The sequence below is a fragment of the Ammospiza nelsoni genome, chromosome Z (assembly GCF_027579445.1).
Source record: "Ammospiza nelsoni isolate bAmmNel1 chromosome Z, bAmmNel1.pri, whole genome shotgun sequence".
In the NCBI taxonomy this organism is placed as follows: Eukaryota; Metazoa; Chordata; class Aves; order Passeriformes; family Passerellidae; genus Ammospiza; species Ammospiza nelsoni.
This window is the reverse complement of record NC_080669.1, coordinates 19,398,414-19,634,482: the sequence shown is the minus strand read 5'-3', so window position 1 is coordinate 19,634,482 and position 236,069 is coordinate 19,398,414. Positions and strand designations below refer to the sequence as shown.

Genomic DNA, 236,069 nt, shown 5'->3' with positions numbered 1-236,069 from the left:
CACTAGTGATGTGCAGATTTGAGCAAGGCAGGAGTGGCATTGCAGGCGTGAAGGGAATGGGAGGGCCAGAGCTGTGTCTCAGGAGGAGGGAGCTCCCACAGGATGCCACCAGCAGAGCCGGGCTAGAGCTGTGGGAGACGGCTGGATGTTCCCAGCTGCGGAGGAGGCGCCTGAAGCGGCTGGGAACATCCTGTGCATTCTTTGACCCATGGAGCAGGGTGCTGCATGTGTGCTTATTTGGCCAAATTGATCAGAATAGTTGGCTTCCTGGTTTCCCTTTAGACTCCTGACGTGTTGGCAGTCACTGGAAACAAAATACTTCAGAGAAATGGATTGGCTTTGGGGCTGGTTTCATACTGGTGTTGTATCAGGACTGTTTCATGACTTCAACTATTCCTCCTACAGATCACTTGGGCCCCCACCAAGCACATCTCCACTCCAGGTGCTTTTCAAAGGAAAGGAAGGAAAGAGGCAGTGAATCAATGGGAGAAGTGGAGCACATGACCAGGAGCACTTCCGGATTCCTTTCTCCAATCAATGCCAGCTCGGAGCCAACCTTTTTTTTTTTTTTTTTTAATGGCAGACAAGACCATGTCCCTGCACTGATCTGTGCTGCGGAACAGGGTCTCATAGCTAGGCCGCGGAGCTTGGCTGCGGAGCTGTGCCGCGGAGCTGTGTCACGGAGCAGGGCCTCGTAGCTGTGCCGTGGAGCTGTGCCGCGGAGCTGTGCCGCGGAGCTGGGCCTCCCAGCTGGGCCGTGGAGTTGTGCTGCGGTGCTGTGCCGCAGAGCCGTGCCGCGGAGCTGGGCCTCGGAGCTGGGCCGCGGAGCCGTGCCGCGGAGCTAGGCCGCGGAGCTAGGCCATGTAGCTGTGCCACGGAGCTGTGCTGCGGAGGTGAGCTTCGGAGCTGTGCCGCGGAGTTGTGTCGTGGAGCTGTACTGTGGAGCTGTGCTTTGCTCCCTTCCCTGCATTCTGCATCCCTCAAAGAGTCTCTGTTACTACCTTAGCAGCTCTGCAGTGCCGACTTGCTGCTGGAGAACTCCTGGAACTCTGAAACCCCGGATTTCTGAATCCTTGAATTTCCAAATCTCTGCATTCTTAAATCCCTGGACTCCTGTAACCTCGGATTTTGGAATCCTTGGATTCCTAAACTCTCGGATTTCCTGAATCCCCGGATTCCTGAACCTCCTGATTTTGAATCCCCTGCCGTCTGGTTGTTTCTGAGGTGTTTGTTAACAATGGTTTCTACAAGATCAAAAGCTGTGGCTGGTGTAAGTGATCAAGTTGGGCCCTCCAAAAAGGACGTGAGTGTACAGACCTACCCCTGCCCAGAATGTTTGAGTTTATTGGTGGCATCAGGGAGTGCTGTGGAGGAGAACCGCTTACGCTGCGAACAAGTGAATGACCTCCTTCTAATGGTGGCTGAGCTTAGGGAGGAAGTTGAAAGATTAAGGAGTATTAGTGAAAGTGAAAGGCAGATAGATTGGTGGAGTTCAGCCCTATCATCTTTAAGGGAGGTTACTAATCAAGAGACTGAGGACTTATATGCCTCCCATTCTCAGATGACAGAAGGGCATTTGGTGGATGAAGAGGAGTGGAAATGGGTCCCTGTGCGGGGTGGTAAAAATGAAAAGACCTGCCCCCCTCCATTATCCAGCCAAGTACCATTACAAAACAGGTATGAGATATTGGATCCAGAGATACAACTAGATGGTTTAGGAGAGAATTGTCTGCCTAGTGAACCTCCTAATTATGTTTCACCTGCAACACGAATTATTACCTCTAGTACCAAGAAGAAAAGAAGGGTAATTGTCGTAGGTGATTCCCTCCTGAAAGGAACTGAAGGCCCTGTATGTCGACCAGACCCATCCCACAGGGAAGTTTGTTGCCTCCCTGGGGCCCGGGTACAAAATATTACTGAGAGACTTCCTGGACTGATTCAGCCCTCTGATTATTATCCACTGCTGATACTTCAGGCTGGCAGTGATGAGATCGAGAAGAGGAGCATTAAGGCAATCAGGAAGGACTTTAAGGTACTGGGTCAGGTAATTGACAAGGCAGGAGCACAGGTAGTGATGTGCTCAGTCCCTCTGGTGGCGGAGGAGAATGATGAAAGAAACAGAAGAATCCGTATCATTAACAAGTGGCTTAAGGGTCGGTGTCATCAACATAAGTTTGGATTTTATGATCATGGCGAAACTTTTACAGCATCTTCTTTGCTGGAATCAGATGGGGTACACCTCTCCGTTAAGGGCAAAAGGATTTTAGCTCATGAACTGGCAGACCTCATTGAGAGAGCTTTAAACTAAGCTTGAAGGGGGAAGGGGAACCAGCTGAGCTAACTGGAAACAGGCCCAAGAATTGCAAGCGTAAGATAGGGGTGAACTCAGTTGCCCAGATGAGGTGCATGTATACCAATGCACGCAGTTTGGGCAATAAACAAGAAGAGCTGGAGGCCATGGTACAACTGCAAAGCTATGATGTAGTTGCCATCACGGAAACGTGGTGGGATGACTCATATAACTGGAGTACTACATTGGCTGGATACAGACTCTTCAGGAGAGATAGAAAAGGAAGAAGAGGAGGTGGCGTAGCTCTTTATGTTAAGCAAACCTTCGATGCCATTGAAATTGAAACAAAGGAAGAAGGTGTTGAATGTTTATGGATAAGAATCAAGGGGAAGGCCAATAACGCCGACATCATATTGGGAGTCTGTTATGGTCGACCCGATCAAGAAGAAGAAGTAGACGATTTATTCTATAAGCAGTTGTGCAATATTTCTAGATCATCAACCCTTGTTCTTGTTGGTGATTTTAATCTACCAGATATCTGCTGGGAACTTAATACAGCAGTAAAGAGGCACTCCAGAAAATTCTTAGAATCTATGGAGGATAACTTTTTGTTACAGCTGGTAGATGAACCCACCAGGGAAGGGACTACATTAGATCTGTTATTTACAAATAGGGATGGGCTGGTGGGAGATGTGATGGTTGGAGGTCGTTTGGGGCAGAGTGACCATGAATTAATAGAGTTTTCAATACTTGGCGATATTAGGAAGAGCACCAGTATAACTCGTACATTGGACTTCCGGAGGGCGGACTTTGGCCTGTTTAAGAGATTAATTCAGAGCGTCCCTTGGGAAGCTGCCCTTAAAAATAAAGGAGTTCAGGAAAGGTGGGCTTACTTCAAGGCAGAGATCTTGAGGGCGCAGGAACAAACCATTCCTGTATCCCGAAAGATCAGTCTACGGGGCAAACGTCCAGCCTGGCTGGGAAAGGAGATCTTGGAGGAACTTAGGAATAAAAAGAGGACGTATCAGAGTTGGAAAAAGGGTCAGGTCTCCAAGGAAGTATTCAAGAGGGCTGCTAGAGTATGCAGGAAAAAAATTAGGGAGGCCAAAGCTCAGTTTGAACTCAGGATAGCGACTGCTGTTAAGGATAATAAAAAATGTTTTTATAAATATATTAATAGTAGGAAGAAAGGTAGGACCAGCCTTTGTTCCTTACTGGACAAAGGTGGGAAGTTAGTATTTGCAGACGAGGAGAAGGCAGAAGTGTTCAATGCCTATTTTGCCTCGGTTTTTAATGGGAAGATGACTTGCCCTCAAGACTCCTGTCCGTCTAGGCTGGTCGTTGGTTTTAGGGAACAGAATGGTCCCCACATTATCCAAGAGGAGGCTGTTATAGAACTATTGAAATCCTTGGATATTCATAAATCTATGGGACCAGACGGGATCCACCCTAGGGTAATGAGAGAGCTGGCAAATGAGATTGCAAAGCCACTCTCTATCATTTACCAACAGTCATGGATCACTGGTGAGGTTCCGGATGACTGGAAGCTGGCCAGTGTGATACCCATTCACAAAAAAGGTGCAAAGGAAGATCCTGGCAATTACAGACCAGTCAGCCTGACCTCTATACCTGGCAAAATAATGGAACAGTTTATATTACGTGCCATCATGCAAAATTTGCAGGACGGCCAGGGTATCAGACCCAGCCAGCACGGATTTAGGAGGGGTAGATCATGTCTGACTAACCTGATCACCTTTTATGATCAGGTAACCCGGCTAGTGGACGCAGGGAAGGCTGTAGATGTTGTTTTTCTGGATTTCAGCAAGGCCTTCGACACTGTTTCCCATAGCATACTCCTGGACAAACTCGCTGGCCGTGGTCTGGATAGGAATACCCTTTGCTGGGTTCAGAACTGGCTGGATGGCCGGGCCCAGAGAGTGGTGGTGAATGGTGTCACATCCAGCTGGCGACCAGTCACTAGTGGTGTCCCTCAGGGGTCTGTGTTGGGGCCAGTTCTGTTCAATATTTTTATTGACGATATGGACGAGGGCTTAGAGTCTTTTATTAGTAAATTCGCTGATGACACTAAATTGGGAAAGAGTGTGGATCTGCTAGAGGGGTGTAGGGCTCTCCAGAGAGACTTGGAACGGTTAGACGCATGGGCAGAATCAAACGGGATGAACTTCAATAAGTCCAAGTGCCGAGTATTGCACTTCGGCCACAATAACCCCCTGCACCGATATAAGCTGGGGACGGAATGGCTGGATAGTGCCCAGGTGGAAAGGGACCTGGGGGGGCTGGTTGACAGTCGATTAAATATGAGCCAGCAGTGTGCCCAGGTAGCCAAGAGGGTCAATGCCATCCTGGCCAGTATCAGAAATGGAGTGGCCAGCAGGAGCAGAGAGGTCATTCTTCCACTGTACTCGGCACTGGTGAGGCCTCACTTGGAGTATTGTATCCAGTTCTGGGCCCCTCACTTTAGGAGGGACATCGAGTTACTTGAGCGTGTCCAGAGGAGGGCAACGAGACTAATAAGGGGCTTGGAACACAAGCCATACGAAGAGCGACTGAGGGAGCTGGGGTTGTTTAGCCTAGAGAAAAGGAGACTAAGGGGCGACCTCATCGCTCTCTACAACTTCCTGAAGGGTGGCTGTGGTGAGCTGGGGGTCGGCCTCTTTCTCCGGGCGACAACAGATAGAACAAGAGGACACAGTCTCAAGCTGCGTCAAGCGAGATGTAAGTTAGAATTAAGAAGGAAATATTTCACAGAAAGAGTGGTCAGATACTGGAATCATTTACCCAGTGAGGTGGTGGAGTCATCATCCCTTGAAGAATTCAAAAAAAGACTGGATGTGGCACTTGCTGCCATGATCTAGTTGAACAGTTAGAACATCGGCTGGACTTGATGATCTTATAGGTCTCTTCCAGTCTTGAACTTCTGTGATTCTGCGATTCTGTGAAAAATCCTAGACATCCACAAGCCATTTGGAAGAATCCCTTCCTTGACCATTACAGGCACACCTCTGTGGCTCATTGGTTGTAGCCGTGACTGGCAGCAAAAAGGGGAATGTCCAGTGCCACACCCAGCTTGGGCCGTTTAAGGTTGATCCATGAAAGGCCAGGACCGCGAGCAAAGCCCTGGGTGGGCTCACCTACAAATTGTGTGCAGACTTGGAGGTAGGTGCCACAGGCAAAGTCCATCAGTTTTGCCTGTCCGCTGGCCAGGTGGAGGAGGATGTTGTCAGCTTTGAGGTCTCTGTGCAGGACCTCGCAGCTGCTGCAGCGCCTCACAGCCTCCAGCACATGGCAGAACAGCCCCTGCAGCAGTCTGCCGACAGGAATGCCCACACACGAATGAAATCAAAGAGGTCCTGCGATCGCTCTGGGCGCTTCATCACCAACAAGAATTTCTGCAGAGCTCAAACCTATCAAGGAGCTGGACAACACCATGCAACCCAGTGGACACCTAGCCCAGCAGTTTGATCTGGGGAACGCAGGTGCTGTTGGGCTGTGGGAAGACCACGATGCTGTCAGTGGGGCTGATGCCGTGCCAGGGGTCTGGAAGCTCTCAGCCAAACTGGGATGCTCTGTGCCCTCTGCTAATCTCCCTTTGCTCTCCCTCGAGGCGTCCTGGCGGCTTCCAGCCTGCCAAGCCTCAGCTTATCCCACCCAGCACACCCCGGTTTCTGCTGCTGACCCCACTCCCCCACCAGCTCACCCCAAAGATGGGTGCAATCCCCTGACACACATTTGACGGCCACCTGCTAGCCAAGGGGAGCAGCGGGCTGAGCTTCCCGCCCGCTCTGCCGAGCCCCATCCTCCTTCCCCCTCACCCTCCTCTGCCCCCCACCAGACCCCCACTCACCGGGGCGCTGGGCTCCAGGCACGTCCCCTTGCAGACGCTGCTGAAGCCGCCAGGCCCCAGCAGAGAGCCCAGCCGGTTTCACCCCTGCAGGGCCTCCTGCGCTTTCCCTGGGGCCAAACGCGGCTGGCGGCGCTGGGCCCGGGTCCAGGAACGGCCCCCGACCGCCCCTCAAGTGTCCCAGGACAGGCAGCTCTGTCTGAATGGGGCACCAGCAGCTCGGGGTCGGTAGCTGCAATGCTGCCGTGGCCCAGGCCGGGGGAACGCGTAACGCAGGCGGCGGGAGCAGCCGTGCTCCGAGTGTCCTCCGCCCCCCCCCCGAGACAAGCCACGGTCGAGGCGGGAGGCGTAACCGGAGCTGGCACAGGCGAGCCCAAGGGATGGCCATGCGGCCCGAGGCCCAGCTACCGATGCCCCCCCGCGCAGCAGCGGCACAGACAGTACGGCGAGGGCCGGCCAAAGGCGAGACCGCTGCGGGAGCCCCGGTCTAGTGGGGATGCAGTCCCGCCCGAGGCCGGGGCGGACCGGAGGCGTGGTTCGGCCCGGCAGGTGGACAGAGAGACCGGGAAAGAAGGGGGTCGATAAGGATTGTGCGCCGCAGCGGGAGAGGGACAGAAGGAGCTGGAGCAAGAGACGCAGAGGGTCAGCAGAGCTGCTGCCGCTGCTGTCGCTGAAGTGCCGCGACCGCTTGTCCGTTCCCCGTTCAGCCCCGCGCGCCCCGGGGCAGCGCTGGCCACTTCGCTCCGGGGCCGAACCGGGCTCGGCTGGAGTCACGGAGCAGCTCTCTCTGCCTCCCGCGCCGACGCCAAAATCGCCTTGTCGTTTAGCTTCTTCTTCACTACTTCACAGCATAACTGTTATTTCTGGCAACCCTGCAGCTTTCCCCCGGTGCTCGCATCCCCCGGGCCTCATCCCACCCACTCACGCCATGCTGCCATCTCTTCCTCCCACGTAGAGCGCTGTCTGGACTTTCCCGTGGAGCCTAAGCCCTGAATGAGGAGCCTGCCAGTGCCAGGAAGAGCCGGCCGCCCGGAAATGCAAAGCAGCAGATGAGGAGGGAGAAATCCAGCCCCTGCGGGGCAGCACTGCTCCCCCGACCGCTCGGGGAGGGGAGAGGGGACCGCGCCCCCGGTGCTGTGTTCTCGTCGCCGGGGCTGTTCGTGTTTTCTTGTCCAGTTCCAGGTGAGAATCGGAGAGTGTGGATAGGATTAAAAGAAAATAATTAAACCCTATTCTTGCCGTGGTTTGGATGCCAGTCCAATACAGCAGCTCAACTCTCACCCATCTCCCTCCTCCCTTCCCAATACTTTCACACTGAAGCAAAGGTCTTCTCTGCAAAGAAACTCTGGCTGGTTTATTTCTCCTGCTCTTTAGTGACACAGACAGTAAACCAAACCAGGTTGCATCCCAAGTCTGTTTAAACATGTCAACTTTGCCATGTTCATCTAAGACAAAGAGTCTTGACCTCTGCACAACGTCACACAAAAAACCTTTGTTGCTGCTGTGTATTGTCACTGCTGAGGGTAAAATCCTATCAGAGCCTATTCCCTGTTTCTAGAACTCACACTCGACCACAGCTCACACTGTACTCAAAGGTCTTACATTTGCATGTTTCTTGTGTTTCCAGCATTGCTTTCAAAGGAAAACAAAGGAAGGCAAATTGTGTGTAGCTAATGATTGAGAGTGTAAAACTTGCTGAGTCATGGATCTTAGCGGTAAGATGAATTTGGAATTTATGCCATGTAGAACTCGTGCAACATGGAAAAGGGGAGCATATCAGTAAAGGAACTCCTACATGTGGACATCTTGGATTCTTTCCATTTTCATTGCACTTTGGGAAAGCTGTTTCAGCTTTCCAAGAATCTTTTCCACACTCATGTTTGCTCGTTTCAAGCTCTTCTCTTTATTGGAGAGCTAGGTTGAGCTTCTGTCACAAGATGCACCACCAATTGCAGCTTCTCTTGGCTTTCAACACTCTTGTGTGCAACAGGACTCTTGCAGCAGGACAATTGGTTTGAGAACTTGACAACTTGTCCAATGATTTCCTTATGGACTCGAGAGTTATGCCATTGGCTAGGTTTTCATTTAGACTATTGTGCCCTAAGAAAGCAGGAGGTGGTACCAGGAATTGTTAGGGAATACCACCCTGGATGAACTCAGAAAGGAGCTCCAGAGCCTTCAGCCAGAAAGGCAGAGTTGAGCACTAATCATTCAAACAACTCAATCTACATCTTGAAAGTGATCTGGAATATGAAGATGGTCTGACAGAGGTAGTTTGTTTCTGTGTTCAGTTTAGATAATTATACAACTTCTGCATTTAGATAAATGCAGGGAATGACTTGCTTATCTTTATCTGTAAGAAAGGTTACTTTTCGTAAGAATTTCTAATACATTCCCTGTGCTTTTGATCTTCTTAACAAGGCCCTTTGCATCACAGATTTGTCAAGAAGTGAGAACCCTGAGCTTCTGCAACTACAGGGAAGAAAACTTGCTCCTCTGCAGTGAAACTCAGAGGGAAAGAAGAGCAGGGTGCCTGAGCACTCACTGCATGTGAGAGTTCAGACCCCATTTCCCACGTGTCAGTGGCTGGGCTGAAGCGCTAGGTCATGGCAGAACTCCAGGCCTCAGCATCTTCAGCCACAAAGAGCAAGTGCTGCCTGCTCAGAAACTTGCCGCTCTGCACTCCAAAGCTTTGCACTGAAGCAACCAAAGCTGCCACTGATTGCTGCAGGATGCTCAGGCCTGGACTGACAACACAGTTGGAGGTTTGTTGTCCTTTGCCTCCCCTTTACCCTCTGGTGGAAGAGAGCGAGCCAGAGCAGGTTCTGCTGCTGTGGCTGCTACTGTGGTGCTCTGCAGACAGAGAGCAGCATGAGGGACAGGCAGTAAGCTGTCATAGAGAACCTTATTTCTCCTGAGCTCTATCACCAACTCTCCTGAGGAGAAATAGCAAATTTTGAAAGAAATTGAAATCTGTGTCTTTAAAACAATCGTCAGACAGGCTCTGGAGACACATTAGACAGTTCTAGGTCTGCTTCTGAACGAGACATTTCACCCTGGCTGCAAAAAGCAAGAAATCTTCTCTGGGAACATCACAACTTTTTCTCATTAAAGCCTCTGAAATGCAAAAATTTGAAACCCGACCATGATCCCTTTATTCCTACTGATGTGGACACTGAAGATTTACAGAGCCTTTGGAAGGGGAGGGATAGCATGACTGTGTCACGGGCTGTTTCTCCTTCCAAAGCTGGGCGGTGCTTTTGAGCCAGTAATGACAACCGGTGGGAGAACAAAGGGGACTTTTCCTGCTCCAGCACTTATGGATGCATTAGGGCCACCTTCAGGGCAGAGTTCCACCTTCCAAAAATAAAGCAGAGGGACACAGTTGGAAAATGCCTCCCTTGAGGTCTTCTCTGTTGGAAAGGAGGGACCCAAGTGCCAGGAGGAGCAGCAGGGCCCGGTCCCTCTCTGTGCCTGCAGTGAGGGGGTGCTGACGCTGGGCGGCGCCATGGGAAGGGAGCGCCCCTGCGCGGGGCGGGCGGGGGGTGGGGCAGCCGCCAGGGTTGCCCGGGGCGGGGCGGGGCCCCTCTGTGAGGGGGGAGAGCCTCGGGCAGCTACGCCAGGGCAAAGCACAGCACCAAGGCAAAGCACAGTGCCAGGGCAAAGCACAGTGCCAGGGCAAAGCACAACGCCAGGGCAAAGCACAGCACCAAGGCAAAGCACAGTGCCAGGGCAAAGCACAGTGCCAGGGCAATGCACAGTGCCAGGGCAAAGCAAAGTGCCAGGGCAATGCACAGTGCCAGGGCAATGCACAGCTCTGGGGCAATGCACAGCACCAAGGCAAAGCACAACGCCAGGGCAATGCAGAGCAGCAGGGCAAAGCACAGCTCCAGAGCAAAGCACAGCTCCGGGGCAAAGCACAGCTCCAGAGCAAAGCACAGCGCCAGGGCAAAGCACAGCGCCAGGGAAATGCACAGCGGCAGGGCAAAGCACAATGCCAGGGCAAAGCACAATGCCAGGGCAAAGCACAGCGGCAGGGAAATGCACAGCGCCGCGACAATGCACAGCTTCAGCGCAGGCTGACCAGCAAGGGAATGTTCCCGTGGAGTTCAGGATTTAGGCCTTTTGATTGCCAGTCCTACGCTGGCTGTGCTGGCCCAGCACAAAGCCTCCTGAAGCACCGCTGCCTCCTCTCCAGGCTTCCTGCAAGGCCTTTGCTGACTGGGTCCAATCAGCCAGGCTGGAGGCCGGCTCAGCTGATGTTGCAAAGAGCTGCTGTCCAAAACAAAAATCTACAAAAGCCAAACCAGAAAGGCAGCATTAGTTCCCAGGCCCAGTTCCTCACAGGCGGAGGCCAGATTCCTCTGGTTCCCAGAAAGATGCAGGAATAGGACATGAGGGCACTTTGTGCCCCTTACCTTCATGTCCAGCACCTTGCCATTGCAGGCACACGTAGCTCAAAATCACAGTCACCCCTTTATCCACAGTCTTCAGCTTGTGGGGATTTTCCCCGTGGGAGCAGCCTGGGAATGCTGCTTGCTGTCACAGGGCTTTGTTCCTTGCAGGAAGCTCCAGAGACTCACTTAGGTCCCTCCTATCTAAAACATGGCCTGGGTTAGCTGCCAAGAGGATGAGCAGTGTAAATCGTTCCTCAGCACATGCCAATCTCTGTAAGAAATGCTGATTGCGGTGGGATTTAGGTGTTGTTCTCAAGAGCACTGCAGTTCAGGCTTTCAGCAGCAAGACAAGAGCAGGCAGCTTGGCAGGCCTCCAGCATCCCCAGCACTCACCTGCCTTGCAAATTCCTCTGCTTCCTGTAGCCATGGGCTGAGACCCTGTTCCTGACCTGCGGCCTTCTCCTGTTCCCCATGGCACTGGCACCTGTTTGCTCCTTCCTGTGGCATATTGTGGGGAAGTCTAGAATGCAATGACAGCGGAGCATTGCACCAAACCTGAACTTTGGATCGTTTGCCCCATTTGGTGGTTGCAGCCATCCCCAGCAGACATGGAGTTTGCTGTTCTGTGAGCTGTGCCATCCAGGAAGGAAAAACTAAGTTGGCCCAGGAAAAGCACATCAATCTACTAAGCTCCTGCAGGCCAGAAAGGAGAGTGCAGCAAAGGACTGAAAAATGGAGTGCTATGCAGTATGCACTGTGGGCAGGATAGAGACTTAAAAGCCACTTCCATGGAGGAATCCGACCTTGCCCATTTCCCACAAGCTGAAGGGAGTGGGGTTCTGCAAAGGCACCAGGAGTGCCTTCAGTGTTGGACAGAGAACTTTTTCAGGAGCAGAGCTGCCTTGGGAGCTGGACAGAAGGGGCAAATGCGCCCATGTGTGCACCCACAGAGTGAGGGCTGCTCCAAGGGCACTCCCTGCCATGCCGAGGACACGGGCACTGCCCCGTGCAGAGGAGGTGTCCCTGTCATATTGACAACACCAACGCTGTTCCAGTGCCATGCAAACACCTATGGGTAGTTTGTTCCTCAGGTTATTTTCCCCACTAAGGTGTTGTTCCTCCTTGAGCAAGCCCTAGAGTTTTCTGGTAGATGTTAGCCATGCAGTAAATGGGCAGGAAGGACAGGCATTCCAATTTAGGGAACTCTCAGGGATATTACCAAGGTGTGATTTTATCCACTGAGTTGAAGCAAGGATTGCTTGTTTTAGTCAGAAGCATTGGTGGCCAAAGTGCTGAGTGTGTGTGCTTGGTGCCTGCTTTGTGTTACTTTGGGATCCTTTGAGCTACGGGTTATGGACTGAAGGAGAGGATTGTGCTGCTTTGGGACAGAGGAGAACTTTCCAGGCTCTCTTTTGTGTCAGCTGTAGAGAAGGTTTGGTTGCTATGCATGAATTCACAGAGCAACCCAGAGCTGCTGCTATTGTGATGTCAGTGCAGAGCTGCCACGTCACAGCGTGGTCATCAGGAGGTTGCCCTGGTGCACGCAAGGCCTCAGCGTCCAGAACAGCTCTTGGCGTTCTCGTTGCAGAGGATCCTGTACAGAGGAGTTCTCTGGCAACAGTCTGTGCCCTGAAAAGGGAGTCTTTTTCTTTTCCTGCCGTTGTACGAGTCGGCAGACTCGTCTAGGCATCCTTTTGTTTCCCCTGCGGTTGTAGGGTCTGCAGACACCTACAGGTGTCCTTTTCTTTTCCTTTTCTTGTTGTACGGTCTGCAGACTTGTGCAGGTGTCTTTTGTTTGTCACTTTGTGTTTGTACAGTCCGCAGAGTGCCGCGGGTCTCCTATTTTCCTCTTTTCCTTGCACAGTCTGGTGACTTGTGCAAGTGGGTTTTTCTTCCATTTTTGTTTTACGGCCCAACGACTGAAGCAGCCCTGCTGAAACGATGGAGCGAGTCCGTAGAGCAGTCAGCAGGGCTTTTTCAGCGATATCAGCCCGCAAAATTGTTAACGGTCTGAGACGTAAGTAGAAGTTTTTTCCTTGGGGGCAGAACAATGAAAGAAAAGTGCCATGCAGATGCCATAACTTTGGTAAAGCTCCTGGCAACAGTTTCAGCCAAAAAGGGGGTGTCCCTTGTCCAGCAGGGTGTGGACAACTTCCAAAATGCAGACTGGAAGAGTTGTGCAGGCGTCCTTCTAAAAACTGAGCCGTTTTTAAAAGGAACTTAAGGAAGGCATCCTTTTTCTGCATTCCCTCCTTAAAGGATGTGCCTGTCTAACTGGCCCCCCTCTGTGCGCTACAAGAGGGATTGGCTTTGCACTGAAGGGCAAACTGCTGAGCAGATAGTGTGGGCTCCTGAACCCCAGAGCTGGGCCTGTGCTGTGTCCAAACAAAGCTGCAAGCGCCAAGAGGGGTTCAGTGGAAGCTTTTGTGGGGAATTGTTTACAGCAACCTCGTGGCACATGCTGCATGCAATTTACAAAAAGAAAAGGAAGTGCAGGAAGGAGAAGAGAAGGAAGCTGCTTTAGTTGTAGGGGGACAATGATCTCCAATGCAGGCAGTGACTGCTAAGGAGCAATTTGCATCTTCCCGGCCCCAAGTTTCTAGTTTCTTAGTGGCAAAGCCGAGCAAAAGGTAGACGCAGCCTAGGATAGTGGCCTGCAGTCCTGCTTGCTGGGCTACAGAACTGCTGCTCCCGGTAGGGAGGTTGTGAAAGGAAAATGCTCTCTGCTTGGCTGGCCTGGTTCTGTGGGATTCCTCAGCACCAGCAGTCTTGTAACAGCACCTGGTTTGTTCTCTCTTGCCGCGGCAGGTCGCCTCAGAGGTGGAAGGAGTCAAGTCTACGGTTCGGTGAGTGGGACGGGCACCCTTGACATTCCTGGTGCCTGAGGATTATGCAGCAAGCTGCCGGCTTGGCCTGCTGTAGTTGAGTGCCAGGCTGGCAGGCCAAAGGAAAGTCCACACCAGTGCACATCTGCATGAGCACCACCAAAACAATTCCCTCAGTTTATTCCTTTTCCGTTGAAGAGGCTTTAACTAATGTAACTAATGAAACTAGGTTTTGCAGACAGAAAGCTACATGCTGATTGTAGCCTGGCTAAAATATCTCCTTCAGAAGCACATGGAGTCCTGTTGAAACATTAGTCTCATCAGCCCACTTGAAATGAGTATTAGTGACTGAGGATCCCATTTGTAGTGAAATTCATGGCTTCTCACTAGGACCACTGGTGATAGAGCTCAGGAGAAATAAGGTTCTCTATGACAGCTTACTGCCTGTCCCTCATGCTGCTCTCTGTCTGCAGAGCACCACAGTAGCAGCCGCAGCAGCAGAACCTGCTCTGGCTCGCTCTCTTCCACCAGAGGGTAAAGGGGAGGCAAAGGACAACAAACCTCCAACTGTGTTGTCAGTCCAGGCCTGAGCATCCTGCAGCAATCAGTGGCAGCTTTGGTTGCTTCAGTGCAAAGCTTTGGTGCAGTGCAGAGCGGCAAGTTTCTGAGCAGGCAGCACTTTCTCTTTGTGGTTGAAGATGCTGAGGCCTGGAGTTCTGCCATGACCTAGCGCTTCAGCCCAGCCACTGACACGTAGGAAATGCGGTCTGAACTCTCACATGCAGGCATCATTTTCCTGCCATTCTGACAGGGACTGTGAACTTGCCTTGGTGTCAAACTAGCTGTAGCGTGATGTCCTTTTGTACTGCTGGTGAGAAAGTGAGCCCCTTGTGCACAGTGTCTGTGCAGGCTCCCTGCTGCCAGCAGAGAGAGCGGTGCCAAGGCGCAGTTCACAGCCTTGTGAGGAACACAGGAGCCACCGTTGCTGCAGGGACTTGCCCATCTCCAAGCACTGTCTAAGGAGCTACAGTCTCTGCTTTGACTACACCCTTAACTTTGACATGACCCAAGTTTGCTGAGAATGCTGAGCAGCTCTGCATGGCAGAGACAAGGTCTGTGTCTGAAGGGCTGGAATGCAGTTCCTATTGGCTGCTCCCTAATGCTTGAAATCCTGAGGGGAAGCCTTTTGACCAGAGCTGAGCAGGGAACTGGTCCCTGCTTCCATTCTGAGACATTCAAAGCAACACAGGCTTAGTTGGTTACCCACATCAACAGCCGCACACAACAGCTTTTGCCTTCAGGTGAGCTGTGTGGCTGCTTGTTGCTTCTTGCAGCTCTCAGGAGCCAACTTTCCTGCTCCTTATTGCTTGTTTTCCTTTTTCTTTGTCCATTCCTTGCAGGCCCCGCTAGGAGAGCTTCTTGCCTCTCAGAACTCCTCGGCCCAGGCGGGAAAGGCAGAGAGGGAGCAGAGCACAGATAGAGTGTGCAGTGCCCAGGAGTTCAGGTGTGTGTTAAGCTTTCTCGCTTTCTCTGAGCAGGGTTGGGCATTGCTGGGCTTCAGGAGGTTGAGAGTCAGAGAAGAAATTTGGCTTTCTCATGGTTTGACTTGCTCAGCATAGACAGGGGAAGGCAATCTGTGGGCAGGTCTGGCTGCCTCCTGGGACTCACTTCTCCAACCTTGACAAAAAGTATGCTGAACTGGACCAGAGGAAAAGCAAGGGAGGTTCAGGCTGGGTTTACGGAAAGGAAACCTTTGAACTGCAGAGGCAGCAGAACAAGTGCCTCAAAGAGCTTGTGCAGATTCCACCCTTGGAAATTTGGAAACTCCAGCTGGATAGGGCCTTGAGCGGCCAGTCCAGATGCCATAGCTGACTCCAAGTGCTTGGAGCTGAAGATGGTCCTAGAGGCTCCCTGGGGTTCCTGCCAGGCTAAACCATCTTGGGATCCTTTGATTATTGGATTGGAAATTTGTACCCACGTTCTCGCCAGGCTATAGCTTGCGGGCTCTTTCCTTGTTGGGCTAGTGAAAGCAAGAGTAATTGTAGGAGTGCTCATCTGGACTTACCAGGCCTCTCTTAGCCAAAGAGGAACTTTTGCAAGTCCAGTATCCACTGTATCAGAGAGGAGCACTAGCAGGCAGGAAGCTGCTAAGCTGAGAGTACCTGAGCTTTCTGGAAATGTTTTGTGGCTTCTGAAAGCTAATTTGACTTCCTCCCTGGTGATTCTTTCACCTGCAGAAATGACAAAGAGAGATGGTGGTCTAGAGAGGGAATGCCAGCACTCTCTTGAGGTGGAAGTAGAGGGCTGTTGGAAGCCCCTGAGACCGCCCTGTGAGGGACATGGTGTGTAGTGCTGGTCTTGCAAGGAGACTGTGTTTCAATTAAAGGCTTGCTTGTCTGTCCCCTTGTTGTAGAGGGAAGGAGCTGGCTGCATTTGAGAGCAGGCGCCACTCCTCACGAGAGAGGGTGTTGCAAGTGGCAGCAGAGACAGCCGAGGAACCACAGCTTCCGAGGAACCTGCTGAAGGAAGAGGTTCCTCTGGCGGTGCCAAAGGTACGCTCACCTTATTCCTAGGCAGCACTTATGGGACAGGGAGCTGCCCCTGGCAAGAGCGCCCCAAAGGCTGCTTCTGGCAGCAAGCCAAGACTGAGACCGTGCTGTTGTTGTTCCCCTTGAAAAATGGTGCCCCCTCCACTTCCAGGTTTGCCGCCGGCAGCGGCCACCCCACAGGGGTCTGGAGAAGCTGCTCCAGGAGTTCTCTCGCCAAGGGCACACACTGCCCCGGCTGTGCAGAGAGAAGGCGGCGCAGGCACAAGAGAACGCTGCCCTGGAAGCCCGACTGGCAGCCACGGAGCGGGACCTACGAGGCCTTTCAGAGCAGCTGGCAGAGGCCAGGTAAGGGCAGGGAGGAGCACCTGGGTGCGACATTATTGAGGGTCTGGAATGACAAAGGGGGTGAGCATTAAGTCAGGATTTACTGCCTCCTGTTTGCACTGCAGATGTGTCTCTGTCTGAGAAGTGAAGAGACAGGAGAAAAAAGAAAAGGATACTGTGACCTGAGTGTTACTTTTCTGACAGCTCCAGCTGTCAAAGCTCTTCTGGGCGCCCGCCTGGGAGCCCCTTGCACATTCCTGGGCCAAGTGCAAAGCAAGCCATCTAGGCACTGACAGGAGTACTAGGGAAACTGTGCGGATGTTTGCTGATCTCAGGAATTTCCCGCAGGCTTTGGTTTCTCCTTCAGTGCATCTTAACTTCAATCTTTCCTTGCCAAGTAGTTTGACATGGCATTTCCAGAATTCAAGGCTCTTACATGTGAAGGTTATCAGTAGGCTGCTGATGCTTCAGGTGAAAGCTGCAGGGTTGAGCTGAAAATCTTGAGACCCTTCTGACATAACTCTTGTCAGTTATGGTGCAGGAACCTCAAGTTGCTTACAAGGAGCAGCAGAAGAAGGGAAAGGTCTTGTGGCTTCTCGACAATGTCCAGGGATTCTTGCTGAGCACTTGTCCACCCACCTCTGTTACCTGTCAAGGTCCTTAGGCAGCTCCCTTCTTAAAGAGTGTCAAGACATTCGGGCATTGCTGGCTCAGTTTACCAAAAATCAAGGGAGCAAGCATTCTTGTTCATGAAAATCCAGTAATTTAAATGGCAGGATACCTGACAGCCCTCCTCCAAGACATTGCTAATTCAGAGAAAACCTACTTCTGGTTTCTTACTCATACTTGTAGAAGGTGGAGCTTCCATCTATCATTCCTTTAGTCCCTTTGAGTCACTTTGAGAGCATCTGGTAAACAAAGTATCTCTACGTGCACTAGGAATAGCAGTAAACATTGAGGAGGCAGTGTTCAGGAGAACACTGGCTTCTGTCCCCCTGCAGAGTGACTTGGAAGGGCTGATGAGCTCAGGGCTCTGAGCACAGGCTGGGCTTTTGCTTGTTGGCAGAGACTTGGTGGGCGCAGCCACCCATGAGGAATGTGTCCGGCAACAGCAATTTGAGCACTGGCTGCTGAGATCAAACTCAGCTGGCCTTTCTGTGCTGGGCTAGGTCATGAGGAAAAGCTGGCCAACCACCTGGAGGTTGGCTGCTTTGCTATTTTAAGTAGCAGAAACAATCTTGCTGTAGCTGAGTTTCCATGCACGGCCTTTTCCATGCTCAGGATATGTAACTGAAGGCATGTCCAGCTGGAGCAACTGCCCCTGTGTGCCAGGAACAATTTCTCTTCATCTTCACACCTTGTAGGTCAGAGAAGGAGAGCCTGCAAAGCAGCCTGCTGCAGGCTCAGCAGCACGTATCGGAGCTGGAGATCACCAGGAGCCGTCTGGAAGCCCAAGTGCGCACAGCCACACGGGCCCAGGAGGTGATACTCGGTGAGAGCCTGGTGTGCTTTGTTTCTGGTGATGGCCCAGCCTAGTGCAGTTGCTCCAAAGGCAGCTCTGTCCACAGGGCTCCTGAGGAGGAAAGGAACTGAGCACAGGTCCCTCCTTGCCTGAAACTGAAAGGGCTTCAGGTCAGTAGAGTCTCTGCTAGTGCAGTCTCTGACTGTTGCCGTTTGTCATGTTTGCAGAGGATGTGAAGGGCCTCCGTCAGGAGCTGCAAGCTGTAAGATCTCTCAGCAAGCAGCAGTGTGAAGAAATGGCTCAAGAGCTCCTCTGGGCAGAAGAGCAGTGCTGCAAGGCTCTCAGACACTGGCAATCTGCTCAGGAAGAGGAAAAAAGGAAGCTCCAGCAAGAAATGGTAAGCGACAATACGTCCCGGAAGTTTTCAGGCAAGCTTGGTGGGCTGGCTTAGCAGAAGAGCAGCCTGGGTGACATGGCTGCAAGCATCTGCTGTAGGCTACACATTGCTGGGCCAGGCAGCAGAGGGCTTCAAGGGCTCCGACTAGAAAGCCTGTGAAGACCAAGACGATGGTGCCAGGATAGTACCTGCAGCCACGGTTTCAGGCTGGGTATAAGCCAAGTTCCCCAGAGAGCTGGATGGTCACCACCCAAAGCATGGCAGCGAAGGATCTTGCCCACAGCCTCGTGCCATGCAGCAGACGGCTGCTGACCTTGCTGCACTCTGCTGCCCCAGCAACTGGGTTCCTTGCATTCTGTCCTTCCACGGTGGACAGAGAGTCTCCCCTTTGGGCTCGAAGCATACGCAACAGGCCCCGTGTTGCTGGTATTCCAGCTGGTGGCCTGTCCTGTGACTAGGGCATCGGGGTGCTGGCTTCCTCCTCATCCTGCAGTCCACCTGCAGGTTTGCCTTGATCAAAGGGCTGTGGCACTTTGAGAACACAGCCTGTGAGAGCAGGCAGAAATCCTGAGCAGACAGGGGCTAGGAAACGGGCAGCCTTCAGAGTGGGGAAGGAAGGCGGAATCTCCTTTCCTTCCACCTGCTGACCCTCCTGTAAAGCTCCTGGTTAGAAGTGCTGGAGGGCACAAAGCCACTACTGGGGACTCTTCAGGGAGGGGGCTTGTGGGAGGGATGAAGCTGTCATTTTTTCTTTGGGGAGCACGGCTGGGACTTCATCTGGAAGTGTCTCTTCCTCTCATCAGAAGCAATGTCTGGAACGGCAGCACTTGGAGGCGCAGGCGATGCTGGAGGAACGGGAAAGCTTCCTGGCAGAGGTACAGAGGGAGCAGGAGAAAAGGCTGCTTGAGATGAAGCAGGATGTTGCCATCAGGCAACCCGAATAAGAAAAGATAGGAACCAGAGCCAGTCAAGAGGCAGCACAGAGTGTGAAAAGAGAGTTTGTGTGTTGCTTTGGTCTCCCCTGGGCTCCTTATGGGCACTGCTTGTCTGGACACTGTCTGTCTGAGCGGGACTGCCTCTTAGCCGGCCCGTGGTAAACATGAGGAGGAGAACAAAGTGTTTTTGGAAAGCGTGTGCACCTCAATCTTGCTTGCCACACGAGTGGTGTGTGGGACGTTAAAAGGCGTCTTCTCTTTGTTCCTGTGCAGCTCCAGGGTCAGAATGCTGCTCTCTTAGTCAAGGTGCACCAGCTGCAATGGGAGCTAGAGCAAAGGCGGCAGCAGCTGCAGCAGCTGAGGCAGCAGCTGAATGAGGAGTGTCTGAATGGGCAGGTGAGCCTGACCAGGCAGGCTGCAAGGGAAGGGCAGTGATGGAGGCATGAGCTGGACATCTCAGGAAAGGGGAGGCAAGGACTACTGCAGGCACTGGGAGCACAGAGCCGGGCAGGCTCCAGCGCTGTGCACCAGGAAGAAGAGTTGAGATGAAAGAGTGAGAGCTGGGTGGAGAAGCCTGCAGTACAGGCTGGCAGAACAAAGGCAGGTGAGTGAAAGAGCAGTAGGCACTGCAGTCATGCAACAAGTGGTCTCTGCTCTTCTCACCTTTCCCCTGCAGAGCAGCAGGTGGATGGGGGCGAGGCCCCTGACGGCCATGCTCTGTGGTCTGCATTGCAGCTCGCCAGCACGACACTTACTGGGCCACTGAAGCTCAGCTTTGCTGCCCTGGGCATCAAAGCTAGTGCTTTGGCTGGTGGGCCAGCAATCCTGTGAATGTATTTCTGCTGGCTTCTTAGTGCCCACTTTGTTTATTGAGGAGTTTGCTCAGGTGAACGTGGTGACCCCTGCACATTCTGAACAAGTTGTCCCTTTCCATGGTGCAGGTCTCAGAACAGGGTGAAATTTTAAGGTGTTCTTTCCCTTTCACCATCTCTACTATGGCTGGCTGTGACAAGCTGTAGTCTCTGCTTGTTTGGCTTTGACTTGTGCAGCCAAACACCAGTGTTGTTCCTGATGGCATGCCTGTGGAATGTGCCGTCAGGGGCATCTCTGCCAGCCACACTTCTGACACAAACAAATTTCTTGTCCCAGATGAACGAGGGCTCTGCCCTTGAAGGCGCCGCTGCAGCAGCAGCCTCCGAAGAAGCCTCCCCTCCGCAGCCTGAGAACTCGAGCAGGAGCAGCTCACCCCGCTCCTTCCAGGAGAGCGAGAAGCAGTGCCTGAGGCTGCTGAGTAGGTCCTGGGGATTCCTTGTGCAATCCAGCAGTGTATTATGGGGTGTGTGCCTCAGCATGAGCTGTAGCACCTCTTCCTCCTGACTCTGGTGTCGGGGAGACATTCTGGACTCCCTACAGGAGCCATTGTTGTGCTTGGAGGCAGCCAGGGAGCATTTTGGGGCACTCCTTTTGCCTTTGAGGGCAGCTGGGTGTGGGTGGCCTTTGCCTGAGGTTCCATGCGCACTAAAGGCAAAAGCAGGGATTGTTTCCGGAGCAGCAGAAGGCTGCAACCTAGCCAACGACTGAGTCAGCTTGTGTGTGCTGGTCTGGCCACATTGATCATAATAGTTGGCTTCCTAGATTGCCTTTAGACTGCATTTGGAGACAAAACACTTCAGAGAAAAAATTTGGCTGTGGGGCTGGTTTCATACTGGTGGTGTTTTCATGACTTCCACTATTCCTTCTACACTTTGCTTGGATAAAAATTCTTCATTTTTGTTAGTGTGACCTCCTTGGAAGGAGCATCAGGTGATAGCAAAACAACAGAGGAAGGGGTCTTTTCAGCACACCCCAAATGTTAAGAAATTGTATTCTTAGAACAATCCCTGGGAATCAGAGAGCAAGAGGTGTTTTCAAAGTGCAGCCAACAAAGAAAAACACAATTTGATTTTCCAATCCCCCTTGGATAGTTCAGTTGTATGCCTAGGGAGACGCATCAAGAGACACTTCTGTGTGGCAGGGCCAGATAAAACTGCCCTGCAGGCAATTCTCGGGATGAAGCCTGCATCCCCTCTGCTGCATGTTCCTCCAGTACAAGGCACTTTGTCAGGGCTAAAGCCCAGCCGGTGAATACTCTTGGGATAGTAAGGATTGGTCTCAATCCCTGCACTCTTGGAAAGCACAGCAAGGCCTTGGTGACTCTGCAGTACAACTCAGTTGCTCCTTGCAACTGGTCATAGCTGCCGGTGCAGTGCTGTCAGAGAATTAGAAGCGGGCAGGTACAGGACAGAGCCCAGTTTACTCAGTGTCGGCCATCAGCTGTAGGGACAAGAGGTGAATGGATCGACTCCTCCTTGGCTCTGAACTCAATGACACCCATGTTCTGTCTCGAGTGGGGTCAACAGCTTGTAGCAGTGCTGAGTCTGGCTCTGGCTTCTTCACAGTGCCTGTCAGAGGCCATTTGTGGGCTCTGCCCAGGTTTTTGTCATACCTGCCCTGCCACTGATGGCTGCTGTGGCTGCAGGAGCTGGAGCCTTCCTTAGCTGTGAGGTTTCAGCAGCCACCGCGTTGCTGCAGCTTGGCCTGGACTCGTCAGAGGATCAGCATCTCGTTTGTGCAGGTGTCTGAGCCACGGCAGCGCCTGAGGAGCGGCGCTGTCCTTGTTACCCGTCTGGGCTGTGCCCTTTGGGAAGATGGGGCACGTGGCTGGTGTCCAAGGGGCCGAGGGCAGTGCTAGTGACTGCTGCAGCCCAGGCTGAAGACATGGACTTGTTGTTCTTCACTAAATGGGGAATGGGCAAAATCATCTTCAGAACTTAGCCTGCTCATAAAAGAAGAGGGTCCTAATTCTTACAGCCATTGTTCTTGGATGTAGCACAGCATGAGCTGCTGTTCTCTGAAAATGTCAAGGCATTCTTCAGGCAAACTGCTGAGAGGTAGAGGAAATCCCCTCCTCTCCTGGATTTCACTTTGCCATATTCCTTCAGCTCTGCAAAAAGCAGCTGTTGATAAAACTTCATCCCAGATCGCAGGGTGCATTGAAATCTTGGAATTATGAAACCTTTTGTTGAACCTCACAAGAGAGTGTTATCTCCCACAACAAGGAAGGGTCCTGATTTTTCAGCCCTCCTTCCCCTTTGTGGACCCACAACCACTTGCCACGGTGCCAGTTCTCTTCTGGTCTCTGTCTGCTCTGACGCTTTCTCCGTGGGCTTAGTCTCCTCTTCAAAGGAGTGTGCAGAATCAGACTCTGTGCAGGCCACGTGTGTTACAGAGCTGCCTGTCTTCTTACTGCGGCTGCTCTTGTTGTTGTTCTTGTTGACACTGTTGCTAGCCAAGCGACCAGAAATTGCTCCGCGCCGCAGAAAGTGGAGCTGAGATTCTGATCCACTGGAAGTCAGGATCTCTGTTTTGAAGTTTGCTTCTTGCATTTTCTTTCTTTCAGGGAGTGTGGTGAGCGTGGCAGATCCAGAAGAGAAATACACTGGATGGAAAATTATTGGCAGAGGGTGAGTTCAGCCATGCTTACTCCTCCAGAACCATGGGTCACGTAGGTGGCTGCTGGAATATCCAGAGGGAAGTCAGGCAAGCTGCAAGCATCTTCAGACCCTGGCTTTAGATTGTCCCTGTCTCAGTACTGGTCACAAGGCATCAGCAAAGATAACTGCATGCTGGCAACCAATGTCTTGCCTGCCTCAAGGAGGCACTTGCCTGTCCCTCAAGTGTGTGGCACGAGATTCCTTATTTTCCCAGCAGACACGGTGTTGCATGATTCCAAATAATATGGCCCCACAACTGAAGGAAGAAAAAACTGAGAGAGCAGCTTCCCACCTGACAGCCGTCAGACAGCAGCTCTCAGCAGAATTTCTTTCCAATATTTTGCTGAACACAACTTTCAGTGCTCAGGACAATAAGACAGGCTGTGTGGTGCTGCCTGAGTTTGGCAGACAGAATCAAAAGAGAGCTCTGAGTCCAAGAGGACTCTGTGTGTTTCATTGCTTGGAAAGGCACACCACACACACAAGCACAAAAAGGAAGAGGCAAAGCAAACCCTCACATCCATAGTCTGGTGTGTACATTTGAGATTTGTAGCAGCTCTTTTTTCTTCCTGTTGGACCCAGCTTTGCTCTTGGACAAGCTGCATGGCAGAGGGTTGCTGGGCTGCTGTGGTATTGTCTGAAGGGTAGACAAAGGCTGGTGTTTGAGGGACACTCCAGGCAGCAGAGAGCTCCTGCCTGGGCTGCCTTTTGCTTCTCAGCACTGAACAGCTTCTCTGTTCTTGCTGCTGTTCTGTTCCTAGGGGTTTTGGAACCACTTATAAGGCCTTGGACGCTGCCACAGGACAAGCGGTAAGTGCCAACAGCCCTTGCAGATTTTGCAGCTCTTGAGCGCTTTCCCTTGGGATGTGATCTGTGGCCAGAGCGTTGTGTTACCTGTCTTTGCTGCAAAGGCTGCCTAGAGGCAGGCTGAAAAATGCATTTTGGACAGACTTTGTCTCGCATTCTGAATCAGTGTGAGGATGGCAGTGGTGTCTTTCCAAGAAGGCCATGCTATCTTGGACTGCCTGGATAAGTGTGCAGAGATTAGCTGATGGTAGCAGCCGTCATTCTGGCCCAATTCCTCTTATGCCGCGGTTCAGACACAGATAGGATTTGCCATTGTTTCCCAGCACGAGGTACCCTTTGAAAAGATCTAAAGAAGGAAAGGCCTTGTCTGGAGCGCAGTTTTGCCTTTCAGTCCTGGGGAGCCTGGGTCTCACACACACACAGACACTCGCACACGGATCAGTGAGAAGAAGCTGATGAAGAGCCTTAAGTAATACCGCCTTGTGTTGGTCCTTTGTTGCTGACATTCCATTACAGAGATGCTATTTGTACTGAACTGACATGCTGATGTCAGTTGGAGAGTCCCATGCTCTTTGGGGCTAAACATTCAGAGTCCTGAATTCTCCTTTCTGGCTCTCAGCAAATACAACTCCATCTTCCTGGTGGCTCCTTACCCACCTGCAGTGCTGTGCTCAGCAACTGCACTTGGAGGGATGTCTACAAGGAGTCTGAAAGCCCTAAGCCCTGCTTATCACCTGGAGTGCATCAGTAGTGGTCCACAGAAAGGATTCTTCATTTTTTAACACACTCAATAATTACACATCTAAACCGTGTTGAGGAATGTTCTTCAGAGATGCAAAATCCAGAAGAAGTTAGGATGTGCTAGGATGTTAACTTTCCTTTGAGTTGCCTTGGAGTTGTTCTTTGTCAGACAGCATTTTCTCTGTAATGGATTGGTGCATTTACTTTGGAGCACAATCAAGAATGGCAGCAGTTTCTGAAACACTGATCAAATCCCCTAGAAATGCTAACCTGTTTTCCACAAGTTGATTTCATTTCACAGAAGCAAAATTCCTTTGGCTTGCAAAACGCGTGTAAATGATAACAGTAGTGGTAAAGGAGGCCTCGCGGAGGAGTCTGCAAGGGCTGAGAGTGCTGTTAGCACATTGTGGCTGATGCTTTAGAGTCCCTTTTCGCCGAGGTGACAAGGCATCCTGGCCCGTGAGTGCACGGAGGAAGAGGCTCTTGTAACGTCTGTTCCTAATGGCTTTCAACGTCATTGTAGGTGGCCGTAAAGGAAATTGATCTCCAGCACCAGCGCTGCAAGGAAGTATTGAAAGAAATCCTGGTCATGAGGGAAATGAGGAACCCCAATATTGTCACCTACCTAGAAAGGTAAGTAGTTCTGTATTTTTATGGGAATGTCAGTTTCCATACTTGCCAGGCAAAGGTTTCAAGCACTTTGCTCAGTGGCAGAAAATTGATCTTGCTATGAACATCAGTCCACTCCTGTATGAGGCATGGGAGGAGATGGCATTCTTCTGGTTCCTGGCAGAAATAGCTTAAAGATTGTTCTCAGAAACCTGTCTCTCTTACTAAGCCAGCAGCCTCTGTGTTCACTTGCTGAATGTTCCTTTGCTGTTTTGGGGCATGATTTCTTCTTCTGAGTGTCGGAAGAGAAGTGCTGAGAAAGCATCACAGAAATTATTTCCCTTGTGCTGTTCCCACTATTTTCCATTGCCTTGCATGCCAAAAGAGACACACTATTTGCCGGGTTTGAGGTAGTTTTATCCTGTTTGTGACTGTCCTTTATGCAAGGCTTCCCAAAGGGTGTTGGCAGTGCTGCACCTCCACCTCCCCTGTGAAAAAGCTGTGAAAACTGTGTCTCCTTGCTGTTGGAGTGAATGGTGCAATTTGTTATGAAGACAATGAAGCAGCTGCTGGGATGTAGCCGCTTCCAGATCTGCCTCTGCTATCACAAACTGCCGTTTTCCCCTGCTTGCCCCCTAAGCCGTCTCCTTTCCCACGGGTGTGCAATTAGATGGCACAGATTGCAAGCCCTGGATAGCCTGGGTGGAGCGTGTCTCCATTTTATTCCGTCTTCATTTCCCAGTGACCTGGAAGCAAAACTCAGCTGTAGTCTTTTCATCCGTATGGCAATTTAGCTGTGCCCATTCAGCTCTACACTGTTGTTTTCATCTTCCAGCTACCTTGTCAATGAGTTTGTCCTGCTGGTGTTGGAGTACATGGATGGAGGCTCTTTAGCAATAGTGATCAGCGAGAAAAGGATGGCTGTAGGACACATGGCAACTGTCTGTCAGGAGGTAAGGGATCCTGCTTGTGCTTGGCATGCCTTGGACAGCATCATAGTTCAAAAGCGCTGCTACGTGAGTGATTCCGTGCTCAGAGCTTTCTTGCTGTGCTGCTCTTTTGCTTCAGAGAAGAAGGAGCATCTGGACGGAAGTGCCTGCCAGTGTCCCTGCCCTTACTATAGTCTGCTCTTTATCTGCTTTTGGCCTCTGTGCTCTCTGTCTCTTTTTGATTTTTCAATTTTTTTTTATCTGTTCTGCACTTTGCCCCTCCAAGTCTTCGCCCAGAGCCTTTCTGCATTGCCTTCTTTGCCTGTAAGCGCAAAGATGCCGCTGTGCGAGTTTTAAACCAACAGCAAAGGTCAAGAGAGGCTCATCTCTCATGGGTCTCAGCTTCAAAGGAGGGCATGGCACCCACCACGGTGCTTGCTGCTGAAAACTGACAAATGACTTGAAATGTCTTTCAAATCTGCTGACCAGGCAGCCTTACAGCCCTTTACCTCCAGTCTCCCAGCTGACAGTGATGCCCTTGGTACCCAAAGCAGGGACTTTTCCTCTTTTGGCCAACCGTTGTTTGTCCTCTGAATGGGGAGAGCGCATCCGCTGCAGCAGCGGTCATTCTGACTGGCTTTGCAGGGGACAGTCTCGAGCAGCAACTGCTCTTTCCCCCTCAAAGCCAATATGCCTTGCCTTAGAGAGATCCTGCTCTCCCAGGGTTGCAGCAGCAAGCTCTTCCTCTTGCCAGCACTCACTGCTCCTCTGAGATCCATGAATCTTCAGGAGCACACGATGAAATCAGATCAGGCTAACTTTTGGCCTCCTGTTTCTTTTATTCTCTCTCAGTGCCTGAAAGGCCTGGCTTTCCTTCATGCCAACCAGGTGATCCACAGAGACATCAAAAGTGACAACATCCTTCTGGGCCGGGATGGCTCCGTCAAGTTGGGTGGGTATTCTTGCTCAGGGCACAGCTGTAGGCTGCTGGGAGTCTAAAAGAGCAACAAGTATCAAGAGGAACTGTGGTTTGTGTGTGTCCCTTCCAGAGGGAGGGAGGCCACAGTGGAAACCTTCAGTGTAGATGAGGAAAAGCCACCACCCTGGGAATGGTGGTGGGTTTGTTAAATGGACAATTGCTAGTTTCCTTGGCTGCAGCCCTGAGGAAAGAGAGCACAGCTGCTTTTCCAGCTAGATTCAGTACTACATTCTGAGACTTAGAGTGAGGAAATCTTTTCCTTGGTTTCCTACTTGAAGCAGTGTTTGTTTTTCTCCTCAGCTGATTTTGGCCTCTGTGCTCTGCTCACACCTGAGCAGAGTAAACGGAGGTCGATGGTGGGGACAACTTGCTGGATGGCACCCGAGGTGGTGAGAAAAGAGCCTTACGGTCCCAAAGTGGACACCTGGTCCCTTGGCATCGTGGGAATTGAAATGGCCAGAGGAGAGGCTCCTTATGTTTGGGAGACCAGTGACAGGGTAAGGTGCAAATATGCTTCAGAATTCAGTATCCTTCTGGTCTGTCTCCATTAGACTAAATCCCATTCCCGCAGCTTGGATGAGTTCCAAGAAGGTCCACTTCTAAAAATGTCCCTGCAGCTCACATCAGCTGTCAAGGCAAGACCTGTTGCCCCTTGGAATAGCTGGAGTTGCACTGGGGCCTTTCTACTTTTGGGGAAGAAGGCTCATCTCTAACCATCTGCTAGGCAAGAAATTGCCACTGCAGACTGGGGCTTAAAAGACGGGGTCTAGGTGAGCACTGAAGGCTGTGGAAGAATCACGTAGAGTCTTGTGTTTCCTTTCACTTCAGGCTAACCACCTGATAGGCACGCAAGGCATACCAGATGTGCACAAGCTCAGCCTACCCCCTGCCTTGTGTGAATTTCTGGGCTGCTGCCTGCAGATGGATGTGGACAGGAGAGGCTCTGCTAAGGAACTTCTGCAGGTACAAGGCAAAGGGGCTGCTCCCTGTCTGGGTTTGCCCCTCGGCCCAACTCCAGGGAATCAGATGGGCCCCCCACAGGGTAATCTCTGCTCTGGCTGCTTTTCAAATGAGAACCAAATAGGATCCAAGACTAGTTAAGGTTAGAAGGGAGTGGTGGAGGTCATCTAGTCCAAAGCCCCTGCCAATAGATCAGGTTGCCCAGAGCCCCAGCTCACCTGACCTGGAATGCTGACAGCGATGGGGCACCTCCCAGCTCTCTGGGCAGCCTGAGGCAGTGTTTCAGCACTCTCCTCATAAGGAGTTTCTTCCTTAGAGCCTATCTGAATTGACTGTCTTTTAGTTTAAAACCATTCTCCCTTGTTCTCTTGCAATTGGCCCTGCTAATAGATATGTCCCCATCTTTCTTCTAAGCCCCTTCAAATATTGAAAGGTGTCCTTGGAGACCTTGCCCTTCTGCAAGCTAAACAAGCCCAATTCTCACAGCCGTTCCTCAGAGGAGAGCTCCCACCTTCTGGTCATTGCTGAGGCCCCCTTTTGCTCTCGGCTGCTGTTTTCAGGTTTAGTTGGTAGCAAAGGAACTGAAGTACTACAGTGCTGGGGAAGGAGGCCTGCAGTGGGGCTTGAAGAACACAACATAAGCACTCCCTGCCAAGCGGTTCTAGATTGGTCTGTGGGAAGGTGGGACCTTTGGGGGGGACTGACTGAGCATCCAAGGGCATCCAGTTTGTCCTTCCTGCCCCACTCTTAGAGGTTTCTGCCAGCCAAAGAGGGACAGCTGAGCAGGATTTGTGCCAGCCTCACGTGCTGCCTGGCCCGCTCAAGTAGATGAGAACCACTGCAGCTTTGCTGCCACCTTTTGTGGCAGACAGGCAGCTGGCGACGGCGCCACTTCCTCGGCTCTCCCTGCCGTGAAGGAAGATGCCAGCCAGGCCAGGAGGAGGGGGGCATGCCAAGGCAGACACTGCTCTCCTTGCAAGCCAGAGCTGAGTCCATCTGCGCTCTGCCCCTTCTGTCTGTGTGTTTCTGGGCCCTAGAAGAACCCAGCTTGACCCTGTTAGAAGCTCAGTTGGAAAATACTGGTTCCTTCTCCCTTGGTCTCTTTTAATTTGGTTGCTTTGGTTTCTTTTTCCCTTTGGGCAGCATCCATTTCTCAAGCTAGCGGAGCCTCTCTTCAGCCTCCTCTGAGAGCCTGATTGCTGTCATCCCTGCAGCAAAGTAATGCAGGAAGCAGAGGAGATGACAAGGACCACTTCAGCACGTAGAGAACGGAGCCTCTGAGAACAGGCAGGAATCCTGAGGAGAGAGGGCCCAGCAAACAGACAGACTGAGACAGAGTGGGAAAAGAAGGTGCCACCTCCTTTTCTCCCATCTGCTCATCCTCCTTCTAAATTTCTGCTTAGGACAGCATAGCTGGAGGGCACAAAGTCACTAGTGATGTGCAGATTTGAGCAAGGCAGGAGTGGCATTGCAGGCGTGAAGGGAATGGGAGGGCCAGAGCTGTGTCTCAGGAGGAGGGAGCTCCCACAGGATGCCACCAGCAGAGCCGGGCTAGAGCTGTGGGAGACGGCTGGATGTTCCCAGCTGCGGAGGAGGCGCCTGAAGCGGCTGGGAACATCCTGTGCATTCTTTGACCCATGGAGCAGGGTGCTGCATGTGTGCTTATTTGGCCAAATTGATCAGAATAGTTGGCTTCCTGGTTTCCCTTTAGACTCCTGACGTGTTGGCAGTCACTGGAAACAAAATACTTCAGAGAAATGGATTGGCTTTGGGGCTGGTTTCATACTGGTGTTGTATCAGGACTGTTTCATGACTTCAACTATTCCTCCTACAGATCACTTGGGCCCCCACCAAGCACATCTCCACTCCAGGTGCTTTTCAAAGGAAAGGAAGGAAAGAGGCAGTGAATCAATGGGAGAAGTGGAGCACATGACCAGGAGCACTTCCGGATTCCTTTCTCCAATCAATGCCAGCTCGGAGCCAACCTTTTTTTTTTTTTTTAATGGCGGACAAGACCATGTCCCTGCACTGATCTGTGCTGCGGAACAGGGTCTCATAGCTAGGCCACAGAGCTGGGCTGCGGAGCTGTGCCGCGGAGCTGTGTCACGGAGCAGGGCCTCGTAGCTGGGCCGTGGAGCTGTGCCGCAGAGCTGTGCCGCGGAGCCGGGCCTCCCAGCTGGGCCGCGGAGTTGTGCTGCGGTGCTGTGCCGCAGAGCCGTGCCACGGAGCTGGGCCTCGGAGCTGGGCCGCGGAGCCGTGCCGCGGAGCTAGGCCGCGGAGCTAGGCCGTGTAGCTGTGCCACGGAGCTGTGCTGCGGAGGTGAGCTTCGGAGCTGTGCCGCGGAGTTGTGTCGTGGAGCTGTACTGTGGAGCTGTGCTTTGCTCCCTTCCCTGCATTCTGCATCCCTCAAAGAGTCTCTGTTACTACATTAGCAGCTCTGCAGTGCCGACTTGCTGCTGGAGAACTCCTGGAACTCTGAAACCCCAGATTTCTAAATCCTTGAATTTCCAAATCTCTGCATTCTTAAATCCCTGGACTCCTGTAACCTCGGATTTTGGAATCCTTGGATTCCTAAACTCTCGGATTTCCTGAATCCCCGGATTCCTGAACCTCCTGATTTTGAATCCCCTGCCGTCTGGTTGTTTCTGAGGTGTTTGTTAACAATGGTTTCTACAAGATCAAAAGCTGTGGCTGGTGTAAGTGATCAAGTTGGGCCCTCCAAAAAGGACGTGAGTGTACAGACCTACCCCTGCCCAGAATGTTTGAGTTTATTGGTGGCATCAGGGAGTGCTGTGGAGGAGAACCGCTTACGCTGCGAACAAGTGAATGACCTCCTTCTAATGGTGGCTGAGCTTAGGGAGGAAGTTGAAAGATTAAGGAGTATTAGTGAAAGTGAAAGGCAGATAGATTGGTGGAGTTCAGCCCTATCATCTTTAAGGGAGGTTACTAATCAAGAGACTGAGGACTTATATGCCTCCCATTCTCAGATGACAGAAGGGCATTTGGTGGATGAAGAGGAGTGGAAATGGGTCCCTGTGCGGGGTGGTAAAAATGAAAAGACCTGCCCCCCTCCATCATCCAGCCAAGTACCATTACAAAACAGGTATGAGATATTGGATCCAGAGATACAACTAGATGGTTTAGGAGAGAATTGTCTGCCTAGTGAACCTCCTAATTATGTTTCACCTGCAACACGAATTATTACCTCTAGTACCAAGAAGAAAAGAAGGGTAATTGTCGTAGGTGATTCCCTCCTGAAAGGAACTGAAGGCCCTGTATGTCGACCAGACCCATCCCACAGGGAAGTTTGTTGCCTCCCTGGGGCCCGGGTACAAAATATTACTGAGAGACTTCCTGGACTGATTCAGCCCTCTGATTATTATCCACTGCTGACACTTCAGGCTGGCAGTGATGAGATCGAGAAGAGGAGCATTAAGGCAATCAGGAAGGACTTTAAGGTACTGGGTCAGGTAATTGACAAGGCAGGAGCACAGGTAGTGATGTGCTCAGTCCCTCTGGTGGCGGAGGATAATGATGAAAGAAACAGAAGAATCCGTATCATTAACAAGTGGCTTAAGGGTTGGTGTCATCAACATAAGTTTGGATTTTATGATCATGGCGAAACTTTTACAGCATCTTCTTTGCTGGAATCAGATGGGGTACACCTCTCCGTTAAGAGCAAAAGGATTTTAGCTCATGAACTGGCAGACCTCATTGAGAGAGCTTTAAACTAAGCTTGAAGGGGGAAGGGGAACCAGCTGAGCTAACTGGAAACAGGCCCAAGAATTGCAAGCGTAAGATAGGGGTGAACTCAGTTGCCCAGATGAGGTGCATGTATACCAATGCACGCAGTTTGGGCAATAAACAAGAAGAGCTGGAGGCCATGGTACAACTGCAAAGCTATGATGTAGTTGCCATCACGGAAACGTGGTGGGATGACTCATATAACTGGAGTACTACATTGGCTGGATACAGACTCTTCAGGAGAGATAGAAAAGGAAGAAGAGGAGGTGGCGTAGCTCTTTATGTTAAGCAAACCTTCGATGCCATTGAAATTGAAACAAAGGAAGAAGGTGTTGAATGTTTATGGATAAGAATCAAGGGGAAGGCCAATAACGCCGACATCATATTGGGAGTCTGTTATCGTCGACCCGATCAAGAAGAAGAAGTAGACGATTTATTCTATAAGCAGTTGTGCAATATTTCTAGATCATCAACCCTTGTTCTTGTTGGTGATTTTAATCTACCAGATATCTGCTGGGAACTTAATACAGCAGTAAAGAGGCACTCCAGAAAATTCTTAGAATCTATGGAGGATAACTTTTTGTTACAGCTGGTAGATGAACCCACCAGGGAAGGGACTACATTAGATCTGTTATGGGAGATGTGATGGTTGGAGGTCGTTTGGGGCAGAGTGACCATGAATTAATAGAGTTTTCAATACTTGGCGATATTAGGAAGAGCACCAGTATAACTCGTACATTGGACTTCCAGAGGGCGGACTTTGGCCTGTTTAAGAGATTAATTCAGAGCGTCCCTTGGGAAGCTGCCCTTAAAAATAAAGGAGTTCAGGAAAGGTGGGCTTACTTCAAGGCAGAGATCTTGAGGGCGCAGGAACAAACCATTCCTGTATCCCGAAAGATCAGTCTACGGGGCAAACGTCCAGCCTGGCTGGGAAAGGAGATCTTGGAGGAACTTAGGAATAAAAAGAGGACGTATCAGAGTTGGAAAAAGGGTCAGGTCTCCAAGGAAGTATTCAAGAGGGCTGCTAGAGTATGCAGGAAAAAAATTAGGGAGGCCAAAGCTCAGTTTGAACTCAGGATAGCGACTGCTGTTAAGGATAATAAAAAATGTTTTTATAAATATATTAATAGTAGGAAGAAAGGTAGGACCAGCCTTTGTTCCTTACTGGACAAAGGTGGGAAGTTAGTATTTGCAGACGAGGAGAAGGCAGAAGTGTTCAATGCCTATTTTGCCTCGGTTTTTAATGGGAAGATGACTTGCCCTCAAGACTCCTGTCCGTCTAGGCTGGTCGTTGGTTTTAGGGAACAGAATGGTCCCCACATTATCCAAGAGGAGGCTGTTATAGAACTATTGAAATCCTTGGATATTCATAAATCTATGGGACCAGACGGGATCCACCCTAGGGTAATGAGAGAGCTGGCAAATGAGATTGCAAAGCCACTCTCTATCATTTACCAACAGTCATGGATCACTGGTGAGGTTCCGGATGACTGGAAGCTGGCCAATGTGATACCCATTCACAAAAAAGGTGCAAAGGAAGATCCTGGCAATTACAGACCAGTCAGCCTGACCTCTATACCTGGCAAAATAATGGAACAGTTTATATTACGTGCCATCATGCAAAATTTGCAGGACGGCCAGGGTATCAGACCCAGCCAGCACGGATTTAGGAGGGGTAGATCATGTCTGACTAACCTGATCACCTTTTATGATCAGGTAACCCGGCTAGTGGACGCAGGGAAGGCTGTAGATGTTGTTTTTCTGGATTTCAGCAAGGCCTTCGACACTGTTTCCCATAGCATACTCCTAGACAAACTCGCTGGCCGTGGTCTGGATAGGAATACCCTTTGCTGGGTTCAGAACTGGCTGGATGGCCGGGCCCAGAGAGTGGTGGTGAATGGTGTCACATCCAGCTGGCGACCAGTCACTAGTGGTGTCCCTCAGGGGTCTGTGTTGGGGCCAGTTCTGTTCAATATTTTTATTGACGATATGGACGAGGGCTTAGAGTCTTTTATTAGTAAATTCGCTGATGACACTAAATTGGGAAAGAGTGTGGATCTGCTAGAGGGGTGTAGGGCTCTCCAGAGAGACTTGGAACGGTTAGACGCATGGGCAGAATCAAACGGGATGAACTTCAATAAGTCCAAGTGCCGAGTATTGCACTTCGGCCACAATAACCCCCTGCACCGATATAAGCTGGGGACAGAATGGCTGGATAGTGCCCAGGTGGAAAGGGACCTGGGGGGGCTGGTTGACAGTCGATTAAATATGAGCCAGCAGTGTGCCCAGGTAGCCAAGAGGGTCAATGCCATCCTGGCCAGTATCAGAAATGGAGTGGCCAGCAGGAGCAGAGAGGTCATTCTTCCACTGTACTCGGCACTGGTGAGGCCTCACTTGGAGTATTGTATCCAGTTCTGGGCCCCTCACTTTAGGAGGGACATCGAGTTACTTGAGCGTGTCCAGAGGAGGGCAACGAGACTAATAAGGGGCTTGGAACACAAGCCATACGAAGAGCGACTGAGGGAGCTGGGGTTGTTTAGCCTAGAGAAAAGGAGACTAAGGGGCGACCTCATCGCTCTCTACAACTTCCTGAAGGGTGGCTGTGGTGAGCTGGGGGTCGGCCTCTTTCTCCGGGCGACAACAGATAGAACAAGAGGACACAGTCTCAAGCTGCGTCAAGCGAGATGTAAGTTAGAATTAAGAAGGAAATATTTCACAGAAAGAGTGGTCAGATACTGGAATCATTTACCCAGTGAGGTGGTGGAGTCATCATCCCTTGAAGAATTCAAAAAAAGACTGGATGTGGCACTTGCTGCCATGATCTAGTTGAACAGTTAGAACATCGGCTGGACTTGATGATCTTATAGGTCTCTTCCAGTCTTGAACTTCTGTGATTCTGCGATTCTGTGAAAAATCCTAGACATCCACAAGCCATTTGGAAGAATCCCTTCCTTGACCATTACAGGCACACCTCTGTGGCTCATTGGTTGTAGCCGTGACTGGCAGCAAAAAGGGGAATGTCCAGTGCCACATCCAGCTTGGGCCGTTTAAGGTTGATCCATGAAAGGCCAGGACCGCGAGCAAAGCCCTGGGTGGGCTCACCTACAAATTGTGTGCAGACTTGGAGGTAGGTGCCACAGGCAAAGTCCATCAGTTTTGCCTGTCCTCTGGCCAGGTGGAGGAGGATGTTGTCAGCTTTGAGGTCTCTGTGCAGGACCTCGCAGCTGCTGCAGTGCCTCCAGCACATGGCAGAACAGCCCCTGCAGCAGTCTGCCGACAGGAATGCCCACACACGAATGAAATCAAAGAGGTCCTGCGATCGCTCTGGGCGCTTCATCACCAACAAGAATTTCTGCAGAGCTCAAACCTATCAAGGAGCTGGACAACACCATGCAACCCAGTGGACACCTAGCCCAGCAGTTTGATCTTGGGAACGCAGGTGCTGTTGGGCTGTGGGAAGACCACGATGCTGTCAGTGGGGCTGATGCCGTGCCAGGGGTCTGGAAGCTCTCAGCCAAACTGGGATGCTCTGTGCCCTCTGCTAATCTCCCTTTGCTCTCCCTCGAGGCGTCCTGGCGGCTTCCAGCCTGCCGAGCCTCAGCTTATCCCGCCCAGCACACCCCGGTTTCTGCTGCTGACCCCACTCCCCCACCAGCTCACCCCAAAGATGGGTGCAATCCCCTGACACACATTTGACGGCCACCTGCTAGCCAAGGGGAGCAGCGGGCTGAGCTTCCCGCCCGCTCTGCCGAGCCCCATCCTCCTTCCCCCTCACCCTCCTCTGCCCCCTACCAGACCCCCACTCACCGGGGCGCTGGGCTCCAGGCACGTCCCCTTGCAGACGCTGCTGAAGCCGCCCAGCAGAGAGCCCAGCCGGTTTCACCCCTGCAGGGCCTCCTGCGCCTTCCCTGGGGCCAAACGCGGCTGGCGGCGCTGGGCCCGGGTCCAGGAACGGCCCCCGACCGCCCCTCAAGTGTCCCAGGACAGGCAGCTCTGTCTGAATGGGGCACCAGCAGCTCGGGGTCGGTAGCTGCAATGCTGCCGTGGCCCAGGCCGGGGGACCCGTAACGCAGGCGGCGGGAGCAGCCGTGCTCCGAGTGTCCTCCGCCCCCCCCCCGAGACAAGCCACGGTCGAGGCGGGAGGCGTAACCGGAGCTGGCACAGGCGAGCCCAAGGGATGGCCATGCGGCCCGAGGCCCAGCTACCGATGCCCCCCCACCCAGCAGCGGCACAGACAGTACGGCGAGGGCCGGCCGAAGGCGAGACCGCTGCGGGAGCCCCGGTCTAGTGGGGATGCAGTCCCGCCCGAGGCCGGGGCGGACCGGAGGCGTGGTTCGGCCCGGCAGGTGGACAGAGAGACCGGGAAAGAAGGGGGTCGATAAGGATTGTGCGCCGCAGCGGGAGAGGGACAGAAGGAGCTGGAGCAAGAGACGCAGAGGGTCAGCAGAGCTGCTGCCGCTGCTGTCGCTGAAGTGCCGCGACCGCTTGTCCGTTCCCCGTTTGTCCGTTCCCCGTTCAGCCCCGCGCGCCCCGGGGCAGCGCTGGCCACTTCGCTCCGGGGCCGAACCGGGCTCGGCTGGAGTCACGGAGCAGCTCTCTCTGCCTCCCGCGCCGACGCCAAAATCGCCTTGTCGTTTAGCTTCTTCTTCACTACTTCACAGCATAACTGTTATTTCTGGCAACCCTGCAGCTTTCCCCCGGTGCTCGCATCCCCCGGGCCTCATCCCACCACTCACGCCGCGCCGCCATCTCTTCCTCCCACGTAGAGCGCTGTCTGGACTTTCCCGTGGAGCCTAAGCCCTGAATGAGGAGCCTGCCAGTGCCAGGAAGAGCCGGCCGCCCGGAAATGCAAAGCAGCAGATGAGGAGGGAGAAATCCAGCCCCTGCGGGGCAGCACTGCTCCCCCGACCGCTCGGGGAGGGGAGAGGGGACCGCGCCCCCGGTGCTGTGTTCTCGTCGCCGGGGCTGTTCGTGTTTTCTTGTCCAGTTCCAGGTGAGAATCGGAGAGTGTGGATAGGATTAAAAGAAAATAATTAAACCCTATTCTTGCCGTGGTTTGGATGCCAGTCCAATACAGCAGCTCAACTCTCACCCATCTCCCTCCTCCCTTCCCAATACTTTCACACTGAAGCAAAGGTCTTCTCTGCAAAGAAACTCTGGCTGGTTTATTTCTCCTGCTCTTTAGTGACACAGACAGTAAACCAAACCAGGTTGCATCCCAAGTCTGTTTAAACATGTCAACTTTGCCATGTTCATCTAAGACAAAGAGTCTTGACCTCTGCACAACGTCACACAAAAAACCTTTGTTGCTGCTGTGTATTGTCACTGCTGAGGGTAAAATCCTATCAGAGCCTATTCCCTGTTTCTAGAACTCACACTCGACCACAGCTCACACTGTACTCAAAGGTCTTACATTTGCATGTTTCTTGTGTTTCCAGCATTGCTTTCAAAGGAAAACAAAGGAAGGCAAATTGTGTGTAGCTAATGATTGAGAGTGTAAAACTTGCTGAGTCATGGATCTTAGCGGTAAGATGAATTTGGAATTTATGCCATGTAGAACTCGTGCAACATGGAAAAGGGGAGCATATCAGTAAAGGAACTCCTACATGTGGACATCTTGGATTCTTTCCATTTTCATTGCACTTTGGGAAAGCTGTTTCAGCTTTCCAAGAATCTTTTCCACACTCATGTCTGCTCGTTTCAAGCTCTTCTCTTTATTGGAGAGCTAGGTTGAGCTTCTGTCACAAGATGCACCACCAATTGCAGCTTCTCTTGGCTTTCAACACTCTTGTGTGCAACAGGACTCTTGCAGCAGGACAATTGGTTTGAGAACTTGACAACTTGTCCAATGATTTCCTTATGGACTCGAGAGTTATGCCATTGGCTAGGTTTTCATTTAGACTATTGTGCCCTAAGAAAGCAGGAGGTGGTACCAGGAATTGTTAGGGAATACCACCCTGGATGAACTCAGAAAGGAGCTCCAGAGCCTTCAGCCAGAAAGGCAGAGTTGAGCACTAATCATTCAAACAACTCAATATACGTCTTGAAAGTGATCTGGAATATGAAGATGGTCTGACAGAGGTAGTTTGTTTCTGTGTTCAGTTTAGATAATTATACAACTTCTGCATTTAGATAAATGCAGGGAATGACTTGCTTATCTTTATCTGTAAGAAAGGTTACTTTTCGTAAGAATTTCTAATACATTCCCTGTGCTTTTGATCTTCTTAACAAGGCCCTTTGCATCACAGATTTGTCAAGAAGTGAGAACCCTGAGCTTCTGCAACTACAGGGAAGAAAACTTGCTCCTCTGCAGTGAAACTCAGAGGGAAAGAAGAGCAGGGTGCCTGAGCACTCACTGCATGTGAGAGTTCAGACCCCATTTCCCATGTGTCAGAGCTGGGCTGAAGCGCTAGGTCATGGCAGAAGAGCAGGGTGCCTGAGCACTCACTGCATGTGAGAGTTCAGACCCCATTTCCCACGTGTCAGAGCTGGGCTGAAGCGCTAGGTCATGGCAGAACTCCAGGCCTCAGCATCTTCAGCCACAAAGAGCAAGTGCTGCCTGCTCAGAAACTTGCCGCTCTGCACTCCAAAGCTTTGCACTGAAGCAACCAAAGCTGCCACTGATTGCTGCAGGATGCTCAGGCCTGGACTGACAACACAGTTGGAGGTTTGTTGTCCTTTGCCTCCCCTTTACCCTCTGGTGGAAGAGAGCGAGCCAGAGCAGGTTCTGCTGCTGCGGCTGCTACTGTGGTGCTCTGCAGACAGAGAGCAGCATGAGGGACAGGCAGTAAGCTGTCATAGAGAACCTTATTTCTCCTGAGCTCTATCACCAACTCTCCTGAAGAGAAATAGCAAATTTTGAAAGAAATTGAAATCTGTGTCTTTAAAACAATCGTCAGACAGGCTCAGGAGACACATTAGACAGTTCTAGGTCTGCTTCTGAACGAGACATTTCACCCTGGCTGCAAAAAGCAAGAAATCTTCTCTGGGAACATCACAACTTTTTCTCATTAAAGCCTCTGAAATGCAAAAATTTGAAACCCGACCATGATCCCTTTATTCCTACTGATGTGGACACTGAAGATTTACAGAGCCTTTGGAAGGGGAGGGATAGCACGACTGTGTCACGGGCTGTTTCTCCTTCCAAAGCTGGGCGGTGCTTTTGAGCCAGTAATGACAACCGGTGGGAGAACAAAGGGGACTTTTCCTGCTCCAGCACTTATGGATGCATTAGGGCCACCTTCAGGGCAGAGTTCCACCTTCCAAAAATAAAGCAGAGGGACACAGTTGGAAAATGCCTCCCTTGAGGTCTTCTCTGTTGGAAAGGAGGGACCCAAGTGCCAGGAGGAGCAGCAGGGCCCGGTCCCTCTCTGTGCCTGCAGTGAGGGGGTGCTGACGCTGGGCGGCGCCATGGGAAGGGAGCGCCCCTGCGCGGGGCGGGCGGGGGGTGGGGCAGCCGCCAGGGGTTGCCCGGGGCGGGGCGGGGCCCCTCTGTGAGGGGGGAGAGCCTCGGGCAGCTACGCCAGGGCAAAGCACAGCACCAAGGCAAAGCACAGTGCCAGGGCAAAGCACAGTGCCAGGGCAATGCACAGTGCCAGGGCAAAGCACAGTGCCAGGGCAATGCACAGTGCCAGGGCAAAGCAAAGTGCCAGGGCAATGCACAGCGCCAGGGCAAAGCACAGCTCTGGGGCAATGCACAGCACCAAGGCAAAGCACAACGCCAGGGCAATGCAGAGCAGCAGGGCAAAGCACAGCTCCAGAGCAAAGCACAGCTCCGGGGCAAAGCACAGCTCCAGAGCAAAGCACAGCTCCGGGGCAAAGCACAGCGCCAGGGAAATGCACAGCGGCAGGGCAAAGCACAATGCCAGGGCAAAGCACAATGCCAGGGCAAAGCACAGCGGCAGGGAAATGCACAGCGCCGCGACAATGCACAGCTTCAGCGCAGGCTGACCAGCAAGGGAATGTTCCCGTGGAGTTCAGGATTTAGGCCTTTTGATTGCCAGTCCTACGCTGGCTGTGCTGGCCCAGCACAAAGCCTCCTGAAGCACCGCTGCCTCCTCTCCAGGCTTCCTGCAAGGCCTTTGCTGACTGGGTCCAATCAGCCAGGCTGGAGGCCGGCTCAGCTGATATTGCAAAGAGCTGCTGTCCAAAACAAAAATCTACAAAAGCCAAACCAGAAAGGCAGCATTAGTTCCCAGGCCCAGTTCCTCACAGGCGGAGGCCAGATTCCTCTGGTTCCCAGAAAGATGCAGGAATAGGACATGAGGGCACTTTGTGCCCCTTACCTTCATGTCCAGCACCTTGCCATTGCAGGCACACGTAGCTCAAAATCACAGTCACCCCTTTATCCACAGTCTTCAGCTTGTGGGGATTTTCCCCGTGGGAGCAGCCTGGGAATGCTGCTTGCTGTCACAGGGCTTTGTTCCTTGCAGGAAGCTCCAGAGACTCACTTAGGTCCCTCCTATCTAAAACATGGCCTGGGTTAGCTGCCAAGAGGATGAGCAGTGTAAATCGTTCCTCAGCACATGCCAATCTCTGTAAGAAATGTTGATTGCGGTGGGATTTAGGTGTTGTTCTCAAGAGCACTGCAGTTCAGGCTTTCAGCAGCAAGACAAGAGCAGGCAGCTTGGCAGGCCTCCAGCATCCCCAGCACTCACCTGCCTTGCAAATTCCTCTGCTTCCTGTAGCCATGGGCTGAGACCCTGTTCCTGACCTGCGGCCTTCTCCTGTTCCCCATGGCACTGGCACCTGTTTGCTCCTTCCTGTGGCATATTGTGGGGAAGTCTAGAATGCAATGACAGCGGAGCATTGCACCAAACCTGAACTTTGGATCGTTTGCCCCATTTGGTGGTTGCAGCCATCCCCAGCAGACATGGAGTTTGCAGTTCTGTGAGCTGTGCCATCCAGGAAGGAAAAACTAAGTTGGCCCAGGAAAAGCACATCAATCTACTAAGCTCCTGCAGGCCAGAAAGGAGAGTGCAGCAAAGGACTGAAAAATGGAGTGCTATGCAGTATGCACTGTGGGCAGGATAGAGACTTAAAAGCCACTTCCATGGAGGAATCTGACCTTGACCATTTCCCACAAGCTGAAGGGAGTGGGGTTCTGCAAAGGCACCAGGAGTGCCTTCAGTGTTGGACAGAGAACTTTTTCAGGAGCAGAGCTGCCTTGGGAGCTGGACAGAAGGGGCAAATGCGCCCATGTGTGCACCCACAGAGTGAGGGCTGCTCCAAGGGCACTCCCTGCCATGCCGAGGACACGGGCACTGCCCCGTGCAGAGGAGGTGTCCCTGTCATATTGACAACACCAACGCTGTTCCAGTGCCATGCAAACACCTATGGGTAGTTTGTTCCTCAGGTTATTTTCCCCACTAAGGTGTTGTTCCTCCTTGAGCAAGCCCTAGAGTTTTCTGGTAGATGTTAGCCATGCAGTAAATGGGCAGGAAGGACAGGCATTCCAATTTAGGGAACTCTCAGGGATATTACCAAGGTGTGATTTTATCCACTGAGTTGAAGCAAGGATTGCTTGTTTTAGTCAGAAACATTGGTGGCCAAAGTGCTGAGTGTGTGTGCTTGGTGCCTGCTTTGTGTTACTTTGGGATCCTTTGAGCTACGGGTTATGGACTGAAGGAGAGGATTGTGCTGCTTTGGGACAGAGGAGAACTTTCCAGGCTCTCTTTTGTGTTAGCTGTAGAGAAGGTTTGGTTGCTATGCATGAATTCACAGAGCAACCCAGAGCTGCTGCTATTGTGATGTCAGTGCAGAGCTGCCACGTCACAGCGTGGTCATCAGGAGGTTGCCCTGGTGCACGCAAGGCCTCAGCGTCCAGAACAGCTCTTGGCGTTCTCGTTGCAGGAGGATCCTGTACAGAGGAGTTCTCTGGCAACAGTCTGTGCCCTGAAAAGGGAGTCTTTTTCTTTTCCTGCCGTTGTACGAGTCGGCAGACTCGTCTAGGCATCCTTTTGTTTCCCCTGCGGTTGTAGGGTCTGCAGACACCTACAGGTGTCCTTTTCTTTTCCTTTTCTTGTTGTACGGTCTGCAGACTTGTGCAGGTGTCTTTTGTTTGTCACTTTGTGTTTGTACAGTCCGCAGAGTGCCGCGGGTCTCCTATTTTCCTCTTTTCCTTGCACAGTCTGGTGACTTGTGCAAGTGGGTTTTTCTTCCATTTTTGTTTTACGGCCCAACGACTGAAGCAGCCCTGCTGAAACAATGGAGCGAGTCCGTAGAGCAGTCAGCAGGGCTTTTTCAGCGATATCAGCCCGCAAAATTGTTAACGGTCTGAGACGTAAGTAGAAGTTTTTTCCTTGGGGGCAGAACAATGAAAGAAAAGTGCCATGCAGATGCCATAACTTTGGTAAAGCTCCTGGCAACAGTTTCAGCCAAAAAGGGGGTGTCCCTTGTCCAGCAGGGTGTGGACAACTTCCAAAATGCAGACTGGAAGAGTTGTGCAGGCGTCCTTCTAAAAACTGAGCCGTTTTTAAAAGGAACTTAAGGAAGGCATCCTTTTTCTGCATTCCCTCCTTAAAGGATGTGCCTGTCTAACTGGCCCCCCTCTGTGCGCTACAAGAGGGATTGGCTTTGCACTGAAGGGCAAACTGCTGAGCAGATAGTGTGGGCTCCTGAACCCCAGAGCTGGGCCTGTGCTGTGTCCAAACAAAGCTGCAAGTGCCAAGAGGGGTTCAGTGGAAGCTTTTGTGGGGAATTGTTTACAGCAACCTCGTGGCACATGCTGCATGCAATTTACAAAAAGAAAAGGAAGTGCAGGAAGGAGAAGAGAAGGAAGCTGCTTTAGTTGTAGGGGGGACAATGATCTCCAATGCAGGCAGTGACTGCTAAGGAGCAATTTGCATCTTCCCGGCCCCAAGTTTCTAGTTTCTTAGTGGCAAAGCCGAGCAAAAGGTAGACGCAGCCTAGGATAGTGGCCTGCAGTCCTGCTTGCTGGGCTACAGAACTGCTGCTCCCGGTAGGGAGGTTGTGAAAGGAAAATGCTCTCTGCTTGGCTGGCCTGGTTCTGTGGGATTCCTCAGCACCAGCAGTCTTGTAACAGCACCTGGTTTGTTCTCTCTTGCCGCGGCAGGTCGCCTCAGAGGTGGAAGGAGTCAAGTCTACGGTTCGGTGAGTGGGACGGGCACCCTTGACATTCCTGGTGCCTGAGGATTATGCAGCAAGCTGCCGGCTTGGCCTGCTGTAGTTGAGTGCCAGGCTGGCAGGCCAAAGGAAAGTCCACACCAGTGCACATCTGCATGAGCACCACCAAAACAATTCCCTCAGTTTATTCCTTTTCCGTTGAAGAGGCTTTAACTAATGTAACTAATGAAACTAGGTTTTGCAGACAGAAAGCTACATGCTGATTGTAGCCTGGCTAAAATATCTCCTTCAGAAGCACATGGAGTCCTGTTGAAACATTAGTCTCATCAGCCCACTTGAAATGAGTATTAGTGACTGAGGATCCCATTTGTAGTGAAATTCATGGCTTTTCACTAGGACCACTGGTGATAGAGCTCAGGAGAAATAAGGTTCTCTATGACAGCTTACTGCCTGTCCCTCATGCTGCTCTCTGTCTGCAGAGCACCACAGTAGCAGCCGCAGCAGCAGAACCTGCTCTGGCTCGCTCTCTTCCACCAGAGGGTAAAGGGGAGGCAAAGGACAACAAACCTCCAACTGTGTTGTCAGTCCAGGCCTGAGCATCCTGCAGCAATCAGTGGCAGCTTTGGTTGCTTCAGTGCAAAGCTTTGGTGCAGTGCAGAGCGGCAAGTTTCTGAGCAGGCAGCACTTGCTCTTTGTGGCTGAAGATGCTGAGGCCTGGAGTTCTGCCATGACCTAGCGCTTCAGCCCAGCCACTGACACGTAGGAAATGGGGTCTGAACTCTCACATGCAGGCATCATTTTCCTGCCATTCTGACAGGGACTGTGAACTTGCCTTGGTGTCAAACTAGCTGTAGCGTGATGTCCTTTTGTACTGCTGGTGAGAAAGTGAGCCCCTTGTGCACAGTGTCTGTGCAGGCTCCCTGCTGCCAGCAGAGAGAGCGGTGCCAAGGCGCAGTTCACAGCCTTGTGAGGAACACAGGAGCCACCGTTGCTGCAGGGACTTGCCCATCTCCAAGCACTGTCTAAGGAGCTACAGTCTCTGCTTTGACTACACCCTTAACTTTGACATGACCCAAGTTTGCTGAGAATGCTGAGCAGCTCTGCATGGCAGAGACAAGGTCTGTGTCTGAAGGGCTGGAATGCAGTTCCTATTGGCTGCTCCCTAATGCTTGAAATCCTGAGGGGAAGCCTTTTGACCAGAGCTGAGCAGGGAACTGGTCCCTGCTTCCATTCTGAGACATTCAAAGCAACACAGGCTTAGTTGGTTACCCACATCAACAGCCGCACACAACAGCTTTTGCCTTCAGGTGAGCTGTGTGGCTGCTTGTTGCTTCTTGCAGCTCTCAGGAGCCAACTTTCCTGCTCCTTATTGCTTGTTTTCCTTTTTCTTTGTCCATTCCTTGCAGGCCCCGCTAGGAGAGCTTCTTGCCTCTCAGAACTCCTCGGCCCAGGCGGGAAAGGCAGAGAGGGAGCAGAGCACAGATAGAGTGTGCAGTGCCCAGGAGTTCAGGTGTGTGTTAAGCTTTCTCGCTTTCTCTGAGCAGGGTTGGGCATTGCTGGGCTTCAGGAGGTTGAGAGTCAGAGAAGAAATTTGGCTTTCTCATGGTTTGACTTGCTCAGCATAGACAGGGGAAGGCAATCTGTGGGCAGGTCTGGCTGCCTCCTGGGACTCACTTCTCCAACCTTGACAAAAAGTATGCTGAACTGGACCAGAGGAAAAGCAAGGGAGGTTCAGGCTGGGTTTACGGAAAGGAAACCTTTGAACTGCAGAGGCAGCAGAACAAGTGCCTCAAAGAGCTTGTGCAGATTCCACCCTTGGAAATTTGGAAACTCCAGCTGGATAGGGCCTTGAGCGGCCAGTCCAGATGCCATAGCTGACTCCAAGTGCTTGGAGCTGAAGATGGTCCTAGAGGCTCCCTGGGGTTCCTGCCAGGCTAAACCATCTTGGGATCCTTTGATTATTGGATTGGAAATTTGTACCCACGTTCTCGCCAGGCTATAGCTTGCGGGCTCTTTCCTTGTTGGGCTAGTGAAAGCAAGAGTAATTGTAGGAGTGCTCATCTGGACTTACCAGGCCTCTCTTAGCCAAAGAGGAACTTTTGCAAGTCCGGTATCCACTGTATCAGAGAGGAGCACTAGCAGGCAGGAAGCTGCTAAGCTGAGAGTACCTGAGCTTTCTGGAAATGTTTTGTGGCTTCTGAAAGCTAATTTGACTTCCTCCCTGGTGATTCTTTCACCTGCAGAAATGACAAAGAGAGATGGTGGTCTAGAGAGGGAATGCCAGCACTCTCTTGAGGTGGAAGTAGAGGGCTGTTGGAAGCCCCTGAGACCGCCCTGTGAGGGACATGGTGTGTAGTGCTGGTCTTGCAAGGAGACTGTGTTTCAATTAAAGGCTTGCTTGTCTGTCCCCTTGTTGTAGAGGGAAGGAGCTGGCTGCATTTGAGAGCAGGCGCCACTCCTCACGAGAGAGGGTGTTGCAAGTGGCAGCAGAGACAGCCGAGGAACCACAGCTTCCGAGGAACCTGCTGAAGGAAGAGGTTCCTCTGGCGGTGCCAAAGGTACGCTCACCTTATTCCTAGGCGGCACTTATGGGACAGGGAGCTGCCCCTGGCAAGAGCGCCCCAAAGGCTGCTTCTGGCAGCAAGCCAAGACTGAGACCGTGCTGTTGTTGTTCCCCTTGAAAAATGGTGCCCCCTCCACTTCCAGGTTTGCCGCCGGCAGCGGCCACCCCACAGGGGTCTGGAGAAGCTGCTCCAGGAGTTCTCTCGCCAAGGGCACACACTGCCCCGGCTGTGCAGAGAGAAGGCGGCGCAGGCACAAGAGAACGCTGCCCTGGAAGCCCGACTGGCAGCCACGGAGCGGGACCTACGAGGCCTTTCAGAGCAGCTGGCAGAGGCCAGGTAAGGGCAGGGAGGAGCACCTGGGTGCGACATTATTGAGGGTCTGGAATGACAAAGGGGGTGAGCATTAAGTCAGGATTTACTGCCTCCTGTTTGCACTGCAGATGTGTCTCTGTCTGAGAAGTGAAGAGACAAGAGAAAAAAGAAAAGGATACTGTGACCTGAGTGTTACTTTTCTGACAGCTCCAGCTGTCAAAGCTCTTCTGGGCGCCCGCCTGGGAGCCCCTTGCACATTCCTGGGCCAAGTGCAAAGCAAGCCATCTAGGCACTGACAGGAGTACTAGGGAAACTGTGCGGATGTTTGCTGATCTCAGGAATTTCCCGCAGGCTTTGGTTTCTCCTTCAGTGCATCTTAACTTCAATCTTTCCTTGCCAAGTAGTTTGACATGGCATTTCCAGAATTCAAGGCTCTTACATGTGAAGGTTATCAGTAGGCTGCTGATGCTTCAGGTGAAAGCTGCAGGGTTAAGCTGAAAATCTTGAGACCCTTCTGACATAACTCTTGTCAGTTATGGTGCAGGAACCTCAAGTTGCTTACAAGGAGCAGCAGAAGAAGGGAAAGGTCTTGTGGCTTCTCGACAATGTCCAGGGATTCTTGCTGAGCACTTGTCCACCCACCTCTGTTACCTGTCAAGGTCCTTAGGCAGCTCCCTTCTTAAAGAGTGTCAAGACATTCGGGCATTGCTGGCTCAGTTTACCAAAAATCAAGGGAGCAAGCATTCTTGTTCATGAAAATCCAGTAATTTAAATGGCAGGATACCTGACAGCCCTCCTCCAAGACATTGCTAATTCAGAGAAAACCTACTTCTGGTTTCTTACTCATACTTGTAGAAGGTGGAGCTTCCATCTATCATTCCTTTAGTCCCTTTGAGTCACTTTGAGAGCATCTGGTAAACAAAGTATCTCTACGTGCACTAGGAATAGCAGTAAACATTGAGGAGGCAGTGTTCAGGAGAACACTGGCTTCTGTCCCCCTGCAGAGTGACTTGGAAGGGCTGATGAGCTCAGGGCTCTGAGCACAGGCTGGGCTTTTGCTTGTTGGCAGAGACTTGGTGGGCGCAGCCACCCATGAGGAATGTGTCCGGCAACAGCAATTTGAGCACTGGCTGCTGAGATCAAACTCAGCTGGCCTTTCTGTGCTGGGCTAGGTCATGAGGAAAAGCTGGCCAACCACCTGGAGGTTGGCTGCTTTGCTATTTTAAGTAGCAGAAACAATCTTGCTGTAGCTGAGTTTCCATGCACGGCCTTTTCCATGCTCAGGATATGTAACTGAAGGCATGTCCAGCTGGAGCAACTGCCCCTGTGTGCCAGGAACAATTTCTCTTCATCTTCACACCTTGTAGGTCAGAGAAGGAGAGCCTGCAAAGCAGCCTGCTGCAGGCTCAGCAGCACGTATCGGAGCTGGAGATCACCAGGAGCCGTCTGGAAGCCCAAGTGCGCACAGCCACACGGGCCCAGGAGGTGATACTCGGTGAGAGCCTGGTGTGCTTTGTTTCTGGTGATGGCCCAGCCTAGTGCAGTTGCTCCAAAGGCAGCTCTGTCCACAGGGCTCCTGAGGAGGAAAGGAACTGAGCACAGGTCCCTCCTTGCCTGAAACTGAAAGGGCTTCAGGTCAGTAGAGTCTCTGCTAGTGCAGTCTCTGACTGTTGCCGTTTGTCATGTTTGCAGAGGATGTGAAGGGCCTCCGTCAGGAGCTGCAAGCTGTAAGATCTCTCAGCAAGCAGCAGTGTGAAGAAATGGCTCAAGAGCTCCTCTGGGCAGAAGAGCAGTGCTGCAAGGCTCTCAGACACTGGCAATCTGCTCAGGAAGAGGAAAAAAGGAAGCTCCAGCAAGAAATGGTAAGCGACAATACGTCCCGGAAGTTTTCAGGCAAGCTTGGTGGGCTGGCTTAGCAGAAGAGCAGCCTGGGTGACATGGCTGCAAGCATCTGCTGTAGGCTACACATTGCTGGGCCAGGCAGCAGAGGACTTCAAGGGCTCCGACTAGAAAGCCTGTGAAGACCAAGACGATGGTGCCAGGATAGTACCTGCAGCCACGGTTTCAGGCTGGGTATAAGCCAAGTTCCCCAGAGAGCTGGATGGTCACCACCCAAAGCATGGCAGCGAAGGATCTTGCCCACAGCCTCGTGCCATGCAGCAGACGGCTGCTGACCTTGCTGCACTCTGCTGCCCCAGCAACTGGGTTCCTTGCATTCTGTCCTTCCACGGTGGACAGAGAGTCTCCCCTTTGGGCTCGAAGCATACGCAACAGGCCCCGTGTTGCTGGTATTCCAGCTGGTGGCCTGTCCTGTGACTAGGGCATCGGGGTGCTGGCTTCCTCCTCATCCTGCAGTCCACCTGCAGGTTTGCCTTGATCAAAGGGCTGTGGCACTTTGAGAACACAGCCTGTGAGAGCAGGCAGAAATCCTGAGCAGACAGGGGCTAGGAAACGGGCAGCCTTCAGAGTGGGGAAGGAAGGTGGAATCTCCTTTCCTTCCACCTGCTGACCCTCCTGTAAAGCTCCTGGTTAGAAGTGCTGGAGGGCACAAAGCCACTACTGGGGACTCTTCAGGGAGGGGGCTTGTGGGAGGGATGAAGCTGTCATTTTTTCTTTGGGGAGCACGGCTGGGACTTCATCTGGAAGTGTCTCTTCCTCTCATCAGAAGCAATGTCTGGAACGGCAGCACTTGGAGGCGCAGGCGATGCTGGAGGAACGGGAAAGCTTCCTGGCAGAGGTACAGAGGGAGCAGGAGAAAAGGCTGCTTGAGATGAAGCAGGATGTTGCCATCAGGCAACCCGAATAAGAAAAGATAGGAACCAGAGCCAGTCAAGAGGCAGCACAGAGTGTGAAAAGAGAGTTTGTGTGTTGCTTTGGTCTCCCCTGGGCTCCTTATGGGCACTGCTTGTCTGGACACTGTCTGTCTGAGGGGGACTGCCTCTTAGCCGGCCCGTGGTAAACATGAGGAGGAGAACAAAGTGTTTTTGGAAAGCGTGTGCACCTCAATCTTGCTTGCCACACGAGTGGTGTGTGGGACGTTAAAAGGCGTCTTCTCTTTGTTCCTGTGCAGCTCCAGGGTCAGAATGCTGCTCTCTTAGTCAAGGTGCACCAGCTGCAATGGGAGCTAGAGCAAAGGCGGCAGCAGCTGCAGCAGCTGAGGCAGCAGCTGAATGAGGAGTGTCTGAATGGGCAGGTGAGCCTGACCAGGCAGGCTGCAGAGGGAAGGGCAGTGATGGAGGCATGAGCTGGACATCTCAGGAAAGGGGAGGCAAGGACTACTGCAGGCACTGGGAGCACAGAGCCGGGCAGGCTCCAGCGCTGTGCACCAGGAAGAAGAGTTGAGATGAAAGAGTGAGAGCTGGGTGGAGAAGCCTGCAGTACAGGCTGGCAGAACAAAGGCAGGTGAGTGAAAGAGCAGTAGGCACTGCAGTCATGCAACAAGTGGTCTCTGCTCTTCTCACCTTTCCCCTGCAGAGCAGCAGGTGGATGGGGGCGAGGCCCCTGACGGCCATGCTCTGTGGTCTGCATTGCAGCTCGCCAGCACGACACTTACTGGGCCACTGAAGCTCAGCTTTGCTGCCCTGGGCATCAAAGCTAGTGCTTTGGCTGGTGGGCCAGCAATCCTGTGAATGTATTTCTGCTGGCTTCTTAGTGCCCACTTTGTTTATTGAGGAGTTTGCTCAGGTGAACGTGGTGACCCCTGCACATTCTGAACAAGTTGTCCCTTTCCATGGTGCAGGTCTCAGAACAGGGTGAAATTTTAAGGTGTTCTTTCCCTTTCACCATCTCTACTATGGCTGGCTGTGACAAGCTGTAGTCTCTGCTTGTTTGGCTTTGACTTGTGCAGCCAAACACCAGTGTTGTTCCTGATGGCATGCCTGTGGAATGTGCCGTCAGGGGCATCTCTGCCAGCCACACTTCTGACACAAACAAATTTCTTGTCCCAGATGAACGAGGGCTCTGCCCTTGAAGGCGCCGCTGCAGCAGCAGCCTCCGAAGAAGCCTCCCCTCCGCAGCCTGAGAACTCGAGCAGGAGCAGCTCACCCCGCTCCTTCCAGGAGAGCGAGAAGCAGTGCCTGAGGCTGCTGAGTAGGTCCTGGGGATTCCTTGTGCAATCCAGCAGTGTATTATGGGGTGTGTGCCTCAGCATGAGCTGTAGCACCTCTTCCTCCTGACTCTGGTGTCGGGGAGACATTCTGGACTCCCTACAGGAGCCATTGTTGTGCTTGGAGGCAGCCAGGGAGCATTTTGGGGCACTCCTTTTGCCTTTGAGGGCAGCTGGGTGTGGGTGGCCTTTGCCTGAGGTTCCATGCGCACTAAAGGCAAAAGCAGGGATTGTTTCCGGAGCAGCAGAAGGCTGCAACCTAGCCAACGACTGAGTCAGCTTGTGTGTGCTGGTCTGGCCACATTGATCATAATAGTTGGCTTCCTAGATTGCCTTTAGACTGCATTTGGAGACAAAACACTTCAGAGAAAAAATTTGGCTGTGGGGCTGGTTTCATACTGGTGGTGTTTTCATGACTTCCACTATTCCTTCTACACTTTGCTTGGATAAAAATTCTTCATTTTTGTTAGTGTGACCTCCTTGGAAGGAGCATCAGGTGATAGCAAAACAACAGAGGAAGGGGTCTTTTCAGCACACCCCAAATGTTAAGAAATTGTATTCTTAGAACAATCCCTGGGAATCAGAGAGCAAGAGGTGTTTTCAAAGTGTAGCCAACAAAGAAAAACACAATTTGATTTTCCAATCCCCCTTGGATAGTTCAGTTGTATGCCTAGGGAGACGCATCAAGAGACACTTCTGTGTGGCAGGGCCAGATAAAACTGCCCTGCAGGCAATTCTCGGGATGAAGCCTGCATCCCCTCTGCTGCATGTTCCTCCAGTACAAGGCACTTTGTCAGGGCTAAAGCCCAGCCGGTGAATACTCTTGGGATAGTAAGGATTGGTCTCAATCCCTGCACTCTTGGAAAGCACAGCAAGGCCTTGGTGACTCTGCAGTACAACTCAGTTGCTCCTTGCAACTGGTCATAGCTGCCGGTGCAGTGCTGTCAGAGAATTAGAAGCGGGCAGGTACAGGACAGAGCCCAGTTTACTCAGTGTCGGCCATCAGCTGTAGGGACAAGAGGTGAATGGATCGACTCCTCCTTGGCTCTGAACTCAATGACACCCATGTTCTGTCTCGAGTGGGGTCAACAGCTTGTAGCAGTGCTGAGTCTGGCTCTGGCTTCTTCACAGTGCCTGTCAGAGGCCATTTGTGGGCTCTGCCCAGGTTTTTGTCATACCTGCCCTGCCACTGATGGCTGCTGTGGCTGCAGGAGCTGGAGCCTTCCTTAGCTGTGAGGTTTCAGCAGCCACCGCGTTGCTGCAGCTTGGCCTGGACTCGTCAGAGGATCAGCATCTCGTTTGTGCAGGTGTCTGAGCCACGGCAGCGCCTGAGGAGCGGCGCTGTCCTTGTTACCCGTCTGGGCTGTGCCCTTTGGGAAGATGGGGCACGTGGCTGGTGTCCAAGGGGCCGAGGGCAGTGCTAGTGACTGCTGCAGCCCAGGCTGAAGACATGGACTTGTTGTTCTTCACTAAATGGGGAATGGGCAAAATCATCTTCAGAACTTAGCCTGCTCATAAAAGAAGAGGGTCCTAATTCTTACAGCCATTGTTCTTGGATGTAGCACAGCATGAGCTGCTGTTCTCTGAAAATGTCAAGGCATTCTTCAGGCAAACTGCTGAGAGGTAGAGGAAATCCCCTCCTCTCCTGGATTTCACTTTGCCATATTCCTTCAGCTCTGCAAAAAGCAGCTGTTGATAAAACTTCATCCCAGATCGCAGGGTGCATTGAAATCTTGGAATTATGAAACCTTTTGTTGAACCTCACAAGAGAGTGTTATCTCCCACAACAAGGAAGGGTCCTGATTTTTCAGCCCTCCTTCCCCTTTGTGGACCCACAACCACTTGCCACGGTGCCAGTTCTCTTCTGGTCTCTGTCTGCTCTGACGCTTTCTCCGTGGGCTTAGTCTCCTCTTCAAAGGAGTGTGCAGAATCAGACTCTGTGCAGGCCACGTGTGTTACAGAGCTGCCTGTCTTCTTACTGCGGCTGCTCTTGTTGTTGTTCTTGTTGACACTGTTGCTAGCCAAGCGACCAGAAATTGCTCCGCGCCGCAGAAAGTGGAGCTGAGATTCTGATCCACTGGAAGTCAGGATCTCTGTTTTGAAGTTTGCTTCTTGCATTTTCTTTCTTTCAGGGAGTGTGGTGAGCGTGGCAGATCCAGAAGAGAAATACACTGGATGGAAAATTATTGGCAGAGGGTGAGTTCAGCCATGCTTACTCCTCCAGACGTAGGTGGCTGCTGGAATATCCAGAGGGAAGTCAGGCAAGCTGCAAGCATCTTCAGACCCTGGCTTTAGATTGTCCCTGTCTCAGTACTGGTCACAAGGCATCAGCAAAGATAACTGCATGCTGGCAACCAATGTCTTGCCTGCCTCAAGGAGGCACTTGCCTGTCCCTCAAGTGTGTGGCACGAGATTCCTTATTTTCCCAGCAGACATGGTTTTGCATGATTCCAAGTAATATGGCCCCACAACTGAAAGAAGAAAAAACTGAGAGAGCAGCTTCCCACCTGACAGCCGTCAGACAGCAGCTCTCAGCAGAATTTCTTTCCAATATTTTGCTGAACACAACTTTCAGTGCTCAGGACAATAAGACAGGCTGTGTGGTGCTGCCTGAGTTTGGCAGACAGAATCAAAAGAGAGCTCTGAGTCCAAGAGGACTCTGTGTGTTTCATTGCTTGGAAAGGCGCACCACACACACAAGCACAAAAAGGAAGAGGCAAAGCAAACCCTCACATCCATAGTCTGGTGTGTACATTTGAGATTTGTAGCAGCTCTTTTTTCTTCCTGTTGGACCCAGCTTTGCTCTTGGACAAGCTGCATGGCAGAGGGTTGCTGGGCTGCTGTGGTATTGTCTGAAGGGTAGACAAAGGCTGGTGTTTGAGGGACACTCCAGGCAGCAGAGAGCTCCTGCCTGGGCTGCCTTTTGCTTCTCAGCACTGAACAGCTTCTCTGTTCTTGCTGCTGTTCTGTTCCTAGGGGTTTTGGAACCGTTTATAAGGCCTTGGACGCTGCCACAGGACAAGCGGTAAGTGCCAACAGCCCTTGCAGATTTTGCAGCTCTTGAGCGCTTTCCCTTGGGATGTGATCTGTGGCCAGAGCGTTGTGTTACCTGTCTTTGCTGCAAAGGCTGCCTAGAGGCAGGCTGAAAAATGCATTTTGGACAGACTTTGTCTCGCATTCTGAATCAGTGTGAGGATGGCAGTGGTGTCTTTCCAAGAAGGCCATGCTATCTTGGACTGCCTGGATAAGTGTGCAGAGATTAGCTGATGGTAGCAGCCGTCATTCTGGCCCAATTCCTCTTATGCCGCGGTTCAGACACAGATAGGATTTGCCATTGTTTCCCAGCACGAGGTACCCTTTGAAAAGATCTAAAGAAGGAAAGGCCTTGTCTGGAGCGCAGTTTTGCCTTTCAGTCCTGGGGAGCCTGGGTCTCACACACACACAGACACTCGCACACGGATCAGTGAGAAGAAGCTGATGAAGAGCCTTAAGTAATACCGCCTTGTGTTGGTCCTTTGTTGCTGACATTCCATTACAGAGATGCTATTTGTACTGAACTGACATGCTGATGTCAGTTGGAGAGTCCCATGCTCTTTGGGGCTAAACATTCAGAGTCCTGAATTCTCCTTTCTGGCTCTCAGCAAATACAACTCCATCTTCCTGGTGGCTCCTTACCCACCTGCAGCGCTGTGCTCAGCAACTGCACTTGGAGGGATGTCTACAAGGAGTCTGAAAGCCCTAAGCCCTGCTTATCACCTGGAGTGCATCAGTAGTGGTCCACAGAAAGGATTCTTCATTTTTTAACACACTCAAGAATTACACATCTAAACCGTGTTGAGGAATGTTCTTCAGAGATGCAAAATCCAGAAGAAGTTAGGATGTGCTAGGATGTTAACTTTCCTTTGAGTTGCCTTGGAGTTGTTCTTTGTCAGACAGCATTTTCTCTGTAATGGATTGGTGCATTTACTTTGGAGCACAATCAAGAATGGCAGCAGTTTCTGAAACACTGATCAAATCCCCTAGAAATGCTAACCTGTTTTCCACAAGTTGATTTCATTTCACAGAAGCAAAATTCCTTTGGCTTGCAAAACGCGTGTAAATGATAACAGTAGTGGTAAAGGAGGCCTCGCGGAGGAGTCTGCAAGGGCTGAGAGTGCTGTTAGCACATTGTGGCTGATGCTTTAGAGTCCCTTTTCGCCGAGGTGACAAGGCATCCTGGCCCGTGAGTGCACGGAGGAAGAGGCTCTTGTAACGTCTGTTCCTAACGGCTTTCAACGTCATTGTAGGTGGCCGTAAAGGAAATTGATCTCCAGCACCAGCGCTGCAAGGAAGTATTGAAAGAAATCCTGGTCATGAGGGAAATGAGGAACCCCAATATTGTCACCTACCTAGAAAGGTAAGTAGTTCTGTATTTTTATGGGAATGTCAGTTTCCATACTTGCCAGGCAAAGGTTTCAAGCACTTTGCTCAGTGGCAGAAAATTGATCTTGCTATGAACATCAGTCCACTCCTGTATGAGGCATGGGAGGAGATGGCATTCTTCTGGTTCCTGGCAGAAATAGCTTAAAGATTGTTCTCAGAAACCTGTCTCTCTTACTAAGCCAGCAGCCTCTGTGTTCACTTGCTGAATGTTCCTTTGCTGTTTTGGGGCATGATTTCTTCTTCTGAGTGTCGGAAGAGAAGTGCTGAGAAAGCATCACAGAAATTATTTCCCTTGTGCTGTTCCCACTATTTTCCATTGCCTTGCATGCCAAAAGAGACACACTATTTGCCGGGTTTGAGGTAGTTTTATCCTGTTTGTGACTGTCCTTTATGCAAGGCTTCCCAAAGGGTGTTGGCAGTGCTGCACCTCCACCTCCCCTGTGAAAAAGCTGTGAAAACTGTGTCTCCTTGCTGTTGGAGTGAATGGTGCAATTTGTTATGAAGACAATGAAGCAGCTGCTGGGATGTAGCCGCTTCCAGATCTGCCTCTGCTATCACAAACTGCCGTTTTCCCCTGCTTGCCCCCTAAGCCGTCTCCTTTCCCACGGGTGTGCAATTAGATGGCACAGATTGCAAGCCCTGGATAGCCTGGGTGGAGCGTGTCTCCATTTTATTCCGTCTTCATTTCCCAGTGACCTGGAAGCAAAACTCAGCTGTAGTCTTTTCATCCGTATGGCAATTTAGCTGTGCCCATTCAGCTCTACACTGTTGTTTTCATCTTCCAGCTACCTTGTCAATGAGTTTGTCCTGCTGGTGTTGGAGTACATGGATGGAGGCTCTTTAGCAATAGTGATCAGCGAGAAAAGGATGGCTGTAGGACACATGGCAACTGTCTGTCAGGAGGTAAGGGATCCTGCTTGTGCTTGGCATGCCTTGGACAGCATCATAGTTCAAAAGCGCTGCTACGTGAGTGATTCCGTGCTCAGAGCTTTCTTGCTGTGCTGCTCTTTTGCTTCAGAGAAGAAGGAGCATCTGGACGGAAGTGCCTGCCAGTGTCCCTGCCCTTACTATAGTCTGCTCTTTATCTGCTTTTGGCCTCTGTGCTCTCTGTCTCTTTTTGATTTTTCAATTTTTTTTTATCTGTTCTGCACTTTGCCCCTCCAAGTCTTCGCCCAGAGCCTTTCTGCATTGCCTTCTTTGCCTGTAAGCGCAAAGATGCCGCTGTGCGAGTTTTAAACCAACAGCAAAGGTCAAGAGAGGCTCATCTCTCATGGGTCTCAGCTTCAAAGGAGGGCATGGCACCCACCACGGTGCTTGCTGCTGAAAACTGACAAATGACTTGAAATGTCTTTCAAATCTGCTGACCAGGCAGCCTTACAGCCCTTTACCTCCAGTCTCCCAGCTGACAGTGATGCCCTTGGTACCCAAAGCAGGGACTTTTCCTCTTTTGGCCAACCGTTGTTTGTCCTCTGAATGGGGAGAGCGCATCCGCTGCAGCAGCGGTCATTCTGACTGGCTTTGCAGGGGACAGTCTCGAGCAGCAACTGCTCTTTCCCCCTCAAAGCCAATATGCCTTGCCTTAGAGAGATCCTGCTCTCCCAGGGTTGCAGCAGCAAGCTCTTCCTCTTGCCAGCACTCACTGCTCCTCTGAGATCCATGAATCTTCAGGAGCACACGATGAAATCAGATCAGGCTAACTTTTGGCCTCCTGTTTCTTTTATTCTCTCTCAGTGCCTGAAAGGCCTGGCTTTCCTTCATGCCAACCAGGTGATCCACAGAGACATCAAAAGTGACAACATCCTTCTGGGCCGGGATGGCTCCGTCAAGTTGGGTGGGTATTCTTGCTCAGGGCACAGCTGTAGGCTGCTGGGAGTCTAAAAGAGCAACAAGTATCAAGAGGAACTGTGGTTTGTGTGTGTCCCTTCCAGAGGGAGGGAGGCCACAGTGGAAACCTTCAGCGTAGATGAGGAAAAGCCACCACCCTGGGAATGGTGGTGGGTTTGTTAAATGGACAATTGCTAGTTTCCTTGGCTGCAGCCCTGAGGAAAGAGAGCACAGCTGCTTTTCCAGCTAGATTCAGTACTACATTCTGAGACTTAGAGTGAGGAAATCTTTTCCTTGGTTTCCTACTTGAAGCAGTGTTTGTTTTTCTCCTCAGCTGATTTTGGCCTCTGTGCTCTGCTCACACCTGAGCAGAGTAAACGGAGGTCGATGGTGGGGACAACTTGCTGGATGGCACCCGAGGTGGTGAGAAAAGAGCCTTACGGTCCCAAAGTGGACACCTGGTCCCTTGGCATCGTGGGAATTGAAATGGCCAGAGGAGAGGCTCCTTATGTTTGGGAGACCAGTGACAGGGTAAGGTGCAAATATGCTTCAGAATTCAGTATCCTTCTGGTCTGTCTCCATTAGACTAAATCCCATTCCCGCAGCTTGGATGAGTTCCAAGAAGGTCCACTTCTAAAAATGTCCCTGCAGCTCACATCAGCTGTCAAGGCAAGACCTGTTGCCCCTTGGAATAGCTGGAGTTGCACTGGGGCCTTTCTACTTTTGGGGAAGAAGGCTCATCTCTAACCATCTGCTAGGCAAGAAATTGCCACTGCAGACTGGGGCTTAAAAGACGGGGTCTAGGTGAGCACTGAAGGCTGTGGAAGAATCACGTAGAGTCTTGTGTTTCCTTTCACTTCAGGCTAACCACCTGATAGGCACGCAAGGCATACCAGATGTGCACAAGCTCAGCCTACCCCCTGCCTTGTGTGAATTTCTGGGCTGCTGCCTGCAGATGGATGTGGACAGGAGAGGCTCTGCTAAGGAACTTCTGCAGGTACAAGGCAAAGGGGCTGCTCCCTGTCTGGGTTTGCTCCTCGGCCCAACTCCAGGGAATCAGATGGGCCCCCCACAGGGTAATCTCTGCTCTGGCTGCTTTTCAAATGAGAACCAAATAGGATCCAAGACTAGTTAAGGTTAGAAGGGAGTGGTGGAGGTCATCTAGTCCAAAGCCCCTGCCAATAGATCAGGTTGCCCAGAGCCCCAGCTCACCTGACCTGGAATGCTGACAGCGATGGGGCACCTCCCAGCTCTCTGGGCAGCCTGAGGCAGTGTTTCAGCACTCTCCTCATAAGGAGTTTCTTCCTTAGAGCCTATCTGAATTGACTGTCTTTTAGTTTAAAACCATTCTCCCTTGTTCTCTTGCAATTGGCCCTGCTAATAGATATGTCCCCATCTTTCTTCTAAGCCCCTTCAAATATTGAAAGGTGTCCTTGGAGACCTTGCCCTTCTGCAAGCTAAACAAGCCCAATTCTCACAGCCGTTCCTCAGAGGAGAGCTCCCACCTTCTGGTCATTGCTGAGGCCCCCTTTTGCTCTCGGCTGCTGTTTTCAGGTTTAGTTGGTAGCAAAGGAACTGAAGTACTACAGTGCTGGGGAAGGAGGCCTGCAGTGGGGCTTGAAGAACACAACATAAGCACTCCCTGCCAAGCGGTTCTAGATTGGTCTGTGGGAAGGTGGGACCTTTGGGGGGGACTGACTGAGCATCCAAGGGCATCCAGTTTGTCCTTCCTGCCCCACTCTTAGAGGTTTCTGCCAGCCAAAGAGGGACAGCTGAGCAGGATTTGTGCCAGCCTCACGTGCTGCCTGGCCTGCTCAAGTAGATGAGAACCACTGCAGCTTTGCTGCCACCTTTTGTGGCAGACAGGCAGCTGGCGACGGCGCCACTTCCTCGGCTCTCCCTGCCGTGAAGGAAGATGCCAGCCAGGCCAGGAGGAGGGGGGCATGCCAAGGCAGACACTGCTCTCCTTGCAAGCCAGAGCTGAGTCCATCTGCGCTCTGCCCCTTCTGTCTGTGTGTTTCTGGGCCCTAGAAGAACCCAGCTTGACCCTGTTAGAAGCTCAGTTGGAAAATACTGGTTCCTTCTCCCTTGGTCTCTTTTAATTTGGTTGCTTTGGTTTCTTTTTCCCTTTGGGCAGCATCCATTTCTCAAGCTAGCGGAGCCTCTCTTCAGCCTCCTCTGAGAGCCTGATTGCTGTCATCCCTGCAGCAAAGTAATGCAGGAAGCAGAGGAGATGACAAGGACCACTTCAGCACGTAGAGAACGGAGCCTCTGAGAACAGGCAGGAATCCTGAGGAGAGAGGGCCCAGCAAACAGACAGACTGAGACAGAGTGGGAAAAGAAGGTGCCACCTCCTTTTCTCCCATCTGCTCATCCTCCTTCTAAATTTCTGCTTAGGACAGCATAGCTGGAGGGCACAAAGTCACTAGTGATGTGCAGATTTGAGCAAGGCAGGAGTGGCATTGCAGGCGTGAAGGGAATGGGAGGGCCAGAGCTGTGTCTCAGGAGGAGGGAGCTCCCACAGGATGCCACCAGCAGAGCCGGGCTAGAGCTGTGGGAGATGGCTGGATGTTCCCAGCTGCGGAGGAGGCGCCTGAAGCGGCTGGGAACATCCTGTGCATTCTTTATCCAATTGAGTAGTGTACTGTGTTTGTGCCTTAACATACAGCTAACCGAAAACAAGCAATCGAAGCCCTATCCCTGACAGTCCTCCTATGATTCTACTTTACCACCTTACAATCTGTGGAATACTATCAATCACCCTTTTCCATTGTTGATGGAGTCTGTGGCTCAATATTCTTTTTTGCTCCCAGATTCCAAGGCCTACACATAATTTTCGGCTCTATATTCCTACTAGTATGCCTCCTACGCCTGATTAAGTGAAGTACCACTTTACATTAAAGCCTGGGCCTCGCTTTGGTGTCAGAGAGACATTTTGGACTCCCAAAGAAACCATTGTTGTACTTAGAAGCAGCCAGGGAGTGTCCTGGGGCACTTCTTTTGCCTTTGAGGGCAGCTGGGTGTGGGTGGCCTTTGCCTGAGTTTCCATGTGCACTAAAGGCAAAAGCAGGGATTGTTTCCGGAGCAGCAGAAGGCTGAAACCTAGCCAACGGCTGAGTCAGCTTGTGTGTGCTGGTCTGGCCATATTGATCATAATAGTTGGCTTCCTCTAATGCCTTTATATTCCTGCCCTGTCAGCAGCCATTTGAGACAAAATACTTCAGAGAAATTGATTGGCTGTGGGGCTGGTGTCATACTGGTGTTGTGTCATGACTGCTATTGCTTCTGTTATTGCTCTGAAAGATCACATGAGCTCCCACCATGTAACTCTCCACTCGAGTTGCTGTTCAAATGAAAAAAAAGGAAACATGCGGTGAATCAATCGGAGAAGTGGAGCACATGACCAGGAGCATTTCAGGATTACTTTCTCCAATGCCTGCTCAGATCCAGCGTCAAAATAATAATCCTAGACACCCTCAAGGCAGTTGGAGGATTCCCTTCTTTTTCACCCAGGGAATAGTGCCTTATGTTCACTTCTGAATTGCCCATTCTTTCTTAAAAATGGACAGAAGAGCCTGGAAGAACAATCTCCTGTGGCTGTTCTGGTGTGGCTTGGAATTGGGAATGGTGTCCTTCCTTTATCAGTTCCAACCTACACTGCTTTTGGAATGCCATCCACTGGCCAAGTTTTTTCCAGCCATGGACTTGTGGATGAGGAAGAAAGCACAATTGCATCTCCAGCCAAAAGCAATGAGGATCTGGGCAGCCAAAATGTCCTGTGGGGACACAGGTTTTCATCTGTGCACACAGAGGCCTTTGTTCCTGCCCAGTGCAGATGGCATGTCTCCCCCGTGACTGCTCCCACTTCCCAGGTGGCCATGGCTGAGAGATACAAGGCTCTGCAAGTGCAACCAAAGAAGGTGGGCATGTCTGCTGCCAGTACAGGAGAGAGCAAAGAGCCTGGGTGTTGCCTGGCCAAGGAGGGACAGCACCTGCTGGACCAGCTCTTTGTCATCAGATAAGGACTGGTGAGTGGCACCACTCTTGGGGGCCCTGTGGGGCTCAGTAATCATGAAAAGCCTCTGTGCTTGATTGATTTGTCCCTCTTTCTGTGCCTTCTGTTGTCCCAGTGCTCAGCGGCTGCTTCCCAGGGCTCTGTAGCTGGCACAGCTAATGTGCAGGAGAGCCTCATATGTCAACCTTTTCCATCTGGAAGGTCGGTCTGGAGAGTGAATTCTCCCCTCTGTTTGGTGGTAGAGGCCAGGGCCTGTCATCTGCAGTGCCAGGTGGCACTGAGGGCTGCCCGGTGCCTCAGGCTGGTGTGACCCTAGAGCAAACAAGAGGAGACAGTGGCAGGTGCTTGTTTCCAAAGTCACATTCTTCTGCAGGGCCAATGTGCCGTGTGTGTCCTTTGTCCAGCCCTGCCCCAGACCTGGGGACCAGATGCAGGCACTGCTGCTGCTGCAGTGAGGATTTGGTGGTTGGTTTCCATCCCAGCAGAACTGGTCACTTATGAAGCCGGGTGCTGATGGTGCTCTGCAGATCTCTGGGCTGCACAACTGTGAGGGAACTGTCCCTGCTTGTTGTTGCCCACCAGGGAAAGCTATGCCAGCCAAGTGTGCATCAACACAGCAAACAGGGAATACATAAGTCTACTCCATCTGTGTGAGCTGAGAGTGGTGACCTTTGAGATTAAGTGGCACAAAGTCCAATTGCTTTAGGTCCCTCTCTCTATCTCTGTGTGAGGTAATTCTGCTAAATTTGCCTTCATTACAGCAGCCTCTCAGCTCAGCAGGTTTGATAAGTTGCCATTTATCCTGAGGAATTTCTTTTTATAAATAGTGAGACAACAGGGAATTATGGTTCCAAATATTGGAACAGCTGTGGTTTCTGTTTCCCTAAGCCCTCCTTTCTGTAGCCTGTCTAACTAGTCTCTGCCTCACCTCTCCCATTTCTGATGAGGCTTGTCCATTTTTAATGGGTGGTTTCCAGGCACCACCATTTACTAAGTTCCACATTCTGTTTAAACTGTTTTGTCTTGCTTTCTTTCCATCCATTACAGCCTGTTCTCTACAGATATGTCCAGGGAAGAAATGTAGAAAATTGTTACATGCTACAATATAAAAGAATATAAGAAGAATTTTTATAAGGAGACCTAATTGTCCTTCAGGACAATTTACAGTGAGATTTAAGCACTTAAAATGCAGGCAGTATTAAAAGCTATTGAGTTGATGAATGACACTCTGATGCTTTAATTATGTGATATAATGTTCCAGGTAAAAATTTGCCACAGATGGAGATGTTCATATCAAGTAACAAAATAGTGATTTGTGTCTGCTTGTTAGAAATGTGAGAGTATGAGATGAGAACCTCTTTGTACCTCTGAAAAATTCTGTACAGAAATTGAAGCATTTCCAGCAGATGGTTTTAGCCACATTTGCCTGGAAGTCTAGAAAACACCTTTGGAGGTACATTCTTAGTCATCTCACTGATTGGGAAGAATGTACTTCAAATTGCAATGCCCATGCTTCAAAAACCTCTGGCTAAGTAGTCTCTTTTGAAAAATGTGGTGGAATTTGTTTCTTTATTTTTTTCTTGGAGCTGTGCTTTGGTCCAGTAAATCTGTTTGCTCTGTGTAAACTTGAAAGAAGAGATCAGACCCTGGGTTCTAAGGCAGAGTTGGTTTATTTCAGTTTGAGCTGGGTGCCACCAGAGAGGGACCCTGACCAAAGAAATCCCTGGGCCTTTATACCCTTACAGTCTGTGCACCCGACCTTCACGCACTTGTCACGTGCCCTGCATGAGCCTCTTAGTCCTATGGTGATTTATGGTCTGGGGTCTTCTGACACCTCATTGGATTCTCCGCGAGGTTTGTGTGCCATTAACTGCTCTTATATTCCGGCTTGGGGCAGTCTTGGGACCCTCCAGGGTCTCAGCCCTTACCTGAAGATAACCAGTCTTTCTCTGTTTTCTCCCCTGCTTAGCCATTATGATGAGTTCATTTAAAGTTTGCCTATGTTAAGTTTTGAGCAGGGCCCTCTCATTCTAAGGTGAAAGCAAGTTACAATTAAACTTAAACCTACACAGATAGTCTTTAATATTCTATAAGTAAACTTATTTTAATCCCCAACAATAAACTCCTAGTTTACATCTAGCACCTGGTTTACAGTGCAAGTTCTGCCTATCTCAAGGCCACTCAAGTCATCTCAGCACCCTTGTTTGTTGGCTTATTTCCTTTTAATAGGGAATATTCTATTTGAGTCAGTCTGGTGTGTCATTAATGTTTCTCCATACTCTGCTGTGATACCCCCACCTTGTAACCAATCACATACCCATCCACAAAGAATCACAAGGAGAAATCTTGCACTCTCTCAAGCATCTTTCTCCAAGTCTGAGGGCATGACCTGTTGCACCCACCTGGGACATCATTGCGGTCTGATGGACAGTTGTGAGCTGGTAATTCAAGGGCAAGAGGGGGACATATGTGCAAAACATGAAGTTGGCTAATATGTGAAATTTGGGTAGGGTAAATCCACCAAAACCCTTGTTCTTGGCTTGACACCAGAAGTTCAAACCAAGCCTGCCGCTATTTTTCTTACCTAAGGATTGGGACCTTTCTGGCAGGACAAATACCACTGTTTTGAAGCATTTGAGTATTTTGTAAGAGGCCATACCACACTACAGACAGAATGAAAGGGTAATACAAACAAAAGTAAGTAAGCCCTGCTTGTATATAACAGGTAGTAATTTATAATTATGCATTGAAATTATTAAATGAAATACAAATTGAGTAAGTCTCATGTATATCCAGGCGAGTTGTAAAAATGTGTTTTACAATATGTAGTATGCTCCTCAACACTATGCTTCATGAATATTGCTGTATGGCTGCCTCTGATAACATTAAACACTTCAAAATATATGTATACTTGGCATATGGGCAAAAACTGATAGTCATGCTAGGCAATGAAAGAACAATAGCATGCCTTTTATCTTACGAGTGTCAACAGAGCTTTTGACTAGATTACTTCTACTAGCTGACTTTTACATTCAAACAGGAGTCTGTCTTAATTATCCTTGTTGAGCACACTGGATTACAACTTCCATTGTTGCACTGCAGCTGCCCAGCATTTTTGTTTCAAACACAATGAAATGTATATAGAATACTGCAATAAGTTACCACTTTGTTATGAGTAGCTCTTGGAAAATATAAAAAACCCTCTAAGATGTCAATAGCTAATGCATTACAATATGCATGTAGACATTATATCTACATATATCTACGAAAAAAGAAAACCCTGTGAATGAAACAACAGATTTCATTATTTAGTCTATACCTGTTTTGGACAATATATACACTTCTACAGCCTGTGAAGGCAGAGATGTATATCACTGTGTGATATACACATGCATAACTGTGGTAAAACATGAATTATATATAGTTAGAGCTATACACAGTTCTACACAGCACATCACATTTTGGACTCCAGCAGATTGAATTTTAGTTTTCTGTAATGCATCAATGATGAGCGAAGATTTTTTTTCTATCTTAGGCAGCTTCTTCAGCGGAGCAATCAATGCCTGCATAAGTAAATTTCTCATATAACGTAGTATTCACATAGGTCTGGAAAGGAAATAAGCAGAGAAGATGTGATGCGAGGTGCATTACCTCAAGAACCCTAAATAATATTGAAATTATGCATAGCCTAATTATTTATATCATTTTAAGTATATATATTTACATAAAATAGAGTTTTATTCTTACCTTCCTGTCTTCTAACATCCTGTTCAGTGACACCAGTATCTGAGCAAATGATGGTCTTTCATATGGTTTTTCTTTCCAGCACTGCCTCATTAGGTCATACCTTTAAAAATCCAACACCAGCATTTGATGGTTTAGCTACATAGGTTAAAGTTACAAATACTTGATAATTTAAAGATTGTGCACATTCCACTTTTCAGAGGGAAACGGATTTCTACATAGCTGAAGTTACATTTTCCATAGTTGGTTGCTGTCACAAAAGAACTTTCTTTTACTCTGGAGTAATCAAAAAGCTCTCTTTGAGCTAAAACCCTGGTATTTTGTGTAAAGAACAGGATAACTGGCTGGAACAGAGAGCCTGAGAAAGTATAGAAAAGGACTTATGCACTTGTAAATTTTTTAATGCAGTTTTTATGTTTTGTGCACTTTTTAAATTTTTAATGTAGTTTTTAAATTTTCCAGTAAAAAAAATTGTTTGCCAGTTTCTTGTAGAAATCTTCTATCTTCTATATCTAAGGTTTCTGTTATTCTATTTCTTTTCTGGTTTTTTTTGTGAGGCAATACTCACACTTCATCATCACAGTTGAGAGGTTTTTCCAGTCGGTACCCTTGAGGGAGTTTTTCGTATAATTCTGCACATGTCATTCCACAATATGGTGTTCCACCTAAAGTTTAACCATTGTCATAAATGTAAGCAGTTTTTAATTTAAAAAAAAGTTTAATTTCGTAGTAGAAATTGAAATGACTAACATAGTAACAGCTAAATTAATCCAAAATTAGGAGGTATTATGCATCTACATTTTTATTGTAATGCTTCCTTACTGCTTGATGCACAATATGGAGGAGAAAAGAAAAATTTAGTGTCAATTTTCTCATCTGTGTGGCTAGACTAATTTTCTCTGCAAGTCTGAGGGCCAGGATCTGATAGTATTCAAAATATTTTTTCAATGGCATTGATGTCACTGGGCAAGTCATTCCTTCATTAGTATCATAATAAGATCTGGTATGGACTCATGGAGCTCTTACTGTCAGCTGGTTTTGCCCATTTCTGTAGGTATTTGGTTGCTTAGACTTAATTTTCCACACTGCATCCATATCTAGTGCAAACCCATTTAGTAAGGAAAGCCAGGAACAAATCAGAAATTCAAAGTCCAGTTGGCAATGTGCACCTCAGTCAGTAGCCTCTCGTGGCCAGCAGACCATGGGCACATCTCCAGGGCAAATCACCAGAGAGGTGTAGCACAATGATTTTGAGTGGTGCAAGGCTGTATCACAGTCATGATGGGTAGAGGTATCTGCAGAAATGAACTCTAAATTTTATTTGAAGGTTAATGTTCAAAATTTTTCTTCATGAATATTTGGAGTAGGAGGTGATTACTTCCCCACCCTGCAATATGATTAAAATATAAGTCTTGATTTGAAATGCAGGAAAGCTGAGGAAAAGTCACCCACCAAACTCAAAACATGTTGTACTAAGGCTATATATCATATGATATCCTTGAATTTATATTTAGGTATGGCCTGGATTTTACAGTGTAATGAAAACATGGTCATTATGATTCTTTCTTATTTAAAATGGTACCTGGACTGAAAATTTGATAATTGCATTTCCAAGCATACTGAACCTAAATAAAATGTAGGAGAATAAAACAGAAATAAAATATAAATCTATTGTGAAGCAATATTTTTTAAAAGACTGAGTGAATGGAGCTGCCTTGGTGCAGATTGTTTATTTGTGCAGTACAAAATACAGATACTTACCTAAACTAACAATTTCCCATAAGAGGACACCATATGACCACCTGCAACAGAGGGATATTATGAAGTGCCATAAGAATTAATATTTTTAAATGGTAGGTAGTTTTGCTAGTGTTCAGGGAACACAGGGAAGTGTGATGTTTTTCTGTATTTTTTATAAAGTTTTGTATAATGATAGGGCTTGTAGAATCAGAAAACAGGAAAATTGGCAGAATTAATTCACTCTGAGTCAACCAAAGACATTTATCAGATTGTGAGCTTTCAGCAAATACTGAAATTACAGAATTTCTTTTCCAAATACAATTTCTAGTTTCCTAAATAAAATACAAATTTCTTCTGGATTTTCCAAATATTCATCAGGTCTCAAATTTTGAATAAGAAGTACAGCTGAAGTAGCAGGGCACATCCAAGTAGTTTGTGAACACAGAACTTGATCACACTCTGAGGAAGAAATAAAAGTAACTTTTTTGTTATGGGTTTTATTTTTTGTTTCCATTGCTTACTTATGATGACATTACTACTGAGTATTTTGAGTTAAGAGTGGATGTCTCATGCTAGTTACCAACCTTTCCTTCATATGGAAAAATATTTTTTTTTTAAATGCCACTTGACCACATACTTACACATCACTATTTGTGGTGTAAACACTGTAATTCAAAGATTCAATTGCCATCCATCGCACTGGAAGCCGTCCCTAGAAATTATTTAATGAAAGTTTATTTTTCACTTGCTGGTACAGCAATATTGCAGTTTATATGCCAACAATCATTCTGTGTTGCCTTAGTGAAAACTGACTTTATGCAAGTAAACTTTATCAAGTAAATAAACTTACTAAATTGAGCTGTTTTACAGAAGAAATTATTGTAAGAGTGGTGAGACACTGAAACAGGTTTCCCAGAGAAGCTGTGGATGTGGGATTGTTCAAGGCCAAGTTGAATGGGGCTCTGAGTAACCTAGCGTAGTGAAAGGTGGGGTTGGAACTAGATGGTGTTGAAGGTACCTTTCCAAACAAATCATTCCATGATCCTATGATTATATGATTTGCTTCCCAAAGGAACAGTTCACATGAAAGTTAATAAAAGAATTATCCAATCAGCATCAAGGTGAAATGTAAATAATACCTCAGACGATGCCTCTGACCATTGTGTTGCCTTGACAACACAGTGCTATTTCTGGTCTTTAGCTACATCATGCTTATTACATATCTTCTTTTAGATCTTCCAAGCACTAGTTCTGGACACATCCTGATGTACGTCTGGTTACCTTCTTGCTAATTTTGGCCTTGTTCAATAGAATTAGACCAGCTTGACTCATCTATTTTACTGTCATTCATATTCATATGAATAATTTTAAATTACATTTTATATTATAGACATGGTATAGGATTTATTTACAAGTAGATGTATTTATGTGTATATTAATAAGTATTCATATTTTACATGGCAATTAATACAATTTTAAAAATTGGTTCTGTAATACCCATAAATTTGCATTTTTCTTCATATGGAAACACATATTAAGAAATAAGAAAGCAAAATTAAGAAAACAGATTGTATCAATTTATGTTGATCCTTACCATGGTCTTCTTAACGTAAACTTCCTGACCTCTTGATAAGCCAAAGTCAGCTATTTTTGCAACATAATTTTCTCCAACCAAGATGTTTCTTGCTGCCAAATCTCGATGAATAAACTAAAATAATGATGATGATAATGATAACACTAATAGTAATTGTAATAATAATTATAATAATGTAATAATGTAATAAAATAAGGGAATCAGTATAATTGAGTTTTACATGTATTAATTTACTGCTATATTGAAAATTTCAGCCCTTTGGAATAAGAACATAAAGAAATTGGTTTAGTATGTCACTACCAAGAACATTTAAACTTTATCTGAAAATGAAAGCTGTTAACTACCATGTTGTTTTAAGTTTTAATGCCTCTCCCATGATTCCCCATGATGTATTTGATAAGTTTAAATAGAGACAACAAAATAAATCTCATTCAGTGTGTGCTATAGAAGCTAAAATTAAAAATTAATGTAATTAAAGGGCATATTCCCTGGAAAACTATTTTCCATGCTTTCAGTGGGTAGAGAGTTGAAGACTGACCTGTTTCTGGCTCAAGTAGTCCATCCCTCTGGCAACATCTGCTGCAAAATGCAGAAGTTGCTGAGAGGAAAGTGTAGATGCAGTACTATTGGCAATAGCAAATGCTGGGTCTGTCTCTAGTACTCTGCTTTTCCGAAGGAAGTCCAGTAAATTTCCATGGGGAGCATATTCAATAGCAAGGTAAAGATATCCTAACAAAACATCAGATAATGAGCATATCACAAAGTAAGAGATGGTCAGTAATAGTCTTGGGCAATTTACACTACCTTGAGTGAAAAAAGAAAATAAACACTGGAGTGAAATGTCAAACAGGCTAATTTCTAGGAGTAAAGGAGAATTTTGAGCTAGTGTTGAACATAATTTCTGGAGTATTAATGTGGGCTTGTAGATCTAAACACAAGTTTATCTGACTTTTTAACAAAAGTTGCACAGAGGCCTGCTAGTGTTTCTCTGGACTGTGTGGACTATATTGTGAGAGGGTTTTTTAAAATTAATTTTTAAAGTACATGCATTCAATAGCATCTTACCCCTATGCTCACATGCTCCCAAAAGATTGATGATGTTGGGATGATGACCAAGTTTACAAAGAACTTCAAGTTCTCCAGCAAAATCTCTGTGATCATCTTTTGAGGCATACTCTGAAAATCAAAAAAGCACACATTTACATTTTAGTTGTAACTGAGTTTATAACAATGCATTTTTTTAATTATGAGGACTCCACATTGCTTGGGTTATTACTTTTTCAACTCCAGTAGAAAGAGAAAAACTGTAAGGTACATTAGTATTTACAGAAAAAAAAATAGGATTTTTCAATCAGAAGAAAAAATTGTGAGGAACAAGTGTCCGTAGAAGCTACTGCAGAGAAAGGAAGTATCTTAACACACCCTACCACTATCCTTCTTACTTGAGAGTGTAAAATGTTGTAGCAGATAATATTAAAAGGAGCTGCTTAAAAATACTTCCATATGTGTGCCGTTGATTATTTCTGCCAGTATGCAGACATTGGCTATTTTTAAATTAATCATCACACTTAAAAGTGTTTTTCAATTTGCCTAGATAATGACCCGAGAATTACAATAAAACAGGTACATTCTTGCAGTATTGTACACATTGTAGCTCTGTCTGGAATGTAGATGTCATGCCCAGTGAAGAAAAAGAAACTTAATGATGCCCGTGGTATGTACATATATAGATGCTTAGATGCAGTTGTCTCTGAACAGCTATAGTGAACAAGGTGAACTAATGCTGTGCCCCAAGACATGCTCTCTGCTCCTGTCTATCCAATGCACCTTGCCTTGCAGATGAACTCATGTGAAGCTCATACTGGTCCATGAATTGAAAAATACATGATGGTTAATCATATCAACCACTGAGTAGAAATGGAAACCAACTTTACCCGTCAGAAATACAGCTGTTGACAAATCTTGGCCTAGTGACACCTGATACAATTTAATTAGCAACTTTGAATATTTATTTTAGCTTTAAAAGAGGGCTGCTAAGCATTTTGTATGACAGAGAAACATTTGAAATACACAATCAAGAAATCTCTTTAGTCACAGAATCCCTGGTTTTTACTACCTTTCATCCTTTTTATTGCAGCATCCATGCGTAAGCCATCTTTCTTAATGCGTGCTTTCAGGACTTGCCCAAAATTACCTTCCCCAATCACATCTTGAAATTTTATGTCATTCCATTCAAGAACTGGATAAATAGCAGGATCTGGACTGTTTTTGGCTTTCCTACTCAGAGTGAGAGTACCTGAGTTAAACTGCAGAGCTGGCTCTTCCCTCTGCAATGGAATTAAGAAAATGACATTAACTGTGATTTCTACTTCACTGAGCAATGCCCTGATTGCATTTCCAAAATGCCTGTGCTCAATCATCTCCACACACACACACACCTCAATCCATCTCATCTACTTTACCTGCAACAAGCAGTTCTGCCCAGATCCACAAAATTAATCAGGCTTCTAAACTGATCCTTTTAGATCTGGGCCTCCTGAACAGTTTATAATAATTTTGAAGATGAAGGACATGGGCAAAAATAATGCGATGAAACTGATCTCAAAACCAGTTATAAGTTTCAGGTTTAAGCTTAATCTCATATTAGGTTTTAATTAAATCTTGTGCTGGTCAGGCTGAGCAGGAAAGGTGATGCAAGAAGAAGCAAGAAAATAAAAAGAGAGAGGAAATTATCTTCCTCTATGCTTAAGGAGACATCTCCTCTTCAGTTACACATTCTCATGAAATACTGCTGTGGGAAAAGTTTTAGGACTAGGAGACAAAGTATTCTGTGTGGCCTGTAGTCTGATCATAGAATTGGGTGAGGTTTCTGAAAAAATCTAATTAGATATGAAGGAGCTCTTTGGGCCAGCTTCATTCTGCTCCAAAGGTTCCCCTTTGGAGGCAGAGAAAAGCAGCAGAAAGCAGAGTGATTTAGAGACTGCGGCAGGATACAAAGAAATATGTGTCTATACAAAGATATCTCCTTGTGATGTTAAAATCTTCAGCAATTTCCTCACAGCCCAAACTGTGATGTTGCCATTGATAGATCCCTGGTGTACTGTCCCTAGGTTGAAAATGGATGAGCATGTATCAGCAGCTGCTGATGCTCAAAAGCAGCATTAAATATTCGGTAGTTTTCAAAATCAGGCATGATTTCATAGAGGCAGAACAGGCTCCTCTATTCTTTCTGGCTTGGTACTTGTTATACACAAGTGTGACAAGGCAGAAGAGGGAGCACAGCAAATGGTCTGCAAATATTTTTTCAAGTCAAGTTTTCTACCTCCTAGCCTGCAACTGTGCCCTATTAGCTTTAGCTTTGAGGTCACTAGTCAGTAGAGAAGCTTTACAACAAAGAGAAAACAGTGTTTGGGAAAGCCAGGAAAAAGAAATTGGAAGAAAACACAGGAAAAGATGAGCTAAAGTAAATAACCAAACTGACACAGGAAAGCTGGAAACCCACCACTACATTTTGGAAAGCCTGAGCCATTCGACGCTGGAAGTTAGCTCGCTTTAGCTGCAGCATGATGAGAAAGGCCAGGAGAATTGTTACACAGGTCATCCCTGCAGATCCAAGGATAGCAATAAGCAGCATTTTGCCTCCTTTTGATTCATATGGAGCTGTTGAGGAAGGACAAAAAATTCATCATCATTTTCAGCTTATTCTGAATTTAGCAATGCATTAGCCATGTATAATTGAATACTCCTCTCTTCTAAACTGTTTAAAAAGCTAAGGATACATCCTGTTGTTTTCCAAAAATGTCAGAAACATTGAATGCTCTGAATTCCAGGTGTACAAGCACCTAAATATTCTATTTAATTCAGTCAGAGCAGAGATGAGGCCACATTCAGTGATCTAATGATCTTGCTGTATGCAGCTCTTCATTTTTTGAGTCACTGGGCCCTTTTTAGTGGATATAGAGAAACGGTGCATGTTGTCACTTCATCAATACCATGCAGTGAAATAAGAATTAAATTTTGGTGGTGCTGTGTTGTGTGTCAGAATTAATAGCAAAAGAAAACTCAGATTAAAACATTAGTATTATGATAATGTCTTAGCTAACTAGTTTATACAACCAGTCCTGGTTTGTGCAAATCCAGTGCGGTGGATTAACTAACCTTTTGTTTCTGGAAGGGTCCTCAGTTCAAATGATGTGTTCGGGTTGCTCAAGCCAATGTTGTTCTGAGCATTAATCTGAACCTGGTACACAGTGTCTGGCTCGAGGCCCTTGAGCTGATATTGAGTAATGCTTGTGTTCTTTATGATAATGTCAACGTGGTTGTACCCAGCCTTGCCATAAATTTTGTAGCTGATGATGATGGAGGAGATGGAATGACCCTCAGCAGCTGTCCAAGAGATGACTGAGGATGTGTCTGTGGTGTTAGAAAACCTGATGTTGTTCGGTGCAGGAGGTATTCCTGAGAACAAACAAAACACACAAGGCATTGGTGTGTACATCCACCTCTTTCTCCTTTCCACAGAGAACAAAACATTTTCCTCAGTGTTTTTGCTGTTCAAAGCACAATTTGTTGATGAGCTATGGTAACTGAATGCAATAATTTTATGATGTGCTGTCGTCCTTGTAGCAGTATTCCATACTTCCAGCAGAGGTTGGAGTGGCATTCAACATACTCTCTTGGATGAAGATACACATCCTCTGAGCTGTATGCAAGCACACCATATTTCCTTTCAGATTAATGCAAAAAGAATTGATATCCTTCTCTACTGTATCATCATTCCCTTGTAATTCCCATGTCCTGTACTTTCACTGCTTCAGAGAGCAATTACCTGTCAGGCTGTTAGAAAGAAAGGAAATTGATACCAACACTTCCAAAAATCTAATCAGAAAACCACCAGCAGGGGTGAGTGCTACACTTGCAGATGCAACCATGAATATTAAGCTAAGTACCTTCTCCTGGAAAACAGTACCCTTATGTGGTTCGTTGTGCAGTTTGGTGTCAGAGCTCAGGGAAATGGAGAGTCCCATGACAGCCATTTATACTTCCACTAACACATGTAGGATTTCAGTGAGGGCCTCCTTACATGACCTTTAAGGAGGAAGAAGCCCACCTTTCCAGTGTGTGGTAAGGGCAGTGTCACCTCTCTGCCATTCAGATGGACAGCTGTTCAGATGGTACTTCATTCAGATAGGGCGTTTGTTGTGGTGTTGTGAAAGCACAGTGCTCACACTCAGGGAGTTCAAGGGCGGTCTTCAGTGTAGCACACTTAACTACTCTTTGCTCACAGGGGTTTTACCTTGCATTGTATCTTCTCTTCTTTAAGTGCTGACTATTTCTGTATGGTCATAGCCGAATTGAGTAACAAAAGAGCTTGGAGTAGTGAACTCTGATGGCTCATCATTCTGAGGAGGAAAAAATGCTACTTGTGTCAGAAGCATTAGTCGCACTGAAACGAACATGTGGATTCTCAAGCTTGTTTTTCTCCATTTAAAAGAAACCCACATTAGTAGTTCCTGACAATTTCCGGCAGAAGAATTCTTTTGGATGCTGAGCTTTCCAAATTATAGCAATAACAACCGTAAGTGATCATGAGGAACTAAGCGTTACCAAAATAAAGGATTACATTTAATGTAGTCATCAAGTGACAATTAGTCTGATCTCGGTGGGTAACATGAAGAATTAAACAGAAGGATGTGAATCAGCACTTACTGTCACTGAAAGTCCATGCATATAGATAGTTGCTCCATTCTCCTTGGGACCTGGTGTTCACCCGTACCCTGCACATGTATTGCTGTCTAGGCTCAAGATCTTTAATGATCAAGGTGGACATATTTCCTGGCACTTGAGTAATAACACTGCTCTCGTCACCGTTGTCATTCACGCTCTTCCTTTCCACTTCAACACGAATATCATCCTCTGTCCTCAGTGTTAAGGGATGCCATGATAAATTCAGTGATGTCATACTTTTTGGAAAGAGAGTGATACCTTCTGGTGGAGGAAGACCTTGGAAAAGCCACAGTGAAACAGGGAACAACATTTCATGTCTGGTATCTAAGCTAAAGTAGGGGTACAGTTATTCCCAACCACTTGCCCCAGTTTGGGGTGACATAGGGTAATTCTCTCAGCCATCCCACATAATTTGGCTGAAGTTACATCTAAGAGGTGTTGATAGTCCCACAGTATCTTAGCAACAGATGATGTGCCAATAAAATGGCATCTTCAATGAGCTGGTGTTGCAGATGCACTTTTTAGATGTGAGAAGCCAACAGTTGTTGTCATGCTAGATAGGTCCTGGTGCAATCCTCATTTATTCTGTATGTCTGTATTCAGTTTGTTTAGTTTGGGATCTGTCCTAAATTAACTAAAAACTGTCCAGCTTGTTAAACATCTTCAGTTTTAAAGTAAATTGATCTAACACTAGGAGGAAGGACTGCAAAAAAGTGATTCGTATATCCAGCTCTGTTGCATAGCCAGCCAAAATATATAATTTTTCCTTTCTTAGATGCCTCATCTCTAAATCAGGGAAAATAATAGCTCCGCTTTTTTCTGGTTTTCTTCACCTCTGTTTTTTGATTTGTTTTTTTCTTTTCCTTCCTTTTGTTTTTTTTGTTTTTTTTTAATATCCCTTTGCCTGAGTTTCTTTTGAAAGAGTCTACAAGTTTTCAAGTGCAACTTTCTTTGCTCAAGTGAAAGTGTTATGACAGAGATCAGGGAACAGACAGCAGAGAAAAAGAGCTGAAATACCCCATTTGTGAGAAACCACAGTGATCCCTTACCAAGTGCAGCTGTTGTGAAGCTGGCCTGCGGTCCAGGATGGCCTTCTCCACCTTCCCCTTGCCGACTTAGCTGAACACAGAACTGATACTCTGTTTTGGGTTCCAAATTGTCCAGTCTTTTAGTTGTGCCTTTTACTGACAATAAAAGTTAAAAGTAAGTAAAGCCATGGCCTGTGTTGAAATATGTTATGGAAGAAAATGTTTGGAAAATACAAGGTAGGATACACAGACTCCTTTTTTTGTTGTTGTTCTTGATTCAGTAAGATAAACTAATTAGAAGTATAATGTAACTGTTTTTAATTTGAGCTCTAACCCCATCCAAAGGTTGCTTCACCCGCCATTCTTTCAGGACAAAACAATACTGATTGCTTAGTCAATGTCCTTTCTGTATGCAGATTTTGGGTTATACTGATGTAGGGACAACTGTTTTTAAAGGTCCTGGAATGTTTCCTGTAGTATTTTAGGCTGTGCATAAAATTTGAAAGCATTGCTGGAGGAGGTCATCCAACTCATAAGCAGGTTTCATTTTGCCTATACCATTACTGATAAATATTTTGGTAAGTTATTAGTCTCTCTAGGGATAGAATGAATACAATGCAAGATGGTAGATGCCCCAGCATGTCTCCATACTGCCCACTGCTTTTGAAAATCTTCCATTTACATGGATGTTTAAAACAGCTGGGCCCAATACTGAGTGCACTTAATCCTAAGGAAGGAGGGGAAAACCTTTTGTTCCTGAAATGAATATACACTTTCAACAACCATTAGTGTAACACATCCACATGAACATTATGTGTAGTGATAAACAGTCACACATCCAGTCACAAAATTTCTATGCATTGTAGAGTTTTTTGAGGCTAATCAAGAACAGAAACACATGAAGTTTCAGTTGGTAGGTGGAGTTTGTCTTTAAGGGAATTAAAGAATATCCTCTTACCTTCCACAGACATCCAGGACTGATAACGTTTTGCTGGCTTGTACAGAAGTTTTGTTGACACAACAGGTCCATCTCCATTGTGTAACTCAGCATTGATATCAATTATGAGAAAATTATGTCCTCTGTCTGTCAGCCTCGGAGCATACTGTGGCACAGGAGGAACTGAACAAGAATGCATGTATTAAACTAACCTTTTAGCTCCCTATATCAGTAAGACTCTCGTTATTCCTAGATCTGTAGGAAAATGAAAGATGCTCTTCAAAACTCACATAAAATAGATGGGGCTTTATGCACTAAAGCTGATAGTTAAGATATTTTTAAAAAACCTTGGGTGTTCTTCTAAATCTTGTCATCACACTAAGAATACTTTCAATATACATAATTAGTATGTTACTTATAATGGATTTCTGTTCATATTCTAACAGTAAATATTTATTCAGGCATTTTCCAGCAGTGCAGAGAAAGCTCAGACATGCTAAAGTATAAAGCTGTGCTTAAAATTAGAGAGACAAGGACACTTGAAGAAAGCTTTTACCTTTGACTGTAACCTGAAATGGTTTCTCTGCCATTCCTGCTACTGTCTGCACACTGCAAACCCAAGTTCCTGTATCACCAGGCAGGACTCGGTTAATTCTAAACATGGCTTCAGAACGATTACTGGTGGAAATTTCATCAGGCTGAAACGACAAAAAGATGTACAGGACCTGAAAAATTTAGGCATTTTGGAGTATTCCAATGATGCTTTGAGTTTAGTGATATCTATAAAAAGCATCTAAAATGGTCAACTTCATATTTTCATATGTGCCGAGAAGTTCATGGGGTACTCCAGAATACCAAAATTTCATATTATGCTTGAAAACCATAGTATACATTAACTACAGAGAAAGTCAATATAAATATTAGAAATAGCAGGAAGCAATTGATCAGGAGCCTACCCTCAGAACAGTTCCATCTTGCTTCAAGAGTTTGAATTCTTCAGATTTAGGAAGCGGCATCCCTGTTGCTATACAAAACGGTTTGAACTCGACGCCAGAATTGAGTTCCACAGGATCTAGTAAGTTCACTATCTGAGGCGAAAGATCTGCTGAACCTACAGAAGATATATAGTATAATGTCACCCTTCTAAAAGACATTTTAAAAGACAGGTTTAGGTGTGCAGGCAGTGTAGGTGTCTGGTTCTGCCTTCCCTCATGTGGGCATATGCAAGAATCACGCTTCTCAAAGACAATGTTTTTACATCGTTTTATATATAATGTGAGAAGGAACAAACCCTGTGTTCACTCGTCTTTCTTTTTCTGATCCCTCTCCTCTCTTTGTTGTTCACATTTTAAGCACAAACAGTCTAGCCATAGCAAAATCATGCACATATTTTGTTCTGGGTGTACAGTACCTCCTTGCTCTCTATTTTGACTGTTTGTAAGACCAGACAGATTGTAACAGTATAATTTGGCTGGTTGGATCAGAGCCTTATTTCTCTATTTGGTTTTGTTCTTGAAAAGTTTCACAAATCAGCAGTGAATTTGTCACTTTATTTATCTAGCTAAAATAATAAATGCTGGGTGCATCTTATAGAATACCTTGTCTGAATCCAATGAGACAAGGTGTGTTCAGCTTTGTAAATTTAACTTTCTCCCAGAGAGACAGACAAGTTTTAAACTTTGGTGTTGTCTTAGTGTCTCAGTCATCACTTTCAGGTCATGAAGCTCATTGTATAGGCATGTATGCAGCCAACCAAGAGGTAGGTTATGATAAAATACAATTTTATACAAAAAGCTGGATGTGCAGCTTCTGTCAAGGATTAATGTTAAGATCAATCAAGTCCTATGGAGTAAAGCTTGAAAATCTAATGATGTCATCCTGATAAATGCAACAATAGGTCAGAGGCTTAAAAATACTGTATTACAATGAGGCTGTGCAGAAGTGTCTGTGCTCCTGGAAAGTAGTGGATGGAGCAAGAATACCAGCCTGGAATGGTAATGTTGTACCAGCATTAAGATCTGTTTTAGTTACACTGGGAACAACCATTTAATACCTTACTTTACCTTTTTTTTCACATTGTGGACCATGCCATCCGAAGGAGCAGATGCAGCCCTTAAATCTGTCGCATGTTCCTCGATTGTGGCAATTACATTTGAGTTTGCAATCCGACCCATAAAACCCAGGTTTGCATTCTACAAATACATATGTTGCAGTTAGTGCAAAAGTGCTAGAAAATGGAAAATGTCTTCCAGTGTTTTTCAGTCTCATTACAGAAAAAAACTTTAGGCATGACTGTAAAATATATCATCTATTACTCTTCTCTGTTGGTTCCCTTCTGTATTTCCTGTGTGCAGAACATTAAGGATCCTCCCATTCTTTTTTTTTTTTCACTATACCTTTATCACATTCCAGTCCCATCCATCCTGTGGCACAAGAACAACCATATGGATCTGGTAGACAGAACATAAAGTTTCTGCAGCCATAATTTTCTTTACAGGTCTCTTCACATGTTTTGCCAAAAGTGTTGGCTCCGCAAGCTGTTGAAGGGAGAGAAGGAAATAATAACTCAATGGCATTGTCCATGAAAGAGCTAGTGCTTCTTATGATACTGCACTAGACAAGAGAAAACATGAATTCAAATTAAAAATAGCACTTTGATCATTCAGATATATTAACAACCACAGCAACTTAAGCAACAGGTGTTCTAATAGTCGAGTACAGGCAGCAGAAACAATTTTCTCACTGTGAGGATCTGTCAGCCAAGTACCCTTGTTTTAGATCTATGGGGACATAGATTCAGCAATAAAGTGTGTTTATGAGTCTCTCTAATGTAAAATGAACAAGCAGTGCCATGAAACACAAATCTTAGTGGTGAATGCACACAAAACTGCTGATGTCAAGGTTTTGCTTTGATGATAAGAGCAGCACTATGCTGGAGTGCTTTAGTGCCAACTATTCCAACAGCTTAGCTCTAGTATTTTCAGCACTGCAATTCAGTCAAATAAAAGCATACATATTTAGCAATGAACCCAAGTGATGCTTGGAGAAGTCAAAACACTGTGATGCCAACTCTAACTTTTCCAGAATCCAAACTACTTGCCACACACAGATTTGCACAAAAATATATACACTGTTGATGTCCCTACAGAGACAAAGGACCCTGTGAGCACATTAGCAGCTTCTTCGGAAGCAGCCAAGGAATCTCTAGCATATTTCCTAGTGCCCATGTATCCTTAAGGTGTCCTCTACCAATATGCATTTAAGTTAGCAGCACTGAGCACATGCATTTCAAGGGAGTCATAGCACAGCCCAGATTGGAAGTGACCTCCAAAGATCATCTGGTCCAGCCTTTTGTGAGAAAAGGAGCCTAGGAGATATTAGGTAGCATACTGTCCAAGTGCATATTGATAAAAAAGTGTTGGAAACATTCATCATCCCTAGCAAAATAGTCTCTACTAGGTGAAGAGAGAAAGAGAGAAATTAAATCACAGCTGCAAGAACAACCAGAACAGAATTCAGGATTCATCTCACCCAACTCTGTCCTATCTCTAGCACCAGCTGTAAATGCTGCAGCTTTCAAGAATAAAACCAGGTACTCCATATGATGCTTCCCTCAATAATATGCCAATTTCTTTTACTGAGATCAAATTAATAAGCAATCCCTGAAAATATTATCAACTTACCTTTCTCACATGTTTTTCCCATAAAACCTGGAGGACAGATGCATTCCCCAGTATCTTCATGACAAATGCCATTGTTTGTGCAGGAAGGGCAGTGGAAGCTACAGGAAGGGCCCCATTTCTCAGCTTCACATCCTTTTATGGAAAAATATAATGACATATTCGTTGTCTTGTTATTCAGTAACCCTTCAAATTGTAATATTCTTTTCAGAGCAAACAGTAAAATACATAAAAGTGCAAGCTATATGGAACCCTACATGCCAGCCAACTGGACCATTGTTGTTAGTAAGGTAGCAGTAGCTTCAAAATCCAAATTTGGGGCATTACATTTATTTATTCACAACTCCTGGAACTATTGTGTGGATATTAATGAATAAATGTGTATTACCATCACAAATATTTTCTATGCAATGTAAGATATTTGAACAGCTATCTATTTTTTCACATCAAATTTATATTTCTGTCCAAGTTAACAGAATATAATTTTCTTTATATCTGATGGACACAGCAGCTGAGTAGCAAAGTATGTAAAATGTTTGTTGGAAAATATCCCAACTCATTCTTTCATCCAGTAGGAAGTGAACCTTAAGAGCTATTTAAAACTAAGGTAGGTTGTTAAGTTATAATAATGTATACTAAAGATGATGAACCCTAGGATAAGTGAGGTATGGATATAACCCACCATGGAGAACATGGAGACTCAGTGAAGAATTACCTCTTTTATTAATTTGTAGTGTTTGAAAAGCTGAGATGCTGAAAAAAGAGCTAACTGTCCTGGCAGTAGCTAAGATGAGCTCAACTTAAATCTGATGGGGTGTGTGTTTTTTCTCTCAGCTGTTGGCATTAATATCAGCTTGTACCAAAGGCCCTTGGTACGAAACTTTCTTCTGACATAATCTGATAACAGCAAATGTCAAGAAATATTTTGGTCCTTATTTGGGCAATATGAATGAAACAAAGTGAAACAATATGTTTCATTTCAGATTAATTTTGACTATTAATCATCACCACATATTAATAGAACTTACGTCTTACAATAAGCCTCGTGTAAGCAGAAGTAAAAAGGTTTCCTCCTATATATCTGGCAGAGTAAACCCCTGCATCTTGTGGTTGAACTTGAGGATAGGAGACTTCCAGCTCTCCCGGCACTTCATGCCTGGGCACTGAGTGGATGAAGGAGCCTGAGGAAGGAGCGCACAGATACCACAGACAGATGTCATTCACCCTCTAAATAAATACATAAGCTTACATTGGTAACCGAAGGACAGTCGGGGGAAGCAGCAGAATCTTTTTTAAAATTCATTATGAATTTTCTGACAACTCTAGCTACACTGGTTTTCCTAATTGGAGAAGTGCAAGTAAAAAGGAAGAGACATCTTGACAGGATTTAGTAGATAAACAGGACAAACAGCTTCACACTTGGCTTTGAGCTTAGTGGTTAAGAGTGTTCATTTTGTTTCTTGGTCTTTTCTGAAATAAGGGATAACAATCCACACGGATTCTAGGGTGGCTGGAATTGAAGAGCAAATGCCAACCAGGTCTAATTCAGTCTGACTAGCACAAAGATTTACTTGGGAGACAAAAGCAGGAAGAACTCAGCATGTTTTTATATTTTCCTCCCAGATTTAACACATTTCTGTTTCTTCCAGGTTTTTTCACCAAAGACCATTTTTATTTTATTCTAACACACCCTTTATTTAAATTAAAGCCATTCCCCATTGTCACTGTCAAAAGTCCCTCTCTAGGTTTCCTTCAGCTCCCAATAGCACTGAAAGGCTACTGTAGAGGTCTCCCTCTGGACTTGTCCTGGCTGCAAATCCCAGCTTGCTCATATTAACAACCCAGTCTGATCTTAACAACCCAGATAGTCTGATCCTGTTCAGATTCACAAGCTCAAATGGCTGAATGACCATTACCAATGGTACTGTCATGAATCAAATTGTCCTCATCTTCTACATTCCCTTACAGTCACACTGAAAATGCAACAACTTTTTTATCTTTTTTTCCTTTTTTTACTTTTCTTAAATTATTTAGAAGGTAAACAGCATCAGGCAGGACCTCTGCTGTCTGTGACTATACACACTGTCAGTTTGACTGTTGTCAAATTTCAGGCAGCCTAGAAACATAAAACTTTGCTGAGGATCATAACCAAAGCAGCTGAAAGGCTGTAGGTCACTTTAGTCCATGACAGTCCATTCTCCATGAAAACAGGGCTAAATCAAAAGAACAAATAATTAAAGGAATTTATTTGAAACTGTGGGGCATTTTCTAGTGTCTTTTGAGTTAAAAGCTGCATAACAAACTTGACAACAAAGCATTAAGAAAGGCTTATGCTTACAGTCTGCTAAGCAAGGCTCGATTCTTATGACTTGTTTTCCAAGGTGTTATGCCAATGTCTTAAAGCAACCCTGTTTAGCAGAACCATTTCTTTATCTAGACAGCCATTGCGAGATTCTGTAAGGGGGGTGAAGTACTTGAAACAACTGAAGTGAAAGACTGCAACAGCTAAATATAATAGAAACCTTTTCTCTTCTTTTCCAGCTTCTGTATCAGGACTTCTCAGAAATGCTGTTTCAACATCAACCTCAGCTGAAAAACTTGACCTACTGTCTGGAGGCATTCTGAGATTTTTTGCTGAATTTCCAGATGGAATCGCAGCTAAATGAATACCATGATGTTTGCAGTCCTGCTCCAATATCTCATCTGGTTCTTTTCTGAGAAACTGGTGACAGGAGATCACAAAATTTTCCTAGGGACCCTGTAATGACAAGTGATGGCAAACTTGTCTGCTGTGCCCTGACACAGTTGAGTCTCTGAAGTTCAAAGAAACAGGTATTTGTGAAAGTCTACTTTACCTATTGCCTCTTTAAAAGACACCTTTTATCTATTTAACTCTTCCAGCCTGTTGAAATGCTCCAGGTAATCAGTAACTGGGGTTGAGGCTGACTCACTACACGAGTTCTTTGGCAGTGTGTTGTCCCGTCCTTACCTCATCCTGCTCTATTTACTCCCTGTTTCCTCATGGCTCACTGTAAGCTAGACTGGCAAAGATGGAGCAGAACATTACATGTGCTTTCCACAATCATAATTTGTTGTGGTTTAACAATTTGATTATGAAGGCACTATGAGTTATAGTGACCTCTATTTTTGTATTTTTCTACAGAAGGTAGAGCACAACCTGCAGAAATTTCTGAGCATCAAGCAGGAGCAACACACAGCTGAAGAGAGATTACCTGTGGTTTAGGTGCCATGCTAGATAGAAGAGTTGGTGTTACAAAATTACAAAATTTACAACCAGACTAACTCTTGTAGTTAAATGAAACAAGGACTAGATTTTGTTTACAATTTTTTCTTTCTAATAGCAGAGTACTGGTGATTAATTTCTTAGCTTGAAGGGCATCATAGAAGGTAAATGGCCTCAAAAAACCTTCTGAAGAACTCAAAGTATCACTTGAAGAACTGTAGAAATGCAACGAAAGATTCTGTAACTGGGCTTTCACAGTGGCCCAGAAAGAAAAACAAACAACCTAAAAACAACCAGGCAAATATATGAAGGGATGTAGAAGGAAATAAAAAATTAAAACAAAAAACAAAGCAGAGATATAAAGAGAGGATCGGGCATTTTGGTGGAAGAGAAAAAGACAAAACATATTGGATCAGATCAACATATTGGATATGGAAATTCACCCCTTTAGGAGACATTAAATGTATGAGGAATGATGCCTGCTGCATCTGCACAGCATGGGAATCAGCAGCCATAACTTTCAAAGGCTTATTTGGCCCTCAACTAAAACAATTACAGCAGAAAGAGAAAAGACGAGATTCCATACCATTCTTGTAGATCACTGCATCTTCCTCTTTTGATGCCATTCTGATGAAGGAGATGTTCACATGCTCTCCCTTATTTGCTGTAACAGTTAATGCCACTGGGTGGAATGAAGCTGAAAACAGAAGTATGTGATAAATAGCAGTTACTGTCTCTATTTGGTTTCTAGCCTGATAGCTGAGAATGGTTTGCAGCATGAGCCTCACTCAGATTTTGACACCTCAATTTCTCTAGAGCATAAAGTGATTCTTTACCATCAGCAGCCTCAATCTATGCTTTGGCAAAGACAGAGGGCTTGCCTGTACCCCGAAACAACAGACTGCCCCTAGAACCTGAGGCATGAAAAAAAATAACTGGCTTCTGGCAAACTGGAAACAGTTTCTAACTAGGAAATCCAACTGGCTGTAAAACACTTTCCAAAGTTTCTTCATCTCTTAAGACATTTTTTAAGCAGACTGGGAAAAGTACTGGAAATTGTATTGTAGGGAACAAGCTGTCACTGGCAAATAAATACCTAAGGTGATTTAAGTTCTCTTCTACTTAAGCTTTATAATGCAGAACTGTGAGATAGTTCAGGAGACCACAGTCATGCAGGGCTGCGAGAAGGTGAGGTAGATGTAGTAGGTCTGTGTTTGTGTTAGTTCACCAAATTCTGGAAATACAGAGCATGTTGGATTGCACTAAAAACCAAAGGAAAAAAATCATATTCACAGGCTGTGGGACTTTTACCAAAATACCAAAATGACGGCTTAATGAAAATAAAAATTCTATGTGAGCGACTGGTGTAGTTTAGCCAGTTTTCCAGCAGGGAAATTGAAATTCATTTTCCTGCTTAAACAGAAAGGAACTTTTCTACATTTGTTTGTAGATCTTGATTTAAACAAAAAGAAAGCAGTAGATAAAATTATTTTCCCAACATTTCTGTTTATTTCTTATCAGTACATGAGAAGATAACTGGAGAAGGGACAGAAAAGACTCAAGAAATAATAGCTCTTTCTTGAAATGGCAGGAAACTAGTGAAATGATAATTTTAATTACCACATTACGTTGAAACAAGTTAGAAGTTAAGGATGCTTCCTTTCATTTACTTGGAAAATCCAAAGGAAAAGTTATGAAGTGTTTTGAGGACAAATTCAGGTTTTCAGGCCATTTTTAGCTCTGATGCTTTATGCCATACTGTCATTTATATCCTCCTCTAGAATTAGCCAAATTGACTTCTTAACTATCAAGCTCCTTACCTGACAGAGAATTTGATACCTCTGTACTCTCCCTTTTAGAGCACTCAGGGGAATGATGTATTGATTTAAACCAATCCCTTTGCTTTTTCTAAATTTGGAATTTTTTAGTCTTATGGGTTCCTCCTATGCAAGTTCCTCCATGTAACTCCATCTCTCTTTGTTTATCCTTCTGCTGCCACCTGCCTCCCCAGCCAGCTGAGTGCGACTATTCTGACATAAGACCCACCTGAGTTTCAGCTGAAAGGAATCCTTGAATACCCATTCATGCTCCTAGACAGCTCTGCATTTTCAGAGGTTCCATTTCACAGCAAATATTTTCACAGCAAATATTTATTTCACAGCAAATATTTTTTTAAGGAGCATATAAGGAACAGTTAATATAAACTGTTAGACAACTTATTAATAAAAAAATTGTCCTTTATCGAGAATCATGCCTCCTTTCTTGGTTTGTTTTTACAAAACTGTCAATAAAATATACTTTGGTTCATACCAACAGTTGGAGAAAAAGAATTTGGAGCTTGTAGCTGGCTAAAATTTGGTGGGAAAGAAATACACAGAGATAGGATCAGAAAGCAGAGAAAAAATTATAAAGTAACTTTCTGCCATATTTTATATGTAACAGAGCTGTAAAAATAGAGCAGACAGATTCTATATCAAAGTTTGTATGAGGCAGATACTGACAGTACCTCCACAACATTATTTTTCAAAATCTGAGGGAGTAAAAAGGATGATATTCTTGCAATAAAAGAAAGAACACTTTGATATTTACATTACAAAATAGAATTTTAAGTTAAAATAAAAATGTTTGTATCACATGATGTAAAATTAAAGAAAGAAAATCTGAGCAAGAATGAAGACATTTTTATCGATCCAAGTTAACGTCTCTCCTAGGATATTAATTCCTTGACAATTTTGACATTTTAATGTTTTATTTATCATTGGAAACAAGACAACTATTGAAAATACACAATTCTTTGCAGAATGGAGTTTCCATCCCCTGCACAGTTCTAGTGGTTTTGTTCTGAGACTTTGCCACACATTTCCATTCCTTTGTAAGCTATATACAATTGATTTCAGCAGGAGTCTTCCTGCTTCACATTAAGTATATGCTTTTGTCATTTTACCTAAACATTGGTATCTACATTTACATCTTAGAGAAACAGAAAATTCTAATATAGAATAATGAACTAAGTTTTCATTAGAAACAGGCAACAAAAACTAAAAGCAATTCCAACTTACTGTCAGCTCCCCAGTTAGAAGTTATTTATTAGTAACAAATGCATAGTGTAAAATCATTATCTATTTAAGAAAAAAAAAATTCTACAGCTTTTGCAAAAAATACATTATTAACTACAAATGATCCTAAGGGATTTAGTTGCAGTCCTTTCTGGACCAAATTTAGTGAGACAATGCTAATTGTCTTAACAAGATATTGAACTTTTTTGTTCCATCTAATTTTCTTTGCATGTTAGGCTAAACCACAAGACTTTTCTACAGGGTATTGTTGCAATGGAAAGGAATGCACACTCCCTGTTGGGCTCAGCTCCAACGTATTTTTAGATTGTGGCTTGTATTACATAATTTCACATCTCAAGTGTGCCAATTCCTTATAGAGACATAACGAACTGAGCTGCAGGACAAATGCCATAATACTCTACTACTAGCATTTCCATTATTGTCCCTTTGACAGCTCTGTGGTCGAGTTTCTGTGGGGAAAACTCAATCAGATATATTAAAATAAATATTTATTGTGTAGAGAAATTTAATAAATTGTATTTGACTAGAAGGAGAATACTCTGTGCTGTTTTATTCTAGAGATGTGTACTTATACAGAATAAGGATCACTCTCCATAAGAAGATAAAGTATAAAGTGTTCCCTCTCATTGCATGTATGAATATTACATTTGCAACTATACTGTTTCAGTATAAAAAATCCAGGAGAATGGACTTGTTACTTTCAGAATAGCAGATGGTAAAACAAATCAAGAAAATGGACCTGTTTCCATATTACACAGCAAAATTCTTCACTATATGTTCATATTTGATAATAGGTATACAATCAGGGAGATGGCAGTTCCCACTGAGTCAGTAGGGCTACCAAAATGATTAATGCTTAGTAAGTGTTTCACCACCTTCTTGCCAGAAGGATGCAAAACAGTGGCTGGGTTTCCAGAAGTGCTGCTTCTTCCTTTGACTTTGGTGTCTCCAATGGGAAACTGCACATTTTGAACTCAGTTTTTGCTGTTGAAAAACATATTCTGCCTTTAAAAATTATGAAGTTAACAACGGTTAAGTGGAAAAAGGTCTGTTTTCCAGACACATATGTTTTGCCAAACCCCACAATCTTTCCTCAACCTCTTACTCCACTTTCTGTGCACTTTAATAGCTATGAGAATTTCTGATGTACCTCTCTCTCACCCATCTAATCTGATTAAATTATATACTTTCACTGAAGATTTGCTAGTTTGAAATTAGTTAGCGAAACTTTTGCAGAGAAAATCTGAGAAAGGTACTCAGACTTAGAAATTAACCCAAGAAACCTACCAACTACTTGTGTGAATGCTACTTCTGTTTAGAGCAACATCTGTCACATAAGAAGACTTCATAATTTGATCACTTTAAAGTTCTCTGCTCCTAGGCCCAGAGATGCCAAATGGAAAGAGCTGATCGATTCAGAAGACATTCTTCCTCCCATGCACGTTGCTCTACAACAGCTAGAAATATGCTCAGCTTGCTGGCAGACTGCCACAGGCAGGGTCACAGTGACATTCCATGGACTATTATCTTATCTGCTCCTCACTGCACCCTCCTTTGAAACAATGGAGTTGTCAGTCTGCATCTGCAGATCTTTCTTGGTCACCAATCCAGCCCTTCAAAGACCACATTTGGTCAGAGAAAACATAAACCAAAGGAAAATGTATATATCCTACTTAGCTTGCTTCCAATCTACCTGTGTTCAAAGAAATAATAATGGGCACTAGCTGCAGCTCTTACAAATGAAAAAAATCTCCTTTTATAAATTTGTTATGTAATTTCAGGAGATTCCCACAACAAAAATTGCTCTTACTAAAATCTTATGAATAAAGATCAAAATTGTCAAACATCCTTACAGACCAGTTGCCAAGGCACAAAACATTACAGTACATTAAAATCTATTTAAATTATCTTAAGTTTTGAAAATGTGATTTGCTGCAGAAAATTACTCAAAATTTGTTGTGCCTTTCTGTAGTTGATGGTGACCTCTGCTTTGGAAATTGTCCCAGAAGTCTAATGATGTCCAGAAACAAGAGAAATTTTGAACATATGTAAATACAATGTAATGGACCTTAGAAATCTCACCTTCTTGTCCCACCATATCCCCGCACATTTGATTTTACTATTGTGCATAGCCTAAAACCAAAATCAAATGAACAGTGAAATCTGTACTGGATTTTTGTGAATAATCTTCTCAGACTGTGGAAAACTTCTCTGGGCTTCCTTTCCAGTGCTGAGAGGGATGCCTCTTTTTTTTTCCCCCACACGGACACAGACAATGAAGATCCAGTGTTGCTGATCTGTAGTTTTACTAAACCTTAGGGAAGGCAATTACTTTCTGGGGTCAGGTTGCCCATTTACTTAAAACAGATAGAAAAGTGATGCTTAGCTATCTACATCTCAGACCTGTCAAACTTTAAAAATAGAAGCCTGTTTGAAATCAAGCGTCTGGCACGCAAGAAACCCAGTGGAGGAGTTGCCACATATGGGGTTCTATGGGGTCAGTGAGGCCACTTTAACTGCTGACTTCATGCTCCTGGCAGTAGCCAGATGCAGGCAGAACACTTAGAGATGTCTGACTAGCTTCCACAAGGAAATGACTAGCACCTAGTACCAACCAGTTTCTCTGCACTGCAGAAAAAAAAAAAAAGGCCCTGAACCAAGTCCATTTTTATTGACTCAGGTCTGGGACCCTGTTTGTGCCCACTTGCGTCAGCCAGGGGTAGCAGCCAGTCTGCAAGCAGTGCCACGGCAAGTTCAGATCTGACCACTATACTGTACCTCGCAGTGGCATCTTCATGGTATGTATCCTTGTCACCTCATCCTTGAGTTTCCCTTCACAGTAATATGCTCCAATAGTTTCCCTGGCCTGTTCCCTCTTCCACACCACTGTTTTGGCTGCTGCTCTCTTGGAATCTTCATTAACTTCCAGTGGCACCCGGTGCTGGTTTGCTACATCCTCCTGGTCCCGGCCTATCGTGATAGACTCACGGGAACGCCATTTCGAAGTGACACATGTAAGTGATGTCTCAGTGTTGCCCACCAGAGGGAAGGAATTGATCAGTATGAGGTCCAGTGCCGCTCCTACTTTGCCTAAAAAAAAACCAAAACACATCAAATGGAAAAAAATTTTACTGCAGAATTTGATGTGGCCAATCAAATCACCAGGTAAGCTGTGTCACCCAGTGCTCAGGGTTTCTCTGGATGTTGCTGTGCACAACATTCGTGCAAAATTGGATGAACACAGATTAAGTATTCTGTTACAATGACTTGAGGATTAATTTTTTATGACACAAACAGATGGAATTTGCTCTTCTTAGAAAAGGCAGTGTGTCTTGCAAATACGTTGAATTTCTTTCAAGAGGTGTTGTAGAAGCCCAAGGAAAACCATAGATTGCCAAAGCAGATTGATCCGTGTATAGTTAGACATGCACATAAATGCCTCAAGTATGGTGCTTTTCTGGCAACAGAATTGGTGGATGATAAGATTGTCAGTTTAATAGTGTTTCCTCAATCTCCCTTACATGGATTTAGTGCACATGAACTGATGTAAAGCAGGTATGATGTCAGTTATAGGAGATGGTAGTACTTTGAACACTTGCAGTATTTTTTTGCAGCTGTTTTATGAATTTGGACTAATGATTTCACAGTCAATCACATTAAATATTTGAAGCCCTAACAGACACTGACAAGGCCCATGGCACAAAGCAACTTATGCAAAAACAAAGAGAAAGTTGGCACTGCTAGTTAAATGAGGTCAGGTTTAAATCACTCAAAATTGCTTCTTTTGATCAATGGGACTGCCAGAAATACACAGAGGTGAAAGTTTCTTTGAAAATGAGAGATGCAAGCCTAATTAAAATATCTTCTAGCAGAGTGTCACAGTTTTAGCTGTTCAAATGTGCATAGTGGGAGGGAAATTCAGCTCTCCTATAATGAACAATTGGCAAATAACAGGCGTTTCCCTTTATTTTTTAAGTTCAGGGTAAGGAGAAGGGAAACACTAACATTTTTTCCAGCTGAAACAGGAAGAATAATTGATTTCTTTTATTCATCACATCTATTTTCCTGATTTTGATACAAGTATATTTTGTATTTACATAGAGAGACCTAATATTTAGTGCCGGTCAGCTTGCAAATGTTCTCTGATGGGAAGGAAGGGCTATAGTCTTAGATAAGGAAGGTCAAAAGGTCGCAGTGCTGACTGCAGTCTTTGCATGTGTCTGTGCAGTGCTCTGGGCCAAGGGAGGAGGTCCTCCTCTGCTTTCAATGCAAGCAACCACTCTGGGGACTGAAGTATCTTGACAGCCCATTGACGCTCACCACACCCAACCAGTCTTCCACAGCCTCCACCCTTTCATGTGCCAGCCCAGATAATTTGCAGTTACATAATGGAGAAATGAAACCTTCTGGAAACGTTGCCACGAACATTAAAGCAAATATTGCATAAACGTGCAGGTCAGTAAAGTCAGTTCATCCTGCTGCACATTGCCAACGTGAATCCTTTGAACAAAGTTAAATAGGTATGTGATAGAAATGAGGCCAATTCACACATTCATTTTATGGGACATTTGTCTCAAGGCCCTTAGTTTTGTATGAGAAACATTTCTGTGTTTGAGAAACACAGTGTGCTTTTACTGTGGATCTGATGCATCAGCCAAAGGCCAATACAGCTCAACAATCACCAGCACTGAAAGAAGCTTCAGTTTAGATCAAGCAAAGCTCACATGCCAGGTAGAGATATTCTTAAAATCACAAACTGCAAGATCCTGGTTTCTGCAAACTTTTGTGAAACTCAGAATCAAATCTGGATTCAAATTCTGTGACTTGACATGACTTTCTGCACTGAGGTCAGGCCCAGTGTTAGAAAGCAGAAGTGAAATATTTTTCTGCCTGGTGTCCACAGGGCACAGAGCTACAGCTGCCTTTCCAATACAAATGTGTGAGCCCAAGGGCTGGTGTCCTGCAGAGGACAGCTGGTCATACAGGGCTCCAGTTCCATTTTCCCTAGTATTTCTGCATTCCTCTGACTTCCACCAAAGATTGAAAGGTGAAAATAACACCTCTTTCCTCCCCTGAATCTCAGCCTTTTGATACTCTGAGAAAAAACAGTAGGAGAAGCCTGAATTTTGAGGACCAGCTTTCATGCTGCCTTTGATCCATATGTGAAGCAACATTCTACCAAAACTGGGGTATTTGCTGCATAGTATTTTCCTTGTAGTAAATTCATGCAATAAAGGTGTAGAACAAGTACACATATTGTTTTTTTAAACTTGAGAATATTCTAGGTGAATCAAAATCTATCCAGTGAATGGATAGTGTTCTGATTCACTGTTTAAAGATAGGTGGCTGTTTGTCATATTAAACACTGCAGGGTAGCCTATACACCTCAATGAGGCAGATGTAACACAGATGGAGTTTCTTCCCAGATAAACATAAGAATTTTTTGCCTCTAAAAGGATTTTATATCTATGTGTAAGTATAGAATTATATGTCAAGCATGACTTTGAAGCTAAGGTTTCATAGCTGGAATATATTGCAAGCAGAAATATAAATAGTGAAAGTTTTGCACTAAGAAAAACTGTGGTTGAGATATAATTTGAAAAAGAAAAAAAAAAGGCATTTTAGCAATATAAGGCCTTGGAGGTGATAGCAATGTTTTCTTTGACTCCACTGGGTGAGGATTCATGCAGCATCTCTTTATGATAATGCAATTTCAAATAAAAAAACTCCTCTTGCTAGAAAGGAACTTTTCTAGTCTGGCAAAATTTAGGTCAGTCATGTCCTAGATGCTAATGAAGGTTTTGAGTATGTAAGAACCAAATAAGGCAACAGAATTTAGCTTTGAGAAAAGCATAAAAAATAGAGAGAGGAAGCAGCCTATCTTAGCAGCAGGGACAATCCTTGTGCTGCCTTGAAAAAGTCCTTTCACTCCTGCCTTGGTTCTTGAAGAGCAGACCTTATCAGGAAGGCAATTTGCTGTGTGGGCAAATGGATTTTGAGAAGAGAAAGAGCTTGCAGAAGGCCAATGCTGTAAATGGGAAACACCATGCAAAGAAGACCCATTGCCAAGTATTTATGACACATCACTCACTGTGCTGCAGTGCTTTGAGTCTTTCCAGCACAGTGAAAATGGCATCATCTATAGAAGTTTAAATAACAGCTCACTGACTGTAGCCCAGACAGCAAAATAAACGGAGGGAAACCCTTACAGTTCCTCTTGGCCCACTCCAAATTACAGGATTGTCCTCTCTCTTGCTGGGTGATAGCTGTGTCTTTGACAGCTTTTCTAGTACAGATTTCTGCTGCCCAGAGAGCCAATTGTATCCTGTGCTGCATCCAAAGCAGCGCAGCCAGCAGGGCAAGGGAGGGGATTCTGCCCCTCTGGTCTGGTGAGAGGGGAACCCTCCATCCAGCTCTGGGGTCCTGACACAGGAAGGACATCGACCTCTAGAAACAGGTCCATGAGAGGCTACCTAGATGATTGGACAGATGCTGGAGCACCTCTCCAATGAGGAAAGACTGTGAGAGTTGGGATTGTTCAGCATGGGGAAGAGATGACTCCAGGGAGACCTTATAGCACCTTCCAGTTCCTACAGGGGCTACAAGAAAGTTGGAGAGGGACTTTTGTCAAGGGCATGTAGTGACAGAATAAGGGGTAATGGCTTGAAACAACAGGAGGGTCAATTTAGATTAGATATAAGGAAGGGATTTTTCACAATGAGGGAGGTGAACCTCTAGAACAGGTTACCCAGAGAAACTGTTGATGCCTCATCCCTGGAAGTGTACAAAGCCAGGCTGGATGGAGCAGCCTGGTCTAAATGAAGGTGTCCCTGTCCATAGGGGTGAGATTGGAACTAGATGACCCTAAAAAGGTCCCTTCAGCTCAAATTATTTTTTGATTCGATGATGTTGATCTGGGGAAATTGTGCTAAACAGAGAATAAATTTGTCATGCTGTGTCTGTAGGCCCTGTGTGTTCTTATTCCCTACCAAAATGCCATTCATACAGGCACAGTCATCATATTTTCTGTGCTGCATTGCACCAGCAAAACTCAGCTAGGATCAGCTGAAAAAAATAGTTCTCAGAAATTCCCTAGAACACATCCCAGACATAGTTCTACTCAAAGAGCAAGCAAGTCCCTGATAAAGATTAAAATATCACTGCTCTAGATGGTTATTGGTGCCAAATACTAGGGTTCATGGATAAATGTGGCAATCTTGAGCTGAGATAGTTTGATGCCATGGATGAGTACGTACAGCAACTCTTAGTTCAACAAAGTCAACAAACCAACAAAAGTCTTGATTTGTCCTTTTCTCTGACAGTCCCTGCCCATATACTTCCACTGTTAACCCTTGTCTTGTCTCCAGGAAAACATGGGAAAATTCTAGGCCCCTCCTATTTAGTGTGAGGCCTTTGAAAAGTTGTCTGTTATTTGGAAAAAATGTTCAACACAGTGGCTTATGCTCCTCTTCCACAGCAAGCAGCCAGAGTTGTGAGCTCCATCACAGGGTAACCGCACCTCACTGTCCTTCAAAGTTCATATAACATGGATAGAAGTTGTATTTGCAAAGGGTATTGAGAATTCAAAGATCTGAGGAAGGCTTTAGTTTTTAATAATGATTGGTAACAGAAGCAAAGAAATTGTTTAGACATTACACACCTAAAGATATATTTATTTCCTTATATTTGTAGAACTTTACAACTTTATAACTTTATAACTGATTGCTTGAAATTACTATAAGGAGGAAGTCTTCCTCCTGGTATTTGGAGTGTAACAGATCGAGGTGAAGATCTGCTGTAGATGTAAGCAGAAAGATTAATACTTTTAAAATACTAGTTATTTAAGAGAAGATGAAAGGGCAGAAAATTCCAATTCCAGTAAATTCTACTCCATTTTTCACCAGGTGAAGCAGAGAATAGATGTAATATGGAATGCTTATGTAGTTTTTTGTTGCTTTTTTTTTTTTTTTTTTCACTGGTATTACTTGGAACACTAATGATTCCTGCTATTAGGCATCTGGGAACAGGAATATAAAACATATAGCTACTATATTGGCAGGGAAAAAGTAGAATCTGAGCTTAGTTTTGGTGTTATGCTGAAAGTGAAACAGTCAGTTGCATATGACACTCACTGCAGGATTTAAAAATAATTTAGAGACTGGTGAAAACTTTTAAGTCATCAATCCTTCTTCCTGAAAGTTTCTTAAAATATAACAATGAACACTCCGTCTGCTTGAAATAATAAGGTTTTTATTTAGAACAAACCCAACTTGCTAAATAGCCTAAACCTCAGTATTTCTTGTTGTGTCCTGCTTTGTAGTTATAACTTCAGCTGTACCCTCTCCAGTCTTATTTTTTTGGTATAAAACAATGTATCAGATTAAAAGAATTAAATTAATCTATTTAGAAATATGAATGGCGACCATACAAGCAATTTTCCTGAGGAAGTATAGCATTTGATTAATTCTTGGGGAAGTACTGAATAAACAATGATTTTTTAAAAATCAATTAGCTAGACAATGTAGAAGACAATCAGGCTGGAAATAATGAAAATTAAATATGAAGAAATAAATAAAATAGAGACTATCAACATGTCTCCTCCTCCAAAAGGAAAAAAATAAGTACTCCTTACTTAATTTTAAAGCTGATCAGAAACTAACCCAAAACATTAACTGTTTGGGCATATTTTTCATAGGAAGAGTAGAACATACACCAAACCAGAATCTGGCAATTTTGGATGTTTTTTCCTGGGCTCTCAACAGTTATAATATTTTTAGTTCGTTCTCAAAAAAGAAAATAATCTGATGGGCTTTGAAGCCATGTATTCATTTTATGGGCTCAGTGATCTTTAAGCGTCCTGCTATCTGGAATGCAAAGATAGCAGTGGCTCAGGTAATTTCTCCCAGTGAGTCAGATTCTCTTCTGACAGCTCATTCCTCCACAGGAAAACAAGGTTGAAGGTATTATTGTCCAAAGAGAGTAAGATTCTCTACCATAGAACTGGAACAATAGGGGTGAAAAAATGACAGAAATGCTCCTGGAAAACATCTGATAAATGAGCTAAAACCAGGTGTCCCAATAAAACCTTTTTTGTTGTTTATGTAAAGAATCTTCTTGTTGTATTTTACATTATGCTACTGTACAGCTGTGGGATGCTTCGCCATTTCAATACCAAGACCACTTGCCCTTAGAAATAGGGCACTATTTTTGGGGGGAAGGTATTGTGAAACTAACAAGAGAGGGGAAATTACTGACAGGCTGTCACTATGTTGTAGTAGGAAGACCAGAGCACATGTGTGAAAAACAAAATAGTTTCAAAGCTATGAGGGCTGCCTATCTCGGTATCTGCTCATCTGCCTTTGGGTACCTCTGGTGCAGCTTAAGGAAATACCACTGCCCTCTTGTTTTCTCTGCATGTCTGCTGTTTCACAACCTGTCAAAACAATATTTTAGGACGAAAAAGCCGGAAGAGAAACAGTGCTGCAGCTTTGTTGGGGTTTCCAGGGGAGAAGCTGTGCCGAAATATGTGTGTGTGTGTGTGTGTGTGTGTGTGTGTGTAACCAAAACACAAGAAAGAAACCAAAACATGGTTTGTCATGATTTTTGCTGAATTTTCATTTGAGGAAAAACTGAAGCTGTAATATTTTGCACATTGACCACAAGTGAGTAAAATGGGAAACAGCATAGCAGCACCAATGGTTGTTTGAATAACTAGCTGACAGTATGCCAGGTAATGCTGAAAATGTTGAAAGAGGCTGAAGAATGTGGGAAAGCTCCAGTAGGACAGGCTTGTAGCTCAGGTGTGTATGGTTGGATTTGCAGCTAGCAAAACATGGGTATCATATCATCAAGAGTGCATGTGCACATCAAAATAAATACGTCCCTAACAAGGCTGGCCCTTGTCAGTTGCATTATGAAGCTCATATTGTACTGCAAATGTGCCAAGACAAAGCAGGTAAAGTAACACAGGTAAACAATTAACCAGTGCATACAATAAGCATAAGCTTGGCTGACTGTGAGCACTGACTGCTGTGAGAACACATTCTAATGCGCTCTTGCCTGTACAGAAGGGCACCCTCGCTTTGCCGCTTACTGATGTTTCAGACTGAAGTAGCTGGGAGGTGTTTCTGGTGCTAAGCACATTTTGTGACTAAGGAGGCCAAGGCCCCTGAGCAGTGGCTTGTCTGCGATGAACAGCCAGGAAATAACACAAGGGAAAATCATCAGCACAATCAGAAGTGCAGTTGGAATTACATTGTCAAGGAAGGCTTGTTATACTCCAAAGGAGAAATTAACTAAACCACTTCATTAGTCATGCTGACAGCACAAAAAAATACATAGCAGGCAAGAAAAAAATACCAGCCTTGAAGTAAAAAGTTTGCATTTCTGAAAAGAGAAATGTCATTTGTTAATGTATCTTTCAAAAATCCTTTCAGAACATAGCAAATGCCTTATATCCTTACATTGTAAAGGGGTTAAGGTTCCAAGTGATGAATTACAAAATGGATTTTTATAGCTTTTTAACTTCTTTAAGATATGACCCTTGTTTAACAGTTGGAGAACAGTTATCAAATCTGTAATATAAACATTCAACATTTTAAACTCTTTATAGGAAATTCTCTATTTTAGATATGGGTTATTCTTTTCTATGTGACTCCACTGAAACTACAGTGGAACAGCACCCTAAATATAACCTACCCAGTGCAGGATAGAGACTGTCTTTGAAGGGCAGTTCTTTACTGTAGATTCTCTAAGATTTTTGTCCCTCCACTCCCAGATAGATCTTACAGGGGGACCTGGTCATGAAACTAAATCAGTTTCACACAAGTGTAGGTGCATCCAGTTTTGGTTCATTGCTGCTGTGCCTAAGCAACACACCCTCCATACCTCTATGACTTCTTGGTCTTCCAAGAGAGCTGAACAGAGATTTTTGTTTGTTTAAGAGATGGATCTAGGTCAAGCATGCTTGTGTATGTGACTGATACAGAGTCACTTTCCAGCCCAGGTAATTCTCACTGAGCACATGAAGGACCAACTGCATCTCCCTGCCCTAGAGACAGCTGTTCAGTGACAGTCAGTATCTATGACTTCTGTTCTCCCTCTTGAACAGTAAAACCTTCCAGATAAAAATCTTGTGGGTATCAGACAATGGGTGCAAAAACATTACAGCTTCAGTTTTCCCTTAAATGAAAATTCAGCAAAAAAGTAATCGACCCATCTTAATTATGACTAAATATAAAAACCATACAGTAGATGTGTGTTCATGTATCTATAGATGAATATTGTATCTAAAACAATAGCATATGGTAACATCTACAAATGTATTGTGGCTTCATTTCACCCTTTCAGTGCTGATTCCTTTGGTCCTGATGCAATGCCTTTTCACTCCTGACCACTCCCAGCTGTTGAAATGACTTTTGGGAACACAAGCTTCCTGAGAGCTACTCTGCATCTCTGTAGGTGCGAACCAGGCACAGTATGGCAGGCAGATGCAATTTCTGTGTCTCACAATCAAACACACTTCAGGAACAAAAGATAAATTTGTTTAAAATTCCTCCAATTCACATTACTGGTTGGATAATTTAGGTGTCAGAAAGGTTGTGCATCAGTGTAATGTCTGGTCATGTGACAAATACCTGATATTAAAACCTCACAGTTACAGTTATGAAATACCTGAGATTAAAAGGTCAGAAGTGGTTTTCCTCCATTTCTTTGGGGAAGGTTCAAAACTCCAGCACTCAGCCACACGACACTCTGAAGTTCAGCTGCCACTTTGATCTGACAACAGCCTATTTGAAGATGCTCACAGAGGCCTAGTCCCTTTAATTGTGGGAAGAATGATATTCTTGTTCAGTCTCATAGGCATGGATTAGCCACCAGTTAATAAAGGTTTTCTTTTGGTTAAATTAAGCTTGAAAAGAGAAATAAAAGTCTTGAAGCAAAATTGTTAGAACTTTCCAATTTTGGAATTTTGACATGTCATTTTGAAAAGCCTACAACATTATAAAGGTGCTTGTGTGTCTGGTAAGATGTGTTAAAAGCTGTTCAACTTTTCAAATATGAAAGTAAGTCACATAATACAGATAATTTAGATTATTTTCATAACACCTACTGATCCCAAAGAAAATGCATAGAAGCCATCAGCATAGATGATAGAGAGCAATTGAATGCTATTACACTGGTTTGCTCCACTGTTACCTTTTTCTAAAAAAGCTATTATGATCTTTTGAGTCTTTTACCATATATGGGTCCAACAGCTAAATCAGAAAAAAAAATCCTGTATTTTTAGAGAGCCACTGGATCTAAGATTATTGGAAGAGAAAAATTGCGGCACAGAAAATTCTGTCTTGGAGAATGAAGACATTTGACATTATATTTGCTTCCTGATAGAAATAGTCAAAGAAATGTTCTTTCTAATTGCAATTGTGGCTGATTTTCACCAATCCTTTACTGATAAAGGACAAATAAAATAAAGTTCACACTTGAACATTTCTGAGAGTTAGCTCACTGTGAGAAACTGCAAGTGTATTTCTAGATAATCTGAGGACACCTGAGGATGCCAGAGGCATTTCTGAGGCAAAATGCAAGTTGTGACACTCATTCCTTTCCTTCAGAGGAATAAATAAATCTGCAGCTCTTCTTTGGTCAGAACTCAACAGACTGAACCTAGCCACAAGGTTGGCATTTGAATCCATACTTCAGGATAGATGCCAGCACAATTTTGCTAGTCTAATATGTCAGGGACATAAACAACCAAAAGAAAAAACATGTGGCGATACCCAATCTAGTTTGAAGAATCCTAGCAGGATTAAATTCAACTCCTTATCAGTTTAATTGAACATTTGCTGTGGAATGTAGAGAGTGCAAAAGTGAGCATTTGCGTATACTTTGAATGCCACCTTCCAAACTGGATCATTAGCTCTAGCAGCTAATAAAGTACTGCTATTAAAAATAAAAAGACATAAAATCAAAGTCCATTTCTCCTAATGGGAACCAAGTCAGTGGTTTTCACCTTGGCAAAGGGTGGAGTGGAATTTGTGGCTACCCAGCAACACACCCAGAGAAGCCCACAATCACCAGGGACAAGGTTAAGGCAGTTCAGTGTCTGTGCTCAGTGTAGACCCTCCCCTGCTCAGGGAATGTCATTCCTGCTTTCCTGAACTCCGCCTGCAGTATCTGCAGAGGAAAGCAGGCTCGCATTGTCTTCCACTGCTAGCCCCAGGAAACATGATATCATTCTCAAACAAAAGCGGGAAAGCTGACAGATCTATTGAGATGGGTGTGACTACAGCACACACCTCGCTGGTCGGCCCCTGTGGAAAATTCAGTGACTGGCAGCTCATCGGCAATGGGCTGTCTGTGCTCGCCACATTTTAATCTCTGCAAATGACTTGTTTCTCCTGCACTTGTGACTTAAGGAAGGCCATTGCTGTCTGTGTCAGATAGTTTATGACACAATGCAGAGAAACAGGAGGGACAAGGAAAAAGGTTGGAATAACTGGACTTTCTTTTCTTCTCCATCCATAATGCTCACAGCACCAGATATTTTCTAAAAGTATAAAGCTGGAAGTGATCTGAGGTAAATAGGTCGAATCCATGTGCAGCTAAACAACCAAGAAACTGAAGCCACGGAAGAGGAGTTGGCAATAAGAATATGAAGCCTATTACAGCAATTGCTAGATAAGAATATTTCCAAACATGATTTCAGCAGATTAAAAACCTTTTTTTTTTTTTGATCTGCATTAACCTCTAGCCTTTTATCGATGCCAAAAGTAACATCTCAAACTCGCAATTTTATTGTTAACAGCTGTTAGCATGCTGCTAATCAGGAAGATCTGTGCAAAGCAATCATGAAGAAAGTTGCATGGAAATGAGGACTTCTGCCTTTTCTTCCTAATTTCTGGTTTTCATTGCAGGACAATTTGCAGTTCTACAGCACATTACATTTTCACTGTGAGATGGACTGGATCTATATATATCTCAATACAATGGTCAGGGGTGAGTTAAGAGTCTAAGGTTATCATATGACTTGTATTTTTCTTTTACATATTTTTACAGAAGAAACTGACTAGAGAATCAAATGGAGGATTGTTAAAGTGATACTCAAATGTGGAGCAACTCTGAATCTGATGGCAGGAGGACAGTCGTCCTCAGGGCTCTGCATGTGATAGATTCAGCAAGGTATCTCAAACATAATTGCTGAAATTACTGTTAGCTGAAGTTGAATCAGTATATTTCTGTATACCTTTCTACAGATATCTCTTATGGCAACTTCTGACTTGCTGAACTAATGACATTTCCTGATAATACTATATAACCATATTTGAAGTGGTTTTAATTGATCTTGTATTTTTCCCCTTTTTGCTCACTGACTTTCATCTAAATTCCACTTGTGGAATATTGTCTAAAATCAGATACTGGAATAGCTACACACATCAAGTGTACAGCTAGTTCATAAAATCAGTCACAGAAGAAATTGACATTTAATCTGTATTTAGAACAGATTTCTTAGGGAACGACACCAATGGTTTTAAAGTTATCAGCTGTATGAAAAAAATCGTGCCATTAGACAGAAAAAAACCCCTGCTGCAACATGTGTCAACAAATTCAATAGTCGAAAGCGGCAGCAGTGGATGCTACATGTAGTTAAATCACCCCCAGTTGCTTGGCCCCAGTCCTGCCCTCACTGGCTGTAAGAGCTCTGCACAGAGAAGTGGTATCACTGAAACAAACATTAGTACTTAAATCAGTAAAGGTAAACGTTGGAGTGAAGGGTAGACAGTCAAAGGGTAGGTGCATACTGTGTGAAAAACAAAGAAAGGCATGACAGGTCCAGTACAGCAATTAAAGACAAAGTTTACCTGAAATCAACAAGCTGAATCCACAGAGAACTAGGTGTGCTAGAGGGTCCATGCTTTCCAAAGTGTATCCATCCAGTTCTTACAGTTGCTCATGGAGTATCCTTTCCCCGGGGCAGCCCTTTAGCAGTTATTCTTGTCCTGCATAGTACGCTGTTTACAAGTCACAGGCAAGAAATCAGAGCACTGGCGCAGGCTGGAACAGTCTCATTGCCGTCTGAGTACAGGGAGTTTAAGTTCCTTTTTCCTGTTTCCTTTGTAGATTAGGATGGGAAAGGCAGGATCTTAAAGGCATTTTTGTATCAGCAGGACTGCAGGGCAGTGCAAATCCCGTCCATCTAGCAATACATCAAAACAATTATCTGGAGCTGCGGGAGAAGCAGGGGACCGCTGTTGTTCATAGTCAGCAGAAAAGGAACAATGATGGCATCCTCCAGTAGGCGGGAGAGGGCAAGTAAAACATCCTCCACCTAGGTACAGTAGGTGGAAAGTGTTAGTGTCTCCTTCTTGGAGACCAGGTCTGCTAACTTCTCAGGGTGCTATTGTGTTTTCCCTTATTTATTTAATCCACATGTAAGCTGCTGGCTGCAATGCATTTCTGCACACAATAATGAAAATATGAAGTAAACAGTAACAAAGCAGCCTGCTGAATCCAGTATAGACCAAACCCATCCACAATCCAGTGAACTACTCCCTTAGTACATGTGTTTTATTGGAAACAATTTTTCTTTACATTTGACAATTGGAACCAGACTGAAAACTTGTTGCAATAATAAAGCTCACACAGAGTTATTATGACTTCAGTAGGATTAAAATGCCCATATCACTCAGGGAGGTCTTGGAAGCTATAACAAAACCCAGAGAAAAAATACAAAGGAAAGCAGAAAAAAAATTTTAAATAAATGGAAAGGCAGCACTCAAATATATAAACTGAATTGAAAATAAAGAGCAATCTTATTTACCACTTTACTAAACATGATCCATTGCAATATAATATTTGGAAGTTCTGTAATCCTGCCAAGATGCCAACAGCCAGAATTACTTTTATGGAAGTACAGAAAAAGGAATGTTCAGCTTAATTTTGGAAAGGGGGCATGGGTTTATCCTACTTTAATTTCCTTTTAGCTTTGGCTTGTAGTGTAGATTTCACAGAGGAAGTCCTGCATACCCAAGATCTATTGCCATGTGGAGAGAAGTTTTACATCCACAGAAAATGGGTGTCTCCTGGCCCTCCATATAACTGAAAGCCAAATCAAGTAGAAATTTATACTGAAAATACTCTTTGGGGGCAAAAACACAGTATGAGGTACAAACATCACTAAAATTCCTTTTTGATGCTTAAAGGAGGCAGAATATAAGATATTCATGTGGTTTCGTTTCAGACTAAAAAAACCCTATATATATATTTTGTCCATTTTAGATTTTGGAGAACATCTACTCTTTTTTGACTCCTAGATGTAAAGCAGCAGTGATTACCCCTTTCCAACTGGACTTTATCTTTTATAAGTCTGCAAGCAGCGATTCCCTCCAATATCAGAATACTTACTGTATTGGCAAATACTAAGTATTATCATACTTCCTATCTTGTGGAAAACTGTTTTGTCATTCATTTAACCTCTTTATAAGTTGGCCAATCCTCAATTATTTTTCAATATCTTTTAATTTGTTGAGGGATGGGGAGCAGGGAGGAAGGACAGGGGAGTTAAGCAACTGCAGTCAAGGCTGTGGTTCTTCAGATTGCTATTCTAAATTTAGAGGGGTTTTTAAAGTTTTCACTTAAATCTCACTTTCCTGCTGAAGAGAAATGTGCCATGTCTCCATTTGAAATACACCTAGATACAAAGCAATGCTCCTGATACTGATTTTGCAGTATGAAAAATGAGCCAGGTGAGCTGTTCATTCTTTCTGACGAACCAACTTGTATTACTGATCATTTCATCTGCCATACAAGGGCATTATTTATCTCCAGGACAGAGTGGACAGGCTGAATATGCTGCAGTATTCCACAAATTCAAGAAGGTTGTGAAGGCCTGCTGAAGCCAGAAGAGAGGAGATACATACTTACCCAAGTCAGAATTTGTTCAGGGTACCAGCATCAGCAGGACTGTGTATTTGATTTCTGTTTCATTACAAAATTTCATTTTCAAAGAAATAAAGAATAGCATCTATAATTCAGCCAACAATAATGTACTCCACTTAGGTCTGTTTCTATTTGGAAAGCTTTTCAATGCCACAGTTTAAATACTCCTCCCACTGATGTCAAAATGAATCACATGATAAACTTTGTCTACTGCAGAATTTAAAGGATTTCAATATTCTGACTTACTCTCACTCAACATTAAGTGTCTGCTAGGTCTACCTTTATTATTTTCATCCTTATATTTCATAAGACTAGAACATAAGTATTTTTAAGGTAGGTGATATCAATTTTTTGCCCCATAATTAAAAACTGCATGATCTGATCACCCTCTGATTGGTGATTGTCTGTCACCACCACCAAAGAGACAGTCCTTAGCTAACAGGGATATTGAGTCTCAGCTGGCACTCACTATTAATGACCTGAAGGATTCTAAATAGCCTTTGGCAAAACCAGATGGCCAGAAAAACAAACTGGGCTAAAAGTAAGGATGGCACAAGGAATAAGATATGGTACTGAGTTACTCTAACTTTTATTCCATGTCAGGCTGTTGACTACCAGGCTGTCCAATGAGCATCCTTGCTACATCCTCAGTCAGGTATGTAGCTGTATTTTGGCCCCTTAGGCCACACTCTCATATTTTCTAAAGGTACTTGGAAAGACTCCAAAAGTTTCAAAAGTGTTCCTCTCTAAAACATCAGGTTTTTTTGTTGTTAGCTGTTGATTCAAACATATTCACATCTTAAACCCTGACACAATGGCATGTGTGAATTCAAATTAGTTGCAGCAGGGAAACAAATTTTCTTCCAACATGTAAATAGAACCCTAGCATTAAACATGGCTTTTCATAACTCTCTTTGCTGAAGGCTAATTTTATGATATGTCAAGTGCCCTGAACTCCTGACACCAGGCTTTCCTCCTTAGATAAGCTGCATAGTTGTCTCAAGGACAACCCATTCATACATGCTGTACCACATGGAAATATGTGAAGAGGAAAAAGAAACAATGCCACTATACTTCTTTAGTCAGGTAGATGTGTTAGCAGAAATCACATATCCTCTTACAGTGTCTGGTTGTATTCTATTTTTTGGAACCAGGCCATTACTTTGGCCTTGATGTGATGTTAATGTGTTAGTAGGAGGCAGTAAAGGAACTTCAGGAATTATTACTCATCACAGTCAGCTAATGTGAAACAAAGGCTCACAAATGATAGGGTTTAAGCTTAATTTCCCAAACAGATCATGTTCTCCTCTGCAGCATGTCCTGTGCCACTGAGGCCATCTATAGCCCCTAAGCCATCTATCTGGGACCACCTGGAAGTGAGAGGTAGCAGCCAGGAGGCCAGGCAGAGGACACGTGCAGCTGCTGGTGCAAGCACTCAGGATGAGCACTGCCCTACCACTTCAGTGGCAGAGGCAAATGCAGGGAGGTAAAGGTTTCTGGGGTACATGTCATGCAAACATGGACAGGACAGTATGGAGCAATGGTGCTGTTGAAAAGGGTAGTTTTGAGAAACTTTAGATGAGGTAGAGAAGGTAACAGTGTTTTTTGCTGCACCTCATTCTGAGGAGGTGCAGTTTCTTTATGCTTTTTCTACTGCTTCTCCTGCATATACATACTTAGAAGGCAATTCAGGGTTGTAAACATAGCTATGATCCACTTGTTTTGCTCCATATTTTTGTTTTCTTTTCTAAGAAATGAGTCTGTGTATCTGTGTTTAATGGCAACAGTTGTATATCCAAATATCTTTAAGATATTGATATTAAATCTCCCCAAACGATGTACAGAAATACTACTACTACTGCTTAAAGTAAAAGGGCATGAACAAGGCAAATTTAATATTTTTTACATCTGAAGAAATAAAGATTAATTTCATAAGCCTCTTAAAACATGTGATCTTTGAAGACCGGACTATTGTTTTCAAGGACCAGGAAATGGGTCATGTCAACTGGATCTCAGGGGTAGTGTTCTCAGCCATTAGGGTTACAGAAATTCATTCTTAATATCCTGTGTGCAGGACCTACTATCTTCCCTGACTTATTATCACACTGTTAGTATGATTTGATGGTGCTTTTTAATGGTGATTTTAAACAAGTACAACTTAGTGATAAATTTGCTGTCTACCTGCCTCTTCTTCCAAATTTGGGATTAGAAATCTTACAGAAATCTTGGAAATCTGAAGGCTTCATTTAGAATTTTGTCTCTCATGCATAACTGTTAAAGTCACTGATGCAACTGAAAATTTCTACTATAGTCACAATTTTATTTTTCTTCTTAATTTTAAGAAGTGCTGTGCCCCCCTTACATCACAAGTATTTGTGGGCAAGCTTGAATTGTATGTTGGAGACAGAGGTCTTGTACCTTACTCATCCTTTGCTGCACAGTGGAAATCTTGGGGCTGATACAGAGATACCAGTGTTCAGTGAATCAAGCTCAGTCACTTTAAATGAACATAGCTTTCAAGGAATTAGCTTTACAAGAGGAAACAAGAGTGGATAATTTTACATTTCTGGCTCTTTTTCTCTCTCTTTTTTTTTTTTTTTTTTTTAATGTGGAGCATTTCCTCTTATTTCACACATTTGGCATATTGTCCAGTTAGTCCTCCTTCCTTAAAGGAGGACCTCTAAGTGTTGAGCACAAGTCAGGGTACAAATGTTTCTTCCTCGGCTCCAAGATTCTGTCAATCACAACAAATGATTGACCAAAGCTGGGATTTGAATTCAGATAATCTCTGTAGTAGTGATTGCTTAAGGGCTTCCTTCCTCTTTAATCAAAAAGACAAAGATGATAACTATTTTGTTTGGGAGGAATCCAGTTCCCTTCTGAATGCTTGACCTGCATTTCAGAGACTTGCTCTGCACATACAAGATATGTATCATGTGGTGTTCAGCTGCTATTCACACCATGCAGGTGTTCAAGTGAGCTCCAATTTTAGGATGACTTTCAGAATCTGAAGGGTTTTCACTCCAATTGCTACACCCACCACACCCATTATCACCATGAGAGACACTTCCAACGAGCTCACTCAAAGCAGATATTTTAAGAACAGTTACAAAGGAAGTCTAATCTCTTTCTCCTCAAACTAAGACATTCTAATGGCTTCCACCTCTTCATTAGGCCTGCTTTATGCCTTGTATTTTTGTTTTATGCTTGCAGCAGGGAAATAGAAGTGTACAGAAAGAATTTACAAACACTTCACCTTGGAAACATGTCCATACAATTGTGAAACAGCACATACTAGCACTTAGAGCCATTAACTAAAGTTGTCAGGCAGAAAGAATTCTCAGTGTTCTGCCTGTCTGGAATTGCTCAAAGGAATATTGCATTGTTGTACTCTAAGCTCACTAAGAGAAATTAAAAAATAAACTTATTTTGAAAGAAAAACAAGGTTTTGAAAATCACCATGAAAAGTAATGAAGGCAAGATGAAACAGGAAGACCAACAAGAGGATTAGCTTTGCTTGCAGGAAAAATACAGTTTGCTTGGAGATATGATGATATCCCTGTATATATGGAAACAAGGCTGGAGTACTGTCATGCCATCATGAGCTGGGAACAACAGCAGTAATTCCTGTGCTCGTTCTCAAGCAAAAATAACATGGCAGCAACAGATGCTTTGATTGAAGGCTTTGAAATTGAAATGCTTCTTTTCATACAGTGTGCCATTGAAGTGAGATGTGGAAGTGACAGTAATTGTCAAACCTGGTATCCTAATCCCCCCCTACTGAAGGGGGACTAGGTAAGGGAACTTTTAACAAACTACATACATGTATATGGAGCTTGTTGAGATGCACCCACATGCGTAGAGAGATAGCTGACTTAAGGCATTGCAAGGTCATTCCTGAGTACCTTTTTTATTTTATGGTGGTAAGGGAGAGGCTTCTGAATACTGAAAGCTAGAATGTGTCCCTTCAGGAGAGCAAGAAGAGTGATCAGTCCAATGACAGACTGGTCAGCCTCACCTCAATCTCTGAGAAAGTTGTGAAGCAGCTAAGGGGGGGGTACAATCTCCAGACACATGAAGGATGTAAAGTTGATCATGAGCAAGAAGCACCGACTTATGAAGCAGAAATTATGCTTAACCAACATGATAGCCATCCACAATGAGGCAACTAATAACATACAAGGAGAGAAGTGTGGATGTTGTTTACCTCAGCATAAGCAAGGTGTTTGCCAGAGTTTTCCATTAAATCCTCACAGATAAGCTGACAAAGTATGGTTACATAAGCAGGCTTGGGGCTCTCTGTGTGGTCAGTGGCCTGAAATCCAGTTGGAGGCCAGCCAGTAGTGGAATACAACAATCATGGATATGAGGGCAATATAGTTTAACCTTTTCACCAATAACCTGGATGATGAGTCAGAGATCACCCTCAGGAAGCTTGCAGATGACACAAAGCTGGGAGGAGTGGCTGATACACCATATGGGTGTAGTGCTGGTCAGAGGGATCTAAACAGGTGAAGTGGGCAGCCAAGAATGTCATGAAGTTCCACACACTGGAATTTCACACAGATGCATGCACAGTCCTGTCCCTGTGGAGGAACAATCCAGGCACCCATGCACACTGAGGGCTGAGTGGCTGGAAACCTGCTTTACTGAGAAGCACCTTGGGGCCCTTCCTGGTGTACACCAAGCTGACCAATAGCCAACAATGCACAGCAAAACAGGCCAGCAGTATTCTGGGGCAAGTTAGGAAGAGCATTGCCAGGCAGACTGAGGGAGGTGATACTCAGCCCTGCTGAGAAAGGTGAGCAGAAGGGATTTTAAGTATCTCCACTCTGCAGATGATGACAGTTAATTCATGTCCTCTCAGTCTGAAGTCATAGCATAAAATGAATAAAAGATTGTCTGGGTAGAGAGACGTGTGTTACTGAATTCATGTCCTGACATACACACAGGAACTTCAGTGAAAAAACATTGTCTGGTAATTAAACTGTATAAAAATATATGTGTGTGTGTATGTGTGTGTGTACATACATACATGTATATATATATTTATATATATATATAAAGAGTTAAAGGAAAAGTTATTTTCACTTGAAAAAAACTATGTAAGTGTACAATTTACACAGCTCACTACTAGGAGTGAGTTAATAATGTTCCAGAGGGAGATGAAACGCTTGCCACGCAGCTTACCCCTCTGCATCTATACAGTTCTTTTCAGCCATGGGTACTATGACTGCTATCAAGGAGTATACGGGTGAATTGTTAAGAGAAAGACTGAGTGATGAGATTCTTACACAGAAACAGGTTATCTGAAGATCCTTCAGTAGAACAAGGAAGAGAACTGCATGCTGAAGAAAGGGATTTCATGACAGGCATCTCCTGGGAACGCAGCCAAAACCTGTAAGCTTTACCATGCTACCTTACAGAATCCCTACCAAGGAATAAAACCTTCCCCTGCCCTGAGAGAAAGCAAAGTCAAAGCAATCTGTTTATTCAGTCTGCAGCTTTTTTCCATTGTACATTGCAATATGTTATTCTAGCACAAGTGGAATTCAGGAGATGATCTCTCTAGCTGATGGTTCGACTGGTGAGAATATTAGACTTCAACTTTATCTCTGCAATAGCTGAAACTCTGACAGGAAGGAAAAGACTTTAGTGGGAATTTCCCCTAGATAACAGCCCTTAGTTTATAGAAATCCCGTTCCATTATCTCTAAATATTCTAAACATATAGAGCAACACTATTCAGTATGCTGAATTAGCAAAAACAGTGCTTTCTGCACAAATCTTCAATATTTTTAGCTTACAGAGCTTTTTATATTCAAAAAGACAATCATAGATTTGAGGAAATTTAGTGACAAAAATACAGAACTATTTTAATGGACTCAGAACATTTCCTAATAATTTCTCTACTCCAGTTTCATGAAGTGAGGCACATAGTCCACCTCTTTTCTGGAAAACTTTTCTAAGAGAGCAGAACAGCTATAAATCCAGATCCCACTACTTTTTTGTAGTATCTTTCTATAAGACTACTAGCTTACTGTTCAGCTAAGATTTCTATCTATAATCAACTGTGCTATTTCTATTTGATCAGGACTAGCTTACAATATACCAGGTGAAAGAAATTATCAATAAGCAGTTTATAAAATATATTACATGTAGAATGTGAGATAAATATATAAATGGAATTTTTTTTTAATCTAAATGTTTTCTGAAATTTTGGTATCACGAAGCACATTGTTAGTTTCTATTTAAGCCCTGTTTTTATTCTAAGTTGAAACTCTTCCTTGTGGATTTTTGTCAGAGCTTTCATATGACACTGCTGCTTGAAACTGGAGGGAAAAACACATTGCAGAAAATACAAATAAGTTTCTCTGCTATTTCCTTTACTGGTGAATACTACAGTAGTAAAATGCTTCCCATAAAATCAATGTTAGCTATGTTTCACTACCTTTTATCAGAGTTTGCTCTTTATAATTACATTTTAAAAACATAAGAAAGTTAAGTCTCCATTAGGAAATTAAAATTTGCTGGCCCTTGTTTTATTGTAAGATTTTACACTATGAAGCAATTTTGACTTTAAAAGATGCTTGTCATCATTACATGCTTTCCTTACTTGGTATAAATTGCAATATATAGGTATGGTATGTTGATGTTACCATTTATCTTATTATGCACTTAATTTAAGATAATGCATATGACAGCGCGCCAAGCAGTCCTGTTCTGTTTGACAGGGGCAAGACTACAAGGCAATTAGAAATTCAGGGTGTAAAGCAGACTAAAATTTCACATTTGAGAATTCAGCAATGGGCCTCAGTAACTCATTGGGCAGTATTTCCTTTTTGTTTCTAAAATTCAGATGTTTATTTCTAAAAATTTTAAACAGTGCAAAAGGAGAGATAGTATTAAAACCTGTAACTTCTAAAAACCTGGAAAAATAATTTTAAGAATATCTTCCACCCTAGTGGTGAATAAATTATCTCAGTAGTCCAGCTTTCCACACGGCCTTTGCACATCTCTCATTGTTGGTCCATTCAGGCAGGAAGGAAATGCCTGGGTTCAGTTCTTGGTGTTCTGTAAAGCTTCTATGAGAGCTTTGTTGTATTCTTTGACCAGCTTTCTTGAATTCTTCATTATTGGCTGGTAGTCACTCTCCTGACTTTTTGCTGCTATGACTGATTAAAAGAATTAAGGAAACGAACTGCCAGTATAAATATGAGCATAATCACAGATCACAAGGGAACCACAAGACCATACATTTCCTTCTGTGAAAACTGTCAAGGGATGAAAATAGCGGAAAAAACTCATACCAGGGCTAATAATAATAATGATCTACACTTATTTACTAGCTGCCATCTCACGACAAGCACTTTAGAAAAAAGGAGCGATTACATACCTAAGGCACTTTCGTTCATATATATATATGTAGGCAATAAGTTCCTCAGGAAGGACTCTGCTTATTGTTACATTGCAAACCAAATCACAGAAGCCCCAGTCCAAGAAAGCAGCCCCGCTCCAGTAGCCCAAGATTTAAGTACTCTGTATAAGGGTCTGCAGTTGGATAGTCAATGTTTTATACTAAGTTAGGAGATACTTTAATATCCTGATCAACTTGTTTTCTTGGTTTTAAAGTCTTTTCTGTTGAGAAAAACTGTGTTTAAGAGTATTGCCTTAATAAAATATTCCTGTAGAGCCTCCTTCAAAGAAGAGTTGGCTCCAAACTATATTACACTAGCCAAGACTTTTTCAGATATTTTTCTAGGAATTAGAGCATGTAGCAGATTTGAGAAATGGGATATTTGGTATTTGCAGAAAACAACATTATATGTATACACCTACATATAGCTATATGTATGTGCATTAATTACTAAATAATTATCATCATCATCAGTATTATTTCCGTGATGGCTAGCCTAACACAGAATTGCCTGATATACATCCCCATGCCATTTTCGTTGCTCAACACACTACACTAGATGGTGGAATCCAGTTTTGATGTTACCTTCACCAATTACATTTGTATTGTAATCATGTAACAGTGATTTTGTGCATCTTACAGATTTCAGATTTTTTAAATAACAACTTGTTTCTTAAATAATTTTAAAGAAGTAATTTTATTGCAGTGAATTTACGGTCCTTATAATATAAAATAAAAGCACAGCTTGGTCCTATTCAGATCTCTATAATAACTAAGCAGAAAAACAGAAAAATAGTACTGATGTGAAGAACCATCATTTGTTTAATTAAAACAAATTTCCGTGCTTTTCCTAATTTCAAAAACTATCTTATGAAAGCCAGTTGCAAATCAGCAAGTAATGATTTTGTTGACATCATTACTGAAATGCAACTTGTTAATCTGAATTCCATAGAGAGCTACAAGACAGTTCGCCACCTCAGCATGTTTTCAAACAATGTTACACTGGCAGATTAATATCAGTTAAGACTGAAGAGATGTGAAGATAAACTTTATATGTAACCTTGCAGAAAACCTGAGAAAGAAGGAAAAATTCCAGACTGCAATGCAAAGCTTATGTTTTAGGACTCTGTAAAACTCTTTCAGACAACACATGCAAGTTTCGCTATATATAATATCTATCAGCTAAGCAGATATTTGCAAAGGATTGCCTTTCCCCTTCTCCCCTGTCTTTTGCAGCCCATTCCGTCCTGTCTTGTTCTGCTGGAGGAAACAGACTACTTCCTCAATTAATACAGTGTGTGAATTTGACTCTTACCTCTTAAAGAAAAGGATACACTCCTTCATCATGAAGTTATTTTGCTCATGGTGCTGCCACTTCCTCTCCAAATTTGTAAGCTGAAAACACAAAACCACAAAAAGAGCCAAAAATTAAAATGGTAATAATTACACATATATTTACATAAATAATTTTGTATCAGTACCTTGTACTCTATCAACTGATAAGATCAAAGTTATTTCACATAAAAACCACAGAAATGAGAAACAATGGCAAAATGCTTTTAAAGCTGCTGCTGATTAGCCTGCATATATAATTTAGTACTTTATACTTATACTTAGCATAAAAACACTGTATGCAACTGCAGCAACAGATGAAAAACTCAGATGAGAATTCAAGATTTGTCATATAAAAAAGTTAACAGGCAAGTCAGAAGTAAAAAGGTGAACAATTCAGGGAGATACTAATTCTAATTATGCTCCATATCATTTAGATGGATCTCTTCTTAGAATCGGTAAAATCTAAAATCACCAGAGATACAATATTTCCTGACACTGTCTTGGACTTTGCACTACACAGAAGAAACTTCCTTACTTCCATAGTTAAGTTTCCTGTCTGATGCCAGAAGTTGTGATAAGAACAGAGCTGCAGCGAGAAGATTGTAGGAGTGTGTGTTCAGCGCTGGCACTTCTTCAATACTTTCAGCATCAACAGGAAACTAATGTGGACATTATATTGATGGCTGCTTCCTTACAATACAATTTTATATTTGTTTTTCTGATGCTACTGTTCCAGGTTCTGCATTTCAAGATATGAAGATGTTATTTTTAAAAGTAAAACTAAAAACCATTCTGAGACTAAACTTTAAGTGGAAACTGAGGTAATAAATAAAGAAAATATTGCAGTATTTTAGTTTAAAGCTTTCCTTAAGCTGGAAAAGATGAAAATAGTTTCTATGTAATTCAAACTTTAACAGTAAGAATCAGTTTATTTAGTGTACTAGTTTGCAGGAAACAAGGCAATCATTTGTTTCCAAGATTAGGTATTTCTGGCTAATTAGAATTATTATTGTCCTTTTGGTAGACATTGCTGCACATAACACAGCCAGCAAAGGAGCCTGGAACTGAAATACATGTTATCTTACACAGAGAAAAGGAAAGATTCAGTGTATTTTTACAGTAACTGCTTGAAGACCAGCTGACCTCTTGCAAAATTGCCCAAGTCCTCCACATTTATGAACACTATTTGTACTTCAAAATGCTTGACACATGTCAAATAATCAGCTATTATAAGACATACCTTAATTCACCCTCATTTTTTTACACTCAGGGCGTAAAAAGTAAAGAAAAAAAATCCTTTTCACCCACATAAAAATAGAATTGCCACAGCTTAATGAACTGAAGAAATTACATACAACTACTATTTTTTATAAAATCCTTAGACTGATTATGCAATTCACTTAACACTGTTTGAGTATGCATTTCTAATTTACCTAAACCCTAGAATTTGATCTTGGCAAAAAAGATTCAGAGTGTCTCAAGTCTTTCACATTTTGGCATGTAGCTTTGAGGATTTGCATCATCAGCCTAGAATGATTATCATAACCCTATGCTACAAATGGACACATATGTCTCAGTTTCTATGTCTCAGTCTCTATGTCTTCTCATCTGCTCCGCAACATTAATTTCAAAAGAAAGTCAACTTAAACATCTGCAATATGACCTTCAGCTTTTAACTGTATTAGCAAAAAATAACAGTTCTAAAGGACAAATATCTCAAAAACATAAATCAATAAAAAACAGTGAAATGCATTTAAAAAATCAGTTTCCCTTTCCACTTTATTTTAAGACTATCTATTTTTCTTCTGTGCATTCAAACGTATTTACCAGTAAAGTTCTGCTGCCAAAATGACAGCAATTTATGTGTATTTATAATGAAAGAATAGAAGCCGATCAAGAAGCTATAAACGTCTTTCCTGATTCACTTTTGAAATACAAATATACATATATACCAAAGTTGTTTAAATGTGAACAGACCCTAAAACTTCAGTGGCCTGCAAGGAGCAGAACTGGAAAAAGGAAAATGGAATTAATAGTACAGATTTAAAGGAAAAAAAAAAATCACCATGACTTTAAAAGCAAAAGAGATCTTCGCTAACTAGCAGTGACCTTTTTCTTCCCTGCAGTTTCTTTCTAAGTTCGTCCTCAAACTACTTAAGCAAAGGAAGGGCAGAAGGTAGAGAGTTCAGAGCAAGATTAACACAAACACTTAAACAAAGGACTCACATAACTTTTAGCTCAGAAAGATTTCTGCTAATAATCCAAAGTTTACAAGCCATTTGTTGGCACAATATTACCTTTTGTTTGAAAACAGCAAATACAGTTACACACTTACAACGCATGACTTAGAAAACTCACTGAGAAGGAACAGATTCTGCCTGTACAAAGCTTCATGTGTATGAGAAAGCCAAAACCAAGAAACAAACAACTGAAGGAATAATATGTAACTTGACCTATACCTGAGAATGGGTCTCATTTTCTTGCAGCTCCTTCTTTAGTGTCTCATACTCTGTATTCAAATGCTCCATTATTTTCTTAAAAGCACGACTTCGTTTTGTTAATTTTTCTTTGTCATCCTCGAGTTTCTAGTTAGGGAAAAACCCAACAAAAAGTGATTAATGGATGAGTTGATTTGATGTGGGCTTCAAGCACATTACTTCAATTTACCTTTTAAGATGCTACTTTTTTTCCTTTTAGAACAAGATCACATGCATATGTGTAAAGAACTCATATGCTTTTCTCCAGCACTGCATGCTCTATCCCAAAAACAATAATCAATGATTATGACCAAGCTGTATGCTTGGACAATACTGTATGAACACCAGTGGGAATGCTGTTATTAAGAATTTGTAGGAAATTCTCTTTTGCTTGTGTTCTGTGTTAGATTGCTAAATTCAAAGCTATGGGCAGTCATAAATTGCATAAGAGTTTAGCTGAATCACTAAAATAGAATGGGGAGATTTTGTGGAAGGCAGTTATTAAAAGATACCCAGCTGAATACCTGCTACATGTACCCAGTTAACAAGTCACACATATAAGCAAAATAGTATTTGGATTAATTTGCACTGATGTGCAATCCTGTTTTTCAGCTGTCAGAAGGACTGCCAGTCACAAAACTGGATTCCCCTCCACTAACTGTTCAAAAGCACACACTTTGTTTCATCCCTTTCATTACCTTTTTCTTTTCTTCTCCTGATGCTTTCAGAGCTGGCAAATTATTGTAGATCTCCAACTCTGCTTTTGTCTGTTCAATTTTGTCCTTAAGAGAAGCTAGTTCACCAACCATCTTGCCCTCCAACAGTTCCATCTTCTGTAGGTCCAGCTGCAGTTTTTGACTCTCTAGATCACCAGAAACACAATCTCTAATTAACAGTACTTTTTGTTTCAAAATACACAGCCCATTACATAAACATTTATGCTATATTTAACCAATATAAACACTTATGATTTTTTGTATTTTTGGGAGTTATTAATGTGAAGGAAACAAAAAATTTGATCTTCACCACCATGCCACAAGTCAGACTCACACACTACAATTACTGTATTATAATCCATAAGTGAAGAGTAATGAAAATATGATGATATGCATCACAGTGTTTCTATTTGTAATGTTTATAGCACCATGCAATTAATTGTAGCACCACAATCTTAAAGCAGTGGTGATAACTTACAAAAAGTTTATTGCAATGCAACAGAAGTGCAGACAGAACACAGACAAACCAAAGAAGTATTTTTATTAATTTTTTAGCATCATCTTCTTTTTATTTGTGCTGCTTGAATATGGATAAGATTTGGTTTTAGGACAACAAATAGTGAAACTTGCAGTAAACATTTGCTTTGTAGAGGAAAACATTTCCATATATCCTTCATATATTCTTCAAAAAAGAAGCGTCACAGCTTATAATATCAACATAGGCTACAATATATAGCATTTACTTCTGAGATGCCATTAAAAACATAGCAGACTTATGTAATTAAAAGAATTACATAAGAACTGTGGGTGGATTATGACATAAAGAGGACTGTAAAGACTGAAACTGTCCAGACATGTGGGAGGGAAGAAACTATATATACACAAAGTAATAAAAGTACTTTGACTCAGTCTTGGGTTAGGTTACTTACCCAGAGTCAGGAAGGACTAGATGTTGGCTAGACTTAGTTTGGACTGTTTTGTGATCTGACCTGTCATTGTATTTCATTCACGTTCCTGAACTCTGAACACATAGCTATATCATCTTATGTTTCAGATCTGTGTCTAACTCAGAAGAACAACAGAGATAATGCAGTTTTCTTCCTACATTCCAAAGTATCAGGCAACATGGGCTATTGAGAGGGAAGAGACTGCACAAAAAACCTTTTCTTGGCATATGTTTGCATCTTGAGATTTGTGCTGATCTGCTGAAAAAAGGAGAGAAAATTTCCTCCCAACTTAATCAAGGCAGTATAAATCTTTAAGTCAGAAGAAAATAGGTGTGTCCATGGGATAGAAGGAGGGTTCACCTTTCCAAAAACTATGGGTATAGTTCTGTCAGTGGACTTACATGGGAAAATCTCACCTGATCAAAACATTCAGAGCAAGATTTTGCTACTCATCTCACTGCTTTGTATTTATGCCATATACTTATATTTTATAGTGAAACACTCACTTTTATTTCTGGCATATTACAGAGCACTTTCATGATTTCTTCAGGAACCTCAAAATAAAAAAAAAGGACACACCAAGATTTCTGTACCATTTGCAATTATCCTGAGGAAGGCTTATTCATAAAGTAAGATTGAAAGTGTCCTCTATGTGCAAGGAGCATTTATATAAATATGAACAATTCCCATGCAAATTAAAAGAAGTATTTTAAATTATAATATTTTTGATTGCTTCACATGTATGTAATTCACAGTCTGCTTTCACTGCAAAGGACTTAAGAAAACACATTCAGTGTGTCCACAATATTTTATAACTGCTCAGTCTTTCACAATGAAGTTTCTGGCATTGGTCAGTGACAGATTGTAAACCATAACTGAACAGATCACCTCTTTCCTTTCTTGTTCCTAGAGCACTGTGGTTTAAAGACAAATCAATAAATGAGAGTTTTAGATCAGAAACAGTAAAAAATAAAATTAAAAAATAGACTCAGATTGGAGAGAAATAGCAGAAAACAACTAGAGATGTTCATGAGTATTTACCTAGGTCTGATCACAGCATTTTCACTTTTTGTACAGCTGTTCTAATATCTGTATTTTCTTATTTTAAAATTATACATAGTTGACCAGTTGGAATTTATTTCACATGTAAAGACTAGTGCCAACCCAAATGCCAAAAAGGCAAAAAAATTTCTTGGACTGTTCTGTCGAATACAAGTATGATGAGACTGCAATGGATATTCCTACCCATTCACACTTTCTAGAGAAAAAGGTCAAAACTGGAAGGGGAAAATTTTTTCCTTATCCAGCAGCAGACTCAATGAAAAAATCTCAAAACTGAAAAAACCTCAAAATTCCTCTAGGGGAAGAGACAGGAAGAGGATGCAGACCAGTTCCTTCTGATAGGCCATGAAGTTGCAGCATCTAGCATGCAGTGTGTACACAGTGGCAAATTCTCAGAACAAATTACAGTGACCCAGGGAAATATTTTTGGGAAACTATGCCATCAGCACTTTTGTTTACCCTTCACAACTTCCTTTTCTTTTTTATTTTTTTTAAGGATTCTGGTGGTAGACTTTTTATATCTTTGTTACAACAAGAAAGTGTGGAAATCCAGATTTTAATCATAACAAAAGAATTCTGAAGATGGCTGTGCATTCAAAGATTAGAAGGAACTTCAACTGTGCAAATTGAGCATTCACTGTATTTCTGAAGGAATCTTGTTAAACTATCTGTGAATCCCAGCTGTCAGACATTTACTTAGGAATAACTTAAATCGTCTGCTGAAAATTATGTACTGTAACTTCCTCCTCTTCACTTACAGAGAAAAAAAATTTTCATTCAATAATGCCTCTATAGTACTACGTGCTTCCAAAACATCCTTATATTGGAAAAGAGTCATAAATGATGCTTATATGGAAGAACAAAAAGTAATATTTGAACTTTTATAAATATAAGGCCCAAAAATTCAAACTACACTACAACTGCAAAATGAGTATTTGCAGATGAGCAAACACTAGCATTAAATCACACAGCAGAAAATCAATTTCTCTAATTTTGTGCCAAATAACTTATTTGTTCGTAACTACTTTGAAGTCACAATACTGGCTCCTATTTTGAAAATTACTGTGAAGTACAACATGATACAGCCTTCTAAGAAAATGATTTATCATTCTTAATTCCTGCCCCTTCCTTTCAGCCAAACAGACAAGGAAAGGTTTGCTGAACCAATAATGATATTGACAAAGACACAGAATTAAACAGTGCAAATAACGAACTAAAGAGACACTTCTTACAGGAATGAAATTACAGAGAACATCCTCAAGATGCTAATAAGTATTTGAGTGTTTAGAAAATAAAGTCAAAATGAATATTCACTCTGCAGAACTGAAGCCTTGGGATTTGAGAGCTATTCACTGTTGTCAGTTAATTGCCTGTGATACATATCCATTTGGAAAAGCATAAACCATAAGTAAGTGATACTAAGAACGACATTTACAAATAATTCATGGTTAGATAAATATGCAAGACTCTGTTTCCGTTTATTAAACACTCTATCAAGATCATGGAAGATCTTGTTTTGAGGCAAGTATTAGTAAAATAAAATTCTAGCTCAATTCAACCCCTGTATTGAAATACACATGTTAAACATATATCTGTGCAAGGAAGATGATAATTTAGTGATAATAGTAAGGTAAATATAAATAAGTATACATACCTATTATAAATACATAGCATACAATATCTAATAGATAATATATAAATAAATAAAACAAATAGAAATAAATTGATGAAAATAAATAACTTGTTACCCAGAAGCATTTCAATTTGTGAACTTATCACTGTATTTTAATATTTGGAGATGACTTGATATCTAATATTCAGAAATCTTCTACATAATATCAGTGAAACAATGCAGGTAGTCTTTATTATTTTAAGGAATTAATTAGAAAATTCACTGATCTCACCTGTAATCAGATTCTTAGCAGTGCTCTGTGATTTCTGCATTTCATTTGATTTGAAAGTGAGGTCTTCCTGCATAATCTTCAGCTCTTGATTGGTAACAGATGAAATTTGTTTCATATGATTCAGATTCTGTGTGTTACCAACAACAATGATATGAACATGCTGTATTTTTGAAACAACAACAGGTAACTGGATAAGTAAGAAACTCTCCTGTCCTATGACACTGTCTGTTATTTGGGTGATTTAAATGTGAATGACTTGCATTCTGCCAACTTCTGATAAAAGATGTATTGACAGGCCAGTACAGACGAAATAAATATGCAGCAAATATAAACTGTGCTGTCACATAGGTCTGTTGTAAAGTAAGTGAGAACATCTAAAGTATACCTAATGGTATACTATATTGAAAGAGGTACGAGACAAAATAATCAGAGAATCAAAATATTACTCAGTTGAAAGTTTTCTATAACATAAAAAATCCATGGGAGCCAAAAACATTAAAAAGAATACAAGTCTTGAAAGTGAGAAAAATGGCAGACTGGAAATGAGAACAGTTTCTGAACTGCTACATTATTAATTTGTAATATTTACATTAAATATTATGTATCAGGGTAGTTCAGACATACTTTTAGTAGAGGGACAACTGAAATATTTTTAGTTCAGTAAAACTAGTGACAGAATACCCATGAACTGAGTTTTGCAAACTGTGGATAAACAAAATATTGCAGTAGTTTTATTTTCAGTATTTGGAAATGTTTATCATTATTAATGTTAGTTATAGAGAGATGCAGAGTTATAGAAATGATGAAAATATTCCTGTGTTCTGGTTACAATATCACACACTGTGCAAAACCCTTCCCCTAGAAAAAGAGAGAAATTAAACAAATCCTTTTTTTAACTACAGCTGTTTAATGTTTAATCAGCTGTAGTTTAACATGTTTAATGTTAATTTTAAGAGATAATTATGTAGATAAATATAAATATATAAAATCCACCATCCTTCTTTATCCAGCTATTCTCCTGTTTTGTGCGTCTGAAGTCCTAGCTTGCCAAAGGAGGATGAAAATGCTACATGCTTACCCTGCTTGAGTGCTCCAGGAGTGCAACAATGTTGGCTTCTATTTGGGCCTTTCTTTCCAATTCCTGATTCTTCACATCTTCAAAAGTCGCTAGAAAATCTAGGGATTAACAAACATAAAAAAGAAGGCTCTTACTTTTATGGCTGCAATGTTGTTTCCAGTCAAAACTTAGTATTATATTGGAAGCAGTACAGTTTGTGATAGGTTACTGTAATTGTTTATTTAAAAGCCAGGTGGTAGAGACCTTGAAACTTGTCAGCTTACTGACCTTGTTTCATTTGAATGCTGTGTATTTCACAGATTCATAAAAACTCTTGAATGCAAGAAAGTGCAAGAGCTCATCAAATTAATTCACTTGCTCCAAGACAAAGCCAGATCTATGTCTGTAATTCAGATGTTTGTCTATATTCTTCACAAACAGAGCTCCTAATACATACTTTACAGTTCTCCTGGATAATCTATTTCAATGCTTGGTAAGTTTGATTGGTAGGAAGTTTTTACTAATATCCAAACTGAAATCTTTCTGCACCTAGTGGTATGTTACTCCTTTTCTATCCTCCATGTATATGTAGAAATAAATTATTCCATTATTATTTGAAACAGCCTTTTTACACATTTGACAACTGTCATAAATTTTCTAAAATAAAAGACAAATTCTTTTTATATCTCCTTGCAGGTCATGCTTTCTGCATACTCCCATCAGCTTTCTTAAGGACTGACAGCCCCCTTCTTTATGAGCAGAACTCCCATCTGAAGAATTTGATGCACAGGGAAAAAAATACTTCAGATGTCAAAAAAAATTACACTCCAATGTACACCTACTGTTGTGGTATTTTCCTTGTCAGTTTGATACTGCTCAGCCATGTTCACTTTGTCTTTCACTCTCTGAGCCATACCACAGAGGTGTACCTAATGAATCGCTCCCTGCTCTGCATTTTCGCTGTTGATTACTCCATCCAAGTGTAGAAACTTAACACTAAGTCGTTTCCAAACTTTTTGTAATTGATTTCTAACATAACAGATGTATACTAAATTCTAACTACGTGCTCCAACATGATTTCAGCTTTTCTGATGGACCATTTTTTGTAACTCTTCTGTCAGATACTCTCTCCCAATATCCAACTGATTAAGAAAATACTGACTAACCTGAACACACTGACAATCCAACACACTGCAAAACACCACGCAGTACATCCTTTAATTTTGGCACTGAATCTTTCAAAACTAATGATTTTTTTAACTTAATGCACAATATAGATTAATAATGGACAATATTTGCCTAGCTTGAATCTAAAAAGACCACAAGACAGCAGAGGTTATATTGAAGTTAAAGTACACATAATCTGCTACACCTTCCTTTTTCTGCAGTATTTTTCTGACACAAAAAAAGGAAAAAAAGTTGTTTGTACTTGACAAATCAATACTAGTGTTATTCATATTCCCATTCCTGTAACATTTACATATTGTTAGCTTGCATAGTTTTCCCAAATTATTTCTGGGAATTGATACTAATCTGACTGGCCTGTATTTCCCTGTCCCCTCTTCTTCTACATAGGCACCATATTTCCTCTTTCCCCATCCTTAAGACTCCTGGTATTCCCAAATCTCTCAGGTTTCAGGTCCCCCAAATCACTAACTGGTCTAGAACTTTAGCAATAACCTTTAATGAAGGGTAGAAGCAGAACCAAAACCCAAAAAGTCAAGCCCTGCAGACTCCATCTGCATTAATATGGAAAATCCAGATCAAGTGAGCTTTTGTCTCTGCTTCTGAGGAAACCTGGCAATTTGAAAACACAGAAACTTGCTGTGTTTTTTTATTAATCTTCTTTTATTATCAGCTGAGACCTTTTTCTCAGTATCATGATAGCCATAAGTTATATAGAACATTTTTGGAGAACACTTAAAAACAGGTATTATATCCCTTGAACCTCCATGGCATGTTTACTGACCGTTATCCCTTTTGCTGAGTAACAGACCAACTTTTTTGGTAAGCTGTCTCCTACAGTATGAAAGGAATAAGGTATACTTAAAGTCAGTTGTTTCCATCCTCTGTTAGTTGCTACTGAAGTCTCTACATCATTAAAACTTTATGACATGTAACAAAGCTTTAGAAACATTCATCTTGAGTAAATAGATATGAGAAGTTCTAATTTTATAGAATTACATTTTATCTACAGTCTTCCATGCTGAAGTTCTGCTTTAATCACTCAATCCATTAATTACAACTTTGCTTTCATAAAATAAAGTTGTGTTTCTAAGACATTTAATGGTTGATAAAAAGTCTTGAAAGATGCTCTGAATATTTGTGACTGTCATGTAAGGTATCAACTATCTTGTCTGCAGAACAAGACTGCAGAACTTCATGCAAAGATCAGCACATACACAATATTAGGTAAATAATATAAGACAACTTACTGTCCATGCTCTCTTCCCTCTTCTTCAACTCCTTGTATTTCCAATTTTCTTCCCCTACAAGACATGTACCATTGATTTAACTTCATATTGTCTCAGGCCTGGATTCCTTCATGAAGGTAAAATGTCTGTCACAAAAATAAAATTTCTACATGCCTAGGAACTACAGGATTCACCCTATTTCATTTAATGTAGTCAGTTCAACTAACTATATTATATATATCTTTATATTAAAAAAAGAAGATACCGTAATGAATCAGTCTCAATGCAATTTTGACAACATTTCAAGGTTACAACTTCTGACAGACAGGAGGGAGATAAATACTTGGGCAAAGGAAATTCAAAGGGGTTTCTGAAGTTAAGTGAATTTCAATAATGGAGAACAAATGCTTCTTTGTATTTGGGCACCAAGATTAGTTAACAGTTTCTGCAGCCCTGTTTAATGCATGAGCCACTTCAACTGCACTTTCACCTTTCATAAGGATATGCAGCTTGCAAGTGATAATCTCAAGGAAATAAACAGGAGAACTGTACAAGCAATGGTCTAGGAAAACAAAATGCACAGAAAGCTTTCTACAATTAAGTTGGAAACATTTCCATACACCTTCAATATACTGGTATTAGAAGTAAGGAATAACATTCATAGACAACCTATTTTTAAATTCAACTACTCGTTATAATTAACTCATAATTTGTAAGTATTACTAAAGTGGGACACCTGATATATCTGTCACAAGAAGATGAGACAATTCATTTTCTAGAAATAATTTTAAGTTTCAAACGTCTACATTTTTAATTGAGTTAATGACTTAGCCTGCTCTACTCTTAAGAATTCCAGTAATGAAGACCCATGAAACAGAGCTACATAATCTGTCAAGTGTTTATAGAAAAAATGTTTGAAGTCCACAATTTTGAGATGTCTTTTCAGTAAGTTTTCTTTCAAATACACCACTAATACACAACTGTCTTAACCTCCTCTTCAATGTATGAAGGGTTAAGTCTGTTGCATTATGAGTTAATGCTGACTTTGACTACTCATTAAAAGTTTACTGCTAGTATACAGGCCAAATAATATGTGGGTGAATTATTTACTTATATAGATTTTTTCTGGTAAAACCTAAAAATAGTTATTCCAGCATCGTATGTTTAGTCTTTGTCCAGCTCAGAAATATTTCTAACACTGAAATACTTATCCTAAAATATTAAATAATCCTTTGTTAAAATGTCTGGATATTTTTTACTGGCTATTTCACCTGATATTTACATAAAAAGCTTTGGAGCTGAATTTTGGGAATGCTATGTAATAATGTTTAAATACTGATCCAGAAGTAAAGTCACTGGGGAGGGAGAGAGCACAGGAATTTCAAGGACACACCAAGACACTGATTTAGAGCAGAAGTATGAATGGCCCTCTGTGATCTTCTCTCCATTCACTAGGGAAGGCACCACTGGCAGTTTACATTTCTGTGTCTTAAAGCTACTCTTTATGAGTATCTTTAGTCCCTCTGTGTTACACAAAGAGGTATAATTCCCTCTGTATTATACCTCTAAGTAACTAGATTCTGAATATTCTGACTGGTTCTGATATGCTGACAAAGAGCATGTGCTTTTTCCTACATATGCTTCAAAGTCTTCTTCAACAAATTTATTTTTCTAAAACAAGAGACAGTCAAGCAACGAATGACTCTGTGTGTGCACTAAACTATAAAATGTGAAAAGCAACTCACTTCTTACCTTCTGTATTTCTCCAAAGTTAAAATAAAAAAATAGTTGCAAGCCAAACAAAAAGGAAAAACTGAAGAACAATAAAGTTTGCAATGATATTATCTGGAAACACAAAGCTAATAAAGCAGTCTTAATAAATTATTTCCAAAAATATGAAGTATCTGTAGAAATATGAAATATTTTGCCAGGCAAAAGATGATAAACAGATGTCTGAAACATTTGCTTAGAGGCAGATTTTTAGATATTTATTCAACTGGAATAAACTTACAGCTATATTTTATGTTGACTGCACAAGGAAAGGCATAAAGTAAGAAGAACGTAATTCCTCAATCCTACAGAAGTTAAAAATTTTGTAAAGACTTTCAGAATGCAGGCATATATTTATCTAATTCCTATCTGAACAAGATTTCTTACAATCAAAAGAAGTTTTTCCTTTGCATGGATCTTCCTTTTATCTATAAGCTTTTACAGCTTTTTTAGGGCCCATGCTCAAACTGAAGTTACTTCCTCCAGAAGAGAAAGTAACCACAGAACCACAACTTCCAGTGCTAGGAAAAATTCCAAACTAACCTAGCCTAAGCATCAGCAGCATGTGTTTGCTGGAGGTCAGTGTAAGCTAAGGCCATTACCAGGCAGCTTACAAACTCTTCTTGCCAAGATTAACCCAAGAAGTTTCAAAGACAGATAAAAATAATACTGAATTCAGTCTACTTTAGACATTGCTATTAAATATCCTCAATTCCACATTTGCTGACAGTCTAACAGACAATGTAAAAGGTAAAATTAATTAAAGCATTTATAAATATGAGTTTGTTCTGCAGTGCTTCCAGTAAGTTAAACTTCTATTTCCCAAAAAATATTAAAAATAAAATAAAACAGAAAACCAGCCAGCTGTCCTATTATTTTATATGGTAATTTCCAACATGAACTTGTTGAATGTACCACTAAAGGTGGGTACTCCCCAATTGTTATGTCTGAAAAGAAAAGGCTGTATCTGTAGGCACAGAACTTCTCATGTTGATGAGTTTTCACTTACCGCATAAGCCTCAAAATTTTAAGCAACTCCTAGGTATAACAGTTTGTTATAGAACAATCAGATGCAGCTCTGCATAGTCTGCTACAACTCTAATCATATTACCTCGATGGTTCTCCAGATCTGTATCAAGTCGTTGAATGACCTTTTTAAAATAATCTATTTTTTCTTTTACTTCTGCCAACCTAACAAATAGATAATGAAAGTCAAGGTTAAAACTGTGTTGTAAAAGACTTACTTTATTTTAGACAAAACTGAAAAGTCAAGAATAAAAATAGAAACTATAGATTTAATCAAACCCGAAAGAATAATGGGATTCTTGTTATTATAAAAGGTATATGTAAATCATCTGTCACTTAGTCCTCTGTTTATTAAATAGAAGTTCTGTAGCTCCTCTTTATTAAAAAAACAATTTTTGTTGAGTCATCAGTAATTCTTAACTTACTCAACTAGTCCCTCTGCTGGTTGCTATTCTTAAAGTACAACATAACTGTTGTACCTCCAAAGAAGTACAATATAACTGTTAAACAGCAATAACTGTATTTAGTAAAATCCACTAAGAAATTTCAAAATAAATCACTCGGCTATGCAATCAATCAAAGTGTGAAATGAAACTACCTTTAACATATTTCTACATAAAATCTCAAATATAATTCTTTGTTATTGTTATTTATTAAAAAAAATCTGTTAAACAACTCATTATCCAATTAAAATCCATTAAAAATTAACAAATAATTTTAGTTGGAAATATTGCTTAAAAGAATTTAATATTGTTTCTAAGAGATTTTATTAATTATCTCAGTTTTTCTTTCAAGAAAGAGAAATCAAAAGGCTCAAAACCAGAAAATATTGTACTTTTTTATCTCCCCCTCAACACATTTATTATAAAATTTACTTGACTTTCTGGCCAGTCTTTGGAAAGACCCAGTACCTAAGAATCAAGAAGCAATGCCCTACTACTCTTTAGAATGGTACTTCTGTAACTCTTAGGCTTTAAGAACACATAAACAAACTTAAAAATGTGACTGCAGTGTAATAACGGTTAAATTTCATAGCTGTCTCAGAGGAGCATCTCTTACAAATCAATGTCTTCTTCAGCCTTAAGCAAGTTTAAATTAGTGCTACTAGAAATCTATATTCTCAAGGCGTGTTCCTAAGGGATGGAAGTATCTTATTATGCAGATCTAAATGTCTTATCACTACAAAACTTGTTTACCTGAAACAGAAGAACATATTCTATTCTCTGTGGAAGGTTAGACTAGTACAGGTTTGAAGATGTGGTGATGTTCTAAAAGTCTATAGAAATAGACTTTGTGAAGGAACACAACCATGTGTCTTTAGGGTGTACATGTAATTTATAGCAACAGTATAATGGAGTTACTCACTGTCTTTCCATGCTTGCAATTTTTTGACTATCATCTTTAACCTACAAAAAAGTTCAACAACTTTAATATACAAAATTAAATCTACAAATGAAAAGAGGAAAATTATATAAAAATCTGAATTCAAAATACAGAGAATAGAAAATTAGCATTTGAAATCACAAATTTGTGACACAGTCCAACAAAAAGTGAAGATTTAGGCATTATGTCTTCCAAATGGTTAAAAATCATACTTTAAAAAATGAAATACACTTACCATTGGTCATTCAGACCAATAATCTATAAAGTATCAATGGTCAGTTACAATATAGGCCATTGTAAACTGATCCAATTACTCCTGGACTAGTATACCTGTTCAGTATCTCACAAGGATACTCTCTGGAGTTAGGTTACAAGAGCTGTTCAACTGGATCAGTTTTCCCAACCAACATGTCTCATGAATAGGAGCAAGTGAACCACCTGAAAACCTCACCATACCAAATTTGTTCTCTTAAAATAATAGAATGGTTTAGGTTAGAAAAGACTTTAAAGATCGCCTGTTTCCAACTCACACTTCCTTCTACTCCCCAGTCCTGCCATGGGCAGGGATGCCATCCACTCGATCAGGTTGCTCAGGGTCCCCATCCAACCTGGCCTTGAATGCTTCAAGGGGTGGGGCATCCACATATTCCAGTACCTCACCATCCTTACAATAAAGAATTTTGTCATAACATCTAGTCTAAATCTTCTGTCTTTTAGTTTAAAAGAGTTTCCCCCATCCTATAATTTTCTGCCTGCGTAAAAGTCACTCGTCCACTTTTTTATAAGCCTTCTTTAGGTACTGGACTTTGCTATCAGGTCTCTTCAGAACTTTCTCTTCTCCAGAATGAACAGCTTCAACTCTTTTATCTCGTCTTCATAGAAGACGTGCTCCAGACCTGAGATTATCTTCACAGCCTTCCTCTGAACCCACTACAATAGTTTTGGCTGGACCTGAAATATCCCAACTATTTTTAATGTCAGATTATTTGCACTGCCTAGAGGACAGATAAAGGCAAAGTTCAAACCTAAGTATTTTCAAGTATTATCACCCCTAAAAATGCTGGCTTGGAGAATCTTTGACGTAACAACATTTCCTATTCTTGCCTGCTTTAGTAATCTCTCTCTTTCCTCCTGTGGAGACTCCATGTTCTTATCCTCAGCAATCATTCGATCTCGATGTTCCTTGAGCTCATGGAGCTTTTCATACAACTGCACAGCTTCCTGTTTCACCGCAGAGTGTGCTATTTCCTGTTGGGAAAAGCAAACACCTACTAGCTGTTTTCAGATGGGAAGAGACCATTGTGGCAATCATGTTTTAGTACAGCAACACTTACCTATACATTGCAAGTGAAGCTTGTTTCTTACAAAAAGCACAGAGACAGTAAAAAGCACTTTATAAAGTACTTTATAAAAAGTAAAATTCATAATCCATATTGTCAATATTTCATTTTCTGGAATAGAATATCCCAATCAGTTACTTCTTGATTTACAAGTTCCTCCTTGGGCCAATTTTCTGAGGAGATTTATTACTTCACAGTTGCAGGGGATTTCAAACTATGTACAACATTCAAAAGGACTGAAAAATATCTAGCAGTATTTGAAAATTATACTTTCTGACTATATGCTTCAGGTCATAGATCCTTTTATTCATGAAAGACCTAGTATGAAAAAAAAATCCCTCAATAAGATATTTTTACCCAAAACTGATTAGAAATTATTAGTGGAAACCAGAAAGGCAGATTTGCCTTTCCATACTAAAGCATGATCCTACAGTATCTGAAAATTTAGGGAAAAGAAATTACACATATTTTTTTGATTGTATTATTCTTTACACTAGCATTCAGCGAAGGTTAGTATAGAGACCACTTGTTATCATACATACAGCTCTTAGACTCTCTTCCTTCACATTTAGTGCATCCAATTCCTGCTGTTGAACAACCAATTCCTAAAGAGGAAGCAAAATGCAAAATTCAGATAAAAATTACTACTTAACTAATTTTTTGATCTAAACTTTAGTATGTATCAAATACTGTAAACTGTCCCATTGCTGCTCTTAAAAATTTGTAACACAAGACTCTGTCCAGCTCCTTCACATAACTCAGATGTAGTAAACACTTGCTTTCAGCATCCAACTTTTCCATTACTCTTATCATTGTTATTTGCAGTTGGGCTACTACCAAAAAATTGTTTGCACTTTTTCTACTTTTTTTTTTTTAAGTCAGTACCACTGGTAGAATTTACTATCTGTATTTCAGGAGTTTAGAGTCAAATTTTAAAATCTGAATCACGACAGTTTCTTCATAGTCCAGAAAGAGACAGGTAAGCCCTGACTACTGATTCAGCTTATTCTAAGACAGATAGGAAACATGGAACTCATCTCTGTACAGACCATACAGAGGAACTTTTAAGACACCATGCTTGAACTAGATCGTCCCAGGGAGCCTAGAAGTGTTACTCCTGTTGTTAACATACAGATTAGTGAAGTAACAAACATTTTATACAGCCCAGTTATTTTTTTTTTATACATTCAGACATGCAATAACAATAATAACAATAACAATAATAATAGTAATATTAGAAAAAGCTAGTCAGATTCACTTTTTTACACAAGAAGAAAACTTTCTACTGAAGTGAACTACAAAAATTGCTGGGGTTATTTTTCCTTTTCTCCTGCTTTTTACACATGATGAAACATCTAAGTATCCCAATGGCTTTTAAAAACTGCATGTCAAACCCTAAATTCAAACAGAAAATTGTGAACATTATTTCTTCCTAAAGCATGAAATACAAGAAGGCAAAGCACTTGGTCTCAGCCAATTGCCTAATTTCCAGGTACTTCTACAATTGATTAAGATACCAGCAAGCTTTTTTATTGTATTAGTCTGTTGTCAATTTCATCAGTATTTAAATTTTATCTAAACCCCAAAAAGCCTATTTAAGAAATATTTTAGGTAAGCATAATGGAACAAGCCAACCTGGGAGAGTTTCTCATTAGCAGCTTTTATCTCCAGATATTTAGCCTGATTTTCCTGTGACATGTCTTTCATTATGTCATCTGCCACAATCTTTTCACGCTCGATATCTTCTTCTACAGCTTGAATTAACTTTTCTGTGCTGTAAAAATATAATGTTTTTGTAACTTTTACTGGTAAATACATATTGTAAACACTTATTTCAAACTCCAGTACTCCTTAGCTTCACTGACATGCTCAGTGTAACAGAAAAAGTCTAGATGCTATAAAAGGGTGTTACCAACTTGTATCCAATCTTCTTGGAACTGAATTAGCAATACAAACGTTCACAAAATGTAGAGAAGATGAAGAATTCTCTGCCTTTATAATACCCACATGGTATTTTCCAACACTCCCATACTGTCTATCTGCATTGGTCTCAACACTTGCAAAAGTATGGTACTACCTCTCAATCAGGAAATTTCTGGAGTAACAACAAGCAGTTTGAAGAAAGTAAGTAGATATGAAATTTGTGAAAGCACATAAAGAAAACATAATACAGATATCAGGATTTGACAGCATCAGATGATGATGATGAACAGATTACTTTTTGCAAAGAATTGTTAATTACTTTAGAATGGAGAGTGGTTTCAGAGGTCTGAGTAGTGTAGTTTTTTAACTATGCATTAATTAGGACATTTGATATTTTTTACATTCTTGAATCAGGACTTTATTCTTGTTAGAAAATGGATAGCTTGCAAATTCAAAAACTTTACCATTCCAGCTATAGTGAGCTACAAGCAACTGTCTTAGCAGATTTAAAGAACACATAAAGAACTGTTCTCACTGTTTTATGATAAGTCTAGTAATTTCTGTGAAATTCCTGAAAGCTAGAGAGTCAACTTGAAAACATACTTAAAGGAAATTAAAACTGAGACCCTGAAGAGTGTACCTTAATTCCCTTCATTGTTCATGAAAGATTGCTATAATGGTTTGCTTGTTTCCAGAGCGATTTCTCCTGTTAAAAATTACAAAATCGGCAAAATACCTTCCTGCAGGACTTTTCTTCATCTGTTTTTCATTAACTTTTCCTGAGTTGCAAGATGACAAGTTATAAATTGTGTAAATGATACTATTGAATCAAAGAGTGCAGACAAAAATGACCTCAAGTTTAAGAGATGAGGCAAAATAGTGGAACTGCACAATGATAATTTCAGGGTAAGGAAATAATGAAAATATTGTAGAAGCATATTACCACACCTGAGTGGGCGCGGCTGGTGAGAGAGAGACGGTGAATCTTGTTTCTTGAATCAGAAGGCTTGACTTATTAATATATGATATAATACATTATAGTTATACTAGAAAGAATATAGAGAGAGGTTTTGCAGAGCAGCTAGGCTAAGCTAAGAATAGATAGAAAAGAATCCACAACAAAGCTGTGGCCAAGGACTCAATCCCCTGGCTTGCACTGGTGATTGGCCCTTAATTATAAACATAAAACATGAACCAATCACCAATCAAAACAGGTGCCCCTGTTGCATTCCCCAGCAGCTGATAATAATTGTTTACCTTGTCTTCAGAGGCCTCTGGCCTCCCGAAGACACAGAAATCGGAAAGAAAGGATTTCTGTGGAGAAATGTCTGCGACAGAAGCAGGGCAGAACTGACATTGGAATGGACTTCTGAAGGTTGTCTGGTCCAACCTGCACACTACGCGAAGCACTGTCACCTAGAGCAGGTGTCAGTGTCTTTTTTAGGTTTTCAGTATCTTGAAGGATGGATATACCACAATGTATATCCATTGCTTAGGGCAAAGCTTTGATGCTTGTTTACTCTTACAAACAGAAGAGTTTTCCCTGATATTTAAAGGGACTTTGCTGTTCTTAATTTTCAGTCATTCTCCTGCCCTTAGGGATCACTGAGATCAGCTCCATCTTCTCAACCCCTGCTCATCAGGTATTTACTTTGATAAAATATCCACTAAGCCTTTTCTTCTGGAGATTAAACAATGACAGTTCTCTCAGCCTTATCCCACAGTATTCATCACTTACAAGGAATTCTCAAGAGTTTCAAAAATGTAACCACTTCCAACCAGCTTAGATGAAAGATCCACAATCTCCAAGACATTGAGGATATTATGTAGCAATTCTGTCAGGTTAGCAGGCCATGCAGCAAAAATGCTTTGGACCTGATGATGATGAAACAAATAAAAATCATGATCTCCCACTTAGTTTGGCAAATTTTGAGTGCACTGGGACTGTATAAGAAATACTGGATAGTTGTAACGTGACATTAAATTTAATACCCTCTCGAAACTAACACTAATTTATACAGACCTACTCCAAATATGAGTCCCTCACTGCACGAACAACAGTTTATAAATGGTTAATTATGTTACATGTGTTAATGGAAAAGAGATTTTTTTAAGCTACATCAGTAGTTTGATCCAAGACCTTTTGGAAGGCATGGAGCTAGGAGATGTCAGGGAGCTTTCATGTTACTTTTTTACTGAGTGCGCCTCATGCCTCAGTGTGGACCTAGGAAAGTTGTTGCAAGGTCTTAGCAGTGATAGTTTCTCTCAAATCAAGCCCAACTGCGGACATGGAAGAAAGAAAATTGAGAAAGTGCAGTAAAAAATTCAACAAAATGCTAAGGGTGCTGATTTTCAGAAGAAATCTCCACTCCAGATGTAATTCTCCTGGAGACATTGTAATATGGCTTAGAGGGATCTTGTATTTGAATACAAACACAGTGCCTTTCCTGGAGATCGCTGGAACCTTCAAAAGAGTGGGAATACAGTTTTCTACATGTATAGCAACACCACACTTGAGGGCAGTGAGGTCTCCAAGCTCTATAGGATTTCTCTCATCTTTGCCAGAGATTTAAAGTGTGCAAGACAGGACAAGGAAAGAAACTTTTTTTTCCAGCCCCCTCTATTTAAAGTGTGTGGACACATTACAATGTAGCCTCTTTACATGAGGCAATTCTCCTTTTCTTACATGATATATACTCCTGGCTAAATACTTCAAGATGATCCAGCATGTCCTTGAGACTAGAAATGTCTGACTTACAGTGACGCTTCTTCTCTGGCAGAAACCTTGTGAGGGGAGGCTGCAACTTAATGATTTTTCAAGAGGCAATAAAAAAAATTAGCAATGGCTGTCACAGAAATACAATTCATTACCAGAAATAATTTGAACACTATGCATGAAGTTGAATCAGGGATGAGGCTTGGAAAAATTGTAGAATGTTTTGAGATATTGTGCAAAACAAAAGCACCAATAACAACAAAGACATAGTGAAGTAAAACAATTTATAATGCCACATATTGGAGAGGAATGGAGATAGAAAGGAGATGAACTGCTCTGTAGTTTGGTGATATGTACTGGACAGAATGAGTACTAATGCAAGTAAAAATGCATAGGACACAGCACTTGTATATTAATATAATCCCTTTTTTTCAACCTGTACATAGAAATTCACTCCAGAGAAAGTATGATTTGTTTTTATAACTTCCTGAAATACAGCCCTAATTACAGACATCCTTACAGGGCACATAATTCTCTGTAAATAATGACCTTTATCTATGACCCTGCAGCTCCTCTGACAATGATATTTCCAAAACACAAGTATTAAAATGGAGTTAACTAGCTACTAGGAAGCTTCACTTTGGTATGCACACATCCTGACGTTTTCTTCATTTGATGAATGATCAAATTAAAAATGCAAGTCTTTTTCTGTCTCCATAATTTCTTTAACTGATTGTAACTCAACTTGCTTGTAAATCACCTGTGGCATTTAAACTCACTGCTTCCTCTACGATCTGGAACTTGACACTTCAGCATACTACAGTTAGACTTTCCTATTGGCTGCTGATCCAATTAAATCCAAGATGATTATAAGAAGTTGCTCAACTTAGTCAATCTTTTGCTAAGGATTTTCTAGGTTTATTATTTTTTTACACTGCCTGGTTATTCATCAGGTACAAAGGTTGAAGAAAAACAAAGTGCTGTTTCACCATATTATTTCTTGCCACCACACTGAAAAATCTACACATGTGTACATACGATACCTCTCAGAAGCAACCAAAAGGTAAGATACTTGGCAAGTCTAATTCAAAATGCAGGCAAAGATTTATTACTGTAACTTGGTTGCTAGACAGGAAGCCAACCCTACTCAAAGTACATTAAAATTTCAGGAATTACTATGAACCTTGGACATGCTGAGTTGTTAAGTAAATTCTACTCCATTAAAAAGCTGGGGAACAGACTCTGAAAACCAGATCAATTCTATAAACACAATCACCTTCCCAGAAAATTAATTACATTATCTTTAAATCATATCGTTTTCAAAGTTCTCAGAAAGAAATTTTTAAGAAGGCTCTTCTAATTACAAGGAAATATCAAAGTGCTACCAATGTATTGCCAGTGTTTTGCCAGGCTAAGTCTCTTTTCAAAGCACTTAGCTTAAGCAGCAGCTCATAAAAACTGGTTCCAGTAAAATGCTAAACTGCAACTAAAATTACAGATTCTTTCCTGTTCTTTTACTGATTACACAGGTTCACGCACAAAAAATGCAGGTAGTCACATTTGTAAGAAATCCCTACCTTTTCAGCAGAAACTTAAGTAAGAGCTAGGAGTTATGTTTTGTAATATGTGCAACTTAGATTTTTCAACTTATTAATGTACAGATTAACATTAAAAACAATACCTAATATATTTTCCCATTCTATTTAAGACAGCTCTTGTCTTCTAATCTGAAGACTTCAATAATAGTATTAATCTGTATTTATAAATTGCCAGGTTAAGATCTGCTCTGTTTCTGAACTTATAGGAAGCAGTATCTTTAAAGTACAAATATGCTGCAAGATCCAGATGTTAAAATGGCCATTTTGGGAGTTCTCAAAGAGCATCATGTCTTCCATTAACAAGACACAAACTGAGTAAAAAAACATGCAGGCCACCAGTACCACCACTGACAAGTGCAAAACTTAATACAGAACATAATTCCACAGGGGCTGCTGCTAGCACCCCTTATCCCTGCCAGGGATAATGGCTAAATGGTAAAAGGTTTATGAACTCCCTCTGTATTCAGTATAAGTTTCTGACAGAAGTAGAAATACACAATGGATCAGAGCATTTTAAGTGGCATTTATCTTCCTCTTCTTTCCAAGAAGTTATGAAATTTCCAGGCTGATTCAATTTAGGTGAATAAGGTCAATCCTCTGGCATGCACATATATAAAAGTTATCAAATAGACTTAATCAGTTTGTTCTATGACCTCATTTATTTCATTATGATCAGCAAAGGCCTTCCAGCACTCATTTTAAGGACTGGTGGAGGTTTTGTAAATCTGACAGGCTGCCTATGTTTAGCATTGTTTGTAATTAAACTTCCTCATGTAATTTCCTCCACTCTTTTCTATTAAATTCAGTGAATATTCTGTACAGCTCACTTTAAACAAGTATCTTACACTTTACCTTTTGCGTTTCTATTACTTTGCAAGATAGAAATCTGGCAAGGAGATACTAATATTAACTTGACACCCTATCTTTTCAGATAAGAAAAGATTAATTAAGAAAAACTGGAAAAATTAAAGGTTCATTACCTTTTACATAACATTTTCACTCAAGTATAATGAATGGCATAAAGAGGGACTAACTTAACATCTCACAGATATGGTGTAACATTTCTGCTCAAAATTAGTAGCCACTACAAATAGTGTCTGATTCAAAGGCAATGACTGAGAGATCCTTTCTTTGAGAGATGTTAATGTCACAGTAAATACCATTTGTAGGAGCTTTCCTAACTTTCAAAAAATAAGGCTTGAATCTATACAAGAATTCTGTCAACAGAGATTGAACCATGTTTAATTAGTTCCAAAGATCAGAGCAACAACTATACCTTCATGACAGAAAAGTGCCAGTTTATGTCATGTTATAGGTTACATTATGGACAAGAAAGAGATGAAAAGATTTATCTTCTAAGTAAATATTCACAAAAATGCTTAGTAACTTACATAAGAATGTAAAAGAAATCTGACTGGAGAAACCAACAATTCTCTAGTAGAGCACTCTGCCTCTGTCAGAGCAACAAGAGAAATTGTATGGGGAAAGCAAGCAAGTTTCAATACTTTCTGCAGTTTACTCCAATCATAGCCTTCCAGTACGCATAACTGCTTTAACAGGGATAATAATGAGTACAGCCTGCCAATTTGTTTTATACATTTATGATACTCTTCTCTATTAACCTGTCTAATCAATCCCTTTTCTAGTTGCTGATACAGTCTGCAGACTGGATTTTAGGTTTGGCTCAATTAAGTGAAAGCTGAATTTATTAATTCTGATAATCCCTGTTTTTTCAATTAATTTTGCATTACAAAGTATTTATGATTTATGTAGAACAAAATTTATTAAACTATCATTGAAATAACTGTATCTATTAATTTCTTAAACAATCACTAGAGAAGACACAGGTATAATTCTGGTCTTGATATGTAAAAGTGTTGTTTTTTACTAGGCATCAAACATGAAACTCTATTGGCTTGTGATCTGGGCTGGAACATTGTTTTTGAATCCAGTCACTGCTGACTGCAACATTACATCCCAAACCGTAAGTTTTACATTGATCTGAACTACCCTTACTTTTGAAAGATACACTTGAAGTAGAAGGCATTTTAAAAACTGTTTCATAAACATAAAAGTCCTGAAGAAAGAAATACAAAAATGCAAGTAAGAAGTGGTTTTCTGTGTAATGGACAATTAGCTGATGATAGTCATTGTAAGTGGGTAAATAACACTGAAGCATATTTGAGATTATTTTGTATCTCAAATTCTTCCAAACAATAGGAATGCCTCTTTACATATTTAAATACTCTTTTCAGAAAACAAAAATATTTCAAGGTATTGAGAGTAAAGACTCAAATCAAAAAAGACTCTAGCTATGCTAACCTTTAACACAGAAAACCAAAATGAAGTTAAGTGCCATAGCATACATATATATAACAAAAGTTTAGTTGAAGGTCTGCTCTAAACATGTTATTTTAAATTAAGAGTAAACGTAAATTAAAAAGAAAAAAACAGTTTAGAAACTATATTTTAATTCATTTACAGTCTTGAGTAGATCTCCTCTATGACACCTTCTTTCCAGATTATGTAGGAAAGGAATTCTTTTTATACCCAACAAATAATACATTCCAAATATTAATATTAATTCCAAAATGGTATGACAAACTGGTTACATTTTGGATGATCATCACATAAAGACTCATATATCTAAGCACTAAATCGTCTGGAACATCAGGTCTCTAGACACTAGGAGGATTCATTCCACTCTCTCACCAGACCATGAGTTAATTAAGAAAGATGTAGATAAAACTTAATGAAGAGCAATATAACTTTTCTTTTAAAGTGACAGCATTAAAAAATAGAAGATCAGTTTCTCTTGCCTTTAAGAAACCTCACTGAGACACCATCTTTAGCAGACTTTTCTATGGTATTTAATTGTTGTCATTCTCTTTTTTCAACAGGTTGCTTGTGAGGAGTCGGCAAAGAACCTCTTTAATATCTCCCTCAACCTTTTTCAAAATGTTACTAAATTAAGCCTCAAAAAGATCAAAATCACTTTAGAAGATCATGACAAAGAGATTCTTGGGTGTTTTATTAACCTCACTGAACTTTATCTGAATGAAAACAACATTACTGTACTGAACAATAACAGCTTCTACAATCTGAAAAATCTCATTACTCTGGATATTAGCAACAACTGTATTAGCACAGTTCATAAAGCAGCATTTTCAGGATTACATCAACTCTCAGTGTTGAATCTATCCTATAACATGATTGCTCAACTGGATTCTGATACATTTACTTCTCTAGAAAGTCTGAGAGTTTTAAATCTACAGTATAATTTTCTGAAATATTTTCATATAAAATCATCCTTTAAACTGACTAAAATTGCTTTAGCTGGAAACCCATGGATCTGCTCCTGTGACCTCCTTGACTTACAGATATGGCTAACTGCCTCCAATGTGACATTGGGTAAGTTTTGGTAAGAGCAGCATTTAATATTTTTTTACATCAAATAACTTTACTGTGCTTTTTTTTCTGATGTGGATAAAATCAATCATCAATTTACCCATATTATACAGTAATACAATAGCTATCCATGAGATTTTTTTCAAGTGCCAAAAAATTACCAGCATCTCATAGCCTTTTCACTGCTCACATTCACAGAAAATGAAAGCAACACCACATGTACATTCCCAAACATGGAAAAAATCTCCATCAAGATGGCAGCTATCCAACCAGCTGACTGCATAATTGAAAATACTCCTTTAGAAAACCCTGTAACTTCCACTCCTCCTGTTAATCTTAGAAGTAGTGCCTTAACAGCTCTGACTCCAAACAACATCACTGGAAACAATGGAACACGTGCAGGTAATACACAGATATTTCACTTTACTGCTTATGAGCTGTTTGACTTGCTGTTCAATGACTTTATAGTGTTTTGCATCCCTAGTACACTCTGACTTTTCCATAAAAGCCAGGGCTACAAAGCAGGCATATCTCTATGTCCTGGTAAACAGTCACTGACATTGCAGTGAATATTAAGGTCTATTGAGTAGGTGTTCAAAACAGATAAACCCCACAACTCTCAAATTATACTAAAAAATGATGATGAAATTTCAAAGCCCTAAAATTCAGATAATTGTCTAGATCTCTGCCTAACAGAACTAGGGAAACAACTTTCAAAAAAAATTGCTTTTTCCAAAATAACTGCTTTCTAGATGTAGTTGTCTTTCTAAAACATGATAGCATGAACTTACAGATTTTACTCCCATCCTAACTGTGCTCAGTATAAAGGATGTGAATGTGCCTGCTACACATTCTCTGGAAATTTCAGTGATAGTCTCCTCACCTTTCAATGTTAATCTGACATGTCAGTTAACCCTTCCATCCTGAAATGCTTTACTTCCTTCTTCTGGTTAAAGCAAGAAAATTATCTACAGATATATACACAAGTTATAAGCTTACCACTGTGACACATTTCTTTAGCTGTATCACCTTATAATTTACTTATAGGGTAGTGGCAAGTACACAAAAGCAGCTTCTAGATAAAAACTACTTGCAACTACAGTTTACTGAAATTTTTATTGTTAAAGAAGCACAGCTGAAAGGATATGCCAAATAAAAGGCATGATATTTTAGGGTTCAGACATTATCATCATATAAAAAGTAAAGCCTGGGAAATAGAATTTGAAGGCAATTACTGATTATTTTTTTCCAAAGGTTATTCTTGGAATTTAACTTTTGGAAAAAAATATTTATATGTATTTATTATCTTTTATATGCCCCCAGAGCTTTGTCTTTGAAATAGACTTTGAAACAATTATTTTTTATAAATATGCAAGGTAGATTTATATTGCTGGGAAACATACTATGCACATACATTATTAGTCTCTGTTACTGACTCCCTAACAACACAGCAACAACAAAGCTCTGGAGACACTCAGTCATTCCCCTACCAACGTTTACTTGGTGAATTTTCAATTTAACTATGAAAAAAATCATACTTGAACTCTTACTAGTATTCCTCATGAAGATTACTCTTCTTTTTTTCCTGTTTTTTTAAAGAGTTACCGCTTGTTGGCAAAAGCTGGACCTTCCTAGCAGGCGTCCTAGGGTTTGTCCTAGGCACCACACTCTTGATTCTCACTGCTGTAAAATGCCCGGCATGGTATCACTACTTGATCAGCTACCGTCACCGTCGTCTGGAAGAAAATGACTCAGAGATGTTTGAACAGGAGTTCTCAGCTGACATGAGTCCTTCTTCAACATCGGGCACAAGCAGTGAAGAACCCATTGTAATATTTGAGAAAGTTCATGCATGTAGAGATGAAGAAGATGGATTTATTGAGGATAAATACATAGATATTTATGTAAATGAGGAGCGTTAATGTCTTAAACAATGGATGTTGAACTGACATTTAAAAAATGTAGTACACTTGTACTTCAATTTTATGCTTTATTACATGCAATACAGAATGCAGCCTATCTCCTTTCATCTTGCCAAATTCTTGAAAAGATTTTGCTGCATCAATCAGGAAGTTAAAAAAATGGGGTCACACGCATGCACTATTGGCACAACAAATACTTTAGAACTTGCAAAAATACTCATAATCCACTTTTTATAAAAACATATTTGGCTACTTATATTGGGGGGCTTACTATATATTCTTTAACATGCACAAAGTAGCAGGTGAAATTGGCATAATTATTAATGCTGCATTGTGAAGAGGTCTAGAAGAGAAAAATAATTTCTCTAAAATGCTGAAGCAGACCACAGCCAGACTAGGGGCTGGCTCCAAATCAATCAGAGCTGTAACAGCTCTGAAGTCTATTAGGTAAAACTAACACAATCAGAGAAGGGAGCATTTGGGTACTTTTTGACCCAAATTAGCACAGCAAGAAAGACCAACTGCTGTATTCCCAAAAATGTGTATGTACAGTGCAATAAAAAATTATCCTTACTGCATTGCTACTGAAGCAAGTACTTTCTCTTCATATTTTCTTAACACTTAAAAATTAATTCTTTCAGGGTGGAACAGAGAAACTTGTGAGCTGTTGAAACCTACAGTATTAATACAATGTGACATTATTAACTGGTAAATTTTTTGCTTTGGAGTGGTTATTGATACATAAAATCTCATTGCTGAGATTGCTTTCACTGGCAACAAGCAGGATCATATCTTCTCCTGCACCTATCTTGTCCCTAATTTAACTACCCCAAAAACTCACTCTCAGCCTATCACTACACAAGCCATTCTCATGGCTTACAAATTCTTATTTCAAGCATCTCACCATCCTCATCTGTCCCTCTGCACAAACCTACGTTACTAGCCAAGCAAAGGTCTACTTCCCTGCTTGCTTTCTTCACTCTGCTGCTCCACAACAAAACTCCCAGAACTTGACAGCAGACTGCAAAAAGACAGGAGTCTCTAGTGCCACCTAGCCCTTCCTGGATGGCAGGGTAACTATCTTCAGAAGAGTTACTAGAGTTTAATGCTAGGAACTCCAACTACAACCTGGCACTAACGTTTATCATCTTGAAATTGTTCACACGCATTGCACTGGTATGGTAGCATGTAACACCTCAATTTTCCCAAGCTGAGTTATGAGAAGTTGAGTTATTCAAAAATGAAAAACATACATGTAAATTTACTTACGCTTGTCTTTCTGTGAAAATTTTATCTATATTCTGAGTGTCTCGGTCATTCTGAACCTTTAACTTAAAAAAAAATAAAATAAAATACAATCAAGTTTGTAATAAATCATGGAATCATATAGGTTGGAAAATGCCTCTTAAGATCATCAAGTCTAACCCTTAACTCAGCACTGACAAGTCCACAAACAAACCACAACAACATGTACACATCTTCTAAATACTTCCAGAGAAATCGATTCACCTCCTATTTCTGTGGGATTTATTCCTGAAACACTTCCTAATATACTGTTTAAAACCACACAGATGGGATGAAAAGCATTCTTCTCTTTATGACACAGACATGTACCTTTATTATTCAACCAAATGCAAACAAAAAAAAAAGTTATTTTGACCAAGAAATATTCAGGTGATCTTTCAAGTTACCAAAACAACCTTTACTGAAACTGGTTTCTTTTGTTTATGGAAAAATTGATCATAAGAAATAAAATCTGCATAGTGCCATTCATGCCTTAACACTTAAAAGGCTGTATTAGAAATAAACAAGGAAAGCAAAGGAAGAACAAAACTCTTCGATATTGCGGTGGCTATGTCAGAGACCTAGTTAATATTTTTACACTGGAGACATTTAGAAGGCTGAAGATAAAAGAGAAATTAATGTCCAGAAGATCAGGCAGCTTTACAAGGCAGTACAGTCTGCTTAAATTTGGCTAAGACTAGTGTTTTGTGCTCCCAAAAAATAAAAAAGATAATTTAACACTCATAATTTGGGGTGACAACAGCCTTCTCAGATGTAAATCACAAAAAACCATCATGGGACAGTTAACACAAGACTTCAGGCAATTTTCTTACTGCTAACATGTTGCCAACATTATGAATAACTTAATTTGAAAAAAATGGCTTTTTTATATATGTCACACATTCAAAGCACCAAGAAAGTAACACATCCTTTCATTGTTAAAGCATAGCAAATATCCTTATTCTTACCATATTGTAATCACGGATCACTTCTGCCATATCTGTACTGGTGTTAAGTATATCCACAACCTGAAACAAGAAAGAATTCCAACGTGTTACTGCTCTCCTTTTCCTAAAAAAAACCCCCAAAGTCAGACAAAAGGTTCATGAAAATAGCAAATTTTGGTTATTGCAATTGGAAAAAACATGATTTGGCAATCTGAATAGATGACATGTCATTTTTAGAAATAATCATCATTATATGTCGCTGTTCTAAGCACTGAAATATTGCACAACACCAGTTTCTTAAATCCATATGCAGATGCTTCTCCCAATGTATAGTACACTTTTTGTTTACCTGTTTCCATCTCTTTCCTTGCCAATAACTGAATAAAGGCAGTATTAACTAGTAAATTTTCACATAGAAAGGTCAAAAAATTATTCAGAATAAAGCACAAGCAGCAAGAGAATAAATAGGAGCATTCAGTATCAAAATTCGACAGCAGCATACCATGTTGTAGTCTGCTAGTTGACCTTGAAAATCTTTGATTTCACCAGCTAAAGCCTCTGCCCTAAATATGAAACAAAAAGGTCAAACTTCAGATGGTAAAGATTTGCACATAAAATAAAATAATGAAAAATTATTATTAATTAAAATTAAAAATAAAATAATGAAAAAAACAACTACTTAGTGATTCCTTGAAGCCTGCTCAATACTCGAAAACAGTCTTGTGACTTAGAAAGTTAGCGCTGCATTAGCTGCAATTTATCTCACCGTTTTTCATAGGACAAATAGACAGATTTCTCTTGCTTGTACAATTCTACTTCTTCCTGCAGCTTGTTAATTTCTGTTGTAAGTTCATTTATTTTACTTCTGAAAAAAATAAAGAAAAAAGAATCATCAACATTTGGATATCCAACTAAAGCACAGCTAAAACAGTAAACACATTTTACGATAGGATGTTTGCAATTAGTATCTCTCACACTGCACTTTGTTTCAACTCAGCATTTCTAAGGAGACGTAAGTGCAGAAAAAAGCAAAATGGTTGTATCAATTAAAGTCCTAAGTAGCTGCTGGAAAACCTTGGTATGAAATAAAATGTTTTAATTAGCTTTTTGTCTCTGCTGGCAAAACAAATGTGGAAATAAAAAAACCACAGTCTAATTTCACAGAATGTGGGTACCATCCATATTTAAAATTACATATTTTAGGACTAATTATTCAACAATTAGTCCTAATACGAGCAACTGATAAAATCCTGCATGCAATAGTTTGCACAAGGTCTTGCCTTTGCCATTGCTAGCTGAATGTATAATCCAAGCAAATAATCTGAAATGTATAATAAAAAATTTTTGTTTTGCAATGGTACTTGTTAGAAATGGAGCTATCAGACCTAATAAACATTGGAGCTGGAAGCTCAGAATCACTAACCCTCCCCTTACTAACACTGTGAGAGAGTATTTAACTTAGCAAGCCTAACAAGAAAAGCTCAAGGGAATCTACTTCCTTTCGTCCTACAGAATATCTATACGCAAATAACCTTCACTTTTACAGCAGCACTCCTATAAAAGTTCATTATACATGAACACCACTTATTTAATGCTATTTTCAAGCTGCAACTCTGTGTCTGAAAGGGAACAGACCATTAAATGTGTGCTGTTAAGACATACCTCAGCACGCCAAGGTAGTACGTTTTATCCATTATCTGTCTCTGAGGACCTGATAAAAGAAAGCAATATGATATTTTGCTTTAGATGAACTGTAAATTAGGAAAACAATTTGCAAAATTTACATTAAAAAATGTACAATATCTTTTGGTGTCCCTATATAGTTATTATGTAATTTTTAAAAAGAAGACATTTTTGGACTGCTGTGAAGATAAACATTACTAATACAAATATAAAAATAGTTACGATGTAACAGAGTATTTTAAGTATTCTGTAGTGACGGAAGAAGACACAATAACCTTGTTTTATACTTTTGAATTATTTTTAAAGACAGCTCAGTTACAGAAAAATGCTTATCTTTGGCTACCAAGACTAATCACAGAAAGAGGGACGCTTTAATTTTCTCTTTCTTTTTGCTCCTCCTTTTAATCACAGCTCCTCACTCTGCAATTTACACAATGATGAAAAGCTTCCCTTTAAAAACCTAAATATTCTTTCAAAATGTTTGCAGACATCTTGAGGGTTATTTTCAGTATAAAATACCTTTCACTGCAGTTTTTATTCCACTTAATCCCTGTTGAGTCACTGGGCGGTCTGCAACTTTAATCTGAGATGATAAGACTCCTCCAGGAGTCAAAGAACCACCACGAGAACCAGGTCTTCCTGTACTAGGAGGCATCTATAAAAATACAAATGAAAAATCTACCAAGTCTGAAATATAACTTTATTATCCTTAAGCAATTGCAAAAGCAGTTAAAAACTTCAGTTAGTCTCTTCACTCTTTCTGTAGGAACCTTTTAGCATTTACATCTCTTCAAGGAAGCAAAGCTTCAGATGAATGTCTGCTGTAGAAGGTAAGGATTACTTTTGAGCAGCTGTTCATTGTTCCATCTATCAGCAACATTAATGCTATTTAGGTCTCCCAGGTGAACTCTGGATGCTGGATGTCCCTGATCTCCTCCAGGGAAGATTAGCAAAACTTTATACAAAACTGAAATCTTAAATTCTTCTCAAAAAAAAACTTCTCCTCACTCTGGTCTTGGCACTAAAAAAAATAAGATTAGCAAAAACAAACAAACAAATCTAAAGACATAAAAATTAATGATATATTTTTAATATTTTCTAACATACCGCTGTTCCTACTCTGCCTGCTGACGGAGTCCTTGATGAAGAGGCAGGCCTTGATGAAGAGGTCAGTCCTATTCCTGATCTTAAGGCAGAACGAGCTGTGGGAGGTCTGTTACCGCTGGCCATACTCGTTTCCTTTTTAACTTCTCTCTGGTAAGAAAGGAAATCATCCTTTGATTTGCACAAGGTCCTTAAAACTATGAGAAACCGACTCTTTAAAGCATAACTCTTACTACAATGTTATGGGGGGGATAGTTTCGGTTTTTTTAGCAATTTGCAAAGTACTTCCTTACTGGATGGTACGAGAACATGAGCGGCAGGGCTCGGGAAAGACCACTTAACGTAAGCTGAGGCAGCACTCTCTTTTCAGTGTTTAATGAGCTCTCAGCTTATTCTTGTAGCATTTATTGTTTCACTATCTGAATGCAAATCTTTAATGAAACAAACTGGAAGTGAGCAATTGGTGCAAATACTCATTCTGGTTATCTACAGAGGGCCCGTAAACCATCACCCATCACTACAGCAATCCCAAACCGCGCTGTCCCTCACAAACCCCGGCAACTTTCGCCACCCCCGAAGGAGCCCATCAAGGAGCCCATCAAGGAGCCCATCCCAGCCGCACAGCAGCGCGGAGCCAGCGCCGCGACCGCCCGGGAGGGCCCCGTCCCCTCACCGCGCCCCTCAGCCGCCATCAGCCCGCGGGGAGCGCCGCCGTATCGCGGCAACCGCTCGCGCGGGTATCGCGATGGCCGCAAATCTCGCTCCAGCCGGCCGTGCATCCCAAAGACTACGATTCCCAGAGGGCCTGGCGAGGGAAGAGCGGCGGCACAACCTCCTGCGTGAAGCGCAGTGCTTGCCGGGATAAGGAGCCTCGCCTCTGTCCGGCGGCGCGCCCTGTGACGGCACATCCGGCACGACTTCCGGCGGCGCGCAGTCCGTGCTGTGTCAGGCCGGCGCTGTCGCCATGGCGGGTGAGGGCAGCATGTTCCGGCTGCGCTGCTCCCTGCTGGGGCACGGGCAGGACGTGCGCGGCCTCACCCGCGGCCTCTTCCCGGAAGGCAGCTTCGTGTCTGTCTCGCGGGACAGAACCGCGCGGCTCTGGGCCCCTGATGGGTGAGTGCTGGGCCGCGGTGGAGAGCGTGGAGGTGGCGCCACAGGGGCTCCGCCCGTGCCCCGCCGAGTTCGTCCGTGCAGTTGAGTTCTCCTCAGGGGCTGCCGGCACAATCGGTGGGGCCGAGAGAGGTGGCGGACGGCGGGAGCCTGTTCGCAGGCGGCGCTCGTGGTTGGCATTGTCACTTGTAGAGAGTCACGTTAGGGACCTTCAAGATCAGCTAGTCCCAGTCCCTCAGCTACGGGCATGGACACCTTTCACCAGAACACTTTGCTCAGAGCCCTGTCCATCCTGGCCTTTAGCACTCCCGAGAATGGGATATCCGCAACTTCTCTGAAGGGGCCCTGTAGGCCCTTTTAGATACTGGAAGGTTGCTATGAGGTCTGCATGTAATTTTCTCTTTTCCAGGCTGAGCAGGCCTAACTTCTGCATGCCTTTGGGAAAGTTGTATGTTTTAAAGCCGTTTGCTACACATCTATGTTATAGTGTGCTTTGGAAATGGGAACAATGCCATTAGTTCTAGGCGTCTTTTTTTCTAAGTGGTATCAATAACGTTGTTTCTACCTCATAGTATTCAGTGCCCAAGTAATCCTGCCAAGTAACAGTGCTGCTATTTTGACAGTAAGGCACTGTGCTTTGGAAAAAAGCACACAAAACAACTCCATCCTTTCTCACCCTTGTTAAACAAGCTTCTTTAAGTATTAAATGGAGTATGAAAAAAAACTGTACAGAAAATTAAATACACAAAGACATAGAAAAAGAAAAAATACCCCAAGATTAATTTTTCTGATATTCCACTAATATGTCTCCTACTAATTTGTGTAGTTGAATACACAGAGTCAAATTTTCAGCATATTGCCTTGACCAGAAGCAGACCAGATACACTGCTAAGCGATGTGTGTAGGCGATGTGGGGTATTGCTGGAAGCTACAGGATGTACCTCCTCCCAGACTATAGTTGTGTATTGTGATCTGTATTCTGAAGTTACTAGGCATGGATGTTCTTCCCATTGCCTTCATGTAAAATAGAAATAATTGACAAATTTGCTGAGTTCTTACATGTCTCTTCGTATTGCTCTCTGGAGCTCTGTGACTGAGGTGAAGGAAAACTAATCTTATTAAGTGGGTCTTACTGAGTCTCTTATCACAAGACAAAGAACTTGCTAAATTGCACAGAAATTTGCAGGAGGAAAGGAATTTAGTTCTAACCCACAGTTTTTGAGAACTTTGTGAGGAAGAAGACATAACTTACTTGTATCAACTGCAAATGTTGGTATTGATTATGCTTCTCTGCTTTGAAGGCTCAGGGACTACAGTAGTCAGGGTTCAGTGGATGAGCACACTGCTGTGTGCTGTTTTGGTTCAGCTTTTTCAAGAAGAGATGTTGCTCCTGTGATTTGTTCTATGTGCATCAAGGGGAGATCTTTTAGAATCTAGAGCGTATTGTGATTTTCTTACATATTTCAAGCTTGCCAAGCTTTAGGGTTTGAAGGAAAACGGTATGATATCATGTGATAGCTTTTGTTTTTGAAGGAGGGTGAATAAACACAGGCAAACATAACAAGCACACAACACCACAACCTACATGTTTATTCTATGGGAATAAGTAGCTTTTTTCCATTAGTGCTGTAACTGCTGAGATTGGCTGAGGATGAAGAAATGAAGGTGGTGGTTGAGTCAGTTATGATCTGTTTAACTTTTATTCCTCTGTAGTGCTCCTAATGAAGAGGCTACTTGGCTGAATACACTTGGCTGGCAGTAAACTACATTTCTGTGCTCTTACTTTAGCATGTACTTGGACATACATTTGAGTTTTCAGACAAAAAAAAAAGATGGTATAAAGACAAACTGTAGCTATTTATCATCAAATTTGGCAGAGTGTTTGCCAATGAGCAAGAAAGAACAAAAGTCCTTCCAGGCCTATCACTACATTGAAAAATAAGTGGAAAGCTTTAGTATTGGGTATGGGGAAGAATTCTGGTATTACAGTGACCTGATGAGGTCTTCAGGGTCAGAGAAGTGGACGAGAATCTTGGTTCATGATCAGAAGGCTGGATTTATTGATATATGATATATAATACATTATTACTATACTAAAAAGAATAAATAGAGAAGTTGCAGAGGCTGCTAAGCTAAGAATAGAATAGGAAAGAATGAATAACAAAGCAGAAAGTAAGGACAAATTCTCCTGTCAGCAAATCCAAACACTCACAGAGGACCAATCACAGCTGCACCTGTTGCATTCCACACCAGCCGATAACAATTGTTTACATTCTTCTTCTGGGGCCTCAGCTTCCCAGAAGATGAACAAATCCCAAAGAAAGGATTTCTATGAAAAAATGTCTGCGACATTCTGGGATGTAATTTTTGTCTTAAATTTCATTCTTTCTAGGCCATCTATAGTACTTATTCAGCACAAGACAAGCATGGTTGTTAATTAATAAGAGCTGTAATTTACTCAAAGTGCTGTTTCTGTCATGATTCTAAACTGATTATTATCTATGTTTTAGTCTTAACAGGGGTTTTACTGAGATGCACTGTATGAGTGGCCACTCAAATTTTGTATCTTGCGTGTGCATCATACCTCCAAGTGACCTCTACCCTCGTGGGCTGATTGCAACTGGTGGCAATGATCATAATATTTGCATTTTCACAGTTGACAACTCAGCTCCTCTTTACGTCCTTAAGGGTCATAAAAACACAGGTATGTAGTAATTGTACTTTGGGGATTTTTGCATAAAAGTTAACATGATTTATTAGAGAGGAACTGAAATCAAATTTATGAAACTCAGTTTTGATTTATTTGGTATCTAATGTAGCAAACTGTTTAATTATGTTCTCTGCAAGTAGGATTTTATAATCTTAATTCATGCAGTGACCATTCATTGCGAGGACTTCAAAGTTTGTCCTGATGAATGTTTGAACTTTCACTGTCTCTCTAAATTCCTGGCAATTGACAGAATGATTACTCTTTTGTCAAGAATTGCACTTTTCTTCTTCATGTATTAATTTTTTTGTCAAAGCTGATACAAGTGGAAAAAAAATGAGCTTCCTAAATAAACTTCCTCTGCCCATTTTGTTACTTAGATGAGTATTTAATATTAATTGGTGCTTTAAATACAGAGCTTTATGCTGTGTAAATTGCAGATTACCTTTCTACTAAATCTTTGAATCTCACCACAGTTTCTTGGTGGTAGTATTTTGCCCTCCAAGAAGGTGAGCTAAGTGTTTTTCATATGAAATAACTTCTTGAAGACATCAATTAATACCTTTCTGTCTCTTAAAAATGTCCTATTTGCATTAATTGTATGTCTTGGCTAGTTATCTCACCTGTTTGTCATCATATTCTAGTCCAAGAGAAGAGATCTGTGACTGAGAGAAGTATAAAAATATGAATGGCAAAAATATTTCAATTTTTTAAACGTAAAATTAAGAGAATTTTAAGCAACTTCTTTCTGGGTTGCAGTGCAAGTACAGTTCACTTAATTCTTCTCTAGAGTCCTCAACACTAAATATGCTACTAATACCAAATAAATCCTCTTAAATAAATCTCTTGAAATTACTTAAGATTTGTGGCAGTGCAGGGTACTTGTCAGTTCTGACTTAAATGTTCATTCCAGTTTGCAGCCTTTCATCTGGGAAATTTGGCACATTATTAAGTGGATCATGGGATACAACAGCAAAAGTCTGGTTGAATGACAGATGTATGATGACATTACAGGTATGAAGTTCCTCTACGTGAATGTGAAATAACTACTCTGAATTTGATTCTGACATGTCTTAACAATGTTGGGTTTTTTGCAGGGTCACACAGCTGCAATATGGGCAGTGAAGATACTTCCAGAACAGGGATTAATGTTGACTGGTTCAGCTGACAAAACTATAAAACTGTGGAAGGCAGGCAGATGTGAAAGAACATTCACTGGTAAATGTTGCTGCAGTTGATAATTTCATTGGTGTGGTCTGTTCTTGTCAAAAGAGAACAAACATTAAAATCTTACGAAAGCATAGATAAACTGAACAATATTTAGGCAGGATTTTGAAAGTAAACTACTTCTTGAAGTAGTTATATGTCCAGAGGCCACATGACTTCTAAAAACAAGATATTTTTCACAGAATTGTGAGGAATTTTTTTTTTCTAACTGTTCCAACAAAGATTTTTTGCCTGGATTTAGATGTGAGCTATACAGAAATGGTATACTGCTGCTAATGGAGACAATAACTGCATTAAAATTTTCTCTTCCTTTTGTAAAGGACATGAAGATTGTGTGAGAGGTTTAGCTATTCTCAGTGAAATGGAGTTCCTTTCCTGTGCTAATGATGCTAGTGTTCGAAGATGGCAGATCTCTGGCGAGTGTCTGCAGGTGTATTATGGACATACAAATTACATATACAGCATTTCTGTCTTCCCTCGATGTAAAGGTAGGATTCCTTCCCAACTGTTACACGAGATTTTTCAAAATGAAATGAGAGGGTGTGTATTCTGATTTTCTGTGCCACAGCCACAACTGAAGAACACCAGTAGCGTTTAATTTTTTTCTTACACCTAGTGCAAATAAGTGTAAGAAAATACACCTATTTGCACTAGGTGTAAGGAAAAAATAAAATACATTGAGATTGACTCCAAGTTGCACTGCTGTCAAAATTGCTCTGGCAGTATGTGGGATGAAAGGTCCTGGGTTATTCCTGATTGAAAGCTTAAGTAAAACTTAGATGAAACAGTAGGCAAAACTGTTGTCTTGGCTGCCACCTGTATTTCAGTGCTGTTGCAGAGTAGTAAAATAGTAATGTGTGGCATGCCAGTTTGAGATAATGTAAATTTAAATACTTCCACAATGTAGTTTAGGTTAAGAATTTCTTGTTATGAGGCTTAATTACGTTTGTTTTCAGAGTTAGAGATTTAGAGGTTCAGAACTAACTGTTGAGCCAGTTGCAGAAGAAATTCCAAGTCAGTGACCTTTGTGGGGAGTATTGGACGCTTGCACATTTGTTCAATAGGTCAAGTGCATGTGTATGGGGTAGTACATATATTGTAGACCTCCTGTGCCTTAAAATCCCTCATTGAGTAGTTTGTAGACTTTTAAAATTGCTTTATGTGTGTTTCCTGATAAAGCAGGCTTACCTTCCAAAACTCATTTTAAAACAAATGTGAACTTAAGCAACTGTAGTGCAAGATAAAACTATGATGAGTATAAAATTGTTCAAGCCCTTTAAAGGATGAAGGGATCTTTTTTGTCTTGGGCACAGTTTTATTCACTGTTTGGCTGCTTAATCTGCAATTTATGCACTTTGAATTTTTTGAGAAGGCAAATGAACAGTGGGGTGTTTTTACTCTCTACTTGTAATTGAGAGAACTACTAAATTGCAGAAAGATTCTTTTACTGTTGTGATTTTTAGATACCTAGTTTCAGAATAGCATCCATTATCATAGTGTGCTAAAATTGTACTTTAGAACTTTTTTACATCTTTTTATTTTCAGATTTTGTAACAACTGGAGAGGATAGATCTCTTAGAATCTGGAAACAAGGGGAATGTGCTCAAACAATCAGACTTCCAGCTCAGTCTGTGTGGTGCTGCTGTGTCTTAGACAATGGTGACATCGTAGTTGGTGCAAGGTATCCCAAGTTTTACTTTCAATATATTTGTAAATCCAAATCTGATAATCCTTGAAGAAATCGCCAGCATCACTTTGGATGTCAGTTTCATTTATATTTAAAAATAAAGCCATCAGAGTGTATGTGTGTTAAATTTAAACATGCACTGCACTACATCCATGAAGTAATTTTTTAATGTCATTCATAGAGGTAGAGTGAGTTCTTTGGAAATGTGGTAAATCATGAATAGACTTGAGAATAAATTTAGAAAACATGGTATAAAAACACTTTGCATAAGCATATTGTATCTTGACATTAAAGTGTTTCTGAAGACAGGGTTACCTGCTTGATTCCTTCTCTGTATGGTTTTAGTATGAGAGTGAATTCCTTTCATAGCTATAATTGGGAGGGGTAATTGAAAATAGTGATGGTTTATTGTGGCATAGAAGTCACCATTAGAATTTATCACAAAATATCACAATGACATTTAAAATAGTATTTCTATTCTAATCTTTTCTCTCCATTCAGTGATGGAATTATAAGGGTGTTTACAGAGTCCTTGGAACGTACAGCAAGTGCTGAAGAGATTCAGGCTTTTGAAAATGAGCTTGCCCAAGCATCCATTGACCCTAAAACTGGTGATTTAGGAGATATCAATGCTGATGACCTTCCTGGAAGAGAACACCTTAAGGATCCTGGTAAGTTACTATACTTCTGTCATGTCAGAGGTGCCTCCAAATATTGGTTGGAGGTATTGAAGCATCTGATGGTTTCAAATTAAAGCTTTAATCCCTTTTGATAGGGTTACCGAAGAAAATGGCTTAATTTTGCTCTGGTATCCTTTCACAGATTCTTTTGGAAACAGGACTCAAGGTTTTTTGGTTTTGGGGGTTTTCTTATTCTCATATGAGATAATTTAGAAAAAGGTGGAATTGATGCTACATTATGTTTGAGATATTTTCTATCTGTTCTGCCAGCTGTACCAAGAGTATGTGAAACAGGTAATTTGTAAAAGGAATACTGAACATGCAGGTTTTTTTCTTAATAAAAGTAGAAATACAAATTTTCTGCTTTAGCTTTTGGCTTGAAAGGTGGTCTTGATGGGCTCGGTTCACACTGTGTAGGTACTTGAGAATGCAGTAGAATCAGTAGTAAACATTATTCTTAAACAGACAAATACTTTTTCCCAAGGTGAAGTAACCGGTGACTTCAGCCCTTGGCTATGATTAGGAAGTGGCGTAGATCTTAGATCCACATGAAACTTTGCATCTTGTTAGACTATGGGAGAATGTCACTTTTCTTAATTGGTATCTCACTGAGAAGCTGATAAACTTCTAAAGTACTTGACCTAAGTATTGGTTTGGCCACTTAGTCGGCTGGCAGATACTGTTACCATAATTGTAAAATGCTCCTTAAGAAATCTGATATTCTTGTTGTGAGATGTAGTATTTTGTCTGGTTTTTGCTGGGATAGAGTTGATTTTCTCCATAGTAGCTATTATGAGGCTGTGTTTTGGATTTGTGTTTGAAAACAGGGCTGATAACACAGCATTGTTTTTGTTATTGCTGAGCAGGGCTTACACAGAGCCAAGGCCTTTGCTTCTCCTCACCACCCTACCGGTGAGGAGCCGAGGGTGTGCAGGGAGCTGGGAGGGGACACAGCTGGGACAGCTGACCCCAACTGATCCAAGGAATATCCCCATACCCATCCGCATATAGACTAGGGGGAAGAAGAAGGAAGTGAGAGGGGATACGGAGTGAGAGGGGTTTGGAGTGTTGGCGTTTGTCTCTCCAAGGAATTGTTGAGCCTGATGGAGCCTTGCTCCTCTGGAGACAGCTGAACACCTGACTGCCCTTGGGAAGTGCTGTATGAATTCCTTGTTTTGCTTTGCTTGTAGTTTTTGATTTACCTTTTTGCATGTAGTTTTTGATTTACCTTTTTAATTGTATCTCAATTGCCAAATTTTTCACTTCTGTTCATCTCATTCTTTCCTGCACCCCAACCATGAAGCCAGTGAATGTGTCTGTGTGGTGCTTAGTTGCCATCTGGGGTTAAACCATATATCTGCTGTGCTGTTGTTTCAAGTGTTGTTGAACTATTTTAAAATTTTTAATGCTGAGCACCATTTGAATATTTTTCTCTCCTAAAGTAAATAATATCCTTGAAATTGTTTAAATTCCTGCCTACAGGAACAAGAGATGGACAGACACGGCTTATTAAAGATAATGGGAAAGTAGAAGCATATCAATGGAGTGTAAGTGAAGGAAGATGGATAAAGATCGGTGATGTTGTTGGTTCTTCTGGAGCCACACAACAAACGTCTGGAAAAGTTTTATTTGAAGGAAAGGTATGTGCAAACTTTAATTTGTTTCATTCTTTCCTCAGTAACTGGTCTTTGTTCAGATAAAATATAATTTAGAAAACAGGTATTTAAAAAATATCTGTATTAGAAAACACGATTTTTTTGGATACCTTTGATATCAGAGGTAGAAGTCTAAGTGAGTACAGTATATTACTTAGAAAACACATTTTGTAAAATGAGCAAGCTAATGGACACAAATTATTTTGGAGAAAGGTAAACCATTAGTAGAGAAGTTGTCAAGTTCTATTGTATGTATTGTTAATACCTTAAGAAGTTAGTTTAAATATCCTTCCCAAAGGAAATGAACTTTATAATACAAGACTTACCTAAAATGTTAGGTACCAGACTTTCTGTCCTGCTTCTCTATAGTAACTATTGAACTTAAAGGTAAACTAACCTAAAGACATATAAGCTAAAAAATGTTTCCTTTACAGAAATATACACAGAAAAGCTTGTCAGGGTCCACCACAGAAGAAATGCCTCCAAAATACTGATTTTCACTCTCACAGATTTTAAAGAAGCATTAGGAAGTCATTTGCTAGCATTAGAAGTGTGCTTTTAAGAGTCAAATTTCTTGAGAGAAGAAATCAAATCAAGCAATCAATCAAATTGATTGCTCTATAGCGTTGGAGGGAGCCGGAGGTGTCAGTGAAAGTGACCTGATGCATCTTTACTTTGTAATATATGTGTACACTAATTACAATGATATGTTGTTTTACTCTGCTCTTCTTGAGCAGAGAATTCTGGAAAATACAGGCTTAAGTCTGTGATGGTTTTGACTGAGACACAGTTTGTATTCTTAGCAGCTGGTACAATGCTGTGTGTTTTGGATATAGTATAGCAACAGTGTTACAACACACTGATGTTTTGGCTATTGCTAAGTAATGTTTAGTGTTTAACCTAAATCAGCAAATGTTTACTTGCAGTCTCTCAGGAGAGTATTGCTGATATGTTCTGGAAGTAGCAGTGGTTGAAATTTTTAGGCTTAGGTTAGACTACATTTAATAGATCATTATGTAAAAAGTGCTGGAAGATTTCTAATGTGTTTTTATTTTTATTCCACTTAAAGGAATATGACTATGTTTTCACCATTGATGTAAATGAAAATGGGCCTTCCTACAAACTGCCATATAATATCACTGATGATCCCTGGCTGACTGCATACAACTTCCTGCAAAAGAATGATTTAAATCCTATGTTTCTGGATCAGGTGGCCAAGTTTATTATGGACAACACTAAGGGGCAAACACTGTTCACTACAAGTAATCAATTTTCAGATCCATTTACAGGTAAATATTTTAAACTTAAATGATGACATTAGATACTCTTCCGAGTTTTGTGTCTTCAGCACACTCTGACTGATCTTCGATACCATCATTAGTGAAGATGTGGAGCAGAACTGGATGCAGTACTGACTCCTGGGGTACACCACCAGTGGCTGGCTTCCAGTAAATGTAGTAGCACTGGCCACCATGCTCTGGCCACGGTTGTTCCAATCCATTTCACTTCCATAGAATCACTAAGATTGGAAAAGACCTCTAAGAATATTGAGTTCAGTCATTAACTGACCACTTCCATGTTCACCCCTAAATCATATCCTCATATTTGCATAGTTCTTTGGATACTTCAGAGATGATGATTCAGACACTTCCTTAGACAGCCTATTCCAATGCCAGACCACCCTTCCAGTATAGAACTTTTTCCTAATATCGAATCTAAACCTCTCCTGGTGCAGCTTGAGACCACTTCTTTGCATCCGTTTACTGGGAGAAGAGACTGACGCCCACCTTGATACCTTTCAAATTCTTGTAGAGAGCAGTAAGGTCCACCTGCGCCACTTAAACATCCCCAGTTCCTTCAGGTGCTTCTCATAAGACCTGTGCTCCAGATCCTTCACCAGCTGCATTGCCCTTTTTTGGACTTGCCTCCAATACCTCAATGTGTTTGTTGTCATGAGGGGCCCAGAACTGACCACAGGATTTGAGGTGTGGCCTTGCCAGGGCCATGTACAGAGGACAGTCACAGCCCTGGTCCTGCTGGGATAAAAGCCAAGGTACTGTTGTCCTTCTTGGCCACATAGACACACTCCTGGGTCATGGTCAGGCAGGTGATGATCAGCATTGCCAGATCCTTTTCTTCTGGGCAGCTTTCCAGCCACTCTGCCCCCAGCCTGTATCTCTCCACAGGGTTGTTGTGACCCGGGGAAGGACCCAGTACTTGTCCTTGTTGAGCATCATAGCATTGTCTATGCAGACAGACTTCAGTGTTGTAGGTCTTGAACTTCTTCTACAGATACTTTCATATCTTTAAATGATTGAGGGCAAAGGTTTTTTTTTTTTTGTTCTGAAAAAAAAACCCAAAAAACAAAGAATATTCAGCAAAATTCTAATCAAGCCAGTCGTATTTTTCAGTCTAGTCTTTTTTTTCCAGTGAAAGAAAAGTCCAGTTTTCATACAAAAAGTGCCAGATGCTGTTAGGGCAATTAATAAAATACAAAAATTTAGCCAGAGAATTAGTCCAAATACATAAATGTGAACCTTTTTCAGGCAGGAAATGGAACTAGAACAAGTTGATTACTGATAAGCTAAACCATTGTTAATCAATTATATTTAGCTTATCACATCTACAAAACAAACTAATTCAATTAATTTCACAAAGCTGAATTTTTGAAGAAAATAGCATTAACATAATTGAGCTAAATCTTTTTCTTGCAAGGGACTGAAAATGGGAATACAGGCTTGTTCGTTTATATGTAACTCTGAGAGTTGCAGTTATCCCAGAAGTAATTAGTTTGGAAAAGACCTCTGAGATCAAGTCTAACCTATAACTGAACAGCACCATGTCAGCTAGACCATGGTACTAAGTGCCACACATTCAGTCTTCCCTTTAACACCTCCACGACCTCCCTGCTCAGCTCATTCCAGTATCTAATCACCCTTTCTGTGAAAAAATTCTTCTTCATGTCCAACCTAAACCTCCCCCAGTGCAGTTTAAGGCTATGCCCTCTCCTCCTATCACATTGCCTATCACATTGCCTGGGAGAAGAGGCCATTCTCCAGCTGGCTACAGTCATCTTTCAGGAAGTTGTAGAGTGAGGTATGGTGTCCCCTGAGCCTTCTCTTCTCCAGGCTAAACAACCCCAACTCCCTCAGCTGCTCCTCTTAGAATAGGCAGTCCAGACCTTTCACCAGCTTTGTTACCCCTCTCTGGATTTTAATAACAGCAAGGTGTGTTTAATAGTCATTGCTTTTCTGACTGTTTGACTAGGTGCTGGACGTTATGTTCCAGGCTCTTCATCTGGATCAAGTGCAATACCTGGAGCAGACCCATTTACAGGTAATGGGAAATTCATATCTGTCTTCTGGCTAGCACTTAAGATACGCATTTCAGTCGTTTTCTGTTGCATTATGTGTTTAGCCCCAGACAGCTGTTTCTTACAGTTCTCTGTTTGGGGCAGTAGTGTGGAACAGCCTGGTAAAGTGGGCTCTGCCACTGCAAAGCATACGGAGATCTGTTCAGTTGAGGTAAGCCCTCTGCTGTTGGGTCTGCCTCATGTCACTCTGTCCACTACAGCAGAAGAGTAAGGACCTAAACCTTTTGTTTTGCCAGACTTCATAGTCATGAACCACACAAGATTAGGTATATTTATAGAGGTAGTTCTCTATATTCATTTTTACTTGGTTTTTTTACATGTCTTTATTGGTACCATGCTCCCCCTATTTTATATTCTGATCCTCACTGGTATAGCTATTGTAAAGTCCTCCTCACTAATTTAGTAATTGTGTTTGCAAAAACATTCCTAGTTCCAGCCCTGCATTGGTAGACTTCTCCCATCCCTGATTAGGAGCTCTTAGTCCTCAAGGAGGTTCCTGTAATCACTTGATGCCAAGATCTTGCCTGCAAAACCAGCCATGCAGTTAGTTGCGGACCCACTTGATAAGTCCATTTGTATTCAAGCATTTCTGCTTTGTTCAGAGTAACAAAGAAATGGCCTGAACTCTTCAGCCTTGTTCTCAGAGCCCTCTAATCACTCTTGAAATCCTCCAATACCTCCTTGGCAAAACCATTGATTGTCATGTGGAAGAGTAGCAGGGTAATAGTCTGAAGGCCAGGCAAGGCTTGGCAGTGTCTCTTTGGCATCCTGAGTCCTTGCCCCAGCAGACATATACCACACAAGTTACCAGGCCATATGCATAGGCAGGTGCCTCCCCACCATGCAGGAGGTTACTCTGCTTCCCATCACTGCTGCTTGCCTTTCATGTTTTTGCAGACATGAGGTGCAGTTTCAGCTGGCTTGTAACACATCACTGCTGGGTGTTGGTCCACACCAGTGCCAGAGCGCTCGCTGCCTGCTCTGCAGTTGCAGATCCACTGATAGAGCAGAAGCCTTTGTGCTGTTACTTCCCCGTCTTGACAGGCTTCTGTGTCCAGCTGTTTCTCCTCCATGGCTTTTGTGGCTCTGTGGTCTCTGCAGATGGAGGCCTCACTGAGGCCTCAGTGTGAAAGAGTCCAACTCCTACAGGAGAGTCACTGCCAGGGCAGTGTGCCCTCCTGCTGGAACTTGTCATAGATAAGGTATCTGCTGTGCTGAAGCCTTCTTCACCTGTGAGTGCCAGAGATCCCACAGTGTCCCACAGTGATGACACAGTGTCTCCCAGCTGTGAGCTCACAACTTGTGAATGCTGTCATCACCAACATCCTCACACAGGCATTGAGATTTAATCCTTAAAGAGGTGTTGAACACTACTTCGTAATTCCTTTAGTGCAGAAAAATAATTTTTAATAGTTTTGTTTGAAAAGTAGTAACTAAATACAGGTATACATAACCTCTTTATTGGTGGTGGTGTTTAAAAACTTGACATCTTTGTTAGGAGCTGGTCGGTACGTTCCTGGTTCAGCATCAAACACAGTTCCTCCAGTGGGCGGCGTTGATCCATTTACAGGTAAGAGAAAATGTCTGCCAGTGAAAAACATTCCTGATTGTTGGGTTTGTTTTTTTTTTCTCTAACATGAATTCTGCATTGATGCAAATTCATACTTTATCAAAAATAGCAGATTGAAGCTGCTTATTCTCTGAAATTAATCATAAAAGTGGGATAAGAGAGCCTTCCTTTGCATGCAGGAATCATGCACACAAGCTTTAAAATGTATAATAATAATAATCTTAGAGGATTATTGATCTCCTAGTAGTTGTGTTGTTGATCAGAGAAACTGATACATAGTTAATGGGCATTATGCAATATCAGCCACTAGACCTGTGAGTTTAAGAAATAATAATGGGTGCTGATAAAAGCTTTATATTGCTCATTAAAAAAGACATTTCAGGCTACTATTGCATGTGCCCTAACTTGGTCATGTCTGCAATGTAATGTCTTCTAATATGTAAACAGTTTCATTATGAAAATAATAAAAATACAAGATTTCAGGGGCAAAAGGGATATTTTTCCTAAAAAGATCCTTGCCATTTTTATGTGTTAACTACAGTAGCTGTTGCTATAAGTGACTGTGTATTTAGTTCACATAATTAAGAAATGACTGTTAATAATTTCAACTTGTAAACTTATACATGAGGGGGGAACAGTTTGTGAAGATACTGCTTTCAGTTTTAACCCCTGAATGTAAAAATAATGTAAGAAATGACAGCTGTTTGGATAGACATTCAGGGTTTTTCTCAAGAGATATTTTTCCAAGTAATGTCCAGCAGTAGAGAGTTACGGCTAGGACATCATTCTATATCAGACACCTTGGTACACTGTTGAATGCTCTGTATTGCCCTTCTGTAGGAATGGATGCCTACCAGTCAGCTGCAGCTAAAGTTGAAAATATTTATTTTCCGAAGAAAGATGCGGTCACCTTTGACCAGGCCAATCCTACACAGATACTGGGTCAGTGTTTTAATATTAAGGATTTTTTAAAATATTTTTGAAGTAATTTGACTGAGCTTTTTGAAAAAAACATTTCCTTAATGCTAGATCCATTACAATAATCTAATGATTTGTTTTTTAAATCACACTGAAGATTGAATATAGCACATGTCATAAGCAAAACATGATCACATGATTGAAGTAAAAATAAAAAAATTGTGATCACACTAAGAACATAGACCTTTAACCTTTTTACTACTTAATAAAAGAGTAAAAATAAATTGTATTTCAGTTATGAAAGCTCTATTGTTCTTATGACGCCTTTCTGCATTTTTATCTTCATGTAGGCATTTTCTAAAATTTTTCTACAAATTCTGAATCTTTGTGTCGCACTCTTAAAGTGGAATTATTAGTAGCAATCATTGTGATAATTAAAATCTTGAAATGAGAAATTATCAAATTGGAAAACATGTTTTAAAAAATCTGCCCCCCCCTCCCCCCCCCAAAACCACTCAATTGCAATAGTTGTTACTTGTTTATAAAGTGCTTTTGTAGTGTTTCATTTGAGATCTCGATTTCTGAAGTTCTGTTTTGGGAAAGTTGTGCCTCTTCTTTTGGTATTATAGGCAAATTAAAGGAACTTAATGGCAGTGCAGCTGAAGAACATAAGCTTACTGAAGATGACTTGATAATCCTAGAAAAGTTACTGTCTGCAACATGCAACACCTCTACGGAAACACCTACAGCACAGCAACTTCAGACTTTATGGAGAGCAATTAACTGGCCAGAAGGTAAACTCTTGCAATTGTGTTTAGCGTCATCTCATCAGTACTTCACCATGAATGAAAAGTCTTGTCATGCTGTATGTTACAGTGAGTCAGTCCCAAACACTTGATAGCCCAAGCAGAAAAGAGAAGATGAATAAAAGGTGCTGACAGCAGTGATCAGCTTCAGGGGTAAATTTGGTAATTGGTTGTCAAGTTTTGTTGGCAAAATAATTAACATAAAGAGGAAACTTGATATAAAAGTCAATTACGATTATTTCATTAGCAGGGCCATCCTCAAAAAGATGTGAGACTTGTCAGGAAATAGAGTAAGGAAGTACAAACTTGGCATTCTAAGCTGTTAGCAAATGAGAGATGAAATTATGAGATAAATTATGGGGGAAAAAAATCAAAAGTAGCTCCTGTTTAATATGGTAGACAAAAAGTTACTGATGCTATGCTATAGGACCAAAACTGCATTAGTGAAATGACATGCTGGAAGAATGGAAGTGGAGGTGATATAATTACATTTAATAATATTGTCAGCAATGATGGCTTGGAAAAGCTATTTTGGTTGTTACAGCACATTCTGGAAGAAACGATTGTTTGCATATACAAATATCTGAGAATGGTTAAAGTTAACTGCTTTTTTAAAATTGCAGTTAAAGATTTACTAATAGGAAAAACATTTCAATATTAAAAATTCATGCTCATTTTATAATATCACTTAATCAAACAGAGTTTTGCATAAAGAGGAGCTGGTGATGGCCAATGTCATACTTTCCAGACTCTTTGTATTGTACAAGGCATTAATTCTGAAGATGCTGCATATGTGCAGGAAAAAAACCTCTAATAAGATAAGTAGTTGGGCAGGTTTAGCTTTGATTTAGTTGAAAGCATTGGATACCAGTAGTAGATACAAGTAGACATATGTATTCAGAATCTGGGAAAGGAGGGACGTTACAAGGTTTCAGTTCAGTTTCCTTACAATGATTTCCAGCTCTTCAGTTTGGAATATATTTTTTATTTTCTTTTCTTGTAAGCAGTTTTGTACCTATACTGTACTGTAAGTTATGGAATGAGGACAAAGGGAGATGCTGTCTATGTAGGGGTGTTCAGTCACTGAACTTTCAGCTTTCAGAGACTTTTTTGGATTAGTTACCATATCTTGTGCTTATCTTCAGTGTTATCAGTTTGAGATTTTAGACAAAGAAAAGATTTTAAGATTTCTGCAAAGCCCTGTGTTAATCCTAAATTAAGGATTATGGATTTTTTAATGATAATTGAAGCGTGACTAGAATGGATTTGTCAATATTTGTCTTTATGAATGTGAAACAATTTATGCTTTACTTACGCATGAAACTGTTACTGTCTGTTCCCAAACCTGCAGGGCTAAGAAGGTCTGCATCTGAAAGAAACTCACTGATAAATTTACACATAATTTTAGTATTAATACTAAAATTTTGTTTTGTTTTGTTTCTTAGATATTGTCTTTCCAGCGCTAGACATTCTTAGATTGTCTGTCAGGCATCCCACTGTGAATGAAAACTTCTGCAGTGAAAAGGAGCATGTACAGTTTATCATCCTTCTTCTTAAATTTCTGAATCCTAAAGGCAAACAAGCAAACCAGCTGTTGGCACTTAGAGCTCTTTGCAATTGTTTTGTCAGCAATGCAGGCCAGAAGCTCATGATGGAACAGAGGGATGAAATAATGACACAAGCAATAGAAACGAAATCAGGCAATAATAAGAACATCCACATTGCACTGGCCACACTGACATTGAACTATGCTGTATGTTTACATAAAGTCAACAACGTTGAGGGCAAAGCTCAATGTTTATCGGTAATCAGCACAGTTATGGAAGTTGTTCAAGATCTTGAAGCTATTTTTAGACTGCTTGTGGCTCTTGGGACGCTAATCAGTGATGATACAAATGCTGTGCAATTAGCTAAGTCTCTGGGAGTTGATTCTCAAATAAAAAAGTATGCCTCTGTATCAGAACCAGCTAAAGTAAAAGAATGCTGTAGGTTTGTTCTTAATCTGTTATAATAATTTTCTTAGCACTTGGAAGACAGTGTATGCAGAAAAAAAGATGCTTTTGTTCATATTTTATGACAGACTATACTTGGGAAAATACTGTGGATTAATTAACTTGTTGCAAGATACAGAGCAAATAAAACTTTTTTCACTGCTTGTCATTGGACTGCTTTTCTGAAGTGATCAGTGCACAGAAACTTTGCAAGGAGTCTGGACATTGCTCATAAAAAATAGGACACCAAGAAGTCAAACTATATCAGTACTTACAGGTCATCCAGACAGAAAGGTAGGAAATGGCTGTTATTTAGTGACTGTCAACTCTGACACCCACCCCAAACACATTCTGTGTTCCAGCATGATTCGTCTGTTTCTTCACTGTGGGGTTTATTTCAGTGGATGAGGGGCCCTGAGATCTTAAGTTCAGCAGTGCATTTCACAAGCTTATTAGTTTACCTCAGTTAATATTAACCCTTGTGAAATAGCCTGGTAAGGAAATTTTTCAGCAGCTTTCTCCACTTCCTTTTGAAACAACTTTTATGGCTCTTACGTCTTTTAACCTAGGGCTAGATGACTTTTTGAGGGGTAGAACCTCTACCTGCCATATGGATGTTGTGTTTCCCTCATAAATTTGTATCTTGCAGCTTGTAAAATGGCGTGAACTTCTAGAGAAGCCTTTATCTTGACTTTTTAATTTCTAAGGACAGGAATACCCCACTAGTTAATAGCAGGTGTCTTATTCCATGTTGTGAAATCTAGATTATTAAAATAGGTCATCTTGAAGAGTGGGAGAGCTGTCTACACCTAGAGAACAGATTGAGCAGCAGAAGCTTGAAGAAGCTTCCTAAAGGTGGTTGGTGAACCCTGCCTGTCAGTGCTTTGAGTGTTTTGAGGCATTTGGACAATGTCCTTGATAAGAGGCTCTAATTTTTGTCCAGAAAATGGTCAGATCTCTTTACAACTGAAATACTCTGTTGTAAACTGCACAAACTATTTGAAGTCAAGTCTTACGAAGCAGATTTAACTTCGTAACTGTGGTGACTGTTGACAGGGAAAATAATAGTTTGCAACTTACTCCAGCAGATCTAAGATGTTCAGCAGAAAATGGAAATGTTATTTTCTACTACTGCAAGCGTTACAATTGGGTTCAGAATTAAGATGAGCTAAAGAGTATCAATGTTTAAGTTGCATTCTTCATTAGACTAATAAAATGGAAAACGGGAAAAAAGGGGTAAAATTCTGGCACATGAACTCCACACCCCATGATACCTGCCTATATTAGATGTGAAGAATTTTGTGACCAAGCGCTCTTAACTTTTGTTTGCTCCAGCTACCTGAACTAAGTTACTACACTGCTTCCAGCAAACTCTGTCTCTCAGATCTTTAGTTGCACACTTGTACAGTTACACTTTGGATCGATTTCCAGATAAATACCCTCACAGTTGTGATCATGGTCTGAGTCACACACTTTCTGATTTGATCTATTGGAGGTTCATATATGAGGCAGTCCAACGAATTATTTGTGATTTACAGTGCTTGATAGATGAACCCCTTCCTGGGAAAGCATCTAAGAAACTATCTTTAGGAAACATGTCTGTGAAATAATGTGCCTGTCTGTTGAATTTTGGTTGCCTACTATACAATTGTTCTTGAAGCTTCAGCTTTCTAATGTTGTGCTCTTCAACTGTGTTTGTACCTGTGCTATTTTCAGAAATTATACTTGTCTTAATATTTTTGGTTTATTATTGTGGGATTGCTCTGTTACAGATTATCTCTTTACGTGAAAATTGTTACGAATTTCTCAGACCAAAAATTAATGTTTATATTAATAAACATACTCTGGCAACTCCCAAGAAATGGTATATTAAAAGGTATTACAAAATTTACTTAAACTTGCAGAGAAATGATGAGGCACAGCAAAAAATCCTTCTGGGGACTGCAGCATTAAGTGTTAGGTGAGATAAACAAAGCAGGCCAGGATTGTTTGGAGAGAAAGATACCTGCTGCCACAGGGTACTGTGATACCAACCCATCCATGATCTAGCATCATCTGAGGAAGCAGCGATTGGGGAATTGCTTTTGCTTTTAAATGGCACTCTTTAGAACTCCATTGTGGTTCTTGTCAGTATCCACATGCATAAACGAAAATGCATGTAAGGGTACTGCACAATCTGCTGCTGGGGTCATCAATAAGAAGAGTTCCTTAGGAATGTCAGCAGGATGAAATTACTGTTGCAGTGCAAGAATGTTATATCTGTAGTGGGAAATGTGTCAGACATGAGATCCACAGGGTACAATAAAAAATTTTTGAGAAAAATTTTGAGACCAGAGGCCATTGAAAATAAGTATGTGCCTCGCATGCAACTGGGACCTGGCTTACTATCTACAGTAGTACATTTTGACTAAGTTGATCTGCGTGCTAAGTGTTCCTGATTTCATTTATCAGGGGAATAGTTGAAGTATACATTTGAGAGATTTCAAGAGCCCCTTGAAGAGAAGCTGTGTCTTCTGCTAAGAATTTAAAGTCTCTCAGTAGATGACACAATTCTTTTGGCATCTTTTTCTAAGATACGAAGATTTTAGAAAGAATAGCCAACAGCACACAGTAGCATCTCACATTAAAGCATTGCTGTTAGGCATGGCTCGGGTTTTATGAAGTGGCAAAACTTTGGATCTACTTAGGCCAAAGCTCAGGACAAGTATAAAATGCCTTCCTAAGGAACTAAATAAGGAGTCAAAACAGACTTCTGTCAGCACCAACTGCTGGACTTTCCAAGATAGAAGAAGACTACAGTAACACAAATTGGTCTAATCTATCACAAGGTTTCTTTAATGTCTGTTATTATGATGCACCTTGCTCATATCAGGACCTAAGTAAGCAGTGTTAATTACTCAGTTGTGTTCAGGCTACAGCCAGAAATAGACTAACTTCAGTCTACAAACCTATTTTATTAAAAGCAGTACATTGAGCCGTACATTCATGAATGTACACTGAGCTGTACATTCATTAATAATTGGATGCAGTGACTTTTTTATAATGTAACATGCTATCATAATCTACAGGAGGAGCCTTACCATAGATCAGTATTACAGAGGCAACTCCAAATGCTTTAGGAAATGTAATAGCCTGCTAGTTTCAATTGTGTGAAGTATTTTGCTTAAAAATACTTAGTTAAGCTTCTTAATGTGATCTATCTTAACTTAATGTGATCCATTACTGTATGCTGTGATCCCTTGCCTCTTTTTGTCACTTCCTCCTTAAACCATCAAAAATTCCAAAGTCTAGGAACAGTAAATGTTTCCCATCTTTTCAAAATGTGTCCTAAATAGACTGAAATTAAATGTTTGGCAACAAGATTCCCTATGCAGCTGTTGAAAGCCTGAAGAGTATCTGGGTGTTTTCAGATGTCCTATTCTTACAGTGGTTTTTTGATGCTTATTCACTGTAGAGATTGAGGTTTCAAATTTGGTGGGAAATTTTGTTTCTAGACTTTCCAGTTGCAAAGATAAATTTGCAATGTTCGTGACACTACTGTTGGTCTGTACAAAAAACATTAAAAAATAGTTTAAAGTATGAACTACCCCTTTCTGACAGCAGAATTTGAAGCCTGTGAGTACATAAATTCGAATATTGTTACAAATCTTTTTATCAGCAGCCCAGTTAGCTTCTGTATTCTATATCCTACATTCATTTAAAACACAGTTTGCATGCCTAAGCATACACTGCTAAACTTTTTATTTTCCTTACAGTTGCTCAAGGGATCCCATTTTCATCCCAAACTTAGACCCCTCCTCAGTGTTTCCTCATTACATTACCTCTGCCACTTTCAGAGTATGCTGAGGCTGTTATTCGCTGATGGTAAATATGAACATCTATTCCCACAATCCAGGTAATTTTAACAACATAGGCTAATCAGGATTAACTCTGATACTATTCTGCCTCTGCAGGGACTCAGGCTTGCTGAAAAAAGAACTGATGGTACTTAATAAATTCTAACCCTTTTGGAAACAGTGTCAGCCTATGCAAATATATATCATCTTCCCACAGCAGTTCTGATACCAGTAGTTTTATACAACTTGCATTCAGCAGACTTCTGCCTAAATGGGCCAGTACCTCCCATTTGAAGATCCAACCCAATATGGGCAAACTGGATGGCAATATGTTGGAATCTGAGAAAGAAAGCAGACAAAAAAGAACAGACATTCAGTTGTGTTAAATAAAGAAGAAAATTATTGCACATCTTTGCACAGTAAAGAAGATTTTTAATACAAATGATGTCTGCCTAATTATGGACATTCGTCTACCATAGTCTTTAATTTTCACTAACCTCTTCAGGATAATAGACTGAGTTCCCTCTGTAACTAATCTTATTGGTGGCAGAAAGTTGATCAGTGTCTTAGTGAATTGCACAAAGCAGCTGCCTGCCTTAAACAGGCTTCTCTGCTGCAATTCCTAATTGTTTGCATCCCATGAAAGAATTTCTCCAGTACACAGTAAGTATCATGGGAAAAGTTATTGTTGTTCCAAAGTTATTGGCAATGCCAAATAGCTGCCAAGGGAGGAGTTTGCAGGTCCTTGCAGCATTGAAACAGGTTGAAAGTCAGGGAAAAGATCAGAATTAAACAGTAGCTACAGAGAATAGAACTGTGGAATCATCGTAAAATCATCCATGTTGGAAGAGAACATTAAGTAATCATCAAGTCCACCATCCACCCAGCATTATCACTGTAACCATTGAAGCATTAAACCACACCACCAGCACCAGATCCACGTCTTGCACACCTCCAGGGATGGTGACTCCACCATCAGGGACACCTATTCCAATGTCTGACCACCCTGATGGTGATAATCTTTTTTCCTAATATCTAATCTGAATCTCCCATGTCTCAGATTGAGGCCATTTCCTCTTGTCCTCTCACTGCAGGCACGGCAGGAGACTCTCCTTTCTGCGAGTTTTAGAGAGCAATGGGGTCAGCCCTGAGCCTCCTCTTCTGGACATTAAACAACCCCAGCTCCTCGAAAGATGTGTTTTCTACATCTTCCACCTGTGTAAAGAGGTCCCGTGCCCACGCGTGGCTGCATTTTTGCAGGGGCCTCGCTCACCCCAGGCCATCCGCCCGTACATTCCCAGCGTCTCCATCTCGAGCCTCGGGCGCGGAGGCCGCGGCGCGGGGCCGGCAGGGGGCGCTGCGCGCGAGTCCCGGCCGGAAGCGGCGCTGCCGCGGCGGAGTGTGGCGTGCGCGCGGCGCGGCCATGCCGGGCAGGAAGTCTTCCAAGGAGAAGAAGCGGCGCCGCTCGCGTTCCTGCTGCCCGGAGGGAGCCCCGGGACAGGACGGCAGCGACAGGAAGCGTCGGAGCACCGAGTCCAGCCACGGTGCCCTGGAGGTAGCGCGGGCGGAGTCGCGGGGTCTGGCCGGTGCCGTGCCGCCCCTGCCTTCCCGGGCGCGTCCCGGTCCCGCGTCCCGGCGGCAGAGGCCTGGCCGCGGTCCCTGCCGGGGCTGGCTGCGGGAAGGGCCGGGCTCAGTCGCGCTGGTGGGAGGGCGGTGCGAAGACGGGCGGCCCAGGCACAGGCACAGGCAGCGGCGGGGCAGGCCGAGCCCGGGCGCGTATCCCGGGGACGCCGGTCTGTGCTTCCCAGGTGTGAGGGGTGTGGCGTACGAGCTCGGGTAGCGCCCGTCGTGGTTCTCACACTTCTGGCCTTGCGAGTCTTCCAGGTCTGTGTTGGTGTGCAAAAATTGGTTGTGACATGCACGCCTAAGTGAATGCTAAGGCTGACAAAATATATTTCTGGCTGGTGGTTTTGTTTTGTTTTGTTTTTTTGTTTTTGTTTTTTTTTTGGGGTTTTTTTGTTTGGTTGGGTTTTGTTTTTGTTTGTTTTTTTTGTTTAATTAGTTTTTTTATTCTAGAGGTCCTCCACTGATGTATGTAGGATGCATTTTCTAATAGGAAGCCCATTTTGATTCTGTGAAGACTCTGCCAGACAGGGGATTGTATGCCAATCTTAGCAGGGTAGCTGTAAATGATGAGCTTTATGATTTAACTGCCCAGCTAATCAGATGGATTTCTTCTGCATTAAAGCATGCCTTCATGTGTAAGCACCTGCTAAGTATTTGCAGATAGTATTTCCCAGTTAATATTTAGGAGTAATTTTCACTTCATGGAGGTTTACAAAATTTTCCTAGTACAATAATGTTTTCAGTAATAAAATACGTAACTTCTGTAATGCAGTTACCTTGTAATATGAAACACTGGAATTTTAGAAGCCCACATTGAGATGTACCTTGCGTTTATGAAGGGAAAATTATTGCAAGCACAAGTGAAGCTGTAATTTTCTGTCTTCTCTAATTCACTAGAAAATGTGCCTTCTTTGATTTTAGGAAACAAAATGCAATGTACTCTCTGGAGAAAAAGTGGAAGAAGCTGAACAACCCAGTGATATAGAAGAAGGAGGATTAGATCTCACTGTGTCACTCAAACCTGTCAGTTTCTACATTGGGGACAAAAAGGAAATGCTTCAACAGTGTTTCTGTGTCATAGGGGAGAAGAAACTACAGAAGATGCTGCCTGATACTTTAAAGGTACTGAAATACACTGACCATTTATATATTTACCATGATCTTGAATGCTTGTGTAACAAAAAATACTTATCTCTCAAGCCTAGTGCATTTACATTTTAAAAACTGTCTGTATATTTCTCAACTAAAGAAGTTTCTATGAAGTCAAGTACTCTTCTTAAGTAGTCTCCCAGTCATGTGTCTGGAAGTGAGACTTTTTAAAGATTTGCTGTTGTTTTTCCAGGTTACTCCTTTTGCTACTGCTCAATCATTTCTAAACTTCAGGTTTAGCTTTAGACTGTCCCTCTATGCAAAAGGATTTTTGTGGTTATGAGGAGTAAATGCAGTAGTGTTGTTCACTAACTAATATGCTGATTTGTAAATAAAATACTGATTTCTGGTTGTGGCAACTGATTTTCTTTGTATGGTATTAAAGCAATGTCTGAGATAAGAAAATAAAGCCCATTCTTCATAAACAGCTTCTGAAGCTGTAACTCCTATGGACTAAAGGTGGAGTTTTACTGGCTTGGATCAAATGCTTTTTGACTCTTGTGAACTCTTAAGTAGGACTTAAAATAAATTAGGCTAGCAGCCTGTACAGAAGAAGAGGCTGCATTGAAATGTCATCTGTGTAATGCTTGTTGGTAGTTGTAATTTTTTTATCTCAAATTTTTATCTTAATGAGTCGTATTATTAATAATATAAGTGAGACAGGACTTCATTTTAAACACATGGTAAATTGCACCTAGGCTCATCCGTTTCTCATCTCTGGCAGAAGAAGAAGTTGAGAGTCTGGAAGGAAAGACATTAGTGAGTTTGTAGGGAAATTGCCTCATAGTATAGAACCAAACTTAAAATATGACTGAGGGTGTTACAACCTGTTTAGCAGCTCCTAATTTTGGTACTTGTACATGGTATCAGAGCTCATTTGAAAATGGGAAATTCCCAAATGTCACCAAGAGGTATGAGATTTGAAGGTGACTGGAATACCAGTAAAATCTGTGGCAATGTATGGTACGTACCAAGCATGAGAAATGAATCACAGTTTACATGCTTGCTTTATTTTCTGTGTTGTGATATGCATCTGTTGGTGTGTTGTCAATAGGATTATTTTCTCCAGTTTTTGGACTTCCATTCAACAGTTCCCTCTGATCTTTGCAAGCTTAATGACATAACCCAGCTTCCCCCTAGTGGTGCAAAACTAGGAATAACAAAGTCTACAATTGTTTGCTGTTCCATGCTTCACACATACGATCTGGTGTTTCTGGTGCTCAGTGTTGTAGCTGCAGTAAAGACTCTGAGCCATAGGTCAGGTAACTGATAGAGTGTATATTGCTGAATTTTTCAGATGAAACCCACACATATGCTATTTCTTGTCATAACTGAAACACCTGGTTTTCTACAGCAGTTGCATCAGTGCAGATCAGAATATGGGAGAGGCTTTAATCCAAGTTAAATCTTCATTACAACTTTAATTACTCTCTTCTCAGAAATTTTTAGTAGATTGTGGTATGTCTTATCTGTCTTCTTAGAACTGTTCCATGGATGAAATCAAAAGACTTTGCATGGAGCAGTTGGAGCTGTTATCTGAAAAAAAACTGTTGAAGATACTTGAAGGTATGAATGAAACTTTTAGACTCCACTGTATACCAGAAAATAGTCTGCCTCAACCGAATTTGCACTTATTTTAGCAACTTAAAAATATATATGTATATATACAGACACACACTAGTAAGTATATATTAATGTTTTCATAATTGCTCAGTTCCACCAAGACACACAATTCATGTAACTTTGGTTAAGGAAATGACATTCCAGCTTTTCACAGTTTTATTAAACATGCACGTGATATTTAAGGAATATATAACTTATTTGCAAACATATTGCTGTCTTGTCAATGAAGAAAAGCTCTTCGAGTCTGAGTGCTCCAGAGTATCTTGCTGTTGATTCTGTACTTCATTTTTAGCACCCACAGTATTGTACTAATCAGAGTAGCTAATCAGATTTTTTGTAATCCAGTATAAATATATGTGAAGCCAACACAAGACTCCCAAATAAGGGTTTTGGTTTTGACTAAGTCTAATTTTAGAACTTCTGCTTTAACTGGGAAAAATCCTCTTCCGCTGATTGCAATAGAGTTAATAATTAAAAGTAAACCTAAGTATGTAGTATTAATTATATCACTTTCCTAAATTTTCATGTTTGAAACTGTGTATATCTAGGCAAGATTGGAGCTGATTCTGATACTGACGAGGAGGCAGATGGAGGAGACAAGACTGGAGGTGATTCAGTCAGTCAGTGAGTAAAAGATAAAAACTTAAACTTAATTTAAGGAGACTGAACAATTCAGAGATTTTTCATGAGAAATGATCAAATATATAATTGAAAGACACAGTTGTTATATCCTTAATTAATTACTCTAGTTAAATGACAATGAAGTGTGGCTACTAGCAAGCCCTAAAGTTACAGACATGATGTTGTCACTTTGTGACTTTAAGTGTGTCTTGAGCACATAACTGGGCTCATAGTGGCATAGCACCTGTCAGCTGAGTTGTGGTAATTAAACTTTCATACTTGTGTCCTGCAACAGAAGTGGTGTGATTTAGGTTGTCTTTGTGTGAGCTAAAGCAGTAAACCCATCCCACTTAGGTCAGTGAATTGTTTAATTGTACTTTCAGTTCAACTGAGATTTATCCCTTGTCTTTCAACTTTTCATTCTGGTCCTTCATTGCTGCCGCAATTGAAGCAGCACTGACACTCACCTGTTCAATGCACTCTGTATAAGGAGTGCTACAGAATCTAGAGTTTCAAGAACAGAGGTTTCTGGTCTCTTGCTCTTACCTTGGCATCAGGCAGTTTTGTAAAAGACAGGACTTAACCTTAAAATGCTTCTCTGTTTTTTAAAGACCATTTCTTTGTCAAGAGTTCACCTGTTTGATAGTTTCCCTTCACTACTTTAGTGAAGGAAAAAGGAAAGTTACTAGTTATCATGCACAATGCATCAAATTTAGTGAGGCTAACTTGTTTCTAGAAGACTAATAAGCTTTTATGTTTTCAACACTGACCTGATTACAGCTGGTCCACAGATTCAGGACACACTTAATAAACCTCTGAGACAGTACAAGACAATGCACCAGAGATGGGCGGATTAAAGTACCCTCCTAGCTACTGGTTTGGTTAGTTTATGTAAACCTTCTAAATAAGAACAGATGGATGGGAAAGGTAGTAACACTAATTCAACTTCCACATTCTGGTCAGTATTTTTCTTTAGCAGAGACCTAATTTCTGATCCTGTCTTTGATTCAAAACAAACTATGAAGTTATCACATAATTTTCTTGATGATTTCTCATCATACAAATATACTAGAAAATGGAGTGGATACAAAGTTAGTTTTCATTCTTTTCCTTGTGATACAGTTTTTATACCCTTTGACACTGTTTCTTCTAAGGTTCCATTTGGAGCCTATTGTTAATGTATCCTGCTGTGCTGTTTGTTGCCTATGTGATCTGTGAACGGGGTCATCAGTTTTAAAAACCAGTTTCCTTATTTTATTGCCCTCTGCTGGCTGTTGGGAAAAGCAGATAGAAAAATTTAAAAACTACTAAATATACTAAAATTTGGGTTTCTTTATGTAGTGTAGTGGTCTCTATGTGGAATAGTCTCTGTAAAGTGATTGATAATTTGCCAGTGAAGTTCTAAATAGAATGAGAAGACAGACTTGCTGCCTAAATAAGCCATAAAAAATACCCAAATTTTCTGATTCCCCAAGACATTATATGTTATTTTGGGTTTTTGTTTAAGGTCTAACTCACAAGCTATTTACTATTGCAAAATATGTTAAGTGTTCTTTATCTCCAAGATGTATGGCAGGAGTAGTGCTGCTGGATTTCAGTAAGGTTGTTCTGTGTCTTCAAGATGTTTCAAAGCTACTGTTGAGACATGTATTTATGATCCTTTGATATAGTAGACTGTGTAAATTCTTTCTTATATGGAAATTATTTGAGCTGGTAAAAATCTAAAAAGAGGAAATTAATGAATAAAACTATCAAATAAGAAAAATCAGAATTTACCATTTTTTAGCTAGTGGATATCAAAGGCACTTACCCTATTTTCCCATGCCAGTTAGGAAGGTTTCAGTAACTGACAGAAAATCAAGAAATTGTGTTTCAAAAAGGTAAAAGAAACTGAGAGATGTTGTTCATAGTTGTAGAGCAAATTGCTTCCTGTGACAAACAGTGGTTGAGGTGTCCCTTGTTCTTGTATCTGTATCCTGATAGTTTAGGGTTTCAGACCCCTCCATGCTGGGCAGGCAAGTTTTAGGAATTGGGGATTTTCTTCTCCCTTTCAAAAATAGCATTCTGCATCAGTGGGTGCTGTCTGAGAACCTTGGCTCCACGGTTCAGCTGTGTGGTAGCATTAACAAAAAGAAAGCGAAACAGAAAAGCTGTTTGGATGATAAAAAAATAAAGGGATAGGAGAAAATGAGGAGAATTAAGGTTTTATGTTAATCTTGAAGTTCAGTGCTCAGTAAGTAGACCAATACGATGCTTTTACAACAGTAAACAGTCACAAGCACTTTTTACTAAGTAGTCTAATCTTTGGGCCTTGGGTCAGCTTCTTTATATCCAGCGTGTAAATAATTATAAATGCAAGTTTTCAAAACTTCAGAAAACTGTGTTTCAACAAGTTAGCCACTACAGAAGCTTAAGATGCCAATGTGAAAAAATATTGAAAACTGCATTTCTAAGACAAGCAAGCATTGTTTGTAATCATTAATTATATTTCTAATCTGGATTTAAGTAGGCAAGTTTGTTTGCCCTGAGAATAGAAAAGACTTCTCATAACAAAAAAGGCATTTTCTCTATTTATATAATCGCTGTTAGTTCTTCCTAGGTTATCTTCATTGCATATGGCTTTCATGTAAATTTATTCTTTTTCCTGCATTCTATTATACCTTATTTGTTTAAAGTCTGACTTGTATTAGTTTTTACATTCAGATGTGAATGTGGAAAGGGAAAAAGTGAGTAGCAAGTTGTACTCTCATCAAAAGTGTTTTTTTAACTGATTGGAAACACCCCTTTGTTTCTTTTGTTATTGTCCTTTGAAAAACATAAATTCAACAAACGTACCTTTAGCCATCTGCGTATATCAACTGAAATTCAGAAAGCTTGAATCAATACATCTAGAGAAATTTCAAATTAAATAAGCAAATTACTCTCAGTCTCTAAAGAGCTGTTTCCTGTCTGTACCAGCTAAAAGTAGCAGGAATTTAGGGAAGTTTCTCTAGTTACAGGAAATTTGCAAAATTCAGATCTTTATGTGAAGCTTTTAGATGGTATTGCATCTTACTGTAAATTGGATCTTCTGTTGTTTTTGCACATATCCTCATTCTGTTACTGGAAGTGGAAATCCTGAGGCTATTCATGAATTTCAACTATGTAAATGCTTCACATGCTTACATTAGCATGTAAAACATTTACTCTTGTATTTTATCACCAGCTTACTCTGTGTGAAGCATTAGAAATCCTGCAATAACCATGCAGAAGAATTGAAGAAGCAGGGCCTATATTTGCCAGTAACTGGAACATGCTGTTGCAATAGATAAATTTTGTTATTTGTCAGCTCTGTATAGGTTTTTGAATATGCAGTTCTCAGATTTTTCTTGCATTTCTGTGTTACTGTCTGAAATTGAATACTGTTAAAACAAGAGAATTATTGTATATGAAGCTTCCAGCTAAACATCAGATATTTAATTGACAGGAGTCAGATGTCTTGGAAAAACCAAGTAGGTATTCTTCATCTTGTTCAAGAAGTGTTAGCATGTTTTTGAGCTGTTTCTTTTCTTTTACCTGAATTGATTCTTCAAATATCCTTCAGCAGAACAAGTGAAAGTAAGTTACATGCTGTGTTAGTAAAACATTAAAAGAACAAACATTCCAGTGTCATTATAATGATCAATGTTCATAGGGGTCTGAGTAAATGATCTCCTGCCTTCAAAATCATATTGGGCTTATTTTTTTTCCCTGAGTGAAAAGTTGCAGTTTAATATTTGCTCTTTCAAGAATTTATAGGTGTTTTACTACTTTGCAGTCATAAGTGTAGTTTGCTTGTTTTCTTTTGGAAAGGTTAGCAGATAAAACTTTTGTCTTGCTTTGATATGTTGTGCTCCTGGTTGCTGCGTGTTCACAAGCAAGCAATTACCATCTGATATTTACCCCTGTAAGACAATTTGGTTATTTTCAGCATTTGGAATCTCTGTAACTACCAACTACATGAGTCATTGAACAGATACATCAGCATTTGGCTAATTTGCTCCACTGCCTTCTGTTCTTGTGGTGTCCTCAAACATCACCTGTAACAGGACTGATGGACTTTGCATAGCTTATTAAACTATTTGATTAACACCTGTCTTTTGAGATACCTTTCTTCAGAAGCACTATTTTGTAAGAACTTTTTTCCCTTTTGTTTTTTTAACTTACTACTTAATGCTTGTTAATTATTTTGGTTCTCATTTGTCATTGAAAACTCTCCTTGGAACAAAAATTTGCAGGAATTTTTCAAGGGCTTGGGACTTCTAGAAATGGTTTTTAGGCCTGGAGCTGAGTGCAAATGCAAATTTTAATTCAGGAATGTGCATCACGTCAAAAATAACAGAGGTCCCGATCTCAAGTCTCACTGGAGATTTAGGTGAATAATACTTTTCCTTCTGGTCTCCAACCCCAGTGACCACTGCCACCAGTATTGGAGAGCTACTGTCAATCCTTAGCCATCTGCTCCTCTGCCAGTACTCCTTTTCCTAACCTTTGCTGTGTTTTTACCCCACTTTGTAAAATCTGCTGGAATTGGGTACCAAATCACTTTCACGCCCAGATGCTTTGAGAGCTGTGCAAATTCCTGTAGCAAATTTTGTACAGAAACCATTTGTGTGAGCCCAGTTAGGGATTACACTATTGTGGCACATGACAACATGAAATGCATGCTCTACATAAAGTAAGGTAAATTTAAATTTACAACATTTGTTTTCAGCAAATTGTAGTGTAGTTAGCTTCTTTCTGCTGAAAATATCATACTGTGAAATTGTTGTTCTGTTTAAAATAATAAATTAAAAGTGCTGAGTTTATTGCTTGGAAGATTGACTTTGAACTTAACTGTCATCTTGAGGGAGAAATATAAAGGCTGGCAAAAGGGAGACACTCTAAATTACTATTGTCACTTACCAGCCCAGCATGAAAAAAGAGAGTATTAAGTGTTTATAAGGTTCCTTAATTTTAGAATAACATATCTTCTGCTCCCATTGTTTGGAGACCCCCCTTTCTTACATGTATACCACACTAGAAATAATTAGGGAAAAAATATTTTTCACTAGCAAACACATAAAACAAGGCTAACAAGTTAAAAGCCAAACTGAGCAATGAACTTAAAATGCATTTGTTGGGCCAGTAGATGGTGCAAAATGCTTGCCTACAAAGCAAAGTCATGAAGGTTCAGCAGCGATGCAGTCCAATCCAATCAATTTTGAGAGAGTAAAACATGCTCTAAAAGTACTCCCATGTCATAAAAATTCTTTTGTTGACATTAGGTAGTCTCTAAAGGAATACGGGTTTGCTGTAATTATTGCTAAAGTCAAAGCATCAGGAAGAAACTTTGCAAGTTTCAGTGTGTGGTTTCTTTTAAAGTTGGTAATTTCTTTTAATACGGCTGTTAAAATGATTGTGGATAATGCCACAGCCAATGTTTGAACTATAGTGGTCACTTTGTTTTCTCTGAAAGAGATGATTACAGTTCCTCATCAGACATTAAGGTGATACCAGAGTTCTAAAATCTACTGTCTGAATACTACTGGTGCAAGATCAGGCTTTTAAGAGTGACACTTTGCTGTCCACTTTGCGAACATGACTACTGAGTTCTGAATGGTGAAGTATGTATGTGAAAGAGGATTAGACAGGAGCAGCCAAAGCTGCTTCTGCTCTTAGTGATGATCAGGGTATATTACAAACTAATTTTGGTCAAGAGTTAAGTAACTAGATACAGCAAATTGTTAGGAGTTGCTCAAAAAAAAACCCCAAAAACTAAGTGGTTCCATCCACATCTGCCAACCAATAGCTGGTCTGAAATCCACATCTCTCCCTGGCTGCTGGCACAGAAGCCCACAAGGTTTGTATCCTTGTTGCTGTTGCTGCTCAGACTTCCATGTGCATGCAGGCCTCTCTGATGGCAGGTGTAGGCCTGTGATTGTCCCCAGTAGCTGAAGCTGTTCATCTCTGGGGTATCTTGTGCTCTATTATCGTCCAAAAATTTGCCTACTTGCAGAACCTATTCTGCTTTTGGAATTTTGCCTCTGATTTTACAGTCTGTTTCATACCTTAGTCCCAGATCTTGCATCCTGCTTCTTGTCTAGACTAGCCTGAGGTTTGCTAGTGAATTACAAGCATCTACTTACAGCTGCATGACACTGAAAATCCTGGAGAAGGTATATATTTGTCATTCTGTCTGATTTCTGGCAGCACAGTCCTTTAGGCCCATCTGACTTGTGGTCTCCTTGCAGTTGTTGGTTGCAGTTGCCTACACGTGTGTAGGCATATTGTGATTATTCTCATCTCATTTGGAAAAGGAGTTAGTGTAGCCATGTGGCTCAATAAATAGGCAGAACAGACTGGTGTTCACATCCAGGGTTTGCTAGGCAAGTGTATTGACCTGTTTATTGTCCTTAATGAGTTATTGATGATACTTTACACAATTATGTTCCAATGGCTAAAAAAAGTAGGGGGAAAAGGAGAGTCTGTTGATGTAGCCTTTGCCGCTTCATTAAAGGAAATAGAAATGAAAATAACTGCCTCTCCTCTCAGACCGTGATTTCTAGAAATACTGTGGTGTTCCTCTTCCTTATAAAACCATTGGGCATATGAGAAAAAACACAACTTGTAAAGCACAAGGAAAATAGATCTGTGTTCACTTTCAGGAAAGCCCTAAAGGCCATTATTGAGAAACAAGTTGTCAGTCATTATATTTACATCTGTGACACCAGAATACTGCTTCCTTTTTACAGAGTTGTTAAGTTCCCATGGCCAGGAGAGCTGCATTGATTCCATATTAATACAGATGAAGCCAATGATACACTAACTCCAGTTTAGAAATTTGGCAATTCTGTTGTCAAAATGCTCACTGGATGTGGCAATTGAACTTTTCCTGTGATTCTGGATTGTTCTACCTGTGCCCTTCCTGAATGTTTTCACAATTTGTGTAACTAGTATGAGTGAAGTACATGAAGGACATTACTGAAGTGTCTCTTCTTTACACTTGTGTAAGAGTTGAAGCCCCACACATCAAGGGTAGAAGTCTTTAAGTAGGAGAAATAAAGAAATGCGAGTACTGAATACACTGTAATAGCCGAGTTGTAAATACTTCTGTTTTAAAAGGTATCCCTTTGCGAAACAAAAAGATTCTGGTTTAGGTGAGGTTAGTGATGGTCTGATGATAATTTCATTAAAGTAATTTTTTACTTTCAAAATAAGACAGTAAATAGTATTTGAGTGCAGCAGAAATTATCATTTTTCCAAACAATCTAATTATGTGACAATTTATTTTGAGTTTTACAGAAAAGCTCCTAATATGAGGAGCTTTTCCCTTATAACTGCTCAGCTGTGGTTGCTCAGTTACAACCATTGAGGATTGTTACTCTAAAAGGCAAGGATGCAGTGCTTTATCCTTGTGTATCACAAGGCAAAACAAAAAAAGTTTATTTTCAAGTGCTTACATTAGCTCTCTGTACTTCTTCTGCCCTTATTCCTACTGTAGCTGGCTTATTGGCCTACCCCCTGATAATTTTTTAGTTTCTAAAAAATGTTCTGTTAAATTATGGTGATTAAAATGCGTTCTTAATTGTTTCCAGACAAGACAACAGTATAGACTCAACTTCTTCTCTAAGAGAAGACAGCAAGCTGGAAGGTCAGGAGTCAAAGCAAGGTATGTTGTAGAGACAGCTGAAATTTTGTGTTCTTGATGTTGGGCAGTGACTTATTCCAGGTAGCTGACAGCTCTCCTGTGAACAGAGAATGAACATACATTGGGAGAGAGTATTTTGTTTTGTGTACTTTCTCTTCTTAAATGCAAAAACATAGCTTGTGAAACATTCAAGTACTACAGTGATTGGCAGGATAGAAAATGCAAAGGCTCAGAAGTTACTGGTGCACATTTGTACTTTTTACACAAGAAAACAGTATTTTAGCCTGCAGTAGTATTTGTTTTATTCCAGTCATTAAATCAGCACATATAACAATTGCCAATATTAGTTTGTGCATGAAGCACTAGAACTAGAGGTGCTTCTGCCTCAGTCTGTTTATTTTCATTTTGACTGGCTCTAAGCAGAAGGATCAGAAATAGCTTTTCCAGTCAAAGAATGCTGAAAATTCTTCTAAGCTACATTTCTTTTCTGCAAAATCTAACTTTATTTGCTTCTTGCAGCTACTATTTCACAATTCAGAATGTTGTCTAAAAGATGTCTCTTGGAATGACTTTTGAAATGTGTTTCTTTTTTGAATTAGTTAGTGAGAAGAGTCAAATGGGAAAGAGTCATACATAATAAAAGCACCAAAACTCTTAGGTGTGAGTTGCTATGACTGTAGATAATCATTTAAATGTTGCTTCTTGGAGGAACCTTAGAACTGACAGATTTCCTGCAGATTTCTTCCGCTTCTGTGTTATCAAAAGGAATTGATGGTTACTTCAAGTGATATCATTGTTTTTTTTATGACTTAATCAACCAGAGCATCATGATTGCTTTGGGCTAAAACAGTGACTCCTCTCAAGATGTTAGCTTTTAAGAACTTTTGAGAATATTGTATAGATTAGAAAGTGTAACTCCAGTCATTCTCTCCACTTTTGCTTATTCTCTCATTCTCCCTTCTTTTTCCCACAGCTTCTCAGGCTGTGGGAAAAAGAAGAGAGAATGAGAGAATAAGCAAAAGTGGATAAAATTAAAATTTAAAAATGAAATTAAGTGTGCTGAAATTAATTTTGCAACTGTAGATGAAGAAAAAAGTAAAAGTTACCAAAATGAAAAGTACGATGAGAAATGCCAGCCATGATCCTTATTACTGTAAAAACACAGAAGCAAAATAGGGAATAAAGCCTGTTAGCTCATTATACATCTGCAGGCCAAAAAGCCTGAATGAACCCTGAATTCCACAGTTTTGAAGGTTCCAATTTCTAAATAGAATCCAAGGTTGTTCTGCCCAGCTTCTCTGGGATTGACATGAATGACTTAATATTTTGTTCCTTCTTAATGTGACAATTGATTCCAAAAGGAATCCTATGATGGGCTGACCCAGTAGGCACCTACCAACCCCTGAATTGTTTGTCCCCCAGTGGGATAAAGGTGACAGTCAGCAAAACAAAATGAGGACAACTTATGAGTCAATATAAAGACTCTTCAATAAGTGAAGCAAGAGCTGTACATTGAAGCAAAGCAAAAACCAGAGACTTAGTTACAAGCTCCCATTGGCAGCCAGATTTTTAGCCACTTCCCAGAAAGCAGAGACTCAGCATGCATGACAGTTACTTGGGAAGATGTCAGTGCTGTATGGTGGAGCATATCCCTTAGGTCAGTTTGGCTCAGCTGTCCTGGCTCTGCATCCTCCCAGCCTCCCACTGTACTCTCTGTGGGGTCAGAGTGAGAAACAGAGAAAGCCCTGAGGCTGTTCAAGCACTCTTCAGCAGTAGCCAAACTCATGTGTTATCAACATGCTTCAGAAACAAATCTGAAAACAGCATCATGCACTCTGCTGTGAAGAAAATTAACTCCATCCCAGTCAGATTCTGTACAGGTCAGTTTGACTTTGGCAGTATATTAGGATGGTCAGGCTCAGATGTTAAGTTTCAGGCTTTGAACTGTGATCCAGTAATACAGCTGATTTTTTGATCCATGGGAATACTCCTTGGCTGGCCAGCATGTTAGGTAAACAGTGACTGATACTGTGAAGAAAGACAGTTTCTTAATCCTGTTGTTTCCCATTCTGATCTTTCGCACACATCACTGTCACAATAGGAACAGGCCAAGACTACTTAGGATCAAAGAAGACCTTTGTATGTTCATCTCATGAGTAGTTTCAATACACACTGCTGTGAGGGGACTTTTTGGAGCCTTGTTTAATTTTTAGGTTTTCAAATTTTATTATTTCAAAATTGTGGTTTATCTTGCTTTAAAAAAAGATGAAAAGTGGTCTGTAAACTTCTTTTATATGTCTTAACATATATTTTCATTCTGGAATTTGTGAGGTGCCACATACCTTAGCTGTGTGAGTGCATTCTCAGGGTGAGTGTCCAGAATTCTTAAATCTGAACTTAAATGCTGTGATGATCACAGCCTGATACAGAGTGATCATGAGTGAGTAACTGAAATGTGTCCTATAATACAAAAAATTTTCAATGCTGAATCAACAAAACCCTAATGTTTTAAAATATTACTATTGTTCATAAAACAATTCTGAGCTGTTTTGATCTTCCTTTCCTCCCTCCTTTTATTTTTTTAAGTAGCGAAATTGCATTTATAGCTTTTGAAGTAGTCAGTATTGATTTTTTTTCCCACACCCTCAGGATGGGAGGAATGTTGTAAACACCAAGAAAAATAAATCTTCCTAAATTTTTTCAGCACTTTTCATGTATTAATACCAAGTGCATACAGGTACCATAAAGCATTTTAAATGTTTAAAAAAAATAATAACATTTTTCTAAAGCCGTTTTTTCCCTGTGCAAGTGGTAAAAATGGTATTACCAAAAGTAGTAACTTAATAATAAAAACTTAAAAGTAATAACTCAATTATAAAGTCTGTGTAATCAGTAACTTGATTATCATCTGACTACACATTATTCATTTTAAGCTGGAACCAATCTTGCTCTTAATTTCCACACTTACAAAAGCTGTTGAAAGAGTGTGAACTTCGGAGGCCAGTGTGTCAAAAGCAAGTCTTGCTGCAGCCAAACTGGGAGAATGGTTAGTTAGGTTCTGTTAGAGCTTTGCTTTTATTTAACTGAGCTGCCTCTTTTAATTATGTTTTTAAAATACACTCCAACTTTCAGCCACAATTAAAACTCTAAGTCTTAAATTTAGCCATGTTTTTATATGGATTTAAATACATCTGGAAGACTAATGATAAATTCTGAGTAGTGGCACTATGAGTTTCTCTTAATTTTTAGTCTTGTGTCTCACTAAAGTCCCATGCCTCTTAAAATACATAACATAGTTGAGTGTAATTTTTGAAGTTGCAATCTGAAAATTAGGTTTATTTAAGAGATAAACGAAAATCAGTTTTGCACTGCAGAAGTTTTCTTTCGTATAAAATTTTTTGACAATTTAATTAGAAAAATAGGTAATGTAACTTCACAGGAGGGAATAAATTTTTCTTGTATTCTGCGTTGCTATACTGCATATTCTTTTATAATTGCATAAAGATGCAATAAAACTTGTATAAATTACCTTTAAAAGTTGAAGGAGACAAAGAAGAGGAGTTGATTATCATATAGATTTTTTTTTCTAGATTTTTTCCACTCTCTTAATTTGCAGTGTAACACTTTAAGCTGAAGTGATTTTGTAGGTTGAGGTAAAAGAATTCTGTTAAGCAACTCTGTGATAGTTATGTTTGTGTTACAGGCAAGGGAGAAGATAGTGATGTCCTCAGCATAAATGCAGATGCATATGATAGTGACATAGAAGGCCCATGCAATGAAGAGGATGGTCCAGATGTGCAAGAGAGCATTGTCAGAAGTGGAGCTGGCCAGATAGATGACCTTCAGAAGGACATTGAGAAGAGTGTGAATGAGATTCTGGGGTTGGCAGAGTCCAGCCCGAAGGAGCCCAAAGCAGCAGCCTTAGCTGTTCCTCCATCAGAAGATGTTCAGCCATCAGCACAACAGCTGGAGCTTCTGGAACTCGAGATGAGGGCCAGAGCTATTAAGGCTCTGATGAAAGCTGGTGATGTAAAGAAACATCCATGACACTGTTCAGATTTCATTTTCACTATTTGTTTCGAAAAAGGTGATGTCTGTTCTCTTCAGTGCTATGTTTGGGTTGGGTGTGACATTCCTCATTCAGACTGTATTGTGTATCCTGACCTGTGGTTCAGTGGTTTTGTTGCCTTTAGTGTGCTGCTTCCATGACATTCACAAACAGTGGTTGATGCTTCCCTGAGATGAGGTGTCCTTGTGCTAGGTCACTTCCTCAGGGAGTCACACCACATATGGAGCTGTGCCAGGTATCTGGTGCCTTCCAGAAAGGTTGTTGTAGAAACATGGAATCATTGAATGGTTACGGTAGGAAGAGATTTGAGACTGCTTAATTCTTCTTGGGGCCCATCTCATCATAATGTAGGTACTCTTAATTACAATGTGATGCAGACATCAATTTTTTTTCTTTAAAGGTATGAAGTTTACAACTGTACTGTTTGTTAAGTAAAATAATGTATTATGTATTTTTGTTCATGAGTTTTCCTTGGTTGTTACTTAGAAAGCCAGTTACATGCTTTGCAACAGAAGCAGACATAATTTCCCCTAGTATTGTGTAATATTACTGCAAACTTAAGTCTATTCAGATATTATGTCTTGAATTCTTTTAAGGTTTATAATTTTCTTTATGTTCTTTCATTTTATCCCTTTTCTTCCTTCTCTTTCTTCCCTTTCTTTTTTACCAGTTTCTTTTTAAATCCCTTTCTGTAGGAAGCTTCTTGTATATTTCTTAAGTATGATTGATTTCCTCTACAACCAACATTATTGTAAAATGTTAGTGCAGTGTAAATTTGATAATAAACTAAAACCTTCATTAAATACAGCTGATAAAATTACAGTGTGCTTCTACTAAGTGATATCAGTGACCTTGGTAAAGTGCACCTGACTCTGGGGTTATCCACATTGTCAGCATTTTTTCTATTATTTTGTAGCAAATGGAGATTGTAAGTGAAAATATATACACACAATTCAAAAGGTAACTTTACTGTCTCAAAATCTGTGGGTGTGTCTTTGATCAATTCCACTTAGGTGTTTGGTGAACTTGTGTTTTATTTGAGTCTGGAGAAACTAAAGAAGTAATCAGAGAAGGACAGCTGGCAAAACTTAGATGTGCTGTCTTCTCTTTTACAAAGTCATAGACTGGTGGAGCTGTGTTGGATTTCAAAGATACATTTCAGTGCTGCTGTACTTAGATCATTAAGGCACCAAGTACCTCACCTTGCCTGCTGTGCAAGTGCAAATCTTGCTTGCAAGGGCATTTCCTGCATCACCAGAAGAAGCCACATATATGAAGTTCATTCAGTGATGTTGGAAAACAACACATTTCAGTTGTTTAGCAACACAAAAATACTGGTGGAAGTAATGATAAACTAGAATGTAATTGCCTTCTACTGACTACTTTGTGGAGGTGTATGGTATTTATTATTTTTCTACTGGTTTCCCAGGTCACCCTTAAAAGTTTGTTATATGGCACATTGAAAGGGTGTTATTTCAAGCTACGCTACATGTTAAAGTTAGCTAATGCTAACTTTAACATGTAGTGTGACAGAGATGAAACAGGGTTACTATGCATATGGCAGAGAAGATTTGTAATTACAGCCTAATTAAATTCAGAATTAAAACATGAGAAGTATTCCAAGAAAATTCAATTAAGCTGTTTACAAAAAATAAAAAAAAAAAATCATGTGAAATACTTAATGTGATTGGTTACACAAGTGCTAATTCATTTTTAGGATATTGTACTGTTGCTGCTTAGGTTAAAAACAGATCAGCTAAATTACATGTGTTCTTGCTTTGATTTGTATCACTGAAGAGGTAAAAAAATCCAGTGTATTTAAAATATTTATTATACAGCTGTTTCGTTTTTCACTTTTAAATATCTCTGTGATCTTTACTTGAAAAATAAATTTATTATTTCATTTGGAAGGAGAGGCAATTTGTATGTAAAATATATTGAATTATTTATGAAATGTTAAAATAGTGTTACTGGGTTTTGATCAACCATTTTGTCAGGACTCAGTTATTAAACACTGAGTGTTGGCCAGCCTGAAAAAGATCTTTTGAGGAGGAGGAGGGTTAACTGTGTACTAGATGAATAAAAAGATTAATGACTCTCCCACAGAGAGTCAAAAGTATTTATCTCTGGAGGCTTTGCTGTTATGGTGATTTCATAGAGAATAATAGATTTCTAGTTGCAAGTTTTGAGAAGCAAATCCCAAATATTTCCACAGCATAGAATTAGTTCCCCTTGTAATACACTTTTCAATATAGTATTTGCTCTCAAAAGTATTTTGTCCAAAAGACTTTATTTTGAGATGTGTTATAAAAATGTTCTTTGCTGTTTGAAATTAGTGTAATTGTTGATTGTAGTAAATGAAATTTTGATCACTGATAATGACAGGTTGTTTCTAAGTGTATTTGAAGAAACAGGGAGTCAGATAATCTGTGTAGGTGATATAAGATGCTGCTGTTCCAGCCACGTACTGTTGAGATGCCAGATGAAACATGAGCAGTTCAGCGCTGCATTGTGAGTCTTGCCAGAGGAGTCAGCTGTGTAGCACTTTACTTGGGCCCTGTCTGTATTTAAACGAGCACAGTTTCAAAAGCAGCAGCCACCTCGGGGAAGCCTTGCAGTGGGACAAAATGTACAGAGTCAGAGCTTTAAAGCTGGTAAATGGTTGCTTGGTTGTCACTATTATTTTTTAAATAATGTTTACAAAAGCAGTTACTGTAACTAAAGTTGCTTTTTTTTCCCTTCTGTGTCTAAAGCATTCTCTAAAAACATCAGCTGAAGAAAGACTTTGTGTGCATGAGTGCATAGTAAGTTTTTATATGGCATTTTATGCACTTATCTTAAAATTATAAACACTGATTTAGCTTTATGAGATCACTGACACCAGTAAATATGCCCTTTTCACAGAAGATAATTGAATTAATTGTGAAATAATTGTGAAATAAGCCCTTAATTGTGAAATAAGCCCTTTAGTCAGGAAAGGAGATGAGGTGGTTAATTGATCCAGAAACATAAGAACAGCATAATTTTAGGAGCATAGGCACTAGATTAAAAACTGATTATAAAGTCCTGTAATTTAGTTCCAGTAGTATAAACATTCGTGTTTATTGCTAAGTCAATCTGCAACATACATAGAGAAGAAAAAAAGTTTGTTCACCTTATCTGTGGCCAAATATAGATGTTAAAATACTTGACTTTTTGGGGGAGGGGCTGAAATCTCATGTTTCTTGGCTCTTTTTTAGCTTTAATATTGAAATATGCAAACAGAATACATAAAAGGAGGAGAAAAATTACTGCTTGTAGGAAGGGCTAGCCACATATCCCTTAATCAACTTGATTCTTTGGTGAGGTAAGGACAGATTGCAAAAATTTAAATCTAGATATTACGTATTTATTGCATTATACAGCCCAATAATAGCATGAAAAGAAACCTCAAACCAAATATAAACAGAGAATGGAACATGTTCATTTGTTCATTCATTGCATTTCATTTTTTTAAACAGTGCATAAAGGTAACTTTTTGTCCCTGGGATTGTTAATCACTGTCAGTCTCAATTTTTTTTTTTTTTAATCTAATGGTTCTGCAAAGCCATGAATTGTCTAATCTAAAGCCTTGCCCTCCATCTTGTGTTTCCAGACTCCAGTGAATCCTACTTTATATAAGAAGTCTCAGCTTCATTTCACTGGAATACTGTGTGCAGTTCTACGTGACTGTATTGAAGGCCTATCCACTGGGAGAGGAGCAGATGCAGATGAAGTCGTCTAAGGTTGCTAGAGGAGCACAGGGCAAGAGACATAACTGGAAAAGTGTGTTTAGTCTAAGCATGTTGACACTAGCCTTAAAGGCAGGCAGAAACAGTACTGGGAAAGACATTTAAGCTGAGTATGAATGCTGGTGAGGAACTGTGCATACATTTTGGTGTAGTTGCTTATTCTCAGGCTGTGTCCTGGTCCCCTCCCTGCAGTTGTGCAGTTAGTGTTAGTGTGGATATGTACAGAACCATATCAGGAAACTTATTCACACACTATCCTGCCCATCTGCTTCTCACCTGAGACGCCATTCTGATTGAATTTGCTGTGTTGGCACAACAGAATGAGTAGTGAAAATGCAACTGCTGGGTTATATTACCTAAGTGATAACCCACTTAAGAACAAGTTCTTCCAGTTCTTAAGATATGAGGCATGAGAAATAAGGTCCATGACTTAATTCTGTCTTTTTGAAAGCATCTAAATCTTCACTCAAAACTGTTGCTGAAATGTTCCAAATATAAATTATCTAAGCTATTAAATTATTGTTAAATCTACATTCTTAATTATTGGCTGATGCAGATTTTCTTTGTATATGGTTTTGAGTTTTCCATGTGTGTCATCATTTAGTGAAAGGTTTTTTGTTGAAGTCTGTGTAATTTTTAGTACAAGTAGTCTGGTGAAAGCTAGTGCCTCTTCATTGTATGTGAATTAAATTTTGGATTACATGCACACTAGGGGGCTGTGTTGCTTTAACAATGTCTGTTTCAAAAAGTAATGTACTAAGAGCAGAGTCCAAAATGTATAAACAACTTGTAAGCAGTAGTTTTCCCTACATAATAAAGTGAACAGGAGAAGAATAGTAAAGGGGAATGACTTGCAATTTAAACACTTTATTTTCTGTTTACTTGGATAAAAAGTTGAAAAGTTGAAGGATAAAGTGATGGTCTCGTTGTCATGAGATCAGTAGAAAGGCTGAGACCTCGTTACTTCCTGCTCCTGAGATCTAGGATGTAATAACCCAGTTTGCTGGAATTGAGGACTTGTAGGTTGCTCTTCACCAAGATTTATCAACCTGTAGCATTTTTTCTTCATAAATGGGGATTTTCTATACAGAGCATATCCCAGTTACACTGCATATCCCAGTGCCTCTGTTTTAGTCCCCTGTTTCTTTGACTGTCCCAGTTCATGTATCACTGCAGGGTGTAAGATTGCTTTGCTACAAACATTGTATTCCTTAAACTATCATTTTAGGAAGCCATTTGCTCTATATCCCAAACAAAACTGAAGTTCATTGTTTGATATCTTCTCCAACTTGCTTTCCAGGCCTCATGAGGGCATTGACGTAGTGGTATACTGAAGCACAAGTGGACGCAGTGTTGGAAAATTAACTGAAGTCTCCTCCCACCACTGTAAAGGCAGGTAATATCTTTTCTATCCTCAATTTCTTCTAAACACTTAGTGGATCTAAACAACTCTATTAATATATTCCCTTCTTTAAAATTGATAAAAAATGGTACTTTAAAGAAACCAGTTTCTTATGGAATATAGCTTTGTACTGGAATGCTGAAGAGCTGTGGATACTGTTCCAAGGAAGTTAAAATAGGCAGCATTTATTATAGTAGGACCTTATTCAGACAACATAAATTCCCCTTAAGTTGCTGAATGTTATCTTTTTACATTGTTTGTATATACCTCTGAAGAGCTACAATCTCCATTAGAAGGAGGAACTCTATGAAGATTAGGAAGCGTTTAGACCATTCAAATATGTCTCTTCCTACCAAATATTAACATTTGATCATATAATAGTGGAGTTTCCTCACTTTTTTCACTAACTAATCTGCATATCGTTTAAAAAAAATGTGCAGGAGAGCACATTAAGAAAATTTCTGTGTTTTCACTGTTCATGGAGAGTGTCTCCATACATATCTTACCATAGTAATATTTTTCATAAGTAAATTACGTTCCTTTGGTGAAATAAACTGGTACAGGGATTGGTAGATGATGGTTTTACTAAATTTCTGGTTGGTGAATCTTGTGTCCTTAGTATGAATAATGAGCCTCTGCAGGCATTTCTGCCTATTGTACTGGGTATGGTCCAGCCTGGTGGATCCTGTTTCTTTTTCTAAATTGTGTTTTTTTGATAAAAAATCTGTCTAAGAACTGACAATGAAGTTAACTGAGATTTTTATTGTCTCATGAAAATAATTGCATGTCCAAACTGTAAATGCCTGAAACACTTCTCAGCAGACCATTTTAAAATAAAAATATATTACTTCACTGCCACCGAAACAATAAAATGTATTACTTCGCTGCCTCCTAAACACTAATTTTAACACTAACATTTGTATTGAGAAGCCAAACAAAAAAAAAAAAAAAGGGGAGAACAGGGTGCCCTTGGGCCTCTAATTATACCTCCACTTGCTGCAGAAGAAAAGTAGTGTTGCCAGTATTTTTCACTAAATTTCTACTGTCCAAAAGGAATGAATTTACCCAAAGTGAGGGCCGGTGATGAATTTCAGCCCCTGGAATTGTTGGGATATAATACATGCTTATCATTGCAAACTGGAATCAAGGTCAGAAATTAGTAGGCAGTGTTTGACACTGTTCATGGGTATCTGTAGCTGGAATTGCAATTCAGACTGTCTCTTTAATCTTCTAAAACTGTTTTGGGTGCAGTAACTTAAATTTATTGTTATTTCAGCAATGGTATTTACTAAGCAGATCTCCAAATGCCAATTTGTCCTCAGATCAGAAGATTTCATATTTATATTATTTATTTTGTCTTTTATATTTATTTTATGAATAAGAAAGGCTTCCTTTGTTAATTTTAATACTAAGCAAAAAACAGAGAATTCTCTCATAAAGAACAAAAATTCTGTTTTCTACTCTCATGATGTCTTAAACAAGGAACATGTAGGAAACAAAGCGCAGGAGGAAGGGTGGTACTGTACTGATTATGATTGATTCTATATATCTGTGATTATATTCTGAAATGGCAGATGCATTTACTACTAATGTTCTAAATTACATATGTGCACATGTACATAAATTAGGAATTTTCATTTCTTTCTCCTTTGTGAGCAGATGAGAGAAAATATTTGTGCTTTGCAGCTCCCTGTATTTTTCTTGGTAAAATGTTGCAATCAACACTTTGTCTTACTATTAAATTCTTCCTTTTGTCCTCTCTCTACTAATATCTTTAGCTACTGAATAAGATTAATAATCCCCATACTTTAGCTGCAGAAATTTAATAAACAAAGTTTAATTAAAACAAGAGAAGCACAATAAACTTAAAGGGTTCACCCTTTGCACTGCAGATTCTAGTAATTCTTTTCTGGTTTGTTGTGTGTTTATAAAATTGAGAAGGGGTGAAGGCTGAAAGAGAATTTCAGGGTTTTGTATTTAATTGAACTAACAGCATGTGCTGATAAGTAATAAATAACCATGACACAGTGACTAAATAAATTGGTTTCCTCAAGCAGTGATTCATTCACTGTCTTTCATAGCCATCAGGTTAAGAGACAGATTCTTTTTGTCAGCTTAAAGGAGAAATGTTCAATAATGTAACAACCTCCTTTTAATTCCAGCCACAGCAGCCTTTAAAATGCATTGAATTAATATTAATAAAAATGGAGCAATTAAACAAAACTTGGGCTCCTCATTGACTTACAAATAAAATCTGCAGAATCAGTTATGAAGAAAGCATATTGTGGTGATTCAGTGCACTTTTCTGGAAGAAACATCACTCATGATAGGCAAGGTTCTTATACTTTTGCAGAAGAAAGACTGTTGGTATTGAATCTGGACATGAGAAGGAATTCTGGACACCAGGAGGAATTTCTTCACAGAAGGGATTGTTAAACATTGGAATGGGCAGCCCAGGGAGGTGGTGGAATCACAATCCCTGGAAATGATCACAAAATTATTGGGCCATGGTATCTGGATGAGAAAGTGGTGGTCATTCAAAAGTTGGACTACATGATCTCAGAGGGCTTTTCCAACCAAAAGCTTTTCTGACCTTTCCATCACATAGTCCAACAGCAGTGTGATGGAATAGCCTTGGAGGGACGCTGCCAAAGGGCTATTATAACGTGCACTGATAATTTAGACTGCATTTGTCAGTCATTGAGAAATTATGCTTATACACCGCAATTTTAAAAATTTGATTACTTTCAGGTTTTTGATATTGAAGAACCCAGCTGATCCCAAACCCATTTCATCAAAGACAATTGGGGTGGTTGGAAGCATATGCTTACAGAGGAGATGACAGTTCAGAACTTGTTCTTAGGCATGGCTCTTTCTTAGAAACCGTACCCTGACCGTCTGCATGGCAAGACACATGACTTCAAATGTAGTAGAGTTTTTAGATAAAATAATCTTGCTACTTGGCTGCTTAAGTGTTACAAAAGGCAGTTTTAAATACCAGAAGGCATCTTCAAACTTTTTTACACAAGAAACCATGCCTACTCTAATTTTTTGAATCAGTTTCTTTGTCAAAGCTCTTCACTTGCCACACCAACAACCCTAGGTAAGCAACAGCCAACATTGGCTGTAATACAAAGAAAAAGGTTTGCTAGCTATTTTCTATGGTCTTTAAAGAAGAGTGAATCTGACAACACTGAAAACTCTTTATAATATATTCTTAGTGTCACTATGGTGTTAAAACAAGTTCTGACTGTAGCTTCTGCTTTTAGCTCAGCACCAGACCTACAAACAATATTGAAATTACTCATTACCTATGACATTTCCCACAAACACCTGTGTTTTAGGCCTACAAGTACCTTGCTGCATTTTCAGCTAATTATTGCTCTCTTCTGTTGTGTTTATACTTGGAAATAATTATTAACCATGTACAGGCTGTTATTTGTCTCTAACATTTATCTAACCTTCTGATTTGTCTTTCCACCCAGTTGTTATGAAACTGTAAGGCCCTACACAGCATTGGTTCAGGTCCAGAACACAATAAAGGACTGCTCTGCCTGTGCATCAGCATTGGTTATGCTGTTGTTATGCCTTGACAACAGCTCCTAATGGTACTGCCATCAGAAACAACTCATGGCCAGTATTGATGAATTTAGTGGCTGCCAATGTTTTCCTCAAATAAATGTTTTCATTCCATGAAAATCCACTGCCATAGTTTATGAAAGCTGAGTGGACTCATTTGGTGAATATGCCTGAACTAAACACTCTTTAGTAAATAGGATTCTCCTCTGAATCCCTGCCTTTTGCCAAGAGGGTCACAGAGAATCATAAATTACACAACAAATTGTTTATTTTAGTAGTTGCTTAATATGAGTATCTCTATGGTGTAGTAGTGGGGTTGGAGGAAATAATAGACAAGACATTGCAAGAGATTTTGTGGACAGTTTAATTTCTTCATCTGTAAATGCAAAAACTTTAAGTAAGGGCAGGAATAAGGTTGGCTTATTGTGCTTTGATGGTAGGATGTGAGCAAAGCAGGATGCATTTCTTCAGTAATAAAAAATTGTATGTCACACCAATTTATTACCGCGCCTGAGTGGGCGCAGCTGGTGAGAGAGAGACGGTGAATCTTGTTTCTTGAATCAGAAGGCTGAATTTATTAATATAAGATATAATACATTATAGTTATACTAAAAAGAATAAGGAGAGAGGTTTTGCAGAGCAGCTAGGCTAGCTAGACATAGATAGAAAAGAATCCACAACAAAGCTGTGGCCAAGGACTCAGTCCCCTGGCTTGCACTGGTGATTGGCCCTTAATTATAAACATAAAACATGAACCAATCACCAATCAAAATAGGTGCCCCTGTTGCATTCCCCCAGCAGCTGATAATAATTGTTTACCTTGTCTTCGGAGGCCTCTGGCCTCCCGAAGACACAGAAATCCGAAAGAAAGGATTTCTGTGGAGAAATGTCTGCGACACCAATTAACTTTTAATTTTTTAAGAGTTAATGAAACATTAAAACATAGGCAGAACGCCTCTCTTGTGAAGATAGGTTGAGGAAGTTAACACTGTTCAGCCTGAAGAAGAGAAAGTTTCCTGGAGACCTCATAGCAACCTTCCAGTATCCTTGGGTGGCCTACAAGGAAGCCATAGAGGAAATCTTCATCAGGAGCTGTAGAAGTAGGGAGGGGGAAACAATGGTTTCCAAGTGGGAGTAGGTTTGAATTAGATAGATTGATTAGATATTACAAGGAAATTTACTGAACAATTGTGTCACTGCAACTGTGGGACAACATGGAGAATAATGCCCAGCTCCTGTACTCCTTAAACCGACATTTCCTCTGAAACAAAAGACTGTGACATGGTGTCTCAACATCTGCAAAGCTCTGAAACTTAACAAGGGCGAGTGCCATATTCCAAACCGGGGATGGGGCAACTCTGGTTGTGTGTGTGGACTGGGGAACAACAAGCTGAAGAGCAGCTTGATGGAAAGAGATGTAGCCAATGTCAAGCTGAACGTGAGCCAGCAGTGCCCTGGCAGCCAGGAGAGCCACCTGTGTGCTGGGGTGCATCAGGCACAGCATCACAGCCAGGCAAGGGAGGGGATTGTCCTGCTCTGCTCTGCTCTGCTCTGGGGCAGCCTCACCTCCAGTGCTGGGGCAGTTTTGGGTGCCACAACGTAAGAAAGACATTGAGCTATTGGAGAGTGTCCAAAGGAGGGCAATGAGGATGGTGAAGGGGAAGCCATAGGAGGAGTGGCTGAGGTCACTTAGTCTGTTCAGCCTGGAGGAGACTGAGGGGAGAACTCATTGCAGTTACTTCTTTATAAGGGGAAGAGAAGGGGGAAGATGCTGATTTCTTCTCTGTGGTGACAGTGACAGGACCAAAGAGAATGGCCTGAAGTTGTATCAGGGGAGGCTTAGATTGGATATTACGAAAAAGTTCTTCCCCCAGAAGAAGATTGGCACTGGAACAGGGTCCCCAGGGAAGTAGTCACAGCACCATGGCTGACAGAGATTGAGAAGCATTTAGACAATGCTCTCAGACACATGCTGTGACTCTTGGGGATGTCCTGTGCCAGAACAGGAACTGGACCTGATGATCCTGATGGGTCCCATCCAACTCAGCATATTCTAGTTCTGTGATTCTAATACACATGTGCATCATGGCACTGTACATTCTTCTGTTTTTTCCAATGAGATTTTTCAGCACAGGAATTGTTAGTCCATTTCCTACATGTATCATTTCTGTAACATATCAAGTTGCTACATCATGGATAAAGTTCCAGAAGTAATTTCTTGTTAGGATGTGAGTGAGTGATAAAAGCCTGAGTGATAAAAGCCACAAAGTCACTTTTGTCACTACTCAGAAGGCATTGAGACCTTTGGAAAATTACACTTCTGGACATGCATTTACTCAGAAGTCATTGAAGCCTTTGGAAAACTACGCTCCTGGACATGCATTAACCAGGTTAACTCTTTGTAAATTCACACAGCAGTCTGAAGAGGTTTCTTGAAGAAGCTGACTGAGCTTTCTCATCAAAGAAAAATGGACACTATACAACCTAGAGTCACTCCTGGCCACAGCAGTGGAACTCAGTACTTAGAGAATTCACAATGTGTAGCTGGAAAACGTGTGCATAATTTGATGGAGAGCTCATTCAGGCCTTGCAACACTGTGCCTGAGGGGCTTTTCTGTAAGGTGGAAGGATGAACTGAAAAACTTTGCAGGCTGTGTTTGTAGTGATGTTCTTTTCACTTTAACAATCAAAACAAAGTTGTATTTTTAGCAGAGCTATTACAGGAATTAGCATATAAACAAATGTGGGAGAAAGACAAGAAACTGTTCAAGCTGTTTTGCTTCTGATATAATTTTCTCAAATGAGTTGACTTTTCTCTAGGGGAAGGCAAATTATTGCATATGAATGTGAATAAGAATTGACATACTCTTCTGTGCTTGTCACAGTCATCTGAGAAATGTCAGCTTCCTCTTCCCATTTTCTTTTATACCAAGAGGAAAAATTATTGAGAGTGGGATCTGAAACTCAGAGATTTCAAATGTCTCCCTCTGACCAATAAGTCTGATGTCATTCCACTCAGGATTACATTAACTGTTGTGGTTTCTTAGGTGTTTGTGGTGGCACATTTGCACCTCAGAAAAGCCTCCAACTTTGAGTGCACCACTTGGCAAAAATACATATAAAAAGCATTGTTGTAAATTTTGTCAATCTGTTTTTCCAATCTCCTAAAAGAGATTTGACCTCATTCTGGCTCAATTGGTGTTTACAGGTCCTCTACATTTAGTATAATTTGGAGCTTTCACAAATGTAATATTTATTAAATATTACATTTAAACATGTATTAAATATTACATTTAAACATTACATTATTAAACTCTAAAATGCTATACAAGAAAGACTTTAAATAGAACCAGAACTGACTGCGTTCCTTTTCCATGAGTATCTGGGTACCTTTGAAAATTTACACCACTACCTTTAACTCCTAACTCTGCCACTCAGATTCTGTAAAAGATCATCTTTGTCCAAACAAATTTGAGTGTGAGTTTTGAGGTAAGTTTCCTTAAAAATGCAGAAACTTGAAAACATGAAAGTGCTGTATCAACATCCAAATACAGTTCATCTAGTCCCATGTTCCCTTTATTTCCCAATCTTAGAAGTCAAATAACAGGAAAAAGCTGTTCCATTTGGTCATATTTTATCTTTAACTCCTCCGTCTGGTGCAACAACCAAGCAGATATGGGAATAAACCTCTGTGCCAGCTCAAGCAGTTGCTTTCTGAAGGCTGAGTAAAACCAGCACTCCTCCTTCAAGGAACTGCTAAGAGAAGAAAATAAAACATTCTAAAAGTGCCCTTGTACAGTTCAGCAAGTATTTTACCTACAGTAACCTCTATACTGTGAACTGACACTGCATTTCAACTGTTAGTTCTTGAAGTTTTTGAACTTCCCTCATATTTTTGTCCTCCATTTCCTGCCCCCTCTCACCCCATCATTTGTCAGATATTTATCTCTCAGATGGTGATTAGCAAGATGCCTTTTTATCAGGGAAAAGTAGTTAGCTTTTCTGTGCAGGAAATTTGAGAAAGTAGTGAAACTGAGCTCAAGCATGATGAATATCAAAATTTCAAAAATCTTGAAAATTACATTCTGTAACATTTAAAAATATAGTTGCCTAAATTTGAAGTACTTTTTATTTTTTCTGCACTTTTAAGCTTGGGCTAGTGTCCTTAATCTCTTTGCAAATGGGACTAAAAGCTTTCTTTGGAAACACGAACTCAAAACAAGGATTTCCTGTCCCACATGTCTGCAGTAGCAGAGGCTTTATCAACATAACATACTGTGATATTTGTGATAAAATCACACATTTTTCTTCAAGCTTGGCAGTTAGCTCCTTTAGTGCCCAGATTTGTATATCAATGTCAATAGGCTGACTTTTGCCACTATTCAGTGGTCTATGTCTGTCTATTTTTTTTTCTTTTCAAAGTATTCTCAGTTTCTGCTTTCTGAAAGTACATTTTACAGAGTGGAGAGCACTTCTGCTTTCCTCGGTTTGGATTTCAAGCCACCTTTACTTAAAATTCTGTCACCTTTCACTAGCTCTTGCTTTTCTTTTGCTGCAGATATGCTTTACCCTGCAAGCTTAAATCAACCTTTAATAGCTATGTTTCTCTCTCCTATGTTTGTTTTTATTTATTTTCTAATTTTTCTTCTTGAGCTTCTGTGTCTCTGAACTGTTCATCCATGGCTTTTGCATTGGCTGCCCTTTCTCCTCCTTATATATTTTTTTGCCTTTTTATTTTTCAGAAAAGTTGATGGCTGATGTGTGTAAATTGTAGAGCCTTCCTCTGCCTGCCTTCTGTACACTCTGCCCCACCAGCATCTACATAAAGTTATCGTATTTACTTAGAGTCACTGTTCACTTGGCCAAATCCATGTCTCTCTGGACTCCTAGTCATACTCTAAAATCCTTCCTGTAAACACAGGGGTGCTGGGGTAGTTTTGTGCAGCAACCTTTTTGGGGGACTTGACAGCCTTAGTGTCACCTTGAAGGCTGCAAGCATAACTGATGGGGGCAGGGATGGGGAGGCATTAGCTATTTCACTTTTTTACTTGTTTGTTGTGCAATTGCCTTCATCTGTCACAGCTGTTGGAGGTTGAGCAGGATTACAACAGATTATGCTACAACAGCCAAAGGAGAGAACAGCATCTAGAGATGAGCACACTTGGAGTGCCTGGTCCTGGGCTCCCTCACCCCGAGCAGCATGGACACACTGGAACAAGTCCAGAGAAGCACCACAAAGATTATCAGAGGTCTGGAGCCCCTCTTCTAAGAGGACAGGCTGAGAGAGCTGGGACTGTTCAGCCTGAAGAAGAGAAGGCTGGGAATGATCTTATCAAGATGTATGAATACTTCATGGAGAGGTAAAGAAGATGCAGGCAGACTCAATGTGCCTAGTGACAGGACAAGATGTAATGGGCACAAACTGAAAGACAGGAATATTAATTTACACATAAGAGAATGCTTTTTTCCTGTGTGGGATTTTGAGAAATGGGACAGGTTTCTAAGAGTGGTTGTGGAGTCTCCATCCCTGAAGATCTCCAAAATGCAGCTGCACACTGTCTTCTGCAACCTACTCTAGCTCAGCAAGGGAGCTAGGCTAGCTCTTCAGAGGTTTCTCTAGTCTCAGCCCTTCTATGATCCCGTAACTTTTCTAAGCATCGCCACAGTGGGAATTTATCATGCTTTCAATTTAGTGAAATTTGCAAGGGAATTTTCTTGCTTGCAAGAAAAAGGGATTCCTGGATTGCCCTGTTACTCTGATCTGCTTTTCAGGTATGTTGTAAGTGCTTCCTGACTATCTTTCCAAGGTATCCCAAAATCCTGTACTCACAGTAAGACATGTTTTTAGAAGAAGGGTCAGCCAAGAAATTGCAGAAATGTCTGGGCCTCTTCTGCATTTTTTGAAAGCAGCTAAGATGCCTGGTTGGTTGGTGATCTTGTTTTTATTCAGTCCTCACTATTGATAATGTTCCATGTGACAATAAGTTCATCAAGAGATACTAAATGAACTTAAAAAAAGTTTTGAATATAAAGGTTATATTATCAAATGGTGGTTTGAAAGAAATAAATAGGATTATGAAGATTATCCTTCTTTAAAAATGCCCTAAATTTTTATCTCCTTATCCTTTTCTCACTGATTTCTCTCTCAAGACATTATGGTTTATTGTGTCTCCACTAGATACCTTGCATATGATTTACACACTGAATCACTCTGCTTTCAGAGCAAGGTAATGATATAATATCCCCATTTATATTCAGAGCAGTCAACATTTTCTAGCTGTCTGAATAATAAAACCACCTGCATTTAATATACATGGAAAAATGGGAAGGCAAATAGCAGATATAGCACAATCACATAAGTGTAATCAGATAAAATATCACAATATTAGAGCAGATCAGCATCTGGTAATGACTTGAATTTTAAAAGGCTGACAAACAGCACGGTCTAAAGCAATCAGGCATACCTCATTCAGAGCTACTTATCCCAGATTTGATTGCTCTTCTCATGTTTCTGGCAGATTAAACATTAAGGCTTTGTTATTTTAACTCTTCCTATGCTCTGCCTCTTTTAGTGGAAAACCACTAGGTTTTACCTCTTTTTTCCAGGGTGAGAAAGCAACAACAAAATAAAGGAGAGGAGGAAGGAGCCCTGCTGCCCTGGCTGGCTGCAGTAAATAGAGCCAAACCCTTCTGCAGTGTGCATGCAGTCACACATCAATCTGTGTTCTCTGCCTCTGCAGCCGCTGCCAGGGCTTTGGGATCCATTATATATAGTGGAGAACTACTAGAAACGGAAAGGAGATTTTTTTGTGTCTGGCAATCTCTGGATGAGTGGCTTGTGGAAGACTTTATTTGTCTTTGCACCCTGTTGCGCCCTGATGCCCTTTAAGACATCCTGCAGACACACTAACGCAAGTAATACAGATCAAGCAACGTCAGAGTAAAGGAGGTGCTTTATAGAGCTGGGATATTGCCTGTCCTATAATTATTTCTATGCATTTGTCAATTGCAAGTCTTAGTGGAGGTGCTGGAGCCGCACCCAGAAACAATGTTAAGAGCATGTTCTCTCCCTCTCCCTCTTCTTCTTCCTCACCCATCCCCTATCTCTATTCCTCACCCTCTCCCTTTCTTTCACAGCTTGTTTCAATGCAAGCATCAGTGAAGAGGAGCTGCTTGAATTTCTTCTTTCTGATTTTGTATTCCAGCGATGCTACTTCCAGGAATCACACAACTTGCCTCACCTCTTGGGTATGGGAAGCTCATTCACTTTTGATTAATGAGTTTGTGATTGGACTTTGCATGGTACAAATTGAATGACTGTGTCCCCAGAGTATATTGGGAGCCACGTGCTTGCCCCTGAACAAAATGCTGCACAAACCTTCCCCCTGCCCTCCCTTTTTCGTTCTCATCACAGGACTCTGTGCTTACTGAGAGAGAAGACATTTTACCATGGTTAAAACCATGCAACAATAGAGCATCTGAGGAAGAAAGGGAATATTCCACAGCTATAGTTTTTCCCCATTTGACCACACCTGAAGTAACGTAATATCTCAGATATTTTGCATGTAACTATGAGAGAGATTCTACAATCAGACATTAGCATTTTTTATGTAAAATGTAAAACCTGAAAACAAATGGTGCTGTTAGCATTCAAAAACACATAATCGCGGGGAATTATATGCGGTGCTTTTTATTAAGAGCTCTGGGAATCGGGGTATATTCAACCCAAATCTGACTCCAACCATACATCCCAAATGATCATGTTTTATACTCTATCGTTACATAACTTTCATGTTAATTATTAAACTTATATTGTTCTATTGTATACATAAATTTAGCCCCTCTCTGAATTTCCAACATAGTTTCTCACTATTCTTCTTATGGTTATATAATAATTACATTTAATTACTAAACAATCATCACATCTAACAATTATATAATTTATCATACTGCTTATGCAGGTGCAGTTGATCTGGGAAAGCACAAAGCCTAACATTTTAGATTCTATCTTTAACTTTTTCCAGGGTTCCACTATCAGTGCCAATCCCCATGTACATGCTTAATAGTAAGCTCCGCCTACTCAAGAATAAAAAATAGAGATGTTCACCTTGGAGAGTGACATATAGGAAGTGTTATCTTATTAATGACAAGGCACTTTTTATATTAACACAGTTGAAGTGTTCATTGTAACTCACTGTTCCCCAATAACATTGAGCCTTCTTTTCATCAGAAGCAGTCTGAATACCATTTTTTCTCCCATGAACTGGCACATGAAAAATAAGAACACATAATCCTCACCAGTAACTGCAGAACTAGAAAAGGACGATTTCCTGCTTTCTGGATTATAAAAAAGAAGATTTGAGAATCTCATTTACAGCTTAGACCCAACATGACTCTTCCTGTAAAATTCTTCCCCTATGATTCCCTTGCCTTTTTGGATACAGGATTTTGTTACCTGCTGCCTCCTGAAGAGTGAGCAGTTGGGGAGTGGAGGAGATGAGGCTCTACCCTGGCTGCTGGTGCACACTTACAGCATCAGATAGAGAGAAAAGAATAACAGAATTGAAACAGTGATCAGGAAGTTTAAAAACTAGTACTCATATAATTCCATTTATCATATACAAAGTCATTTCCACTATGGACAAAAAAAAGGTAAAAAATGCATGGAAGGTATGACCAACGTGCCACTGCAAACCAGTAGCAGAGCAAAGAAAAGCTATTGCTTTCCGTCATATGTTTAAACTTTGTGAAATGCAAATATAGACCTTTTTAAAAATTATTTTTAAAATAACACAGATTTCTAAAGTTTGGAGAAGGACACTCAATTTAGTCCTGCCAGTGAATTTGCTGGCAGGACGGTATATTCTTGTACTGCTTCCTTACTGCAGCAGATGAATGACCAAATATATTAGGCATCCATTGTGTACAAGGAAAATAGATGAGGGATGATTTGTCATATGTTCTTTCTTTGTATTAATAAGTCATATGGCACAGAGATGAGATTATATTCTGTGTTCTCTTCTGCCTTCCATCCCTTAATGCTTCTGATTCAAATTTCCTTGTACTCATATCTTTATCATGTTCCTTTGGTTTGTAATGTTCTGTGATAAGGACTTTTGTCTTCCACAGGTCAGTGCTGTTGACTGCATTACACCTGGCCTAGACTGCAGGTGAATCAGTTTTGGGGTACCCAAAATAAAGTTACTGCTGCTACTGGCCACCGCTTGTTCTTTGGTACAAGAATATGTTACTGCTTCTTAAAAATGGACTAATAGCAACCAGAACACTAAGTGTCTTTAGCCAGGGCCTACCAAAATCAGAGTATGAAGCCCAGGCTGCAATGAAATAAGACACAAATCTTTCCCCTTCTCACTGGAAAAAAGTTGTAACTAGTGGGGCATTCTGAATTCAGAACATTCAGAATATTCACCCTATTTTTTGGTTTAAAGGATGAAAAGTCGAATGGAGTTGAACTCAAGCTACATCTTTTCTATTTCTAAGGCATACATGAGTCATTTTTCCCCTTTCACAAGACTTTTTTCCCCTGTTCTCAGCACTGGTGAGGCCACACCTTAAGTACTGGGACCAGTTCTGGGTCCCTCAATTTAGGAAGAACATTGAGATTCTTGAATGCATCCAGAGAAGGATGACAAGGCTGGTGAAGGGTCTGGAACAAAAGCCCTATAAAGAATCCAGCTGATGGATTTGGGGTTGTTCAGCTTGGAGAAGAGAAGTTTCAGGGGAGACCTTATCATTCTCTACGGCTGCCTCAAAGGAGGTTGGAATTGTCACCAGGTGGGGGGTCAGCCCCTTCTCTCAGGCAACCAGTGACAAGATGAGAGGACACAATCTTAAAATGCACCAGGAGAAGTTTAAGCTAGGCATTAGCAAAAAATTCTTTACAGAAAGAGTCGTTGGGTATAGGAATAGGCTGCCCAGGGTAGTGGTGGAGTCACTGTCCCTGGATGTGTTTAAGAAAAGACTGGATGTGGCACTCAGTGCCGTGGTCTGTCTGACAAGTTCCTCTTTAACCATAGGTTGGACTTGATCTCCAAGGTCTCTTCCAACCTAGTGAATTCTGTGATTCTGTGGTTCTGTGACTTTCTCTTTTGCTTATCCTTTATAGGATAAGCAAACACTGAAAACATCTGAAAACATTAATATGTTTTTGGTTTGACAACAACTTGGGGCTAGCTTTAGGTGTGGATTTAAGCTTATCTGAGGGGTCCAGCAGGACCACTCATGGAAGAAAGTCCCCAGTGGTGAAGGAATCTAGGCACAGGTTTCCAAAGGCATGAAACATCAGAGACCTTCTTGCATCATCTGATGCAAGCCCCATCCTTCACCTGGTGTTGGATGTTCAGTGTCATGACACAGCCAGACAAAAATCCTGTTTGAATTCCACATAGAGTATGAATGGTTAAACTCTTGTCAACAGGAGTCAACACACAACTTACACTCAATTACAGTTCATCTGTATAAGAAACTCTATCACACCTTCTTTTCCAATTTTTATGCTAAGGCATAAAAATTAGCAATCAACAGAAAGATGCTGTCAACTTTTGAAATATAAGTTACCTGCACTGCCTGGTTGGGCTTGGGTATGCCTCTGCATATTCTGCTGTCCAGCAGCTGTAAATTCATCAGCTCTGTCATGGCCTCAAATCAAACTATCTCCTTGGATGGCTGCTAATCTAAGATCACGGGTAGAATGGTCAAGTCTGCTTTTTTAGGAATTCTTTTCTTCCTTCATAGCATTGCTGTGAGGATGTATGCCTTTGCATGGAATGTAGAATTTATACAGACGCATTTCTTCTCTCTGTTTTCTGCTAAATTTAATGTTGAACTCTAGGCATTTTTCAGCAGATTTGCAAAGAATCTAGTATCTTATATGCAACTTTTAAGGATTTGAGTGCCAGGCCATATATTTTCATTGAAAATCTGAGTCTAAATATTTAAGTCAGAGAATTTCTAGGTCTGGGATATTGTTTTCCTTTGAGAAAAACTTGAACAAACACAGTTCCTCCCCTCTTGACATTTTCAACCCATATCCTCCTTTTCCATCTACATCTTGGTTGATTCTTTCTTTTTCCTTTTTTATTCTTCTTCTTCAGCTTGTGATCTAGACTCATATGTACATGAATACATGAAAAATGATTGTGGTTTGGTGGTCTTAGGAGTGAAATTTTTCTGTACCCCTTGGATAAGTAATTCTTTCCAGTCTCAGAGAAGAGTGAGACACAGTAACATGGCAAGGAATAGAGACAAAAGAGTCGTATCCCATAAAATGATTGTCACTTATTTTAAAGAGCATAGTAGCAGTGAGAATTACCAGCTTTTGCACATGCATGCACTCTCCCCATTTCTTTCTCCCCCACTCTTCTTTGCCTCCCTCTTGCTGACATTTGATGTCAGGGAGACATTTCCTGACTTATTGCTTGAAAGGCTCCCATTTTGCTTCATCTATTGAAAGGGAAGAGGATTTTTAAAAAATTGCATAGATAATATCTTAGTCAGCTCATACAATATTGGAGCCCATTAATGAAATACCAATGTTAAAAGAGTTATTACTCCCTACACATCCAAAACCCCCACATTTGGTGTCCTCCCAAAAGCTAAAATGGAGTAGGACCCTCCAGGATTACAGGTTTTCATACAGAAAATGGAAAATTATGCAGTAAATCACTGCATAATTTTTAATATTTGTTATGCTTCCTTATACACACTGATACACAGTAAACACATCCTTTTGCAGTCTGAGGGGAATACAGAGTCATCATTGCACAGGCATGTCAGTGTTAGCATTAGTAAGAGTTACCCAGATGTGCTGGAGAGAAAAGTATACTCCCTTGCTTCCATGCCATTTTACAGCTATCGCAGATATCTTGCTACAAAAGTGTGACTGAACTGTTGGCAGCTGCTCTACACCCAGGCTGAGAACTTCTGTAACTGAAAGAAAGCTAGTTACCACTCTGCTGAGTTCAGATACCTTTCATTAGTATTTGAGGTCTAAAAGCAGTCAGTAGCATGCATCAATTGTACATTAACTTTCACCTCTGATCGGTGATCTCTCTACAGAGAGATCATGAGGATACATGAGGAATCCTCATGAAAACTATTTTTCAATTGGTAAAAAACATCTGGCATTGCAAAGGAATTCAGATATAATTTTTAATGTATAGAAGTAATCTATCATGACTTGTATTTAGTAAAGTAGTATTGGCAAGTAGTTAAGTAGGCTAAATAAGGAGAAAGACACAATTAACATATTTTAAAATGCATCAATGTTATGGCTTGTCATGTCCTTCTTCCTGCTTAAAATTAGAAATGACAGATAATGAGACCCTATTAATTTCATAATAGGCTAATAGGCATAGCCAAGCATGGAGCAAAGAATAATATAAATTAACACTTGGATTTATAAGCCTGCAAACCCTGGGGATGATATAGTGCAGAGTAAGATGTGGAAAAAGAAAACACATAGGTTGAAGTCAAAGCCCTCTACGCAAATTTCTGTTCTAGTGAAATTGGAATAAAATTCTAAAATAATTCATTAATTATTCTTGAAAAAAGAATGCTGACCCAAGTCCAAATCCCATGTTTCAGAACTATAAACCTAAATTTTAAAAAAATTTCTGTTGTGAATTAAGCATCAGGAAATTTTAAAATTTAGAAGGTCCTAAATACATTTGTATCACTAATTCAAGATGTGTATTGTAATGTCACAGGGAAAAGTATGTGCAAGTGGGGAAAAAAACCCCCATTCACATAATTTATAGAAATTGTGAAGATATTTATTTTGACTTTCATATTGCCTGTGTGTATCTACCTTCTTCAACCTCTTCGTCTAAACACTTAGCAAGAATGCTTAGAGAGATGTAGATACTTTAGTTAATCTTGGAGACCTGCAGTAACAGTTGAAGAAAATGAAGTTTAAAGTTTAATAATTTCTGAATAGAAAAATAATTCCAAAAAGGGATATACATATATATATACTTGTCCCCGAAATTTCCGTGATAAATAGAGATTAAACACATATGCAAATAATTGGCTTTAATGAACATGTTCAAAGCAGCATCTATTTTTAACTAGATGCAAAAAGCTTGCATTTATTTTATCTGGAGATTTCAGGAGAGTCTATAAAGTTAAAGCTAATTTTAGCTTTTACTCCAAGTTGTTTAAGCAAACATGAATGATGTGATGCACCTGTCAAATCATCCAGCTATTTAGGAAGGAAGCTTAAGTGCTCACTTTTTAGCACTTCTGTTCTGGTTTTAATTGTAGGAATAGTGGACATGTTTCACTCTTTTGAGAATTCAACCCCAAGGTTTGTTTTAAACACATTTTGGTTGAAGGGACACAATGGGCACCTCCAAAAATTTCTTTTGTTTTTAATTTAAATTTTCAATGCTAGGTGAATTTAAAATAAGGGAGGAGAGGAGAGGAGAGGAGAGGAGAGGAGAGGAGAGGAGAGGAGAGGAGAGGAGAGGAGAGGAGAGGAGAGGAGAGGAGAGGAGAGGAGAGGAGAGGAGAGGAGAGGAGAGGAGAGGAGAGGAGAGGAGAGGAGAGGAGAGGAGAGGAGAGGGAGAAAGAAAGGAGAAAAGAGACTCCAAAGAATGCAAAAATCAGATCAATTTCAAGAAATCTTCATTTTCTTGTCTAGTGGATGTCTATATTTAACCTCTCCCTCAGTAGTGGCAGCTCTTCTAGCAAACTAAAAGAGACAAGGCAGGAAAGATGTGGTCAGCCTGACTGAATGATAAGAGAAAACGATGTCTTGAATATTACAAATTAAGAAGCAGTCTCTTAAAACATTTGCTTCTGAAACCCTCTAAGATAATGGTGTTTTACTGAAAGAGTATTTGGAGGACGCAAGTTGTGAGAGAGAAAACTGAAAAGCTCACATCCCCTCACCAAAGTGTTGCTCAGATTTGAACATTAAAGATGCACATTGCTTGGAGTAGTGACTTAGATGAGATATATGATCTTAGGTGCTTTTTCTACTGGGCATAATAAACTATTAATTTCATTTACATTTTCTCTACATAAGAAATGCATCTACAAGGTGCATTAAACTGTTAAATGCAGAAGAGTCACAGCTGATTTGTTGTAAAATAGAAGTGCTGGAAGAATATATATATATATATATCTATATATATATATATATATATATCTCCATCTTTCAATGTATCTATACTTCTGCCTTTCTACTTTCCTACATATGTGCATATATACAAAATATTCCACCTAATAGAGATGATATTGGTATTTCAAGTAGTGGAATTACATTAATGGGCCCTGACACTGGATTTTTGTAACAGTCTGCCAATGTTGGTAGATTTTTTTCAATTGAAGAGTGATAGAATGACTGAAGTATTAGGAGCTGCTGCCCTGCTCTAGGGCAACCCCATTGCAGGAATAGGAAGGCAATCAGAAAAGTCTCTTACATTTGTTTCTGAAATATATTTTACCAAAGCTAGAAAAACATAACACTCAATTTAATGTCGACATCTCATTACAATATCTGCTATATCTGTTTACACTTAAACTGAATATTATAGAGAAGGCAGGCAGGGAGCAATATGCTGTTATAAATAAAGAAATTAAGTGGTAAGTAGGTTTAGTAATGAATCCATTTTTCCATGGAAAAAAGAGACTTTAAAGAAGTTGGGTTTAGAAGTAAAGATAAGTTTAAGTTGCAGAGACCATACCAAAAGTAGAAAGCTTCTCTAGGACTCAGGGTGCAGAATTTGTGGTGGTGAACTTTCCTCAATTAAGCCACAGAGCTAATTTAATTCGCTTAGAAGATACAGTCAATCATATTTTTGTTCCAGTTTTATTTTTGTACTTTTGTTTAAAAAGTATCAGTAAAATTCTTTGAGCCACACATTGATTCCATAAATGTGCAAATTCGCCTATTGGTCCCTTCCTTTATAAGAAATAGTCTGGAGGAGATATTTTCCAGTACCTCAAGTTGAAAATTAGTTATGTTTTCCATAGGAAAAATACTACTTGACATTTTTAATATGGCAAGTGGAAACTCTGTGATCATGCAAGGTTGTTCTATGTTTTGGTGCATAGTATTCTTAGTTATAAATAGTTACACTCTGTTGGATACTAGTGAAGCTGTTCTGATTTATGCCTATGTGAGAATACGGCATGTACTTTTTTCTTGTACCTGAAGAGGAAAGGAATATCTTTTTCTTATTAAAGAAATGCCATGGGTTGTTCAACTCACACCAGAAGTGAATGAAAGAAGACCTCATCTTTAATTAATGAATTCTACCTAAATGTGTTTATTACATGTGGGTCTCATTCACCTAAGCTCTCATCTCCTAAACTAATAGCACCAGTGTGGCAAGACATTCTTCTTTGCAGTCTAGTGTGAACCTATATACCTAAAACTTATAGGGTTGTCTCATAATTTTTATTTCATTCTTTTTAAAAGGTAGCAGAATGTAACATTTGGGAAAAAGAAAAACAGATACTTACAACTTTATTACCCTCAATAGCATAGAAAAAGTTAGTTTCTGAAGCAGCATATAATGATTAAAAAATTGTGTTCATACTTATACTCAAATACTAGCAACAGTTTGTCTCTAAACAAAAGACATTTTGTTGAAATCTTCTGGATAGTGTGGAAGCAAGCTGTGTTATTTCCTTTATGCTTTGACATTATCCCCACATGCTTCAGGTGTTACTGTGTTATACTACAAATTGATTTATCTAGAGTTCTTTTCACTGGACTGCAGATTTTTTTTTTTAATTTGGTTTCATTTTGAGGTGGAGATGTGAAAGAAATAATTTCCTGTTCTAGATGAGACTTTTTTTGAAGTTTGTTTCATCTCCCACTGCACTTACTGGCATACACTGTCCTTGAGTCCTGCAGAAAGGTGGAACCTGTAGGGGCCAATCCTTTCATCTATCAGGTGCCTCAAACTAGGGCTAAGTGGCCTTTCTCTTCAATATGGTCAAACAGAGTTAAAGATGAGTATTTTCTCAATGTAATAGTGATGTATGAAGAACTTGTGGTGATTTACAAGATGCATAGATCTTTTCCTGCTCCCCTGCATCACAGAGGATATCCTCTGAGCTGTATTGCAGCAGGAGAGTTAGAGCTGACAGATGTGTGTAACAGATAAAACTGTTTCAGATGTAACCACAACAGAGATACAGGATTAAAAATCTTACACAACATGCTGAACTGCCAAGTCAGACCACACTGGGAGAAGTATAAAACATTGTCTTATGCCTTATTTCCTGAGGTGGTATAAATGGTGCCAGTGTTTGCAAGTAGATTCTATGCTGCTACAAATCTGTGAAGAACTGAAGTAACACATAGAGATGCACTTTTATTTTGAGGCTCAGCCTGTATTAAAGCTAGCAGCCAATTGTCACTTAGTGTTAAAACAAATATCTTGCCAGCTTAGTGAAAATCTATTCATTATGTTAGGTGTCATGATGACTTAGAAGAAAAAGTGAAAATTCTTTGGTGAAGGGATTGCAAGCCAAACAAAGATAAGACAGCATCAGAAAGGATGTAGTACAAAAATTCTCACTGGATTATAAAATGGAGTTTAGCAGAACTTAAAAGTATTATACTCAAGCAACTAAACCCACAAGCAGTCCTCCCAAGAAGTCCTTTTTCCTCTTGTGCCAGATTTTGTAAACTACTTTTGTTACCTCTTGTGTTTTTGCGTTCTGAATACATCACAGTTTTTGACACAGAGTGTAAAGATCAATGCAGCTATGGTTTGAAAGCAATAGGCTCCTTTTAGTCCCACCACTGGACCTACTAAATGTCCAAATATATGACTGATTGATATCAGTGCACAAGTGTAAAGTCCCTTTGAGACTGCAATATGCTAAGATGAAGCCAAAGAACCCTGGGTCTTTATGGGATATATAATAATGCATAAACCAGGGCAGAACATTACATGTACAGAGGTGGTCTTACATGTGGAATGATCACTTCTGGGCTCTCTGCCTGTCATACAGAAACCTGGAAATGTTCATCCCCCTCACCACCGTGGCAACATAGAAATGAACCAAGAGTCAAAAATTATATTCTGCTGCCAATGCTGTTAAAGTTTGGAGAATTACCTCCTCAGGAAAAACTGATAAACAAGAACTTAACAGAGAGATGAGCAGAGAGGTGCCTTTCCTTTCTTTCTGAATGGAACATGACACATTTAAAGCAAAATTTCTGCTCCACAGGCTCATGATGCCACTGAAATGGCTGAAATTCAGTGTACATTGAAAGATTAGAATGCAGGGCCCGATGATATGGGAGTAGAGGTGTGCAGATGGAGGATGCACATTCTCCTCTAGAATGATTGAATTATTTGAGTGCCCACATGTATGTAGCATGAGTGCACGAGAATTTTGAATCTTGGAGCCCTACATGCAGTTCTTCTGAGGCTGGGAAGTATTTCTAAACACTCCAAGTAATTTACTCACATGTAAATGAAGTAGGAGGAATTGCAGTCAAAAGTGTTCCTGTGTCAGAGCCAGAAATTTTAACTTCCCCTATCTTTAAGGTACTGCCTTAACCACACTTTTATTATATGGGAAACAATAACAAAAAAATACCAGGCAGCATAAAATAGTACAGAGTGTAGGTAGCTTGCCACCTACCATTAATGTCCTTCTGAATAATCTTTTCTGAAATTTGTTAGTTAATTTTGTCTCTTCTTGACCTTATAACTGTTTTAAGAGAAGTGTGCAGAGTGCATATTGTGTTTGTCACTATCTCCTTGATTCACTTTGAATTAGGGGTAGAGGAATTAGAGATAGAGGCTTTTTGTAAAAGATAGTGTTTGGCCAAATTTCGAGGTCTATTTGCTCCTCTAATGTTCCAGAAACCTAAAAGCTTTTGGTTCCAAAAGAGGAGTCTGAATGCAATGAGAAGATTTTCACTGACAACCACAGGAACGCACATGGTGTGGAAGATTGATGTCTGCCCAGCTGGCTTTAGTCAGTTTCAAACCTGAATTTGAAAGTGCGCTTCCTGTAAGAGCGCCTGGAAGTTGCAGTCTCCATTCTGCTCTCTCTGTAGTTACTTTCAAAGCCAAGTAATGGGAGCAAACACCAATTTGAAAACCATGCTACTTCATTATCCTGACATGGTGTTCTTGGCAGGGTTCTCTTCATTACCTTAAACATGATATTTTCAGAATCTAATGATACTGGAGCATAATGAGTGCAAATGTCTCTGAAAAATGTAAGTGCAGGTTTGTCTGCAAGGGTTGTGCAAATATATTAGATGTACAACATTTGCATGAAAGCCTGACTGCTCAATACGAGCTGACACTTTCAACATTTTTGTGGCAAGTAGCGGGCAGAAAAATCAGGATTGTAACCCTTATGTGAGGACAGCTCTAGTTGGACTGTGTTATTACTTGTTTTACAGTACCAGTTGTCAACCTGATCAGAGTGACCTTCTGTTGAAGGCTGGCACTGAGAAAACCTGTCTCATTACCCAGGGAGGAAAAGGTCACCTCTCTTACAAGTGATGCCTACTCTGCTTAGCTGCAGCTGAATGGCTGTGAGTATGGGAAATTCCAGAATCAAATACAATCTCAAAATACGTGAACTCAACAGAGAAATTCAGGTCTCACTGAAATGTTCACAGGTCAAGTTATTGTTTTAATAGGGTTAAGATTCAATGCATGTGGCCATGGTATTTTTTGTAGAGACTTGCAACTGTTTAGCTTGGGAGATCCAAGATTCTTGGCTAGCAGGACTGGAAAAGTCTTTTGTTCTGTCTTAATTATGTTGGCCCTAAGTTTAATTTTAACAACTATCAGCTGACAGTGATCTCTAAATAAATCTTGACCATTTTTTCTTTATTCTGTGCCAGAAAATCTAGTTAGGTGTTCTGGAGCCTGCTCAGCTAACTGAAAAGAAGGTACAATATTTTAATTCAGTTAATATGTAGAGAAATGTTGGGAAAAGAGCCTGTATTCAACTTCTTACTCCTGACTGCAGCTGGATAAATTTTTCCACAAATAAACACAAAGAAAGTAGTTTTCTTGTTTTAAGATTGCGCCCCAAGTTAAATACTTGTGGGGAGGCCCCCTTTAAATTAGGAAGCCTAATTAATTAGGGAGCCTCTAATTTACTCACAGAGTAAATACTTACTCATGACTTATTGGCTAAACTTGCAGGCATCTGCTTGAGTTATAAGTTTTCCTTTTTCAGGCAGGCTAAGGTTGTGCCAAGTGTGCTTTAGCACAACCAAGGAAACATGGCTTATGTGTGCAGTTTGGAAAATGCTGCTGGAAACATGTCCATGGAAACCAGCTTCATGATGGTGCTGCCACCATTTCCAACATGCTCTCACGTACTAGAGATCATCTCTTGGCTCTTGAAGTAATACCTCTATGGCCAAAATAAGCTCTTACAGAAGATCTGCCAAAGGATCTGGGGAATCCCACTTGGAAAATTATGTGGACCTCTAGCAGTACTAAGGTGTTTATTAGAAGGTGGGTCTACCTGTAGGCAGTTAATGGGACATGCAAAGTTATCTCCCCAGGCAGACACAACAGCACAACTGCTTCCAGAGAGTGTTGACTACTTTTTACTTTAAAAAATGTGCATGAATTCAGTAAAAAATGCTTCAGAAGGATGTTGAAGATGCCAAGCAGAAAGAAGGAGAAAATAAACAGAGGGAACTTGAAAATCAAGTTCTTGATGAGCACGCCTGCATTAAATAAAAAGAAGACTTGTGATTCATTAAATTGCCTTGCTGTAGTTCTACTGGAAAATGTTGAACAGAGAAGGGAACTTGCCACCTTATCAAGAGGCATGCTGGTTTTGACACTTCTTTGGCACAGCTAGTGAATTAAATCCTGACTTTTACTAGCATAAAAGACTGGTTAATATTTTAGTTCTAAACACAAAATGAGAGAGACTCAACTTTAAAAAAATGATCCAAGTTAATCAACCAAATATGTCCCAGGAATTTTTACCTCTCCTCTGCTGTTCCCTGCACTTGGACTAGTCTAAACCTAATACTTTAAAATCTTTTTAAATGCATGGAATTTTACCTAAGTGTCTGCCTTTCAGCACTCCAAATAGCCAGCTGCATGCTAAAACACTAACTTGAAGATGTTGTTCAAATCTCTTTCTACCTACTTTGGGGCTGTGCACAGGTCTGGGAGTGGGACTGTCTCCCATCTTCATATTCTACATTGTAATTCTGTGCTTTGATTTCCCCTGTTGTAAATCAAGTGAGCTTCAAGGAGTTTCTGCAGAAATCATAATCACATGTAACATTTTCATTGCATGGAGTAAGTCATGAGTTAAGTGATTATTTCCCAGAACACTGCAGCTACATGATTTGTTGTTATTTTTCCATGTAGTGGAGTTTTAAGCAGCCAAGAAGTCCATCCATACAAGTGTGTGACAAAATACCAGCTTTCATTCCAGAGGCCATGCAAAGAGTATGATTATTTAGTGGAATGACTTCACTCTTTAATGGAAAGTAATCCATGTCAGGGAAACTATCAGATATAATTTGGTGCAATTGAACTTTTCTTTAACCTTTTACTATGATTTATGTGATTAGGTCACCAGAGGAAGTGGTTTTTAAAAGCATGATTAAACACCATAAGAAACAATTTCTATTTTCAAGCACCTTGTGCAACTTCATTTTTCAAGTGTTTGTCCTTCCTCATCAGCCTGGCTGCATTGAAATATAGAAAAATAACCTTTGAAATGCTCTTTTATTTCTTTAATTTGAAAACAGGTAAGAACAACTGAAGCTGCAAATGAATTGCTATTATTCTGATACAGAGTTTCAGAGAATTTCTTCTGTTTTTATTCCATACAGTTGCAACATCTGTTTAACAACTTTTTACTGATTCTAAGTATAGCATAATAAATATAATTTTTGTGTTGTTGGTCTGCTGCAACTTACCTTGTTAAAACTAGTATATAAAATTATAAACAGTAGATACTGCCTGGAGAAATAGACACTAAGACACAATTCAGAAAGAAAAAAGCTTTGAATCAGTTCAAATCCTTTGCTTAATACCTTTAGCTCTGTGATGAGCTTACATTTCTGAAGAGGATGCTTTTTTGTCCATACACATCCTAACCTGTTTAGCTCTAGGCATCAATGCCAACAGATGACGAGAACAACATTCTACTCCAATGGTGATCAGGTTATGACCCACCAAAGTCCATCACCTTATGGATAAGCAATGAAAATTTAAAATGTATGCAAAGTAGTCTCCTAAGTTCAATAATGTAAGGCTTTGAACCCCTTCACTGTCTTTGGAAGGAATCAAAGAAGAGAAGTAGGATGCTTGTTAGTAGAGATTATTATCATAAAAGGCCAAATTCAGCACGTGGCCCTTCCGAAACTTCACCATGTTGCCAAGTCATGAAAAGGCAGACATAGTCACCAAATATGGATGTGAACAGGGAATATACAAATTCGCCATGGTCACTGAAATTTGTTTCCATCTGGTAATTTGAATTAGTTCCATGCAACTGGATCTGGTTGCAGCTGTTAAGGTTTGGGTTTAAATACCAAAGCAAAGCTGATTTTCCTCTAAAATGTCCATAGCCTGTCCCTGATGAACTTCAGAGAGTTCAGCTATAAATTTGCGTACATTAACTCCATAAAGGGGCATCACAACTCAGGTCCAATCCCCAAGACCTCAGCTCTAACCAGGGATATTGTGCCTGTTTGTCTGCACTGCTTTGTATGACTCCTATCTAGCTATGCTCTCCTCTTACAGTACCTCTGTACGTGCAGCAAACATCACATAAGCCCTCCCCTACTGCTCATGCTGGGGAAGAAACATTAGGCTGGTGGAGAGAAACTGGGGAAGGTCAGAGTAGTGCCTGCTCAGTAGTGCATACTTTATATCATTATTGTCCCTTAACTTTCTTTATCTCTGGGACGCTGACAAGAACCTTTCTTTTAAGCCTGTGCATGTATACAAAGATAAAGATTAGGCCCAATGTCACAACCTGATGTTGAATTCTTCACATCACTGACAAGCCCTCAAACTTCACAAGAAACTTCAGTACAGAGTAAGGAGTAGAATACAATAGCCTCACTTTGTGAAGTTTAGGCAAGAGAGGAGAGAAAATTAGGCATAAAGGAGAGAAAGAGAAGAAAAAAGATGACCAGTCCTTAGATCCTGTGTTGGTCCCGATGCATGGATGGTCCAGATCTGGAGACCACAAAGAGAATAAGACAGAGAGAGAGAGAGAGGAAAATGAGAGCAAGGGGGACAATTCATTTAGTTTCATAGAAAACCTGGCACACACCTTTTATGTAAACTTCTGTGGACCTTCTGTGCCGTATTGTGTGCGCATGTGCAGCCAGCCCTTCTGAGTGCTCCAGGAAGTGAATCAGCGTGGGAGGAGTTGATGGAGGCCCACTGAGCACTAGTCTCAATATTAAAGGAAGCCAGCTAAGAATAGTGTTGCCCCACCTCCGTGGGACCCTTTCTTCTAGTTACACCTTCCCTGTCCCAAAAGTCAACATATTCAGGACAAATCCTGCTTATGCCTGGTCCTTCACAAGGCCATGACAATGTATCTCCCTGATGATGAATGACTGCATGTCAGAGAAAAATTCAATAGCATTAATGAAATATTTTTACTATTTAGACCAAATTTAATAAGAGAAAAAAATTACATTTCTTCAGATATTTTTAATTAGTTGCTGGCCTAAAGAAGAAAAAAAATTGCATTTTTGTGAAGTTTTTACAGATATCATGGTCATTAGACACTCAATGGAGGCAAACACGTATAATAAAACCCAGTGTAGTAATATTATTTAATTTGAAGGATATTTTCAGCACAGCATAAGAAGCAAATGCAGAGACCACTGCTGTTCAAAGTTATCCAAAGAGGGTTGTTTTGTTTTGTTTTGTTTTGTTTTGTTTTGTGTTTGTTTGGTTTTTCCTCCCACAACAGCATGTGAGTCATAGAGTCATAAAATGCCTGAATTCCTGCTATGCAATGTTTCCCACCCCCTGCCATCAGCTATTTACTGAAAACCAAAGCAAAATACATTGCTTTTCACTTATTCATACATTCATACAATGTGCCAGAGGGCCAGCTTAGTACCAGCTTCTTCCCTTGCACTTGAGCCATCAAATTTTGGAACATCTGTGCCAAGAGGAAATGGCTGAGTTCTGCTCCTGTAGTGGGTCTTGCTGAAGCTTGTGTTTTCAAAGAGAGAAATAAAATACAGGAAGAAGGACAAAAAAGCTCTTGGAAAGGGAATTATTTTTTAGCTATAAAAACTCGAGAAAATAATGGAGACAGATCTAGTGAAAAAAATCATCGCCATTAAAAACTAATTAAACGTTTGTATTTCAGAGGTAAGTTTCTGTGCAAAAATTTGGGAAGCAGCAGCTTAATACTGAAGATTATTGGCTATAAATTGCTGCATATTTCTAAGTAAGTTATACAAAATATATTGAGGATTTAGTCAGCTTTGCATAGCTGCATTATTATTCTTTTGAAGTGAGTAATTTATAACTGTTCTCAGAGACATTTTATCAGGCATTTATCTCCTCTAGCTGGACTTGTGATATGGAGGAATATAATGAATTTCTCTTTAATATAGTAAGAACTAATCAGCCGACAACAGGAGGAGAATAATGTCTGCCTTCATGGTTAAATATTTTATATTTGGCAACAAAACTGCAATTGAAAATAAAAGTAATTTAATCTTTATCCCTTATCTGAACACTGAAAAATGTTGGTGACACAGTGAACTGTAGTATATTTGCTGCACATTGTAATTTTTATTGTTTGTAACTAAAGAGAATCATTTATTTTAGTGGAAAAAGTTCCTTGATGTCTACTCACTTCTCCCACCCACATATCCTCTGGTACTGTGAAAACTTTTAAAACTTTTATCCATCAGGTGGGCTATATTCTTTACAGCATTTGTCCACTATTACGACCTTTAGACAAATTCAAATCTAAAGTACTTTTCTGGATTTTACCTGCTAAAGGAAAACTCTCTGAGATCACTATTTTCCCTAGAGCAGTAATAGAACAATTGTGAAAATACTACTTGTATGCTGTTGGAATGAATTAATTCTCCATATTTTCCTGCAACACAATCAGTCTTTTTCATATCTCCTCAACCCTGTAAAGAATGTTAGAAGAAAATAAGAAAAATTCAAATGTAATTTACATTTCTTACTAATTTTCCATAAATTATGTATATTCTTCCGAACGTGAAAATCTTTATGAGAAGTATATTAGACAGAGCAACAAGTATACCTTCATACTGGCACCATTATTTATTTGACTTCTAGTGAGGCTATTTTCTTATGCTTATGAATAAGACAAATGGCATATTCCAGAACCTCATTGAAGGCATGGATCCCAAAGATGGAGACAGAGGTGTTTCTGCCTGAATCAGTGCCAGAATTATTATTCCGAGGTGCTATGTTTGACAAGCTGATTTGTCATTACTTCTTTTGAACTTCCTTGAACAATTTCTTGAACTGTTTGAAGCTGTAATTTAAACCCAGGGGGAGATTAAATATTCCCTAAAAATGCAGTGACAAGCAAACATTCATAGAGGGGCTTGAAAATTCCAAGTCTTGTTTTCTCACTTTACAGTAACAGTGCACATAAGACATTTAGTAGATGTTTTGTCATCACATAAGAATAACTACCTTAATCTTTTCTAGGAAAAAAGGGAATATTTCTGTGTCCATAGATCTTGTCAGCTTCTCAAAGTATCCAAACTGCAGCTTACCTCTTTCAATCCTGCTCAGTTTTTGGAGTAAGCAATGGATATTTTCTATCTGGATTTTTCCAATGCTTGCCATGCAGTTTCCCACAGCTTCCTCCCAGAGAAGCCAATGCATGATGGTCTGGAAAAGAGGTCTGTGGGGTGGGTGGGGCCCTGGCTCATGGGCCCCAGATGGTCCACGGCTCCGTTCCAGGCTGGCCAACTCTCACAAGGGAGGTGTCCCAGGGATCAGTGTTGGGCCCAAATCTGTTGATTATCTTCCTAAGTGATCTGGACAATGGGATCAAGTGTACTGTGATGACACCCGTGGTGATATCAAAGAGAGTGGGAAATGGGTTCTTGGGAAGGGAAATTATCCTGCAGGAAGGCCTGGATAGGCTGGAAGAGTTGCTGGCAAGAACCTTATGAAGTCCAGCAAAGACAAATGCAAGGTCTTGCACCAGGGAAAACATAATCCAGGAGTGCAGCACAGGCTGGGATCTTCCCAGAAGGGGAACAGCCCTGTGGTAAGGGACCCAAGGGTCCTGGTAGACATCAAACTCACACTGGGTGTGCAGAGCATGCTGTGGAAAAGAGAGCCGATGCTGGGCTGCATCAAAAAGTGCATCACCTACAGAGACAAAGGCACCACCATCCCACTCTGCTGAGTGCTTGTCAGGCCACTCCTGGAATACTGTGCTTGGCTTTAGTGCCTAAACGAGGAGGCTGGAGAGGGTCCAGAGAAGGGCCATAAAGATGGTCCAGGGGCTGGCAAGCCTGCTGAGTGAGGAAAGGCTGAGATATATGGTTTGTTCAGCCTTGAGAAATGACTGCTGAGTGGAAATCTTATCACCATGTGCCAGTGGCTAAAAAGAAGATAGAAACTCCCTTTTTGCCAGGAGTCACAGGAAAAGACAGAATGGGACAAGAGGTACAGATTACTCCTGGGGACTTTCCAACTGGACACAAGTGGAAAATTTTTCATCATGAGAACAGTCAACCATGGTAACAATCTCATCCCCTGGAAGTGGTGGATTCCATGTTGCGCACTTTTATAATCCAGCTGCACAGAGTGCTGTCCCATCTTGCATAAATCTTGCTTTTGCCAGGAAAGGTAGGATCAGATGATCCTTGTGGTCCCTTCCAACCTAGTATTCTATGATTCTATGAACTCAGGCCAAACTTCACTCAATTTTATCAGAGAGTTTAAACATGTTAATTGTATGGCCTTGTTCACAGTTTCTGGTTTGTTTTTTTTTCAGCAGACTGTATACAAAGAATATTTGTATTAGTAGTTCTTAACATCCCATAATGTGTTCTTCTGTGATTTTCTTATGCAGCAGAATGCAACAAGATTTGATTTTATACCTAGAATAAAAAAGATCTAGACTTGTCATAGCTACTATATAGTGCAAAATAAAATCATTACAAATATTTGCTAATCCTGTTGGCCCAGGATTACAGTCAAGTGGTTTATTATATCACAATCACAATTCAAAATTGCCATTAATAAGTCAGGGCAATTTTCTTTGAACTGTAATTACTCAGACAAGAACTTTATTGAGTTTTTTTAATTCTCTCATTTTATGTTTCTCCTTCTAACTTTTAAATTTTATTTATGTATTTATTTTCCTGTTCCGGGGATACTTCTGGCTTTATCTGGACCCTCCAAAAGCATAACGTGTATTGTAAAAGCAGGGTGCCCAACGTGCAGGAAGAAATGATGCATCTGACTCCATGATATCAGAAGGCTAAATAATTACTTTATTATACTATATTATTCTATACTATATTACACTATATTACACTACATCTAAACTGAAACTGCACAAGCACTCAACTGAACCAAATCTCCTGACTGTCTGCTGACCGACTGTCAGGACATGTGCTTGGCTGTGATAGACCAAGGAAACAAAACACCATCACTCTGGGTAAGCAATCCCCATAGTGCATTCTAATCTGGCACAACACAGGAGCAGTAAATAAGATAAGAATTGTTTTGATCATTCTTTTCTCTGCTTCTCTCACTTCTCTCAGGTTCAGAGAATGTGACTCCTACAAATGTGTTTACAGATTCTATTGCTTCCATTTTGTGAAAAGTTAAACAAAACCACGCATGAGGCCACTTCCATGTTGCAGATCATCTATAAATAACACTTTCAGGTCTGCAGCATAAGTCTCCCTGTAACCAGTACAAGATATGATAGTTCATATATGAGCAAGAACATTCACATAATATTATTAGTGTCAAGCCCTTTGTTTTCTGGAGATGTATTTAAAATTGAAAGTTGTATTTTAAAAATTTATTTTGGCTTTGCTGAGAGAAAGGAAACAGAAGTATTTTCATTCTGTCATGATGATATCTGTGATGTGAGGATCAGAGCAGTTAAGAATGCCTTCCCACAGTCAGCAGGACCAGGAGAGATCATGGTTATTCAGTCAGGATGAAGACTGCATTTTCCTCTCTGGTGTTTATGTCAGTTCTCATTAATTTTGAGACACCTGTTACTCTACAAATCAGGATAAACAGAGTCATGTGTTGGATTAGACCTTTGTCATGAACTAATTTGTTTCCCAGCAAGTTGTAAAAATGAGCAAGGCCAAAATCCCTCAGAGCAGAAAATGTCATAGTGATTGCTAGCACATTATTGTGCAGAGAAATGCCTAATACAACCCCTGTTAGGATATCATACCTGCTTACTACTGAATTCTCCAGAAAGTTTATTTGATATGTCTAAGCTAATTATCAAAGTCTTGTTGATAAGAAGCAGCTCACTGGGCCTGAATGTGTCTGAACATAATGACTAAATTGTGAGAATTCATGGGCCTCTGCTTTGAATAATTAACTCGACTCTTTGCAGAAAGCACGCAATTTGGAAACTAATTTTCTCTTTGCACAAAGCAATTTGTCCTTGTGTTGCCTTTGAAAAGTAAACTGTTCAAATGTGAGGCTATTATCATCTCCATTCTATTAATCTCTGAGCTTTCTTCCTCTCAGTACTTAGTGCATTGCTGCTCTTGCATTTGTACTTGCTAAAAACTGAAATGTGAGATTGTATCGTTTCCTTTCAAATAGAACAGCTGTATCCTTTAAGCATTGGCTTTGTGGCATAAAACCTTTTTTCTCTCCATGGTGTTTAATATATTCAAAGACAACCGCTTTTTACTGGATTGTTAACAGAAACAAATGAAGTTGGTATGCACAGGGAGTACAACTGACTTGGCAGGAGGGAATGTCCCCTGGATGAAATCTGGGCAACATTAAAGTTAACACCAAACCCTTGCCAGCTGCTGTGAGACTGGGATTGCACTGTTCAGATTACAGGTATGATTCTGTCCCTGCTGTGTCACTGCTGCCAAGAATATTTCTCTGACTACTATGTGATTCTTTAGCTGAAGGGAATGGTTCCCAGTCTACTTCCCAGTGAACTCTTTATGGCTAAATGCCAGAAGTCACCAATGCATTTTGTACTTTCAGCATAAGAATTAAAGTATGGAACCAAGCATTTTTTTTCTGGTTTGTGTCTTCCCTTCCTTGAATTGAAGAATAATAACCCTGTAACAGTGACAGGCTTATTGTGACAATAGTAATAAGTGACAGTGACAGAACAATGACAATGACAGTGATACTTACCTTCTGCATTAACAGGTAACTCAGATCTCTCTTTGAGTAAAATGGGAGGACTGCACAGTATCTTGTCCTGTTGCAACCTCATTGCCAGGGACTGAGTGAAACAATGTGTAGCTCCAGCCAGAGAGCACTGGACATGGCCTGTGGGTTCTTTGACTTGTTGCTGACCCTAGACAAGGAAAAAAATCTGTATTTTAAATAGAACTGACTGGTTCAAATGCAGCAAAACAATAATAATGTTTCCAGGTGAGGGTGTACTTCTTCCAAATCACAAAATCATCTATCCCTCCAGAAAGAAGTGGTGGCATATTACAGCCTTCTGCTCAGACTTTTTTTGAAATGGTAGAGTACTTCAGTATATTTTGAGCTATCTTTGGAGGCAAATTTCCACAGTTTTATTCCTCTGCTGTATTATATTGGAAAACACACTTTCCTTCAAGTTCTGATGGAATACATTATGAGCAGGAGCTTATCAGTCTCTGATGCCAGCACCACACCTCTAGGAAATGCTTAATATGCTTGTCATTCAAAACACTTCCTCATATCCCTAAATTCATTGTATTCTGTGAAATTTAACAGGCATCCATCTTTGTCGCCCTAGTAATGTTATTTTTGAGATAAGGAGCATGGACTTCCAATGACTTTTTCAAATCAAAAAATACCTATTTCATGCTTTAGCCCTGATTTTTAAGTCAATCTCTTTTTGAGATTGTGAGACAAGAGACACATAAAGTGACATTTATGCTAAATGTGCATGGTCTGTTCTGGTCCTCACCTGCAATTACTTTTATGGTTTAAAATTTTCTCAGTTTACATTAAACTATATGAAAAGTTTGGATTTAATATAGTGAAGGATAAAATAGAGTGTGTACTGCCCTGGTACAGAACTCCTACAATAGATATGTTTCCTCAAATTTGGAAGGAGCCAGGGTGTACAATGAAACCTGCTTTGTAAGAAGAGACCTAATTAGATGTGTTAAAGGAGCCTGCCAATCTCCTTAGCAAGCATCAATCAACATCTTCGGTGTGAGCAGAGAATTTTTCCACTGTACAAAATGTGCTCCCCCCAACTATTATTTCCATATTCCTACAGGCTGTAAGGACTGAAGCCCATTTCCTTTCCCCATGCTGGATTTAGAATAATGAGACTGTGTGCTGTGGATAATAAACTTAATAAATCTTATTCATTCCAATCTTGCGGTTTCTTCTCTAAAATCTGTACAGAGTTGGGCTGCATCTGGCAATTTATCAGCTTAATTCTGGCTTAGTATTTAGTAAGGTTTACAAAAAAATATTTCTTTCTAGAGGGAGAATGGTGAAATGTGCAAAGTATTCACTGGTTGCAGCTGCAAGTTATCTAAGAAATATGCTGCGTGACCTTCAGAGACCTTTACTAAAATAAGCAGAACCAGTGTTTTAAACTTTTTTTGTGCTGCTTTGTACGTGAAATGAAGATCAGTCATTCAAAACACATGATGTTTATCCACGTATCTAACCCTTGTTATGGAAACCTCTTTTCTTGCATGTAGCTGTAAAAAGCTAGTGTGTTCAGGGAAACTTCATCTTGAAAAGCTCTGATCCTCTTCCTTAATCATAGATCAGTAGTGCTGGGAGGGTGCACTGGGAGGGCATCCCTGCTCTGCCTGTCCTGCTATAGGCTCATGTCTTGTCTTCAGCTGCTGATCAAAGTCACGGCAGAAGTACTGTTCTACTACAGTAGTACTAAGATCTGCTACGAGATAATGCTGCGCTATATGTCTGTTGCAGTGTGTTGTAAACTTCCTTCCCCAGGTGTGCCAATACCTCTCTTCCCCGTCCCCCCTCGCCCCCTGCTGGGCTGTCAATTAGGCTTAACATTCCAGCAAGGCGTCCTGTGGTTGGTCAAGTTCAAAGGATGCCCCTATGCCCAGAGGTCATTGGCCTTTCTGGGTGTCATCTTCCCCTGAGACCCTGCCCCTGTCACCTGGTTGGTGGCTCACCTGTACCTCCCCTCCCCCTGTCCCTGAGCTTAAAAAGGTGATCAGAGAATGCGGTCATTATTCTGTTGGAGTAGTTGCTCACGTTCAGACCTCTGTAACCATGGAATAAACCTCTGGACATTAAACCCTCCAGCAGAATCCTCTCCTTTTTCTCTTCACCATCGCCTGAAGCTATTCCTCCTGAGGTAAACGGGGTTCCAACAAGCCTGGACTTGTTCAGTGCCCAGCTGCAACCACCAGCAAGCCAAGGTATCTCTGGGGTGATACACCGCAGTTGCTGCCTTTGGCCCAGCAGCGAGGGTCAGACTGGCCCAGGCACAATCCAACTGGTAATATTGGGAGCCTTTTTCCAATATATGTCTACTGTGCAAAACACAAACTTTGGAAAGAAGTCCTCTGTGTCAGAGCAGAGTGATCACATGTCAACATTTCGCACCACTGAAGCTGCTCGGCATTTGTTTTGTGGTGGTGTTTTCACTAGTTTCAATCAAACGCTTCCTCTTCTTTTGACCAAAGATATTCCTCATTTATGCACCATATCCTGAGTATGAAATAATCATGAAAAGTGGCTTAAAAATCAACTGAGATTTTCCTTTCAGCAATGTAAAAACCCCCTTATTCTAGAATTTTTTGAGCTATGTGTTTTCTTCATTGAATAATTTTTGTTGAAGTTTTTTTGCCCCATCTAAGAAATATTTCAGGAATAACAGGAAAAATTTAATTCTATTTGAATGGTGAATTTCTGATACATGACTTTATAGCAGTAATAGTTATGTTCAAAAAATGAAACAAAACAGCTGAAATAAACTAACATTAGCTTTAATTGTGGCTAGCTCATGGAGGAGTCATGTATTTTTTGGGCATACTGAAATTCAAACAGGATAAAATTGCCATGTGTGGATATTCTTTAGTCAGGAAGGAGTTATAATAAAATACTTTCATTGTTATTTGAGATATTTTTGTGCTTTCTAATACCACATTGCTAGGAATTTTTAGAGTTTTGAATTTTGGGTAACTTGCTTAATGGATTCCTTATTTACATTATATTTTTTAAAATGAAAATTTTAACATAGTGTTGTGAGTAGGGACACTTTCAGCACTATATGACTTTTTCTCATTTTAGGGAGAAAAGGTTTTTGGCTTTTTTGTAATTGACAGTGTGACTCTTGATCTAACCCCAATGCATCACTGATCTCCTTTTCTTCTGGATGGGGCAAAAAGACTAATTTGAATAAAGTGTCAGAGAGACAGTGGAAGAATATTTTTATTCAGCGTATTTTATTCAGTAAAGTTAAATAAGAAATGCTAAGAGCAAAGCTTTTAAAGAATATGGGCTCAGATTCCCTGTCATCTATCTGTAATTGGGAGGACACACATGAAGTAGAAAACTGTGCTGGAAAGGAGCTTTATGTGCTTGAAAGGTTGTTGCAGAGTTTAATGTGTTTCTTGAGGACCTGTTTATTCTTGTAGAATTGTACTAGACAAACTTTGTAAAGAATTTCAACCTGGCTGCATAAATTTTCAAGAGACAAGAGCATTCTTAATATACTTTTTATATTCCTGTGTAAATAATTTCATCTAAAACTCACAAATTTCTATATTACACTCTTGTCTACAAACAATTTAGAGGAAATAAAAAATAATAACAGTAAAGGAGAAAGGATGTAATTGTGGGAGATGATTGATTACAACACTGTTCTTCCATTCAGGGTTTTACAGAGGGAGTATAAATTATGAAGCAGAAGAGCAGGAATGGGCAGTTTGTGGGCACTGCTGATGGAGTGACTCCAAGTAGGACATCATAATAATGTTCCATCTAATTCTCTTTCTTTTACATGGAAACATATGCAGAAGTTAAAAGGGAAGATAAATTACATGACTGCAGTTTTGTTGGTGCTTTTCCACGTTTCTACTTTGTGCTCTTGGGCTGTTTTGCGTTCTTGTGCTATTTTCCCACTCAGGGATAACACATCAAAATAATTTGTGTGTGTGATGACAAAGAAGTTCATTGCTCTTGCAAGTGTGATAGCCTATTGCCAAAATTTTACTGTCATGGGCTTCAGTGAAACAGATCCAATATACAAAGTTTTAGAAAATATGTATAGTCTAGGTTAGTTAGGCATATGTGAGTGGAAGAGGAATTACTGAAATTCAAGTAACAAGTGAGGAAAGCTAAGAGAGGAAATTTTGAATATACTTTTGAATATATATATATATATATACATACACACACACATATGTATACGCATACACGTGTGTGTGTGTGTGTGTGTGTGTGTGTGTGTGTGTGTGTGTGAGTGTGTATATATGTGTATATATATATAACAGAGAAATTACTTGAGAGATGGAATACATTTGTTACCAACTGGGAATTACAACCTTGCCATGCATAAAAAATGAGGATGTTTTGAGTGATTACTTGCGTCATTACGGTCTATAAATAAAGCTTGATTTTTGCCTGTCTTACAATGTCAACTATAGCAATATACTCTAGTGCAATTTCAGAATTCTGCTATGGTATCTTGCTTTTTGATACATTTTTGCATTTGCTTTGTGCTATCAGGAGTGAATATTTGAGTGATTATTCAAGTGAGAAGATGATAATGAATAAAGATTTACGTAACTTGAACACAGAAAATGACTGAGAAATTACCCACTTAAATTGTCCAGTAAATTACAAAGAAGGAGAAGTGTCATGAAAATGACATATTTTGCATCTTTTGGCAAATTTTTTACTGGTTTCAGTGGGAAAAACTTATATCCTGTGTGTGTTTTGTTTGTTTGCATTCTTGTTCTTGTTTCCTGGGCTTTTTTTCCTCCTGCTTCCCTCTGCCTAAAAAGGCTGGTTTTCATTGTGTTCTTTGTAGTTTCTTTTGGTTGTTTGTTTTAGTAAAATATATATTTTTTTCTTAAACGGAACTTTTCTAGGTTCCTGGTTCACAAAAAGCAGATCCATGGCTGTGGAAGTAAAACCCAGTCTCCAATATATTTTGTCCAGCTCCAGTGGCTGTATGGCTCTAGGGCTTTTTCACTGGGACAATGCCTGGTTAAGTTCTTTCTGTCTGAGTAGAGGCTATGAGCACCCTCTGTAGCTCCATCTACTCAAATTAACCCTAAAATGTTGTACTCCAAACATAAAAGTAGTGAAACCTACAGTTTTCCCCTTGTAAATGAATTTCTGCCATTTTGAACATGATGATATGTGTCATTTATCAAGACAAAGACAGTGGTACCTCAGATGTTTTTACCTTTTGAAAGATCAGGGCTATGGAAGAATTCAGTGTTTGTGACAAAATCCATAGCTCCAAAAACTTTACATAGTTATTAATTTTGATGCAAATCACTCCTTTAAATGACTCCAGATTGCAAACACTTTCAGACTTTTTGTTGTTCTGTCCCTATGCCACCAGAATAGGTACATGTAATCTAGTGAGCCATATGCATGAAAGGCTGTTGCATCAGAGGAAACTTGGATTTGGGTTGAAGAAACTGTGAAGGAAGCCTATAATTGTGCTTCTAGGTGGTAAGAGTTTGTGTTCTAAGGAGAAGTTTTAAAAAGAAATCTTTTTCTGAGTCAAGTCTGTTTTGTCTGTGATGGTAATTGGTGAATGGCCTTCCTATCTTTATCTTGATCCACATTTTTTTGTAATTTCTCTCCTCTGACCAGCCAAACAGGGTGGTGATAAAGCTGCTTTGGTGGACAGTTGGTGCCCAGCCAGGGTCAACCTACCATGATCTTAAATCTGTTCAGAAGCTGCAACTTGTACAGAATTTATTGACCACTTGATAAATAAAACTGGGTTTCTTTCCTGAGAACCATAAATCTGTGGTCTGCAAAAGATCTGTGTCCTCCATACTGCAGAGAATGCCTTTTCCCCAAGGTACTTAGCCATGGTTGCCATCCATGTGGGAAGCTGCCTGTTCACGGGATTGGAAGAGGGGTCTGTGCAGGTGGACAAGGCCTTATGGCTAAGATTACTCATCAAGTGTCTGGTTTGGTGGAGCAACAATTGTTCAGAATCATGTTAAAGCCACCATCCTCCTGCTCTCTCCTGTTCACCCAAGCTCAGGCTTAGCTGAAAGAAAAGGTCAGGGAATCTGACTGGGGCAAGGCTTCACTGACTGCATAGAAAGAATTAATTTTCTGTATTCTCTTTTCACTCTTTAAAACATCAGGGTTTTCAGTCTGAAAAAAACCTGTTCTGGTTTAGTCAGGATGGAAAAGAGCTGACGATTTTAATTTTAGGATGCACAAAATTTAAAGATGGATGGAGAAATGCCTCATGGGAGCTTCAAGAGTTCTCTGATGAAGTAAAGGATAGACCAAACTAAACTGAGAGATGCAAGCTTCCCTTGCCTGAAGTCTACTTTCCACTGCTAATAATCCTTCTTTCACTTCTTCATTCTATGTCATGTCTTGATCATCTTTCTCTTTAAGTAATTTCAGATATTAAAAAATATGTTTATTTTCAGACTGACTTATGCTGGTAGTTTGCTGTCATTGTCAGAGAAAGTGAAAGGGATTGAATAAGCTTGATTTCAGAAAGGACTTCTTGACCCATAAAGTACTATTCTTCATGTTGCTTACCCCTCTGTCAGGTGTTTGGATTGAGTTGATGTGCAGGCAATAAACTTTAACTTCTAATTCCTGTGGAGCTGTATGCCTGAAGGGGTATGTTAAAAGATCAGTGGTTCTTGTATCTATAATAAGCACTGCCTATAATTTCATGGTCTGTTCTAGTAAGCTGTATTTCTAATTTTATTTTAAATGGACAATTCTCTTGATCACATTGCTATTAAAAAAAGAGAATAAATTTTAATTTTTAGTAGAAGGATCAATAATTTCAGTAGCTAAGAGAGAGAAATAAAATTTAAAAAGGAAAAAGATCAAACTCCAGAGTATCATAGTTGTTATATTTTAAAAGATTTTAAAAGGGAAGTAAACTGAGGTTAGTATCAGATTATATTGCATAGAACACTTCAGATCTTCTTCTTTTAGATTTCTGGGTATAAATGCTTGTAAAAAAGGCTATATTTGGCTGTCAAATAATATTGTCCTGTGTCACAAATTAGATGGAATAGAATCATAGAATCATGGAATCACTTAAGTTGGAGAAGATATTAGAATAATTTAGACCACCTGTAAATGCAATATTCTTCATGCCACTCCTAAACCAAATCCCTTAGTGCTGCATCTATAGATTTTTTAAATACCTCCAGAGGTGGTGACTCAATTCCTTTCCTAGGAAATTTGTTCCATTGTCTGAACACATTTTCAGTGATATTTTTTTTCCAACATCTAACCTAAGCCTCTCATGATGAAACTTCAGTCCATTTCCTCTTCTATCATTTGCTACCTGGGAGAAAAGTCTGACTCCCACTTCTCTGAAGCCTTATTTCAGGTAATTGTAGGGCTTGGTAAGATCTCAAGACATTGGAAGAGAAGGAAGTTTGATGTAGCAGTATAATTTCCATAAACTTGATGTTTGTTAGGTACAAAATAATAGGCCAGTTTCCAGGAAGTCCAATACTTGTGGAAAGTGAAATATAAACAGTCAGCTTTCTGACCATACTTGAAATGGTGATTTTCCTTTTGGGACTATTAACACCCAGTTTGTGATCCAAAAGATGGGAAGTGCCTGATAATGATAATGTCCTCTAAGCTCATGTGTTACAGGTGCCCTTGTCACTCAGGTATAATGACTTTCTCACTGTCTGTGTACACCCAGCTTACGAGTATTTTGTTGGAATGCACGGCCATGGAATGCATCCACCCCCCGCCATTCAGACAGCATCTGGCCCCTAACTTATGCTTGCTTTTTATTAGGGCCAAATTTCGAAGGAGATTTCCCTGCAGGGCCTGTCATGAGATTCTCAGCTGGGTCTTCTTCTCAACAGAAGTTGCCTGTGCTGTGCTGGGTAAAGTGAGAAACACCTGTGTCTGAATTGAAATGGTTGCACTAAAAAACAGGCTTCAGTCAACATCTCTGATTTCTTCATCATAATAATGAGAGATAATACTTTTGTCCATTTTTGTACTAGAAAACTGTGTATTGGTGTATCTTGTAGATTTCAACTGGCTCATGATCACAACTAATAAGACACTTTCAAAATAATATCAAATTTCCATTCAGAGATGGTGTTCTTCTACTGAAACCTTAATACAGGTTCTCTTTTTGATACTAAACTCCTTGAAAGAATTTTGGGAAAATCTTTTTGTCAGGACTGATACTTTTTTTCTTAAGATTAATCCAGGTTTCAAAGAAGTATAGAATTTTCTATTAATATGGAGTGTCTGATATGTTTTATTTTGGTTTACATAAATACAATAGTTTAATTTTTGAAATTGTCTTGTTTGTCTCTGAACATGAAAGGTGTTTTATCATCCTCACTGCTATACTGTTTTTTAAAATCTGTCTGTCTAAGCAGAGTTAAATTCTCACCTCTTTCACTGACCTTTTCTAACTGAAATCTATTGAACCAGCTGCAGGCTAGTGACACAAGATACTATATATTTCAGGATTGTACCTAGCTTAAATGCACATCATTCTCTCCTGCCTTCTTTCTTTTTCATAGGAAGTTCTATCCTCAGGGACCCGATTGAATTTCTCCTTCAGAAGCAATGTTAATTTTGTATTCTGTAGATAACTCTTCTGTGTGCATGCCAGTGTTTGTGTATGCTCATTTGTGTATGTGACATGCTGAATTCAAGTAACCTCTCCTTTGCTTATGATTCTTTTCCAATTACATTGCAAAGGGTATATAAAAGATTTCTAGATTAAAATATACTTACTACGTTTTGATGTAATAGCACAGATTAAAAGCACTTGAATATAGCTGAGTTGCAGTAGACACAATTGGAAAAACTTCATCACTCTTGGGCTGTCTTGAAGGGTAATGATTAATGGACCATTGCAGGATGATATATATGCCCATAGATTACTGTTTGAATTACTGTGCCTTCTTTATGAATTATGTTTCCAGAGACGTCTGAACATTTCATTTAAAGATCAGAGAAGAATTAAAGCCTTTTTCTTTTCTTTGCAGAAAGTTAGGGGGAAAAAAAAGAAGTAAAAAGAAGTTCTTTCGCATATTTGGAAGACACTGTCTGTACATTAGTTTCTGCCCATGAAGGGGAACAAAAAGGAGTTTCAGCCATTCCAACAGTAAGTTAGTTGTATCAGGGGCCCAACTTAAAAGTCTCCATGCAAACCCACACAACATAGAGAATAAATAAGAGACATTAAGAGATGTGTGGATGCCTGCAGGGGTCTGACCTTATTGGCATCACAGATATGTGGTGTGATGGCTCTTATGACCGCAGTGTTGAAGTGGAAGGATACAGGATCCTTAGGAAGGACTGACAAGGGAGATGAGGAGGCAGTGTTGCCTTCTGTGTCAGTAACCATCTGGAGTGCATGGAACTGCACTGGGGGATGGACTGAGAGCTTATGGGTTGTTAAACCCCAACATCTTGCTTGATGAGACTTTTAAAAGATCTTATGTTTGTTCATGTACTCTGAGTTAGACTCACAGGAGAGATACCAACAAGATATTCTTAAGAGGTCAAAACAACAAAATAGACTTTACTGACAACTTTAGAAAATCTGAGAACTGCGGCAAAATGTTCAGGGCAACATTCAGTCAACATAAAACCCTTCCTTCTCACAGCATTACCTTAGCCTATTCAACTTAGCAAACTGTAAACCCATTTGATTTTAAGTTACTAAAAAATTCTGAGAAGGGGGAATTAAGAAGAAAAAGAAAGAGTGGTGTGGTACAGTTGACACACTGAGTAAAGGGATGCCATCCAGAGGCTTGAGACGAGGGCCGGTGAGAGCCTTGTGAATTTCAATGAGGCCAAGTTCTGCACCTGGGTTGGAGCAATCCCAAACACAAATACAGACTGGGGGCAGAATGAATCAAGTGCAGCCCTGCACTTCAAAGGCTTAGGGGTGTTGGTGGACAAGAAGCTCAACATGTCTTGACAATCTGCACTTGTAGCCAACAAAGTCAACTGTGTCTCCTGGGTTGCATCAAAATAAGTGTGGCCAGGAGATCTAGTGAGTGGATTCTACTGCACTACCCAGCTCTTGTGGGACCCTACTTGGAGTACTCATTCTTCCAGGGAGTCCGGAGGAGAGCCACTAAAATGATCCGAGGTCTGTAGCATCTCTTGTGTAAAGAAAGGCTGAGAGAATTGGTGCTGTTCAGCCTGTAGAAGAAAAGGCTCCAGCAAGACCTGACAGCAGCTTTCCTGTACCTGAAAGGGGCCTTTAAGAGAGCCGGAGATGGCTTTGCTGCATCATCAAATGTGACAGTCCACAGAAAAATGGTCTTAAGCTGAAAGAGGGTAGATTTAAATGAACTATTGGGAAGAAGTTCTTTGCTATGAGGGTGGTGCAGCACTGGACAAGGTTGCCTGGAGAGGTTGTTGATGCCCCATCCTGGGAAGTGTTCCAGGGCAGGCTGGACGGATGTCTGAGAAACCTGTCCAAGGGACAGTGTTGCTGCCCATGGCAAGGCAGCTGGAACAAGGTGTCCTTTATGGTCAGTTCCAATCCAAACCATGTACAATTCCATGATAAATGACTGTGAATGGACTAAATTCAAATGGGCTACGAGAGCTGACACAAATGGCTTCCATTCCAAAGGGATTATAGACATGACATAGAAAAATATTACAACCACTTTCCTCCAAGATAACTTAAAAATTGTTGTGGTGTAGACTAGAAGAAAGTATTTTTATACTTTAATATTTTTAACAATTTTATACTTACTTTAAAGAAATTCTCATGAAGCGGAGTACATTTTAATTTTTTTTCTAATTAATAGCTTGTAATAAAATAGTTGAAAAATAATTATAATAAGCATTGCATTGACACAAATAAGAAAAAAATCTGCAATATTTCACAAAAAATATTTCATGCTTTTATTTGAGGAATATTAAAACTCTCATGGATATTTATTCAAGAAATAATCTGTAATATTTACAATTAAAATAATGATGAAATTTTAGGAGAGAATTCATGGGATGTAATTATTTATCTGTGGACATAATTTTAAGATATATATTCATTATAGTCAGGAAGGAAAAATTCCACTAAGTAACATCTCTAACCAATTAAAATGCACTCATCTTGACCTTGAGTTCTGAGCAGTTAGAGACCCTTGTGGACAATATTAATTATTAAAAATAATTATAGAGTTATTGAATGAATAATTTTCAGAACCCTCTTCTCACTAGAACTAGTAATGAAATGAGTAATTTACTCCTGCAGTAAATTCAAGCATATAAAAGATCATTGCCATTATCTATTGGATCTAAAAGCCAAGAACAATGGAAGAAGATAACAGAATTTACAAAAAAGCATAGAATAAGTGTGATTTCAATGAAATATCTAATTTAATATATTTTTGTTTTGCTTATATTTTCACTTCTAGTATAAAACACTGATGATGCTGTTTAATAAGGTACATCAAATTAGAACAATGGAATAAAATATAAAATGTAAATTTCAAATGACATGAGCTGCAATATGCTCTTTCTTGAATTATTCTGAACATTTTCCTTTCATCTTGATGCAATCAATATGTTTCAATGACAATGTAACAGCAATATAGAATACATTTTTCTGTTAAGAAAATGTTGTTTCGAAAATTCTCCAGTGGATTTAACACTTTTTCCTGGCAAAATAAGCAATCAGCTAACAGACACAGAATTTTTTCTTGTTGACAGTGCTTAACATTCCATGTGACTCCACTGCAGCATCTCTTACATGCGGGTCCTTAGTCAGTTTTGTTTCAAATCCAGCCATTTGTAGAAATGCTGTGTGTGATTTCATTTGTTTTGTGATGTAAAAGCAACAACTGTGCCAAAAAATATTCCTCAATTGCCAAAAACTCTTCAAGGTTGTAATGGTGAAAAAGAAAATTGTCCAGATAAAATCTTCTGCATCTCTTCTGGCTATAATATTTGCTTTCAATATGAGTCTGCTCCAGTGTCATTTACAAAGGAAAAAATAAAAAGAAGTAGTTATACTGATAGCTTTTTCTTTTTTCTTTTCCTTTCCGTTTTCCATTAGAATTTTTTTAAGTTTCTCCTAAAACTTCAGGTATTTTTTCAAGCATGAGAGTAGGTACACACATGGACACATGCATGTATATACCTGCACATACACAAACACAAACAGGCTCTTTAGAATAGGAGGAAAAACCTGGTTTAACTTTGCCAGTGTAAATCCGTTGATCATTGGATATGAAGATCACAGAAAAAAGCCATTCTGTTTAGTTCTAATTCCATTAGGATCATGTATGTTTTGAATAATAGGAAAGAATTAAGGCCAAAATTGTCAGATTTATTTGGCTTCATCCAAGATTTATGGCAGCTTTTTCGAGGGAAAATAAAACAAGCCACAGCACTCATATCCATATTGATTTCTTTCTTATGTTTCAATATTTTATAAATGTTACAGGCAAAATCAACCTTTGGAGACAATAAAATTAAAAATATTCCCCCTGAAACTTCAGTGAGGTCTTCTGTGTTTTGCAGCTTCTTTCCTCCTTCTATGCTGATTTTTTTTACTGTTTCCCCAACATTTTATACACATTTGTCTATCTGTTTGCCAAACATGATTATGTTTTTTTCCACCATTTCATACTGAAAAATATCATGTTTTGGTTTAGTTTCTTAGTGTTTCATTATCCATTCCTATTTGCCTTTGACTCAAATTGATTTTTAAAACACATATTTCAGTCAAATCTGTTGGACACATGAAAAGACATAGCCGGTTTAAACACAGACATGAAACAATGAAATACCAAATTTATTCTCTGGATGCATAGAGAAAAATGCCTTTTTCTTTTTGTGTTTCTGTAAAATAATAAACTGCTTTGTTTTCTTTTAGATTCTTTGAAATAATCTTACCAGTAGAAATATTTCTTCAATTCATATAATAGCAAGAACCTTATGTACTTAGTAATAGAGACTTATTACAATTAATAATTTTCAGACTTTGAAAATAGTGGAACAATATAGGATCTGCTTGAGCAAAATATGTTATTTACAATCAGAGAATTACAATATGAGATAACTCAGCCTTGATATTTATTTTTTCATGTCCTTGTCTTAGATCCTAATGCCCATCTGTTATAATCCAAGTTTAGCAGTGTTTCACAATGCCTTTTTCAATGTTAGAAAGCTTTCCTAGCTGGCATAAATCAATAGGAGAAGTGTTAACTTTCTTTCAGGCCTTTGTGTCCCAGGTTTCAAGTAGCCCATAAGACCTGCAGTGACAAAAACTAAGATTTTGAATCCCTGGAAGGGACTGGGACTACACTTTTGGGGACAATGAAATATCTATTATATCATTGCAGATGTCATCATTCTTGTAATAATGGACAGTTTTTGTTTTTCTCTCAGTTGTATCTTCAGACAAAATATTAAAATAATTTTAATAAGGTTCAAGATAAAAAAAGAAAGGTAAGATATGTGATTCATGGCTTATATTCAGCAAGGGAAAATCTGTATTGGTAAGGTGTTATGGCACCAATTAAATTACCTAATAATAGCTACAATATATTTCTAAGAGATATTGCAAAAATTATTAATTTTAACATTGCCAGCTATATTCTTTGCTTTCCTAGGAATAGCTATTCTTCAAGATGTCTTTCCAATCCCATTGAAGTAGATCTTTTCAACACTGTTAGGGTTTGGTGTCTTCTCCACAAATTCACTAGATGTCAGAAGATGAATGAATGTTAACAGAATGTTAACTTTTTTTTTTTTTTTAATTTTCCTATAAGAGTATTGCATTGTAACCTTTTAAGACGGAAATTAAACCAGTTTTTCTACAGTAATTAAAACAGTTTGATATACAGCTATGACAACGAATTCATAGGTAACCTATGGGGCATATCCAAAAGTGTTGGTCCTTTCAAGAGACAATGTTAGACTTGTTTTGATGTTTGCCATATCAAATGAACAGAATTATTCAGGATTCAGAGGCTTACTCTCAAATTGCTTTTTAAATAAACGTGATTAATCAGAAAAAAAATTATGGTTTTGTAGTTTAAAATGGCCTGTCTGTCTTAGATTTTGCAAAGTCCACAATTACAGGTGAATAGAAATGAACAGAAACATTCCAATCATGACCATATCTAGTTTTCCACTGAAAAATGCTCTGTCACTACTTAGAGTTGCATTAGGAAGTTATCAGAAACCTTACATCATTTGTAGATGATTATTTTATTTCTCCTGTCCTCAGAGATGAGATCTCCACTTTTTTTTTTTTCCTTTTGTTTGGTAGTCCAAATCCATTTAGCAGCTATTTAGATTCTTATGGTGCTGCTTATGGGGATTCACATGAAGGTCAGAGAATCACAAGGCTGAGCTGAACAACACAGAGTGTCAGATCTCCTGCTAAAGTAAATCCTGTTTCAAGTCCAGAGTTGAATTATATTTTTTTCCAGAGGCACTTTCTAAAATACTTTGTTGTTCTTTGAGCAGAGCCCTAAAGACTCTCAGCTGCCCACACACAGGCTTCTTTGTTAAGCCTGTAAGGTTGTTGACATATTATGAAGCATCAGAACTCCTTCCAGTTTAAACTATGACATTGCTCAAAATCCCAGGTTGATTTTTTTCCTAAATAAAAACTGCTCATTCCGAGCATACACTTATCACACTGACAAGTCGGGTTCACAACCAAGGTGATTGCAATGGCACAATTATACTCATGAGAGCTGACTTCCTCCTCAGGACTACAGCTTTTACTGTATACTGCCACAAAGTTTGACACATGTGAGAGTTGGAGTTGACAAGATCAAAATACTACACTTGATGGCAGAATATTTTTGGTTTTGTGGACTTCAAATATTGATATGACTTCAAAAATTATTGTTCTTTCTTTATTTGATATTCTGGAATTTACTGTGCATAATGGATTTAAAATTTTGGGTACTTGTCCTCAGCCACCCTGACTTTGTAGAGTTTTGCAGCCAAGTGCTGAAATTATATATATTTTGGTGTCTCAGCCACTTCAGTTTTCACATTACAGTCTCACCTGGAAAAGTGATCCAATGTAGAACTTTGTGCAATTCTAACAAATTTTGATAAAGGGGAAGTTAACTTGCCTTGAGACAGCATGACATGATGTGCTGTAACAAGTTTTGGAAATACATATCAGTAAGTGACCAAATTATTAGCACTGGGAGATATTTGTTGGCAAAAGGATGACTGGGTTTTCAGTTAGGGCTAAAAATATCTTTTCATGATTTTATTAAATGTGTCAAAAAATTGTGCCAAAACCTAAGAGGTTGTTAATAAATTAAATATGTTTTAGATGGATTTAGGTATATGGAAAAAGCGTGTGTATGTTAAAGCTGAAATTTTCTGTTGCTGCTTTAGGAAAGGCAAAGAAGAGGAATGTTCTGCCCTTTACATTTTTCTTAGTTCCTGTTTCAAGGCCATAAACCTTCTTAAAATAGCTGACAGGAAGATTTCTATGCTCATCAGTGCATCAGTTGCACATAAATCTGCAATATAAGCAGAATTTAGAAATGCCATTAGTAAAGCAAAGGAGAATGGTAGAATGAGATCAAGTTACTTTGGAAGCTGAGTCACACAGACACTAAAACTACCTAGTGTGTGGGTGACTCAGCTACCAGAAGGAAATATATAGAAAAACTGAAAGCCGTGGCTAACTTTTTTGGTCTGTATGGAAAAAACTATTTAGAAAAAAATTGCAGATAGTGGAAGACACTGAGTATTCAAGACTTTCAAGTACTAAAGCCATGGAAAATATGTGCTCAGATTTTCTTGTTTTCTATTGATAATTTTTTTGAACTCTCTCTTAGACTTTAAATACAGATTTTTGAGGATTTAGGTGATAGAAGGTTAATGTATGGAGCATCAAGAATTCGCTTCTTTAGTATTATATAAAATTAAGTCATTAAGTACAGTTAAGTTCAGTATATCGTTTTGAGGTCTAAGCTCAAAGAGGTCTGAAGAAATGCACCCCTTCCAGATGAACAGAATCTCATTTCAGGCCTTCCCTTGCCTCTTTAGAATCAGATTTTAGGTCACTGATTTCCTTCAGTTTAAGTAACAGTATTTTATGCAGAAATTGTGGATGCCTTGTAGAAGAAAATTTACTTCATTGAAAATTTTCTCCTGGTTAATTGAGAAACTGTCCATGTTCTATGAAAGCCTTTTCAGGCTCTTTAGAAAAATATCTCAAGTATATTAGTTATATTCTTTTAATTACTTTAGATACTCAGAGAACATTAATGCAGTGTAAGTAGTATCTGCTATATTTAAGAAAGAGTCTGTCAGAGTTTCCACAGATATACTTGGTGTATGCACTGACATGCTGATGTGTCACTTCAGAGCATCGAAACCTTCCCAGAATATGCAATAAGCAGGGTGCACAGCTCAAGAAACAGAGAAAAAATGTTCACTCATCAACTTGTGATACAAACTGCTTGGTGGAATTTATTTACCCAAAAATATTGAAGTGAGATATGCTCATGATACCAAACTGGAATCTGTTGTAAAAACATATAACTTTTTAAACATTAATTTATTTGTTTTCACCCAACAATAGTTTCCCTAAATTAATTTAAAGCCAGAATTTATAGGTTATATCAGGTCCAGACAAATAACCCAAAAAAAGTTAATGCACAAAACTTTGTTAATTCTTGACCATAACATGACATTCCAATGCCCCTAAGTCTAAAAGAATGAGGTTAAGTTTCCCCTGATTTGTATTGCATGAGATGGAGTAACCAAAATCTGGTGAAACTGACCTAAAATACAAATAAGCATAGCCTGCAGATTTCAGAGAGAAGTTTGCCTAAGAAAATATTTGAAAAGCAGATTTTTCTGCCATGAATACACAACTAGAATGTATTTTGATACCAGTGTATGGTACCCTATGGAAACATAGGAATGTTGTTTTATAAAATACTTTTAAATAAAGGAGTTTTAATATTAATGAAATAATTACTTTTATAATTATATCTTTATTATTTTACTTATTTGTAATTTTTACTTATTTAATAAGTATATTACTTTATCCTTGATGTAAATGTGAAAACAATCAGGATTGCTTACTAGTGGTAGCAGAAACTGAAGTAAAGTAAAATCAGGTTCTCCTGCAGGCCAGTTTAAAAAACTTAGCAGAGCAGATAATTTGTTTTTCTTCTACTCAGTTCTTATCTCCTTCATAATTTTAATATTCCTATAAGCCCAGGGAATTGGTAGGAACATGGCAGAAAAAAAAATTCCTTTTTTTACCTTTTTAACGACTGTCTGAGTGCTTTTGAAATGACTGGAAATAAAATGATACCACAGTTTGATTTTCTTTGACTGAGTTCAGCATTGAGTCATAATGTTGCAATGTTAGGCATCTTAATTGCTGTGTTTTCTGTGATATGTACCCACACTATGGCAAAGCTTTAATGAGCACCAAGACAAAAAAATAATGAGCTAAGTTGTAATTAAATTTTGCAATATATTTCTAATTTTTTTTTTAATTAATGCATCATCTACCTCTTACACTTCTATCCATTATTCTGAAGGTCAAGACTCGTAGGATTGTTGGGAAAGAGGTAAAAAAGACTGCCTGTGGTAATTTTACTGGCTTCATGGGATGCAGGATTAAATCATGAACTAATCACTAAATGATGTCTATTTAAGTAAATCAAAGGGGTTAATGATTTGCATATAATCACTGCATCGTGAAAAAGAGAAAATACGGCAAAATTTCTGTTGTCTCAGGGCTCAATACAGAAGGAAGTTCTTTCATGGTCATTGGATGGATCTTCATTTCTAAAATTTGAACACTTTATAGTCAATTCTAGAGCTTTAAGT

General features: G+C 40.9%; 7 protein-coding genes across 10 annotated transcripts; 5 read left to right on the top strand and 2 right to left on the bottom strand.

The window, feature by feature from the left end:
* Positions 1 to 18,948: 18,948 nt before the first annotated feature.
* On the top strand, positions 18,949 to 28,787 carry LOC132087033 (serine/threonine-protein kinase PAK 3-like). Its single transcript, XM_059493059.1, has 13 exons — positions 18,949 to 18,981; positions 19,315 to 19,437; positions 19,777 to 19,852; positions 19,896 to 19,960; positions 20,191 to 20,332; positions 22,481 to 22,544; positions 23,336 to 23,384; positions 24,646 to 24,755; positions 25,567 to 25,684; positions 26,513 to 26,612; positions 26,940 to 27,136; positions 27,468 to 27,602; positions 28,743 to 28,787. Exons 1-13 carry the CDS (start codon positions 18,949 to 18,951, stop codon positions 28,785 to 28,787), a joined length of 1,257 nt encoding a protein of 418 aa, XP_059349042.1.
* A 19,221-nt stretch (positions 28,788 to 48,008) lies between these two features.
* Positions 48,009 to 57,837, top strand: LOC132087032 (serine/threonine-protein kinase PAK 3-like). The gene is made up of 13 exons (XM_059493058.1): positions 48,009 to 48,041; positions 48,375 to 48,497; positions 48,838 to 48,913; positions 48,957 to 49,021; positions 49,252 to 49,393; positions 51,542 to 51,605; positions 52,386 to 52,434; positions 53,696 to 53,805; positions 54,617 to 54,734; positions 55,563 to 55,662; positions 55,990 to 56,186; positions 56,518 to 56,652; positions 57,793 to 57,837. Exons 1-13 carry the CDS (start codon positions 48,009 to 48,011, stop codon positions 57,835 to 57,837), a joined length of 1,257 nt encoding a protein of 418 aa, XP_059349041.1.
* Positions 57,838 to 61,321: 3,484 nt separating this feature from the next.
* Positions 61,322 to 99,521, bottom strand: TEK (TEK receptor tyrosine kinase). Of its 2 annotated transcripts, XM_059492131.1 has the most exons (23): positions 99,303 to 99,521; positions 87,220 to 87,531; positions 81,951 to 82,061; positions 79,149 to 79,301; positions 78,124 to 78,255; positions 76,837 to 76,977; positions 76,504 to 76,632; positions 75,397 to 75,551; positions 74,997 to 75,138; positions 74,462 to 74,623; positions 73,525 to 73,659; positions 72,458 to 72,751; positions 70,907 to 71,206; positions 70,251 to 70,408; positions 68,865 to 69,075; positions 67,814 to 67,924; positions 67,287 to 67,477; positions 66,749 to 66,862; positions 65,796 to 65,866; positions 65,176 to 65,216; positions 63,983 to 64,079; positions 63,418 to 63,517; positions 61,322 to 63,276 (listed from the first exon to the last, which is right to left on the bottom strand). In XM_059492131.1, the coding sequence occupies exons 1-23, from the start codon at positions 99,352 to 99,354 to the stop codon at positions 63,202 to 63,204; spliced, it is 3,387 nt and encodes a 1,128-aa protein (XP_059348114.1). In that variant the 5' UTR covers positions 99,355 to 99,521; the 3' UTR covers positions 61,322 to 63,201. The 2 variants fall into 2 exon arrangements, with proteins under 2 accessions (XP_059348114.1, XP_059348115.1); XM_059492132.1 differs by lacking the exon at positions 72,458 to 72,751.
* An 8,691-nt stretch (positions 99,522 to 108,212) lies between these two features.
* On the bottom strand, positions 108,213 to 143,555 carry IFT74 (intraflagellar transport 74). Of its 2 annotated transcripts, XM_059492143.1 has the most exons (20): positions 143,485 to 143,555; positions 142,815 to 142,961; positions 142,227 to 142,362; positions 141,687 to 141,735; positions 140,791 to 140,889; positions 140,527 to 140,587; positions 140,046 to 140,105; positions 139,063 to 139,124; positions 127,862 to 128,000; positions 126,769 to 126,831; positions 125,991 to 126,134; positions 124,869 to 124,909; positions 123,589 to 123,668; positions 120,729 to 120,782; positions 118,315 to 118,412; positions 117,237 to 117,363; positions 113,306 to 113,469; positions 112,590 to 112,715; positions 110,130 to 110,190; positions 108,213 to 108,553 (listed from the first exon to the last, which is right to left on the bottom strand). In XM_059492143.1, the coding sequence occupies exons 2-20, from the start codon at positions 142,935 to 142,937 to the stop codon at positions 108,438 to 108,440; spliced, it is 1,803 nt and encodes a 600-aa protein (XP_059348126.1). In that variant the 5' UTR covers positions 142,938 to 142,961; positions 143,485 to 143,555; the 3' UTR covers positions 108,213 to 108,437. The 2 variants fall into 2 exon arrangements, with proteins under 2 accessions (XP_059348126.1, XP_059348128.1); XM_059492145.1 differs by lacking the exons at positions 142,815 to 142,961; positions 143,485 to 143,555 and adding an exon at positions 142,478 to 142,541.
* On the top strand, positions 131,833 to 138,506 carry LRRC19 (leucine rich repeat containing 19). The gene is made up of 5 exons (XM_059492553.1): positions 131,833 to 131,928; positions 134,355 to 134,447; positions 135,364 to 135,874; positions 136,070 to 136,273; positions 137,471 to 138,506. Exons 2-5 carry the CDS (start codon positions 134,364 to 134,366, stop codon positions 137,791 to 137,793), a joined length of 1,122 nt encoding a protein of 373 aa, XP_059348536.1. The 5' UTR covers positions 131,833 to 131,928; positions 134,355 to 134,363; the 3' UTR covers positions 137,794 to 138,506.
* Positions 143,556 to 143,710: 155 nt separating the features above from the next.
* PLAA (phospholipase A2 activating protein) lies at positions 143,711 to 160,704 on the top strand. Its single transcript, XM_059492523.1, has 14 exons — positions 143,711 to 143,924; positions 146,432 to 146,625; positions 147,542 to 147,642; positions 147,726 to 147,846; positions 148,176 to 148,343; positions 149,401 to 149,536; positions 150,044 to 150,213; positions 151,705 to 151,862; positions 152,947 to 153,166; positions 155,145 to 155,213; positions 156,749 to 156,820; positions 157,661 to 157,762; positions 158,368 to 158,532; positions 159,990 to 160,704. The coding sequence occupies exons 1-14, from the start codon at positions 143,776 to 143,778 to the stop codon at positions 160,553 to 160,555; spliced, it is 2,391 nt and encodes a 796-aa protein (XP_059348506.1). The 5' UTR covers positions 143,711 to 143,775; the 3' UTR covers positions 160,556 to 160,704.
* A 5,049-nt stretch (positions 160,705 to 165,753) lies between these two features.
* Positions 165,754 to 183,017, top strand: CAAP1 (caspase activity and apoptosis inhibitor 1). 2 transcript variants are annotated; one of them, XM_059492161.1, is made up of 6 exons: positions 165,754 to 165,926; positions 166,919 to 167,119; positions 168,628 to 168,712; positions 169,318 to 169,393; positions 176,986 to 177,059; positions 180,742 to 183,017. In XM_059492161.1, the coding sequence occupies exons 1-6, from the start codon at positions 165,795 to 165,797 to the stop codon at positions 181,083 to 181,085; spliced, it is 912 nt and encodes a 303-aa protein (XP_059348144.1). In that variant the 5' UTR covers positions 165,754 to 165,794; the 3' UTR covers positions 181,086 to 183,017. The 2 variants fall into 2 exon arrangements, with proteins under 2 accessions (XP_059348144.1, XP_059348145.1); XM_059492162.1 differs by lacking the exons at positions 168,628 to 168,712; positions 169,318 to 169,393 and having other exon boundaries at positions 180,725 to 183,017.
* The last annotated feature ends 53,052 nt before the right edge of the window (positions 183,018 to 236,069 follow it).

What these genes read in the sequence shown, in the direction of transcription:
- LOC132087033 (XM_059493059.1), top strand. Translation starts at nt 18,949, where the DNA reads ATGCTGGAGGAACGGGAAAGCTTCCTGGCAGAG. An exon ending in GCAGTGCCTGAGGCTGCTGA is followed by an intron (nt 20,333 to 22,480) that starts GTAGGTCCTGGG and finishes TCTTTCTTTCAG; the next exon opens with GGAGTGTGGTGAGCGTGGCA. An exon ending in ATTGTCACCTACCTAGAAAG is followed by an intron (nt 24,756 to 25,566) that starts GTAAGTAGTTCT and finishes TTCATCTTCCAG; the next exon opens with CTACCTTGTCAATGAGTTTG.
- LOC132087032 (XM_059493058.1), top strand. Translation starts at nt 48,009, where the DNA reads ATGCTGGAGGAACGGGAAAGCTTCCTGGCAGAG. An exon ending in TGGAAAATTATTGGCAGAGG is followed by an intron (nt 51,606 to 52,385) that starts GTGAGTTCAGCC and finishes TTCTGTTCCTAG; the next exon opens with GGGTTTTGGAACCGTTTATA. An exon ending in ATTGTCACCTACCTAGAAAG is followed by an intron (nt 53,806 to 54,616) that starts GTAAGTAGTTCT and finishes TTCATCTTCCAG; the next exon opens with CTACCTTGTCAATGAGTTTG.
- TEK (XM_059492131.1), bottom strand. Translation starts at nt 99,354, where the DNA reads ATGGACCCTCTAGCACACCTAGTTCTCTGTGGATTCAGCTTGTTGATT. An exon ending in ATTTCAGGTTACAGTCAAAG is followed by an intron (nt 74,624 to 74,996) that starts GTAAAAGCTTTC and finishes ATTCTTGTTCAG; the next exon opens with TTCCTCCTGTGCCACAGTAT. An exon ending in AGGCTTTCCAAAATGTAGTG is followed by an intron (nt 69,076 to 70,250) that starts GTGGGTTTCCAG and finishes ATTCCATTGCAG; the next exon opens with AGGGAAGAGCCAGCTCTGCA.
- LRRC19 (XM_059492553.1), top strand. Translation starts at nt 134,364, where the DNA reads ATGAAACTCTATTGGCTTGTGATCTGGGCTGGAACATTGTTTTTGAAT. An exon ending in GCAACATTACATCCCAAACC is followed by an intron (nt 134,448 to 135,363) that starts GTAAGTTTTACA and finishes TTTTTTCAACAG; the next exon opens with GTTGCTTGTGAGGAGTCGGC. An exon ending in TGCCTCCAATGTGACATTGG is followed by an intron (nt 135,875 to 136,069) that starts GTAAGTTTTGGT and finishes TCACATTCACAG; the next exon opens with AAAATGAAAGCAACACCACA.
- IFT74 (XM_059492143.1), bottom strand. Translation starts at nt 142,937, where the DNA reads ATGGCCAGCGGTAACAGACCTCCCACAGCTCGTTCTGCCTTAAGATCA. An exon ending in CAGGCAGAGTAGGAACAGCG is followed by an intron (nt 142,363 to 142,814) that starts GTATGTTAGAAA and finishes GTATTTTTATAG; the next exon opens with ATGCCTCCTAGTACAGGAAG. An exon ending in TCCTGGAGCACTCAAGCAGG is followed by an intron (nt 117,364 to 118,314) that starts GTAAGCATGTAG and finishes GGTAACACACAG; the next exon opens with AATCTGAATCATATGAAACA.
- PLAA (XM_059492523.1), top strand. Translation starts at nt 143,776, where the DNA reads ATGGCGGGTGAGGGCAGCATGTTCCGGCTGCGCTGCTCCCTGCTGGGG. An exon ending in TAAGGGTCATAAAAACACAG is followed by an intron (nt 146,626 to 147,541) that starts GTATGTAGTAAT and finishes TGTTCATTCCAG; the next exon opens with TTTGCAGCCTTTCATCTGGG. An exon ending in ATTTTCAGATCCATTTACAG is followed by an intron (nt 153,167 to 155,144) that starts GTAAATATTTTA and finishes CTGTTTGACTAG; the next exon opens with GTGCTGGACGTTATGTTCCA.
- CAAP1 (XM_059492161.1), top strand. Translation starts at nt 165,795, where the DNA reads ATGCCGGGCAGGAAGTCTTCCAAGGAGAAGAAGCGGCGCCGCTCGCGT. An exon ending in GGAGGTGATTCAGTCAGTCA is followed by an intron (nt 169,394 to 176,985) that starts GTGAGTAAAAGA and finishes AATTGTTTCCAG; the next exon opens with ACAAGACAACAGTATAGACT. An exon ending in AGGTCAGGAGTCAAAGCAAG is followed by an intron (nt 177,060 to 180,741) that starts GTATGTTGTAGA and finishes TTTGTGTTACAG; the next exon opens with GCAAGGGAGAAGATAGTGAT.